Source organism: Schistocerca nitens, chromosome 1 (genome assembly GCF_023898315.1).
Source record: "Schistocerca nitens isolate TAMUIC-IGC-003100 chromosome 1, iqSchNite1.1, whole genome shotgun sequence".
NCBI lineage: Eukaryota > Metazoa > Arthropoda > Insecta > Orthoptera > Acrididae > Schistocerca > Schistocerca nitens.
In genome coordinates this window covers 991,664,230-991,952,587 of record NC_064614.1, presented here as the reverse complement: position 1 = coordinate 991,952,587, position 288,358 = coordinate 991,664,230, and the positions used below count along the sequence as shown (strand labels likewise).

General features: G+C 39.8%; 2 protein-coding genes and 1 non-coding gene across 3 annotated transcripts in view; all 3 read left to right on the top strand.

Annotated features, from left to right (window-relative positions):
• Positions 1–64,272, top strand: part of LOC126195200 (protein furry) — a 1,217,589-nt gene extending 1,153,317 nt beyond the window's left edge. The window contains exons 45-53 of the mRNA XM_049933718.1: positions 12,483–12,665; positions 12,747–12,872; positions 12,956–13,137; positions 27,215–27,404; positions 30,051–30,314; positions 32,918–33,109; positions 46,305–46,510; positions 62,933–63,033; positions 63,879–64,272. Coding sequence (XP_049789675.1) covers positions 12,483–12,665; positions 12,747–12,872; positions 12,956–13,137; positions 27,215–27,404; positions 30,051–30,314; positions 32,918–33,109; positions 46,305–46,510; positions 62,933–63,033; positions 63,879–64,030 — 1,596 coding nt within the window. The 3' untranslated portion in view covers positions 64,031–64,272. The remainder of the gene's footprint in view (positions 1–12,482; positions 12,666–12,746; positions 12,873–12,955; positions 13,138–27,214; positions 27,405–30,050; positions 30,315–32,917; positions 33,110–46,304; positions 46,511–62,932; positions 63,034–63,878) is intronic.
• Positions 64,273–141,406: 77,134 nt separating this feature from the next.
• On the top strand, positions 141,407–262,513 carry LOC126195217 (negative elongation factor B). Its single transcript, XM_049933740.1, has 12 exons — positions 141,407–141,679; positions 142,590–142,688; positions 170,618–170,806; positions 189,110–189,292; positions 189,375–189,548; positions 199,247–199,345; positions 199,431–199,577; positions 216,818–216,892; positions 238,899–239,049; positions 253,184–253,365; positions 256,896–257,093; positions 262,287–262,513. Exons 1-12 carry the CDS (start codon positions 141,560–141,562, stop codon positions 262,422–262,424), a joined length of 1,755 nt encoding a protein of 584 aa, XP_049789697.1. The 5' UTR covers positions 141,407–141,559; the 3' UTR covers positions 262,425–262,513.
• On the top strand, positions 232,279–232,352 carry Trnat-ugu (transfer RNA threonine (anticodon UGU)). The gene has a single exon. It is a non-coding gene; the product is annotated as a tRNA-Thr (tRNA).
• Positions 262,514–288,358: the final 25,845 nt, after the last annotated feature.

Genomic DNA, 288,358 nt, shown 5'->3' with positions numbered 1-288,358 from the left:
AGGCACTTTAGGGGACTGACACACAGAAGCAATGTGGCCTTTTTTCCTACAAGAATTACATGTGGCCCAACGTTTTGGACACGCGGCCCTGTCATGCTGTACGAAACAACGTGGACAAGAAGGAAGTGCGGAACGAACCTGCTTCTGTGGTTGCTGTTTTTGCTGCGAGCGGGGCGGCCCAACGCGACGTTGTTGACGCGAGTGAACCGCCGCCACATCGTCGTTCCCCTGTGAAACAGGCAAATCGTCCGTGTCAAAAGTGGTCTGTACAGCGCCTACATCACACCACGCGTCTATTTGCGCACCAGCAGCGTGAGATACTTCAAAAGATTGAGCGATGCTTAGAACTTCCGACAACGACGGGTTTGACAGTTGTGAGGCACGTTGCCGAACTTCTTTATCAGGAGCAAGCCGTAGAATAGCATCCCTAACCATTGAATCAGCATAAGACTCATGATGAGTGTCCGTGACAAACTGACATTTCCTACTCAGACCGTGTAGTTCCGCTGCCCAAGCCCGGTAAGATTGATGGGGCTGTTTACGACACCGGTAGAACGACACGCGGGCGGCAACGACATGGGTATTTTTGCGGTAATAGTTAGACAATAAGTCACACATTTCTTGGAAGGACAGAGAGGCTGGTTCCCGCAGAGGGGCTAACTGAGATAGCAGCTGATAGATCCGTGGGGAAATCCAAGATAGAAATAACGACTTACACATAGGAGCGTCGACAACGCCGAAAGCCAAGAAGTGTTGCCACAAACGCTTCTCATAATCCTCCCAGTCTTCAGCGGCCTTGTCGTAAGGAGGGAACGGAGGCGGAGAAGAGGAAGACAGACGATGAGTAAGCGACGTCGACAACGCCTGAATAGCAGCCGTCAGCTGTGTTTGTTGTTCAATGAGCGCTTGCATAAGCTGTTCCATGTCTGCCCCGACACGAACACCCAAGTCCACAACGCAGGAAAAAAAATATCCGACCTCGTCGCCAAAATGTTATAACCTTTAAGCACTAATAATTTGCGTGGATATGCAAAAGTAGAAACACTAGCGGGTTACATACTACTGACTCCGCATCTGTCATTCGACTGCCGTGCCCTGACATGCGGCCGGCGCCGTTCATAGCCAGGTGGCGCTCTCGCGCTCGGCCGAGCTGCGGAGCGCCTCTATCGCCGTGTTCGCGTACTAACGTAGCGGCACTTTTGAATGTCATGGCACTGTCACAACAATGACCACTCCTTTTTAGCTATCAGTTGATGTGTGGGGAATGATAAGAGGTAAATGGGGACACAAGGCATGAGACATCAGTTTGTGGGTGGGATAATTTTGGTCTGTGAAGGCCTTAGTGAGACCCTAGAGAAGTTTCAAGAGGGAGTGCTTGACCAGTGATGCAATGACCATGTAAAGCTAGGCTATAGAGAAGAGATTTCTTGGAGTGGAATGGTGGCAGCTGTTGAAATGAAGTTACTGTTGGTGGAAGTTTGATGTGAACGGAGGTACTGGAGGAAAAACTGCCCAAGAAGCCACCTTTCTGTATGGCCCCAGCTCACCTGCATATTCTTGTCCCTTTATTTTGCCTCTCTCCTCTCCCAGTTTTGGTGCTGTACCTAGCAGCCTGCCATCCTGACCATGCCACATCCCTTTGCTCTCGCCCCATAGCTTGTATCACTGTAGAAATCCAGACATAAGACATGTTCCATGCATTCTCCAATCACCACCTATTCCAATCCTGTCAGATGCATTTCTTAGCCCATCAAAGGCAAGACTGTCTGTGAAAGCAGCCATGTACTCAGTTAACTTAGCTGCAACAACCAATGTGCAGCATTCTAGCTGGGTATGAACTCTAACAAATGGTCTGTCATCATTAATGGCCACTACAAAACTGTGGTGAAGAGACAGCTGGACTGCTGTCTTGCTGAGCATGCCATTGCAACTTGTTGCCCTTGACTTTAAGGCTGCTTAATAGCTTGTGGAATGTGGATGCTTCTCACAAGCACTACATTTTTAGCATTGCACGAAGTGGGAACTCTTTCTAAAACATACTCTTTGATCCCTTAACCTACCCTGGCCTCAACCTTTGCTATGTCCTGCCTCCAGCTGACTCTATCCCTTTCCCTGATCTGCCTACAGCCTCCCACATATCTTCTATCCCCAGAACTCACCTCCACAATCCTTTCCTTTTCTCTGCTCTTCCACTTTTGGAGAGGCACCTAGCAACCTTCCATTTGCTCCCCACAGGCATCACTACATTCAACTTCCCCCATCTCCAGGGGACACTGCCTTATCATAGTACTGGCCAAGTGAGCGGAAAGGTTTAGATGTTCACATGAAGCAGTAATGTTGCTACTGGCAGTATTTCCAAAGCCAGACAGGTCTTAGCAGACAAATCTGACAAAGCATGTCCCACAATACCCCATCTCTGCCCAAATTCTTTTCCACAGTTCTTTCCCATAGGCCTTTTCCCCAACACAAGGGGTAACACAATCTGTCCTTGGGGGTGTAGAGCACATGGGAGGATGTGTAGTGCACAGAGCCTCAGGGATACAGGGTGACCTCCTTGAGTAATTAGCCTTACACTGCTGTGGAGCTCTATTGATGTAGCCCAATATATCCCAAATTCATGGGGGACCAAACTGGAGAACAAAGAAACAAATTTAAAAACCAGGGGACTTGAAGATACCTCAAACACCTAAACATTGGATGTTGAACTGATGAGAGCTGTTTCTGAAACAGGGTTGGTAGATAGTCCAATCCAAGAAGGGAAAATGTCACCTAGAAGTTGGCCTAGATCAAGATTGAAACTTTGCCTATTGCACATAGGAGGAAATTTCTAAAACAACAAAGAGAAAAGGAAAGAAATGAATGACTTCCTAAGGAAACATGGAGTGAATTAAAAGGTCCTGAACCTAAGCCCTCCAAGAAATAACTGTCTCAGAATAAAGGGGGTAAACCAACTCCTTCCACTTTCAAGATAGGCAATAAGAGGAAGAGGGAAGAGTCTGTTACTCCCACTTCCCTGGATAACTTGATCTATAAAAAGCCAATACAGGAAACAGAGAAACAGATCTACAGAACTGCTGTCTGGTTTTCACAGTGGGACAGTCACACAGGATTATCCACTCGTTAACATCACCTCCCTGGGGGAGCTACTTCAGATGGCTCTTTTTGCAAATATTGAGAAAGATGAAAATCATGGCCACAAATTCAAGATGGTCAGTCTGGAAGAGATGCTCTAATCATTGTCTTTGAGAGAATGGAAGCAGTAGATTGGCTGAAGAAGATGTTGCCATGTGAGGAGGCGAAGCTGCTACTCTCGACTGCAGAGAAACCCTTAAAGAACACAAAGATATCAATATAGGTATCTAAACTACTAAGGATGTTTCTCCAAAGACCCCTATTGAGAAAGTTCAAGTTCAAAATCAGAAAGTCTCGACAGAGGACATGACGATAACTAACTGGAAAGTTGCATCTGATGGCCAAATCCTTGTGGTCGAAGTTAGGGAGAAATTGCTGAAGGCACTATGAGAGCAGGCCCTAAAACTGTATTTAGGTAACTGTCAGGGTGATTATGGACATATGGACATCAGATGTGACAATGATAGCAAGCAGGTGTCTGGGAATGTTGCAGATAAACCTGCAACACAGTAAGAAGACAATTGCCACCTTGAGTCACCTCCTGGGAGGACAGGAGATAGACAAGGCCATGATTCAGGCAGCACTACAGTGTTTTCTCCCATTGCTCTCCTGCTAGCCCTCACGCCTCACGTCCTACCCCCCCCCCCCTTTCCCCTGCCCCACTACCAATCCTAGCCCTAATCATACTAGTGTGGTGTGTGTGTGTGTGTGTGTGTGTGTGTGTGTGTGTGTGTGTGTGTGTGTGTTTCTCCATATGATGGAGGTTTTTCATAGCCAAAAAATAGTCAACAGTGTACTTTCAAATTTGCCTATCTGATGTTCCACACCTGTTTCAGGTGGTGAGTAGCAATATATCCTAATTCATATTGTTATTCCATCATAGGTTTTCAGTGTTTGAATATTTGTGTACATTTGTGGACCAAAAGCAATTTCTTTGCAGTCATAAATGAAACAGAAACTTGTAACTATGATCCAAATTAAGGCCGATATTAACGTCAGTTTGCATTGAAGAAAATCACAGCCATTTAGCAGCTCTATTATTATCAACAAACCTAGAAATTGGTATGTCTTCTTTAGTGTCTGTCTTTGTATATTGATCTGTAAATCAAATGAGGCAGCACAATCATAGTCAACAATTGGCTCATTACACACACACACACACACACACACACACAAACACACACACACACACGGCTGTCTTAATAATATATACGAATTTATTTATATTGTTCTGAACTTAAATTTTATGTTTCTCTTGTGTCAGAAATTGACATAGTTTGCAAAAATTTTATGAGAGACTAATACAGAGGAAGGAACTGTGTATTGCAAACCTAAGTCAAGTCATTTTAATTGCTATTTTAGTGTATATTTTGGCTTCAGAATGACATTGACCAACTTCTTAAATGTCCAACACTACAGACAAGTAATATCATAGAATTTCTAGACAGCAGGAGACTTGTTCCACAATGAAATATTGTAAAGTAATTGGAAACGAAGCTGTCTTTATTAATTGAATATGAATGCTGATGCTTTCTGACATTGCTGTTTCATACCCACTGTTTTACATTCAGTAGCTTACTGATATTTCCTAATTCATATATCTTGACAATCTGTGTGATTCCTCTTGATTTCCTTGATCGTAATGAAAGTATTTTGCTTTTAGCACGATTTACTCACAGCACATGTTGTTGATAAATAGCTATTTGGTGCCACTTCATTGCCATGATTGTAATTACTTTAACAATTGTATCTTGTCTTTGCACTGATAAGCTTAATGTATCACGTGCTGCCCATAAAGTATTTTAATTTGTCCATATCATTACGTGATTTTGATTATAGAAACACTTGTTTTGATTTTAAATTTCTTTTAGTGTCAAAAATAGTAAAGTAATTCACAAAATAAAGGCAAACTTGAGAAAGGACTGTTTGAGATATCATTTAGCAGCTTATTTCTGTATAAACTGTAATGGAAACTTTGTGTCACCCAACTTTTTAGTGATGTTCACTATCCCGTTTAGGATCAGGGTATGTTACAAAAGCCATTAAGTTTAGTTTGTGAGAATGTTATTAGTATAGAACACAGACATTACGAAAATAGTTTTGAGAAGTGTACAGTAATTCACTAATTGTTCAATAGACAATATTAGAAGTAAGACGTAAATACTACAATCTTTGCTTCTTTGCAACATCTACCTGGAAGATAATCTTTTTTATCATCAATTGGAAAACTTCCACCTTCAAAAGTTAATACTGTTTTTTTATTAGTTCACATTATTTTTGTATTTCTACACCATGTTATCTACCAGCTGAAAAATGCTCCTCTTGGAGCGCAAAAAAGGCAAATATGTTCCTATTTAAAAGACTCTGACGAAAATCAGGGAACCAGCTGCCTCAGTTTCGTTCCACTTCCTTACCAAAAAGTTTGGCATGTGAACATATTTGCAGTCTTTTAACACAGAACATTCCAAATCCTCGCTCTTTGTAGTTAAGCCTTTGTACTCAAGACTCTCACTACCATTGTCTATACAAGCTGTGATAAAAAAAAGGAAAGTTCTGTTTTTCATAATTAATCTTTATTTATTCTTCATCAACATTAACTTTGACCCCTTCTTAGTAATCCCCCTCAGATATCATACCGTTGTGCCAGTGCTTTTTCCTTGCTCTTCTTCAGCCTCAGGGATAGAAAAAAGTTGCAGATGGCCATGCCCAGTGAGTACGGTGACTGAGGCAATGAAACTGTTTTGTTTTTTTGTCAAAAAATCATGAACAAGCATTGAGGTGTAAGTGGGAGCATTATTGTGATGCAATTTCTATGAGCTATCATTTTCTTAAAATTGTTTCATCCAAATGGCCCATAACTTACAGGTAGTATTTCTTATTGACTGTGCAACTATAAGGCAGGAACACATGATGCATTGCATTGCAATCAAAGAAAACAGTGAGAAGAACCTTCACATGTGATCAAAGGTGTCAATTTTTTTTCAGTCTTAGCTCTTCATTTAGTTTCCATTGGGACGATTGGTCTTTATTTCGACACCATACCCATATACCCATGTTTTGTCATCTGGTATAACCTTCTTTAGAAGTTCTGGATCATTGTCAGTTTTGTTCAGCAATTTGTGAGTGATGTCTATGCAACACTGTTTTTGGTCAAAATTCAACATTTTCAGAATGAATTTTGCTACTACACATTTCATGCTGAGCCAAAGGATATGCAAACATCAGCAGCAACATCTCTGTCACTGTCTTCATCTCTTTCTCTCACTCTTCCTTACCAGTTTACATTCCCTGCCACTATCATTGTCTCTCTGACTCACTGCCATTGTCTTTGTCCAGTTATTTTTCTCTCCCATTGCCACTGTCTCATTTTTCTCCCTTAAAGTCTCCTGTTTTTCTCTTCAGCCACTGTTGTCTCCTCTTCACACACATCGTTGGGGATGGTTTCCGCAGGGTTTTGACCCATAGACTGGGAAACTTTAACAATGGAAATAGGGGTTGGGGGAAGTAGGCAAATTTTTTCATGTTGAAGTTCACTGGTCTGGGGATAAGGTGATCCAGACCCATTAAACCTAGATATGATCTCCACTCTATCTCTCTTTTTCATTTCCACTGTCTTATTTTGCTCCCACTGCTACTGCCTTCATCCATCTCTTTTTTTTCTCTCTCTTATCACCACTGTCTCCTACTGACCATCACCTCTTTCTCTCTCCCACCATCAATGTCCCCTCTCTCTTTCTCTCCCACTGTCACTGTCTTCTCTCTCATCCACTGTCACTGTCTCTCTGCTACTCTCTTTCAGCATGAAAAAGTGCAAATATGTTTGAATGCCAAAATTGTTGGTGATGAATGTGGAATGAGAAACTGAAGTTGCTGGTGCCCTGTTTCTTCACCAGTGTGTTTTAAAGAGGAGCATATTTACCTTTTCTGTGCCCTGGCAGAAACAACTTTATGGATTATCCAATGCGCATAAACCTGAGGTTCGATTGAGGCCAATTGTCAGTGCTATAGGCGATCCCACCCACCTTGCCTCACTGCTGCGACCTTATGCTGGTAGAACTGACAGTCATATTAAAAATTCAACTTATTTCATTGACAAGTTAAAGGAAATGAGCGTGGGTCTGGGTGATATCCTCATCAGTTTTGATATTGTGTCATCATTTACCATGATTCCGGTAAACGAAGCTATCTCGTGTATAGCAGATATTTTTCCTACTGATACTGAGGCATTATTCTGACACTGCCTCACCACAACCTACTTTCACTACATAGTGACTTTTATGAACATATTGAAAGGGTGGCTAACTTGTTTATGAAGACGCTTAAACAACGGGCATTGCAGACTGCCAGTAAGAGACCAGCCAGATGGTATCGCTATGTCGATGACACTTCCATAGTATGGACACATGGAGCAGAGGAGTTGGATGCCTTCAAGATACATCTAAACAGCATTAATCCAAAAATCCAATTTACTATGGTGACGGAGAGTAATGGGAAATTGAATTTCCTAGATGTGTCTGTGATTAAACAACAGGACGCAATGTTAGGGCATAAGGTGTATAGAAAGGACACACATACTGATAAATTTTTTTTCATAAAGATTCAAACCACCACCCTAGATGAAAAAGAAGTGTGATAAAAACCTTGGTAGACAGGGTGTACAAAATTTGTGAACCAGTTTATTTAAAAGATGAGATTGAACATCTACGGTTGGCAGAGAATCAGGAACAACAATGAACATCAGCTGCCCGTGGCAAGGTTTTTCTTCCATTCATTAGTAAGGTCACGGATTGCATTGGGAAAGTTTTAAGCACATACAGGGTGGAAACTATTTTCAGACCCACCACGAAAATAAAATATTTAAGATCGGCGAAAGATGCACAACGTTCTTTGGCTATATCAGTAATATATAAAATTCCTTGTAGTTGTGGACAGGTTTATATCGGTACTACAAAGAGAAGTGTGAACACCCGTCTGGTTCAACATAAGAGGAATTGCCACCTGGGTCACATGGATAAATCGGTCGTAGCAGAACATGTTTACCAGGAAGGTAATCATGAAATAAAATTCAGCCAGATGAGCATCATATCTGAAACCTCACATTATTATGAACACTAATTTTAACAGGAAAGAGGAAGGTGTTAAACTGGATAAAATTTGGATGTCAGTGTTTGTATCTGAAACATGACAATCAATTACTTTCAATCGAGAATGTTGGCATTACTAGAGACAGTCTCATAGCCAATGCCACGTGATGGACAGTGGCACCCTCTGCATGTCTATATAATCAGCACTTCCTTGAGTTCTCTTTGCCATTCCCTGCTTTGCCTTGGAAGATGTCTCTCGCAGTTGGAGACAAAATGTCAGGGTCGAGTTTTATACATCGACCACGGCCTATCAGCCCGGAAGTTTTAAGTGAAGACAATACTGGCTGTGAAAACCTACGTTGTATCATCAGCTATTTATTTTCACTGTATATAACAAATACTCTTCTGTTAGGACACATTAGCAACCAGTGCTGTTGACAGCACTGTGCACTGCATGCTGTCTGTAATATGGAACATTCTATATATCTTTCACGATATTGTTATATGGGTAACACAAATGAAAAGGAAAGATAATATTTGGCCACATTCTGAAGTAGGTACCAGGCAATGGTTCTTTCATCTTGAGAATCAAACCTGATCATGCAGCATATTAGCTGTTATAGCTGTTATATCCGTTACAATCATCTAAACATTGCTAAAAATGATTGGCTGAATCTCTGTGGCTACTTTCCTTTTGCTGATTATAATTTACATCTTTAAAAAATAATAACAAGCTAGTAGGATAATGGATGCCACATATTGAAAACACTAACTTTTTTACTTCCAAGCTTTGTAAAATATTTTATTATTAATGATATGTGATGGTGGTGCTTTATAGGTGTTTCACACATGCCTCATGACAATTTATAGTCCTAAATCTTACTCATAGGGCTCCATGACAAGTCAGTCAGCTACATATCACAGACATTTTGCATTTCTAGTATATTATGTAAAATCAGAGGTGATTTGCCTCTTGTTAAAAACTTTCTTCAGACTACAAATCACAATTGTGTATCTTAATCTTAACTTACGTGCTGACACTCAAATTTTATGTCAACTGTAACCATATAAAAATGCATCATTCCTTCATTAACAATATGGCATCCTGGCATAGATATGCTTGCCATATTTGGTACCCTTCATTATAGAATCTTGCAGTCCTGGGTGCTCTATGAGTGAGCATATGAGGTCTGTTCAAAAAATTCTGATACTTTGTCCACAACATTTTTCTGTGCTTACGTTGTACATATTGCTTATGATCTCCTTTGAAATACTCTCCTCCACAGTCGATGCACTGCTTCCAACACCATTTCCACTTCCGGAAGCAGTTTTGGTACAGACTCTTGCTGGATCGAGTGAAGTTCTGTCTGCAAATTTTCTTTTATCTCGTTTATCATTGCAAATCTTTATCCTTTTAACGTGCTTTTTGAGTTTGGAAATAAAAAAAAAAGTCTGTAGGTATCAGTTCTGGAGAGTACAGAGGATGAGCACCACAGTGATTTTGTTTTCTGTGTAATAGTCACACACCAGCAGGAACAAATGTGTGGGTGCATTATCATGATGCAAGACCCACAAATTGTCTCACCACATTTCAGGCCATTTCATTCTCACATTTTCTCGTAGGCATCGCAGCACGTACCAATAGTACCTCGATTAACAGTTTCTCTCTGTGGCACAAATTCATGATGAACTAATCCTTCAAAGTCAAAGAAAACTATCAGCATGGCTTTGATATTTGACCTGACCTGATGAGTTTTCTCTGGTCTTGGCAAACCTTTCTCAACCCATTGTGAAGACTGAACCTTGATCTCAACATCATAACTATAGACCAATGTCTCATCACCAGTTGTAAGTCTCTTAATGAACATCTTGTTCCCACTTGCATGATCCAAAAGCTCTTCACTGATTGCAAGGTGAAGGTCTTTCTGGTCTTGACCCATGAGCTGTGGGATGAACCTGGAAGAAAAATGGTGCATTCCAAGATGCTATGTCAGGATTTAATGACATGATCCAACTGAAATGTTACATTCTTCTGCAATCTCTCAGACAGTCAGTCTTTAATAGGCTTGCACAATTTCATTAGCACTCCTGACATCAGTGTCATCAGTAGACATCAAAGGGTGTCCTAGGCAAGGGTCATCTTTAACCTCTGTCTGGCCATTTTTAAACTATGGCACCAAATGTGGCTTAAACACTCATCACCATAGTCTTTCTGCATCATTTGGTGTATGTCTGTAAAGATTTTTTTGAGTTTCACACAAAATTTAATGCAGATGATTTGCTCCTCTAACTCTGCCATCTCAAAATTCGTGAACTGTGCAACACAACATTCTACTCAGTACAGCACTGAACAGTAACTAACAGGCCTACAACAATGAAACTTCCGACAGTTACACATTAAACACAGGCATGCGCAATGATGGCAACCGCATTTCACCCACCATTGGTGCGAATTACGAATGTCCTGGAAATTTTTGAACAGACCTCATATATTGCCCCAAGTTTCTCAAGAACTGTAACAACACTGACGTTTTTATGCTACTTACATCTCCCATTTATAACTTATATTGTCATCAAATCAAAGCGAGTCCATTTGGTAAATGATATATTAGGTGCAAGAGTGGTACCTTATACAAGTGAACACTTCTTGTGTGTGTGTCCCTACCTTTTGCCCAAAGGCATGTTTCTACTCCTTCTAAGATTATATGCTGCTACAATTTTATTACACTCTCCCGTATTTTTCAAAATTTAGTCCAAAAGTGGCAACAGTTTTGTGCACCAAAGAGAGGGGGAGAGAGAGAGAACCTAAAGAATCAAAAACTTCAATATTTTTATCCGCAAAAGAAAATTTATGTTACTGAAAGTACATATGTATTAGTTTTGAAATATCCATTTGGTTTCAGAAACTTGGCACATAGTTCTCACAGTTTGAAAATATTACTTCTGCAGAACTTCATTTGAACTGCATAAGAGATGCAGCAAACAGAGTATGTCACTACCACACTGTGACATATTGGTTGGGCTTGTCAAAGGAAAAATACACACATAGAGATGTCCAATGTATATCAGAGTGACATGCATCTGGATCACTTCAGTATATAATCCAACATAGGAAGAATTCTGCAGAAGATTGTGTCAATGCTTTCAGTATTGCAAAAGTCGGAGGGCACTGAGGCATTACTTTTTGCTAAATAATGACAGTGCAGCTAAAAAAAATTAATTCAAATGTAATGTTTACAAAAGCTTCATTCAAATTACCATTTCAACAGATTTCTGTTTTGGGCTTTCTTCCACATTATTAAAGTATGAATATTATCTCCATTAACTTCTGCTTCCTGTTATTCCTTCCTACCAGACTGGGCTATTCCCACCATAATACTGTAGATAGATGCAGCACACAGGCCTACCTGTGCTCTTAGACTCACTGAACACAGTATGTACCTGATCTGCATAGAAACCCCTTCATAGTTGTAGCTTTGCTTTTATTTGGTCTGTTTAAAGCTTGTATCATTACATGAGTGACAGTATAACCAGATCAGATAATGAAAATTAAATGCAATAAATAAGTTATAACCTCCGATTGTGTATGGTAACTGTCTTATGAACCACATGCTAACCTCTTTATTGCTGTTATCAAAACTTTGTCGAAGTTAAATCTATGGTAGTTGGTGTCTTTAGGGAGTAAGCACAAGGATTTATATACCATAGTTGTTTGTTTTTTCCTCTTGTGGGTGTGCCACCTGGGATGAGCACAATTAAGTTGAAGAAGGAAATTTGCTGCCTATGTTTGTTTGTCCAAGTCAGTTCATTTACCTGCTTCTCATATTTTGTTGCTTTCTTACTTTCATCTATGCACTTACCATGAATTTATTTTGAAAATGACAGTAAATATCTCCTGGAAAAACTTCTTTTAAGCTGCATTCATTCCTTGGACAATATGTACCATTTTCTGACAACAACAACAGCAATCCACTTCTTGTTAGTCATATAGTTATAAACTGGTGGCGCAATATGCATTTTGTAATCGACTGGCTGCTGTCACACCTAGCTGTGAATAGCATGTTGATCAAAAGTCTCAGTATGACCTTTGTTTGTCAATATTATGCTGCTTTTGATTAATATTTATCTACTTTAATAGTAATGAAAAGTTTTAGTGGTATTAATAGTTGCTATAACTAAAATTTCTTTCCAATTCAGATTCAGCATATATTTCCATCTGTAAAGGTGTCTTGCTAATCTTGATGAAATTTTCTTTCTTCATTTTAGGTGATCTTCAGCCAGAGCTCAGATCTCATGGAAAGACAGTCCAGCATGGCATCCTCAACTGAAGAAGTTTCGGGTCCAAATAATGATCTGTCTGTGGGCTCACGTAGAGATGAAGGGGCCACTGACCAATTCAAAGTTTTTAAGGATTTTGATTTCCTGGAATATGAAAGTGAAAGTGTTGAAGTAAGTTTCACTATAGGGGGAATGTTTCTTGTGTTACTGTAGATCAGCTGATGCCATTACTGACATTTCTTTATTTTTCAGGGTGAAAGTACAGATAATTTCAACTGGGGTGTCAGAAGAAGACCAGTGATTGATGGTGAAACAGAGAGAGACCATAGTCTTCAGCAGAGTATTAGTGACAGAACACCTGTACCCAGTAAAAAGATGGTATATTGAAAAGATTTCTGCCATATTTGTAATTGCTCTGTTTTATAATTTTAAACCTTAAGAAAAATCTGAATTTATTTCAGAGAGGAGTTGCTGAAGAATCATCAGATGACGAAGTTGGATCTGAATCTCCACTGGATGAAGTTGCTGTGGCACCTGAATTTGGAAATACAGCAGCAAGTGGCAGTGGTGCTTTTCCTCCAGGTTCACTTATTCTGCGCGAGCGCCGTGAACGTCATGATTCTGGAACTCGTTCAGATACTTCGTAAGTACTAAAAGAACAACACATCTAACTTGCCATAGATTATAATATTTTTAGTTTGAAAACTGTTGAAGTTCAGTTTGTATAATGATTAACATTATACAGTACCATTTTATGTGCTAGGTGGCAGGCAAAAAATTTATAGTGTGTCCTTAAAAACTATGAAATGAAAGAAAAAAGTTAAATTTTGTGTTTGGCACAGTAAAGGTTACATTTTTGTCATTAAATGATAAGCTGACACACCAGACATCACATCCAAAGCCACTAATTCATCAATATAGAAGTTCAGTATGGAGCCTTAATAAGGTTAAATCACGTGGTATGTTCCATCATGTATACCACTTGAAACAAGACAATGCAGAGTAACTAAGAGAAAATTCTAAAAAATTTGCCAATTTTTATCTAGATTTGATAATTTTAGAGATAATGTCAGTGGAGTAATTTCAGTGATAAAAAATTCACCCATGTTCTATAGATTCCTTTAAGAAGGAGAACCTTCAAAGATGGAGTACAAGTCAAGCAAGGTATGCATTAAAAAAAAAGACAAGGCAGTTGTAGAAGTTTAACTTGTGCTCTATATTAAAAATATACTGTCAATATACTGTGTAGTGTCAGTCACGCTTATGCCAACTTCCCGAAAAAGCTTCTGCCTCCTCAGTTGTGCTTGATAGCCACTGTTATCAGCTATTCATAGCATCAGATTTACTTGTTTATGATAGTATTTTCCAAAGAAAATAGTTACCTACATCTGTAAATACTGACTCTTCTTTACAGTACTTTACTGTTTGTCATGCAACATTCCAGTGAATATAACTATCGTCTGTAAGCAGTGCTACATAGCTTAAATGTATTTAAAGACAGACTTCACAAACAATGAAAAACTTCTGTAGTGTGTGTTTATTTATTTATTGACAGCTAGTTTTGGTCACATGAGCACTTTCATGTCATGGATCCATCAGGTTAAAGTATGTATGTATTGAATACTAAGGTACTACAACTACATACTAAGGTATTAAATACATACATACTTTAACCTGATGGATCCATGACTTGAAAGTGCTCATGTGACCAAAACTAGCTGTCAATAAATAAAAAAATACACACTACAGAAGTTTTTCATTGTTTTGTGAAGTCTTTCTTTAAATACATTTAAGCTATGCAGCACTGCCGTAAAGGTATATGTGACTTGAAGGTTGACAGACACTGATTGTTGATAGATAAATAAATACAAATTACAGCTGTGGTAGGTTTGTGATTCCATTATTTGAGCATAACTATTTGTGTTGTTCAGTGGTTTCTGGTGCAAAGTAGTTTTTGTGGGCAGCTATATGTTTCTGAAAAACCATTTATTTATGACAAACTTAACTTCCAATACTGGAAACCTAAACTGGAATAGGTATTAGATTGTTCCAGCATCAGAAAACTGAAGTGACTCACTGTAGAACACACAGTTATCATTCATTGTCTTCTTTTTCAGCAACAGCACATCAGCAGCAGCCATTTGACATATGCTGCTGATTAAAGACCACCTCCAGATACTTCCATATATATGGCCTTCAGCTGTATGATTCTATGTTGCTCCTGCATGTTCCTGATGCTGTCTACTTGCCTGCATGTAGATCTTTGAGTATTGGAATCCAGGAGAGAACTTCCTTACTCCATCTACCATCCACTTGCCTGGTGATCTTCCACCTATCTCCATTCTACTTTCATTACACTTATAATTATGCATTCCACTCTTGTCTGTTCCTGATCCATTTGATTATATTTCTGCATTCCTACTAATTCCAAACGAGCATTTCTCAATCTCTCACTGAGCAACCTTCAGTTTTTGACTGGTTTTCATGTTGCGTGTCAGAACTCTTAACACACACTTGTTGTAAGCTTTCCTTTTTTAGACACATTACAAGCTTAGTTTTGAAAAATGAATTTAGTTTACTCTTCTCTTTATTTACTTTACTGTTCATCCTGTTATTGTATTCGATTGCCTTTAATACAAAAAGACATCAGCTCTTTGTTTTTGTAGTTGTAGTTCTTATAAGTATAGTCTTAAGTCAGAATACTGGCTTGATGCACTTTACTGCACACTACATCCATTTGAATCTGCTTACTGTATTCAAGCCTTGGCCTCTCAATGCAGTTTCCCCAGCCCCACCCCTCTCTCCCCCCAATATGTCATTCCTTTACCTTACTGACCGTTCCTTGTTGGCTCAAATTATGCCCCATCATCCGATCCCTTCTTTTACTCAAATTGTGCCACAAATTTCTTTTTGTCCTAATTTGATTCAGCACCTCCTTGTTTGTTATTCAATTCACTAATTTTCACCATTGTTCTCTAGCACTATATTTCAAAAGCTTCTATTCTCTTGTGGTTTGGACTGCTTATTATCCATGTTTCACTTCTGTACATGGCTATTCTCCTTAGAAAGAAATACTTCCTAACTCTTAAATTTATGTTTCAGTGTTAACTCTTTTCTTGTTAGTGTCAGCCTGTATTTCATACGATCTCTGCTTTAACCATCATCAATTGTTTTGCTGCCAAAACAGCAACAATCTTCTACTTCTTTTAGCATCTCATTTCCCATCATAATTCCCTCAGCATTGTGTGCTTTAATTGGACTTCATTCCACCAAGTTTGTTTTACTTGTGTCGAATTTCATCATACAACCTCTGTTCAAACTGTTTCTATTACTTCTTTGTTAATTTGTACTTTTTTCAGTATGTTTGGTGTGTACTATTTTAAAATTGATTTTCAGGTCTACTTTCTCAGTTCAGTTCTTGTGTTTATTATTGAAGTTTGTCTGCACTAGAGGCAAATAGTATCATCAGAAAAATGAAAGTGGTTTGATATATTCCATACAAACAAATTCATTCTTAGTTTTCCCCACTAAAGGATCTGAGAACTCCCTCTAGAGCTGTTAGGAACAGTTATGGCGGTGTGGAATCTCTTTTTTTTATTTGTCTTTCTAACCTGCATTCCTCAAGTCTGTTAGAAGCTGTAGCATTGAAATATATATTTTTCATTATAGTAACATGTTGGATTAATGCTGTGTTTCTTAAGGGTTTTCAGTAGAGATTTTGTTGAAACTGAGCCATGTGTTGTGGTCTTCAGTCCTGAGACTGGTTTGATGCAGCTCTCCATGCTACTCTATCCTGTGCAAGCTTCTTCATCTCCCAGTACCTACTGCAACCTACATCCTTCTGAATCTGCTTAGTGTATTCATCTCTTGGTCTCCCTCTACGATTTTTACCCTCCACACTGCCCTCCAATGCTAAATTTGTGATCCCTTGATGCCTCAAAACATGTCCTACCAACTGATCCCTTCTTCTAGTCAAGTTGTGCCACAAACTTCTCTTCTCCCCAATCCTATTCAATACCTCCTCATTAGTTACGTGATCTACCACCTTATCTTCAGCATTCTTCTGTAGCACCACATTTCGAAAGCTTCTATTCTCTTCTTGTCCATACTAGTTATCGTCCATGTTTCACTTCCATACATGGCTACACTCCATACAAATACTTTCAGAAACGACTTCCTGACACTTAAATCTATACTCGATGTTAACAAATTTCTCTTCTTCAGAAACGATTTCCTTGCCATTGCCAGTCTACATTTTATATCCTCTCTACTTCGACCATCATCAGTTATTTTACTCCCTAAATAGCAAAACTCCTTTACTACTTTAAGTGTCTCATTTCCTAATCTAATTCCCTCAGCATCACCCGATTTAATTTGACTACATTCCATTATCCTCGTTTTGCTTTTGTTGATGTTCATCTTATATCCTCCTTTCAAGACACTGTCCATTCCGTTCAACTGCTCTTCCAAGTCCTTTGCTGTCTCTGACAGAATTACAATGTCATCGGCAAACCTCAAAGTTTTTACTTCTTCTCCATGAATTTTAATACCTACTCCGAATTTTTCTTTTGTTTCCTTTACTGCTTGCTCAATATACAGATTGAATAACATTGGGGAGAGGCTACAACCCTGTCTCACTCCCTTCCCAACCACTGCTTCCCTTTCATGTCCCTCGACTCTTATAACTGCCATCTGGTTTCTGTACAAATTGTAAATAGCCTTTCGCTCCCTGTATTTTACCCCTGCCACCTTTAGAATGTGAAAGAGAGTATTCCAGTCAACACTGTCAAAAGCTTTCTCTAAGTCTACAAATGCTAGAAACGTAGGTTTGCCTTTTCTTAATCTTTCTTCTAAGATAAGTCGTAAGGTTAGTATTGCCTCACGTATTCCAACATTTCCACGGAATCCAAACTGATCTTCCCCGAGGTCCGCTTCTACCAGTATTTCCATTCGTATGTAAAGAATTCGCATTAGTATTTTGCCGCTGTGACTTATTAAACTGACAGTTCGGTAATTTTCACATCTGTCAACACCTGCTTTCTTTGGGATTGGAATTATTATATTCTTCTTGAAGTCTGAGGTTATTTCACCTGTCTCATACATCTTGCTCACCAGATGGTAGAGTTTTGTCAGGACTGGCTCTCCCAAGGCCGTCAGTAGTTCTAATGGAATGTTATCTACGCCCGGGGCCTTGTTTCGACTCAGGTCTTTCAGTGCTCTGTCAAACTCTTCACGCAGTATCGTATCTCCCATTTCATCTTCATCTACATCCTCTTCCATTTCCATAATATTGTCCTAAAGTACATCGCCCCTGTATAAACCCTCTATATACTCCTTCCACCTTTCTGCCTTCCCTTCTTTGCTTAGAACTGGGTTGCCATCTGAGCTCTTGATATTCATACAAGTGTTTTTCTTCTCTCCAAAGGTCTCTTTAATTTTCCTGTAGGCAGTATCTATCTTACCCCTAGTGAGACAAGCCTCTACATCCTTACATTTGTCCTCTAGCCATCCCTGCTTAGCCATTTTGCACTTCCTGTCGATCTCATTTTTGAGACGTTTGTATTCCTTTTTGCCTGCTTCATTTACTGCATTTTTATATTTTCTCCTTTCATCAATTAAATTCAATATTTCTTCTGTTACCCAAGGATTTCTATTAGCCCTCGTCTTTTTACCTACTTTATTGTCTGCTGCTTTCACTACTTCATCCCTCAGAGCTACCCATTCTTCTTCTACTGTATTTCTTTCCCCCATTCCTGTCAATTGTTCCCTTATGCTCTCCCTGAAACTCTGTACAACCTCTGGTTCTTTCAGTTTATCCAGGTCCCATCTCCTTAATTTCCCAGCAGTTTCTTCAGTTTCAATCTGCAGTTCATAACCAAGAGATTGTGGTCAGAATCCATATCTGCCCCTGGAAATGTCTTACAATTTAAAACCTGGTTCCTAAATATCTGTCTTACCATTATATAATCTATCTGATACCTTTTAGTATCTCCAGGATTCTTCCAGGTATACAACCTTCTTTTATGATTCTTGAACCAAGTGTTAGCTATGATTAAGTTATGCTCTGTGCAAAATTCTACAAGGCGGATTCCTCTTTCATTTCTTCCCCCCAATCCATATTCACCTACTATGTTTCCTTCTCTCCCTTTTCCTACTGACGAATTCCAGTCACCCATGACTATTAAATTTTTGTCTCCCTTCACTACCTGAATAATTTCTTTTATCTCGTCATACATTTCATCAATTTCTTCATCATCTGCAGAGCTAGTTGGCATATAAACTTGTACTACTGTAGTAGGCATGGGCTTTGTGTCTATCTTGGCCACAATAATGCGTTCACTATGCTGTTTGTAGTAGCTAACCTGCACTCCTATTTTTTTATTCATTATTAAACCTAGTCCTGCATTACCTCTATTTGATTTTGTATTTATAACCCTGTAATCACCTGACCAAAAGTCTTGTTCCTCCTGCCACCGAACTTCACTAATTCCCACTATATCTAACTTTAACCTCTCCATTTCCCTTTTTAAATTTTCTAACCTACCTGCCCGATTAAGGGATCTGACATTCCACGCTCCGATCCGTAGAACGCCAGTTTTCTTTCTCCTGATAACGACGTCCTCTTGAGTAGTCCCCGCCCAGAGATCCGAATGGGGGACTATTTTACCTCTGGAATATTTTACCCAAGAGGACGCCATCATCATTTAACCATACAGTAAAGCTGCATGTCCTCGGGAAAAATTACAGCTGTAGTTTCCCCTTGCTTTCAGCCATTCGCAGTACCAGCACAGCAAGGCCGTTATGGTTAGTGTTACAAGGCCAGATCAGTCAATCATCCAGACTGTTGGCCCTGCAACTACTGAAAGGCTGCTGCCCCTCTTCAGGAACCACACGTTTGTCTGGCCTCTCAACAGATACCCCTCCGTTGTGGTTGTACCTACGGTACGGCTATCTGTATCGCTGAGGCACACAAGCCTCCCCACCAACGGCATGGTCCATGGTTCATGGGGGGGAACTGAGCCATAAGCTTTCTTAAAAATCTGTGCTCCCCAATACAAAGTTATATGCTTACTGCTGTATTCAAAAATTTGCTCATTGTTCTGTATCCATTTCTAAAGCCAGTTGATTCTTGATATTGATCAAAGTTTAATGTTTTTTTGCTGTGCAGATGGTGATAACTTTAGTGAATATTTTGTATATTTCAGATGGAAGTGTGATGATAAGTCTATAGAGTGCCTCATAATTAATGGCTTACACAACTAGAGTTGAAAGTACATGATACTAAAAGCAGAATTCTAGTAAACAGGGTCTGTAAAATGCTTAACTTAAGAGCTATACTGTGAAACAAATCTGTTCTGCAAGCTCTTTTCTTTCCATATTTTGAGAAGTGATATAGTATGAACCAAAACAACAACAAAATATCCAGTAAACATAGGCTGTAAAATACATGCCTTTAAAGCTATGAAGACTTGTTCATCTTTGCTAATGTAACACACATCTCTTCTACTGAACAAGTGCTCACAGCCCTCAAGGTAACCATTTAACAGCCCTTGTTTACCAGACATTTTCACTTCTAGTATTGTATTGTAGTGCAACTTTATATAAGTGGTTTTTTTAGTGTTTCTAGGATTGGGTACCTTTATTCTTGGCAGGCTTTCATCGTTTAATTAAACAATTGTTCATATACAGCATTTCATTATAACTAAATTACATGTCATTTTAAAAACATACAACTACCAAATATATAATATAACTTTAATTATGTATTAAACCATAAGTTGTTACTGATATTCTCTTTAAATAATTTGCAGTATTTATAACTAGTTCTTGTGTTTACCTAAAGAAGCCATCTGCTTGTAGAGTGTCCTCCATTGTGTATGGTTGCTGTTCCCCTTGGATCTTAGACGTAATGTCTGTTCAGATGCCTATGTACAAGGTGTCCATAATGAAAGTTCAAGTTGCAAAATGCTGTAGAAATAAAACCACTGTTAAGAATTATGTTAAATTTAAACAGCTTATTATTAACATAGAGTGAAATGTTATGGAGCTAGAAAAAAAATTAAGGACAATTTTACCAATAGGTGGAGTTGTAAGCATCTAAACGTAAATGGGGTCAGCTACAAATGGCAGATGAATCACAATACAATGGCTGCAGGACAAGTTCCACATTACACCATCCTTACTGTTCAACGTGCATGACCGTGCAAGTTCAGTAGTCAACAGTAGTGGCACTGTTAGTTAGGTAACCCCATCCAACATGGAAAGGTTATACCACATTGGAGGGGAAAAAATACTTTTGAATTGTCCTGAGGCCAAAAACTGCATAAAAAGCAAAATGGGTGCTTTTGTATGGATAGCAATGCAGAATGTTTTGTAGTATTTTATGCACTACTCTTGCAGGCATGCCCATCGTTTGGACAATTCCCTGTGTACTGCATGTTTGCGCACCAGCACTCAGTCCCTCCTGACATGTTGTGCAACATCTTTGACAGATGTCAGATCAATTGCTTTCCTCCCTCTGCCACACTGCACTTTGAAAGAACCTTTTCTTTTTTTTTTTTTAATTTTGCAGTCATTTTCTCCAATTCCTTAGCAGACATCATCAGACAAATATCTTTTTTCATATACTTTAGTGTCTAGAATGTCTGCAGGGCTACTGGCTCACAGTCATCATTCTTATAAAAGAGCATTTCCAGCAGCATGCAATTCTTCATGGAGACAGTCATGCTGGGCATTTTGGACCCAGACAGAGGAACGACCATGTGCCACACATCTGTCTGATGCTTGCAGTGCCACTTGTTGGTCTCCCCCCCCCCCCCCAATTATGTTTCCCCCTGCATCAATAATATGTTGTTCAAATTTGTTGTCATTCTCAGCATTGGTTCTCTTTCTACTGCATTTTGAAACTGGAACTTCAATTGTGGACACTGCATATCAGGCATGTAGCTCGTGCCAACTTTGAACATATGAACAAAAAAATTGCTATTGCAATCACATCCCATCGTGGTGATTACAAAAACACTTTTTATAAGAGTTTGATTGTGATCTCCTTACAATAATAATAATAATAATAATAATAATTTCTAAAATGTTACCCGATAGGGAATTTCCTTCAAAATCTCATGTACATATTTACTGTCTTTGTCATCTTTGGTGCCTCAAGTTTAATTTCCTTTCCACAATACATGTACCACTGAGTTACTTCATCTAGATATTTGAATAATTATGTAAATAATTCAGGAGCGAAGGAGACCACTCACCAAATAGCAGAATCTTTGAGTCATTAACAGGTACACACAAAAAGAGAAGAGAAACTTGCTAGCTTTTGAAACAAATCCTTCGACGAGCTAGAGTACAAATACTCCCAAAGCTGCACATTGGAATTGATATAACATAGAAGGAACCAGGAAAGTCAGAAACTATAAAAAACAGAGGAGTGAGTGATACGCCACTGACATGATCTGAAGTTGTACCTGTCAATAACTCAACACTTCTATTATATTTGGTACATGGTCTCATGTGTTCCTAAATTATTTACATTCTGCCACAACATTTCTTACTATATTTAAGTTGTTGTTGTTGTTTGTTGTTGTAGTGGTCTTCAGTCCAGAGACTGGTTTGATGCAGTTCTCCATGCTATTCTATGCTATGCAAGCTTCTTCATCTCCAAGTAACTACTGCAACCTACATCCTTCTGAATCTGCTTAGTGTATTCATCGCTTGGTCTCCCTCTATGATTTTTACTCTCCACACTGTTCTCCAATGCTAAATTTGTGATCCCTTGATGCCTCAGAACATGTCCTACCAAACAACCCCTTCTTCTAGTCAAGTTGTGTCACAAATTCCTCTTCTCCACAATTCTGTTCGGTATCTCCTCATTAGTTACGTGATCTATGCATCTAATCTTCAGCATTCTTCTGTAGCACCACATTTCGCAAGCTTCTATTCTCTTCTTGTCTAAACTATTTATCATCTGTGTTTCACTTCCATACATGGCTGCACTCCATACAAATACTTTCAGAAAAGACTTCCTGACACTTAAATCTATACTTGATGTTAACAAATTTCTCCTCTTCAGAAACGCTTTCCTTGCTATAGCCAGTCTACATCTTATATCCTCTCTATTTTGACCATCATCAGTTATTTTGCTCCCAAATAGCAAAACTCATTTGCTACTTTAAGTGACTCGTTTCCTGATCTACTTCCCTCAGCATCACGTGGTTTAATTCGACTACATTCCATTATCCTCTTTTTACATTTGTTGATGTTCACTTTATGTCCTCATTTCAAGACATTGTCCGTTTCGTTCAACTGCTCTTCCAAGTCGTTTGCTTTCTCTGACAGAATTACAATGTCCGTTTAAGTTATTAACTTTTTAATTTTTATGAAACTGTAATCCCAAAATTTGAAGCATATTATTATTATTATTATTATTATTATTATTATTATTATTATTATTTTAAGCTGTATTTACATCCACATACATACTCTGCAAGAACAGTAAAGTACACAGAAGAGGGTACTCTGTATCATTGCTGGTCATTCCCTTTTCCTGTATTACTTGAAAATGGAGCAAGGCAAAAAGATTACCTGTTGAGCCATAATCACAGTTATTTTGTCCTTACTCAAGATGAACAGTGAAGACAGTAGCATTGTTATGTAGTTTGTTGCAAATTGTTTTCCAAATCATATTTTTGTTTCTATGAAATATGGCTGGAGGTCTTTTATCTTCTGCAGCTCTTGTCATTTTGAGGACACCCCCCCCCACCCCCCCACCCCCACCCCCCACTACCACCTCCTCCTTTCATTTCTTGGAGCAAATACTAAATATTACTGCAAGACATGGACAGAATCCTCGCAGTCAACATATAAATTCTTGTATTTATTAGCTAATCAACAATTCCAAGTTTTCAATTCTTCCTCTCATTCCTTAATCACTTTTTTTGAGTCTATATTTGAATAAAATGTAAGATAGGCTTTCCCTCTGTCAGTAAATACCCATCCAAATTTCAAAAGTAGGAGAAATTTCTGATAAATAAGTAAAAAAAAATATTATCATTTTTGTTTAATTATAGACACCAAACTATCATAACATCTGAAATAGTGTGTTTCATTAAGGTATAGCTGGTGTTGGAAACATGGACCATTGACTAATTATGTCATCTTTAATAAAGAAGTGAGCAGTCATATCATGTATGTGAAAGTCCTTGAAGGGGAAAGTTTTGACATGGTTCACGGGCTACTTACTACCACTCTGAGAATCATCCCAACAGAAAAGTTGGAAACAAGGTGCATACTCTAGGTAAAAGTTTGGAAATTAGAAAAACCAGAAAAATGGGAAGACTAATTAAGTATCTGTTATCAGTCACCCAAAAACAAAGGAATGGACGAAATTCAAGTATGTACTTGATGGCACTGCAGCAAAAACTGTGAGAAAAACTAGTCAGTACAGCAGAGAAAGAGGAGGAGATCCCTGGTGGTATTATTCTGATTGATCTGAAAATAACATGGCTATCTTTAGACACCAAGCTCAAGAAAGTAGAGAGAGGCCTGAAACCAAGAGCAAAGAGAGTAATTAAGTCAGAAGAAGAATAGTGTTGGGCGGTTTTTTCTGAGTAACTTGAGAAGACTGTATTAAGAACAAGAAACTGGTGTAAATAAATCTGAAAAATATAAGGAATATATTTGCCCCAATAAAAGCTCTGGAGAAGCAAGACGGTTCCATCACGTGGTGTAATGAGAGCATATGATACGAGATGAGGGAATATTTTGTACAAATCAACGTTTTAATGGATATAACAGAGAAAGAAGCACGAAAGTCAGAAACTATGAAAAAGAGAAAGTAAGTGACATGCCACTGACTTTGTCTGAAATTGAAAAAGCCGGCCACGGTGGCCGAGCGGTTCTAGGCGCTTCAGTCCGGAACCGCGTGACTGCTACAGTCGCAGGTTCGAATCCTGCCTCGGGCATGGGTGTGTGTGATGTCCTTAGGTTAGTGAGGTTTAATTAGTTCTAAGTTCTAGGAGACTGATGACCTCAGATGTTAAGTCCCATAGTGCTCAGAGCCATTTGAACCATTTGAAATTGAAAATGCTTTGAAGAGAATTAGCAAAGGCAAATCATGATGCATACATGGAGTAAATGCAGATGATCAAAGCTGCTAGAATTCAAGGGCTCAGCTGGCTGTACAAAGTAATAAACACCATTTGTAAAGAAGAAAAAGGCCTGTTGATCAACTGGACAACTACCCATCTTCAAAAAAAGGAATCGGGCAGAACTGTGGCAACTATAGAGGATTCACATTTCTGCCCCACTGACATAAGTTTATGGAAGCAAATTTAATGCCATTTAAGAACCACAGCTCAAAGAGGAACAGTATGGGTTTAGAGATAACAGAACATCACATCTCAAGTTTTCTGTTCGAATGGTAAAGTGAAAGTACTGAGAGAAAGTAAGGGATACCTTTGCCTTTCTAGATTTCCAGAGCCAAATCTACATGACAATTGGTTATTCTGTCTGGTTTACAACAAGCAAAGGAGTATGATGGAGAAACACATTGTCATTGCTCCTGCTCATCAACCTGAAGAGATGAGACAAAATGCTCATAAAGAATTCATTGCATTAACCTTTGCAGATGATTTGGTGTTGTGTGAAAGCATAGAAGAAGATGTGCAACATAAATTACACACATGTACCCACCAATTGAAGCACCTTGTCCTAAAAATAAGACACACAGAAATGGTTGAGATGCCAGTCAGCAGATGAGGATCACATGGGAACAGAGAGAAACTAGAAAACTTCGACCACTTTCAGTATTGTAACTTGAGACACAAAAGCTTCCTCAGAAATCATTAACAGAATTCAAATAGCAGCTCACTTTTACCAGCAAGTTAGGGATTTTCTGGTGGTGCAATCAGATCCCTTTAAAAGCCAAGAAAACTGTTTATCAGGCATATTTTTTGCTATAAGTATACCACCCCTACAGAACAGATAATGGTAGACTCCAGAGTGCAGAAACATAGTTCCTGCAGTCGTCCATCCAAAAAACAAGAAAGGTTAAATCCAGAATTAAAAGATCAATTAAGAAAAACAAGTAGAACAGCCACTATGCAAAAGCATGAGAAACTCAAGACTGAAATTGTTTGGACATGTAAAAAATGTGGCTCAAAGTAGAACAGGGAGAAAAAGGCTTGAAAAGGTACTTGATGGCAAGAGGCTGGCCCAGGAAATGGTGGATACCTCAAGTTAAACAGGATCTGGAAGGAAGAGGACTGGAATGACAGAAAGTCAAGAGAGAAGTAGTGTACCAGGACAGACAAAGATGAAAAGCACTCTTCTACCACAACAGGCCACCTGGATAAAGTTAATGGTGGTGGTGGCGGCGGCAGCAGTGGCATCATCATCATCATCATCATCATCATCATCATCATCATCATCCAACAATGGAATCATGAGTTTTCCTGACCTTCATAGCTTTTAAAGTGCCGCTTCCAGGGTGGAGAGGTACACTGGTTCCAGAGCAAATCCACCCAGCAGATTGACAACGAGTGTCGGTGTGCCAGCCAGCCTCGATGTGGGTTTTAAGTGATTTCCCTCATTCCACTGGATGAGCACCAGGGTTATACCAAAGTGTCTCCTCAGTTATACGATTCTCAAGCATTTAGAAAACTTTCATCACTTTCACCTGAATAACAGGGACAGAGGCACAAGGAAAAGAAGAAAGGAATCGTTAGTTTTGAAGTCCACAAACTTGGCAGTATAGATCATGCTACTAGCTGCTCTGTTTTGAATCATTAAGAGTGTATTTGATTTTGATATGAATGTTCCATTAAAGATTCTCCTTAGTATATTTTGACATGGTTCTAAATTCATGCTGTAGCAATGGAGAAGTGCGCTGATACATGATTAGTTAAAATCTCTCCAAAATGAATCTTTCACTTTGCAGCAGTGTATGCACTGTTTTGAAACTTCCTGGCAGATTAAAATCTTGTGACACACTTGTAACTGAACCTGTCTGTCACAGACAATGCCCTTACCAACTGAGCTATCCAATCACGTCTCATGATCTGCCCTCACAGCTTCAGTTCTGGTAGTACCTCACTCCCTCCTTTTCCAATTTCTCAGAAGCTGTGAGGGCTAGCCATGAGTCACACCCAGATAGCCCACTTGGTGAGAGCATTGCCTGCAAAAGACAAAGTTTTAAGTTTGAATTCCAGTCCAGCACATAGTCTTAATCTGTCAGGAAGTTTCATAACAGTTGACACTCCACTGCAGAGTGAAAGATTCATTTGGAATCAAACGCATAGTCTGTGGCTAAACTATTTCTTTCCGATACCCTTTCTTGTACTAGTGATAGGCCCCTCAAGGTATTGAGAAAGGCTTCTGTAAAGTCTTGTGAGTAGGAGATGAGGTGCTGGCAGAATTGAAGATGTGTGGACAGGTGGTGGGCGAGGCTGTCATTATCCACTGCTTGTCAGCAGACTATATATGCCAAATTTTATAAAATTCTTCAAAAATGTAGTCCAGTGTCTAAATTATTGAAAGTAAAATGTGGTACCTATTATAAGAAAATACAAAAACTAGTTAAAGTCCATCACAACACTTCCATTCAGTTTCCAAATAGAATAGGTATTCAGTGTTAAATATATAAATTACACCTACTCTGCCACTTTGTTGTGATGCTAATGATAAGTAATATTTCACCTTATGATTGATTCTAGTGGTTCAAGTGCTGGTGACCTAGGGGATGTGACACCATGTAATGCATCACCAAACTTGTCAGCAATGACATTTCGCAATATAATTAGGGATGACTCGGAAGAAACATGGAGACTGCAAATTCAGAGTTTGCTAAATCAGTTTCCTGTGCCACCTCTTGAATTGTTTCAGCTTCTTCAGAGACTCATTAAGGTAACTACAGACACCAATATACATTATCACAGCATGTTTATTTCATTTTCTAAAGTCTATGGTAGCTGCTATACTGTTCTTACTGTACACAGAATCTTGTAACACGTTTTGATTCTTCAGTTTCACCAATAATTTCTTGTACCTGCTAATACACAGAACTGTATGCACAACTTCTTTGAGTGGTGCTTATTGTAAATGTACAGCTTGCAGGTTATAAGTAATATAATTGAGAAAGAGTGGTCTCTATTATCATGAAAAGGTGGAATGTACAGAATAAGATGAATCATTAGCACTGGCAGAGATGAAAGTTAAATAGGGAAATCTCATCCTCTCATAACAGTGTATTCTTTCTTCCATAGACATAAGTTGATGTGATGTGAGACATAGTTCAAAGGTGATAGTGAGATAATAGTCACTCAGAACCCAAACTTAGAAGAGACATGACTGATATCTGCATAAACAATGCCATGCAACGAGTGATAACTTTTCTTCCACCACACCAGTTTCATACATTTGTATTGCCTTATACCAAAAGTTTTGCCTATTGTGTTTTCTTCATTTGATTTTGTTATCTCTTTCTACCATAATATCAGTGTGTTTCATTATCCTGCATGATTAAATTTTGAACTAGCACTTTTCTCCTTGTTACTGCTTCTCCACCTTCTGTCTTGTTGCTACTACCACCATAAATCACTGTATTATGTCTTTCAAACTTGCATGTCTTTTTAACTAGACACACCTTTCCATATCCCCTGCTTTATAATAAGTTGTAAGCCTTTGCTATGTATTATGTCGCTATATTGAGATATTTTATGTCATACCACTGTTTTATCTCAAGCACCACTTCAGTGGTTCTTTTTTTACCATAGCAGAATCTTACAAAAGACTTATCACAAATTGAAAGAAATTTTATCATTTGTAAAGGCTGTCATTAGCACCAAATTAGTTTTCAGGCTCTCATGAATGACACATGACACAGGAACTGAAACAGAGGGTAGCAAAGCAAGAGCAGATATGCTGAACTCCATTTGCAAATGTTCTTTTACAAAGAAAAATCCAGGAGAACTGTCCCACTTTGATACTCAAATGACTGCAAACACCGACACTCTTAGTGTCAGAGGCATTAAGACATAACTAAAATTGCTAAAACTTAACAAAGCTGCAGTCCCTGTGGAATTTCTGTTGGATTCTATACAGAATTTGTAGCTGAGTTATCCTCCTTTTTAAGCATATTATATCAAAGATCCCCTGAACAAAAAACTGTTCCCAGTAGTTGGAATAAAGTGCAAGGCACCCCGTCTCCAAAACTATTACAGAAGTGTTCTGCAAAACTACCGTTTTATAGCTTTAACATCCATCTGTTGTAGAATCTTAGAACATATTCCAAGCTCAAACACAACGAGCTATCTTAAACAGAATAACCTCCTCCATGCCAGCCAGAGTGGATTGCAAAAACATTAGTCATGTGAAGTCAAACTTCAACTTTTCTCATATGACATCCTGAGAGCCGTGAGTCAAGGTAATCAGATGGATGCCATATTTCTTTACTTTTGTAAAGCATTTGAAGTAGTACTGCACCAACATTTATTAACAAAAGCATTGGGTACCAAATTTTGTGACTGGATTAAGAATTTCACAATAGAGAGGACATCGCATGTTGTCATGGCTGGAGAGTCATTGGCAGATCTAGAGCTAAGTTTAGGTGTGCCTCAGGGAAGTGTGTTGAGACCTTTACTGTTCACATTCTATATAATGACTGGGCAGTCAGTATTAATAGCAACCTCAGATTTTTTGCAAGAGATGCAGTTATTTATAATCAAGTCAGTCTGAAAAAAGCTACATAAATATCATTAATATTTTAAAGTGATGGAAAGATTAGCAACTTGCTTTAAATCTTCAGAAATGTGAAACTGTGCACTTTACAAAATGCAAAAATGGAGTATCCTGTGACTACAGTATCAGAGAGTCTTCGCTGATATCAGTCATATCGTACAATTACCGGGTATAAAAGTATGAGGGGATGTGAAATAGAAAGGTTGCATAGCCTCAGTCATAGGTAAACCAGGCAGCAGATGTCGGTTCATTGGCAGGGTACTGGGCAAATGCAATGAGTCAATAAAGGAGACTGTATATGAAATACCTAGAATACTTCTCACATTAGAATATTGCTCAAGTGCTTGGGACCCATACCAAACAGGACTAACGGGGCATATTGGATATATACAAAGAAGGACAGCACCAATGGTCATTGGTTTGTTTAATCAGTGGGATAGCATCACAAGTATACTGAAAAACCTGAACTGACAGACACTTGAAGATAGATGCCAGCTATTTGCAAGAGCCTATTTTCAGTATTTCAAAAACCAGTATCAATGAGGAATATAGGAATATACTACAACCCCAAATGTATCACTCCCATAGGCACTTCGAACTCAAGCTTAGACTAATTATAGTCTTCACAGAGGTATTTAAGCAATTGCTTGTCTGTAATGCATATGTGACTAGAATGAGAAAAAACTAGAATGTGGTGCAATGGTAAGTACCCTTTGCCATGCAATTCACAGTTATTTTTTAGTGTGTAGATATAGAGGAACTAAATTTGCAATATTAGTCTCTTTCATTCTAAGAAATAGTGCTTTGTTACAGGATGTGAGCAACAGAGCGGTTTCTATGACACAAGAAGCATGTCGTTACTTATCCTCAGAAGGTGCTATTGGCCCATGTGCTGTTCTGGGTATGCGGCTGCAAGCTCTATCTGATTTTCTAGCAGCACACGTAGAACTGCCTCATGTATGGATTGGTCCAGCTGCATTTAGCACCACTAGAACCAGTGAAACCTTACGATTTGGGATGCTTGAAATCCAAGAACACTGGGAAACATTCCTTGACAGAAAAGATCATGCTACTGAGGTAAGTAATTATTTCACTAAAATGAAATAAGAGGTGTGAGCAGGGAGGGTGGGACTACTTTTGGGAGGGAGGGGGTGAAAAAAGGGAGCGAAAAATATTTGCATTAAATATATTCCTCAGAAAATGTTTTGATAAAGCAGGTGATTCAGAATCTATTATTGCAAAAGTAAATGCAGCATGTACAAGTTGAATAAATTTTGCAAGTTAACAGGCAGTACCAGGCAGTGCCTCTAATTGTCAAGAAAAGTCATTTTATCTCAAATTATGAGAAGGAAAGGCCTAATATGAAAACTGTCTTTTTTCAGTTGTGTTTTGTATGCTTTTATTATGACTTGTGATCTCTTCTTGGATGTGAAAAGTTGAAAAATTTCTGAGCACTGACGGAGAAACATGGTCTGTATCTGAATGCTTCTGGTAAGAAGCTACTTGCACTGCTAATTTCCAGAAGCATCCAGTCTGACCAAAGAACTGTCCATTGTATACCAATATTAATATACACTTCTGTAAAAAACAGTACACCCTTTTAGAGGTTTCCAATTAATTCAAGATGTATTGTTGCAACAGTGCATAAGGAGTACATGAATGCATTACATTTAGAGATCAATAGAATAAGTGGTTCTGAGATACCAGATATTGAGCCATGCTGAAAACTAATATTAGTACATGGCATAGCCTCCACAGGTGGAAATGCAGGTGCTGACTTTGGCATCCAGTCATTTGTACAGATGGCAAACGCTTCCTGGGATATTTTGTGGCCATACCTTCTTGACCTGTTCACGTAGTTCTGTAAGAGTTGTTGGTTGACTAGTTGCACAAGTCACTTCTCGTCACAGTAATTTCTATATGTGCTCAATTGGAGAAAAGTCCAGAGATCGTGCTGGTAATGGAAGCTGCTGTATGTCTTGAGCCTCAGATGTGCCCAGTGTCTTTTGGGTTAATGCAGTCTATGGGATAGTACTCTCCAGATGTATGTCGTACTTGCAAATAACTATCACTTGCATGCAGGCAAACTCTGCCTTGATTCATTGCTGAAGACTATTGCATGCATTTTTATCTCCCTAGTGGTCCTCTGATAGCATCAGTTTGAGCCGTGCACATCGATGCTGTGGCATGAGTAGAAGATGGGCTAGTGGTGTGTGAGCCCATAGTCCCACTGCTAATTATCAGTTTGCGACAGTTCGTTTTAACACTTGTGGGCTTACAAGCCCTCTTATCTTTGTTGTGGTAGCTGTATGGTCTATCACGGGTGTCCTTACAATACAACAATCCTGGTGGGTGTCTGTGTTATGTGTATGTCCGAACCTTGTCTTTGGATGTGAGAATGTTCACGTGACCACCGATATCAGTGTCATTGCACAAGTGACAAAGCATGTTCAACTTGTGTGACAATTGTCAGAAAGAACCATCCCATCACTCAGAAGACCACTGTTTTACCCCTTTCAAGTGCATGAGTGCATCTGTGTGGCATGGTTGCCTGCTTGCCTCACACATTCGTACTACACTGAGCCTTTTGGGTGTGAGCATTCCCTGGAAGGGTAGACACAAATGGCACTTTGGTAGCTATGCCACTATGCTATCTGCTGGCAGAAAACATTGAAACCTTTATCAGTACATCTACTACCGCAAGGCGGCATATACCATCATCGGATCAAAATTGATGTTGTCTTTCCAGGTGTACTAATTTTTTCTCTGGCAATGTAGTTACAGTCGAAACACCTAATAGTAAAACATAATGCCGCAGCTTGGATATTGCCATGGATATTAAAGAAAATACATTTACATTCATCAGCTTGAAAAGAATGAACTTTCCATATCCATAACGGATAATGAAAAGGTTGGTGGAATTGAGCAGGTGGATACAAACTAATATCGCACTATTGTAGAACCAATAGGAAGAAATGAAGAGTGACTATACATGCAATAAATAAATAAAAAAAATAAATTCCAGGCCTTGTAGATTAATTACTGTTGTACTGAACAGCTTTTTGAATGCTGTTCTGCAATAGTGGATCTGGAAACATACAAGCTTACAGTGCTAACACTTTCAAGACCACAAACAGAAAGTGTCTTAAACTTCATAAAGTAGCATGAAATAGTTTTAATAAGATTATGCAAGCTTAACTGGAGAATTATTGTTTTTGAAGACATTAATGTTGAGTTTATGTCAAATAGTACTGATCTGCGGTACCTAGCATTATTGTTGTCAGGTATTGGATTCTTTTTTGCAGTTAAATCCCCTAAAATTTGTTATAGTAAAACTTTTATTGTAATAATTATTAATATAGCAGCTTTTGTCAGATATAAGATGTCTTGTCTCAATAAACCATGCAGAGCCATGGAAAGATCTCTTCTATCAATCTTGGTGATAAAATTGTTGATTGGCTATTGACACTTTGGAATAAAAACTGTAAATTATTATAAAGGTCATAATACAATTAAAGTCATGATCCTCGTAAGTTGTGCATATGCTGTGTTCAGTTAGTGACAACTTACAGTATCTACTATGTTTATTAGGTGTGATAAAATATAATACAAACATGTGATGTAAAATTGCAGTTTCTTTGTTAAAGAGATAATATGGCTACAATAATGATTGTTTTCAGTGTATTGATGCAGTTAAGACTACATTCAAGTTGCATATGCTTGGTGAGAGCCAGACAGACCTGTCAAATGAAGATATAATGATCCTTGATATGGGCCGTGCTCTGTATAAACTTCATTTCCAGCTGAGACTTTTGATTGAAGCTTCCCATAAGATGGTTACTGTTCTGACCACAGCTGCAAAAAGCAATCAGGTATTTGACGTACAACTATTGTTATTATTATTATTTCTTTACTTTCTCAGACGTTAAGTCTGGTTAAAAATTGAAAGTGACGCGGACCTTGATCAAGCGTCACTTCCTTTTAACTCTACGGTATATGTTATATTGCATTTAGGAACTTTCGGGTAATTGAACATGTATCAATAATTACAGATTTCTGTAGTTGTATATATAAGTTTGGATGTAGCTGTATTGCATTGATGTACTGGTAGATATTGTGTGGTATGACTCCTGTAGTTGATAGTATAATTGGTATAATGTCAACTTTATCCTGATGCCACATGTCCTTGATTTCCTCAGCCTAGTTGGATGTATTTTTCAATTTTTTCTCCTGTTTTCTTTTGTATATTTGTTGTATTGGGTATGGATATTTCGATTAGTTGTGTTAATTTCTTCTTTTTATTGGTGAGTATGATGTCAGGTTTGTTATGTGGTGTTGTTTTATCTGTTATAATGGTTCTGTTCCAGTATAATTTGTATTCATCGTTCTCCAGGACATGTTGCGGTGCATACTTGTATGTGGGAACATGTTGTTTTATAAGTTTATGTTGTAAGGCAAGCTGTTGATGTATTATTTTTGCTACATTGTCATGTCTTTTGGGGTATTCTGTATTTGCTAGTATTGTACATCCACTTGTGATGTGATCTACTGTTTCTATTTGTTGTTTGCAAAGTCTGCATTTATCTGTTGTGGTATTGGGATCTTTAATAATATGCTTGCTGTAATATCTGGTGTTTATTGTTTGATCCTGTATATATTGCCTGTTCTTAGCCATGTGTTGGATGCGTCTTGATCGATGTGTGGCTGTGTTAGATGATACGGGTGCTTGCCATGTAGTGTTTTCTTTTTCCAATTTACTTTCTTCGTATCTGTTGATGTTATGTGATCTAAAGGGTTGTAGAAGTGGTTATGAAATTGCAGTGGTGTAGCCGATGTGTTTATATGAGTGATTGCTTTGTGTACTTTGCTAGTTTCTGCTCGTTCTAGAAAGAATTTTCTTAAATTGTCTACCTGTCCATAATGTAGGTTTTTTATGTCGATAAATCCCCTTCCTCCTTCCTTTCTGCTTAATGTGAATCTTTCTGTTGCTGAATGTATGTGATGTATTCTATATTTGTGGCATTGTGATCGTGTAAGTGTATTGAGTGCTTCTAGGTCTGTGTTACTCCATTTCACTACTCCAAATGAGTAGGTCAATATTGGTATAGCATAAGTATTTATAGCTTTTGTCTTGTTTCTTGCTGTCAATTCTGTTTTCAGTATTTTTGTTAGTCTTTGTCTATATTTTTCTTTTAGTTCTTCTTTAATATTGGTATTATCTATTCCTATTTTTTGTCTGTATCCTAGATATTTATAGGCATCTGTTTTTTCCATCACTTCTATGCAGTCGCTGTGGTTATCCAATATGTAATCTTCTTGTTTAGTGTGTTTTCCCTTGACTATGCTATTTTTCTTACATTTGTCTGTTCCAAAAGCCATATTTATATCATTGCTGAATACTTCTGTTATCTTTAGTAATTGGTTGAGTTGTTGATTTGTTGCTGCCAGTAGTTTTAGATCATCAATGTATAGCAAATGTGTGATTTTGTGGGGCTATGTTCCAGTAATATTGTATCCATAATTTGTATTATTTAGCATGTTGGATAGTGGGTTCTGAGCAAGGCAAAACCAGAAAGAACTTAATGAGTCTCCTTGATATATTCCACGCTTAATCTGTATTGGCTGTGATGTGATATTATTTGAATTTGTTTGGATATTAAGTGTGGTTTTCCAATTTTTCATTACTATGTTTAGGAACTGTATCAATTTAGGATCTACTTTGTATATTTCCAATATTTGTAGTAACTATGAGTGGGGTACACTATCAAAAGCTTTTTGGTAATCAATGTATGCGTAGTGTAGCGTCCTTTGTTTAGTTTTAGCTTGATATGTCACCTCTGCATCTATTATCAGTTGCTCTTTACATCCTCGTGCTCCTTTGCAACAGCCTTTTTGCTCTTCATTTATAATTTTGTTCTGTGTTGTATGTGTCATTAATTTCTGTGTAATGACTGAAGTTAATATTTTGTATATTGTTGGTAGGCATGTTATGGGGCGATATTTAGCTGGGTTTGCTGTGTCTGCTTGATCTTTAGGTTTCAGATAAGTTATTCCATGTGTAAGTGTATCAGGTAATGTGTATGGGTCTGCAATGTAACTGTTAAATAATTTAGTTAGATGTGAATGTGTTGAGGTGAATTTCTTTAGCCAGAAATTCGCTATTTTATCTTTTCCAGGGGCTTTCCAATTGTGAGTAGAATTAATTGCTTGGGTGACTTCATGTTGCAAAATTATCACTTCAGGCATTTGTGGTATCATCTTGTACGTATCTGTTTCTGCTTGTATCCACCGTGCATGCCTGTTATGTTGTACCGGGTTTGACCATATGTTGCTCCGGAAGTGTTCCAAGACTTCTATGTTTGGTGGATTGTCTATTTTAATGTGTGTGTTATCTATTGTCTGGTAAAATTTCTTTTGGTTTGTGTTTAATGTTTGGTTTTGTTTCCTTCTATTTTCACTTTTTTGTATCTTCTAAGTCGTTTGGCCAATGCTTGCAATTTCTGCTTCTTTTCATCCAATTGCTCTATCACTTCTTGTTGTGAGATTTTACCTAACCTTTTTTTTTCTGACATTTCATTTCTTATAAATTGTGTTAGCTGTCCGATGTCTTTTCTCAGTCTTTCTATTCTGATCTGTAGCCTGTGTTGCCATGCTGGTTTTGTGGGTTTCTTCTGTGTGTTGGTTGGTTCTGATCTCTGCCTAGTGTGTATATTTAGTGTAGTGAGTGCTCCTATATAAACCAGTAGTTGTAACTCTTCCATAGTTGTGTTTTCATTTATTTTGTTGTGTATGATTGTGTTGATAGTTTTTATTGTTGTTTCGACTTGTGGGTTATTTGGCGGTCTATGCAAGAATGGTCTAATGTCTGTATTTGTGTCTTTGTATTCTATATATGTCAGCTGAAATTTTTCTTCTATATCTAACATGTGTGTCACTTTGTGTTCTATTTGTGCTTGTTCTGGTGGCTGTCTTAAGATTTCGTTTTCCTCTGACTGTTTAATTGATGCGTGTTGTTCTTTGTTTGTTTGCTCTGGGATGTTTGAGCCCATTACTGTATTTTCTTCTTCTTCTGATTGCACATTATTTTGTTCCAGTATTTGTTGTACTTGTTGTTTGATGTTTTCTAATTCTGACTGGGGTATCCTGTTATTTTTTATTATTACACGGATCTGATCAGCTAGTCGTTGTTCTGTTAAAAATTTTAATTCTGGGTATCTGGTAATAAATGTTGTGTATACTTGTGATCTGTATCCAGTTGTGTTGGTTCCTAGGTTTGTTGCTTGGTAATAACAGAACATGAGGTGTCAATTAACTTCATCTGACCATCTCATCCTCTGTCTTTGTTTTCCTTCTAGGGTGGTTGCAGGAAGCATATCCTGCAAAACACCTCTATTTGGATTTGAATCATTTTCCAGTTGGCTGGCAGTGTCGTTACCATTGTGGGCGGGCATAGGGTTCAAGCGTCGTCCCCGACCATGACGGTGCTTGTCCGAGGCTTCTTTAGTTCTGTCCTGAACCAACTAATCACACTAAAAGGGGGGTTAGCCCTATTAGTGGTTTGTTCGTTACGTCGCCTTTTACGACTGGCAGAACATACCGGAGGCCTATTATTATTATTATTATTATTATTATTATTACTACTACTACTACTACTACTACTACTACTAAATGAAGAATATGAACAGATACACATCTCTGATATAATATTTGTGACACCTTCCCCATCGTCTTTGTCTACCCTCATCCTCACTACAGGTGGATTGCTCTCGTCATATAGACATAGTGGCACCAAGGTTAGTGTCCAGTCCCTAGCGAATGGGACAGGAACTGAAATTGAGGATAGCAATGCTAAAGCTGAAATGCTTAACTCAATTTTCAAATATTTTGTTACAAAGGAAAACCCAGGAGAATTGCCCCAATTATGGATTAAACATGCATTAATGTCAGTGATGTTGAGAAATAGCTGAAATCATTAAAATTGAACAAAGCTCCAGGCCCTGATTGAGTCCCTTTCAGATTCTATACAGAATTTGCATCTGAGTTAGTCCATCCTCTAACTGTAATTTGTTGTAGATCCCTCAAACAAAAAACTGTGCGCAGTTCTGGGAAACAGGTCACACCTGTTTACAAGAAGGGCAGTAGAAGTGATCCACAGAACTACCATCCAAAATCCTTAACATCAATTTATTGTAGAATTTTAGAACTTATTCTGAGCTCAAACATAATGAACTGTCTTGAATAGAATGACGACCTCAATAGCAACCAGCATGGATTGTAAAAACATTGATCATGTGAAACCCATCTCACACTTTTCTCACGTGATATACTGAAACCTTTGGATCAAGACATTCTGGTAGATGTTGATTACTGAAAAGCTTTTGAATCGGTACCACACTACATTCATAGTCAAAAGTACAATCATATGAGATCATCATCTTCATCGTGGACACTTTCCAGCCTCTGGCTGGATGTGTATGGAACATAGGCCCCTCCATCATCTTCCGTCTTGTCACCATCTCTCTGTCTTCGCCTTGTTCCAGTCTTCTCCTTTCTTCTGGATGCATTCCACTACTCCTTTCAGCCATCTGTCTCTTGGTCTTCCTCTTGGTCTCTTTCCTTCCAGTTTCATCTCATGTATTCTCCTGGGTATCCTTTTCTCCTCCATTCTCTTAACATGTCCATACCATCTCAGCCTTGATTTCTCTGTCTCCCCCTGTAATTGTTCCACCTTCATTAACTCTCTGATCCTCTCATTTCTCAACCTGTCTATCTTTGTCATCCCAATACTGTTTCTCAAGAATCTCCTCTCACTAGCTTGTACTTTGCTTTTCTCTCTTCCTTTCATAACTCAGGTTTCTGATGCATATGTCAGGATTGAGACATAGTGCATATAACCTTTTTACTGATTGTGAGTACATCCTTGCTCCATATCAGGCTTCTGACACTCTTCCAAAATGCTTCTGCTTTTCTCCCCCACTTGTTCATTTCTCTGTCGTTTTTTCCATCTTCCTGTATCAGGCTTCCTAGGCACTTGAAACTCTCCACTCTCCTCAATCATTCCCCACCAATTGTTATTCCAGTTGTTCCCCTGTCCTTCTTTCTTGTTGTGATAATCATCTCACTCTTACTTATACTAAATTTCATCCCATATTCTTGTACTGTTATCCCCCAAATCATCAGATAATCTGCAAACACCATAGCTTTCATCTTTCTTTCACCAATTACTTGTGCTACTGTACTCATTATATAATCCATCACTACAATAAAGAGTAATGGTGAAAGTGCACTTCCCTGCTTCAAGCCACTCTTCTGTTCAATCCAAGCTGATCTCTCTTCTCCCACTTTCACACAGCTCACACTTCCATGGTACATTTCCCTTGAAGTATCAAGAGAAATTTGTGACTGGATTGAGGACATTTTGATAGAGAGGAGACAGCATGCTATCGTGGATGGAAATTCGTCTTCAGATGAAGTAGCTTTGGGTGTGTCCCAGAGAAGTGTGTTGGGTCCCTTGCTGTTCATGCTGTATATTAATGACCTTGCAGACAATATTAACAGTAAAATCAGGTGTTTTGTAGATGATGCAATTATCTATAATGAAGTACTATCTGAAAGAAGCTGCATAAATATTCAGTCAGAACTTGACAAGATTTCAAAGTGATGTAGAGATTGGAAACTTCCTCTGTGTATTGAGAAATGTAAAATTTTGCTCTTTACAAAACGAAAAAAAAAAAATAAAAAGCATAGTATCCTATGACTATAATATCAGTGAGTCACTGTTGTAATCAGTCAACTCAATCAAATGCCTGGGTGTAACACTTTGTTGGGATATGAAATGGGATGATCATGTAGGTTCAGTCGTGAGTAAAGCAGGTGGTACACTTCAGCTTACTGATAGAACACTGGGGAAGTGCAATCAGTCTACAAAGGAGATTGCTTAGAAATCACTCTTGCAACCACTTCTAGAATATTTCTGAAGTTTTTGGGACCCGTACCAGATAGAACTAACGGGGGATATTGAATCTATATGGAGAAGGGCAACACGAATGAACACAGATTTGTTTGATCCTTGGGAGAGTGTCACGGAGATACTGAAGGAACTGAACCGGAATATTCTTGAAGATAGATGTAAGCTATCCTGAGAAAGTCTATTAACAAAGTTTCAGGAACTCTAATACCTTCAGACAACCTCTCTCCCTTAGGTTGACTTACTTGGTATGCACAGCCGATCTTCTTCTCTGGATAGCTGGCTACGTCGATCTCCAAAAAATTCTTCTCAGAAGAATAATGCTGATTAAGGGAATTTATCAGACTCACTTTCTCTTTGTGAAATAATGAGGTACTCACAGAATACTTTTCAACAACTGTTGGTGTATTTGAATTTCCACAAAGAACAAAATTCACACTTCACATAAACAATTGACCTCTTGTAAATCACCCATGTCGTCTAACATTAGAAACAATTAAGTTACATTTACAGCAGAGTTGCTTGACACTGTTATACAGTAATCATACACTTGTCTTGCCTCTAGGAAATTCAAGTTAAAAGTTACTTAAACGTCTAATCTCATTTCTTCATTTGCCTTTAACAACCATCACAGTCACTAAACCAGCAAAGAATAGCACGGGCTCTTCTCTACACATACAATGAAACTCTATGGATCGTACAGCAGGTACCTGTAGGCCGCTGTTCGGCTGCCACGTCCACATTTTACTGTGACTGTTTTTAGATCTGCACACACAAATATGCAATGTGCAGTAGGTCAGATTCGTCTCTCTCACACTCCTATTTAAAATATCATGGGTTCGAGACAGAGGGAGTCCAAGTGGTTCTAGAATTTACACGTAAATTTTTGAAGCACTACAGAACTGGCTTTAAATGATGCCTCTTGGAATATACTACAACCCCCTATGTGTTGCTCACGTAAGGATCGTGAGGATAAGGTTAGAATAATTACAATACACACAGAGGCATTCAAACAATCATTCATGCTCCATACGTCAAGAGCTTGGATGGGAAACAAGTTCTAAGCGAAGAAGGGAAAGCAGAATGGTGGAAGGAGTATATAGAGGGTCTATACAAGGGCGATGTTCTAGAGGGCAATATTATGGAAATGGAAGAGGACGTAGATGAAGATGAAATGGGAGATATGATACTGTATGAAGAATTTGACAGAGCACTAAAAGACCTAAGTCGAAACAAGGCCCCGGGAGTAGGCAATATTCCATTAGAACTACTGATAGCCTTGCGAGAGACCGCCATGACAAAACTCTTCCATCTGGTGAGAAAGATGTATGAGGCAGGCAAAATACTCTCAGACTTCAAGAAGAATATGATAATTCCAATCCCAAAGAAAGCAAGTGTTGACATGTGTGAAAATTACCGAACTATCAGTTTAATAAGCCATGACTGCAAAATACTAACCGAATTCTGTACAAACAAATGGAAGAACTGGTAGAAGCCCACCTTGGGGAAGATCAGTTTGGATTCCGTAGAAATGTTGGAACATGTGAGGCAATAGTGACCCTACAACTTATCTTAGAAGCTAGCTTAAGGAAAGACAAACCTAAGTTTCTAGCATTTGTAGACATAGAGATAGCTTTTGACAATGTTTACTGGGATAATCTCTTTCAAATTTTTAAGATGGCAAGGGTCAAATGCAGGGCTAGAAAGGCTATTTACAATTTGTACAGAAACCAGGTGGCAGTTACAAGAGTCGAGAGGCATGAAAGGGAAGCAGTGGTTGGGAAGGGAGTGAGACAGGCTTGTAGCCTATCCCCGATGTTATTCAATCTGTATAGTGAGCAAGCAGTAAAGGAAACAAAATAAAAACTTGGAGTAGGAATTAAAATCCATGGAGAAGAAATAAAAGCTTTGAGGTTTCTTGATTACATTGTAATTCTGTCAGAGACAGCAAAGGACCTGGAAGAGCAGTTGAACGGAATGGATAATGTCTTGAAAGGAGGGTATAAGATGAACATCAACAAAAGTAAAACGAGGATAATGGAATGTAGTCGAATTAAATCAGATGATGCTGAGGGAATTAGATTATGAAATAAGACACTTAAAGCAGTAGATGAGTTTTGCTGTTTGGGGAGCAAAATAACTGATGATGATGGAAGGAGAGTGGATATAAAATATTGACTGGCAATGGCGAGCAAAGTGTTTCTGAAGGAGAAATTTGTTAACATCGAGTATAGATCTAAATGTCAAGAAGTCTTTTCTGAAAGTATTTGTATGGAAGTGAAACATGGACAATAAATAGTTTAGACAAGAAGAGAATAGAAGCATTCGAAATGTGGTGCTACAGAAGAATGATGAAGATTAGATGGGTAGATCACATAACTAATGAGGAGGTACTGAATAGAATTGGTGAGCAGAGGAATTCATGGCACAAATTGACTAGAAGAAGAGATCGGTTGGTGGGAGGTGTTCTGAGGCATCAAGGGATCATGAATTTAGTATTGGAGGGCAGTGTGGGGGGTAAAAATCATAGAGGGAGGCCAAGAGATGAATACACTAAGCAAACTTAGAAGGATGTAGGTTGCAATAGTTACTTGTAGATAAAGAAGCCTGCACAGGATAGAGTTGCATGGAGAGCTGCGTCAAACCAGTCTCTGGACTGAAGACCACAACAACAACAACATGAATGGAACAACAAGAAACCCTAATAACTGGTACAATGGGAAGTACCCTCTGCTATACAACCCTCATGGTGGTTAGTGAAATATACATGTAGATGTAGATCTTGGGATCTGACAGTGACATTCTGTATAACCTTCTTCAGTCTTCTTCTCACCTTCCGGAGAAAGGAACTATTAGTTCTGAAAGCTAGGAAGTGCATTGCTTTTACTTTTATATGTGTCTTTCACCAGTACTACACATTTTGCCTCCTAAATGTAAGCACTGATCAGATATTGTCTCCCATAATTTTATATAGGAATATTAGGATACCTTTATAGAAAAGAGAAGAGTTGAAATGGCAAGCCTGTACTGAGTGAAAAAGGGAAAGTTGGAAGGAATATTCAGAGAGTCCCAGGAGAAATAATCAATATTCAGAGATAAGACAGGATCGCTCATTTTAAGCAAAAAAGTCTTAGTAATTGTGGCTACAAAAAGTATAACTTAAGAGGTGAGAGCACTTGACCAATAGAAGAGATGTCTTTCACAGTAGTTAAGATGAACAAAAGGACTTTGAAACCATTTTTACTGGACTTTTTTTCTTGTTTTGATCCATACTGCCACCTGTCGAGATATGGAAAGCAAAGAGCTTGCAGTAGACAATATTTGCTTTGCATTACCAAAGACAAAGAAGTGCTCATAGCTCTTAATTTTAGAGCCCATGTTTGCTAGATGTTTTTGCTTCAAATGATTGTTCCTGTTATATTCGTGAATATTGACCATTCCTCCTAGGACACCCTTTATAAAAACCCTGAACAAGAAAAATGAACTCCAGGACTATGTTATACAAAGGGAAAAGAAAGTAAATGTAGGTGATGTGGGAAAGATCATACTGCAAGAAAAGTTTGACAGCTAGTGTTGATAGAACTAAGTTGAAACCGGGCCTCTGAAGTAGCTGACATTCTCTCATAATGATTGAAATACTTGGGAGAGCCAGTCTTAACAAAACTATTACACATGGTGTGCAAAATATGAGACAAGTGCAATGCCTTCAGATTTAAAGAAGACTGTAATTATTATAATATAAAAAAATGGCAGGTACTGACAGCTGTGAGCATTACTGAACTATGAGTGTAATAAGCCATTGTTGCAAGTATTGGCAAGAATTATTTACATAAGAATGGAAACCTGGTGGAGGCTGATCTCAGGAATAGATCAGTTTGGTTCCCAAGAAAATGTAGGAAAGCCTCAGGCAAATGTGACCCTACAGTGTATCTTACATGATAGGTTGAAGAAGGGCAAACCTGGATTTATAGCATCATTTGTAGATTTAGAGAAAGCTTTTGCTAATGTTGGAGAAAGCTTTTGCTAATGTTGGCTCAACAACATTGTTTGAAATTCTGAAGTTAACTCAGATAAAATACAGGGGGCAAAAGATTATCCACAACTTTTACAAAAATTGGACTGCAGTTATCAGAGACAAAGGATGCAATCTACAGCAGTTGAGAAGGAATTGATGCAGGGTTGTAGTACATCCTCGATGTTATCCCAACCATGCATTGAACAATCTGTGTAGAAAACCAAGGAGAAATATGGAAGGAGAATTAAAGTTCAGCAAGAAGAAATAAAAACTTTGAGGCTTGCTGATAACATTGTAGTTCTGTCAGAGGTGCCAAAGGAGTTGAATGAGTACCTGAACAGAATGTATATCATCTTGAAAAAAAATTCTAATATGAACATCAGCAAAAGTGAACCAGTGGTAATCAAATTAAGTCAAAGTAATTAAATCAGCCAATTATGACATGAGACATTAAAAGTAGCTGACGAGTTTTGTGTTTGGGCAGAAAAATAACATGAGTGCCGATGTAGAGAGGATATAAAATGCAGACTGCCAATAGCAAGAAAAGCATTGCAGAAAACAAGAAGTCTGTTAATGGATTCATAATTGAGCAGCATTAGTCTCTTCACTCATTTCAGACTAAGGAGAGAAACTAACAAGCAACTTAAAACAAAAGCAAAGTGGAATACACAAAGCATTCAGTGACAGCTACAGTGCAATTGTTTGCTGTGGTTCGCATTGTCATAAGTGAGGTAACAATAATGAGGTGGTTGTTGTTGATGATGTTGTCTTAAGTCTGAAGACTGATTTGAGGGAGCTTTCCTTGCTATTCTATCCTGTGCATGCCTCTTCATCTCTGTGTAACTACTGTAATCTACATCTGTTTGAACTTACATACTGCATTCAAGCATTGGTCTCCCTTCACCCTTCTTTCCATTACCAAGCTGAATATTTATTGATGCTTCAGATAAGTCATATCAGCTGATTCCTTCCTTTAGTCAAGTCATGCTATAAATTTATTTTCCCCCGTTCAGTACCTCCACTTTCACTATTTGATCTACCCACCTAATTTTCAGCATTCTTCAGTAGAACCACATTTCAGAAGCTTCTATTACCTTCTTGCCTAACTGAATCGAATTGAGACAAAAAAGAAATTTATGGTACAACCTGATTAAAAGAAGTGATCGATTGGTATCATACATTCTTAGTCATCACGGAATTGCCAGCAGAGGGAAGTGCAGGGGGTAAAAACTGTAGAGGGAGACCAAGGTTCAAATACAGTAAGCAGTTTAAAATGGATGTAGATTGCGGTAGTGATTTGGAGATGAAGAGGGTTGCATAGGACAGAATAGCATGAAGAACTGGATCAAACTAACCTTCAGACTAGAGACCACAACAACAGCACCTGTGTTCAGAAGAATAATGAGAAAAAGGTTTCTGATTAGAAAAAGATTAATGCAAAAGGGGGTGCTTTTTTGTTGTTGTCTGTTTGAATGATAAAGTTTCTTTGCTTTTTAAATGCTGTGCATACAGGAACAGCAAGTGGAAGTCAGTAAAGAAATATCTTACATTTCAGGAAACGATACAGCTCTAAATTTGTAGATAACAATAACATACCTAGCATTTCATAGAAATTTGTAACCTAATTTATGAAATTATGTGTGACTAGTTTTTACTTTTCACTCACACCTTATACTGTTTGTACACTAATTTTCATACTGAACTACAAAATACAGATAATTTTATGTACTGCAATGCATAGTAGTCCAACAGAGTGGAATTGTTGCATTTTACTTTGATTGCTCTGTTGTATTGTGTATGTTTCATTATGTTAAGTTGAAAACAATTTTGTTTCCATTAATGAGACTCTGTACAGCTTTTCAGTATTCTTGCTGTCCTTGCCCATCATAGAATGCAATGCACAACATTCAGGTGTTCCCTTGCCAGCATTACAGCTATTCCTAACTGAAGTTTCCTGTTTCACATCTAAATAGTAATCATTTCTATTGTAGCTAAAAAAAATTTATGAAGCATGATCATAAAATGATGTTTTTCTGGTATGCAGAGCTGAATTTGCTCCTCAGGGTCATCATTGGTAAGGACTGTCTGCAAATTGCACAACTCATCCTGGACATTCTGATGACTTTTAAAAGTTGGCTTTTGATATCTGCACTATACACAACTGAAAATGAATTTTTGGTGTTACAGTGATCAGTGCATTTAAAAACTTAATAAAAGATCTAACTTGTTAGTTGGTGGGAAAATTAATCAGAGCCACTATCTTAAAGCCCTACCACATTGTTTTTGTTAGAAATCAGAAAGTGCCAACAGTTGCATACAATATCCATACCCTCAGTCTCATACATAAGTGCACTCATCTTTTAGACTGTATGACCTAACATCTTTGTCAGTGTGAGAAAAGTTAATTTCTGGGTTACTCTTTTAAAATGAGCATTGGTGACACAGTATGACTATGTAATAGACAGGTTCTCAGGACTGCTTTTCTGAGAAGTACTCCATAATCAGCTCTCCATTCTGAATCTGATGGGCCATTCAGTACTGGCTGACTGCTGTATCATCCTCTACGATTATTGTCATTCAGACATGGTATGGAGGGGCATGGGGTCAGCACACTGCTCTTCCAACAATTGTCAGTTTCCCAATCCTTCAAGCTGCTACTTCCCAGTGCAAGAATGACTGCATCCCTTTTCAGTCCTTTCATCAAGGGAAAATATCTGACTGGAATTTGGAAAATTGCAGTGGTCTGTTAACTACATTCAGATAATTTATCTGGTATAACACAGTCTGTAAGTGTCATACAACCCCATATTCAAGTCCTTCTATAGCACTAAATACTGATCTGATGTAGAAGTTGGGCACTTTCAGTCATAACACAATTTTATTGTAGTTAGTTGTGTTAAATAATGAAATGAAATGTAATGTACATTTTAAGACCTATACCCGCATTAAAATAAGCTCATTTGTTTATTGCTAACACCTATACAATTACATATAACAGTATAAGTCATATTCATTCCAATATTGTCTTATTATTACTGGTAAAATAACAGCCTTGCATAAAAATTAAATGAACTTTTGTTTGTAGTTGCAGGATGTATCAACTGAAGTTTTAGCTATTCGAGCAGGGCTCTTACATGTCCTGGAGGAGGGCGGTGAGTCAGATCATGGTACACCAACACCAACACCATCTCCTGTACTTGGTTCCAGTAGTGAAGATGCAGAAGCTACACTGCTGGAGCTATTACGCTTAGAGAAGTGGGGTGCTGCTCTTTGCCATGCAAGGCAGTACAGGTAATAACTGACAGTAGTCATATGTTAAATGACTTCCTTTTTAAATTGTATTTGCAGGTGGTTTTACTTTATAAAATATATGATCCACTTTTGTATTGATAGGAAATGATAGTGCTGTTTCACTATTTCCATTCTGAATGTAAATGACTAAGATACAATCCGCTATTTTCAAGAAACAAGCTCACAGTCAGTCCATGAACATGAAAAATAAGCTCTGAATCCCAGGCTCTCAGGAAGAAGAGTTCTTTCTACAAGAGAGAAATGGGAAAGAAAATAATACACCTTGGAAGTTGCAAAATATACATTTATATGTATTTTATTCTTGTTCCTTTACATTTATAATGGCAAAGTCACCGCTAAGAGATAACAATGCCTAATAACAAAAAAGACAACATGTAGGAGAAAATGTACAGCATTTATGTACAGTGCACTCACAAACAAAAGAATTTCCTTCTGTGTACATTAATACTGGATTCAAACATTCATTGATTTATACATCATGTAGGAGAATCTCCAGGGATGTAGAATGAGTCAATTTGTACACTAATAGATAGAAGCAGTCACCGTAGACTACTCCTGTAAACAACAGTAACACAAAATTATGACTAGAGCTCATGTTCTCACTAGGATTTAATGGGAATTGCTTCTAAATTACTTTATATATATTTATTTGTATCAAAGTAAAATTTATTTGAGAAAAATAATGAATTCTGAAAATGAACTGCTGGCCACTAATTGTCTTCAGGAAGCAAAATGTGTAGTACTGCCGATAGAGTAATATAAAAGTAGAGGAGAGACACTTCCTGATATTCTGTCCTGCTCAGCATGGGTAAAAACTGCCACTTGCTCCTGTGGGTACACCAAATCACTAGAATATGAACACATGTTCCTATAAGTCCATAACAGACTGGTTTCACGATGTGCACTAAAAATTTCAGAACATAGCAAAGTTGACGTAGCAACACAACAGTTCCGAATTAGTAACCACTCAAGACCGGAAAGAAACTAAGTCAACTTGGCTGTGCAGTGGCATGATACAAACAGTTATCAGGTACATCAAGGAATGAGTTGCACCATGAGCCCAGGGCACAGGCTCAGGGGGAGTCACCACTAGGTGGTGCCAAGTGACACACATATCTTGGCGATGGCTCCCATTATGACAGTGGGCCATAACCACCACTCACAGCCTTAGTACCTCTGACAAGTCCACATTCATGATAGGTGAATTATCTGAATCACAGTCGGATACAAAACCCCTCCCCCCTTTAATGGCCATTTAGGGCTGAAAATGGCCTTACCTAAGCCAACTACATTGAGGATGAGGAAAGGGGGAAACCAGAATCCCTGCCAATGACTCGAGTGGCATGTCCTCCACAGCCACAGTGGGAGATGGCACCATCTGCAAGGATTGAGGCCCAGTAACGACCTCTGGGGCACAAGTGAGGAAGTGGCCTTTGCATGTGGCAGGGATGGGACCTACGGGTTGTCCTCCATTGGCATCTCATCCCAAGAACATGCAAGGTCTTGTGATCATTTAGAGTGGGTGGAACCAGTGGTAGGAACAGGAAACATGCATAGGGAGGTTACCCACTTACATTCGCTCCCATTGCTTGTCAGTATCTACTTCTCATCGACACCTCGCTCTGGGTTGGTGATGAAGGAGCAGGCACAGAGACTGGTATGGTTTTGCAATTAGTCCACTGGTGTTACTCCATTTATGTCTGAGAAGGTTTAGGGGTGACAAGTCATACTGTGGGCAAAGTTGGTTGTTGTGACAGGTCATACTGCTTGCGAAGTGAGAGCTGGGATGATAATGTGGCTGGATGCAGAGGCACAGAGCCCACACCACCAAATGCAGGTCAAACAGGGTACTTGGTCAATGCCTATGCAAAATCCTGGCCATGTCCATTGACAGGTGTGGACTTGTACATGGCCAGGAAGCTGATTGGTGCATCCCTTGAGTTTGCCAATGTCAAGATTTTTTTCATCTGCAATTTGAAAGTCGTGACCAACTGCTCAGTTTTCAGATTGGAAGAGCGTTGATAACATTATGTCTACAAAAGTCTCAAAACACCGAAGCCGTAAATTATGGGTCATTGTTGGAGACCAATATAGCTGGGGCACCTTTTCTATAGCAAAGATAGTAGGTAAGGCCCAGACTGTGGTCTCAGAGGATGTTGTAGACATCCACAGTACAAGCGGGAAATTCAAAAGGGCATTAACAGACAACAATCGCACTGCTCCCTAGAAGGGGCTGGTGAAAATATACATGTACTCTTTGTTGTGGATGGTCAGGGTGTGGCCACGAGTTAAAACATTGTACTTGGCCAACTGATTACGTTCAATGGTGGCATCTATGCTTGGCCAGTACACGTGACATCATGCCATTGCTTTCACTGGGCACATTCTCCAGTGTGGAGGTATTGAAATATGCAGAGATGGCACGCTGGATGGAAAACCTTTCAGCATTCTGTGTCATCCGTGGCTTACAAAATGATTCCTTCTGTAACATTAACTCTGTGCCTGAGGGAAAAATAAGTGTGCCATTGTGTGTCCACATCTTTAGACAAATGTTCAGGTCAGCTGCACCGCAGACAACACCCTGTAAAGGAAGGGGCTCTGGTTTGTCTTTGCCAATATTTCGCCTGCTGTAAAGGGAAATTCATCAAGGGCGTGCCACTGGTCCGTGTCCAAGGCAAAACACAGTGTTTCATGTCTGCAAAATCAACATCAGGGCCACACAGTAAATGAGACAGGGCATTGGCATTAGAGTGCTGTGTGGTAGTTCGGTGTCATAAGTGTAGTTACTACGAAACAGTGCCCACCACTGCAGCCATTGTGCCGTTTTATCCAGAAGTTTTGTGTGAGTGCCAGACAATGGCAGAGGAGCTTGTGATCCATAATCAGATGAAACTTGATACTATAGTGGTAGACATTGAACTTCTGGACACGATAAATTTGCCCAACATCACTTTTTTGATCTATGAATAATTCTACTGTGCTGAGTTGCTAGATGTAAACACATCGGCAAATTTTTGTGACAGGACAGCATCTGTGGCCAGTGTCAACCATTTACCCAGCTGGAACATTGTCAAACAAGGGTCCAAGCTAAGGCACTTTTTAAGTTGTACGAACATCCATTGACATGCCTCTGACTATGACCACACAAACAGAACACTCTTTTTATGTAATTGGGTAAGCAAATGAGAAATGTGAAGAGGATTTGGAATGAACGTGTCATAATAATTGACTTTTTTCAGAAAAGACTCCAATTCTTTAAGATTCTTAGGCGCCGGTAAATTAATAATGGCAGTCACATGGTCTTGCATGGGTGTAAGCCATCTTTGCTTGATATGTGGCTCAAATACTTGACTCTCAGCTGAGAGGAATTACACATGGCGAGATGACAATGTAGGCCATTGGCTTACAGCTGCTCATACAACAGTTTTAAATTGCAATTGATGCTTCCACATGGCCCCCTTACTAACAAATCATCCAAATAATTGACACAATTAGGGATGTCCTGGATGAGCTGTTCTAGATACCTCTGAAAAATTACAGGGGCACTAGCGACCCCCAAATGGCAGTCTGTTGTAAGTGTACATGCCAATCACTAATAACTGTTTTGTAGGCTCATCAAAAGGTAACTGAAAATATGCATCAGTGAGATCAACTTTTGAAAAATAGTGACCTTCCACCAATTTAGCTAACAGTTCCTCTTGCATTGGGATTGGTTTCAAATTAACATTTGCTTGGGCATTAATGGTAGATTTAAAATCACCACAGATCCGAAGTGACCCATTAGGCTTTTGTACAATAACCATAGGCATTGCTCACTGACTAGACAAGACTGATAACACCTGATTTTGCAAATTGTCTATTTCTGACTTAACTTGTATGTGCATAGTGAACGATATTAGATGGGCTCTACAGAACTTAGGCACTACTTTATGCTTCAAAGAGATGTGTGCCTGTAAATTCACAGCACAACCTAAGGTAGGTGCAAACAACTGTTTGAAATTTTCACACAATGCACCCAGTTGATTTACCTGATCCTGAATTTGGAACCCAAAAAGTGCAAAAGGGTTGATACCAAAAATGTTAGTCATCTAAGAATTAAACCACAAGCAAGATTCTACATCTACATCCATACTCCGCAAGCCACCTAATGGTGTGTGGCAAGGTTAGTTGCCAAGCTACATTTTTGTACTTTGCTTGCTACAGCAGGATCAACTGGCCATTCTACATCATCACTCGGAGACATTGTGCAAGCAGCAGTGGGAAGCCAATGTGCCACTAAGTATCCCCATTAATTAGGGGCGCAGCCACACCAGTATCCAGCGGGAATTCCGCTGTCTCCCTGTCAACATCCAGTTGCAGCATGACACACTGTGATAGGCTATTTACAATTTGTACAGAAACAAGATGGCAGTTATAAGAGTTGGGGGGCATGAAAGGGAAGCAGCAGTTGGGAAGGGAGTGAGACAGGGTTGTAGCCTCTCCCCGATGTTATTCAATCTGTATATTGAGCAAGCAGTAAAGGAAACAAAAAAAATTCAGAGTAGGTATTAAAATCCATGGAGAAGAAATAAAAACTTTGAGGTTTGCCGATGACATTGTAATTCTGTCAGAGATAGCAGAGGACTTGGAAGAGCAGTTGAACTGAACGGACAGTGTCTTGAAAAGAGGATATAAGATGAACATCAACAAAAGCAAAACAAGGATAATGGAACGTAGTCGAATTAAGTCGGGTGATGCTGAGCGAATTAGATTAGGAAATGAGACACTTAAAGTAGTAAAGGAGTTTTGCTATTTGTGGAGCAAAATAACTGATGATGGTCAAAGTAGAGAAGATATAAAATGTAGACTGGCAATGGCAAGGAAAGCGTTTCTGAAGAAGATAAATTTGTTAACATCGAGTATAGATTTAAGTGTCAGGAAGTCGTTTCTGAAAGTATTTGTATGGAGTGTAGCCATGTATGGAAGTGAAACGGACAATATATAGTTTGGACAAGAAGAGAATAGAAGCTTTTGAAATGTGGTACTACAGAAGAAAGCTGAAGGTTAGATGGGTAGATCACATAACTAATGACGAGGTATTGAATAGAATTGGGGAGAAGAGGAGTTTGTGGCACAACTTGACAAGAAGAAGGGACTGGTTGGTAGGAGATGTTCTGAGGCATCAAGGGATCACAAATTTAGCATTGGAGAGCAGTGTGGAGAGTAAAAATCATAGAGGGAGACCAAGGGATGAATACACTAAGCAGTCAGAAGGATGTAGGTTGCAGCAAGTACTGGGAGGTGAAGAAGCTTGCACAGGATAGAGTAGCATGGAGAACTGCATCAAACCAGCCTCAGGACTGAATACCACAACAACCACCTTGAAATTTAATTAGTACATTTTAAGGTTACTTGCTGTTAACTGCTGGTCAAGAATTTCCAAATTTTGACACTTACAAAAGCCATGATATCATAATTGATCAGCAAATGTAAGTGTTAATAAATAGGTCTCTGTAAAATTAAAAATAACATAAGAAAATTTTCACATTTACTTTAATCAGCATTATATTTTTTCTTTAATGTTTATGATCACAGGAAGTAAGGGAAAACTTGCTAATTATCATCAACAACAAAGTCTTCCTTTACATAATTTTGTTGTTACATCACATCAGTAAATATGCTGACAACATTTAATACTCAAAAGCTAATTTTACTTCAGGTTTACTTCCATTAAAAATAAAGACAAATAGCCACATGTGAAACAACCAAATTATGAAAAATACATCAAATCTTATTGTGATTCTCCATAAACCTTTCATTCCAGTTCCAACAAGCCACACACACACACACACACACACACACACACACACAAATTATCCTCTCCTCTCTCAATAGTCCACCCCCTATTGACCTCTCAGTAGGCCCCAGCCAATCACTTTAGTTCATCATCCATTGCTGCCCTCCAGTGAGACAAACTGGACTCATCCGTGTAACATGCGTACACATTATGGCATTTCATGTTCCATCCTTGGACATGAGAGATGGGTAGATTGGAAGAGGTTAAAAAGAAGGACCAGGTCACTCAGACCCCATGATGAGAGCGATCCACCTGTATTTCAGATGCAACAGTGAGTCCAGAATGGGATATAAATGTTACGGAAAGGATAGATTACTACCCACGACATAGAGAGGTGTCAAGTTGCAGGCAGGCACAATGAAAAGACTACCAAACATTTAAACTTTTGAACAAAAAGTCCTTCTTCAGAAATAGAAAATGGAAGGTGACAGCAGAACACAGGAAAGAGGAGAAAGGGAAGGACAGATAGTGAGTAAAGTAATGTGTTAGTGAACAGTAATCAGGAAAGCAGCACTGGTTTGTGAGACGGAAGGAAAGCTGGTAGGCAAAATCAAACTGTGGAAAGTTCAGAATGGAATGACAGTAATATCATGAAAAGGATAGTTTGTGGCTCTCTGTCATTCAGTGTCTTCTCTGTGTGGTAAGTAGCAATATGTTCGTGTCATGATATTGTTTTAGTCAAGATGAAGGTAGACAAAAATGAAGGGACAGGGATCAGAGAGAGTAGGTCAGACACGGGGCATTTGTAAGCTCTGTGCCAGCTTCAGTCCACAGTTGATAGAAGAATAGAGTGAATATTAGAGACAGATTGGGGAAGAGAGGTGAATAGTGCAATTACAAATTATGGAAAAAAAAGAGTCATTATACAAGATGTTTATTTTGACTGAAGACATTGAAATATCTCAAAAGATACATATCAGATCAAAAAAAGTTATAATTCCATTTTGTTTGTCTCAGAAGGGGATAACCAATGATACCACACTTGACCCACCATCCCAGCCCGTGTGTGGGTGGCAGGGGGAAACCTTAAAATCTTCAATGAGAACCCCTGCATTTTATTGCAGATTAAGATCCTAAGGCGAAATCTACATATGTTTTGTGTGAAGAATTTTCTTCATTTCACCACATATGGTGTTGTAATGTGAGTAATATAAACGGGTACACAATTGTAATTTACAACATGCTACTCAATGACCCTTGAATACCCAGTGGCACATGGGACCCAACCTCCATTCTGTGATCGTAGGACAGGCCAATATCTCATAACTTCTAACTGGAAACTCTATTTGCAACATATATTTCTCTGGCATATTGAACAGGGAACTACTCGATTCGCCACTGTGGCCATGGCTTGAGGTGACCGCTACTCTTGATTTTCCAATTAGAGTAAGTGTTCAAATGTAGTACCACCCTCTTCAATACACTTAGTGATTCACTTTTCAAATGACCGTACACAGAATAGAAGCATACCTGCAGGAATGTCAGCACAGGCATTTCTGATGCAATCAATCTTCACGGCCTGTTGGTACTTGCTGGTATATCTTACCTTTTAAATATCACCACAGAAATAAATCCAGCAATATTAAATCTGGTGACCTAGTGGACAAATTAATAGGATCAGCTCTGCTGATCCACCCACCAGTGTAAACAGGGATTAATATTTCCCATGCATTAGTTGCGTAATGCGCTGGGCAACCATCATACTGAAACCACATGTCTTGTCGAACATCCAGGGCAACATCCTGTTCCAGAAATGTTTAATATTTGCATCGCTTCAATACGGTGTCAGTAATGTATGTACCAATGGGTGTGTTACCCATAATACCACACCATACGTTAACTGACCAAGGACATTGATGGACAACTTGCAATAACCAATGGATTTTGCCTTTAATCCAGTAAGCTTGTTATGCCAGTTAATGCTACCGTGGTTTGTGAGTGTAGACCAATCAGAAAATAAGACCTTGACAAAAAACGTAGGAGTCGCTTGCATTTGTTGATGTGCCTATTCACAGAACAATACCTGATTATGGAAATCGGCATCATGAAGTTCTTTATGTAGTGACACGTGGTATGGATGATATGATGATGCAGTATTGTGACAATACTACCTACAGACATACTAGGATAGTGGTGTAATTGCTGGATGTGTATCCATGGGTTGTGGTGCACTGCCACTAGTACAGCTATTTCATTACCTTCACCTGTAAACCATTGGCTTCATTTCTTTTTGCCAGTCTGTATGCTTCCATCAGACATCAAGTGTTCACAACCTAGTAAGAGAATAAACAAGAGTAAGCTTTCTCTGGAAAATGCTTGGCATTCAAGGCAACATCAGCCACAACATTTCTCCTACATTCTCTGTAAATCTTCTTCTGTCGTTGCAACGTTCATCATCCACTAGCACATCTGTTCTCCAAATGCTAGGTAGGTGTGCAGGCAATAAACAGTGTGCAAGTATTGTAATGTTCAGAGCCACTATCTGTTCTACATCTGCACAGTACATGAGCTCCAGTTGCAGTGCACTGCCTGTTATGATACGTTGTAGTTCACTAAAAGGCCATGGTGGCACGTCGAGTAGTCCATTGTTTGATATGTCAGATGAATACAACATTGTGAATGGGGTTTCCAATTAGAAGTTATGAAATACTGGCCTGTCCTACCCTTGCAGCCTGGAGGTGGGGTTCCACGTGCCGTCAGATATTCTAGTACCATTGAGTAGCATGTCATAAATTACAATTGTGTACCCATTTATATTCCTCCGATCACAGTGCCATCTGTGCTGAAATGAAGACAATGCTTTAGACTGAATGTTTGTAGATTTTTGTTGTTGAATAATAACCTGTAATAAAAATTGGGGGTTCCCATTGAAGTTTTCAAAGTTGCCACCCAGGCACTGGGTGTGGTGGCAGGTTGACTGTGGTATCATTGGATGGTCCGCTGTGAGACAAACAAATTGGAATTATAACTTTTTTGATGTATAGTTTTTGAGATATTTCAATGTCTCCAGTTAATTGGGCACTATATACATAAAATTCTAAGGAAAAAAGAGAGCTGGTGTGTGTTACTAGAGATTAAATCCAGGAGTGTGTCAGGATGCAATGACTTGTTGGAGGACAAGTTCCCACCTCCAGAGTTCAAGGAAACTAGTATCAGGTGGGTGAATTCAAATAGCCTATGTGACATAGTAAGCACACTTTAACTATTCAACTACATGTTTTATGTAATACTTCAAATAAATCATTTATGCTTCTTTACTCATAACACTGTTGGCTGTCTATATACTGGCAGTTTAACACTGTTGGCTGTCTATATACTGGCAAAGTCAAGATCTGTTTAATATAATCATTACTGTTAAGCAGAATCTATATCCCTGATCCCTAGCCAAAGATTCTGATATACTGTAGAACAAGGAGCTCATGAGAGATCTTTTTTTAATATCTGGGGATTTTCCTATCTGATGTCTGATGATGACAACTTGCTACGGGATTTTGCACCAGAGTGTAAAACTCTATTCTGGACCATAGCAAGAAATGCATACTATATATGGAAATGATTTTTACCTTTGGAAGTGTGGTTGTGAATTTCAGAGTTCATCCTAAATTAGGTCTTGTCATTAGCCAGAATACCATTGTTTTGGCGTGGCAGTGTAAGAATCCTTAGACCCATGAAGAGCTTTCTGGAAAATGTCCAGTTAACTTTACACAATATTCTTACTCCACAGCTTTTTAGAACATCTATCTTTTGGCCTTAGTCGCATTGCCCTAGAGGGTTACACTGTAGAACAATATTGAGTAAAAGTATGTACTGTATGCTAGCACTCCCATATGCAGCTCAACCCAGTGAGAGGTATTTCTTGGTCCAAAGCAGGCAGAACTGAGCTTTTTTGTTAATTTGCTCATGTGCTGGTTGCCACTCAGTTTACTCATATTATCCATCCAGATATCTAAAAACACCACACATGGAGTCTCATTCATTGTGTGCTTTTTGGCCTCTATTTCTTTTTCTTTATTTGGAGCTGGATGACATGAGTCTTTGAAAGATTATTGTTTGAAAGATTATTGTTGAAACTATACTTGTGCCATCAGCAAACATCAAAGTATTTGAAGAGTCCTCCAATGTCCCAGGTAAATTATTTACGTTGACCAAGAACAGGTGAAGCCAAGCATGAAACCTTGCAGCACACCATATTTAGTGTTTCCCCACTCTGAGTTTTGGCTTATTTGTGATGTCATTTATTAATGGGACTCTCTTTTTTCTGTTGTTAAGATAGAGGTCATTCATGTGAAGGAAATGTTTCTTGACAGTATTGTATTTGCACAAACATGGCGTAAAGACAATTTTCAAACCGACAAGGAAGATCAAAGAATGTCGTAGATCGGCAAAGGAGAAAAAGGACCCACTTGCAATGTTAGGAATATACCGTATACCAAGCACATGCGGAAAAGTTTATGTCAGAATGACTGGACAATCAGTCAACACCAGGATCAAAGAACATAAGTGACATTGCAGATTGGGGCAGGTGGAGAAATCGGCCGTGGCAGAGCATGCACTGAGTAAGACCAACCACATAATAAAATTCGCTGACATGGAAGTTCTGGCTGTAGAGAAGCACTATCACACGCGCTTGTTCAGAGAAGCTGTAGAAATACAAAAACACATGAACAGTTTCAACAAGAAAGAGGAAAGCCTTAAGGTAAATCGATCCTGGCTTCCCGCACTGCAGCGAATGACCATTACAGGTAGCAAAAGGAGAACCGCACCAGAAATGACTGCGGAGAAGCCCACGGACGTTGGTGCACCAGGTACATATAGTCTGCAGCCGCGAGCTCAGCTCCAGTTCACCGCCAGCAATGGTGGCTGAAGATTTGACAGTGCCAGCCACTCGTGCTGGCGAAACATCAGTAAAATCATTAGATGAACATCGGCCGAGGACCCCCAGGCAGAAGCCAATAGGCAGTTTGTCAACAAGTGGCCACGAAAGCCTTAACAATTTTGTATGTCTCCTTTAGTTCCCTTAATAGAATTTTATGGTGTACACAGTTAAAGACCTTGGACAAGATCACAGACAATGACAACAAAGTAATTTTTCTTGTTTAGTTCTACCATAACTGAGTTCATGAGATTACGTATTGCTTTCTCAGTAGAAAAGTTTTTAGGGAAGCCAAATTGAGTTGATATTAAAATGCCCGTTGTCAGAGAGGTGGTTTGGTATTATATTGCAAGATGCCTACACAAGAATTTTGTGGAGATGGAAGGAGGGAAATGAATCTATAATTAGAGGTCACTTCCTTATCTCCATCTTAATAAGTACTTCTGTCTAAGTACTTCCGTCTTTCAGGACTAGGTCACTGACTGCTTATGAAGATAACTCAAGGAGGACATCACTAATTTATCATAAGATTTTAATACTTGATTGAAATTGCATTAAAACCAGAAGAGTTACTGAAACTTCGGTAGCTCAGTTGGTGGAGCACTTGCCCGCGAAAGGCAAAGGTCCCGAGTTCGAGTCTCGGTCGGGCACACAGTTTTAATCTGCCAGGAAGTTTCATATCAGCGCACACTCCGCTGCAGAGTGAAAATCTCATTCTGGAAACATCCCCCAGGCTGTGGCTAAGCCATGTCTCCGCAATATCCTTTCTTTCAGGAATGCTAGTTCTGCAAGGTTCGCAGGAGATCTTCTGTAAAGTTTGGAAGGTAGGAGACGAGGTACTGGCAGAAGTAAAGCTGTGAGTACCAGGCGTGAGTCGTGCTTCGGTAGCTCAGTTGGTGGAGCACTTGCCCGCGAAAGGCAAAGGTCCAGAGTTTGAGTCTCGGTTGGGCACACAGTTTTAATCTGCCAGGAAGTTTCATATCAGCGCACACTCCGCTGCAGAGTGAAAATCTCATTCTAGAAGAGTTACTGCTTCTCAGTGACACCCCAATTTTCATGATATCTTTTAACAGAGGATTTGGTAAAACAAGTGTTTGATGATGGCTGTCTGTCTCAGTATGTCTAAGGTATCTGCTTTTGATGGTCCATTTTTGTCCTTATGTTTTCAGCTACTATTAGGGAGAATTCATTGACCAATTAATTGAATTAAATGTCATCTGTTTCTCTTGCTACTGTTGTCAGAGTGTTGAATGAATCATTTACTTTACCAAATTTGTTTCATATCTAATAGTGGTCCAAACTGTCTTTTCTTTGTTGTGGGCATTGTAAAGAATTTTTGATATTGCTTGGAGTGCCCCTTTAATTCTTGATTAGACATAGTCTTCTGCATTAAATAAAGCTCTCTTATTTCTGGCACAAGATACACTTATTCCAGACATTCCCCACACTTTCCCTAGGTTTCCACTGAACTGATTCCTGACCCATTGTAAGGGAAAACCAGTTTCATAATGTTGATAAAATATTTTTAGAAAATAAATAAATTTATTGTCTGTGGATTCAACAGTCGCAATTTTGTGAAATTATATACTTCCCTTCTTAGTTAGAACTGATTAATGGTAATGCTTTATTGCTGCTGTTGGACTGCCATAATCAGGAGAATTATTTCTTATGGGACACACATGTATTTCAGGAAAAGCAGTTTAATTTAGAAGTAAATTATCAGTTATTGAATGCTGTGAAAATTGGCAGTTGACCTTCAGTAACGAAAAGTGTGAGGTCATCCACGTGAGTGCTAAAAGGATTCCATTAAACTTCAGTTACATGATAAAAAAGTCAAATCTAAAGACCATAAATTCAACTAAATACCTAGGAATTACAATTACGAACAACTTTAATTGGAAGGAACACATAGAAAATGTTGCGGGGAAGGCTAACCAAAGACTGTTTTATTGGCAGGACACTTAGAAAATGTAACTGATGTACTAAGGAGACTGCCTACACTACACTTGTCCGACCTCTGCTAGACTACTGCTGCACAGTGTGGGATCCTTACCAGATAGCACTGACGGAGTACATCGAAAAATTTCAAAGAAGGGCAGCACATTTTGTATTATTGTGAAATATGGGAGAGAGTGTCACTGAAATGATACAGGATTTGTGCTGGACATCATTAAAAGAGGGCGTTTTTCATTGCAACAGAATCTTCTCACGAAATTCCAATCACCAACTTTCTCCTCCTAATGTGAAAATATTTTGTTGACACAAACCTACAAAGGGAGAAATGATCACCACGATAAAATAAGGGAAATCAGGGCTCATACGGAAAGATATACGTGTTCGTTCTTTCTGCACGCTACATGAGATTGGAATAATAGAGAAATATGAAGGTGGTTCGATGAACCCTCTGCCAGGCACTTAAATGTGATTTGCAGAGTATCGATGTAGATGTAGCCTCTACCCAGGGAGCTCTATATAACAATATGGGCATTGCCATCCCTTGACTACTCCCTAGGAGGATGATCTTTGGGTCTTTTAAGCCTCTGTCTACTACTAGGCCTTAACTTGCACTTTCCCCCTGTCTTGTCATGGTGTTCCTCAACTCCTTCAGGTGGCTGCACATACTTGTCATCATGCTACATTGAAGCTGTTGGATATTTCTAGACCAAAGCTAGCCTCCCTGAAATTTCTCTTAAGCCTCTTGCCTGATTTGGCAAGTTTGATCATACTCCACTTGTCTAGCCTATTGATTTTACTGCTGCCAGCTGCAGCTCTCTTTTGCCCTAAGTATGTCTGTGTTAGTACCGGATCAGCTTTGAGTTTTAAGTTCAGCTGTTCCTTGTCCTTGTTCTACTTACATAGGAATAATTAACACAGTTGGGATTGTTGTGATTTATTGCTTTTCAATTAGTGATTGACAGTTTTGGTATTGGAACATGTATTTTCATGAATACTAACATACTTAAAATGTCTTAAATTCATCCAATAAAGTGTCTCACATAATAGGAAAATTTTGTGTATCTGTTGCAGTTATCTTGCTCGGACTGAACTGATTCTCTAATGTACTGTCTAGCAAATGAAGTAATAAATCTGAGGAATCAAAACTGTGAACTTTTATGGTGTGTTGTGCATATGGTGTAAGGGAGTTTATGTAAATCAGTTTATTTCCTTGACAAATATACTTTACTTTACCTGTTCGTGATGAGTTACTTGTGTTGAACAAAATATATATTTCTCTGTCATGTCATTCTAATCTCCCCCTCTCTCATTTCCCTCATACATACACATGCAAATGTCTTCAAATCTTCCTTGTTGCATCTTTCCCTTTCTTTATTCGGTACATATCAATTGAAATAGAGCAATTTCTCTAACCAGTAAACCACTCATTTATGGACATGCAAACTGTTTAACATGGAGTCTGAACCATCATTGGATTTGACATTATACAAATACAAATTTTGCCATATTAAGTGCTTAAGGAGAACTCAGGGCACAATCAAGAAACGAATACAAAAGTGCTAATTTATGCGTCAAAAACTTACTCTAATCAGTGTAAGATCTTCCATCAATTTCAGTGTGTCTAGTATGGTACATGACTTCTTCTAACATTCTGATATCTGCCTGTCACATGAGTTCCCTGTTGCAGTGCACATTTTTTTTTTTTCGGCCAATTTTGTTTGAAAGAATGGAGGATTTGTTGTGGGACATTGTGGAATATTTCTACTTCAGCCCCTATAGTTTTACGAAGTTCTGGTATGTGGCAGTGCTATACGTATCCCTCAAAATGACGTCCATAATGTTCATTCCAAACAGAGAGCTGTCATTGAGTTTCTTTTGGCAGGGAACCTTACCATCACAGACATCATAGACACTTGCAGAATGTTTAGAGAGTCCTGGCAGTGAAAAAAAGCATGGTGAGTCATTGAGCGAGGCATCTGTCACCATTGTAACAATGTCAAGCAAACCTGTCTGATCTACCACGTGCTTGCCAGTCACACACAGCTGTGAGTCCTGCAATGTTGGAACGTGCACACACTCTCATTCGAGGTGATCAATGGATCACAATCACAGAAGACTAAAAAGAGCAATGAAGGACCATCTATTTGGAATGGCTTGCTTCTCATGAGACAGATCGTGACAATTTCTTCTCAGACGTCATCACCTGTGATGGCTTGTCTCTTCGGACTGGAAAAAAATAGAATGGCACCACCACCACTACTTCTTGTCCGAAGAAAAAGTTCAAAGCTGCATCCTCAGCTGGTAAGGTCATGGCAGTGGTCATCTGGGATTCTGAAGGGGTTATTGTGTTTAATGTTCTCCCTCACGGTGCAGCAGACAACTCTGAAGTGTATTGTACTACTATCAGGCAACTGACAAAATGACTTCAGCATGTTTACCACCATGACTATCCAAATGAACTTCTCCTTCTTCATGAAAACACAAGTCCTCACACAAGTCTATACACCCAAGAGGAGCTCACAAAACTTTATTTGACTGTTCTTCTTTATGCATCCTACAGCCCAAATCTTGCAACTTCCAGCTTCCAATTGTATGACCTAATGAAGGATGCTCTCCACGGGAAGCAGTACATGGGTGACTGGGAGATTATTGATGCAACAAGACAGTGGCTCTGATGTCAACTAGGAGAGTGGTACCATGTGGGCATACAGGCCACTGCATTGAACAGATGATTTTGAAAAAGGGTTTTGTACCCAGGAGAGTGGGCAATAATATGGTGCATTGGAATCCTGAATCCTGAATAAAACCAACCTGCTTTCACAACAACAACAAAAATTGTGTTACAATACTTATTGAATATCCCTTGTATTTTATGTACCATTAAGTGTCTATTAGTTGTCATGGAATATTGTGAAGGGCATTATTGGTGGCAGCTCTGCTGCAGCCTTTCAGGGATTCTCACACAATATTTATGGAATTATATATTTTTGCGAATAAATCAGTATAACTAAATCAGAGATACCATTCAGGACAATAGGCTTCACTGCAATAAGAAATGATTCCATGTTGATGGGCTATAATACACATCATGTATAGACCCTCATACTTCCTTGTCATGTTACAGCTGAAGCCTCAGATTTTTTATATGTACTGTCCATAAAGTATACAATAGTTTCCTTGAAACAATTTTTCTCAAAACACACACACAGCGACAGTCAGTAACAAAAATCATATCGGATATCACTCAATGATGATTCATGACAATGTGCTGTAGTAACTATGGGTCAACTAACTTGCAGATTCTTAAGGATGCACCCAACCTTATAACTATGTAGGAATGTGTGCCTAGTGATCCATTTAATTTCTCTGCCCTGTAAGAGACAGACAGATCAAAATTTACTGTTGCATAAAAAAGTAAATTAAAAAAAGAACAAGCCCAACAGTTCATCAGTACATGAATTTAAGGAAAAGCTACTGTATGTGCAGGGAGTGAGGCGTTGGTAGGGACAGTCGGAGGGCGGGCGGGGGGGAGGTCGTGCTTGTATGGTATGGGTGTGCACACACATATTGCATGAATGTGAGCAAACATGCACATGCCTATGCTCGCTTGGATGTGGGCATGCGTATGTCTGCATGAGAATGTGATCAGTCTCCATTTTCTGTATGTTGTTAACTCCTGCATTGTAAAATTTACTACTGTCAGATTGAAACTGATTCTTGCATTCTTTCTTTGCAGAGGAGCATGGTCAGGTGACATTTTTTCTTCCATGCAAGACGATGATGACATGTCAATAATTTTGAATGTGTACTTCAAACATCTTTCCCATGAGAAACCAGGTCAGTATATGTTGTGTAGTTATTATTACAGAAAATGTTCCTGACATTTTTTACTGAAAAAAGACTGTACTTAAAGAACTGGATAAGGCAAGGTATATTCACATAGTGCAGGTATCTCATCCAAGCAGTGCACTTCTAACAAAAACTGCTACATAGCGAGAAAAATAAGCTAAAATCAAAGTATCAAAATCTCTTCAACTGACCTTATAACAATTGTAAAGTCTTGTCTGTTCTGTTTTGGAGTATTGCTATGCAGTAATTCTTACCAACTAGGTCAGTGGAGGAGATCAAGAAAGTTGACAGAACAGCAGCTTGTTTTGTATTATCAAAAAACAAGGGCAGACAGTGTCATGGATATAATATGCAATACAGGGTGGCAACTGTAAGATCAAGGCATCTTTCATTGCAGTGAAATCTTACTATGAAATTTAAATCACTTACTTTTTCTCCGATATGCCAAAAATCTTTTTTATTTTAATTTTATTTTATTTTCATGGCAATGTAAAACCCTGGATGACAACATGATTTTTTAAGGAAACGAAGAATGAGGGGGAGAGTGAAAGATGGGCACTTGCCCAGATTTAGCAGTTTGTAAAAGTTGTATTTAATTATCAGAAAATGGTCACAAACTGTGTGAAGCCAGTTTTTGTCATTGCTGGGATGGGAAAACGGGTGTGCATTTCTCTCAGAAGTCATACATTCAGTGTCTTATTTTTGCAATCTGAATAGTCTCCACTTTCATTGTTGTGTTTAATATAAGATGTTCAGCATTATAATTGTTGTTTCGTGTGAACTCTGACTGAGTTTAAATAAAGTGTGTGTGTGTTTTTTTTTTTTTTTTTTAGATGCATTTGTAGTGACAAGGAGTGAACAAGATATGAATGATGCATTTAGTCGTCTAATGGAAAGCTTATACCTGGTGCTGAAGGCTGTTAATGGCCTAGAGAATCAGCTGAAGGATCACAGTGATGTAACACTTCGCAAGACTGAATGTTGATGCAAGACTGTTTTGGCAATACATCTCTTAATGCAAATTATTTATTATGTCTTAACTTATTCATCTTATTTGTGTGACATTTGCTGTAATTAAGTTTTAGCTTAAGTCCTAGTTCCAGTTCTTATTTATTATTTTTTGCAAATTGTTTTACACCAAAGAAATTGATATTGTCTAACACTGAAGTCACAAACGCTTTCTAATAATCGTAGTAGCAACTGAGTCGTATAGAGATTTGTCTAGGTTTCAACTGAAAGTAAAGATGTTGCAACAGTGCACGTGTTCTTGTTTCATTTTGCTTATATTCTTTCATGTATCCCTATGTGTCATAGTCATGATTTATCCCTTTATGTTGAGTATGTTCAGACAAAATAAGAAATAACTGATAGGTTTTAGAAGTCATCAGTCTGTTGGTTTGACCACTAACAACTATATTTTCTGTGTTAAAGAGAAATGTGAATTGCTTAACCTCTCAGAAGAGCCTTTGGTCATTCTGATTTGACATAACTGCAGCCAAGTGATGGAATATTATAAAAATTAAATTATGCAACACCTTGACCATTGTTCACAAAGCAACGGGAGGGGAGAGGGGGGCAGTCTAAATCAAATCAGTACATTAGACTGAATATTAGAGACACAGAGAGACTATGTTTTCATACCAATGTGTAAGGCCTACAGTGATTTATCCATGTTCAGAATGTGTACCTCTGAAAAAAATTAAAATATCGCCAGGAAGGACAATACATGGGATGTCATTCTTCATTTTCTCTCAGTATATGTGTTGATCAAACAGTCCACAGGTGTACTGCTGGTTCATAGTGCCCAACAGGCATAATATTTCAGCGATCAGGCATGCCATCATTGTCATGTGCACTGATGAATTTGGCTCCTCAGGCATGCAGCCGACTTAGATCCCCTCCCCCATGAACTGTTCCCTATGCAGTCTGAGCCCAAGGGTGTGAGTCAACGTCTGTGGTTGTGTAGGTACAGTTAATCTGTCCACTCTGGCCACAAGATCATTGTGTTTCTTGTATGTCGTCTTATATAGACACAGTGCTGTTTCCCAAGTCTTTCTGAGATTATAGCCACAATTCCAGTTGATGAGTTTGTCCCAGGAGCAAATTTCACTGTCCTTTATAACAAAGTTGTCCCAGTGCTTTTAAGTATGTGCTAAAATACTGGTACATTCATAGTCCATCACATGATTCTCATACAAAATGCACTCAGTGATCACCGGCTTGTTGGAGTACATCTGTTGAGTGTGCTGCTGGTGTTCTCAGCATCGATTTTCACTGGTGCACACTGGTTGTCCAATACATGTCTGGCCACATTGGCATGGAATCTGATATAACTAGGCCTTCTGCAAATTGAGGTCATTTTTGTCACCCTCTAATAATGCCTGTATTTTATTGGGTGGGCAAAGGGCAGTTTTCACTTGGTGCTTTTTCAGTGTTCATCAGATTTCTCCCAATAATACATCAGTGTATAGTACAAAGACAGTGGCTCTCTCTTCCTCTGTCCACAGGGCAGACACACTACATCTGAGGTGGTGCATGCCCTGTGTACTAGCGGTTTAATACTCCATTCCTCTGCACAGGGTGGTGGCAGTTCTCTATTTGCAAATACATGTCACTGCTCATTTTTTACTATAAACAAATGTAATAGACAGCCCACTCTTACTGATGTTCATGAATTTGTATATGGTGCACTTAGAGATAAAAGCCCTGACAACATCCAAATGGAAAATCTCTTGCTTTTTCCATTATGTGGATGACACTTTCATCATCTGGCCCCATTGTAGGGGAAAATCCTTGAATTCCTTGCATATCTGAGTTCCGTATGTCCCAACATCAAATTCACTATGGAGACAGAAGTAGAAAGAAGTCCACCATTCCTGGATATCATGTTCAAGATAAGCCATGCTGTGTACCAGAAGACACACTGACCTGCATTTGCTGCCACCACCTTGTACAGAGGGATGGGGGAACTAAAAAAAACATATTACACAGGGCACGCACCATCTCATCAGACATATTGTCTGTCCCAGGAACTGGAATGCCTCAGAACTGTGTTGCGAAGGAACAACTTCTCAGAATCCCAGATTAGGTGTGCTCTCTGTTTAACCACTACAAAGCAACCTGTGGAGACAAAGAAGTCAGGGAGAAAGAGGTGGCCACTGGCTGCATATCACACACTAGTGCCCTACTTGGACAAATCACACAAATACTGAAAAAGCACTGAGTGAAAACTGTCTTCTGTGTGCCCAATAAAACAGGGGCATTATTAGGGAGTGTCGAAGATGACTTAGGTTTGCAGAAGACTGAGTTATATCAGATTTATTGTTAATGTGGCAAGACATGTATTGAACAGTGTGCACCCTCAAAGATCGGTGCTGAGAACACCAGTGGCATACTCAACTACTGCATCTCAACAAGTCGGTTGTTGCAGAAGACAAATTTCCCAAGAATCTTACAATGGAATATGAATGTACCAAGATTTTATCACATACTTCAAAATACTGGGACAGCAACATTAGAGAGGACATCAAAAAATTCGCACCGAGGACAATCTCATCAACTGGGAGTGCAACTATGGTCTCAGCAAAGTTCTGTGAACCAGCACTGGGTCTAATTAAGAAGACACTCAGTAAGTGCAGCCATCTGGCAGCCGGGGTGGACAGAGTAACTACACCTCTGTTTACTTGATCTGTGACTTTCATGTATTGCGCCTTCCTTGAAATATATTTGTTCAACTTGAAGTTATAACAATTGCTGACAGGGATGGGATTTTTCTTTTCCATCATTGACCCACATGTTACCATGGCTACTTTAGAGCAACTATTGCAAGGTCTCATCGAACAGCAAATGCTTCTCACAAATGTGATTCGTAATTTCGTCGCGGCATCAAATGCGGGGCATCCCTCGTCGTTGTCTCTACGTCCTTTTCCACCTTACGACAAGACGGCGGCAGACTGGTCTGATTACGAAAAACGTCTGTGACAGCACTTCTTGGCATTTCATGTCGCGGATGAACAAACATGTAAGTCTCTGTTCCTTTCATGGATTGCACCTCAAATGTATCGGTTGTTGTCACAATTGGCTCCTTTGAAAGATCCTGCGTCTTTGTCCTTTGCTGAAATGTGCTCACTTCTGTTCATCTATTTTCAAAAGCAAACGCATGTGGTAGCCTCTCGTGTTGCCTTTTATCATTGTCAAAAACAACCGAATCAATCCTATTGCGCTTGGGCTGCTGAACTTCACGGCCTCAGTAGAAATTTGTTACTGAAGTTCTCAAAGAATCCTACGCTGATTCCATGGTACGGGATGCTATTATCCGATCAGCACCGGCAAAGAAGTTAGGCAATGTGCCCTTCAGTTGGCAAATCCGACTCTAGATGAAGTCCTATCCATTGCTCAGTCTTTTGAAATTTCTCTCACTGCCGGAGCGCAAATAGAGGCATGGGGCGACATCGGGGAAATACAACCTCTGTGCGATGTTGACGAGGTGTGTGGTGTGTCCCCGCCAGCCGACATGGCCGCAGTACGCTCCCAAACAAACCTCTAAGAAACTGCAGCAAAACCCACAGCAACTTCCTTCATGTCCGCGGTGTTTTAAAAAACATTCACGAGAAGATTGTCCACAACATTGGGCCGTGTGTCACAAATGCAAAAAAAAAGGGTCATGTGTCATCTGTTTGCAAGTCTGACCGCATACATGATGTTCATGAACATGACACTGATTCTGATTCTGTGTTGTCTGTCAATTGTACTTCTTCCCTTTCAGGGAATTTATTCCTCACTGTCCAAATACTTGGTCGAGACATTCGCATGCAGGTGGATACGGGTTCTGCTGCCGCTATCATCAATTCTCAGATGTATCTTCAGTTGGGTTCTCCAATCCTGTCACCTGTCACTAAGCAATTACAGACTTACAATAAACAGCAGATTTCTCTCTTGGGACAATTTGATGCTGAGGTATCTTACAAATCTGTCATTCACACTGTTCCTATATTTGTAGTCGACCATAGTAATGCGGAAAATCTTTTTGGTTTCGATGCCTTTCGCGTTTTTGGGTTCTCCATAGATGACTCTGTCAATATCGTCTCTGATGCTATTCATTATGCTCAATTGGATTCCTTGTCGACAACATTTTCGTCCCTTTTTTCTCCTGGGTTAGGCCGTGCAAATGACTTTGAAGCTCATATCACGCTCAAACCCACTGGTCGCCCTAAATTTTTTCCGGCTCGGCCCATTCCTGTGGCCCATCGTGATCAGGTCAAACGGGAGCTGGATCGTCTCACTGCTTCAGGGGTCTTGCTTCCTGTCACTTCCAGTGAGTGGTCCTCTCCTGTCGCTGTCGTTGCTAAGCCAAATGGTGATATTCGTCTCTGTGGCGATTTCAAAGCCACTGTAAATGCTCAATGCCTTATCAACACTTACCCTATGCCTCGACCTGAAGAATTGTTCACTAAACTTGCTGGAGGCCACTATTTTCCTAAATTTGAACTGTCAGAAGCTTTGGCCATTATTTATGCTCTTCATAAGTTTGGTGTTTTTCTCTATGGATCCAAATTTCATCTTGTTACGGATCACAAACCACTTGTTTCCTTGTTTCATCCACCAACGTCACTTCCTCACAAGGCTGCACACTGCCTCCAGCATTGGGTTCTTTACTTGTCTCATTTCAATTATGAGATTCATTTCCGGCTGACGGCTCAACATGCGAATGCTGATGCACTGTCTCGGCTTCCCATGGGTCCTGATCTGGCATTCAATAGGGACGAACTTTTGTGTTTCCACCTGGATGTTACCGAGCAGCAGGTTGTGGATGGGTTCCCCATCACCGGAGACCAGCTGGCAGCTGCTACGGGTTCTGAACCTACCCTCTCCTGGGTTTTATGCTGTATTCAGAAGGGTTGGCCGGACTGTCCATCCGCTAAGACTTCTGATCCATTGCGGAACTACTACGCATTGCGTTACCGCCTCACGGCTAGGGATGGTGTTATCCTCCTTCCCACCGAAAATGCTTCGCCGCGTGTTGTGGTACCTGCGTCTTTGCGTGCTTCGGTCTTGCACCTCCTTCACCACGGGCACTGGGGTGTCTCTCGCACAAAATCTCTGGCGCGCCGTTGTGTGTACTAGCCCGGCATCAACTCAGAAATCACACACATGGTTGCTGCCTGTGGCCCTTGTGCGTCACAGGCTGCTGCCTCGAAGTCATCTTTGTCACTGTGGCCTTCGCCTGAGAGACCCTGGGAGCATATTCATGCTGACTTCGCGGGACCTTTTTAGCTACTTATTGCCTTCTCATTATTGACGACTACTCTAACTTTCCTTTCATTGTCCGTTGCACGTCGCCTACCACCGCAGCAACCACCAATGCTATAGCTCGCATTTTCTCTTTGGAAGGCCTTCCGTCTACTCTTGTTACTGATAATGGTCTGCAATTTACCTCTTCCGATTTTGCGGATTTTTGTGCCCGTCACAGCGTCATGCATGTCACGGCCCCTCCATTCCATGCACAGTCAAACGGTGAGGCAGAACGACTGGTCTGCACATTTAAGGCTCAGATGAGGAAACTCCTGACTTCTTCTGCTGCTGATGATGCGCTTCTCCAATTTCTGGCTTCTTACCATTTCACCCCCATGGGCGACCACAGCCCGGCTGAGCTCTTGCATGGCCAACAGCCCCGCACGCTACTTCATATTCTGCGACCTTCCACCTCACGGCCATGGGTGCCTTCGCTTGGCCGGTTCACTGCCGATGACCTTGTATGGGTACGGGGGTATGGCACGCGGCCAAAATGGAGTCCTGGCCACATCTTCTGACACCGTGGCCAATGCCTGTATGAAATCCAGACAGACACGGGTGTTGCAGTGCGTCATTCAGACCAGCTACGGCCTCGTGTGCCGGCAACGCCTGTTCCAGATGCCACTCCACCACCTTCGGCTCTACCTGACGCTTTGGATACTGGAATCTCTCATTACTCATAATGCAATCCTCTCACCATCATATCGGTGCCAGCACAAGAACTGATGTCACCAGGAGACGTGCCCATGCAGGAACCAGATGACCATCATCTGTCAGAGCAACTCTACTCGCCTCATTCTCCTATGGACACGGACACATCGCCTATGTCTCCTGTTATAACAACCAGACTTGCCACAACGGGATGATTGGTGCACGGGGCCCCTGCAGATTTGACCCCCCCGTCTCCTGTCATCTCCTGTCACATCGATTCAGTGGCTGCTAGGACAATCAAGAAGTATGCCAATTTTGCCTTAGCATGTGAGAGGGTACACTTGACCCACCAAAGCCTTTAGTACAAATGTCAGTAACTATTATTTACACTATATTTACAACTGGCCAATCATTTTAACTTCTGGACCTGAGATTGGATTGATGGCATCACCTGGCTGGAGCTGAGTTCACACATAGGAAGCAGATAGGATCTCAAACATCAATATTTTTATGTCTGTTTGACAAACCATCATTGGAGGCTCCATGAAAGACTGCCATCAATCTGCCTAACATGCAGCTGGCTTGCGATGCGGTTTCATTTCTGGAGAGGTGACTTAACTTTTCTCCTACCCCTAAGTTCACACAAGTCATGGACATTGTCAATGCAATTGTACAGGCTGTGCCGCGAGTACCACTTGAAGCAGCTGAATATATATGTCCTGAAACTTGTTGTGCTCTGACGAGAACCAAGCTTACAAAGTTAAACTTTACCAGAAGAGATGGGGGCAGCCGTTTGGGACTTGAGAGAGTGCTGTGAGATTATTGTCTTACCTGCTGATGAAGGCAACACTACTGTTGTTCTCTCCCACAAGGACTACACTGAGAAGGTGCAGAGTCTGCTAGGTGATGATGCATACAGAAGATCAATACTGGTCCCACCAAGAAGGTGAAGATCAGGACCAGAACACTTCTCAAGATCCTCAGATTTACTGAAGAGGGTCATCAAGAAATTTTTACTACAAGAAATTGTACTCACAAGACTTTATGGACCCCCTAACATCCACAAAGATGGGCTGCCCTTACGCTCAGTTCTCAGCTACAGCAAGGCTCCCACATATTTCCTGGCAAGATACTTAATAGAAAAAGTAAGCCCTTATGTGGGTAAATATCCACATCACATCCACAACTCTGTGGATTTTCCGAATTGCCTCAACAACTTCAGGCTGAAGGACTCAGATACCCTGGTGAGTTTTGACATCATTTATTATTCACCAAGGTGTCTCTATGAGAGTCAATAGAACTCATTGGTAAGAAATTTGACGGGAAGACCACCAGCCTTTTAAGGCAAGCCCTGACCTCCACATATTTTATGTTTAATGGAGAATACTGTCAATAAATGTAGCGAGTGACAATGGGCAGCTCATTCTTGCATGTGGTTGCGAGTTTTTATATGGAGCACTACAAGGAAGATGCCCTGTCATCATCCAATGAAAACTCAACTTCTTTTTTCATTATGTAGATGACATGTTCGTCATCTGGCCCCAAGAAAGGGACAAACTCCTTGAAGTTAGTTAGTTACATGTTCTGGAGATCATTTGAACAATTCTTTTATCAAAATGTTGTGGAACGAGTCAGTTTACATGATATATATTCATGATTAATTTTTACATTAATTATCAAATCATTATTTTTAATCCTACTCGTGCAACTACACCAATATTTTTTTTATTTGCTACCGCTTTTTAAGTTGAAATTCATCAGTGGGATAGCAGTAGTTGTCTAGGAGAAATTATTTTAAATTAGGTTTAAAACATGCTTCACTACCTGTCAAATATTTTGGGCATATGATCAAAATTTTGTGTTGCTGCATATTGAACTCTCTTCTGAGCCATTGACAGCTTAAAAAATGGATGATAATGCCCTTTTTTCCCCTGTAGCATTGTAGACATGACATCACTGTACTTCTCAAATTGTGATGGATTATGTATGGGAAATTTCAGTAGTGAATATATGTATGGTGATGACACAGTTCAGTGCCTAGCTCCAAGAAGAGATACCTGCATGCTGTCCATGGGTGAACACCACATATTATTCTTGTGCACTCAATACTTTCTTTCTAAGTCGTGAGTTACCTAAAAAAATTATTCCATAAGATGATGTTGAGTGGAAATATCTAAAATGTGTCAGGAGTTTGATACGTTTGTTTCCAAGAATAGTATATCCTTGTACATCTGAAATCCTTGCATCACGGCATGAAACTCACCATGCTGATCAAAGCAGAAGGAAGACTACCGTCCCTGGACATCAAGGTCAAGAGAAGAGCCAACGGCACCCTGGACCAAAGTGTGTGCTTTCCATATTTTGGTGGGGAGCAGTATGGACCAAAACAAGAAAAAGTTAGCTAGTAAACATGTATTTTAAAATGCATACCTTAAGAGCTATGGGCACTTATTCAGTAGAAGAGATACATCGCACTGTTGTGGCCATGAACAAGTGCTCATATCTCTTATGGTACACATTTTGGAGTCGATATTTACTAGATTTTTCAAATGATCATTCCCCTGTCATATCCCTGAGTGAGTGTTGACCATTCCATGTGGGGCACCATGAATGTACTTCATGATAAGGTTTTCAAGACGCAGAAGTACTCTTTTTTTTTCATTAGTGTGAGTAGAATGATAATACTTAAAAATTTTTCCTTGTTGCAGAACTTAATTTTTGTAAGTATCACATGCAGTAGTGTGTCTACACATTGGGCGTCTTGCAACCAATTGATATTATCACAGTAAAGAGATTCTTAGAGTTTGTATTGTGATGCAGCAACACCAGGAAAATATTATTGCTTTGAAACTGTGTAATACAGCTGACAGAATGGTGGAACAATGGGGAAGTAATGGTTTTCTCTCAATCATTAAGAAGTAGTTTTGCTCTTGAATATATTTATGTGTATGTCATAAGTATAGATTACTTGTGGTAGGAAGATACTCCTTGTCTGAGTTTCAATGCATTGATAAGTTTAAATATATATATTTTGTACATATTTTGATACTGAACCAAACAGCTGTAAGCTGACTACAGGTAGGAAATCCTTTGTTAACTGAGCAAAAACACAATACAATAAAAAAACTGAAAACATTCCTATTGGATTACATTATCCAAGTGCAAGATGAAAGGAGCTGACGGGGCTGTCAACAGTAAACAGAAAGTAAGTCTAAAATAGAGTCCAAAGGTAAAATCTATAAACATGTCACAGGTGGGTAGCAACTTTAGGTGGAAGACAGAAAACAATGGGCAACATGCAGTGAACTACAACACTGGTGTCAGCATAGCAGTGTTTGCCAGATATGGATGGTAGCTGGCTCGTTGATACTACTATGATTGGCTGCAAAGGGTAAATGACTCTGCAGGTGGATCTGCACTTAGGGCCACTATGCTCATCAATAAAAATCTTCCGAGTTGATTCTAATAGATACAAAACCCCTTCCCCCACCGAAGTATGGGCATTAGCACCTGGCATTATGCTGGCTTTTATGAGGAGGAGATAAAGGCTCAGAGAGGGCTCTGGTGTCAGTAAGTGCTTTTTATCTTTGAATGTGCAGTGTAGAGCCAGTGATTCAGACATATGGGTTCCCAGATGGCTTCTGGTGACACAGTGTTTGTAGCAGCTCTTTGGTTTAGCAAAAGTAACTGGTGACATGTGTCACAACCATTAACAAAGCTGGGTAGACAATAGCAGAAGGTACTGCGAAGGCAGTGGCGCCAGATTGCTGTGACAGCAACAGCTAATTTTATGTGGCATCATGATAGTCTGCCCTCGACCTCTACAGAACCTGGGTAGTACGCAGGTGCACTGCAGTGAGACCCGAAAGATGTAGCAGGGTTCTGGACTACCTGCTGTGCAGTAGTTCTGCATGAGTATTTTGAGCTAATGGAATTGACCTGCAAATACTGAGGAAAATAGCCAAGCATTCCATCCTTAGGTGAATGACAAATTGCTTTCTGTATATGCTCCTGTAAGCCATTCTCTCAGTCTCTCCATTTAATTGTTGATGGAGTGATGGGGTGAGTATATGATCACTAAATTGTTCAAACACTTGAGGTGTGAACAGTAGTGGTCTCATATTATTGCGGTGGTAACCCATATTACTAACAATTTTGACAATTCTGAAGTTGTAGCTTTGTCTTTCGATACAAAACTGAAAAACAAAGGGGGATTTGAAAAATGCACCAACTATAATGATCTGCCTACTATTTCTAAACTGGCCTGCAAACTTCAGATAAAGCTGTTTCCATTGTCCCTCTGGATTTTAGTATGGCTAAAAGATTTAGCCTGTGGCTGCTCGCTACTGTGCTCACATACCACATGAACCAACGAGTCTCTCAGTGTTGTTTATAATCCCAAGTCAGTATGCCTGGTGGTGAATGAAAGCCTCCATTCTCAGTACTTTCCCACCATGTCTTTGATGCCAGAGTTTTAAAACTTACAAGCAGAATGGTGGTGATACCAATACCTGAAACTCATTTCAGTGTATAGGCTATACCAAGACACCCTAAATGACAGATTTGTTATGAACTGCTTCTCAGAAAAAAGCTAGTTAGCAATGATAAATGGATTTATTACTAATAAGATCATCACAAGTACAACAGAAGCTTACAGTGTACTGATTCACCATGAGGTCATGGAACCATTGGTTGTAACACTGGCTGGATGGCAATACTGAATCAAGTCCAACTCCATAGCAATCATTGTGGTCCAGAATTTGCTGGTAATACGGTTTTGAAGGAGATGGTGGTAAACAGAAGTACCTGCTGGAGATCTGTAGGACTAGCAGATTATTGCTAGATGATGTGTGCATTGATTAGTCCACATCTCTCTCTCTATTCGTTTAGTCGGTTCCGACTCTTCGTGACCCCATGAACCAAATCACGCCACTTTTTCCTGTCTTGCACTTTCTTCCGTAGACCTTCCAGGTTGGAACACATTGCTTCTGTGATGCCATCGATCCATCTCATCCTCTGACGTCCTCTTCTTCTAGTTCCTTCAATCTTCCCCAGCATTAATGTTTTTTCCAGCGAGGCATGCCTTCGCATTGTGTGTCCAAAGTAGGTCAGCTTTTGTTTTAAGATTAGACCTTCCAGGGAGAAATCTGGTTTAATTTGCTCCAATATTGATCTGTTGGTTCTCTTTGCAGTCCATGGAACTCTAAGAAGTTTCCTCCAACACCACAATTCGAAGGAGTCAATTCTTCGCCGTTCAGCCTTTCTAATGGTCCTGGTCTCACATCCATACATCACAACTGGAAAGACCATAGCCCTCACAATACGGATCTTTGTTGCTAGTGTTATATCTCTGGACCTTATAACCTTGTCAAGGTTTGACATCGCCTGTCTACCGAGCAACAGGCGTCTCCGGATTTCATGGCTGCAGTCACCGTCAGCAGAGATCTGGGAACCGAGATAACTGAATGTGGTCACTACCTCCATGGTTTCTCCTGCTATATCCCACGAATTGGTAGGTGTAGTTTCCATAATTTTCGTTTTCTTCACATTCAGCATAAGACCAGCCTTTTCACTTTCGTCTTTCACCTTCAGTAAGAGTGTTCTCAATTCTTCTTCACTTTCTGCCAACAGGATCGTATCATCCGCGTACCTGAGGTTGTTTACATTTATTCCAGCTATTTTAATTCCTGTTTCTCCTTCATCTAGCCTCGCATTCCTCATGACATGTTCTGCATACAGATTGAATAAGTACGGTGACAGTATGCAGCCTTGCTGGACCCCTTTCTGAATCTTTATCCATTTCGTTGTTCCATACGTAGTTCTCACCGTGGCTTCTTGGTCAAGGTATAAACTCCGTATCAGATGAATGAGGTGATCTGGTACACCCATGTTTTTCAGTACGTTCCATAATTTGTTGTGATCGACGCAGTCAAAGGCTTTGGCGTAGTCAATAAAGCAGAGGTACACATCTTTCTGGAATTCTCTCGCTTTTTCCATAATCCACCGAATGTTAGCAATTTGATCTCTAGTTCCTCTTCCTTTCCTAAATCCAGCTTGTTCTTCTGGCAGCTCTCGATCTAGATATTGGTGAAGTCTATTTTGTAAGATTTTCAACATAACTTTGCTAGCATGTGAAATAAGTGCGATTGTTCGGTAATCTGAGCATTCTTTAGAACTTTTCTTCTTTGGAATGGGGATGAATACTGATCTTTTCCAGTCTTCTGGCCACTGCTGCGTGATCCATATTTTTTGACATATTGAGTGCAGCACTTTCACTGCATCCTTTCCAGTGACTTTAAACAATTCTGCTGGTATTTCATCATGTCCACTAGTTTTGTTATCAGCCATATTTTCAAGGGCCCACTGGATTTCGCTCTCCAAAATATCTGGCTCTAGTTCTAAATTAACATTAACATCAGCAGTAGGAGCCCTGTCATGATGCAGTTCTTTCTTGTATAGGTCTTCTACATATTCTGCCCATCTTTCCTTAACATCCTCTGCTTCACTCAGATCTTTCCCGTTTCTATCTTTTATCATTCCAATTTTTGCCTGGGATTTTCCTTTAATTTCTCTAATTTTCTTATAAAGGTCTCTTGTCTTCCCCATTATGTTACTACCTTCAACTTCCTTGCACTGTTCATTAAAGAATATATTTTTATCTCTTCTAGCTAATTTCTGAAAATCTTTATTTAATTCAAACATAGCTGATCTATCTCCCTTGATTTTTGCTTTCCTTCGTTCTTCTGCAACTTGCAGTGCCTCAACTGATAGCCATCTAGCCTTCTTACTGTTCCTTTTCTTGGGAATGTGTTTTTCTGCGGCCTCCTTGACAGTATTAGCTACTTCTGTCCACATCTCTTGCGAGCTTTTGTCCTCCAGCTGTAATACATTAAATCTGTTTTGTACCTCTGCAGCATAGTCGGAGGGTATAGAGTTAAGGTCGTATCTGCAAGTTGGGATACTTTTTGCTACATTCTGAAGTTTCAGCCGAAATTTTGCAATCAGGAGCTCATGATCTGATCCGCAGTCAGCCCCAGGTCTTGTTGTAGCTGACTGAACCACGCTCTTCCACCTCTGATTACAAAGTATGTAATCAATTTGGTTCCGGTGTTGGCCATCTGGCGAAGTCCAGGTATATACCGTAGGCGTCGTTTTGGTAGTTGAAACAGTGTATTAGTAATTATCAATGAATTTTCTTGGCAGAATTCTAGGAGTCTCTGTCCAGCTTCATTTGTTGTACCAAGACCATATTTCCCTGTTATACCTTCTACAGCTTCATTTCCCAATTTTGCATTCCAATCTCCAACTATGAAGACGATATCCTTTTTTGGTGTTGACAGTAGTAATTCTTGTAAATCTCCATAGAACTGGTCAATAATTTCCTTTTCAGCATCGGTTGTTGGTGCATAAACTTGAATTACTGTGATGTTGAGGGGCTGACCTTGAAGTCTGATGGACATCATTCTATCATTTTTATATTTGCATCCCATCACAGCTTTTCTCATTTTATCACTAACTATGAAGGCTACTCCATTACTTCTGTTGTTATCGTGCCCAGAATAATACACCATATGGCCATCCGAAGCAAATTCTCCCATGCCAGTCCACCTCATTTCACTTATTCCCAATATGTCGATGTTAATTTTCTCCATTTCTCTTTTCACTATGTCTAGTTTTCCTTGATACATGGATCTTACATTCCATGTTCCTATGCAGTGCTTCTCTTTGCACCATCTTACTCTTCGTGAAGCTCCTCTCAACCTGGTTCCCCCCCGGAGATCCGATCGCTGAGCGAAGCCATGGGGTTTTCTTGGGATAGTTCAGTGGTGGTTTCCTGTTGCCTTCCACTGTCCTCCAACTCCTATCTGCTCACCGACTCAGTTTCCCGCTGGGGTTGGTTACCCAACCTTCCGCTGAGTTGCTCGGCTTAACAGGGGCACCACGTGTAGGTAGGAAGTTGGAGAATTGAGGTGACAGAGGCTGTGAGAACTCTCTTGCTGAGTTCTTGTAATCGCGTATCACCCCCATTTTATGCCAGAGTCTCATGATGTCTGCAGAGACCCCCCCAGGTCATTTCCTGGGCCCATTAGTCCACTGTGATACTAGGGGAGGATTATGTTATTATTAGTCCACATAATCCTCCCCTAGTATCACAGTGTTTGCTGCAAGCACCTCTGGTGGTAGGGCCATAGATGCTTATGCTGACCATTTGGATCACTTCTCTGGCTACAGAGTAAAACAGCTCATAATCTGGTGGGTGTTATTTTTAGCATAATATTACTATAAACTTTTGGACTGGCTTATGAGCAAACATGCAAATGCATTATTTTGGATTCTAATGGGACCAAACCCAGAGTTTGAAATATCATGTTTCCTGATAGGTGTGCTGATTTATTTTGTCCAGTTGTTTGCAGTGACTGCTGCCCAGCTAGTTACCTTCTCCACAGACAACCAAGTCTTATTCAAGGATTCTCCTTTCTTAAAACAAAGTCTGCCAGCCCCATGTTGCCTACTTATTTCATTGTACACCACTGCTTATTTTGTAATATCTGGCACTACAGATATAGCTGTGGTGATGGAGAATGAGACCAGTGAGAATATCCTCACAGAACTTGGTGGTTAGCTCAAGGAGCTACTATATGACCGGCAGTGTTAGCAGCAACTGCTGTGATCCTAACAGAGGATCACATGGACAAATCAATGCATAGCCATCCAGTACAATCTGCTGGTGCCACAGAATTCCATCAGACACCTGTATTTACTGAAATGTGCTTTTAAGCTATGCTAACAAGCAGATTCTGAACTATGAGGACTGTCACAAATTTAGACTTCGTCCAGTATTCTATGACAACTTAGCAAATCTGTACTGCATAAGCTTTTTGTTATGCTTGTGTCTGACTTACTAGTAATAAATCCATCAATTGGTACTAACTACCTTCCTTTCTGAGGAGAAACAGTACATAACGGATGTGCTTTGAATTTTATGTGTGAAATAAGTAGCAACATGAACCTTGAAGTGGCAAAGATTTTGAAACATCAATAGGAATGGTTAGCTGCAGCTAAAGAATATCATCAAAAGTAAATGGAAGCACTACAACTACAAAAGAATGCAGTACAAGCTATGTTGAACCAACAGAAAAGGACTCTGCACCAGCTGGTGGGGTGTTCTCTTCCTTTAATGATGATTTGGATGTGTTATACCTGCAGTGACTCCATCAGTACTTAAAAGCTTTCAGGACCCCAATAAGCCAACAATTTGACATTCTGTAACAGCTAGGTTAGAATTAAACCAACATAAAAAAGACACAATCTATCATGCCAAGAGCTGATTACAAATTTTCTAGGCCAAAGTCATCATTGCAATCATATGCAGAGTCCCCAGTTTGCAATTTTATGATAAGATTATTATTTTCAAAACAAGAGGTTGGATTACCAGTGCTGAAGCATCAGGCTCTATCATAATCATTTTTGTTGTGGACATCTCATAGTTTTGAAACTGCAGACTCCATGGAAAAGCATCTATCAGGCAAACAGGAATAGCCTGTATTGTACATAATGTCTCACTAGGCTGATAAACAGGCTTGGCTCTGTGGGCAACAAGTTAGCTTTGATCACAGAACTTGTGTGACAACTAGCAAGCAAACACAGAATTTATGGTCCAGCATTGTTCAGAAAAAAAACAAATTAATTTGGTTCTTTCTCCTCCGTATTGCGTACTACGCCAAGGAAAGTGGGAAGATGCCACATATCCACAGAGTTATGCCCAAGATCCTTGCTCACAGTGCAGTTTTACAGGTGCAGTTTGTTTTTTATGTTGCATATATGGGGACTTAAAAATTGTTTGCTGGGTGAAGAGGGGTTGGCATGTACATAGGATCCCAACTTGGAGGAATGTAGTCACAGAGAATTCCACACATTATGTGTTGATCCCTTCCATTCTCCAGAAGAAAATGCTTGCATCAATATACAGTATTCTTGGGGGAATCTCCTGAATTAAAGCAGTGGTGTAACACCATGCGTATTTGCTGCAATACACAGAGGCACAAAGTGCCTTGTAAAAGTGCAGCAAACAGCTCCATATAAATTCTTTCACTATAATGGTAAACAATTGTACCTTGGCATTATTTGCATCTATACTTTGCAGGCTTTGGTGGATTAATTTTCAAAGTTTTCTTACACTAAGTCAATCATCAAGGCACAATTTTGCAATAGAAGATCCCCCCCCACAAAAAAAAACAATAGTTGCAAAAAATGACCCTCAATTTGTTTCCTCCATGTTTACGGATGGCAGCATGTATTCTGTTCTCCATTTCATTTTTCATTGAGCAATTAGTTGATAATATACTTCTTAGATAGAGGAAGTGATCATCTTGTTCCAAAGATGTACTGAAATCTGGAAAGACAGCTCCAGGAGCTAGCTGTGTGTTACCTATGTTTTTAGGAGAATTCCACACAGGTCAAATCATTTATATGCACTACTGAAACAATTTACAGACACAGGGTGTACGACATGGCGAAGGACTGTCATCTGCATATTGCAGTTCAGTTATCTCTGTGGAACTAGTGAACATTTTAGAATGGGATGTAGACAGATTACATAGTCCTCCGTCAAATTTGTATTTAAGTTCTACACCAGCATTGTTTACAGATGATAACGTCATAAAGTATGGCTGCAAGATGCAGGGCAGGAATGTCAGTTTAAGGACCCTTGGTTTTGAGCCCCTTAGTAATTGGGAAGTTATCTGATGTTTCATTCAGGTTTAGCACATGGCTAGACATGTCATCATGAAGAGCTTGAATCATTGCAGTGGATGTCTAGAGCAGTCAAAATATTTTAAGAGCTTCCACCTAGCTAATGTGGGCATGAATGAAAGACTGTTCCTGGGGACTAGAACACCAATAGTAAAGGCTTATGTTATTCACTGCACTCCTGCAGTTATGCACATATCATATCAATAGTGCCTCTGAAGGGGCAAAATCTGCATTGATATTCAAGAAATAGTCTCAGAAAATGTTCAAAGGTGATTCAACAAAAATCTTACAGAAATTTTATCAGGCACAATGAATAAGGATATGTCTTGTTAATTAACACAGTTGCTTCAGTCCAATTTTTTAAAGATGGTGACAGTTGTGGAATTTTTCATATCGGTTGGTATCTTACAGGTTTCCATTAGAAGATACAATGAGAAGAATCTCATTTTTATAGGCAAGCACCACTTTCAGTTAACTCCAGGGGGGGGGGGGGGGGATGTTGTCAGATTGTGAGGTACCTCTTGTTTTAGGCCCGATTTATTTTCCATTTTTCACACTGTATCTGAATATTAATTGTAAGCTGAATAAATTGCTATCATGAGCAACTACATTGAGCACTACATCAACTTACAGGGAGGCGATTCCTATGTTTGAGAAGCAGCCAGTAAGTATGGCCATGTCCAGCTTATGATGTCCGACATCTGTAACGAGGGGTGGCCACCCAATCCCAAGATATTTGGACGTGGTTTCACCTTGGTTCCATCACAATCAGTTAAACTCAGTAGCAGTCATTCCTTGCCAAGTGACACTGCTGTTGCCTGGATGGGTCAATAGTAGGTTTGTGGTCATTATGTTCTGGTTGATCATAACTTAGTCATTTGATACGACAACACAGGAGCTAGTTTCATCACATTGTGTTCCTCATTATGAGTTATCCTGTGTATTGCTCTCTTTGAATTTCATTGTAAGTATGTTGCTCGTATTCTGCTTGACTGTTGCTAGCATTCTTTATATCGGGTCAAGTAAGTGATTCCATATTTGTTATTGCTTTAATAAAACAGAAGCTGGTTTCAGTTCATGGTGTTCTGTGAAATTGTATTGTGCTTACAAATCCATGTGTGAACTATTTGGTTTAAATGCACTGTACTATATAAGGAGCAGTCAAGCGAAAATAAGACAGAGGGCAGAAATGTAAGTACACTGTTTATTATTTCAAAAATAGCCGCCATAACTGTTAATACACTTATTTCACTGTTGTGCCTCCATATAAAAATGTTTCCATTTGCCTACAGAACCATGACTGTACCTAGGTGTGCATCTATTTGTTAGATGGCCTTGAATGTCTTTCTTCTGGGCTCCAAAAATGTGGAAATAGCGTGGGCAGAAATCGGGACTGTATGGAGGATGTGTAAAACCAGGTTTTCACATGCAGCAAAAATGACTTAACTTGGCTGACATCATATTTTAGCCATGCTACAAAAGTTAAAAACGCTTAAACTTTGTGTCTGCCCTTTCCTTCTGCCACCACCGATTAGTGACTGAAGGGGACACCATAATTGGCTGTCATATTTATATTGTGTGTTTTGAAACTATGTAGTTTCAATCATAAACTGCAGGAATGATCTCTCCAATACACTTTGTTTGGAGTGTGGTTTATAACGCTACAGTGGCAGGATGAAAAACTTTTGCCATTGCGGTTATGAGCACGTAATGGACAATTTACATGGGTATAGTATTGATGCTTCTATTGTAAGATGCATGGATAAAATTTATATGTGAGCAAACAAGTATTATTTAATTAATGAAAAGTGATTTGTGTTATCATAGCAGCTCTCTTTATTCTAAAAATGGCGAAAATTAATGCAATATTGTCAGTAAATCGCAAAATAAGACTCTAACACCGGATACTTCAATGTTCTTTAAACAGTTGCCCAGTGGATTTGACAAAAGGAAGTTACATGGTTTCTAGTGGTGCCCAGTGTTATTTCATATTGAGTGTAGCTTTGAATAAAGGAAATCAGCTTTTTAATGACTCTGTGGGGTATCATAAACAGCATCCAATATGTCACACAAAACTTTGAAAGTGTACTTTTGAGAACATGGAACAGGCCTAAGTGTTGGAAAGATGTGATCACCAGATATCGGATACCAGTCACTTCTAGTTTTAGTTGAGCCAGGGCTGCATCTTCAATGTGAGTATTGATTTTTTAATAGAGTTTGATTGGCAGCTCTACGTGTACTTGAAATCAGCTTTCATTATATGAAACAGTTTCACATGTGGGTCTCATGTATGACCGCTTTGTCTATTACTTTATTTGGTGCCACTGCATTATTTGTGCATGAAGTCGACTGCCACATCCAACATTTGCACTTTCTCTTCTGCTTATTCGACTCTTGGTCCAGTTCTAATGCCATAACCTGAATGACAACAGCAAAGACTGTAAGAATAATATCAGCTGACGACGTACTGAAAACAGTGCCATGGCAATTTTGACAGGAGTGTATGAAAATGGCAGCACACAGTACCACTGCCACACCAGCTGTAATGTCACTTGCTGTGGCGTCATTTTGTTGCTTGTGAAACCCAAGTTATGTGCTAAAAGTGACGCCGCTGCAAGTGGCATGACTTCCTACATGGCAGTGGTGCCCTATGCTACTGTTTCCACACGCTCCTGTCAAAATTCTCTGTCACAGGTTTTCAGTATGGCATCAGCTGGAATTATTTGCATGGGCATTGGTGATGTCATTGAGGTTATGGCATTAGAACTGAACCAAGGATCCAATAAGAAGAAGAGTAAAACAAATGTTGGATTTGGAAGTAAATTGTACACAGAAATAACACAGTGGCATCAAACAAACTGATAAAGGATGAAGTACTCATAAACAAAGTCACATTCATGAATTACTTCGAAGTAACAAAAGCCAAATTCGAGTACTTGCACAGCTGTGATTTAAGTCTATTAAAAAATTTCACACTCACATTACAGATACAATCCCAGCTCAAGTGTAACTAGTCATGGTGGTTTGATATTTGACATCTGGTGATTGATTACCTCTCATCCTTTAAGTATGTGTGTCATGTTCCCAAACAGAATTTCAGACCATCATTTCTCATCCAGGTCTCAATTTCAGCAAGAGCCTGCTGAAGACGAGTAATTAAATTTTCACTTTTCTTACAACATACTATCACTGTCAAGTCATCTGTGTAAAGAATCATGTCTGAATTTACATTAGTCGCCATGTCATTTATATAACACAAGAACTGTATTGGCCCAAGGACAGACCCCTGTGGCACATCTTGTTCTGTCTTTTTCCAAATAGAGAAGAATTTCTTATCATTGTTTCCTGTTTAATATGTACAACATCCCACTCACCTTACAAAATAGTAGTTTGTGGTCTACTGTGTCAAAGGCTTTAGTTAGATGCTCAATACATTCATTTTAATATCTAAACTACTACTAATTTTTGTAATAAGTTCATTGATGGCTTGCACAGAGCAATGTCTTCTTTGGAAACCATGCTGATTGTTCTGGATGATAATATTATGCAGATTATTATCTGGTAACATGCTACTCTTTCAAATATCTTGGAAAATATTGATAACAATGAGATTGGTTGATAAGTACCCACTTCATCATGTCTGCCTTTTTTTAAAATGGGTCATACTTCAGCATTCTTCAGTCTACTGAGAAAACATCCTTCCTCAAAAATTGAGTGATTATAAGGGACAGAGGATATCCAATACTATGGGTGAGTGCCTTTATTATTGTTGTAGGGATTTCATCTCAGCCTACAGAATTTAAAATCTTCAAGTAGTTTATATCAGCTACTTCAGAATAGGATGTATGGGTGAGTTTGAATTCAGTGGAGTTACATAAAGTGGAAAAAGGATATACATTTGGAGGTGCAAGTTGGTCAGTTTTACATGTATTTGTGAAGTGGCTGTTAAAAGCTTCACAGATCTGCATATTATCCAAAACAGTCCCACCGACAACTACTAGTTCAAGTTTTGGTTGCTTGCCATTTTCGATACCTATTCCATTCTTTACAATGGACCATATTGCATTAGACTTATTTTTAACATTTGTAATGCAATAATTATTTGCCAATTTATGGCTTGTCTGACTGCTTTATCAATGAATGTTTTATATTGCCTTACATGATTTAAGAATTCTGGGTCTGGATTGACTTTTGCCCCCATATCGAGTTCTCTCTTCCTCATGTTGGAAATCTGAATACCCCTTGTTATCCATGATCCCTTCTTAGGCGTGGCAGTTTTTATAGTTATAAAAGGAAAGCATTCACTGTAAACCATCAATTCACCGTAAAACATCAAGAATGCCTCCAGAAATTTACTGAAATTTTCATTTACTGAGGTTGATTTTACTGACAAACATTTTTAATATTTTCTTGTCTAAAATTTCTGACCTTCCTATTTGTGTGCTTTGGGCTAACACAAGGTAATGGCACTAATAGAATGCTATGGTCTGAGAGCCCTAAGTTTAATATAATTTTTCTGTTACTCTGTAATTTAAGCTGCTAGCAATGTTATCTATGCATTTACCTATATCATTTCCACAAAATTTAGAATAAAACCATGAGTGGACATCAGCTCCTTCATCTTGAAAGCAAATATGTCATTTTTCTCACATCTTTATTAAAATCAACACAAGTAACAATTACTTTACATAACTTTTCAGTTCTGAGTTGGTGGAGTAAATTTTCAAGTTTGACCTGAAGACTGAAGGAGATTGAGTAACCTGGGCTACGTTATATGCTGAATTTCTGCATGTTATAATCCTTAAAGGTGCATTCACATGATGCGTTTTTTGTGTTCTACTTAGCACATGTGCATAAATGTACAACAGCGCAACTACACAAGCGCATGCGTAATTTCATGGAAGTGGCGACCGTGCATAACGCGCATTGCTCTCTGCCTTCAGAGGAAATCTTTGCGCTTTTAAGCAGACAACAGGTCGGTGAGGCCCATGTGTGTATGATTATGTAATGTGCTGATATTATGTTGTGAAACGAATTATCCACAATAACGTCTATTTACTCTGTCGGGTACAGCTAAACTGGTGGCTGTCCGACTTTTGCTTGACGTGATTCGGAAGAATGAAGACCTTCAGTTGAGTAATAATAACTTTATTGCTGCGCGTATCTGACGACGCCCGGCATGTGTGGACAGTTCGGGGCTATAAAATTTTGCTTCCGATCTATACAGAGGATCCTCAATCCTCAGGAACTTCTGTAGTTAGGAGAGAAAATAGTATCCGTCCACACAAGTCAGGAGACAAGGAACTACTATCTAACTCTAAAAAACAAGGAATAATAATCATAAGAAACAGAACGTATATAAAAGTTATAAAACACAGCGCCTCTAGAGGCTGGGCGCGGAACTACACAGCGTCGCTACATCACTGTACTGACACACGCGCACAGCACACACACACACACACTGGCGAGCTTGAATTAGCGCGCGGCAGCGTCGCTACATCAGCCCCCCGGGCGGAAGCGGAGCGTCGGCGTCGAGATACCGCGCCGGAAAGTGCACCCGACGTCCAGAACGGGTCGTCCTCGTCGGAGGAGGAGGAACGACGTCAGGAGGCGGATGTTGTGCTGCGTTGGGCGGCGACGGAGATGTGGCGTCAGTGTCTGGAACAGCGGTAGGTGGACGCCTACGACGAGGTGCCGCTAGTAGGGTGTCAGGAAAAACATATGCAGGTTTAACCCGATTCAACGCGACAGTCGTCGTTTTGCCGTTCACTAGGATATCCATGGTGTGGGCACTGCGCCGTAGCACTTCATATGGACCAGAATAAGGAGCTTGTAGAGGCGGTTTAACGCCCTCAGTGCGGAGCATGACGTGACGACATTGTTCCAGGTCCTGGTGCACGAAAGTGGGCGGCTTGCCATGACGTGTGGCTTTCGGAGGGCGAATCTTTGATACACGGTCCCTCAATCGTCGCAAGAAATCCGGCTGGCCAGTAGCAACTGTCTCCGTGGCATCAGCGTCTACAAAGTCACCAGGAAGGCGCAGTGTTTCTCCGTAAACCAGTTCTGCCGCTGACGACCCCAGGTCTGGTTTGAAAGTCGTCCGTAAGCCTAACAAGACCACTGGTAGTGCGGTTGTCCAGGTTTCTTCGTGGCACATCAGCGCGGCCTTCAAACAACGGTGCCAGCGTTCGATCATGCCGTTGCTTGCTGGGTGATAACTTGTGGTCTTATGGTGGGTGTAACCACAAAACTTGGCCAGCTGTGAGAACAGGTCTGATTCAAATTGCCGTCCGCGGTCAGTGGTAATATGTAGTGGGCATCCAAATCTTGCCAACCACGTCATTGCAAAAGCGGAAGCTAATGTGTCTGCTGCGATATTATCCACCGGCACTGCCTCCGGCCAACGCGTAAAACGGTCGATCATTGTAAACAGATATCTTTGCCCGTTCGAAGGTGGAAGTGGTCCGACTACATCCAAATGAACGTGGGCAAAGCGGGCGGTGGTATCCGGAAAATCGCCGATCGGTGCGTGTACATGGCGGTTAATCTTGCAGCGTTGGCACTGAAGACAAGATTGGACCCACTCGCGGCAGTCTTTTTGCATGCCTGGCCACACGAAACGTTGCGCTACTAGGCGGAATGTCGGGCGTACCCCTGGATGGGACAATCCATGTACCGTATCAAAGGCTTGCCTTCTAAAAGCCGGCGTCAGAAAGGGACGAGGTCGGCCGCGAGAAACGTCGCAGTATAGCTGTGTGTCCTCCCCCGGAACATCAACAAGTTTCAGTTGCAATGCTGAAGCCGTGTCTTTAACATAGGCAAGGAGTTCTTCGTCGTCTCTCTGTGCCTGTGCCAGTGCAGGAAAGTCTATGTTACTGGAAACACTGCTGATCCGTGAAAGGCAATCCGCAACAATGTTGTCGATCCCAGAAATATGTCTAATGTCGGTAGTAAACTGGGCCACGAACTCAAGGTGATGAAATTGACGGGGAGAGCAGTTGACACTATTCCGACGGAAGGCGAAAGTGAGTGGTTTGTGGTCTGTATATACCGTGAAAGTTCGCGCTTCCACTTGAGGGCGAAAATATTTCACTGCTTGGTATACTGCCAGGAGTTCACGGTCGTATGTGCTCCATTTTCTCTGTGCAGGCGAAAGCTTGTGGGAATAATACGCCAGTGGCTGCCATGCGTTGTCGGACCATTGTTGTAACGCGGCACCGATCGCCGTCTGGCTCGCATCTACGACAATTGCTAATGGCGCGTCGAGTCGTGGGTGTGCGAGAAGCGCCGCGTCGGCCATACTCCTCTTTGTTGCCTCGAACGCAGAACACATGTCCTCTGTCCACTGTATCAGAGACTTGCTATTTACTTTAGGGCCTGATAATGCCGCCGTCAAAGGTTCCTGCAGCTCCGCAGCGTGAGGAAGGTGTCGTCGATAAAAATTGAGCATCCCCAAAAAACGACGTAATTCTTTGATTGTAGTTGGTCGGGGTAGCTGCAAGATAGCGTCCACCTTCTCGGACAGAGGAAGAGAGCCTTCAGCAGAAATCTTATGGCCAAGAAATGTCACCTCTGACTGCCCAAAAACACACTTGTCCACGTTCAAGACGACACCGTAACGCTCCAATCGCTCGAAAATCTCTCGCAGATGTTGTCGGTGTTGATCGTGGTCAGCAGAGAACACTAACACATCGTCCAGGTAGGCGAAACAGAACGGCAGCCCCTGGAGAACCGAGTCTATAAACCTTTGCCAGGTCTGAGCGGCATTGCGTAAACCGAAAGTCATAAATTTACTTTCAAATAAACCGAAAGGCGTTATTATTGCAGTCTTTGGAATGTCGTCATTGGCCACCGGAATCTGTGTATACGCTTTAGCGCAGTCCAGGACTGTGAACACCGTGGCACCATGTAAAGCGTGATTATAATCCCTCAGTAACGGAACGGGATATCTGTCCGGCACCGTTCGCGCGTTAAGCGCACGGTAGTCACCGCATGGGCGCCAAGCTCCACCCTTCTTCGGAACAAGATGTAATGCGGAGGACCACGGGCTCTTAGATGGCCGCATTATGCCCTCGCGAATCATGGCGTCGAATTCTGCCTTCGCTATCTTCAATCTGTCCGGAGCGAGACGCCTAGGTCGGCATGCTACTGGGGGACCATCAGTCGTTTGAATGTGATGCACCGTGTCATGTGGTATGAACCTGGGAGCGCCGGGCGGCCTGGTCAAGTTCGGATAGTTAAGCAGTAATTCAGTGTACTCACCCTCCGTAGCATGGACCAACTTGGCACTGTGCGTTGCGGTGTTGCGACGGAAACCCGTGACAGCTAAGCCAGTGACGCTGTCTACCAAGCGTGCGTTCGCGACGTCCGGCAGCAGGTGATAGTGCGCGAGGAGATCAGCCCCGACGATCGCCTCCGTGACGTCAGCAACTGTAAAATTCCACTCGTACGCGCGACGTAGGCCGAGATTAAGCTCCATCCTCTGTGTGCCATATGTTGCGATGGAAGAATTGTTGGCAGCCGTCAGGCGGAAGGCAGTTGGCGGCCGGCAACGATGTATGGCTGTTCGTGGTATGATACTCAGGTCCGACCCAGTGTCAATTAAAAACTTAACGCCGGAACTCCTATCGGTAACGAACAGGCGCTTAGAGGATAACTGGCAGTCGGTTGCGCCTATTGTCGACCGCCGGTGGCGTTTGGGTGCGAGCATGGCGATGTGCACTTCCTTGCCTGATCGCCGAATCGTCGGTGGTACCAGCACAACGGTACCTCGCCTTGCGGAGTGGTAGTACTGCCTGAAGATCTGCTTCTCGAACGCCGCCGTCTGTATAGACTTCTTCTATTATTGTCGTCGTCCCGTGCTAGCAGCGCACTGACCTGGGCGCACAAAAGCTCAACCTTGGCAGCGAGAGAATCATGGTCGGCTCGTGCCACGGACGCGGTACTGTTTGCACTGTTGTCCAACGCCGCGACTGCGCTGACCGGAGCCGGTGTGATCGCGTCCTGAATCCGGTCTGCTAGCTGCGCCACGTCATCCAGCGGCATGTCCGTTTGTGAGGCGATTATGGCTTTTATTTGCGGCGGCAACCTACTGCTCCACAGCGTTCTGAGCAGACTGTCTGGCACAGTAACGGTGTCAACCTTGCTGCGTAGATGTCGCAGATATTGGGAAGGCTTCCTGTCGCCAATTTCTTCCTGTGTCAGAACCTGACGTATCCGGTCCTCTTGTGACGCGGCAACCCGTCGAATCAACTCTGATTTTAGCCTGGCATAAGCTCCAGCCTCGGGCGGTGCTGTGATTATGTCCTGCACCTCGGCTGCATAACGTTGGTCGAGTTGGCTCACAATCAGCGCAAATTTAGTTGCTTCGACCGTTATTCCAGCGCAGCTAAAACTTGCCTCTGCCTGCGCGAACCAGAGTACTGGGTTGTCGGGCCAGAACGGCGGCAAACGGACTGCAATCCTGGAGACGGCCTGCTGTTCGGTCATTATGTGCTCGTTACTTGCGTAGCTCACGACTGCTTCTTCTTAATCACGTCGGTCTCTGCTTGGATCACGTCGGGGTCACCACTTGTCGGGTACAGCTAAACTGGTGGCTGTCCGACTTTTGCTTGACGTGATTCGTAAGAATGAAGACCTTCAGTTGAGTAATAATAACTTTATTGCTGCGCGTATCTGACGACGCCCGGCATGTGTGGACAGTTCGGGGCTATAAAATTTTGCTTCCGATCTATACAGAGGATCCTCAATCCTCGGGAACTTCTGTAGTTAGGAGAGAAAATAGTATCCGTCCACACAAGTCAGGAGACAAGGAACTACTATCTAACTCTAAAAAACAAGGAATAATAATCATAAGAAACAGAACGTATATAAAAGTTATAAAACACAGCGCCTCTAGAGGCTGGGCGCGGAACTACACAGCGTCGCTACATCACTGTACTGACACACGCGCACAGCACACACACACACACTGGCGAGCTTGAATTAGCGCGCGGCAGCGTCGCTACAACTCCAAATGAAGCACACTTACGTTTATAGATGATTACAGACAAAGAGGAAAGTAATATGGGGCGCCCCTTCTGAAGATTATTTGAATAAATTCGAAATTTCTTGCCCTGGGTGTCCATTTATTTAAAGGTCTCCGATCATATATTTGTAAAGAATATGATACCATAAGTTTAGAAGTAGAAAAACTAATTAGAATAAGTAGTACAGTGATAATGCAGAAAATGGAGATGTTAATCTACGTATTATCTTTCATGATTAGGGTTGTGTAATACACGAGTAACATAGAAATGATGCATTGCAAGTTAATTAACCTTCGCATAATGACTAAGAAACTCCCTTGAGTATTTCTCAGTTTCAGGTATAATCACAGAAATGCTTTGTTTTCAATGAGGAATAACACATTCAAACTGGTGTATAAGTCGCCATTTACTAGGTGGCGGAATTTTATTGCCAGCCTTATCGTTGTAGTTTTCCAAGCAGAAAGTCTAAAATCTCAGTGACCTACTTTGAAATTTGCAGACAAAACGTTCTCATCACTTTGTATTTCTCGTACTTCTATTATTCAGATACTTCTTTACCTACAGTCGCTTTTGTTTTTTTTTTTCTGTTGTATTTCCATCTCAATAAAACGCAACAAAAGCTCTTCAGCAAAGAAGGGTACTCATAGCAGACTGCTTGCACAATGATGGAACATGTTGACATGCGAACGTTCGTGCGTACATGAGTTCTTTCCATAAATTTTTATGCATGACCTTTTATTCCCGTGCGTCTGCGATTGCTAATGATGAAAAATGCATCGTGTGAACATACCTTAAGTTCTAGGCAGAAACTCTGAAATGTGTGTTCTTCATTTAAATTGTTGAAATTTTGCCTAATTTGGTATTGTACTGATGAATGAACCAGAATACATGAACCACCATACCCAATGTCTCTACAGAATCTTTAAGATCGTTCAATAAATTTATATTTTTATCTCTAAGTCAATGTTAATAAAAATAAAATTTACAGACACACGCAATAATGCCACTCAGGGGGTGAAGGGAGGGATAAGTGACTTTTGTTACATGTGGAAATCCGGCTTAATGGCTTCCTTGCTAAACTTTTACTACAAAGTACTCAAAACAACCTTCGCAAAATGTGAACGCCGATGACGTGATGCCAGCGACTTAAAGCAGCACGCTCGACAAGCAGATTGCACAAGTACACTTGCCCAAGTATACTTGAGCAAATGTGGTGTAAATATGCACAGGTCTGTACAAGCAGCTTGACGCTTTATCAAATTTCGGTTATGCTTGTGCAAGCATTCATCAGTTGGTTGGTCTGCATAACGTAGGTATCGTATAATGTTTTCGTTTCATTTTGTATTTGTTAACACCAAATCTGGGATCAGAATCATAAACAGTGAATTGTTGGAGGAATTTATTCGGCTTTATGAAAGACATTCATGTTTATGGAAAGTAAAATGAAGGGATCGAATGATAAAACAGAGAGGCGATGCTTACGAGACACTTCTTGCCAAATACAAAGAATTAGATCTATCAGCAGCAAAAGAAACTGCTGAAGAAAATTAGTTCCAGTTCTTTAAGAACAAATTACAGAGGGGAGAAGAAGAGACGAGAAAGCAATTCAGGGACTGGTGCTAGTGATATTTACAAAACAGTTTTGTGGTATTTTGAGTTGTTCTACTTCTGAAATGGGCAGGAGATTCCTAGATGCCATTCACGTAATTTAGAAGTGGCACAGGTAAGTAAGGTAGGTTGTGAGTAATATTTAGTAACAGTACCACAGTTAGAGTTAAAATATCTGCCTCTTTATTTGTTTACTTCAATAAATATTATTTTCTTTTATATATTTTTCATTTTCTTAATGTACAAAGTTTTGTTGCCAAGTAACTTATCTTTTATTTATAAAGTAATTCATAAATTCCTCTCTCATCTTTTTAGCATCAAGTAGAATATTGCCTGTAGTAGGCCTTTGTAATGGTAGAACTGTAATCCTCTGATGTTGAGCCATAGGGGAATATGCCATGTCGTATGTCCTCACAATCGAGATAATCGCGTGAGGGACAGGTTTGATCTACAGTAGTCATAAAACAATCATGTAAATTAACTGTTATTTTTACCACCTTACAAATATAGGTGACTTCTAAATTGATATTGGTGTGAAAAATGCTAAAGCGTGCTGTCAAGGTTCTAATAATTTTCTGTATAATGTGCTGAGCTCTGCTTAGTCAGTAGTTGTAGACTTAGTTTTCATGAACTGTTCGCTACTTTTGTTTCTTTTGCAATGTTCAGTGAGTTACTATGTGATCTCCTAAAAAAAATCGGTATTCTGAACACCACCTCCATCCAATGTCACTTTTGCTGAAATCGAAGAAAATAAAACTGTAATTCGCATCAGCTATGGCAAGTAGGACCATACTGTGTGTTTGTTTACAACTAAAATAGTCATCCACTTCCAGCTGGAGGCACTGTCTCCACATGTTTTTTTTTTCTTTTCTATCAATGCATCCAAGACAGTGTGAAAAATTCCACCTCTTTTAAAAATTGTTTGTAAACTGGACGATTCAAGTTCTTTTTTAGAAACCTGAAAAATGAATGGTCCTAATGTTAAGCAAGTACCTAAAAATTACATAAGAACATGATTATGAAAAGTATGGAACATTATTGTTACATCTATTACACACAGTGTCTGTCCTAAAGAGGTGTGAGGCGCATTTTCGCTGGTATTTCAGCAGATATTTACGGTTTCGTTTTTCCATTGTGCAGTCGGGGTCAGCTCAAATAAATGGTGCTCATCACATCTTTCATGCAACGCCAACGCCAAGTTTCGATGGAAAGCAATGATTTGTTTCCCATATAGAACAATACGATTTTTAAAGTGAAATTCTATGTGTGCATTCGATAGAGTAGTCCCACATTAGTGTAGTGCAAAATTCGTGTTTTCAATATGTATTAACAGTGACAGTAAAATTCACAATAAACAGCAATACAGCAGCAACAGCATTGCACCGGCCCGCACTGACTGCTACTGCCAAGCATGCAGCGCTATTGAGTTGCTGCTGGACTGCTGTTCACTCTTCTCGTTTTACTGTCCTGTTAATACATATCAATAAAACGAATATTGGAGTAAACTAATTCGGGAATGCTCTATCGCCGGCTGGTGTTGCCAAGCGCTTCTAGGTGCTTCAGTCTGGAACTGCGCGACCGCTACGGTCGCAGGTTCGAATCCTGCCTCGGCCATGGATGTGTGTGATGTCCTTAGGGTAGTTAGGTTTAAGTAGTCTAAGTTCTAGGGGACTGATGACCTCAGCTGTTAAGTCCCATAGTGCTCAGAGCCATTTGAACCATTTTGAATGCTCTATCAAAAGTGCTCATAGAATTCTGATTCAAAAAGAATTTAGTTTATTATGGGAAACAAACACACTCTCTGTTGACTTTGGGTGTCAAATGAAAAATGTGAAGAGCAGTAATTCTTTGGGCTGAACCTAGCTAAATAATGCATAAATTAAATTTCAGATATCTGTCAGAATACCAGAGAAAATGCGTCTGGCGACTCTTAGGAGAGACACCTGGTAGATGTGAGAACATGAGCCCTTAGTCCAAGTGTCTCGAAAGGTACAGTACAGCTTCAGTTTGATTGTGTTAGATCATCCAAACTAATTAAGATATTCACACCATGTTTGTCTTATATGACACACTATCTAACGAAGTTTTTATGACATTCAAATACTTTCGACATGTGCGCCTTTGGTCACATGTTCAACATCCATTCTGTCTCCAAATCCATCAACACTCAGTGCAACATACCCATGTCAACTTTGGCAATGGCAGCAACAATTTAGCTCTTCAAACAGTTGGCGTGGTTAACAGGCGTTTAATAGACTCTGTCTTTGACATATTCACATAGAAAGAAGTCCATTGGTGTATTGCCAGGCGAGCTAGGAGGACAGGAGACTGGACCACCCCTGACAATCCCTGGATCTGAAAACACTTGGCCTACAACATCGCACACAGTCTGAGCCCAATTTGGTGATGTATCATCTTGTTGGAAAACGACTGTGTCTTTGTAGTCAGCCAGGTGTGTTAACGCAAGCAGCTCCAGCATATTGAGGTAATTATTAGAATTAACTGTTTTTCCTGACACAGAATGGTCCCACAATGTGATTAGCCATCAAAAAACGCCACACATTCAGTTTCAAGCTGTCATGTACCTCTTCCCTCTCAGTGGTCGGATGAGGTGTACCCAGGTGTGAATGTTCTGTTTGTTTACCTTTCCACACACGCGGAATTCAGCTTCATTAGAAAATGATAGGTTGGTTAGAAATTTCCATCTTCCTCTAAGCATTGAAAGATGTCCACAGTGAATTGCACCCGTTGTGGCTTGTCATCTGATTTCAATGTGTGAAACAGTTGCAGTCGGTATGGATACATCTGTAAACATTTCCAAAGGATCAGGTGCATGGTCGCTCTATGGATTTGCAGCTCCTGCAACACCCTCCAAATAGACTTATACAATGAACATTGAAGAGCCAACGATATCTGTTCTGTGTTAGCTTCACTTACTCCAGGTGGTCCAATATGATGATTCATATCAACACTTCCTGTCTGCATAAAATTCCTGTACTACCAGTGCATCAACGTTCGCGAGAGTGGGTGTTTCCTGTATCATGTTTTGAAGCTGCTTTCAAGCTGCATGTCCGATTTGGTCTGAATAAATCATTCCACACACTGAGCCTTTTTGAACCATTGCCATTATGCTTCACTCACGACTACCTGGAACACACACACACACACAAAACTTTGTAAGCTTGTCTCTCCCATAAGCCAAACATGGTGCGAATATCTTAATTAGTCTGGATGCTATAACACAATGAAGTTATAGTGTAACTATTTGAGACATGGTCTACATTGTCCAGAGAACTTTATCTTAACGTTTTGCAAATCAGGAAAATATGTGTGTTTATTTTTTTACATGGCACAAATATGTGCTCTCTTCATGATTATCTAAAATATTTCCTAAATATATAGAGCTGCGTACTTCTTTTACTGCCTTTATATGTTTTCATACATATCTACAACACTGTAACACTGTATACATTTTTGTCTGTTTTGTAAAAAGATTATTTCGTATTGCGTACTAGCTTGCATTTTCAGTTTTCAAGATTGTCTAATCTTGTTTTCAGAACGAAATTGCCTAATTACTGGTACCCATTACACTGCCTTTGGGAAAGAATTGAAGGTGGCCATTCTGCTTGATTTACAATCACAGGCATGTGAGATTTCCAGTTTACCAAGTATAAGGAGAGGAGAGCGTCCAGAAGTAATAGTAACGAAAACAAAGGAAAGATAACCCACTACAAAAAGAGATGCTATGTCAATAGACTCTGTGCTAGGAGTTATCAGTAAGTATTTAAAAAACAAAACAGTGTCATGGCAGAAATGGGTCAGTAAAGCCCATACATACAATATGTGATGTAAGTGCAGCATCTTATGTGCTGTACAGTGATTACTGTCAAACTGTTGAAACTCTGGGCAGTGGTAATTCACATGAGTAACCTGCATCTTCTGTAATCAACTTAGTGAATTTTAATATTTATTTTATTTTGTGATTAATTACATTTACATAAATGAAAATGTAAATGTCCATTTGTTGAGAATTGTGTATTGTCGAAAGTTCTTCGCTGATTGCTTTGAATGTTTGACACAGCAGATTGCATTCGAATACGACTGTGTTTCTACATACGTAATTAAGTTAAAATATTGTTAGTAGAAACCTCGTGTTCGCTTGTGCAGAATCTTAAATCTCTGAAAGTTCTTCACCAATTCTTTTGGAATTTTGACACAAACTGAATTTGAATATAGGACTGTTGGAGTACCATACATAAAAAATTTAATATATATAATATATAGATTTATATACAGTATAGCGCTCCCACGTATCTATAAAATCGTGCATGTATTTGAATGCAATGTTGAGTCAAAATTTCAAAGGAATTGATGAAGAACTTTTTGAGATTCAAGCCTTTGAACAAACAATGGACCCTTTAAGTATTAATACATATCTATATGCCATATGGAACTCCAGTAGGTATGGTATACAAATAGAAATGTAAATGTTCGTTTGTTCAAAATCTGAAGTATTCAAAAGTTCTTCGCCAGTTACTTCTAAATTTGTGCACAATGTTGCATTCAAATATGCAGTTGTTTTTAAATACATGTTTTAATATACATAATATACATAAATAAATACGTAATATATAAATGAGAAATTTCATTACAAAAAATTTCGAAAAGTCCTGAACTGATTTACTTCAAATTTTTAGCAATACTCTGATGAACATTTGGACAGATATGTAAAGGGGAAACATTGTTGGCAAAAATCTCGAAGTACTCGTCCAATTTACTCAAAATTTTTACAGATGATTGTTTTAGATGTATGGACGCACAAAGGCTTCATATTTGTAATATATAAATATATGTATGTAAAATATATAATAGTGAAACAGGAAAGTTGTATTTATAACTTATTTGCCTATGGTTAGAACTACTACAGAATCTGAAATTGCAATCACAATATACAAGACTCAAGGTCAGAGAGGGAGAATAGGAGATGGACAGAGTTGTGGGAAGAAATGGACATAGAAAACGATAAGGAGGAGATTGATAAAGAGAGGAGGGAGCAGGTGATGAACAGAAAGAGAAGGAAGGAAGAGGAGATAGATAGAGACAGGAGAGAGGAGATAAGGATGTATATCCTAATCCCATTCATGTTAGAAATGTCTGGTCTGTCTTTTCCATTTAACCAGACTGAACCACAGCAACTCATAGCTGGGAACAGTCAGTTTATAATAAAAGAGCATTGTTTATTCATTAAATATAAATTCATTTGTGTACAAGACTGTTTTTCTCTTTCAACCATGTGTCTACTACCATTTTAAATTCATTTTCATGCAATGTTCATGCATCATGTGGTACAGTCAATGGGGTTGCAGATTGTAGGTTTCAGATTGTATTTTATTGGCCCTGCTATCTACAAAAGCAGCTTATGCAAAAGACATTGTACAAGTCAATTTATAACTGTATGGATGAAAGTGATTTCTATTCGTATTTATTTAAGATTATAACAATACACTTCATAAATTTAAATATTCTTCAGTGAGGTATTCTGTGAATATGATTTTAAAGTTATCCAAAGGTTTTGACCTCAGTAATTGCTTTTATATTTTTGGGAAGTATGTTATAAATTTTAACTTCTATGTGGAAAGTGCTGATTTGGCACAGTGATGTGTTGATTTGGCTTATACATAAATTTTTGTTACGTCAGGTAGAGTCATAATGAATATGACAGATTTTTGCAATCTGCAGTCCTTATGTATTAAATTTATTTTAAGTAATATAGAGATTTTCATAATACACATACATGATAAAGCAGGAATACCTGAAATCTTAAATAGGAATTTTACACGAATCTCTAGGTTTGCATCCAAACATGACTCTAGCAGCCCTTTTTTGTTGTTTGAAAGTGCTGGTGGCTGCTTTAGAGTTTTCACAGAAAGTGACCCTATATTTAAAGTGAGAATGAAAGTAGGCACGATATGCATTCATTGCTCTTTTCTCGCTGCAACAGGTTTTTAGTGAGCAAAGATGATACCATGTATTGCTCACTTTGGTGTTGTTGTATTCACTGTGTTTAATTCCATTTTAGATTTCTAAGTCTGTTCCACATATTTTCATTTTTTCAAAATACTGGACACAAAATAAATTTCACGTTACAGCACACATTATACTGGTGGGGCGATGCAAACAGGAGGGCAAATAGTGTGGTAGAATATCTCTGGAGGTAGATAACAGACGAAAAAGAAAATCTCTGTTGTTGTTGTTGCTGTTGTTGTTTTGGAACCCAGTAATTTTATGTAATTTCCTTGAAGTATAATGTGTGTTTGTTTCTTGAAGATATCGACATCGTAAAAGTGGTTAAAATAAAGTAAAGAAAATTATGAAATCGTTAAATCGACTGTGACGTGTAGTGCCCATAAGTTGTATCGCTGACTATGGCAGAAGATACATCAATTAACAGTGAAATCAGTTAGCCTAATGGGGTGGACTCCATACTCATGTAATGCATATCAGGAGCGAAGGAAGAAACTGAGACTGTTCGCCAACCAAGGTTAATGTCTGAGCAAGTCATGGACATTTCGCCAAAGGGCTGGTATGCGTGTTCTGTGTCACATAGTAAATTCCTTACGCCAGAATATGGGCCACAACAACCTCTCAAGATCTCTTTCAAAGCCTAGGGAACCATGGACAATACCACGCAATTCGTCATCACCGTGGGTACACTGGCATGCAAACATTATTGTTACTAGCAGACATTGTGCACAATATGCCCCTGGAAAGGAAATACCGGGTGATCAAAAAGTCAGTATAAATTTGGAAACTTAATAAACAACGGAATAATGTAGATAGAGAGGTTAAAATTGACACACATGCTTGGAATGACATGGTGTTTTATTAGAACAAAAAAAAAACGAAGTTCACAAAATGTCCGATAGATGGCGCTGGAAAGCAAAACTGCTACCGTGACGGGTGAGATGTATGCCGATATGTTACCGAATCGCATCATCTCCAGCCTGGCTGATGAACACCTGCTGGAACGTACGATGTTTATGCAGGATGGCGCTCCACCTCATATTGCTAGACGTGTGAAAGATCTCTTGCGCACGTCGTTTGGTGATGATTGTGTGCTCAGCCGCCACTTTCGTCATGCTTGGCCTCCCAGGTCCCCAGACCTCAGTCCGTGCGATTATTGGCTTTGGGATTACCTGAAGTCGCAAGTGGATCGTGATGGACCAACATCTCAAGGGATGCTGAAAGATAACATCCGACGCCAATGCCTCACCATAACTCCGGACATGCTTTACAGTGCTGTTCACAAGATGATTCGTCGACTACAGCTATTGTTGAGGAATGATGGTGGACATATTGAGCATTTCCTGTAAAGAACATCATCTTTGCTTTGTCTTACTTTGTTATGCTAATTATTGCTATTCTGATCAGATGAAGTGCCATCTGTCGGACATTTTTTGAACTTTCGTATATTTTTGGTTCTAATAAAACCCCATGTCATTCCAAGTATGTGTGTCAATTTGTACCTCTCTATCTACATTATTCCATGATTTATTCAGTTTTCAAATTTATACTGACTTTTTGATCACCCGGTATATACACATCAAATTCAATGTACCCCAACAAGCGTGCAAGCTGTCGTACATTTGCAGTCATCAAGTGCTGCAAAGAGAAACAATGAGAGACAAGATTGCTTCGGTCTATTGACGCTACACTTCGGCAAGTTTGAATGGACTGGTTACTTTTTGCAGTCAAGAGTGTAGTGATTTCTGGCACCTCCTATTCGTTCAACCCACAGCTACTAGTCACAGACAGACCAGCTATATCACGCGTAAGCACTCTCAAATTCAAGAGGGGTTTCACAATTGGACTGCACATCATAGGAAGTATAGACACAGATGTTGAGATGAAGATCAACAATTCCCACTAGAGCAACAGGTGAGTGCGCTATGACGCAACTTCGACCTCTCTGGTGGCAAATGTATGCGGTTCCAAACACGTCCGCTGGCAAGCAACGTGAAAGACGACATAGAACAAGAGTTGACATAGGCAACAGAGGCAACTTTGCTGGTACCATATATGCTTTTGGCAGCTGTCACGCAAATGTACTCATTTATGTGCTTACCCAAACGAGTAAAGCGGCCAGACTTAGGCATGGCCAGTCGATGCAGTGGACAGTGGCTAGGTAACATGACATGTGATAATAGCACTCCATTAAGTCATAAGTACGTGGACTCTAGAATTGGCGATGTATCTGTCTCGACGTGGACTAGCAAACGTTTTCGACTACACCGTATCTCTACATCACAGTGAGTTTACACAGTGAGTTTACATCAAAGACAGGTACAAAGAATTCATGGTTTTAGTTGACACAGGCTAAGATGACAGTGTCTTTCTGACAATGACAATTAATACAATCATGGCTAACGGCAGCAAATGAATATTCCTCCATATGGCAATGAAGAGGCAACTGTGAGTGTGGGTTTGTCACGAAAATTAAGATGGACTTCCCTGATTGCTGACGCCACTGAACCCAATTTACTGGGACAGTGAGATATTATACAGACTCCAGAGATAGCTGCAATTCACAAAGTTAAATCATCCTTGTGAGAAACGATACTTCTAGCCCTTTCTATACCTTCAGCACCATTAACAATAGTCATCGACTCAAGTCAGACTGCTATAGGGGCAGTGCTACAGCAGAAGATAAACGGATCATAGCAGCTGCTCGATATTTTCTTTTGGAAGTTGTCTGAGGCACAGACGAGATGGAGTGCCTATTACCGAGAATGTCTGCCAGTCTATGAAACAGTCAACCATTCTGAACGTAAGTTGAGGAATGCCATTTCACTATTTGGATAGTTCATAAACCTGTTTTGTTGGCGTTTAACTGTCACTCCTACTTTTCTCCTCGACAATTTCGCCATCTAGAGTTCGTGGCACAATTCACACCTAACATTCGTCACCTGAGAGGTGTGGACAACATGGTCATGGATTATTTCTCCAGAGTAAATGCACTCTCAGAAAATGTGGATCTAACACAGCTGGTTGTAGCACAGGAAACAGATAGAGAACAACAGAGGGTCTGGACGGTAAAAACGATGGGGATGCAGTTGAAACTACTACCGTTGGGCAACTTTCTCATTTGGTGTGACGTGTCTCAAAACTGACCTCATACCTTCATGCCTGCAAGCTATAGAAGACAGGTGTTTCAGGCAATTCGTGGGCTAGCACTTTCAGGGGCCAAGGAAACCATTGGCATGGTGATGGACAGATATTTTTGCTTGAGGGAACGACCAGATCGCTGCTTATGGATTAAAATATGCTTAATTTGTCAACCAGCCAAAGTAGGATGTCATGTCCCTTAACCGCTTGGTTCATTTCAAAAGGCAACAGGTCGTTTTTCACATATGGACATAAACCTTGTATGGCCACTACCACTGGTGCAAGGACTCAGGTATATTCTCATGGCTATCAAGTCAACTGATGGGTCAAGGCTGCTTCTATCATGGACATCACAGTTGCAACAGCGTTCTTGACCATGTGGATATCAATGTTTGGATGCCTGACGGATGTGACAACAGATCAGGGCCTTCACTTTGAGTCAGCACTGTTCTACAAGACAGCCACACTATGCGGGTTCATTTATCATCATTCCACCAGCTACCAGCTGGTCAGCAACAGCATGGTGGAATGCTGGGAAAGGACACTTAAGTCAATGTTAATGTGCCTCAGGCCTTCCTGGTTGACTGATTTAGTATGTTACTGGGATTGTGCATAGCATTGAAATCTGACTTCGGCTCATGAAGTGCAGAAATGCTATATCGTTCGACCTTAAGAGCGCCTTCAAAATCTTTTGTCCATGAAATATGGATGCCATACAGAGGATCCTAGCTCCTTAGTGCTACAGAATAGAAAAGCATCTTGATCTTCCAGCCTTTAACAGTGTCCCACGACGAGCAACTGCCAATTTTTGTGCATAAAGACCTGGCTCACTGCACCCACATCATGCTCCTCTCGGATGGTGCCAGAGCACCCCTGCAATCACCTTACACAGTTCTCTGTCCTGTTTTACAAGGAGATGCGCACACAATGGTGCTCTTGATCAATGCCAAACCAAACAAGGTGTCCATCGAATAGCTTAAACTGGCTTACCTACTGCTGTCAGAAGAAGTGGTACACTGACAATCACTCTGTCAGCCAATGACTGCAGCAGGCTGTCTCTGGCTACATTAACCTCTATGCCAGTGGCCTCAACTATCACGTCACCAACAGTGTTGATGGAGTCAACTGCCACAGACATACACACACTTGTTGGGTCTCCTACATACAATGAAGGCCAGTGTGCAATGGTACTGGAACCACCCTGCATGTAGGCTGGCTGAACAATTCGACATCACTATCTCTATATAACTGCATTTTACACGAGGGGTGCTGTGTAGCGATGTGAACAGGGGAGCAAGTAGTGTGGTGGCATATTTCAGGGCCTAGATAATGGACAATAAAGGGAATGTTTTTGTTGTTGTTGTTTTGTAAGCTAATAATGTTCTTGAATTTTAATGTGTATCCGTTCCTTTAAGTTACCGAGATTTCAGAAGTGATTAGAATAAATTTACAGAATCTTTAAATCAATTGTAGAGCGTGGTGCTGCCCATACCAGTAACATTTCACATTTACAGTTATCCAGTCCTTGGGAAAATGAAAATGCATACTAATTATGCCCTATTATAGTAAAATTTTAACTTCAATGCTGTTACATGGTCATTCAGGTTTACTTTATACCAGTCTTTAAAAACTTTATATTTTTATTATATCTAATCACCTTTGTAACTTTAGGCCACGCCAAAATGAAATCAGGTTTTATTAAGAAGTGAACTCAAACATTGTCATTTCAGTTTTGGATGCTAGATTTAATACATCAAGAATATTTTTATCGACCTGACATTGTTCAATTGAAATCACTTCTTCACAACCAATGTATTCAAAGAATAATCAGTAGCTTAAGAGCTTGTAAGAAGGTGAAAAGACAAATGAAATGTGAACTAGAAATCATGTAGGTAATTAAACTCTTACTTTTAGGACAAAAATGCAGTTAAGTAGACACCCAGCTACACAACAAAAACAGTAAGTGATACAAAGATACTCTGATTCATAAAATGTTACCCTGATTGTATTCTACTGGAAAACATTTTTCTAACATGTAAAAAATTGTTTTCTGCTTCATTGATCTAGCAGAAGAGATGTGCAGTAAGTTATTGTTTCTATGAGTGCACATCCTATCTACTTTCACACATGTGGACATTCTGATTTACAGACATACGTACTTGAGAATGTATAGGGAAGTGACTGTAGGTATTTTGTGCCAATGAAGTACTGCCTCCAAGGACTTAACTTACTTAAATCAAAAATACATCTAATGGCTTTCTTTTGCCACAGGAAAACTTCATAATGTGAAAAAACTTGACTTACCTTTAAAAAATGAGTTTTGAGCACCTCATGGTAGGTTTCAGGCGCTATGACATATAGTGCCTGCGGCTAAAATATACACTCCTGGAAATTGAAATAAGAACACCGTGAATTCATTGTCCCAGGAAGGGGAAACTTTATTGACACATTCCTGGGGTCAGATACATCACATGATCACACTGACAGAACCACAGGCACATAGACACAGGCAACAGAGCATGCACAATGTCGGCACTAGTACAGTGTATATCCACCTTTCGCAGCAATGCAGGCTGCTGTTCTCCCATGGAGACGATCGTAGAGATGCTGGATGTAGTCCTGTGGAACGGCTTGCCATGCCATTTCCACCTGGCGCCTCAGTTGGACCAGCGTTCGTGCTGGACGTGCAGACCGCGTGAGACGACGCTTCATCCAGTCCCAAATATGCTCAATGAGGGACAGATCCGGAGATCTTGCTGGCCAGGGTAGTTGACTTACACCTTCTAGAGCACGTTGGGTGGCACGGGATACATGCGGACGTGCATTGTCCTGTTGGAACAGCAAGTTCCCTTGCCGGTCTAGGAATGGTAGAACGATGGGTTCGATGACGGTTTGGATGTACCGTGCACTATTCAGTGTCCCCTCGACGATCACCAGTGGTGTACGGCCGGTGTAGGAGATCGCTCCCCACACCATGATGCCGGGTGTTGGCCCTGTGTGCCTCGGTCGTATGCAGTCCTGATTGTGGCGCTCACCTGCACGGCGCCAAACACGCATACGACCATCATTGGCACCAAGGCAGAAGCGACTCTCATCGCTGAAGACGACACTTCTCCATTCGTCCCTCCATTCACGCCTGTCGCGACACCACTGGAGGCGGGCTGCACGATGTTGGGACGTGAGCGGAAGACGGCCTAACGGTGTGCGGGACCGTAGCCCAGCTTCATGGAGACGGTTGCGAATGGTCCTCGCCGATACCCCAGGAGCAACAGTGTCCCTAATTTGCTGGGAAGTGGCGGTGCGGTCCCCTACGGCACTGCGTAGGATCCTACGGTCTTGGCGTGCATCCGTGCGTCGCTGCGGTCCGGTCCCAGGTCGACGGGCACGTGCACCTTCCGCCGACCACTGGCGACAACATCGATGTACTGTGGAGACCTCACGCCCCACGTGTTGAGCAATTCGGCGGTACGTCCACCCGGCCTCCCGCATGCCCACTATACGCCCTCGCTCAAAGTCCGTCAACTGCACATACGGTTCACGTCCACGCTGTCGCGGCATGCTACCAGTGTTAAAGACTGCGATGGAGCTCCGTATGCCACGGCAAACTGGCTGACACTGACGGCGGCGGTGCCCAAATGCTGCGCAGCTAGCGCCATTCGACGGCCAACACCGCGGTTCCTGGTGTGTCCGCTGTTCCGTGCGTGTGATCATTGCTTGTACAGCCCTCTCGCAGTGTCCGGAGCAAGTATGGTGGGTCTGACACACTGGTGTCAATGTGTTCTTTTTTCCATTTCCAGGAGTGTAGTTTAGTATTTGAGGTCTTCATAACTCCTTCCTGTCGCAAGAAATCGCGATGTTTCTGTTAGTCTTTCGTGTGGTGTTTTAGCCTCTCTCATGGCTGAACTTGCTCCCAACCAAACTCGTAACGAGTGACAGAAGATTCAAATACGTTTCTTCATTCATCCTGATATGAGTATCCCAATCACAAGGATGTATCTTCACTTCACTGAGTATTTGTGTATGCTTACACGTGTTCTTGTCAAGCATGCAGCTAAGCATGTGGCCACCTTTATGCACTCTGTCATATGTCTGCAACCAAAACATTGTGAGTACTGTGTGTGCATTGTAGAATTATTCATTGAAATACAAACAAAAAATGTGTAAGAATGGATATCAGTACTTGTGTACTTTGCAGATGCATAAACAGAACCAGAAAATCTGCTGTTACTTTCTTCAGGTAAACAGTTTAGCTAAAATAGTACTTTTAAATATGGGCTACTCGTTTCGATGTCTTCTGTCACTGACTTTTATGTTTACGATATGTGCAAGGGAGAGCTTGTGCATCAAGGCTTTGCGATGAAATACAGTAACCAGTCAAACGTGGCACAGTATATTCAGAGTGCTTCCATAGAATAGTTTGATCGAACTTCAGTGTCATGTGTTCGCATGGGAGCCTTGCGTTTATTTCATCATTTCTCTCATACAAGGGGCCGGACATAGGTTGAAACAAACTTTTCATAAACAATTTTAATGATTTAGTGTGTGAAACCTATTTATTTGACAGAATTTGAAGTTAAACTTGTCCTTTATGTTGGCAGCCGATGTCATTGCAGCTGTCTGTTCATTGTATCATCATCATCATCATCATTTAAGACTGATTATGCCTTTCAGCGTTCAGTCTGGAGCATAGCTCCCTTATAAAATTCCTCCATGATCCCCTATTCAGTGCTAACATTGGTGCCTCTTCTGATGTTAAACCTATTACTTCAAAATCATTCTTAACCGAATCCAGGTACCTTCTCCTTGGTCTGCCCCGACTCCTCCTACCCTCTACTGGTGGTGTTATGGGCGCTCAACAGTGTAGTCTTTAGCGCTACCCTCTACTGCTGAACCCATGAGTCTCTTGGGTAACACCTTGCTTCTCCTATGCATGTAACATGACCCCACCATCTAAGCCTGTTCGCCCTGACTACTACATCTATAGAGTCCATTCCCAGTTTTTCTTTGATTTCCTCATTGTGGACACCCTCCTGCCATTGTTCCCATCTACTAGCACCTGCAATCATCCTAGCTACTTTCATATCCGTAACCTCAACCTTGTTGATAAGGTAACCTGAATCCACCCAGCTTTCGCTCCCATACAACAAAGTTGGTCGAAAGATTGAACGGTGCACAGATAACTTAGTCTTGGTACTGACTTCCTTCTTGCAGAAGAGAGTAGATCGTAGCTGAGCGCTCACTGCATTAGCTTTGCTACGCCTCGCTTCCAGTTCTTTCACTATATTACCATCCTGTGAGAATATGCATCCTAAGTACTTCAAACCGTCCACCTGTTCTAACTTTGTTCCTCCTATTTGGCACTCAATCCGTTTATATTTCTTTCCCACTGACATTACTTTCGTTTTGGAGATGCTAATCTTCATACCATAGTCCTTACATTTCTGATCTAGCTCTGAAATATTACTTTGCAAACTTTCAATCGAATCTGCCATCACTACTAAGTCATCCGCATATGCAAGACTGTTTATTTTGTGTTCACATATCTTAATATCACCCAGACAGTCTATTGTTTTCAACATATGATCCATAAATAATATGAACAACAGTGGAGACAGGCTGCAGCCTTGTCTTACCTCTGAAACTACTCTGAACCATGAACTCAATTTACCGTCAACTCTAACTGCTGCCTGACTATCCATGTAAAGACCTTTAATTGCTTGCAAAAGTTTGCCTCCTATTCCATAATCTCGTAGAACAGACAATAACTTCCTCCTAGGAACCCGGTTATATGCCTTTTCTAGATCTATAAAGCATAGATACAATTCCCTGTTCCACTCATAACATTTCTCCATTATTTGCCGTATGTTAAAGATATGGTCCTGACAACCTCTAAGAGGCCTAAATCGACACTGATTTTCATCCAATTGGTCCTCAACTAATACTCGCACTTTCCTTTCAACAATACCTGAGAAGATTTTACCAACAACGCTGTTTAAAGAGATACCTCTGTAGTTGTTACAATCTTTTCTGTTTCCATGTTTAAAGATTGGTGTGATTACTGCTTTTGTCCAGTCTGATGGAACCTGTCCCGACTCCCAGGCCATTTCAATTATCCTGTGTAGCCATTTAAGACCTGACATTCCACTGTATTTGATGAGTTCCGACTTAATTTCATCCACCCCAGCTGCTTATTTGCACTGCAATCTATTGACCATTTTCTCCACTTCCTCAAATGTGATCCTGTTTCCATCATCATTCCTATCCCATTCTACCTCGAAATCTGAAACATTACTGAACGTATTTTCACCTACATTGAGCAACTCTTCAAAATATTCCCTCCATCTGCCCAAGGCATTGTATATTACACTTAAATGTTTATGGTTGAGATGATCCAGTAAGTGAATGTAATGACTAAGCAACAAATTATTCATCTAAAATTTTTAACATTTTAATTCTTTCTTGTGCTTATATGATTATTCTGCTATGTGCAAATTACTTGCAAGAGTTTATTTTTGCAACTTCTACTCCAGAGTGTAATAATAATTTGCATGCATCGCAAACTTTGACATGTAAAGCCATGTTTACACTGAGTTCAAAATACGTTTCTACATTGGCAGAAAAAAATCGAAACCAAGAAAGAGTTGTGCGACATAAACGGAAGTTGGTAGGCACGTTTCTACGTCTGAAAGATGATGTCCATTCAAATTTCGCAACAGATGCATAAGAGTGGCACTAATAGCGCCGCTATAGGATGCAAATCAGGTTTGCTTTAAATACACGCTCTAACTGTCGCGAATTTTAGTTACCTTTGAGATTGAACATGATGATTTGTTGTTAATCAAGAATGTCTTTAAGGCAGCCAAGACGTCATTATCACCACCTCACTGAGTCTGAATGAGGTCGTCAAACAGGACATTGAGAAGCTCAATGTTCCTTCTGCGGTACTGCAAAAAGACTTGGCTCGAAAGAAGCCACTGTACGTGATTGCTGGCAGCGGTGGTCACGAGAATGTACGGGCACATTTATTTATTATTTATTGATTTATTTATTTCGTGTTCCATAGATCCATATGGGAACATATCCCTGGATATAGAAAGAGTCAAGGTTTTTACAGATTATTGTTTTGTGCACAGATACATTGATCTTATCATTAGATTAAAGAAACTGTGAAGTTTAGCATATACCCTTACATATTAGTTAAGGTACAAGACATCTGAAAGAATATACAGTCATACATAAATTTGGGTATTGTTCTTAAGTTATAAAGGCGTCATATACAGAATTACATAATAATTCTGATATTGTATTAAGTTACACTGTTCTTACAGAATATGATTAATCAATTGTAGAGGTCAGACAGTAAGGTTTAAGCAAAAATAAGAGATTCTATGCATTTTTGCTAAGAAATTCATCAATACTGTAACAAGATTCATCTAAAAGGAACTGCTTCAGATTTTCTTTAAACTTTGGCATGTTTCCAACCAGTTCTTTAATGTGCAGTGGGAGGGCATTAAAAATCTTGGTGCCGCTATATAAAACCCACTTCTGGACCATGCTTTTCGTTTTTAGCTCATAATGGATATCCAGTTTCCTTCTGGTGTTATAACTGTGGTATGAGCTATTGATTTTGAATAAGTTGCTATTTTTTGAAACAAAGCGCATCAGGGGAAAAATATATTGGGCAGGTGTTGTAAGGATTTGCAGAGCTCTAAACAGATCCCTGCACGAGTGCCTAGGATGTACTCCACACATAATTCTTAAAGAAGACCAGGCTCCGAAAGGCCATGTGGCATTACCGAGAGTGAAGACCATAGTGTTTGATGTATGGCTGTATCGCATTGCATTGCATCTGCAGCAACAAATTGAGCAACAGTTCACACCACAGTGACACAATGAATAGTTAAGAATCGACTACTTCAAGGACAGCTCCCATCCAGATGCCCTCCAGCGTGCATTCCACTGACCCCAAACCATGGCCATTTGCGACGTTATTGGTGTCAAGCTATAACGTCTCTTCTTGTTGAGGATTTGGTTTGATTTGTACTTGGCCTCGGCTAAAACTCGGCGACAGTCGGTAGGTTGTTGAGTTCGTTATCAAGTTACGAAGACGACGTTACACAAATAACAGTGCTGAACCGAAATGTCGACGTACGTGAGATATTTACTTCTCCAAGAATAGTAATTAATCGTTCGTAATCGATGTTTAACTGATTAATGATGAAACCAATACAGTCACATCCACAACAAATTCCCTATAAGCTGGTGTAATTTCAAGTATCTAAGAAATCGTAACAGTGGGCTAGTTATTTGAGTCAAAGATTCTACACAAGCGCCGAGCGCTACAGTCAAATATTATCGCTGCGCCTAATTATTACTCGGGAGTTTTATGTCAATAATTTGATAGAATTTTAAATCACAAATGCACGAGGGTGTTTTATTGCACAATATCAGTCACTTCTTAACCGAGCCTTGAGAAGAAAACTTTCCCAGGTGATGGGAGGATTTAAATTATATATTTCGACCTATGCCGTAATATTTGAAGTCAGAAGATCGTATTGCTCGAGTATCATGTCGTTTTTGGAAACCCAGAATCTACTCTGTAGGAATCAACACGGATTCCGGAAACAGCGATCGTGTGAGACCCAACTCGCTTTATTTGTTCATGAGACCCAGAAAATATTAGATACAGGCTCCCAGATAGATGCTATATTCCTTGACTTCCGGAAGACGTTCGATACAGTTCCGCACTGTCACCTGATAAACAAAGTAAGAGCCTACGGAATATCAGACCAGCTGTGTGGCTGGATTGAACAGTTTTTAGCAAACAGAACACAGCATGTTGTTATCAATGGAGAGACGTCTACAGACGTTAAAGTAACCTCTGGCGTGCCACAGGGGAGTGTTATGGGACCATTGCTTTTCACAATATATATAAATGACCTAGTAGATAGTGTCGGAAGTTCCATGCGACTTTTCGCAGATGATGCTGTAGTATACAGAGAAGTTGCAGCATTAGAAAATTGTAGCGAAATGCAGGAAGATCTGCAGCGGATAGGTACTTGGTGCAGGGAGTGGCAACTGACCCTTAACATAGACAAATGTAATGTATTGCGAATACATAGAAAGAAGGATCCTTTATTGTATGATTATATGATAGCAGAACAAACACTGGTAGCAGTTACTAATGTAAAATATCTGGGAGTATGTGTGCAGAACGATTTGAAGTGTAATGACCATATAAAATTAATTGTTGGTAAGGTGGGTACCAGGTTGAGATTCATTGGGAGAGTCCTTAGAAAATGTAGCCCATCAACAAAGGAGGTGGCTTACAAAACACTCGTTCGACCTATACTTGAGTATTGCTTAGCAGTGTGTGATCTGTACCAGATCGGTTTGACGGAGGAGATAGAGAAGATCCAAAGAAGAGCGGCGCGTTTCGTCAGAGGGTTATTTGGTAACCGTGATAGCGTTACGGAGATGTTTAGCAAACTCAAGTGGCAGACTCTGCAAGAGAGGTGCTCTGCATCGCGGTGTAGCTTGCTCGCCAGGTTTCGAGAGGGTGCGTTTCTGGATGAGGTATCGAATTTATTGCTTCCCCCTACTTATACCTCCCGAGGAGATCACGAATGTAAAATTAGAGAGATTCGAGCGCGCACGGAGGCTTTCACACAGTCGTTCTTCCCGCGAAGCATACGCGACTGGAACAGAAAAGGGAGGTAATGACAGTGGCACGTAAAGTGCCCTCCGCCACACACCGATGGGTGGCTTGCGGAGTATAAATGTAGATGTAGATGTAGATCACTGAATTTCCATAAACCACTGGCTATTATGAATGAAAATTGTCTATCAGTGGTCGTTGCCTAATCACTGTCTAAGTAATGTTTAGTTCAATTATGTAGTTAAAAGTTCACTTTATTCTAGTCGGTAAAAGTGCTCCGTTCGAATTCTAATGCCGTAATATTTGAAGTCAGAAGATCATATTACTGCATCATAATAGATCGCAATTATTCAATCTCAAAAACAATCTAAGCGCGCCTCCATGTATGAGCATTCAAATATATGACCTGCTTCGACTAACTCTCGTAACGTAGTGAAAATGCATTGAATTATACTTAGTCATTACTCACGATTCCCAAAGAGTACTCACACGGAATATTCTTTGGGATCGTTGGTTGTGCTTTGCGAATGTTAATTTATGCTAATTTCGAGATTTATTATGATTTTGATTTTAATTTTACTGAAATTTAATTTTTATTTCGTAGATTGCTAAATTTTCAAGTCTTAGATTCCTGATTTAATTACTTGTTGTTGTCCTAATAATACTGATTAATGGAACTCCGTTCGCTTATTCACTTTTCTGTGAATTTGGGACTTGGGGGGAAATCTTTGGGGTATTGGGAGCTAATTTTTGATTTCTATTTCTCGTCCAAGGAAGTGTCATTACAAAGCGAGAGCATATTTGGGGATAGGTTGGAGGTCGGTTGTATGTTCTGATGAAAGCTGGTTCTGCCTCAGTGCCAGTCATGCTGTATGTTGGGTACGAGGAGGCCAGTTGAGGGTCTGCAACCAACTTGTCTGTATGCTGGACACACTAGAACTACACCTGTATTTATAGTCTGGAGTGTGATTTTGTATGACAACAGGAGACACTCTCGTGGTTATCTCAAGCTTCCTGACGCAAAACTGTGTGACAGTCTGGTGATTCGACCTGCTGTGCTAACATTCATGAACAGCATTCCAGGGGTGTATTCCAACAGGATAATGCTCGTCCATATCGCGCAGTTGTAACCCAACATGCTCTATAGAGTGTCAACATGTTCCCTTGGCCTTCTTGATCACCAGATTTGTCTTCACTCAAGCACGTATGGGACATCATTGGACGACAGCTCCAGCATCATCCACGAACAGCTTTAACCCGACCTGTATTTACAGACCAAGTGCAACAGCCATGGAGTACGTCCCACAAACTTATAACCAGCAACTGTACGACACAATGCATGTACGTTAGCATGCTTGAATTCAACTTTCTGTCGGTTACACTGGTTATTTATGTACCAGCAGTTCACATTTGCAATGGCTTAGCTCGCACTTACATTAACTTGTGAACTTGAAGTATGAGTCACTTAAATATGTTATGAAGACAAATGTATTCCCGAAATTGCATTACTCTACATTAATTATTATTTGGTACTGCGATTTTTTCCATCAGTACATTCACAACAGTGTATGCAGTTTGTGACACGATGTTGGCAACATTGTTTGTTGGCTACATCCCTTTCTACAGTAGAGGCAAACGTTTCCATGTTTATATTCAAATCGTCTGCAACACTGAACTAGCAGCAAACATTTCACATTGCGTATTTACATCAAGAGCTATAGGCTACTATGGAAGTGAAGAGGAAGAATTAATGACATGTTGTGCTGCGTTAATAATACTAAACGAAATAAGGAGACGAGGGAAAGGGAAGTCGTCTTTTTTGGTGAACAAAAACATACTATAGAACACGTGTTGAGAGTGACATACTGTTTGATCTGAATCTGAAAGATCGTTCTGGTTTTCATAACTTCGCTAGGATATCGCTGTCAGATTTTGAAATTAAAATGAATATTATAGAGCCAGTTGTTTGAAAAAAGACACAAATTTCAGAAAAGCAAATCCTGTGAAGCAAATACTTGCTGTTACACTTCCTTTTTTGGTGACAGGAGACTCCTGTCAAAGGCCTGCATGTCTATTGCAGATTTCAAAGCAGGCCATGTCTCAAATGTTGCCTGAAGGATTGCAGTATTATAAAAGGTAACTCAGTTATGTTATTAGCACTAAAACATATATTTAATTGGTCAAATAACGTATTTAAATTTCTTTGCATATTAAATGTAATACAATATTTCTCTTCAATAAAGAAAACTTCTTCAGCCTCAGTGTTACATTACCAATGAATTTAACAGGGGACTTTGCAGTTGATGATTCCCCTGCCATATCCAAATTTACTACTGATTGCTGTTATCTCACATATATTCATTTCTGCCACATGGAGATAATCGTAAGTTTTCTTTCTTTTTATTGTCACTGCCCTTTCGTAGGGTGGCAGCTCATATAACTTGCTGACAACAAATTTCCAAGGTCAGATAACGAATCTTGTTGTCATTGTTGCTGTTGCTGCAGCATATTCTGCAACATGTCTGTTACCCTGTTCAAAGGTTTGCATCTCCCAACCCTTCTCTTTTTGTGGAAGAGGCGTTCTTCACAATTCATCTGTGGTGCTACATCGATCCTTGGACAACAGTGTACAGTATCAATATGTTTCAAAAAGGCAAGCGTGAAAGTTCGATTTTTCAGGGTGTCATATCTCAGGTTCTATTGATTGAAGAGATAAAGGATCAAGTGTTTTGGACAGGCCTTCGCCTAGCGTCCATTTGTCTACATATCGAAAGAACGGCCATACTGTAGCTATTCTACAATATAGGGTCAAAATTTAAACATTACACACTTCCTCCAGCCCAAGAAAATTGAGTAAAGTGGTTGGTTCTTTTACATTAGGTGTGGTTTAGGGTAGACCTTAGGTGGCTTATAAAGGCATTATTTATTCATGGCCGTTTCCTGAGAGAACCTGAAAAACCATAATTTCTGGGTACTGAAGGTAACAGTTGTGGGGATGGCCTCTTCTATAACTTCTGTGAACGGTAGATCGACGAAATTTTTTACCATATGTTCTTAAGATGATGTTCTTGGGGAACCTTGAACCTTTTTTCGATATTACTATTTGTTGCCAACATCCAGAAGTTCAATGTTACCATAATTCTGCAAGTAAAATACGTATGTAATATCCATCCGAGACGTAGTGCAGTTTGGTGTCAGTTGGCGTTGTAGGCAACGTACAAACATTATTTTGTCACACGAAATTTCTTATGCTGGGTATACTGTGAGGGGGTGTGCATTTATACGTAAAATAGTATACAGTGTGCTTGTGTTGGATGGGAGTTCCGTGCTCACTTTAAACTTGAGGAAGCATCTAATTTTTGGTGTGGTCACTTTAAACTGTACAGTTCTAGTATCACTTTAAAAACTTCTGTTTTTATTCCTCATTCGACAGTTTTAATTTTTTTTTTTTGTTTAATGTAAGACGCATATTTTTGTATTTGGACGAAATGAATGGCGATTCCCATTTGGATGAAAAGAACGCCTATTCTGTGTTCTGTGTTAACCCTCTATTATGCGTGCTTACTTGTTGTTTATATGTGTCAAAGTATATACGTGTGTCGAGGTATATAGTTGTCAAAACATTACTGGTCTATCAGAACTCGTTTCATATAAACAGCAGAAGGGAACCTGTGGAAAATGCTCCTGTTGGACCAAAAAGTTGAATATGTTCCTCTTTAAAAGACTCTGATATAAAAGTGTCTCAATCCTCATTCCAACTGCCTCACCAAAAATTTTGGTGTGCAAACATATTCGCGCTTTTTTGTGCTGAAAGAGAGTGGCAGAGAGACACGGACAATGGAAGATAGGGGATACAGTGCGTTGGAAGAGAAAGAGAAAGGAACCAGTGTAGATGGAAGAGGAAAGGGCAGTGAAAGAGAAGGAGAGAAAGAAGACAACAGTAGTGGAATCTGAGAAGAGAGGAGGTAGCGATGTGCCAGTGAGAGACAATGGCAGTAAAAAAGAATACCACATCTTAACGTTTCCCTGTCTAAGGGTCGAAATCCAGAGCAAATCCTCCCCAAGGGCGTGTGTAGAGAGGAGACAACGGAGGCTGATGAGGAAGGTAACAGACTGGAAGCGAGAAAGAAAGAGGCAGTAGCGATGGGAGAGAAAAAGAGTGGGAAGAAGACAGTGTCAGTGGGACAAAGAGGCAGTGAAAGTGGCAGAGAAGGAGACAGTGGTAAGGCAGAGCGAGAGACAGGGACGAAGACAGTGATAGACAGACAGAAGAAAGTGCCAATGGGAGAAAAGGAGACAGTGGTAGAGAGACATGTATAGACAGTGGCAGTGAGTGGGAGATGCTGAGTATGAAGGCCATACTGCAAGGAGAGACTGAGTAAAACGATTTAGAATGTTTCATTAAAAAATGAATAAGTTCACATGCCAAACTTTTTGGTGAGGGAGGGAGATTGAGGATTGAAGCAGCTGCTTCCCCACTTTCCTATCAGTCTTTTAAAGGGGAACAGCTGGTTAATATTACTTGACAAAACAAGCTGATGAACAAAAAGACATACGTAGTCTTCGTTGGTGGACAAAAACATACTATTGAATATATCCCAGAGAAAACTAACAATGTGACCTACATTTGGAAAATGGTTCTGTTTTTCGTAACTTTGCTAGGAAGTAGGATGTCGCCACCCGATTTTTAAATTCTAATGAATATTATATGCAAACTCATTTTAAACAAAGGCACAAACTTCAGCTTATTCCATTTCTTCTGTAGAGACCTGTATCTCTTATCGAACCTGAAGTCAAATTTACTTCTTTCAGATGCCAACAACTAAAGGTGAATGGCGTTCAAGAGAAAGTATATTTACGTAGGTACTTCACTTCCTCCGATGTGTGTGAACAATTGATGGGGAACGTATTATTCTATAGTGCCCTGTCGCTAGCAGGAGTGAATTTTGCCATTACAAAGCATTGTGTTGGTTGCTTTTGTTGACACCAATTACAGCTATTTAGACGCTGATGTCGACTGCTAAGGAAAGATTTCAGATGGTCGTGTCTCTAAGAATGCTTCTATAAGTTAAATTACTCACAAAAGAACTAAACTTGCTACCTCACGAATGTCTACCTGCTGGGACCAAACCGCTATCATATGTATTCATGGCAGAAGATGTTGTCTCATTACGGGAAAACATCATGAAGCCATAGCCGGGAAGGCACAACAAAGCCTCGAAAGAAAGAATGTTTTACTACCAGTTGTCAGTGACACGGATGACTGTGGATAATACATTCGGTTTCATGTCTTCCAAAAACCGTTGCTGTTACAGCGAGGGAGTATATGACAGCAGTCTGTCTTCACAATTCTTTAAGCTGAAATGTCGAGTCAAGCAGCTATTATAGCCCACAAGGAAGCTTCTATTATTATTGCGTGCAGGCAGGTAAAGTGATCCCAGACCACGAAATGCTGCTGCATAATCTATTACTCCACTCTCAAAAATACCACTGAGAACTTCAAACACACAAAAAGAAATTCGTGACGAATTTACAAGTCATTTTGTAAGTCCACAAGGAGCTGCATCATGGGAAAATTATTACGGCTTAATATTGATGTGTAGTACAGAATACAAATAAACATAAGCAAGCCAATCTTGTTTACCTCTTTAACCATTGTACGCCTTATTTCGTTTGTTTCCTGAATATCATCTGCGAAACAATTAAAATCAGACCAATTGGGTTCATACGCAAAATCGGCACCATTCCCACATTTATTGCTCTCTTCAGCTTCACGTTCCTCACGTTGGTAGTTAGAAATGAGAGCCTTAATTTTTATCTATGTCACAGCCACTGGTGCCCGCAACGCAGCAATTTTATGTAGGGAGTCACGCCTTCTGCTTGATATTTTTGTGACTTCAAACATTCCAGAGGCACTCCGCTGCCTCATGCAATGTAACAAGTTGAAACATTTTGCTTCTTGTCCAATCAATTTCATAAAGGAACACTACAGAGATAGCATAAACAAACAGTGAGGCTGGGTAGCAGCAGTTAGTGGCAGTATGCCAGGAATAATGTTCATTTGATTATACATACTGACACGGCGGTGGAGCATTGTTTTTGTGTTATCAACATGTTGCGGACATTGGTAGTCCAGTACTAGAAGTGTATAATGTAGCAGATCTTATTTGGAACTCAATATAATTGCGCCTTAATGATAATCTTACACATTAATTTGTTTTCTAGTGTTGCCAAAAAACGTTCCCCTCAATCATGAGGCATCACCCCATGAAAATGTTGTTCATTTCAGGAAGTAAATATACAAGAAAGAAAGAAAATCAAGCTTCTTCAGAATCCGAACTGTCTCCTCAAGCCGTGAAAAAGTAATTTAAATCATGTAATACAGGCATTGCGGAAGAAGAACTACAGAGATGAAGAGTATTTCTTTACTTGACGATGTGTCCAGTGTACATGAAGACTTCTCACGTCAGTTCACCAAGGCAACATGTTCTGTCGTTCTTACAAGATGTTATTCAGCTCTGACGTTACTTGCATCAATCCTTAAATTTTATTTTACAAGAATATATGGTTATGCCAGGATTACATTTGATACTTGCTTGCTACATACCAGAACAATAAGTGGGAGCAAAGCATGGCTAGGGTACCTGGTTTTACAAGTGGTGCAGTATCTTTGTCCACGGAATTCCGCTGATTTAATGGTTAGTGAAGTCATGAGTAAGTGATTAAACAAGACTTTGTTCCTGATCTTGAATGCTCACATCACAGAACACCTAATTATAAGATGTACGAGGCCCATGTTACGATACCGAAACAGAGGACGACAGCAGCACTCCTAGTGGCTTGGTAGTGAAATTCAAATAGAGGAAAATATAGAACGAAGATTCATTTCTCTTGCTTTGTGAAATACGAGTATTAGATAATATTTTCCATTTATAGTTTATGAGTGGGCCTCGTAGTCTAGTGGTAAAGTGTGTACTTGGAAACGTTTTTGTAATATTTCAAAGTAATATATTCGAGAACTCTCAATCAAGTGGTTGTGGAACACAACCATGTAAACTTCTGTAAATGACATCATGGTCACCTATTGACTTTAAAATTATTTTTTTGTAACACCCAATATAGCAATTCCGACCATGTGGCCGTTATCAAGTGAAAATAATTGCGCTGTTCCACTTGTCAAAATCTAAAATTCAACTGCCCTGAGACAACATAGAAGTTGGTTTCATTGCATTCTGTTCCTGACTATGACCTTGTGTTATTGCACTCTTTGAAAAGCATTGTAAATACAGAGTGGACATTAGTAAAATCGACAAACAGCAGTGGTGGATTCCTGACTGGAAATGGAGGAAAAAACATCCTACGAACATGTGTTTGGGAATGTATCATTACCGTGGTAGATGGCGTTGACGAATGAAAGTTCCTCTCACCATATGTCATGTGTTACTTGTGTGTTCCAGGCTGTGTGTCTCATTCAGCGTATTTTAATCAGCAAAATGATCCGATATTCATGTCAGAAACAAGCCTAGACTGTGTTTGTATCTGGCCATGCAGATGGAAATAGCTGAAAGGTAGCACAGTTATACCAAAACAAGTACCCTCACAGGCACCAACCATATCGCACATTTCAGCCCTTTTTGGACGTATGGATGGTTAGGGGCACTTTGTGACAAACGAATGTACAGGGAGGTACATCAGATCTGGTGCATTGGGTTCTACAGATTATTGAAATGAACTGTAGCATGAGCTCTAGGTAAGTGGCTGGCCAACATTGTGTAACCCAAAGTACGATTATGTGTATCCCACATAAGAACCACTACTATCTCTATCACTGCAGCGAATACAAGGATTATCAGCAGCGGATTTCCCTCCATGGGAAAGATTTTGTCGATGGTTCTTGCACCAGACCATCACCATTATGGAATTTCTGTTATCAGTCCTGTTTACCTACGAAGTAACCTTTACCAGAACTGGCATCATCAAGTTGAATAATCGTCATCTGTGGATTATAGACATGGCACCTACTGTGGCAACGATGCATTTTCAGACACATATTGATAGGACCTCTTTTCCTCCATTTCCAGTAAGGAATCTGTCCTTGCAGTTTGTTGGTTTTATTAATGTTCATCCTGTATCTTGCTTGTATTCTGATAATTTTTGCTTGCATCTGTAATATAGTAGTAGGTGGGGTACGAGAGTCCATATTTGTTTTTCTTGCATATAAAACAGAATCTAGCTTCATCACATGGTATTCTGTGCACTTATATCTACATGTTACTGCTTACACATCCACATGTGAACTGCTTTATTTAAATGCATTGTAAGTGTATTGCACGTGTTCTACAGTACTCTGGTCACTAAGGTTAAAGCACACCCATCTACATCCATACTGCACAAATCACTGTAAAATGGATGGCACTAAGTGGCAAGAGGCAACACCATTCAAAGCAGAATTACCTATTGAGTCCATGATGGGATGGGATGGGATGAAGCTGAATACCAGTTCTGTCAGGAGGTGCTAACATGAAGTTCTTCATTAAATGTGAGAAAGTACAAAAAATGGATGCAAACAAAATCAAACCAGAATAAAAGCAATATACTTACAATGCATTTAAATTGAACAGCTTACACACAGATTCATAAGCAGTAATAAATATGCATAAATCGACAAAACACCATATGATGAACAAAACAAATATGGAACCATTTAATCTGCCCAGTATTATAAATGCAAACAGAATACAAGTAACATATTTAGGATGCAGTTACTTGTGTAATACGTACGAGAAGCTGTAATTATAAACCCAATGCAAAGAAACAAGCTTATGTTTACTATGAAACAAAAAGAAATATGGATGGCTTTAAAACACCAAATAAGAAAACGAGTTGATGAATGACTGATTAGAGAGCCTATATATTAGAATATTACTAATCTCATCAAAATGTGAGTGTTCCTAGTAACAGAAATTTCGTCTCCGACAATCAATTACTATGAAATTGCTTTACTATGCTGTCATTCATTAGCACTTCTAAACATCATTAATGAAGTATGTTTCCACGATTCCCACAATATAGGACATAGTTACTAGATCCACAATGATCTAATAAACAATATATTGACTGGGAAGGAAAAAATCTGTATCAAGCTTAGAGGCTACTAATTTAAACAACGAACATTCAAGCAGGAAAGTTTGAGAGCGCTTCAGGGTGTCTGAAATAGTACAAATGAAACTCATTTTTTCCTGGTTTATTCCCATTTTTCTGGAACATTGTAATAATTAACTAATACACTGTGTGATGCCAGACTTTTATTTCCTCCACATAAAATATATAGTAGCTATACTGTATACTAAATAATGAGGTTGAGTTTGTGCTATGATGTGAGTCTCAAATCCATGTCTTGTAATAGTCAACAACTGACAGTATTTTCTACACGAATTCTGGCAAGAAATGGCGGCCGCCTATGCATATAATCTATGATCTCAGAAGCAATGGCCACTCACTCTCTCAATATGTAGTCTCAATGGGATTGATAAACTTTCAGTGTTCCAAATGGCCTGGCAGCGAACCCAAGTCGTGTTTCTGGAAGTCCCTATATGAGTTTCACTCTCATAGATCATATGACACATTAGTACTCACTTGATAATCGTTGGTAATCACTTGGTATTGGAATTTAGTATGGTTTATGCAGTAATAATGCATTAAGTTTTTTCTCACAGTAACAAAATTAATGCAAATACTATCACCTAATTATCTTCAATGGATAGTGGCTATATTTGTGACAAAGTAAACGGGTTAGTAAGTTACAAGTTTGCTTCACTTATGAAAGTGGACTACAGTTCTAATTTCAGAAAGCACTATAGTGTTGTTTTGTGGCATATAAAAACTATCATTTAAGTGTATAGCCCATTTGTTGTTGAATCTCCTTTTTATGTACGTCATAACTGCATATATATGTACTGCTTATTGTTACAGAAAATTAAAATCATGAATGAAATATGTATTCCTCAGCATGCAAAATTGCCAAAATAAATTGACAGTGTGTAGAATGACCTAAATAATCTTAGAAGGGGAAAAATGTGTGAGAGAGACAAAGATAGGCTTTACTTGACTTTAAGTACAAGCTTTTGAGTTTTGTGGTAATGCTTAATTGCACCTAAGCTGAACCAAAAAAATTCTATGCCCAATGCTAATCATACATCTTGGTAGTAAAATGATCAGAAGGGTCTTATGCCATTTTAATGTTAACTATTACAGTCAATAGTCTGGCTTAATCAAAAACGACTGGCTGTTTTGCAGTGCTATAATCAATTCTTAATAATTAGTTTTTGTATCACTACACTTAAATTCTCAACTCTCTGATTATGAGTATTCCTCCATAAAAGTATGTGGTATCTAAGAGAGGCCAAGTTTCACTGTTTCCACAGGCGTGAATTTCTTACATGTAAATCCCCTCACCACTATGCTTACATGAACATTGGCGATTCGACACGTCGAAGCTGGAAATGCTACCTACATGACTTTCAAGATGGTGACAAGTGAAATTATTTATACGGGAATTAAGTAGCTTTTGGCCAAAGAGCTTATAGTGAGTTCTTGAACAAAAATCGGACACACACATGTTGAGTAAGTGAGTGTGAAAATGAACATATTATAGGAGTCATTTGGGAACATCCAAAACACTAGTAATTGAGTTATCTGCAGAGTATGATGCCTTGTTCAAAAATCAGTTTAAAACAGTTAAAATCAATTTTGAAATCTTTTTCAGCCATACTTCTGTCTCTGTACGAAAATCTAATATGCATATGTGAGATGCCATTCCAGCTCACATTAAATTATGGGTAACATGAAAATATCTGGCTGCTGGATTCACTGCAATATATGCACTGCATTCCAAAGAGCATTGTTTTTAAATTTTTATGTTACCGGTACCTATAATACACTGAAGATACATCAGAACAAAAGGTTTTTCGCTCAATAATTCGGTTTTGTTTTTATTTTCAGGCTTAGTCAAGGTTCTGATAGGTTATTGGTGCTATAAATATACGTATGTATTCCTGATGCAGCATTTAATTTTGTAACCAAACTTTGTACTATTGTGCATTACTCAATGATAGAGTCAATACAAACACTGTTATATTTGTAAAATATTTTAATGAGGGTCGAGAGTAGTTCTAAATTTCTGAAGCCGGAAACAAATTTCCATTTTACTGTGATATTTACACCCCAAGACTAAAGCAAAAAATTGTCATCGTTTTACTGAAATAAAAAGTACCTTAATAGTGTTGACCGTTCTGCAGTAACATGAAGCTCAGCCAGGTCACACTCTGAGTTACAAAGCTTTTTAATCCATTTCGACACTTCAAACAATGCTCTGTTACTCTATTGCAAATAAATGATTATAAAGAGTTTCCCAGTGTTAAGATGTTGTTCCTGTTGCATTGTTTAAGAAGAGTTTGCCACTTTAGAAAGTATTTATGTACTTAGTTAAAGCCTTAGCGTATTATTTTTGGTGTGATGATGAACTCACGATTTTAGATCTGTGCTGTCCAATGAACCAGAGTAGAATGAGATCCATCTATGGGCGGTTGCTGAAGCTCGTGGTGGGGGAAGCGACATCGTGCAAGAATGAAAAACCCCTTTCAACTTTCGTAACTTATGCGTAAGTTCTCATGACACTGTGGAAGTTCGGTGTTTCCACATGGACGTTGACTTACAGGAGTGTTGGTGGGGCTATGCACATGTAAGAAATTCATACTTGAGGAAATCTGGCCTTAGTGACAGAAATGTTCCAACCAGAAGTGCCACTGACTGTGACTTGCGAATTATCTATCTCTTCGTTATCTTTTCATATACTAGGAAGCATCCAAATGTTTGTTAGGAGGAATAATATGAATATTATTGTTCCAAGGTACACTCACAGCAATTTAACCCTAGATTAGTGAGTCCTTGTAAACTTTACAATTGCAGTTGTTATCTTGTAGTGGTTTCTGGTAATATGGATAGTGAGTACATGCCTTTGAGTACCTTCATAAAAAACATTATTAGTAACAATGCCTGAATTATCTTTTGTCGACTCCTTTGTTTTGCTGACACTTGTGCTCTTGTCATAAATATTACGAATGTTTAATATTGGTGCACCTGTTTTCTAATAGTACATTTGTTTTATTGCTTAGACTTTATCTTAGTGTGGCATCTTACGTGAAGAATCAAGCAGTCACTGACAGAAGTGTGATACTTTATGTCACACTGGTCCTCATCGGTACTGATCTCACCTTTGCTTTTTAAATTAGAACAATGTGGATGATGCTGAGCTTGAGTTTGATTTTGCTTGAAGAAGCTGATAAAATCACAACCATGGAGAATTTAGTGAAGAGAAAAATTTTCTTCCTAGTGTTGTGTGTACAGATGACACTGATGTAGACCCAGACTTTCAAGCAGAAAATGAGGAATCAGAGGAAGAATCCGTGGGTGACTGGAAGAAATTCAGGCTATATCTTGCTTAGATTGTAATAATAATGTCTAAAGCAGAAGACTATCTACTCCTTCTGTGCATAAAATACTCTTGGTGCTATAAAAATTATAATAATTTGTTATTAGTGCAAAACATGAATAATGACTTCTTTTCCGATAACATTTCTAACAAAAATTTGTCATTATAGGGTAAAACAGTATATTTTGTACTTATTTTGTATGTAATGTATCATTGGAGATCTAGTAATTGTAATTAACTAATGCATAACCCATAAATTACTACTTCTTTTGAATAAAATCTGAAGTAGTAAAATTTGAATGGTTTAGAAGCAGTGTAACATTTTGCCCCCTTTACTGTTCTAGGGTAAGCTGTCCTGTTATATTCCTGCTTAACCACGCTTAGAAATCGCCACACATTCGGAAATAAAAAGCCAAATATTTGTGACAAGGGAGAACACGAAATTTATTGCTCCCTGTTCTATTCGTAGCAGTTTTAATGTCTACTTAGGTTCCTGCCTAACCACACACTCGGAAATCGCCACATATTCTGATATAAACAGCGAAATATTGCAGAATATACTTGTATTACATTCATTAAAAAAGTCGCGGAATGTGTTAACAGCACTAACAGGAAAAAAATTGCATACAGTGGAGCATAAACTAAAATTCTTCACTCGAGTATACCACAGTGCTAGCCATTATGTGAGGCTTGAGTGATGACAGTTTTGTCTCCAGTCTCGGTTTTCATATTATCTCTTTAAGGCTTATATCATTTATACTTAGTAACTGACATTTAATGATGAGGCTGACGTGTTTGTGATAAATTTTCAATCACTGTTGCTTTGAAATAGGATACTGTTAAGTTATAATACAAAACAGCTAAATATGCCAAAATGTATACTGACACCTGCCGCATCGTTCCAAAGGCGATACCAGTATGGGGTATTAGTTTATGGCTCTAGACGGAAGTGGTATAATTCTGCCATTAATGCACACTATTTCACAAGGGGTTTTAAGGGGGAAACGTTAAGCTGGTACTATACGTGCTGCCTAGGACGAAAACCGAGGACCGAGTAAGGAGCAGCTGAGCGACAGAGCTGCTCATCAGGGCAGTCACTGAATATTCACAAAACAGCGACTGTGTTCTACCACATATGTGCTCTTTGTTTAACACTGAGCACACTGGCAACACGAATGTTTGCCAAGCAGCAGCTGCTCTTTGCAGATATGGATACTGATTCTGAACTTGTACTTACTAGTGCAGCTGCTTTCATGTTAATGGCTTGGGGGATTGTGTTGATTAAGAAGAAGAAACCCAAAAGACAATGGTGGTGGATGGTGTCACTGAACCAAAGCAGAGAAATGTAAGAGTCATATTTTTGTAACATAAATATTTGCGTTAACTACTGTTGTGTTGCAGTTTTAGTTAATATGACCGAGCGAGGTGGCGCAGTGGTTAGCACACTGGACTCGCATTCGGGAGGACGACAGTTCAATCCCTTCTCCAGCCATCCTGATTTAGGTTTTCCGTGATTTCCCTAAATCGTTTCAGGCAAATGCCAGGATGGTTCCTTTGAAAGGGCATGGCCGATTTCCTTCCCAATCCTTCCCTACCCCGAGCTTGCGCTCCGTCTCTAATGACCTCGTTGTCGACGGGACGTTAAACACTAACCACCACCACCACCACCAGTTAATATGATTAGTATAAGTCAGGTGAAGTTCAGTGGCCGGCCACAGTTGCTGAGTGGTTCTAGGCACATCAGTCCGGAACCGCACTCCCTCTACAGTCGCAGGTCCGAATCCTGCCTCGGGCATGGATGTGTTTGATGTCCTTACGTTAGTTAGGTTTAAGTAGTTCTAAGTTCTAGGGAACTGATGACCTCATATGTTAAGTCCCACAGTGCTCAGAGCCATTTTGAAGTTCAGTAATAGCTTTTATTATAAGCATCAGACTATAACCATGAAGTAATTTTCCTTTTTTATTACCCTAATGTGAAGTAAATATTTACCTTATAGTTTTACTTTGGCTCGAGATCTTCAAAACAAAAATAATAGTAAGTAGCAAATAGTTACTTATTGAGTAAAGTGTAAAATTCATACATTCCAGATCCTCTTTTCAGATGAGCCTTTACTTTTTGCAAACAGCTTATAAAGGACACAATCAAAGATACTTTTTTCTTCAATTTTGAACAGAAAACTTCATGTTCATGTTGATTTCAATCTTTTCCCAGGCACCATGTCCCATATCTCAGCTCTGTGGTGACAACGAATTCCACATCACAGGTCGTTTTTATAGCATTCCAGAAACTCCAAAACAGTTTCATTCGACCATTTATAGCTATAAAAGAAATAAAATATACATGATAAGCAACATTTTTAATAACAAACTAATTCAAATAACTGAATTGATTATTTATACATATAAAACTTCAATCACTCATGGCGCCAAAGTCCATTACATCTGTTCACAAATGCTGATACCGCACTAAGGCGACGAAATAACAATGAATAACTGTCCAACACATATGAGATAAGGCACAATGTCTAGTCACAACTGTTTACCTGCTTATGTGCTTTATTTTCGATGATAAAATAATTCAAGTTACTAACTACAGAATTTATTATTTCTTACATATAACCTAACCCCAAATTGAACTGCACCTGTTTACAAATGCTATTGCCCTCGATCACTTCCATATCCCAATAGCACGAATATCTGGTTGCAGAACCAATGCACTGGTTGGTGTAAGTTCGATACCTTGTATGTGTGTCGAAGACGGAAACGCAGCGAATACAGGGAGCACTGCTCGACTGGCGCTCAGCAAGCAGCAGATGATCGTACCACGTCACCTAGCACTGAGTGGGCAGTTGCTCGGTACTCACCAAATGTTGCAAGTGTGGTGCTGCCTTTAGATTCACGCAGTGATACTTCTCCATTACGTCAGTATGACATGTACATGCCATATGCGACTGTTGGAATGTCTATCGACTTTCATGGTCGCATTGAGTTCTGAGAAGTGGGAGAAGCCATACTGAATTTAATTATTTAGTTGAAACACGTATTTTATGTCTTTTAAATTACAATGTACGGCCTATGAATATATTATACTGCTTCAAATATTGAGGATCTCTCGAAAATGCGATGTAATTGGTGAGATTTGTTTTAATTAAATGTGAGATAAAGATATTTCTGCAGATAAATTCTTCAGGAGATGCCAGTGAAACACAAAAGTCACAAATCGAATGTTTTCATGATGGCATTTGGGCCAGAATGACAGGATATGAAGTAGTATAGACGTGGTTTGCTGATTCACGTCCTACTTCATCCGATTTTGTTTTACCTTCGTCTTTCTGAAAACTGCTTGTTAATTGAATATAAGTATGTCCTGTAACATTCGATATTATATACTACTCATCCACGATATTATTGCTCTTGATTTTTATTGGAAACATGCAGTAGCATTACAGTAAACAAGTACCATAGTAACTAAGGAAACTGTATCACACTGTCAATCCTTTCACGTCAGTTGTGCATGCACTGAGGCGACAAAAGTCATGGGATACCTCCTGATATCGAGTTTGATTTCCTTTTGCCTGTTTTAATGCAGCATCTCGACGTGGCGTGAACTAAACAAGTCACTGGAAGCGCCCTGCACAAATATTGATCCATGCTGCCTCTATAGCCATCAATAATTGGGCAAGTGTTGCCAGTGCAGGATTTTGTGCATTAAATGACTTCTCCATCACATCACATAAATGTCGATGGGACACATGTCGAGCGATCTGGGTGGTCGAATCATTCTCTCCAATTGTCCAGAACGTTATTCAGACCAACCATGAACATTTGTGGCCCAGTGACAGGGCGCATTGTCATCCATAAAAATTGCACCGTTGTTTGGGAACATGAAGTGCATGAATGGCCGCAAATTGTCTCCAAGTAGCTAAACATAGCGACTTTCAGTCAATGATCGGTTCAGTTGCACCAGAGGATTCACTCCATTCCATGTAAATAAGGCCCATGCTTTTATGAAGCCACCACCAGCTTGCACAGTGCATGTTGACAACTTGGGTCCATGGCTTCATGGGATTTGCACCACATCCTACCATCACCACTTAAAAACTGAAATTGGGACTCATCTGACGAAGGCACGGTTTTCCAATCGTCTAGGGTCCAAACAATATGGTCACGAGTCCAGAAGAGATGCTGCAGGTTATGTCATGCTGTTAGCAAAGGCACTTGTATCAGTCATTTCCTGCGACAGCCCATTAACAGAAAATGTCGCCACACTGTCCTAATACACACAATCGTCGTATGTCGGACAATGATTATGGCAGTTTTTCATGCAGTGTTGCTTGTCTATTAGCACTAACAGCATTAAGCAAATGCTGCTGCTTTTGATCATTAAGTGAAGGCCATCGCCTTTGCGTTGCCCATGGTGAGAGGTAATGCCGGAAATTTGGTATTCTCAGCACATTCTTGAAACTGTGGATCTTGGAATGTTGAATACCCTAACGATTTCCGATATGCAATGGTGCCTCACGTCTAGTCTGTGTTCAGGGACTGTTAACACCTGTCGTTTGCCATAATCACATCGGAAATATTTTCACATGAAACAACTGAGTAAAAATGACAGCTCCGTTAGTGCACTGCCCTTTCATACTCTTTTCTTTTCGTTTTTTTTTTTTTTTGAGTCATCAGTCTCTGAGTGATTTGATGCGGCCCACCACGAGTTCCTCTTCATAAAAAAATGGCTCCAAGCACTATGGGACTTAACATCTGCAGTCATCAGACCCCTAGACTTAGAACTACTTAAACCTAACTAACCTAAGGACATCACATACATCCATGCATGAGGCAGGATTCGACCCTCCGGCCGTAGCAGCAGCGCGGTTCCAGACTGAAACGCCTAGAACCGCTCGCCCACAGCGGCTGGCGTCCTTTTTATCACAGAGTAGCACTTGCAACCTGTGTCCTCAGTTATTTGCTGGATGTATTCCACACTCTGTCTTCCTCAGCTACCATAAAAGTTATCCCATGATGTCTTAAATGATGTTGCACCAACCTGCCCCTTCTTCTTGTTAGAGTTTCCCATATATTCCTTTCCTCTTCGATTCTGCAGAGAACCCCCTCATTCGTTACCTATTCAGTCCACGTAGTTTTCAACAGTCTTCTGTAGCACCACATCTCAGATGCTTCAAATCTCTTCTTTTCCTGTTTCCCCACAGACCACATTTCACTACCATACAATGCTGTGCTCCAAACATACCATCTCAGATACTTCTTCCTCAAATTAAGGTCTGTGTTTGGTACCAGTAGACTTCTCTTAACCAGGAATGTTCTTTTTGCCAGTCCTAGTCTGTTTTATATGTCCTTGTTCCTTCCATCATGGGTTATTTTGCAGCATAGGTAGCAGAATTCCTTAACTTCATCTACTTTATAACCAGCAATCCTGATGTTAAGTTTCTCTCTGTTCTCATTTCTGCTACTTCTCATCACTTTCGTCTTTCTCCGATTTACTCTCAATCCATTTGATTAGATTAGATTCAGCAGATCATGTAATTCTTCTTCACTTTCACTCAAGATAGCAATGTCATCGGCGAATCTTATCTCTGATATCTTTTCACCTTTAATTTTAGTTCGACCTTGAACCTTTCTTTTATTTCATTGCTTCTTCGATGTAAATATTTAATAGTAGGGGCGAAAGATTACAGCCCTGTCTTACACCTTTTTTTAATCTGAGCACTTCATACTTGGTCTTCCACTCTTATTATTCCCTCTTGGTTCTTGTACATACTGTATATTACCCCTAGTTTTCTCAGAATTTCGAACATCTTGCACCATTTTACATTGTCAAACACTTTTTCGTGGCCAACAAATCTCATAACGTGTCTTAACATATCTTTAGTATTTTCTTCATTATCGATCACTACGTCACAATTGCCCCTCTGGTGCCTTTACCTTTCCTAAAGCTAAACTGATCTTCACCTAACACACCCTCTTTTCCATTCTTCTGTACATTATTCTTGTCAGCAACTTGGATGCATGAGCTGCTAAGCTGATTGTTCGATAATTCTCGCACTTGTCGGTTCTTGGAATCTTAAAAATTGTGTGAATCATATTTCTCCAAAAGTCACATGGTATATCGCCAGACTGAAGCATTCTACACAACAACGTGAATAATCGTTTTGTTGCCCAATGATTCTAGAAATTCTGTCGGAATGTAATGCATCCCTTCTGCCTCATTTAATTTTAAGTCTTCTAATACTGAACCCCCTATCTGTTCTATATCGACTCTGTTTTTCCTTCTGTCACATCGTCAGATAGGTCCTCCCCCTCATCAAGGCCTTCAATGTATTCTTTCAACCTATCCACTCTCAACTCTGCATTCAACAGTGGAATTCCCATTGCACTCTGAATGTTACCGCACTTGCTTTTAGTTTCAGCGAAGGTTGTTTTGACTTTCCTTATATGCTTAGTTATTAATTCCAACAACCATTTCGTTTTCCATTTCTGCGCCTTTTTCATGCAGCCATTTCACATTAAATTCCCTGAACTTCCTATTTATTTCATTCCTAAGTGACTGTTATTTCTGTATTCCTGAATTTCCTTTTGTACTTCCTTCTTTCATCGATCTACTGATCTATTTCTTCTGTTATCTCTGATTCCTTCACAGTTAGCTTCTTTGTACAGCTGATTTTATTTTCAACTGCTGTGGCTCCCCTTTTTAGAGATACCACTCCTCTTCGACTGAACTGCCTACTGAGCTAATATCTATAGCCTCAGACACCTTCAAACATATCTCTTCGTTCCTCACTACTTCCTTATCCTACTTCTTTGCGCATTGATCCTTGCTAACAAATTTCTTAAACTTCAGCATACTCTTCATCATTACTACATTGTGATCTGAATCTATCCTGGGCACGCCTTACAGTGCAGTATCTGATTTCGGATTCTGTGTCTAATCATGATGTAATCTAACTGAAACCTTCCCATATCCCCCAGCCTTTTCCATGTATACCTCCTCCTTTAGTGATTCTTGAACAGAATGGTTGCTATTGATAACTCTTCTCCTTCCCCTACAACTGCATTCCAGTCCTCCATGATTATAAAATTTTCATCTTCCTTTACATACTCTATTACCCTTTCAGTAGCATCATATACTTTCTCTATCTCTTCATCTTGATCTCACGATGTCTGCATATACACCTTAACTATCATTGTCAGTGTTTGTTTGCTGTTGATTCTGATAAGAACGACCTTATCAGTAAACTAAATGGTTCAAATGGCTCCAAGCACTATGGGACTTAACTTCTGAGGTCATCAGTCCCCTAGAACTTAGAACTACTTAAACCTAACTAACCTAAGGCCATCACACACATCCATGCCCGAGGCAGGATTCGAACCGGCGACTGTAGCGGTCGGGCGGTTCCAGACTGTAGCGCCTACAACCGCTCGGCCATCCCAGCCGGCATCAGTGAACTGTTCACAGTAACACACTCTGCCTTACCCTCCTGTTCATAAGGAATTCTACTTCCATTATCCCATTTTCTGCTGCTGTTCATATTACCCAATACTCATCTCAGCAGACATCCTTGTCTTCTTTCCATTTCTCTTCACTGACCCCTGCCCCCCTCTCCTATATTTAGATTGAGCCTTAGCATTTCCATTTTCAGATTTTCTAGATTCCCTATGTAACCTCCCAACAGTTTAAAAAGTAAGTATAACATTCACATTCAGTGTAACGTCCCAACAGTTTATTATTCCGTAACCTCGCAATAATAACGTGAGTAACCTCCCAATAAAAAATGTGACTCATATATAACATTTCAATAATTAACTGACTGTGAATCTAAACTGGTAAATTTGGACGTCAGCAGTGCTGCGTCTTGGCCCTGAAAGATCATTCTGAATAAATTGAAAAATTCTTACCTCAATGAAGTCGCCGGATAACATGTATATATCTGCTTCTATAAGAAATTTTTCTGGCACAGCCCAGTGCAATGCTCGCCGCTAGATTTGTTATGTATAAAAAGATACAACTGATTTTTCCTTACATTAATCGGGATGACCATGGATTGCAGAAAATAGTAAATGCTTTAAATTCAGATGAATGATTGAAACTTCCTGGTAGATTAAAACTGTGTGCTGGACCGAGACTCGAACTCGGGACCTTTGCCTTTCGCAGGCAAGTGCTCTACCAACTGAGCTACCCAAGCACGACTCACGCCCCATCCTCACAGCTTTACTTTTGCCAGTACCTCGTCTCCTACCTTCCAAACTTTACAGAAGCTCTCCTGCGAACCTTGCAGAACTAGCACTCCTGAAAGAAAGGATATTGCAGATATGATGAGCTGACTGGAGTACCCTTACTCCCAGGTGTTCAAATAATAAATATAAGTGTGCTCTCCCTTGAGAGTGAGTTGCCATTGTCAATAATTTACAAGTTAATCATGAAACATGCAAATACCAGTAAATATTGAAAACATGTTGATCGTGTCGTATAACAAACTAGGTACTGCTCAGAATGAAAAACATAGAAAAAGCTTTTTGCTTTTGTATGGAGGCACAGGCATATAAAACTTTCTGAAAGAGGCATCCGCCATTTTGAGTGTACAACAGGTTTAACTTCACAATCTAGATTTCGGCCTTAGCCCATTATCAAGTGTTACAACTGCAACACAGTAAAGCACAATAAAAGTACAAGTATCAGGCAAAGTATCAGAAAAATACGACGACAAACAGTTAAATCAATGTATGGGCATGATTCGTTATCTTACTTATGTACTGCAAATCATTAAAAGTTTGTAGAACCCAAGTAATCGTCAAAACACATACGAGGGTTGGAACTTTAATATTGGCAACTATTTGTTTACAGCTCGTACAAAATAGATACGTGTTCCAAAATTTGACTGACCTTCAAAGCAGTCACCAGCATTGTGTATAACCTGTTGCCAGCAATGTAGAAGTCGTAGGATACTCTTAGCAGTGCCAGTTGTGATGACAGATCGAGTGGTGCGGTCAATTGCCTGGCGAATTTGTAGCAGTTCTGAAGCGAATGCTGCGAAGTATTTCCTTCAGTTTAGAAATCGAGTTGTGTAGTATGCTAATTTAGTGACAGTTAGCATGACTCAATTGATGTGTGTAGTGGGAAAACAGGTGACCAAATCATTGGTTTTAAACAGATGTAAACATCAGTGAAATGATTGCTGAAGATCATCATAATGGCATGCCAGTTTGCACCATACAGTCTATGGTATGTCATGGGAAGAGGTAGTGGGACTCTTTATTACGCAGAATGGTTACATTACCTTTGAAGTGGGCAGAGGATGCCAGTGTTCACGTAATATAACGTGAAGAGCCATCTTTTCAGTGTGCTTGTAGAAACGCGACTTATACCATCGTAATTACAGATACATAAAAGTACAGTATTGCAACAGTGAAGTATTTGATACATGGTGAACTGTAAAAGTAACAGTTATACATTCTTATGAATTACAACTATGAGTAAAAACTGGTCATTTATATAAAATAAATGGCCATAAACATAGTTGGAATTTATAACTCTTTACATAAAAGTATCAATGATTGTTATTGTCTGATACTTGTTCTTTTATTGTTCTTTAATATGTTGCAGTTGTAACACTTGATAACAGCCTAAGGTAGAAATCTAGATTGTGAAATAAAACGTGTTGTACAGTCAAAATGGCTGTCATATCTTTCTGAAAATAGAAAAAACTGATGCATTTGAGAACGAATTAAAAGGTAATGTAGTCTCAGCTGTCTATAAAATATAAAAGAAAATTTACAAGATATTTATATTAGGAGACTTCTTTTCCAAACAAGAACTTCAATAATGATGAAGCTGAAGCAATGAATTAAAGTTTGTGCCCAGTGTCAGGACTTGAACCCGGGTCTCCTGCTTACTAAATAGAGGCAGTATATGTTGCACTACACTGGCTACCAAAGCTACGCAGACTACTCTAGTCCATCTTTATCCTTGATACAAATCCCAGTAGACATCTCAGCCCATTTTTGTTCCCTTTCTAAACTTGCACATCTGCCTGGTACCTGGCAGAGGTACGAATTTAAATTCATAACTCCAGCCTACATCATTATTGTAGATAAAGGTGAGACTGAATATGTCTTAGGAATATCAGCTGTATATGATTAAGAACATCTTCAATTAACTTAGGCTAAATATTCAGACAAAATGTATTCTGGAACTGGTACAGAGAACTTTTTTCTCATTGTTTCAGTTACTTTCAAGTCAAAGGTAAAAGTTAATTTTTATTGCAGTGAACAAGTTAGAACATACTTCACGCATCCAGTGTACTTTTACCATTAAGTGAGCTTATTGTGATGTACCTTTCATAATACAAGTATGAAATTGTCAGGTTCTCACTTTTGAAGAAAGAAAAGGCAGCAGTAGTTTTCAAAACTTCAGTGAATGTACCAAATGAAGATGTGGGTTGATGATTTAATTTGTGAGTCACAAAGATAAATCTGTATTTACAAACCTTTTATGAATTCAGGAGACTGTTATATCCCAGTGCGCAAAGCAGACATAATTTTGTGTACATAACTATATGACATTATGTTACATGTTTGGTCTTCATATGATTGAAGAGATCAATTAAAACGAAGTTATTAAATAGGTCAAATCGAAGAAGATGATGTAAGATACACCATGTCCACTAGTGTGCAACCTACAAATGTGTTTCCATTTATTAATACTAAACAATGCACAAACAATAATAGTACATTATCAGTTCAGAAATGAACTATATTAGAAGCTGTGTAGTATATAGCATCTCTGAAATGAACATACTTGATTAGCCACTCATTACTTAATGCTTGGAATGAATTAGGTGTTGCAAACAGCAGTCAGGCACGTTATTTTGAGAATATGTTAAATTTAGATATAGTGGGAATTAGTGAAGTTTGGTGGCAGAAGCAAAAGGACTTCTGGTCAGGTGAATACAGGGTTATAAACACAAAATAAAATAAGGGTAATGCAGGTATAGGTTTAACAATGAATAAGGAAATAGGACTGTGGGTAAAACTTCTATCAACAGCATAGTGAATGCACTATTGTAGCCAAGATAGACACAAAGCCCACACCCACCACAGTAGTACAAGTTTATATGCCAACTATCTCCGCAGATGACGAAGAGATTGAGGAAATGTATGATGAGATAAAAGAAATTATTCAGGTAGTTAAGGGAAACGAAAATTTAATTGTGATTGGGGACAGGAAATAGTAGCAAAAATAAGAGAAGGAAAAATAGTAAGTGAATATGGACTGGGGCAAAGGAATGAAGGAGGAAGCCATCTGCTAGAAATTCTGCACAGAGCATAATTTAATCATCGCTAATAGTTGGTTTAACAATAATGAAAGAAGACTATACATGGAAGATGCAAGACACCTGGAGAACCCAGACGGTTTCAGTTTGATTATGCAATGGTGAGACAGAGATTTTGGAACAAGATTTGAAATTTTAAGACATTTTCAGGGACAGATGTGGACTCTGACCACAATTTATTGGTTGTGAACGTTAGATTAAAAATGAAGAAATAGCAAAACGGTAGGAAATTATGGAGGTGGGACCTGGATAAACTGAAAGAACCAGAGGTTATAGAGAGTTTCAGAGGGAGCATTAGGGTATGATTGACTAGAACAGGGGAAAGGAATGTAGTAGAAGACAAATGAGTAGGTTTAAGAGATGAAATAGTGAAGGCAGCACGGGATCAAATAGGTAAAAAGAGAAAGCCTAGTAGAAATCCTTCGATAACACAAGATGTATTGCGTTTGACTGATGAAAGGACAAAATATAAAAAATGAAGCAAGTGGAAGGGGATACAAACGCTTAAAAAATGAGATGGACAGGAAGTGCAAAATGGCTGAGCAGGAATGGCTAGAGGTCAAATGTAAGGATTTAGAAACATATTGCTCTAGGGGAAAGATAGATACTGCCCACAGGAAAATTAAGGAGGCCTTTGGGGACAAGAGAAGTGGCTGTATGAATATCAACAGCTCAGATGGAAAACCAGTCCTAAGCACAGAAGAGAAAACTGAAATGTAGAAAGAGTATATAGAGCGTATGTACAATGGAGATAACCTTGAAGGCAATATTATAGAGAGGGAAATGGATGCAGACGAAAATGAGATGTTATATATGGTACTGTGAGAAGAATTTGAGAGAGCAATGAAAGACATAAGTCAAAATAAGGGCCTCAGAACAGAAGACATTCCATTAATACTACTGATAGCCTTGAGAGAACCAGCCATGACAGAACTGTTCCATCTGGTGAGCAAGATCTATAAAACAGGCGACATACCCTCAGGCTTCAAAAAGAATATAATAATTCCAATTTCAAAGAAAGCTAGTGCTGACAGTTGTGAACATCACCGAAATATTAGTTTAAAATACTAACTAGTTTCAAAATACTAACACAATTTCTTCACAGAAGAATGGAAAAATTGGTAGAAGCCACCCTTTGGGAAGATCAGATTGGATTCTGAAGAAACGTAGGAATATGCTAGGCAATTCTGTTTGTCGACTGAGAGAAAACGTTTGGCAATATTGATTGGAATATGCTCTTTGCAATTCTGAGTGTAGCAAGGATAAAATACAGGGAGCAAAAGGCTATTTACAACTTGTACAGAAACCAGACTGCAGTTATAAGATACGAGGGGCAAGAAAGCAGTGGTTGAGATGGGAGTGAGACAGGTTTGTAACCTATCCCCTATGTTATTCAATTCGTTCATTGTGCAAGGAGTAAAGGAAACAATAGCAAAAACTGGAGCACGAATTAAAGTCCGGGAAGAAGAGAGGAAAGCTTTGAGGTTTGCCGCTGACACTGTAATTCTGTCAGAGACAGCAAAGGACTGGAAGAGCAGATGAACAGAAAGGACAGGGACTTGAGAAGATGATATGAGGTGAGCATCAATGGAATGTAGTCAAATTAAATCAGATGAAACTAATAAAATTAAATTAAGAAACGAGACAAAGTAATAGGTAAGTTTTCTTATTTGGGCAGCAAAATAACTGACAATGGCCGAAGTAGAGATGATATAAAATGCAGACTGTCAATAATAAGAAAAGCATTTCCAAAGAAGAGAGATTTGTTGTCGTAGAGAGAGACCAAGAGATTTATGCAGTAACCAGATTCAGAGGGATGTATGTTTCAGTAATTACTCAGAGACGAATAGTCTTGTTCAGGCTAGAGTAGCTTGGACAGCTGCATTATATCAATCTTTGGACTGAAGCCCACAACAACAACAACAACAACAAAAACAACAGCAACAAATGTTGTTCAGCTAAGAAGACAGGGTACATGCTATATGATTGAAAACAGAGAAGAAATATGGCACATTCGATGTAATGAAATAATTGAATATGTATCTCAAACGTTTCCAGACGTTTGGCAGAATGTCTCAAAAGTGTTTCCATATTGCGTTAAACAAAGTGAAGGACATTATTCACAGAAACGCAACGAAACTGGAATAATTTGCTCCAAATTCCCATTTTTCATGAGATTTTCATTTGAATGTAAGACTAATAATTGTGATTTTGTGAGAAATGTTCAAAATAATATGATGCTTTTCTCAAATCTGATCATCTGTAAATATTTCATTGCTGTAGACCAGAAATTCCTCGTTACAGGGTATAGTGATAGAGATTTTGCCCTTATAGAGAGGAACAAAATATTTTTTCACCAAGAAAACTCAATTCCAGTCATGAGCAACTGCAAGGACAACAGATTCCTTTTGTGCAAGATGGAACCAAAGGATTTCAGGCATCTTAGCACACTAGACCACAGGTTGCACAAAGGGTCGTTTCTGGCGAAACATTTCGTCTGATAACACTGCTTACACTAAGGGGATGGAAAAGGCATTTACACAGCAACCATGGATTCGTCAAAGCATTAAAAAGAAGCTGAGAGGTGCTGGGAAATGAAATCTGCCGCTAGATAAACTTACAGTTTTCCCTATCATCTGCAATTAAATTTTGCCAGTAAAAAGTGCCAACAAGAACGCCTTACTTGATACACGACAGTATACTACAGCTGAATAACGGAATTCCTGTGAGCAATTACCAAGTGAATAGTATGATTGCACGTCTGTCTGTCAAAACCCCCTTGATTAAAGACAGAAAATATAATGCTGACTGTATATGTTTAGTGTGATTGCAATAGGAACAGTGTTAAATTTTTCTGTGTCTTCTGTTGCTGTTTGTGCACATTTGTATTGCAGTAAACGTTGTGGATTTTGCCGTCTGCTGTTGTATTTTCTCAGAATAAGTTTTGTATTTCTGTAATAAGTAACACAGAAAAACCAAAGTGTTTCAGCAGCATGACGTTGTAACTGCTCGGATCCAAAGTTGCTAATGCAGGAAAAGAAATGATCATGTGACATTGTTGGCCAGGAGGCCCCTTTTGGGGATGTTCAGCTGCCGGGTTGCAAGTGTTATCGCAAGAGGCGCCACACTGGGTGACTTGCGTGTAGGTGGAGATGAGATTATGATGAGTACAACACAAGCGGAGAAAATCTCCAATCCGGCCGGGAATCGAACCTAGGCTCGCTGCATGGTAGGCAGAGACGTTACCACCTTTTTTTTTTCTTTTTACTTCTGTTCATTTTGTTTGGTATTGTTCGTTGCATGTGGCCTGGGCGGACGTTACATGACATCCTTTCAAGCTGATCGTTGATTTCTTCGCTAATTATTTTTATTTCTGAGGGCCACCAGCTCTTTGACCGAACATGCTGAAATACAGTGCTCGCACTTGGCTATGCAGGCAGACATTAATGCAGGAAAATAAAAAACACAGTGCTATTTTTTGAAAGATAACGTAAGTAATAACTGTTACCAAAATACGCAAAACAGCGTTTCACCTCATATACACTGCCTGAATCAAGAAAGCCGAAGTATGTAAGCATAAAACAGTTAAGCAAATATGTATGCAGAAAACATACACACACAGAAAGCTTTAGTTATATCAATAGCAAAATTCTATTTCCTCATGCATTGCTCGCTGGGTCATACGCTATTTTTTCGACAGTAGCTGAGCGGAAATAGTTATTGACGGTTTCGTGAGTGAAATTGTTAGTGTAGATAAGAAAAATTTACATATGCAGTATACAACTAACTCTCTCACTGGGTCTGCGATTGTTTACCTCTAGTTTTAAAATGAAAATAACTCTTAATACAATATTAACTTCGAATGTGACTTCATAAACCACATACAAAAAAGAAACATGAGCCACTAATCCACATAGTTTGCAGCCATAACGTTGAGTATTTCGCGTCGTAGTTCGTCATGGCCAGACGTCAAAATATCATTTATTTACTCGGTACTGGAAAGATAAATACAATTTCGATATGTCACAGTAGCTATATTTCGTACACAGCAAACAAAAGACACAAAACATAAACTGGCCAGGGACTACATTCTTAACTGTAAACTTTTCAAACTACACCTGGTAGTTTATTTATTTCGCAAGTATCTTGATAACTGTAGGCAATAACGAAAAGAAAACCAGGTCATTACCAAACTGTGATGTGTGATTATAAGGTTAGAGAAAATCTTTTTTTGCCAAATCTTTTCTTAAGAATAGAATGAGAAATTCTACATAGCGAAGAGCACCTACAAATGCCAAAACAGAGGTTTTTAATTTTTTACTTGAAAAGTAAAAGTTTTACTGAGAAACTGTTTACAGAGTTGGATGTAACTTCACTTCAGCTATATAAAACAACATTTGTAGGCACATCGGTTGACTTCAAATTAATAAAAACAGCAGTGTGCCACTTGGACATATCCACAAAGCGTCCCTTCATTGAACTTCTAGTGACGACAGATGGATGTGGATCAGACCACAAAGCATGACTGCCTCGCCACGCCATCGCCAATGTAAGGATGTAGAATCATGTATCACTAGCGGTAAGATAGATACTGCCTGCAAAGATTTGCTTAAGATGAGGTTTCCATCTGAGCGCTTGATATTCATACAGGCGGTTCTCTTTTCTCGAAAGGTCTCTTTAATTTTCCTGTAGGCAGTTACTATCTTACCGCTAGTGATACATGATTCTACATCCTTACATTGGCGATGGCGCGGCGAGGCAGTCTTGCTTTGTGGTCTGATCCACATCCATTTGTCGTCACTAGAAGTGCACTGAAGGGACGCTTGGTGGATATATCCAAGTTGAACACTGCTGTTTTTACTAATTTGAACTCAACCGATGTGCCTACAAATATTGTTTTGTATAGCTGAAGCGAAGTTACATCCAAAGGGAAAGCAGAAAGGGAAGGAGTATACAGGGAGTCTAGACAAGGACAATGTACTTGAGAGCCATATTATAGAAATGGAAGAGGCCATAGATGAAGACTTCAAGAAGAATACAATAATTCCAACCCCAAAGAACGCAGGTGCTCACAGGTGTGAAAATTACCCAGCTATCAGGTTAATAAGTCACTGTTGCAAAATACTAACACGAATTCTTTACAGACGGATGAAAAATTGGTAGAAGCCGACATCGGGGAAGATCAGTTTGGATTCTGTAGAAATGTTGCACGCAAAGCAGTACTGACCCTACGACTCATCTTACAAGATAGGTTATGGAAAGGCAAACCTACGTTTCTAGCATTTGTAGACTTAGAGAAAGCTTTTGACAATGTTGTCTGGAATACTCTCTTTCAAATTCTGATTGTGGCAGGGGTAAAATACAGGGAGCGAAAGGCTATTTGTAGTTTGTACAGAAAGTGGATGGCAGTTATAAGAGTTTAGGGGCACGAAAGGCAGGGTTGTAGCCTATCTCTGATGTTATTCAATATGTACATTGAGCAAGCAGTAAAGGAAACAGAAGAAAATTTTTGAGTAGGAATTAAAATCCATGGAGAAGTAATAAAAACTTTGAGGTTTGCCGACGACATTGTAATTCTGTCACAGACAGCAAAAGACCTGGAAAAGCAGTTAAACGGAATTTACAGTGTCGTGAAAGGAGGATATAAGATGAATATCAACAAAAGCAAAATAAGGATAATGGAATGTAGTCAAATTAAATCAGGTGGTGCTGAGAGAATTAGATTATGAAACGATACACTTAAAGTAATAACTGAGTTTTGCTAATTGGGAAGCAAAATAAACTGATGAGTGTCGAAGTAGGAGGGAAATAAAATATAGACTCGCTGTGGCTAGGAAAGCTTTTCTGAAGAAGAAAATTTTGTTAAGATCGAGTAAAGATTTAAAGGTCAGGAAGACATTTTGAAAAAAGTTTTTGTATGGGGTAGAGACATGTACGGAAGTGAACTGGTTTAGACAAGAAGAATACTGTAGGTGGCAGGGGAACGTACAGGGAGCGAAAAGCTATTTACAATTTGTACAGAGACCAGATGGCAGTTATAAGAGCCTAGAAGAATGTTAAAGATAACGTGAATAGATCACGTAACTAATGAGGGGCCGCCGAATAGAATTTGGAAAAGGTAGAATTTGTGGCACAACTTGACTAGAAGTAGGGATCGGTTGGTAGGACAAGTTCTGAGGCATTAAGGGATCACCGATTTAGTGTTAGAGGGAAGCGTAGGGGTAAAAATCTTAGAGGGACACCAAGAGATAAACACACTAAGCAGATTCAGAAGGATGTAGGTTGCAGTAGTTATTCGGAGATGAAGACGCTTGCACAGGATAGTGTGACACGGAGAGTTGCATCAAACCAGACTCTGGACTGATGGCCAAAACAACAACAATATCTCTGATTGTTTTGTAAACAACGCAATGGTGTAGCCCATTTGAATTGTATGGCGTTTGTGTACAAATAATTAGTGAAGGAACAATTTAATCATGTCTGTAGTCAACACTTAAGTGATAAAGCAAGAAGTAACTTTGGTAAAATGACCGCCTCTAAATTGCCAGGAACGGGCTTGGAAGATGTTGGTGTTCCAGGCCAGAGTTTCTTGCGCGACGCTCTTACCAGTTGCACCGACCCATTAAAAGCAATAGAGGAATTCCAGGTAAGCCTCTGTATAGCGAAGTATTGTTTGGTATTATCATATGCTGGAGGGAACCATTAAACACATGCATTGATCTGTGGCAATTAATGGAATTGGGATTACATTGTTATGCGCCTCTCTGGTACCACTTTTTGACCAACGTTCTTCGGTGGTACGCCACCGTAGTCATTTGGGAATTCAAGAAACGCACTCGCGTTGCCTGTATGAATAGACAGCGTGGCATTGGTGCCAAAATGATGGATTTTTGTGATTACGAAAAGAGTGAACCCATATACCATCAGTAATGTTATTGACAGTAGTAATCGTTTCTAGTACTGCAGGTAGCACTTAATTCGCTCATTAATGTGCCTTGATATTTATCTGTAAAGTACATATAAGGAAACTAAATGTTTATAATTTGTTGCTTCACGCTGTAATGCTTCGTTTTGAGTCTGTATGTAGTTACACTAAGATGGGCGTAAGTTATCCTTATCATATTCGGACATGTTTGTATAATTGTATAAACTGAACCGGTTAGATCTACAACAAGAAAAGTGCAAATATTCACATACTTACAGATCAGTAAAGCAGTATGGGTCCCAAAATTCGGTTTAGAAGAAAAGTTTTTCCTTTTTTGTTTATTCTGACATATAGTTTTCAGTTAATGCAGAACACCAGTTATACAAGATACTCAAAGATTGGAAAGTTTATTTGTTTATAAATATCGTGAAGTAACTGTTGAAAGATTGGACATGTCATGACAATTTTACTTCAAACATTCATATTCTGTTTCCATGATATGTGGTAGTATTATTATTAGGCTGAAATGCTGTGGAGGATGTCATGAGAGAGATAAATACTGATTTTTAACAGTCTTATATATTGGTTTCTTTCGTTGTGTACTTTACATCACATATTTTATGTTTTTCAGCTGGAAAATGGAATTTTGCTACCATCGCTACGTCCAATATTACCCTTATTGGATTTGCATGGCATGAGGAGATTGGATTTTCATCAGTCTGTTTTAGAGGTATGTTATTCAAAGACAGAGAAGTGACATATGGTTAGATGTGATTCCACCTGTCTGTTTTAACGTCTGACATTATCACGGTAGTAGTCACCCCTATTTCAAGCATATACAGTATGGGATCACGACATCACTCATTACACCCATGAATAAACATTTAACTCACGAAATATTTAACTCCAGCAGTAAAATTAAGCTAACAGGATAACCGTGGAAAGCAGAGGCTTTTTGGATGGAGTCAGACTAAATATACGACAATAAAAATAAAGACACTCTCCAAAAACAAATATTACCCCACAAATTAAACACAGAAAATTCTCGACATTCAACACAACCAAAACATGCAAAAATGAAAACCAATTGCATCATAAATTTCGCTCAAGTGAAGCTGTCAATACAAGTAACCCACATACAATTTAAAAACCTGGTACTTCAAATTTCACATTACCTATGTAGTTCATACAGTGTCATTGATTGTATAAACCCACACACAGCTCCAGAAACTGATATCACAAATTTGACTTGATCTATATGGCAGGTAAAACAAAGCCGGAGTACCAAAAAACACCACACGCAAATCATCAAATCTGTTGTCCACATCTTCGCTTGTGCTATCTATCTACTATGAAATCTACATTACAACAAACCAAAAGTCACTCACATATCAAAAATGTATCTTAACTGACGATGGTAAACCAATATCCATGATACCTACCACCTACAATCCAACACGATTACCAAACACTGACATGAAAAAACCAGAAATTTGTGAAAAGTCAAGTTGCAGACAGACACGACTAAAAGACACTCACATATAGCTTTTGGTGACAGCCTTTGTTAGCGCGCGCGCGCACACACACACACACACACACACACACACACACACACACAAAAAGCAAGTACACCTCACATGCTCACACTCTCTTTACTGACAAAGGCCGAAAGCTAAATGTGAGTGTCTTATATTCTTACCTGATGTTTCCGTTGTTTTATTAAATCCACATAAAAATAATAACCAACAACAGCCACTGACATGCAAATTGCGGCTGTGCAACACCCCCCCCCCCCCACCACCGCTTTTTCCTCTCCCCTCTCCTTCTCTCTCTCTCTCTCTCTCTCTCTCTCTGAAAGACAAAAAAAGTCGTTTGTAATCAGCCCAAGTTAACTCTAGGAACTTGATCACAGGCAGCATATATTTGTCCATTGCAACAAGCAAAGACCTGCTTGTAAATTTTGCTTTCCTATTAAGTACCAACAAAAACGAAAATCACTAGCAAACTATGATGTACTCTTCCAATGACAACCTTAAACACTCAGCTAACAATGTCAACTGTCTCGTTAAGGTACCTAACAAACAACTTTGAAACATAAACATCCAACACGGGAGAGTGCCACAAAATACTACATCACACCATCTGCAAACACAACCCGCATTATCATGAAGACACACGACACAGTTATGTCACAGGTTAAGCAGATGGGTGGAATCAAAACTTTTGGTTGACCCCAAAAATGTTGACTAAGTAGTGATATTATAAGCAGTGATACAGTTTTTATTCAAATGTCACTTTTCTAATTTTTTCAAACAATTGGAAGTCCAGGATGCAATGACAACAATTATGAAAATGATACATTGCTGTTCACCACGTAAAGGAGATGTTGATTCACAGACAGGCACAATGAAAAGACTGCCACACATTTAAGGTTTTCACCACAAGGCCTTCTTCCAATGTAGCGGAAGGGGGGGGGGGGACATTCTCATAAGCACAAGTCACAAATATATGACCATTGTCTCTGGCCACTCTGATTGGAGTTTGCCACAGTGGCCAGAGACAATAGTCACTTGTGTGAGTTGGGAGTTTGATAATGTGTGTGTGTGTGTTTTCTGCATTGGAAGAAGCCCTTTTGTCTGAAAGCTTAAATTTATAGCAGTCTTTTCATTGTGCCTGTCTACAACTCAATGTCTTCCCCAATTCTTTCTGCTATAATGCTCTTTTTTCTGTAAATTGTAATCAGTTTGGACCTCGCAAACCATGGATTTATTGTATATCTTCATTTGTACTCCTCCAGCTTTTGTATAGTGTGCGGCAGAAGGTAGATGCGTGGGTAGTGTATTGGGATCATGTCTCCCTCCCCCTTCCTGTTCTGTTTACATTTATAGCAGAGGAAGAAAAATTGTCAGTGCTGATGTACAGTATTCAGAAATTGGTCATGAATGAGGCTTTAACAAGTGATTTCCTTCATGGATGAGTTATACTTCCTTATAATTCATCTGATAATTCTCAACTTGTCATCCGCCTTCACCATAGCCAGATTTATATGGTGATTCCAACTAAGAACAATGATATTGTAGTCAAACAATAGTAAATTTTTTTGTCCATTTTCATATGTTTCCTTATATTTAATCACACTGAAGTTCAGCTGCCAGTCTTTGCAACAAATGTTGATCAGCTTCAAGTCTCCCTGAATTTCTTAATGTTTCCGACAATGCAAACCTCCCAATATATAACTCCACTATCTGTAAATAGGCTTAGAGTGCTGAAAACAATGTATGCTAGGTTGTTTGTATATATTATGAACAGTAGTGGTCTATCACACTTCTTTGAGCTGTAAAAGATACCACCACTTTTGCTTTTGGTAATGTGACCACTTCAAGAACAATGTTAAATGGGTTCTGGTACTTGGTAAGTCTTCAGCTGACCCACATACCTGTTCTAACATTCGATAATAACTTATTTTGTTTACTGGGAACTGTGCTGAATTCTTCCAAAAACTTTACAGAAGCCAAAGAAACATGGTATCAGCCATGGCCCTGGTGTCTGAAACCTTCTGAAGCTTGTGAATGAGTAGATCAGTTGAAAAGTCAAACAATTGATGCTTGCAGAATCACTCTTATTTAAATACATACATACATGTATTAACCCTTGTTCCATAGATCATGAATACATTTCGTAATGATGTGGAACGTGTCACTTTAAAATAAGTTTTCTTTACACAAAATAATTAATTTTTTTACAGTTACTACTTCATATCTAATAATTCATCTATTGAGTAGAAGGAGTTGTAATTTAGAAATTTTTTGAAATTTGGTTTTAAATGTTGGTTGGCTATCTGTCAGACTTTTAATACTATTTGGCAAATGAGCAAAAATTTTTGTGGCAGCATAATTCACCCCTTTCTGTACCAAACTGAGATTTAATCCAGAATAGTGAAGATCATCCTTTCTTGTGTTGTACCTAAGCACTTCACTGTTATTTTTGAATTGAGATGGGTTATTAATGACAAATTTCATAAGTGAATATATGTATTGCGTAGGTACTGTGAATATCCTGAATTCCTTAAATAAATGTCTGCAAGGTGATCTTGTGTGGGCTCCAGCTATTATTCTGATTACATGCTTTTGTGCAATGAATACTTTCTCCCTAATGACAAATTGCCTGAAAATATGATGCCATATGAAAGCAGTGAATGAAAATAGGCATAGTGGGCTAGTTTACTGATATGTTTAGCACCAAAATTTGCAATAACCCTAATAGCATAAGTAGCTGAACCTAACCGTTTCAGCAGATCATCAACGTGTTTCTTCCAATTCAATTTCTCATCAATGCACACACCCAAAAATTTTGAGTATTCTGCCTTAGCAACAGACTTCTGTTCGTAGTTTATATTTATCTATCGTGTTATGCCACTTACTGTACAGAATTGTATAAACTGTGTTTTCTCAGAATTTAGTGAGAGTCTATTTGCAGAGAACCACTTAATAATTTTCTGAAAGACATTATTTGCAATTTCCTCAGCTGATTCTTACTTGTTGGGTGTGATTACTACACTTGTATCATTGGCAAAAAGAAGTAGCTTTGCATCTTCATGAATATAGAGTGGCAAGTCGTTAATGTATGTATAGAATAATAAGTGTCCCAAGACTGAATCCTGTGGGACATCATTCTTGATACCTCCCCAGTTAGAGGACTCTGCTGTTTTTCCACACAATCAAAAGCCTTTGTTTTACAAATATGTGATGCTATTCTTGAATACAATACTTTTTCAAGAATTTTGGATAAAGCTGTCAGAAGTGAGACTGGACAGTAGTTGTTAGCATCAGATCTATCTCCTTTTTTATGCAATGGTTTAACAATGGTGTATTTCAGTCTATATGGAAAAATGACCTGTTTCAGTGAGCTACTACGTATGTGGCTGAGAATGCTACTTATTAGTTGGGAACAAGCTTTTAGTACTCTGTTGGAAGTGCCATCAATTCCATGTGAGCTTTTAATTTTGACTGAATTTATTATTTTCCTAATTTCAGTGGGAGAGGTGGGCTGAATTTCAGTTTTATCAAATTGCATAGGTACTGCCTCGTCCATATGCTACCTTACATTTTGTAATGAATAGCTGGATCCTATTTTCTCTACGACAGTTAAGAAATTATTATTAAAAGTGTTTTCTATTTCTGACTTCTTGTTAACCAAATTTTCATTGCGTTTGATAGAAATACAGTCTTCCTGTGCTCTTGGTTTCCCTGTTTCCCTTTTAACAATATTTCGAATTGCACATACATCTGAACTTTTTAATAACTTTTCTTAATACAGTGCAGTAGTTTTTATAATGTTTCACTGTTATGGGATCATTACTCCTCCCAGCTATAAGATACATTTCCCTTTTCTGTTTACAAGATATTTTTATCCCTTTAGTAAGCCATGGCTTTTTACGTGGTTTCTTACAGTTATATTTGAATATTTTTTTAGGGAAACTGTTTTCAAATATACTCACAAAGGTATCATGAAATAGGTTAAATATTAAATTAGCGTCATGTTCCCTGTACACCTCATCCCAGTCTAACTGTTGCAAGCTTTCCCTAAAATTTTGAATTGTTAAATCGTTAATTGAACGCACTATTTTGGAGGATTGTTTTGTATTACTGTATGGAGCTGTATCATATACTGTAACTAGCTGTGCGTCATGGTCAGACAGACCATTCATAACAGGAAAAATTTTTATTTGATTGAATTTATCTATCAATGTGCTGCTTTCCTGTACCACCCGAGTAGGAAAATCGATAACTGATGTCAGATTGAAAGAACCAAGTAAAACTTCAAGGTCAAGCTTTCTATCGGACTTTTTCAGAAAATCTACATTGAAATCTTCACAAACAATAATTTGCTTTCCTCTGTCTGACAGACAGCACAGCAAAGAATCCAAGTTTTTTCAAAAATAGAACTTGAAAATTCCCCAATGGGGACCTATACATAGCTACAATTATAAAAGTGCCATTATTTAGTTTAAACTCACATGCACACACTTCTATATGTTGCTCTATGCAAAATTTTTTAGTTTCCAAATTTTTCACACTGACTCCTGGAAATGGAAAGAACAACACATTGACACCGGTGTGTCAGACCCACCATACTTGCTCCGGACACTGCGAGAGGGCTGTACAAGCAATGATCACACGCACGGCACAGCGGACACACCAAGAACCACGGTGTTGGCCGTCGAATGGCGCTAGCTGCGCAGCATTTGTGCACCGCCGCCGTCAGTGTCAGCCAGTTTGCCGTGGCATACGGAGCTCCATCGCAGTCTTTAACACTGGTAGCATGCCGCGACAGCGTGGACGTGAACCGTATGTGCAGTTGACGGACTTTGAGCGAGGGCGTATAGTGGGCATGCGGGAGGCCGGGTGGACGTACCGCCGAATTGCTCAACACGTGGGGCGTGAGGTCTCCACAGTACATCGATGTTGTCGCCAGTGGTCGGCGGAAGGTGCACGTGCCCGTCGACCTGGGACCGGACCACAGCGACGCACGGATGCACGCCAAGACCGTAGGATCCTACGCAGTGCCGTAGGGGACCGCACCGCCACTTCCCAGCAAATTAGGGACACTGTTGCTCCTGGGGTATCGGCGAGGACCATTCGCAACCGTCTCCATGAAGCTGGGCTACGGTCCCGCACACCGTTAGGCCGTCTTCCGCTCACGCCCCAACATCGTGCAGCCCGCCTCCAGTGGTGTTGCGACAGGCGTGAATGGAGGGACGAATGGAGACGTGACGTCTTCAGCGATGAGAGTCGCTTCTGCCTTGGTGCCAATGATGGTCGTATGCGTGTTTGGCGCCATGCAGGTGAGCGCCACAATCAGGACTGCATACGACCGAGGCACACAGGGCCAACACCCGGCATCATGGTGTGGGGAGCGATCTCCTACACTGGCCGTACACCACTGGTGATCGTCGAGGGGACACTGAATAGTGCACGGTACATCCAAACCGTCATCGAACCCATCGTTCTACCATTCCTAGACTGGCAAGGGAACTTGCTGTTCCAACAGGACAATGCACGTCCGCATGTATCCCGTGCCACCCAACGTGCTCTAGAAGGTGTAAGTCAACTACTCTGGCCAGCAAGATCTCCGGATCTGTCCCCCATTGAGCATGTTTGGGACTGGATGAAGCGTCGTCTCACGCGGTCTGCACGTCCAGCACGAACGCTGGTCCAACTGAGGCACCAGGTGGAAATGGCATGGCAAGCCGTTCCACAGGACTACATCCAGCATCTCTACGATCGTCTCCATGGGAGAATAGCAGCCTGCATTGCTGCGAAAGGTGGATATACACTGTACTAGTGCCGACATTGTGCATGCTCTGTTGCCTGTGTCTATGTGCCTGTGGTTCTGTCAGTGTGATCATGTGATGTATCTGACCCCAGGATTGTGTCAATAAAGTTTCCCCTTCCTGGGACAATGAATTCACGGTGTTCTTATTTCAATTTCCAGGAGTGTATATTAACATATATGGCAACTTCTCCTCTCCCCATAGTGTCTCTACTTACATGTGCTGAAAGCATATATCCATCCACATTTACCATTTCCATACCTGTGACTACATGATGTTCAAACAGGCTTTCCAGAGGGGATTGTTTTGACACCAAAACATATGTTTGTACTAGAACATAAGACATGAAGGCAGAATGTATTTATTCCATCTTCATTTTATTGTATTCCATTTTGGTGTCACTATGATCAGTGGGCATACGAATAAATGACTAATTTTACATTGTACCAAAAAGTTTTCAAATTTTCGACAAGTCAGTTGGTGAGGTCATTGAACTTTCTTGCAACCACCCTGCTTAGCCTTGTTTTGCTTTTGTTAGGCAGTATTCAGTTACATTTGAATCTGCTGTGCAGGTCTCTTTGCTTTCAAATATGGATACTAAACCAAGGAAGGTCATTCTAGAGGAGTATACTCACTTTGTCCATAACATATTATAAGTTCTGTGTATATCCGGGGTGCAGTTAAATGGTGGTCAGTCCTTAGTGAGTGCTCAGCCCTGCCAAACCCAGGGTCCCAAAGCTGAAAACTAGTTTACATTGCTAGTCATCTTATAACTATAATTTCTGGGAATGCTCCAACAGACATCAAATGACAAGATAGTTGAATTTTACATATCACTGAGAATGAAGATCTTCAGTTAAATGTTTAGACTGCAGTGATCATAGTAGCCCAAGGTGTGCCAATGGCTGTTAAGGGGAAACAGTTATTAACGAGCAACCCTTTGGGGGCAGCTGCTGCAGCGTATGCTATCTGATCAAGAGAGTACAGACATGTATTAGTACACCCCTTTCCTTTATGGCAACTTGATCTCTGCTGGGGACACTTTCAGTGGGGTATGTAAATTTCTACATCGCAGCCACGAAATGTTCCTCATGAATTTGTTACTCATCCAATGGCTAGTCCATGTTTGAAGTATCTGAGCTCTCCTGACACCCATTCTGCAGTTATTGCTTCTCTATTGACAGCACAATACTCACTGCGTCCTTCTAAAATGATGGGTCAGCCTCTTGTGATGTCTAGTGCTGAATTCTGCACTACACAGAGGTGCCTGGATACTTTTGATCAGATAGTGTAGTTGTATTAGGCTTGTTATAACTGGGGAGGCTCTGTCCTGACAGACTCACATTTCCCATTTTCGTAACTGCTCATGGGAACAAGATAGCATCCACTTGAAACTTTTTGAGGGTGGGGAGGAGGGGGTCTCTAATAGTATTTTTGATGGATTATTTTCAGCAATAAAATCACACATTGAGCAAAGAGAATGGGGTGAGTAGCCTTTCAGGTCATGGACCACACAAATTGGAAGCTACTTACTGTAACATGACACCTCCAGCATATCAAAATATATTAAAAATCATCAAACACAAAGAATGAACTTTCGAGCAGGTTTTAGCCTTCCACTTACCAAAAACACTTAACAGGGTCACTGAAATCAGTTAAGAGACTGCGCAACAGATCATCACTGGTTGAAACAGTGACACGTCAGAATGAGCTATTGACATCATGAAATACTGTATGTGCAACTGGAGGAATACATTATTGTGGACCTGAACTTCACTCCTCATTACAGCAAATGAGTCTTAATGTGTATTGTAATTAAGCAGACACAGTAGAGATTTAGTAAGAATAAGTAGACAAAGTACTCTTTGGAGCATGTGAGGTAAGATGGCAGGTGAATGATACTTTTAGGAAATAAAAATAGTGCCAAATATTTTAATGTTAGACTTGCCAGTTTTGCCACAGTATATAAAACCTGGTTGTATTGGACTCAAAGTAAAACCATGCACTTCAAATTCAATGAGATTTTAATGTAACAAATTTGGCCACACCATCTTATAACAGTCAAGAAGCTTATGAGGAAATCCAGAATGGTCATTCACACTGAAGGAACCAAATGCTCTGATTCTGACTTCTGTTTGAACTGCTTGGTTAAACAAATACTGTGATGAAGGCAATACCCTATCGTACAGTTGTAAGAGAAGAGTCACGAGCTGAAGGTGACTAAATGCATACCAAATGCTGAGACCCGTACATTTGCAATGTATTCTCTGGTAAAAAAGTGGAAACAAATGCTTATGGAAATACAGCTAGTGAAGCGAAGTAAGTTATTGACCAGTCAGCATTTAAAGTTGCAACACAGTCAAAGAAAAGTATACCTTAGCCAAAGGAAGAACTGTCAAAAAGGGGGGAGGGGGGGGGGGGGCAGAAAATTTATAACAAATAATATGACAGGAAAACGATCAAAACAAGCAGGTCAAAGTTACCTGCTTCATCAGATAATGATGAATCAATAATGCATATTGAAATCTGTCTGAGTGAACCTTCAAGTCCTCTCACTCCTTCCCTTTCTTATTTAGATTCTTCAACTCGAGTAGGGGAAAAGGGAGGCAAAAATCTAAGTAGTAAATGGCCCTTATGCTACAGTGGAATGAGAATAGATCCAGAACACATACAGAGGAATTGAAACTATTGGTACAGGGAAGACTTAAGCAATGTACCTGTGTCTACAGGAGGCAAGTTTTAAAACAACTGCCACCCCTGTGCTCAGGGGGTATAGGCGCAACCAAAGGGATGACCTCAGTGGTTACAGGACTAAAGATGGAGTGGTCATCTATGTGAATGGCACGTACCACCCCTTCCCTGTTCTTCTGATTATGGCTGTTTTAACAGTTACAGCAAAAATCCACTTTCCATGTAACATTTCTTTGTGTAACTTTTTTTAACTTTCCACTATAGCTCAGCATAGAGAAGTCCCCTCTGACTTTCTCACACAACTCCTTCAAACATTCCACCTTGTAGGAGATCTGAATGCACGTAATGTGCTATAGGTATCTGAAGTGACCTGTTCGAGAGGCTGTGTTGCTGAGAACAAGATCATGTCAGAAGTGCTGTGGCTTCTAAGCACAGGTGGTAATATGCAACTCAGCATTCAGGACCATTCAGAGCCGTTTACTTTGCAGTATGCTCTGCTGCGCTTGCATTTGCTGCCCAGTGCGAGTGGCTGATGACTTCTTCTCAAGTGACCACATCCTTCCCCTTGTAAATTCATCTCATTGCTAATGTAGTTCCCATAAGAAAGCTACCACAACTGATGGTTATGAGAGCAAACTGGACACTGGCTGTCTTTGAACTCCATGACAATGTCCATAACCGACTGGATACATTACATGTGTGATTCCACTATGCCACTGATCTTCAGAATTCCTGAGGACGACTTCAGTGTCACTCTGTAATTGAGGACAAGCATGCAACTATGTGATGGTCACCTGCTGAGAACCTCACAGCCATTAGGGTTGCGAGACCAAAGACCTAAGGAAGAATGAAAGAGAGTGAGATGAAATGATGAAAATGTTTCTGAACTCAATTAATTGTTCAAGTGGATTTACAAATGTATGGAAAACTGAAAGGAGGGGGTCTGTAAAGTGTTAGATCAACAGTAACTGGTTTGCTGTAGCAGAAATGTCTCCAAACTGTGCCTGGAAGTCACAATATGACAATCTTTCCTATGAAACTTACTGCCAGATCAAGGCTCGGGATCTTTGCCTTTTGCAGGCAAGTGCTCTACCGACTGAAGCATGATTCACACCCTGTCCACATGGCTTTACTTCTGCCAGTACCTCATCTCCTACCTACCAAACCAAAGCTCAGTCGGTAGAACACTTGCACGCAAAAGGCAAAGGTCCCAAGTTCTAGTTTTGGTCTGGCACCAGATTTAATCTGCCAGTAAGTTTCATATCAGTGCACACACTGCTGCAAAGTGAACATTTTATTCTGGAATATTTCTGTATAGATAATATTTTATAGGGAAATTTTTAGGTAAGAAGAAGGCATAAAGTCTTTTAACAAATCCATATATGAGATACCTGGGGACATCAGTCTTTTTGTAGATATCAAGTCAGTTATTCTCTGCCAGGGAGATTCAAATAAGAGAGAGGTATCCTTCAGGGATCAGTGACCATATTTGCTAAGCCACCATTAGTACTACATCTCAGTTATGAATCCTGAGTTACGTTCATTGTTGGGACAACTTTGCTATATTCTGCTCATGCATCATGCTATATTCTGCTCATGCATCAGCAATAATTGCTTGTCAGCTATAATTGATGGGTAAATGATTAGAGAAGGTCATTTTAATTTTCTGTTGAAGAAATGTGTAGCTGTCAATTTTAGTTGTTCTGTTGCATTTTTAACTCAGCTGTACTCAAAATGAAGTTCACAGATCTAACTATTAAAACTTGTTGATGTTTTTTGGTCTCACTTCGGACTAAAGGCGTACGTGGTTGCTGCATCTGAGTGATGTAAAGTTCTAAAAGTCTATTGTAGTGTCTCAAACTTAGGCCATGGGGAACAGATTGAACAGTGGTGTTCCCTTTCTACAAGCCTCTCTTCTGCTTATGGCTCAGGTATAGATGCACAGAAGGGCAATTATGTTTAAAAATCATTGACTCTGTACACTGTGAGGGGATTAAACAGGCAGCAGGGTTATTTCAAACAAGCCAGATTACTTGGCAAAATGTCACAGTGATAAGGCACACTGAGGTCTCATTTGGGAGGACAGCAAGTGAAATCCTTGTCTAAAAATGTACTTTTAGGTTTTTCTTCTCCAAATTGCATTAGACAAATTCAGGGATGGTTCGTGTTGAAAGGACATGGCTGATTTCCTTCTCCACCCATCCACTCTGTGAGCTTGACACTATTTCTAATGGCTTCGTAGTCAATAGAATGTTAAACCCTAATCTTTTGTCCTTCTCCCTACACATGCCACATTTCCGGCGTATGTCTTGAGTCTGGCCAGCTGCCATTTACTATCCTGTACAGCTGCTCATAATGCGTTCCCCCTACAGCCCACTATCAACGCTAGAGTCACTGGCATTCCATGATCTTGCTCATATTCCAGACTAACTGAGCATTGAGGCCATTTGGGATTTGTGATAAGCAGGACCTAATGGCACTTAGTGTAGACTGTATTTTTGTATGTAACTGAGGGTGAAGTTAGGAAGTTAGTCAGCATCCTGATTCCTCAGAAAGGCCCAAAATTAATTTTTGTGTAGTGGTATACAGTAAGAGTAAATTGTACCCATGGTCTAGAGTTAGCATCTTTGATTAATAATCAAAATGTACTTGGTCCCGGATTCGGAACACACCACTGCTTAAATTTTGGTTAATAATAAGCTTTGGCAGCCGAAGACTTCGGGCATAAGAAGTCACCCTCATTCTGCCAACGGCATTGTCAATGAAGGCAGAGGAGCAGACAGAGATTCAGGACACTCTCTTGTCTATGGGTGGAAAACGGCCCCTAAAGGTGGAAGAATCAGCAATGATCATCGACATGAGGTTGCAGAAGGCAATGGAAACCACTGCACAAAAGACACGTAACGTGTCTCCACAGGACATGTGGCCTGTAATTGAAACAGTGTCATGATGATATCTCGATCAGCAAAAGATTCTGGAATAGTCCCCCTTTTGGATCTCTGGGAGGGGACTGCCGAGGGGGAGGTGACCATGACAAAAAGATTGAATAATCAATGAAAGGATAATGTTGTATGAGTCAGGGCATGGAATTTCAGAAGCTTGAACATGATAGGGAAGCTAAAAAATCTGAAAAGGGAAACACAAAGGCTCAATCTAGATATAGTAGGGGTCAATGAAGTGAAATGGAAAGAAGACAAGGGATTCTGGTCAGATGGGTATATGGTAATATCGACAACAGCAGAAACTGGTATAATGGGAATAGGATTTGTTATGAATAGTAAGGTAGGGCAAAGAGTGTTTTACTGTGAACAGTTCACTGATAGGGTTGTTCTTGTCAGAATCCACAGCAAACCAACACTGACAATTCTAGTTAAGGTGTACATGCAGACATTGCAAGTTGAACATGAAGAGATAAAGAAAGTATATGAGGCTATTGAAAGGGTAATACAGTATGTAAAGGGAGATGAAAATTTTATTGTCATGTGGGACTGGAAAGCAGTTGTAGGGGAAGGAGTAGCAGAAAAGGTTACAGGAGAATATTGCTTTGGGACAAGTAATGAGAGAGGAGGAAGACTAATGTGTTCTGTAATAAATTTCAGCAAGCAATAGTGACCACTCTGTTCAAGAACACAAAAGCAGGAGGTATACTTGGAAAAAGGCTGGAGGATACGGGACGGTTTGAGTTAGATTACATCATGGTTAGACATAGATTCTGAAATCAGATACTGGATTGTAAGCCATACACAGGATAGATTCAGACCACAATGTAGTAGTAATGAAGAGTGGGCTGAATTTTAAGAGATTAGTCACTAAGAATCAATCTTCAAAAAAGTGGGATATGGGAGTACTAAGGGATGATGAAATACACTTGAAGTTCTCTGAAGCTATAGATACACCAATAAGGAATAGCTCAGTAGGCAGTACAGTTGAAGAGGAATGGAAATATCTAAATAGAGCCATCACACAAATTTGAAAGGTGGAAAGAAAAACATAGGCACAAAGAAGGCAACTGCGAAGAAACCATGGGTAACAGAAGAAATACTTCAGATGATCGATGAAAGTAGGAAGTACAAAAATATTCAGAGGTATTCAGGAATACAAGATGCTGAGGAGTGAAATAAATAGGAAGTGCAGGGAAGCCTAGATGAAATGGCTGCATGAAAAGTATGAAGAAATTGAAAAAGAAATGATTGTCAGAAGGAGTGACTCAGCATACAGGGAAGTCAAAACAACATTCAGTGACCTTAAAAGTAATACTGGTTGATGAATCACATACCATTTCTATTTAAGTGTGGTACATCGTTAAATTGTATTTTATTTTTCAATACTTCTTAAACATTTTAAATGGTTTAAAAATCTTTTGGAGACTTTTATGTACAGCTACAATTGAAAGAAAAATTTCTTTTTCTTCCTTAAATCTCAAGATGGTTATTGGTCAACCAAAATTGATTGTCTAGGTGCTGTTGGATTGTACAGGGGGGGGGGGGGGGGGCAAAAACCTATTAAAATTGTCGTAACATGTCACATAGTATTCTATTGCATTACCTAGTGTTCTATTGCATTCAGTGGGAGCAAATCACACATCTAGCAGGGATAGTTATAGATTCGTTACATTTTAGTGCATGATGTGTGCCAACGGCCATGTTTAAACACTAGAGACTGCGATTAAGAAAGTGAGGCTCTTTTTGGAATAATCAAACACTTTTGCTCCATGCTATGAGAATTCTGTGACGAAGTAATGATTTAGACCTTCCTTGTTCTAGACTAGTTTGCTGATTGTCAATCTGTAATTCTTTGCCTAGGCTAATCGTCATCGTAATCTAGAAAATATATTCTATTAATTTCAGGGCATATTTTCCAAGAAGTTCATATACAAGATGTTCAAAAATTCAGTGCCCAAGCTAGTAGGGATGATAACGGAGACAAAAACAAGTGTATTTTGTGAAGTAACCATGTGTCAGAAACACACATTGTTGGAGTACTGACAAGGGGAGGCTACTGTGTTGGGATCACGGATTTACTTCAAATTTGATACATCTTTAGTAGGCCATTAAAACAACATAGTGTGCACATAGTAAGGTGCACTACTCTGACAATTCTGAGTTAACCGCAAGAGAAGTTTTACATGTCGATTATATAACTGATGTGCCTGTGCATAGGTGCTAAACATTAGAATTCATGGTGGTCAAGTGCTTAGTGTCTGAGCTTTGTAAGACGAACATGTATGAGGCGATGGCTCAACTCCTAATCAGACCTTCATTTTTGTAGTGCAAGGGTGAATTCTGTGATATTAAAAATGTTTTCACCTACACTATTCATTCTTATTACATACGCAACATCTCACCACTACGCAGGTTACCTGCCAAATGGGACCTGCTTCTGTGGCTACAGCTTGAAGTGTCGAGGTACAAAGTAGTTCCGGATACATTACCAGATTGTATTTATAAGGTATTTTGCAAATCATGACAGGCATACATTTTTAGGAAAACTCTATGTGTTTCTGCATTTACTTGTCAGTAGTTATAAATATGTTTTTTCTAATAATTAAATTTAATTAAAAATAGTATCTAGTCAAATAACATTAAATTCACTAAAACTTCGTTCAAATACACTTTTTTTAAAAAAGTTATATTACTTCTCAAATGTCATATAAATCAAACAATATGATCAGTTATGAAATAAAATACAAATTAAAATTTAATTCTGAGCGGGAGTCGCACCACCACCTCATACAAGTTTGTCTTCTGGAGCTTGAACACAACCACCTGACCACCATGAATGCTTGTCCAGTACCTATGGACAGATACATTACATATATAATAGGCACGTAAAACTTCTCCTGCAACTTTTTCGGAATTGTCTGAGTAGGGCACCTTACTACTTGCACTTTATGTTGTTTTAATGACTTGTATAAAGTTTCAAGTAAACCCTTGATCCCAATGTCATGGCCTCCCCTTGTGAGTATGCATTGTTTATTGGGTGAAATTGAGAATAAAATGGTGTTGTATGTTTTCATTGCTTTATTGTTCTGATCACAATTAGTTTGCAATAAATGTTCAAAAGAAGCACCATTAACCTCAGTCCAGAGCCAGTCTTGACGTAGCAGGGAGTCTCGTGTTCACTGGAAAATGCATGGTGTGTTCTGTATTTGTATGGATGCTGCAAGAATCTTGCAACCAATTCCACCTCCAACTGAACAGTGGTGGAAAACACCTCAGCTTTCATGTACTCTCAGAGATAGAAGTCTAATGGGGTGAGGTCCAGTTATCTTGCAGACCAATATACAAGTGCTCTCCGGCCAATCGACCACTTGTCAAAATTACTGGTAATGCAGGCATTAGTGCTACCTGTTGTTTACTGACTCGGCATCAAAGAGCATGACATCACAACATGCTATATATCTCAAACTAACATGGGTGTAACAATACTAGACACAACAACTTTTATCTGCTCCACTCGTGTATTACCTATGCATACCCAGAAATGCACAGTTTGGGTGCTGGAGAATGTTGAAGCCTGAAATGGGTGTGTCTTCCACATTAAGTCAATAAACAGGACATGAACAGCACATCACGCTGACTACATTACAAACAAGCTTCGAGCTGCATACTACTTGTCAATGCAGAGCCTACATCAGTGGTGCTGAGCCTCATACACATGAGCCAATACTTCTGGTTGCCTCTGAAGCATTTTGATCCCTATGTGGACTTCAGCAATAAATTTCTCTGCTGTCATTACAGGTGTACCATAAACAGTATTCTTCATACTACCCCACAGAAAATAGTCAAGAGGTGTCAGACCTGGTGACTATGGTGGCCGTGGAACTGGTCCATCTCTACCAATACATGGATTGGGATATGTGATGTTGAAGTGATTCACATTGACATCAAAGTGTGCTGGAGCTCCGTCGTGTTGCAGCCACATGTCGATCTGAACATTTATTGTCACTACATCCAATAGGATAGGCAAAACATTTCTAATAAATGTGAGGTAAATCGGTCCTGTTGGTCTGTTTGGCAGTAGATATGGCCTAATGGTGTGGTCACCAGTTATCCCGTTTCAGATGTTAATACCTACCCTGTGTTGGTGATTTTGAATCATAGATTTTTGTCCACCCAAACAAGCATTTTGTGCATTTTTAATGTGTCCTCGGTAGTAAACATGCATTCATCTGTTAATAGCACTAACCTTAGGAATTGTAGCTGGATTGTGCATTATGGTAAATACCATTGCACAAACTTTACCCATCGTGGGCTGTCCTCCTGTAAACCCTGGACTTTCTGCAGATGAGATAGATGTAGCTGGTGTTCATCAACAACATGCCACATGGCACTTTTATTCATGTGCAGTACTTAAGCTACTTGCTGAGTTTGGTGGCTGGGTCGTTTTCAAACACAGTCTCCTCCAAATGTAATGTTTGAGCCAAGTGTGGATGATCCACATCATGTTTTGGCACTTATTAAAGAACAAACAGTAGACAGGGGATAGTATTCACAAGTACCAAGCACAAAGTGCTGCTACTGTGCTGTACAAGTGGGACCTCAGGCAGAAAAAAAGTGCAACTTTCCAGCTTCTCTGAGGCATCTCTTGATGACTGCAACCATGGAATGATGCTGGGTATGTCTGTTTGGAAAATGTTCTGCATACAATCTTGCAGCATTTCTCCCATTGCAGTCCTCTTTGCTGTATGCGAGCACAATGTCTGTCACTTGCGCAGTTGTGTACTGTACATGTTATACTGCTGTCAACAATGTTACTCCATTGGCAGACCACACAAGGTCCTCAGTAGGATGTGCACATGAGCTGTGTTGAGGAATGTAGTGCGTCCACAGGAATGTTATTAGGCTCAGGCCATCTAACCCCAGTACACAGATGGCTAAAGGGTTGCATACCTTCCGTATTCAGGCACCAAAACGAATGAGAACAAACTGTCATAATGGTTCTTTTTCAGACTTCGACACTCTTAGCACCCAAGCTGCACGTTTCTGGATATGGGTTCTGTCATGAAAACAGATAAGTTTGCCCTCCCACACAACTTATTAAGTGATGTCAGTGCTCTTTTTTTACATGTTGTATATAGTCAAGTCAGTTTGGATTGTAAGGATCAGCCTAGGTTGGATATTGTAGACAGAACATGCAATCTTGTAAAAACCATTTGGGGGAGCAATCCTTTTGTCAGAATTTTTATGTGTTATACAATATGAAGACAGTACAGTCTACGCTCCACTGAGAGAGCAACTCTCGTAGCCATTCTTTCTGTGCATGAATGTGTAAAGAAGTGGAATTAACAAAGCTGCATGGTCAGAAAATTAATATTTTTATATTCAAGCCATTTCAGCAGTATCACTGACACCAAAGTCAGACTTTATAAGACATTCAGTTAATCAATTAACCAGTCTTCAAATCCATGATAAAACAGTAATCAGAATTAAAAGCTTTTGCAAATATTTTACAGAAGAATTAGTCTCATTATTCATGTGCATAATAATTTTCAAAAGTATATCCTAAAGGCTATCTCCTAAATAATCAACTTAAATAGTTTGAGAGGAGTCTTAGTTAGCTTCACAAGAATTAATCAATTACAGAGCACCAACAAGAATGAAGTCACAACTGGAATGGAATGGGGGTTGTCCATGCATCAGACTTTTAAGGGTACAGGTTTTATAGTACCTGTACCCTTTTACTTCATCAACACACTGAAAATCACCTTGCAGTGTGTGGTGGAGGGTACCTCTGTTGCCACTATCATTTTGTCCCTTTCTTATTCACTCCAGAATGTTGTGTTTGAAGAGTGATTGTCTGTTAGCTTCGTATGAGCTGTAATTACTCTTATTTTCTTGTTGTGTTCATTTTGTGAGAGCAAGTAATATATCGCCAGATTCCTTTTGGAATTTACGCTATCGAAATCGTAACAATAAACATCTTCATGATGGACAATGCCTTTCTTGTGGTCTGTCACTGGAGTTTTTTCTAAGCATCTCCGTTAACATTCTCACATGTACTAAATGAATCTGGTATGAAATGTGCTGCTCTGTGTTTGATCTTATCACTCTCTTCTATTAATCCCACCTGCTAAGGGTCCCAGGCTGTCAACCAAAATTCAAGAATTTTTGAACCATTTGTTTCGTGTATGAGTTATGTTTCCTCCAGATTCTTCCAGTTAATTTCAGTCTGACATCTGCTTTTGCGAGAACTAGTTTTAAGTAATCGTTTTACTTTAGGCTGCTCTTAGGGATTTTACAGTTATTACCGTTTCCAGTGATTTATCACCAATTTCATAACTGAATAGTAATTGATCTCCTTGCCTATTTTAGTGCAGTGTGTTACATTTGTTCACACTCTGTAGCCGACAGCTTCATCCATGAACAGCATCACAAAACTGCAGACGGTGTCCACTAGGTCGTTTACATACATCTTAAGCAGTAATGGCCCTTCAACAACCGCTTGGGGTACATGTGGAGTTACTTTTACATCTGACAGTTTTTCCCAAATAGGTCTGTTATTAAATAGCCATCTCTCAGACAACCCTTTCTTTAAAATGGGAATTTCCTGGCTTTTTTCCAGTCGCTAGGAACCTTTCATTGTTTCAGAGACCTACAATAAACTGCTGCTTGAAAGAAAGCAAGTTATTTCACATAATCTTTCAGCTACCTCATCAGGTCCAAATGCCTTCCACTATTGGGCGGTTTGTTGATTTTCCATTTTGCAATTACGTACATCTACATCTTGCATTTATATGTTCTTGCAGTGACTAAGGGCGGGTACTGTATTACAATATTCCTCAGTGAAACAATTCTGGAAGATCAAATTTTGGCATGAGTGTTCAGTATTTCATTGGTGCTTTCGCAGCTGAAATGGGAAATCATTGTAAAGAAAATCCCGTTAATGGCTATAACTCTTCTTTATTAAACTGACAGTTTCAGCCCACAGGGCCATTTTAAAGTGTCTTCACTTGAGTGCTCAAGCAAAAAAGGATAATATTTAGTAGTATCTAATCCATTCACAAACTGGAAAAGAAGAAAGTCTGATTGTTTGAGATGTGATGCCATTGGAGGATGTTGAAAATTAGGCGGACTTATAAGATAAGAAATGAGGACATTCTCCACAGAATTGGGGAGGAGAAGAGTATGTGGAAAACATTGACAAAAAGAAGGAACAGGATGATAGGACATGTGTGAAGACATCAAGGAATAACTTTCATGGCACTAGAGGGAGCTGTGGAGGGCAAAAACTTAAGGGGGAGACAGAGATTGAGATATATTCAACAAATAATTGAGGGCATTGGGTGCAACTGCTACTGTGAGATGAAGAGATTGGCGCAGGACAGTAATTTGTGGCAGACCACATCAGACAAGAAGCAAGCAAGGTTGATGACCCCAGAAAAAGGCCATCCATATGTGGTGCCATTGTCATCACAGTCTAAAGGTATATATCACGACATAGTGGAAATGTGTTTTTGTAGTGTGTCTGGAGCAACTTAAGTGATAAAACTTCTTTGTCCTTAAAACCTCAGTTCAGACCTAAGTGATGGCACACACCTCTGGATTGAGGTGACTTTGACAGTGATGATACTGCATGTGAATGGCTTAGGCTGCATAGAGTTTAAGTTTCGCTTACACAGTTCAATTAAGGCTTTTAAAAATGGCCCAGTTGGCTGAATGTGTCTATTGGTATTTTAAAGAATAATAAAGATGAGTGTTTTCTTTGTGAGGATTTCTCATTTCAGTGTGTAGAGAGATATCGTACCAACAAAAATGAATTAATTTTTTCTTTCGGTATTGTAGTGAGAAGTGGTAAAAGGTGTATTCTGCAAGAGAGATCCATAGGGAACAGAAGTAGTGAGCTAAATCTCTCTCATGTATTGTTGCCAGGAAGAGAGATGTGACTTGTGTCATGGGTTCATGCCAGGAATATAACTAGACAGAACTCTGATGTCCAGAAGTAAATGGGCATTTGTATGTATCATGTAATTGAAACAGAAACTGCTACTCCAAGGAGGAATTTTCTATGGTATATGTGATGGAGTAGGAACTGTGTCATTAAAAACTTTTGCATTTAAGAATGTAAACACAACACAAGAGATGACATAGTGCATTTTATGACAAAGAACTGTTGAGCTGTTGCTGCTATGGTGTTAGTGTGTTAAGATAGGAAAAAAGGCACATGTCCAAATCTTCCATACCCGCTAATGACAAGGGCACTTTCACTTACGACAAACCTTGTTGAATACACAACAGAAAGGATGAAGATGACACAAGTTCAGTGATAGTACTATCAGCTAAATTCAAAAAGACTGTGCAGTTCACACGTTTATTTGCTTATGCTTATGTATACACCCTGACTTCTGCCATTTACACTGTGTCCAAGTTAAATCATGTGTGTCTTATAAAACTACCTCAAAACCTTAGGTCCAATGCTGCACGTAAAATTTAAACATGTTTTTTGTGTTGATTGTATCAAAGCTTGTGCTTGTGTCATGTTGATTGTATCAAAACTCATACTTGTATTGTGATATATTGTGCAGTACAAAATTGTTAATAGTAGACACAACCCGTGTGTTTTAGAAACTTTTGGTCACAATGTCCTCGCTCAAATCCATTAGTTCCTCAATTTCATTATATACGTGCAAAAACGGTATATTTCTGAGAATTTTTGGACACAATCAAACAGTATTGGGTGTAACCTACTCCATAATAACTGTTATTGTAAATAACTAACATATAGTGTCACAATAGCATTCTCTTTTTATAGAAGCATATATTGTCAGCATTTATCATTAATTAAAGCTATTGAATAATTTGTTAGTAATTGTTACCTGAAAAACAGTTCAGGGAAACAGTAAATTTATAGCAAGGCTCACTGTAGTTGTAATCGATATTTTGTATTGGCTGTAAATTGCTTCAGTTCTAAAAGACTACTGGTGATACTTGTAGCATATCAAGCCCATAAATATTGGAGCATATCAAAACCATAAATTAAAAAATAATCAACAAATATAGCTGAAAGTGTGTGAAATATTGCATAGGACACAACGCAACCCCACTGTGTTTGCTGTTCTTGGACACAGGATGAGTTAGTTGCTTTTTGTAAGCAGTTGCAGATCACCGTGACTGCTGTCAGGCAATCAGAAGGTGCTGTGAATGAGTGTGATGGCAGGGCTACTGAGTGTCATACACCAGAGGTACCAAAGGTGCTGTCTCTTCTGCAGGAAATCCAGGATCCATCACTACTCATCCACTTTACTGTGAGTGGCTTGTCAGTGGTAGGTTCAGGCATTCTGTGCAGGGGAGATGAGGACCAGAGAGAACTCAGGATGTTATATCTGTCTCCCAACCAAAACGTTAGAGGTGCTGTATTTCACTGAAATGGAAACTGAGCCAATGAGACTCACTTCAACTGTTGGGAAACATGTTGTGTCCATGTCAAGGGGAAACAAACACAAAAGGGTAGGGCCCTGTTAATCACCGGCAGTTCAAACGTACAGTGAATAATGGTGCCACTTAGGGAAATGGTACCAAAGGATGGGAAGGAACACTGTGTCCACTCTGTGTGTATTCCTAGGAGCCTCATTCAATATATCGAAGAGGCTATTATGGAAACCATTAAGGAAACAGGGTGCAACCAACTGCAAATTGTGGTGCACATTGGAACAAACAGTGCCTGTCATACTTCGTTCATTTCAATGAACGACAGAGAAGGTTGAGAATACTAGCCTTGCTCATAGAGGTTCAAAGAAGCTCGTAATGTGGGACATTGTTCCCAGAACAGGTCGTTGCCCCCTCACTCTGAGTCCAGTGGAGGAATTGAACCAGAGACTGCGAAGGTTCTTTGACAAGATAGGCTGTGCTTGAATAGAGTTGTGCCATAGGCTTGAAAACTGTAAAGTCCTCCTAAATGGATCAGGTGTGCACTACACATCAGAGTCTGCTACCAGGTAGCTTGCAGTGTGTGCAGAGCACATAAGGGTTTTTGTAGACTAGGCAATTTCCTTTCCAATCCAGGTAGCAATAGCTGTATGAGACCAAAAATGTATCAGTGTAGGATCCAAAGAAGTAGCCTCGCGCCCCCTCCCCCCCCCCCCCCCCCCATCCTGCCCCACTCCCCAACCCTCACACTTCACATACACACAGGTGAGAGTATTAAAATCCTAGTGGTTAAATGGCAGTGCATTCAGAACAAACTGATAGAGTTTAAAGCACTCCCCAAAAGCATTGAAGCTCACATAACAATAGGTATAGAAAGCTGGTTTAAACCTGAAGTTGTTTGCAGTAAGGTTTATAGGAAAAAGTTGCGCGTATATTGAAAGGACAGGCTACTGTGAAGTGGAGGTAATGTATTTGTCACAGTAGACGAGAAACTCAAATCCACTGAGATAGAAATTAAAGCTGCATGCAAGATTGTTTGGGCGAGACTCAGTATCAGGGATGGGTATGAAATTATAACTGATCCTTATAGCAATCAACCAACTCACCACCTGCTCTAACTGAAAACTTTAGGGAAACCCTCAGTTCACTTGTAAGTAAGGGCCCCAATCAGGCATGACAAGATATCCTGTGGAACATTACTAAATGCCTACTCTGAAAACTACCTAGACCAGATAGTCTGGAAATCCACTCATGATGGAAATTCATTAGATCTAATGGCAACAAGTAGACCAGCCCTCTTTGAGGATGTCTACATCAAAACTGGTGTCCATGGCCATGAGGTAGTTGTAGCAACAATCATTACCAAAGTACTAAGGGCAATTAGAACATGTAAAAAGATTTATATGCTCAGTAAGGTAGGTAAATAAGCAGTAGTATTATGTTTCAATGAGGAACTTGAAGCTTTTCACTCAGATAGTAATATGTAGAGTTAGAGGAACTTGGCTCAAGTTTAAAAGAATAGTTGACCATGCACTGGGTCGATCTGTGAACACTTCAGGATGGGGGGAACTCTCCATGGTATGCAGTCGCTGTAAATAAACTTCTAAAGAAACAGGGACTGCTTTGTGTCAGATATAAAACAAAGCATAGGGCCATAGATAGACAGATGCTGAATGAAATACATTAGGCAGTCAAGAGAGCAATGTATGAAGACCTTCATGATTGCCACAGCAGAATACTGTCGAAAGAGCTCTCACAAAACCCAAAGAAATTCTGGACATATGTAAAGATTATTAGTGGCACCAGAGAACTGTCCAGTCACTCACAGATGAGACAGGAACTCATAGTAGCAAAGCAAAAGCTGAAATGCTTATTTTCAAGTGTTTCTTTACAAAGGAAAAACCCAGAAATATTGCTCCAGTTTAATTCTCATACCACAGAAAAGATGAGTGAGTCAGTGGTATTGAGAACAGATGAAATCCTTAAAATGAATAAAGCCTCAAGCCCTGATAAAATCCCTTTCAGATTCTGTACTGAATTTGCAGTCAAGTTAGCCATTCTCCCAGCTATAAACTTTTGTAGATCCCTCACACAAAAAACTGTCATCAGTAGTTGGAAGAAAGCGCAAGTCACACCTTTCTACAAGGATAAGAGAAGTGATTCACAAAACTACCATCCAAAATCCTTGACATCTATTTGTTGTAGAATTTTAGAACAAGTTCTGAGTTCAAATGTACTGAGGTAACTTGAACAGAATGACACCTCCTCCATCCCAACCAGCATGGATTCCGAAAACATCAATCATGTGAAAACCACTTGTACTTTCTCACAAGACATTCTGAAAGCCATAGATTCAATATTTCTTGATTTTCGAAAAGCATTTGACTCGGTGCCACATCTACACTTATAAAAAGTACACTTGTATGAGGCATCAAGCGAAATTTGTGACTGTGTTGAGGATTTCTTGGTGTGGAGGGTTCAGCGTCTTGCTTTGGATGGAGAGTCATCAACGGATACAGAAGTATCTTTGAGAATACCTCAGGAAAGTGTCTTCACACCTTGCTGTTCGTTTTGTACGTTAATGATGTTGTGGAGAGTATTAATAGTAACTTTCGAGTTTTTGCAAATGATGTAGTTGTCTATAATAAAGTACTGTCTGAAAGGGGCTGTGTGAATATTCAGTCTGATTGTGTCAAGATTTCAAAATGATGCAAAGAGTGGCAAATTGCTTCAAATGTTCAGAAATGTAAAATTGTGCACTTAACAAAATGAAAACATGTGGTGCCCTATGACTATAACATCAGTGAGTCCAGAATTATATTGGTCAATTCATACAAATACCTGGTGGGTAACAGTCCATATGGATATGAAATGTGAAGATAACATAGGCGCAGTCTTGTGTAAAGCAGATGGCAGCCTTCAGTTTATTGGTAGTTCTAGAATATTGCTCAAGTGTGTGGGTCCTGTACCAAACAGGGAAAACAGGGGACCTTATATGTTACAGTGAAGAGCAGCACGAATGGTCACAGGTTTATTTGACCCGTTGGAAGGTGCCGCAGAGATTCTGAAAGAACTGAACTGTCAGCCTCTTGAAGAGAGATGTAAACTATCCTAAGAGAGCCTACTTACAAAATTTCAAGAACTTTGAAGATGCCTTCACAATATACAACAACCACCACTTATTGTTCTTGTAGGGATCGTGGAGACAGGGTTAGATTAATTGCAATGGGCATAGATGTATTCAAACAATAATTCTTCTCCACTTCATATGTGAATGGAATGGGAAAAAAGCTCTAATAACTGGTACAATAGGACATATCCTCTGCCATGCATTTCACAGTGGTTTGCAGAGTATAAATTTAGATGTAGGTGTTGAACCTAACTGAGTGGAACAATGCCCTATGTAAAGAGAGGTGTTGGTATTTAGCGACATAAAATTACTATGAAACTTATGAAAGTAGCATGGTAGAAAGACATTTTCATACATTACAGCAATAATACACTCATTTGTGATAAATATCTCAAGTGGTGTGTAGCGAGAAAGACCAACAGGAACTGTGCTGAACACGTTACTTAAGAAATAAATAAGAGTATAAGAGTAATATATTGAAAGGAAGATACCTAGAACTGGTTAGAGATTTTTAGACTGCAACTACTGGCTAAGGGAAAATTTTGTTCTACCTTTAAATAAGGACTTGAGTGGCGGATGGTGATTAAGCTAAATTCTGTTACTCATACAAAGACCATTACTCATACAAAGACCAGGAGACAGTTACTGCTAATGCTAATAATAATAATACAAGATATTTAATGGAAAAGTGAAATATAATTAAAATACAGCCCCTGAATGAATTTTCGTTTTGCAGTAGAGTGTGTGTGTGTGTGTGTGTATGTGTGTGTGTGTGTGTGTGTGTGTGTGTGTGTGTGTTTGTGTGTGTGTGTGTGTGTGTGTGTGTGTGTGTGTGCGGTAAGGAACTTGCTTGTGAAAGGAAAACGTCCCAGGTTTCAGTTCCAATCTGACCCACAATTTTAATCTACAGAAAGTTTTAAAATACAGTTATTTGAAAGTCTGATGATATTGTCTAATTTACACTAACAAGAATCAAACATGGTGAAGTTGAAATGATAAGGACAATACTCAGATTTTTCATTATTGTTGTACATACCAGAATGTATTTATGTACGAGGGTATTTCGGAAAGTAAAGATACACCGTGCGCCAGAGGAACAGAAGAGTTTTGGCGAGCAAGTTGGCAACACTGGTGTTAATCTTGAACCATTAGCTTTCTCCTTGCTGTCGTTCGGCAGTTGAACATTGCTTCTGGTTGGAGTAGGTCGTGTTTAAACTGGCTGCGCCAATTCAGAATCCCGCTAAATGCGAAGTGCGCTCCGTCATATGTTTTCTTCAAGCAAAAGGTCAGCGACCAGCAGATATTCACAAAGAAATTGTTTCTGTTTATGGGACCATTATGGATCAACAAAATGTAATCAAATGGTGTCGTCATTTCTCTGAAGGTAGGACCGATGTTCATGACGAACAAAGAACAGGTCAGCCATCTGTGATCTCTGATACCCTTCTTCGGAGAACGGAGGAAGCAATTCGTGCGAGTAGACGTCTCACATTGAAAGAATGGCAGCAGATCATACCGGACGTGTCAATGACAACTCTTTATGACGTTGTGACTGTCAAGTTAGGGTACACGAAATTGTGTGCACGCTGGGTTCCAAAACTGTTAACGGAAGAACACAAAAAGAAAAGGATGGGCTTTGCACTCGACTTCCTCACATGCTATGCTGAAGCAGGTGATGAGTTTCTTGATCACATTGTGACAGGTGACGAGACGTGGGTTTATTACTATACACCTGAATCCAAGCAACAATCAATGCAATGGCGCCATTCGAATTCACCAAAAGCCAAGAAATCCAAAATGTTGATTTCAGCGAAGAAAATCATGGCTTCTGTTTTTTGGGACAGACAAGGCATTCTTCTGTTGGAATTTATGCCTCCTGGAACGAAAATTAATGCTGCTGCATATTGCCAGACTTTGAAACGTCTTCGAAGGGCAATTCAAAACAAATGCAGGGGAATGCTGACAAGTGGAGCCCACTTGCTTCATGACAACACTCGGCCTCACACAGCGCTCGTAACCAAAGCACTACTCAAACAATTCAAATGGGACATATTGGACCACATGCCATACAGCCCGGACCTTGCGCCCACCGACTTCCATGTCCTTCGTTACCTGAAGTCACATCTTGGTGGAAAATCATTCCACGATGATGAAGAGATCAAAGATGAAGTTGAAATGTGGTTCCGACAACAGGCGGCAACCTTCTGTGACTGTGGGATACAAAAGCTTGTGCACCGACTTAACAAATGTTTGGATAACGGGGTTGATTATGTCGAAAAATAACAAATAATCCAGTTAATAAGATGTAACTGACGTTTTCTAAATAAATGTTCTATTTAAGGACTGCGAGCCATTGTATCTTTACTTTTCGAAATGCCCTCGTTCCTCGTAGAGTGGTTCTTGCTGACATTTATCTATTCTTATTTGGAAGCTGGAAAGAAAGGCAAAAAGATACATGTTTTTATTTCTAAAGATGTTCATTTTTTTGTTTCATGTTTTATGTTAACATATGATTATGTTTTATCATGCTTTTACCAGAATAACTGTCCTCCTCATAAACCTTGCGCCTCCATCTCTGCCGCAGTCCTGTTTTGCATGCCTAAGCTACAGTATTCAGTTGTTTGTTTCTCTGTGTTTTAATAGGGTTTTAACTGGTATTTTATGCTCCAATAATGGTCTGAATTTGACCAAAATTCAAGTCAAAATAAAAAAAATTAATTACAGCTGTGTATTAAATTAGAAAATTCTTAACACTTATTTTTGTTACAAAGTATAGTATTTTTGCACTTAATTAAAGGTTTCTGAGTGTATTGTTTCCATTGTACATACTTTTAACTAATCTGCTTTATTCAAGGACAGGTACCAGCATGCTGTTTTTCATGGCTGTTGTTTTATTTTTGGTGTTAGCTGCAGATTTCAGGGGCAGAAATTGTGATTTTATTTGTAGTGTTTCATTTGACAGTTATTATGTTTTTAGATATTATCTCTGTTAAGAAGTACCATGCTTACTATTGATTGTAATATGATACTAAACTTGTTCATAAATTGTTGAAACAACTTTTTTCTTTCAAGACAGACTGTTAATTAGCCTGCACTGTGATTTGCACACAAGTTGCTGAAGAAAATATTTTTGTTTTCAGGAACTGAGGGACCGCTTGGTACAACATATAAATGAAATTGGTCAGAAGGAAGGAAAGGAAAGAGACCGCAAACTGAAAGAACTTTTGGCCAAGAGCTTCTCAGTTGTACGAGTAAAGGCTCTTCGGCCTGTGGTTATGTGTATTCTTCGCAATACGCCTCACATTGAAGACAAATATCTGAAAGTTCTGGTACAGTAGTACATGTTATCCTATTTGAAGGCATCTTTGAAAATTATTTGAAATGTTCTGGGGTTTATCAAAATTAATTCATTGTTTTCGAAGCAGTGTGGAACGTGTAAACATAAAGTTTACTACTGTTCAGAAAAGAAGTATGTTGTACATAAACTAATTAGGAAATTTTTTGTCATGGTATGTTAATGTGTGCCTTTCAAGTTTAAACTGTGACAAGTTCCATGAATATCAATATCAAATTATTGGTAGTGGATGAGCAGTTTATAATAAAAGTGTTCTTGGGCTCCTGTAGGAAACAAACATAGTGTGGTTCCAATGCAGCCCTAAAGAAAAGATGCAGAAATGTTCTGAGCAGTGGTAGCAAAGTACACTGACATTTGTGTATTCAAATGGACCGTGCTTTAAGGGGATTCACTACTAATTGAACATATTTGCTAGGTACAGAATCCTCAGTATCTGTCCTTTATCTTTTGTGTCATATTTCATATGTAACATTTCCCCAGCAGGGATCAAGAATGTGTTGGCTTAACAGGTTCTCCAGAGCCACTGAGGTGATCAGTTTTGATTAAACTTGTCCCAGCATAAGGGCATGGTTCAAGATTGTAATACAGCATAACAAATGGAACCTTAGTAATGGAAACAGTAATATTTATTCGTGCCAAAGTAATATAAATACTTGTACAGATGCTACTCATCCAGGGAATGTGTAATACAATGAAATGATTTACTCAGCCAGGTGCATATAATATGAATGAAGCCCTGTGTGTTAAACATATGCATTCATTGCTACTCAGTAGTACTTGACAACACAGAAATACTGTATGTGACAAAAAGTGTATGTTTATCATGTCCAATTTCACATTTGGTTTAACTTCTTTGTTGTGCATATTTGTATTCTTTGCAGAAATTATTGAGGCCTAAGTTAGTTGTTGAAAACAGCAGAAACAGTGAAAGTAATATTCCAAAAATGTATGTGTTGTTGATAAAAAATATAAAAGTGTACAGTCTAAAAGCGGTAAGAATCGTGAACAGAGAAACAAAGTAATTGTTATGGCAGATGATCATGATTGAATATTTGCTCGTCTCCTCAATGAACAGCCTACAGTAAATGCAAGTGCCTTCATGAAGTCTGGCACAATTATGTCTGAAGTAAGTAAACGCGCATGGTCCACAGATGCAATAAGTTTGCCCTCGAAAGATTATTTTGTGTTTTGCAGTGGGTCAAATGATGCAAACAAACAAGTAACATGTAAAGCAAAACTGGAACTAAAAAAGTGCTTAGGCTAGCAGAGACACACAAATGTCTTCGTGTTGAATATCCTACACTGATACAACTTACCACCGTGGTCATGGGTAAACAAAGACATTACTGCCACCAATGAACAAATGTCAGTGTTATATAAACATTTCAAAAATGTAAAAATCCTCAATTTTAGCAACACAGATTCCACACATCACATGTATTAGACCTTAATACCCTGCGAAAAAACTGCACATAAAAAACATAAATGATAATATCAACAACAAGAATCAAATACACAAAAGTGAAATCATCTTAAACTGGAACACACTCAGCACAGCAGAGACAACACCAGCATCTCCACTATCAGCATCACCAGCAGAAAAAACAGCTCGTCTAACACACACATGGAAGGAACCTCAGTATTTCTTACGTGATACACACAATGGAGGCATGGCTTAAGTGATCTGATGCATTTCACCTGGCGCAGCCAGACGACAATAGTCAAGAATTTTGTGTGTCCAGCCAGTCACACAGTAATGCAAAAATAGTGGTTTTCTTGCATATTAATATACAGTCACTAAAAAATAAACTCACAGAAATGGAATGGTGGCTGGAGGAATTAAGTTACGATGTTCTGCTAGCAAATGAACACTGGTCAAATTATAGTGAACTTGAAGTAAGTGTACCTTATCAGTAACAATTAGCAACTTGTTACTGTAGAACAAATTTGAAGCATGGTGGTGTTTCAATCTTTATCAAAGAAACAAACAGTTTAGAATACAAAGTGGTAGATGTGAGTTCTCTATGTATAGAAGCAGTTTTTGAAGTCTCAGCAATGATGATGCCAAGTCATGAACTAATAGCTATATCAGTGTACCACTCTCCTAGTGATAACACAGAATTATTCATAAAAAATCTTGAAAAAATGATGAAAATGCTCTTAAAATACAAACACTGCAAAGTTTTGGTACTTGGTGATATTAATGTAGTTTTTAGGTATAAAGCCAAACATGTGAAGCACCTATTAGACATATTAAGACTTCTGCTGCCTAAATGACAAACCCACCGGGCTCAGTGCTTGCCTAGATAATATAATATGCAACTTTCAGCCAAATAAAACTGAATTTTGTACTGTAAACCTTGGATATCCTACAGGGCTTTGGCTTAGGCACCCTGTAAACAAAACAAAAAAAAAAAAAAACAAAAAAAAAAAAAAACAGTTTTTCAACTGAACTAGGAAGAGTAATCAGGCCAGTCAATGAACATAAATTGAATCAGTTAAAAACCAATCTTAATCACATAAACTGGAATACAGTACTAACTAATGGTATGTCTGTCAATGATTTAACACAGAATTTTTTAGAATTATTAGTAGAAAACCTTAACTCATGTTCAAGTATCACAGGAAACTCCCAAAGCAGAAACAGAGTAATAAACTGCAAGAACTGAGAAACTGGTACACGCCACACCTGCGCAAACTTGGGGAAGAAATGATGGCTTACTATGACAGATTGCAACAGGATCAAGCTGAGAAGGAAGGTTACACAACACCAAGAAGGGGATATTGAAGAGAAATTAGAGCAGCCAAGAGGAAAGCCAATGATAGTTACATACTCAATTTGATAAATAAGTGTAAAGCAGCATGGAAAGTTATCAAAACAGAGATAAGCTCTGAAAATATATGCAACAACATTCCAATCCATCCAGACACCTTAAATGTACACTTTACCAGTTCTGGCTCAAATAAAAATCTCACTGAAGATGCAAATAAAGCTGCAGTATTGCTTCCAACTCTAGATAGTAAGCAATACAACAATTTCTGCTGGACTTGTGTATTCTACAGACAGGTTAGCAAAGCAATTGTCAAACTTCGCAAGTCAAAAGCAGAATACTTCTATGGACTTTCAAATCACCTGATAGAAAATATAAAGAGAGAAATTGTACTGCCACTAACCAAAATCATCAGCCAAATGCTACACGAAGAAATCTTGCCAGATTGCCTAAAAATTACTATTGTAACATCTGTCCATAAGAAAGGTGATAAAGCATCTCCTCATTACTGTCATCCCATTTCACTCAGACCAATCATATAAAAAATTATAAACTATTGTATGCACAAACAGATGAACCTGCACTTTAAGAAAAATAATCTATTAGCTCCTCACAATATGGTTTCGGACGTCATCTCTCCACTGTTAAAGCAGTTGAGATTATTATCACAAAAATATATTATTCTTTTGAGACTAAAAAAAAAAAAAAAAACAACCTGTGCAACTCTTATAGATTTGAAGAAGCTTTAGACACTGTCTCCCATATTATACATATAAAAGAACTCCAATACTACAGAGTGGGAGAGCATGTTCTTCACCTTATTGAGTCGTACCTAAGCAACAGAAAGCAGATGGTAACTATAAACAACCAAAGGTCAGGCTTATTACCTGTTACAAAAGGTGTTCCACGGGGCTCAGTACTGAGTCCATCCCTATTCATTGTTTATATAAATGACTTACCCTCATTTTTGCCTTTTCAGGCATTACTGTACGCAGATGATACAACTCAGATCACACAGGTTGACAGTTCAGAGTAGCTGCGACATAATATAAATGTAGCAATGGACTGATGCACTAACTGGTTCCTGGCAAACTATTTACAACTAAACTGAAGATATTGTTTTCAATTTAAGTGTCTCCAATGAACATAAAAAATAGACAACCTATTAGGTTTCCACATAGATCAGAAACTCAGCTGGGCGAGTCATACAGAAAAATTATACTCAAAACTTTCTCAAGTTTTTTATCTGCTCTACAAACTAAGGAATAATGTAAGGAAAATGGTACTAATATATGCATATTTTGCATTTTTCTATTCCCACATTACCTATGGAACTCTTCTATCGGGTAATTGTCCCTGCTAAAAAACTGTATTCAATTGCCAAAAGGAGGTTATCAGTTGTGTAGCAGTACTGACTCCAAGAGAATCCATTAAAGATCACTTCAAAGAGCTCAATATTATGACAGTCCCAAGCCTCTATATATACACTATGTGATCAAAAGTATTCGGACACGTGGCTAAAAATGACTTACAAGTTCGTGGTGCCCTCCATTGGTAATGTTGGAATTCAATATGGTGCTGGCCCACCCTTAGCCTCGATGACAGCTTCCGCTCTCGCAGGAATACGTTCAATCAGGTGCTGGAAGATTTCTTGGGGAATGGCAGCCCATTCTTCATGGAGTGCTGCTCTGAGGAGAGGTATTGATGTCAGTCAGTGAGGCCTGACATGAAGTCGGTGTTCCGAAACATCCCAAAGGTGTTCTGTAGGATTCAGGTTGAGCCTCTGTGCAGGCCAGTCCATTACAGGGATGTTATTGTTGTGTAACTACTTTGCCACAGGGCGTGTATTATGAACGGATGCTTGATCATGTTGAAAGATGCAATCACCATCCCCGAATTGCTCTTCAACAGTGGGAAGCAACAAGGTGCTTAAGACATCAATGTAGGCCTGGGGGCTGTGATAGTGCCACACAAAACAACAAGGTGTGCAAGCTCACTCCACGAAAAACACGACCACACCATAATACCACTTCCTCTGAATTTTAGTGTTGGCACTACACACGCTGGTAGATGACATGCACCGGACATTCGCCATACCCGCACCCTGCCATCGGATTGCCACATTGTGTACTGTGATTCGTAAATCCACACAACATTTTTCCAGTGTTCAATCAGCCAATGTTTATGCTTGTTACACCAAGTGAGGCATCGTTTGGCAATTACTGGCGTGATGTGTGTCTTATGAGCAGCCACTCGACCATGAAATCCAAGCTTTCTCACCTCCCCCCTAACAGTCATAGTATCTGCAGTGGATCCTGATGCAGTTTGGAATTCCTGTGTGATGGTCTGGATAGATGTCTGCCTATTACACATTACGACCCTCTTCAACTGTCGGCAGTTTCTGTCAGTCAACAGATGAGGTCAGCCTGTACACTTTTGTGCTGTCTGTGTCCCTTCACGTTTCCTCTTCACTATCACATTGGAAACGTTGGATTTGGGGATGTTTATGAGTGTGGAAATCTTGCGTACAGAGTATGACACAAGTGACACCCAATCACCTGACCATATTCGAAGTCTGTGAGTTCCGCGGAGCGCCCCATTCTGCTCTCTCTCAGTGTCTAACGACTACAGTGGTCGCTGATATGGAGTACCTGGCAGTAGATGGCAGCACAATGCACCTAATATGAAAAACATATATGTTTTTGAGGGTGACCAGATATGTTTGATCACATAGTGTATCTCAGTGTTAAAGAGAATTTAAATAATGTTAAGCTTAGGATGTCTGTACATGATCCCAACTCAAGAACTGGACAATCAATTGGTGTGCCCAACAATAGTCTACCTAAGGTCCATAACAGCCACAGATATCTAGGCCCCAGATTTTTCAATAGACTGCCAAAAGCTGCCCATTCTGCTCTCTATAATAAATTTATAATGTTCTAGCAGAGTGTTTCGAGAAGGATGCATACTACTCCATAAAGGAGTATGAGAGATCAAATTTAAGTTACATGGAGTTCTGAATACTCGTACTAAGTTGTCGTACTAAGTTGCAATAAATTTCTGTTAACAAGTTTCCTTCGAATATGTCTGCTTGTGTCTGTATATGTGTGGATGGATATGTGTGTGTGTGCGCAAGTGTATACCCGTCCTTTTTCCCCCCTAAGGTAAGTCTTTCCGCTCCCGGGATTGGAATGACTCCTTACCCTCTCCCTTAAAACCCACATCCTTTCGTCTTTCACTCTCCTTCCCTCTTTCGTGATGAAGCAACCGTTGGTTGCGAAAGCTTGAATTTTGTGTGTACGTTTGTGTGTCTATCGACCTGCCAGTGCTTTCGTTTGGTAAGTCACATCATCTTTGTTTTATATATAGGGAAACATTCCACGTGGGAATATATATATATATATATATATATATATATATATATATATATATATATATATATATATATATATATATATATATATATAAATTAATAGAGGGAAACATTCCACGTGGGAAAAATATATCTAAAAACAAAGATGTTGTGACTTACCAAACGAAAGCGCTGGCACGTCGATAGACACACAAACAAATACAAACATACACACAAAATTCAAGCTTTCGCAACAAACTGTTGCCTCATCAGGAAAGATGGAAGGAGAGGGAAAGACGAAAGGATGTGGGTTTTAAGGGAGAGGGTAAGGAGTCATTCCAATCCCGGAAGCGGAAAGACTTACCTTAGGGGGAAAAAAGGACGGGTATACACTCGCGCACACACACACATATCCTATGGATATCCTATCCTATGGATATCCTATCCTATGGATATGTGTGTGTGTGCGAGTGTATACCCGTCCTTTTTTCCCCCTAAGGTAAGTCTTTCCGCTCCCGGGATTGGAATGACTCCTTACCCTCTCCCTTAAAACCCACTTCCTTTCGTCTTTCCCTCTCTTTCCCTCTTTCCTGATGGGGCAACAGTTTGTTGCGAAAGCTTGAATTTTGCGTGTATGTTTGTATTTGTTTGTGTGTCTATCGACGTGCCAGCGCTTTCGTTTGGTAAGTCACATCATCTTTGTTTTTATATATATATAATGAAAGTGCTGGCAGGTCGACAGACACACAAACGAACACAAACATACACACAAAATTCAAGCTTTCGCAACAAACTGTTGCCCCATCAGGAAAGAGGGAAAGAGAGGGAAAGACGAAAGGATGTGGGTTTTAAGGGAGAAGGTAAGGAGTCATTCCAATCCCGGGAGCGGAAAGACTTACCTTAGGGGGAAAAAAGGACGGGTATACACTCGCACACACACACATATCCATCCACACATATACAGACACAAGCAGACATCTCACAAGCAGACATATTTAAAGACAAAGAGTTTGGGCAGAGATGTCAGTCGAGGCAGAAGTGCAGAGGCAAAGATGTTGTTGAATGACAGGTGAGGTATGAGTGGCGGCAACTTGAAATTAGCGGAGATTGAGGCCTGGTGGATAACGAGAAGAGAGGGTATATTGTAGAGCAAGTTCCCATCTCCGGAGCTCAGATAGGTTGGTGTTAGTGGGAAGTATCCAGATAACCCGGACGGTGTAACACTGCGCCAAGATGTGCTGGCCGTGCACCAAGGCATGTTTAGCCACAGGGTGATCCTCATTACCAACAAACACTGTCTGCCTGTGTCCATTCATGCGAATGGACAGTTTGTTGCTGGTCATTCCCACATAGAATGCATCACAGTGTAGGCAGGTCAGTTGGTAGATCACGTGGGTGCTTTCACACGTGGCTCTGCCTTTGATCGTGTACACCCTCCGGGTTACAGGACTGGAGTAGGTGGTGGTGGGAGGGTGCATGGGAGAGGTTTTACACCGGGGGCAGTTACAAGGGTAGGAGCCAGAGGGTAGGGAAGGTGGTTTGGGGATTTCATAGGGATGAAGTAAGAGGTTACGAAGGTTAGGTGGACGGCGGAAAGACACTCTTGGTGGAGTGGGGAGGATTTCATGAAGGATGGATCTCATTTCAGGGCAGGATTTGAGGAAGTCGTATCCCTGCTGGAGAGCCACATTCAGAATCTGATCCAGTCCCGGAAAGTATCCTGTCACAAGTGGGGCACTTTTGTGGTTCTTCTGTAGGAGGTTCTGGGTTTGAGAGGATGAGGAAGTGGCTCTGGTTATTTGCTTCTGTACCAGGTCGGGAGGGTAGTTAACCTTTCCTCCAAACCTCTCTCCCAATCCGAAACCTCTGTCCTATCCAAAGGCCTCACCATCAGCCCCACTCCCAGATTCAACCAAACAGCCCTCGTCAAAGATTTACTGTCCTACAAAGATTTACTGTCCTACACTCGTACTCTCTGCTGGCAGTATCACTTTGCCACGAAGAAAAATGATCCTAATCCTACCCCTAATGATCCAACTCCCCAAGACACTATCCAAATTGAACCCTGCCTGGAACAGTTCCGTCCTCCGTCACAGCGGGACCCACCTCCTCTTCCTCAAAATCACCCTCTCCAAACCTTCCAGGAATTTCTGACTTCCAGCCTTGCCTCTCAATCCTTCTTAAAAAACCTTAATCCTACTCCCAACATCACCACTGCTGAAGCCCAGGCTATCCGTGATCTGAAGGCTGACCGGTCCATCGTCATTCTTCCGGCGCACAAGGGTTCCACGACTGTGGTACTTGATCGTCGGGAGTATGTGGCTGAGGGACTGCGTCAGCTTTCAGACAACACCACATACAAAGTTTGCCAAGGTAATCCCATTCCTGATGTCCAGGCGGAGCTTCAAGGAATCCTCAGAACCTTAGGCCCTCTACAAAACCTTTCACCTGACTCCATCAACCTCCTGACCCCACCGACACCCCGCACCCCTACCTTCTACCTTCTTCCTAAAATTCACAAACCCAATCATCCCGGCCGCCCCATTGTAGCTGGTTACCAAGCCCCCACGGAACGTATCTCTGCCTACGTAGATCAACACCTTCAACGCATTACATGCAGTCTCCCATCCTTCATCAAAGACACCAACCACTTTCTCGAACACCTGGAATCCTTACCCAATCCGTTAGAAACCATCATTGTAACCATTGATGCCACTTCCTTATACACAAATATCCCGCACGTCCAGGGCCTCGCTGCGATGGAGCACTTCCTTTCACGCCGATCACCTGCCATCCTACCTAAAACCTCTTTCCTCATTACCTTAGCCAGCTTCATCCTGACCCACAACTTCTTCACTTTTGAAGACCAGACATACCAACAATTAAAGGGAACAGCCATGGGTACCAGGATGGCCCCTTCGTACGCCAACCTATTCATGGGTCGCTTAGAGGAAGCCTTCTTGGTTACCCAGGCCTGCCAACCCAAAGTTTGGTACAGATTTATTGATGACATCTTCATGATCTGGACTCACAGTGAAGAAGAACTCCAGAATTTCCTCTCCAACCTCAACTCCTTTGGTTCCATCAGATTCACCTGGTCCTACTCCAAATCCCATGCCACTGTCCTTGATGTTGACCTCCACCTGTCCAATGGCCAGCTTCACACGTCCGTCCACATCAAACCCACCAACAAGCAACAGTACCTCCATTACGACAGCTGCCACCCATTCCACATCAAACGGTCTCTTCCCTACAGCCTAGGTCTTCGTGGCAAACGAATCTGCTCCAGTCCGGAATCCCTGAAGCATTACACCAACAACCTGACAACAGCTTTCGCATCCCGCAACTACCCTCCCGACCTGGTACAGAAGCAAATAACCAGAGCCACTTCCTCATCCTCTCAAACCCAGAACCTCCCACAGAAGAACCACAAAAGTGCCCCACTTGTGACAGGATACTTTCCGGGACTGGATCAGATTCTGAATGTGGCTCTCCAGCAGGGATACGACTTCCTCAAATCCTGCCCTGAAATGAGATCCATCCTTCATGAAATCCTCCCCACTCCACCAAGAGTGTCTTTCCACCGTCCACCTAACCTTCGTAACCTCTTACTTCATCCCTATGAAATCCCCAAACCACCTTCCCTACCCTCTGGCTCCTACCCTTGTAACCGCCCCCGGTGTAAAACCTGTCCCATGCACCCTCCCACCACCACCTACTCCAGTCCTGTAACCCGGAGGGTGTACACGATCAAAGGCAGAGCCACGTGTGAAAGCACCCACGTGATCTACCAACTGACCTGCCTACACTGTGATGCATTCTATGTGGGAATGACCAGCAACAAACTGTCCATTCGCATGAATGGACACAGGCAGACAGTGTTTGTTGGTAATGAGGATCACCCTGTGGCTAAACATGCCTTGGTGCACGGCCAGCACATCTTGGCGCAGTGTTACACCGTCTGGGTTATCTGGATACTTCCCACTAACACCAACCTATCCGAGCTCCGGAGATGGGAACTTGCTCTACAATATATCCTCTCTTCTCGTTATCCACCAGGCCTCAATCTCCGCTAATTTCAAGTTGCCGCCACTCATACCTCACCTGTCATTCAACAACATCTTTGCCTCTGCACTTCTGCCTCGACTGACATCTCTGCCCAAACTCTTTGTCTTTAAATATGTCTGCTTGTGAGATGTCTGCTTGTGTCTGTATATGTGTGGATGGATATGTGTGTGTGTGCGAGTGTATACCCGTCCTTTTTTCCCCCTAAGGTAAGTCTTTCCGCTCCCGGGATTGGAATGACTCCTTACCTTCTCCCTTAAAACCCACATCCTTTCGTCTTTCCCTCTCCTTCCCTCTTTCCTGATGAGGCAACAGTTTGTTGCGAAAGCTTGAATTTTGTGTGTATGTTTGTGTTCGTTTGTGTGTCTGTCGACCTGCCAGCACTTTCATTTGGTAAGTCACATCATCTTTGTTTTTAGATATATTTTTCCTACATGGAATGTTTCCCTCTATTATATATATATATATATATATATATATATATATATATATATATATATGTCTTTAAATATGTCTGCTTGTGTCTGTATGTGTGGATGGATATGTGTGTGTGTGCGAGTGTATACCTGTCCTTTTTTCCCCCTAAGGTAAGTCTTTCCGCTCCCGGGATTGGAATGACTCCTTACCCTCTCCCTTAAAACCCACATCCTTTCGTCTTTCCCTCTCCTTCCCTCTTTCCTGATGAGGCAACAGTTTGTTGCGAAAGCTTGAATTTTGTGTGTATATTTGTGTTTGTTTGTGTGTCTATCGACCTGCCAGCGCTTTTGTTTGGTAAGTCTCATCATCTTTCTTTATATATATATATATATATATATATATATATATATATATATATATATATATATATATAACAGAGGGAAACATTCCACGTGGAATATATATATATATATATATATATATATATATACAAAGATGATGAGACTTACCAAACAAAAGCGCTGGCACGTCGATAGACACACAAACATACACACAAAGTTCAAGCTTTCGCAACAAACTGTTGCCTCATCAGGAAAGAGGGAAGGAGAGGGAAAGACGAAAGGATGTGGGTTTTAAGGGAGAGGGTAAGGAGTCATTCCAATCCCGGGAGCGGAAAGACTTACCTTAGGGGGAAAAAAGGACGGGTATACACTCGCGCGCACACACACACACATATCCATCCACACATAATACAGACACAAGCAGACATATTTAAATATGTCTGCTTTCGTTTGGTAAGTCACATCATCTTTGTTTTTAGATATATTTCTCCCACGTGGAATGTTTCCCTATATATAATTTGTAACATAGGTAAATATATTTTTGTATGTACTTTATGTATCTTAGCTGTATATGTAAATAATTACACCAACAATGTGTAAAATGTTTGAAGGTCAATAAATTCAAATAAAAGTAATATCACTCTATACTTGACCAAATCAGACTGCCGACTACCACAGAAAAAATGAACCCACCTTGAAATAATTAAATTCTAGAGTCCTGAGTGAATATTCTATTTATTCAGCTTTTGTGCGAGTCCACATGGCAGGAACACTTTGCATAATCCTTCCTCAAACTATTATTATGTAATGAGGCAATCAGTAAGCTTCTCACAAATAAGTTGGCATTAGAGGCAGCTATCAAACCTTTTTTAAAAATTGATGTATGGTGCTCTTATTTTGCATTCAGTTTTCAAAGGATGTAATCTTGTGATGGAAATAATATTCATCAGGATCACAAAGGCTGATATTATGTTAATATCATATAAGGAGATGGGACCTGGATAAACTGAAAGAACCAGAGGTTGTAGAGAGTTTCAGGGAGAGCATAAGGGAACAATTGACAGGAATGGGGGAAAGAAATACAGTAGAAGAAGAATGGGTAGATCTGAGGGATGAAGTAGTGAAGGCAGCAGAGGATCAAGTAGGTAAAAAGACGAAGGCCAATAGAAATCCTTGGGTAACAGAAGAAATATTGAATTTAATTGATGAAAGGAGAAAATATAAAAATGCAGTAAATGAAGCAGGCAAAAAGGAATACAAACGTCTCAAAAATGAGATCGATAGGAAGTGCAAAATGGCTAAGCAGGGATGGCTAGAGGACAAATGTAAGGATGTAGAGGCTTATCTCACTAGGGGTAAGATAGATACTGCCTACAGGAAAATTAGAGAGACCTTTGGAGAAAAGAGAACCACTTGTATGAATATCAAGAGCTCAGATGGAAACCCAGTTCTAACCAAAGAAGGTAAAGCAGAAAGATGGAAGGAGTATATAGAGGGCGATGTACTTGAGGACAATATTATAGAAATCGAAGAGAATGTAGATGAAGATGAAATGGGAGATCCGATACTGCGTTAAGAGTTTGACAGAGCACTGAAAGACCTGAGTCGAAACAAGGCACCGGGAGTAGACAACATTCCATTAGAACTACTGACGGCCTTGGGAGAGCCAATCCTGACAAAACTCTACCATCTGGTGAGGAATATGTATGAGACAGGCAAAATACCCTCAGACTTCAAGAAGAATATAATAATTCCAATCCCAAAGAAAGCAGGTGTTGACAGATGTGAAAATTACCGAACTATCAGTTTAATAAGTCACAGCTGCAAAATAATAATACGAATTCTTTACAGAGAATGGAAAAACTGGTAGAAGCCGACATTGGGGAAGATCAGTTTGGATTCCGTAGAAATATTGGAACACGTGAGGCAATACTGACCTTACGACTTATCTTAGACTTAGAGAAAGCTTTTGACGATGTTAACTGGAATACTCTCTTTCAAATTCTGAAGGTGGAAGGGGTGAAATACAGGGAGTGAAAGGCTATTTACAATTTGTACAGAAACCAGATGGCAGTTATAAGAGTCGAGGGGCATGAAAGGGAAACAGTGGTTGGGAAAGGAGTGAGACAGGGTTGTAACCTCTCCCCGATGTTATTCAATCTGTATATTGAGCAAGCAATAAAGGAAACAAAAGAAAAATTCGGAGTAGGTATTAAAATTCATGGAGAAGAAATAAAAACTTTGAGGTTCGCCGATGACATTGTAATTCTGTCAGAGACAGCAAAGGACTTGGGAGAGCAGTTGAACGGAATGGACAGTGTCTTGAAAGGAGGATATAAGATGAACATCAACAAAAGCAAAACGAGGATAATGGAATGTAGTCAAATTAAATCGGGTGATGCTGAGGGGATTAGATTAGGAAATGAGACACTTAAAGTAGTAAAGGAGTTTTGCTATTTGGGGAGCAAAATAACTGATGATGGTCGAAGTAGAGAGGATATAAAATGTAGACTGGCAATGGCAAGGAAATCGTTTCTGAAGAAGAGAAATTTGTTAACATCGAGTATAGATTTAAGTGTCAGGAAATCGTTTCTGAAAGTATTTGTATGGAGTGTAGCCATGTATGGAAGTTAAACATGGGCGATAACCAGTTTGGACAAGAAGAGAATAGAAGCTTTCGAAATGTGGTGCTACAGAAGACTCCTGAAGATAAGGTGGGTAGATCACGTAACTAATGAGGAGGTATTGAATAGGATTGGGGAGAAGAGAAGTTTGTGGCACAACTTGACTAGAAGAAGGGATCGGTTAGTAGGACATGTTTTGAGGCATCAAGGGATCACAAATTTAGCGTTGGAGGGCAGTGTGGAGGGTAAAAATCGTAGAGGGAGACCAAAAGATCAATACACTAAGCAGATTCAGAAGGATGTAGGTTGCAGTATGTACTGGGAGATGAAGAAGCTTGCACAGGATAGAGTAGCATGGAGAGCTGCATCAAACCAGTCTCAGAACTGAAGACCACAACAACAACAACAACAACAACATCATCATATAAGTTTTACATCAGAATGTGTCAATGAAAGGAACTGAATGTTGTAAGGTATTGGCTTTTGTGGTCAAAAGACATTTCAGTACAATTCTTCTGGACATGTGATGGCGTTGCATGATAAAATTACTGATGTTTTGGCTGTTATTACAGGCAGCCTTCATCAGGGTGACTCAGTCAAGTTGATGACTGTCTGTGACTGAGTCTGTCTGCTACAGCAGTTGTAACACTGGTAGTGTTATCACATATGGTGTGTTCACACATTCAGATGAATTTTATTCAAATGAAATAGTGTGAGTTCAAATGAGACATACCATTTTTGACATTCCGTCAGAGATATTTTGTAGGTATTATATATCTGGTGATATGGTGAAGAGGAAGTGCTAGGGAGGCATGTAACCTAATTGTAACTCTGATAGACGTGAGAAATTTACTTGATTGCTTATCTATACAGCATAGTCTGTGAACCAGTTGTCTGCTGTTGATCTCCTGTGAAAGACGCCCTCCTTTGATGGTGTGTCTTGATCTTTCCTTCTGTATTCTTTTTTTTGTTTTTTTGTTGACATTGATTGCTATTTTGGTTGTCTTTTCTTTTCTTTTTCTTTTTCTTTTTTTAAATGAAGGTCTATTTCTGTCTTGTGCTTCAAATTTTATATAGGTTAACTATTCAACTCAAAGGACCAATTGCAAAATGCCTTTATCCTTTGTTGCAGGGAGTTTCCATTGCAGTTCAGATTTAGATATCATTGATGGAACAGTTCATCATGATTCAATTGGACTTGTTGTTAATGACTGTGCTGCAGCCTAGAAGCAACTTATAATAATGCTCTGCATCATTGCTTAGGACTGTGCTAACAGTACTACCATTGGTCAGTGGTTAAATGGAAGAAAGTTTTATGGAGTGATGAATATCTACTGTGAAGCTGGTGACACAGTCATGGCTGTTATTCCTTCTTTGAGCTTGCATCTTAGTTTTGGTTCATAATAAAATGTTTACAGGAGTTTATGAAGGCATTTTAGTGAATATAATGCTTCTCATACTATACAACAACTTGAAGTCATATCTGTCTTCTATTAACACACTAATGCCCCTGAGTGCAAATCAAGAACCGTTACATCCTAAATAAATAAAAAAAAACCAACCAGGATAGATATCCTTTGTTTTTGGAACAAATGAGAGTGCATGTAGTATACAAGAGTGTGTGGTTCTGTTTCCTCACCATGTGTTATCTCCTTTTTATTGGCTCAAGGTGCATTACCCCAAAAATAAAATGTTCTTGATTTTTTGATATTTTTTGAAAATCACACTATGTCTTTTACTTCCTTAGAGATTTTTTTTAGAAGATATGTTGTTGAAGAAAGGCAAATCTACATTTACAAGATTTGTAGAGATGGAGAAGGCTGGGCATTGTCAACTGGAATACATGCTTTGAAATTCTGAAGGTAGCAAGGATAAAATACAGGAATAAAAGGTTAGCAGAAACCAGACTACAGTTATAAATGTCACAGGACATGAAAGGGAAGTAGTGGTTTAGAAAGGAGTGAGACAGGGTTGTAGCCTATACCTGACGTTATTCAATACATACATTGAGCTGGCAGTAAAGACAAACAAGGAGAAATTTGGAAGGACAATTAACATTCAAAGACAAGAAATAAAAACTGTGAGGTTTACCAGTGACACTGTAATTCTCTCAGAGACGGAAAGGGTTTTGGAAAAACAATTAAGCAGAATAGATGGTATCTTGAAAAGAAGCTAGAATTTGAATAACAACAAAAGTAAAAGAAGGGTGGTGAAGTGTAGTCATATTAAAGCATACAATACTGAGAGAATTAAAGTAGGAAATGAGTCACTAAAGCTAGTGGATGAATTTTGCTATTTGGGCAGCAGAATAACTGATGATGGCTGAAGTAAGGAAGATATAAAATTCAGGTTGGCTATTGCGAGAAATGTATGTCTGAAAAAGAGGAATTTGTTAACATCTAATATAAATTTAAGTGCTAGGAAGTCTTTTCTGAAAATACTTTGTGTAGAATGTAATGTTGTATGGAAGTGAAATGTGGACAATAAACGATTGAGACAAGAAGAGAATAGAAATCTTGAAATTTGGTGTTACAGCAAAATGCTTGATTATTAGATGAGTGGATTAATGTGGAGGTACTGAACTGAATTGGGGAAAAAGAAATTTATAGCACAACTTGACTAAAAAAAGGGATTGTTTAACACGACAGTTCCTGAGACAGCAAGGAATTGTCTGTTTGGTAATGGAGGGAAAATTGTAGAGGAAGGCCAAGACATGAATACAAACAGGTTCAAGTTGATGTAGGTTGCAATAGTTATGCAGAGATGAAGAGCCTTGCACAAAGTAGATTAGCATGGAGAGCTGGATGAAACCAGTCTTTCAACTAAAGATCACAATGACTACTTATTGATATGAAAGGAATAATTTTTGTTGACATCTTGCCCACTTAACTGAATGACAAAATCACTTCAGTAGCATTACTTAATAAAAATTAATGCACGGTTTAATGTCCCATCAACAAGGAGGTCATTAGAAATGGATCACAAGTTCAGACTGGGGGAGGAAATTGGCTGTGTCCTCTCAAAGGAACATTTCTGGCATTTGCCTTAAGCGATTTGAGAGACCACAGAAATCTGTGATTCCAGACTATATTTGTCCTCTTCCTCTTACTTCAACTTTTGGCACACACTCCCACTGCCAGTCAGATTCTATTAAATATTTAGTTGAATGAGACACATATGAATCACTTGTATTGAAAAGGGCATCAGTTCGTAATTTGGTTACTTTGAGTTTGTTATTGCTCCACATATTACAGTTGTAACTGCAAAAACTGAAATTAAAGGGTTATCAGTCTGTCAGTTACTGTACATTCTGTTGGATTCTGAAAAACATTGTTATTTTGTAGTGGCATCAGTGAATGCCTCATGCTCTTTTAAAAGTAAAGAGGCCAATCGTAACATGTGCTCCTTGAAAATAAAGCTTAGATAGCAGCACTGTTGATACTGTATGTCATTTAATACTTTCTATGTGCACCCCTAGGTAGCATTACCAGTAATGTTCACAAGAAGACAGTACGTTGCAATTGTTGTGACTATTACACATAGTTGTCTTTCTTATCCACACAGTCAAATGTGCATTGCATTATAGATTTACTGATGATTTGTAGTACGAGTGCCACAAGAACAAGCTGAACTTCATTTATTCTTTGACATCCGCTTGGTTCAGAATAAGAATCACACTCTTGGTAGATTTCTGTTGTATCTAGCCAATTCTGGGTAATTCAACAAAATTCAAAATTAATTTATAGTTAGAGGACAAAGTATATTACTGTGTGATAAGGATTTTGTCATTGTAAAAAGAAAATGAAAGAATTGGGACTGATTGTTTGCTGTACGTGACATCACATAGGTGATGTGTACTAGTTAAAAACCAAGCAAATTTCTTGTTAGAGGGAGGGATTGCTGCTATGAAATACTAGACTTCAAGTCATGGTGGCAGCCATACTACCAGAGACCAAAATTTCTAAAGGAACTCAAACTATTAGAAGGCAAGGGAATATGAAATTCTCTGTCAGTCCTCTTTCACATTCTGTTTTTGATAACACAAGAAAGAGTACAGCTTGTATATTTATCAATGGACTGATTAGTTTCACTTGTGTGTGAACCTTCAATATGTTCCATTTACTGCAACAGAAAAGCAGGTGTGTCCGTTAGGAAAGATTCAAATTAAGTGTGGGCTTGGGAAAGCTCCATTATCTGCCTGTCTGCCTGACAAACACCTATATTTCTATGAAGAAATTTTGAAATGGTCTGTAAAGAACAAAAGCCAAGACAATGAGTGATTGAACTGTGAAACACTGCTTGTTGTTGTAGAATGATGCAGTAGTATTGTGAAATGTACAACTGTATTAGTTACATGGTATGCAATCAAGACCATGTTAATATGAACAGAAAGGTGTTCAGTATCTCTTACGTGCAATTCTTTTTTCATCAGTTCCTGGTATTTAATTACATTTGCAAAATATTGCACTAGAAATTCAATCTTTTGTTTGACAATTAAATTTGCATCATATAACAGTACCAACGAATATGCCCATATTAAGTTGTTACATAAATTAAGCTGTTTTTTTTTTTTCCACAAATGTGTGTCATTTGACTTAAGCCCTTATATGACATTATTTACATTATGAATCCATATATTTTGTGTTTATTCTTGTTTTAGTTTTTGATATCTCATTTAAATTATTTAATTAAATATTTTGTTCATAGGTAAGAGACCGGGAACTTTATTCTGACACAGATACTGAGGTGAAAAGACAAATTTGGAAAGATAACCAATCTCTTTTTGGAGATGAAGTATCACCTTTGCTAAGCCAATACATAAAGGAAAAGGAAAATATCCTCTTTGATCACTTGAATTTGACTAACTTATTTTTTACTCCATCTCCAAAGGTAGAGTTAAGCTGTGGCTTTGTCTAGAACATTTTTGACAGGCAGCATTGAAATTTTATACTCAGTGTTTTTTGTTTTGTAGGTACGCCGTCAGGGGGAGGTTGTGCAGAAACTAGCCCATATGATTGGTTCAAGTGTAAAACTGTATGATATGGTGCTTCAGTTTCTACGAACACTCTTTCTTCGAACGCGTAATGTTCATTATTGCACTTTGAGAGCAGAGTTACTTATGGCACTCCATGATTTGGAAGTACAAGTAAGTAATTGCAGCTTGGAACAGAGTAATTTTCAGCAGTTTGTTGGGAATGATGACAATTTATTTAAATCAATGTATATTCGATAAATGGCAGCTTCAGTTGCAAGTATTGAAATCTTTTCTTTTAGAGATCGATTTTTGTCACTGCGTGACCAACTTCTGTGCTAAAAATATGTATGAACCATCAGACATAAGGATCTTAACACAGATGTGGCCCTATTTATAACCACCATAAAAAAATACAGAAACGGAAAAAATATACAGGTGCATTGTGCTGCCACCTACTGCCAGGTACTCCATATCAGCAACCTCATTAGTCATTAGACATCATGAGAGAGCAGAATGGGGCGCTCTGCGGAACTCACTGACTTCGAACATGGTCAGGTGATTGGATGTCACTTGTGTCATACTCTGTATGCGAGATTTCCACACTCCTAAACATCCCTAGAGCCAATGTTTCCGATGTGATAGCGAAGTGGAAACATGAAGGGACATGCACAGCACAAAAGTGTACAGGCTGACCTCATCTGTTGACTGACAGAGACCACCAACAGTTGAAGAGGGTCGTAATGTGCAATAGGCAGACATCTATCCAGACCATCATACAGGAATTCCAAACTGCATCAGGATCCACTGCAAGTACTATGACAGTTAGATGGGTGGTGAGAAAACTTGGACTTCATGATCGAGCTGCTGCTCATGAGACACGCATCATGCTGGTAACTGCTAAACGACGCCTCGCTTGGTGTAAAGAGTGTAACCATTGGACAATTGAACAGTGGAAAAATGTTGTGTGGAGTGGCGAATCACGGTACACGATGTGGCGATCCAAGGGCAGGATGTGGGTAGGGCGAATGCCAGGTGAACGTCATTTGCCAGCGTGTGTAGTGCCAACAGTAAAATTGGAGGTGGTGGTGTTATGGCGTGGTTGTGTTTTTTATGGAGGGGGCTTGCACCCCATATCGTTTTGTGTAGCAGTATCACAGCACAGGCCTACATTGATGTTTTAAACACTTTCTTTCTTCCCAATGTTGAAGAGCAATTTGACGATTGTGACTGCATCTTTCAACTCGACCTGTTCATAATGCACGGTCTGTGGCAGAGTGGTTACACTACAATAACATCCCTGTAATGGACTGGTCTGCACAGAGTCCTGAACTGAATACTATAGAAGACCTTTCGGATGTTTTGGAATGTTGGCTTCATGCCAGGCTTCATCAACCAACATCGATACAGAGTTGTGAGGACAGCTCTTGAGTCATGACTGAGTAGCTCATTTAGCACAGTATTTGCTGCAAAAAGCAAAGTCCCAGTCTGACATACAGCTTCCATCTGCCAGGAAGTTTCAGGTCACCACATACTATACTGTAGAATAAAATTCATTCCACACAGTAATCCTGTTTCATGAACACTCTTGTAATAACCTGCCTTTCTGAAATAAACTATAAATATATACTCAAATACTTTTTTGTGTGTGTATATCACAGGTCGTAAATTTCAAATTCTCTAAAATTTAATATTAGCCAAATTTAGATAATATCATTGTAGCCGTGACTATCTATTATTTTGTTTTAGATTGAAATGTCTTTTATAGAAATGTTGCAACACGGTTTTCAACATATTCTGAGTAAATATTTTCAAGATGGAGGGAACAGCACACACAAAAAATAAAATGACACTCGAGTTTAAAAGTGATTTTTGAAACAAATTATTGCTTATATTAAGTAGCTAGCCCGAAGGTGGTATTTTTGTTTATACTATACTACTGCAAAAAGATTAAAAAGTTGTTCTCAATCTCTGCACCTAACTCTAACACTTTTTTTTTTCAGTTTCTGTAGCCACTTAAAACACTTTTTGATATACTTTTCCATTATGTTGAAATGTGACAGTTTGTGTTCCTTAAAACAATATTTACAAGATATGACTTACCCTTTTAATTTGAAAAGGCTCAATCAGGTCCTTTCTTCTTAACCATCTTGCAACTGTTCAATAGCCTAGGGCCTATAACACTGTAAATAACACAAAGACAAGGTTATGTTGCTTCTCACTCAAACACATAGACTGGAATGACTGTTGGACAGTCAGACCAGTGTTGCCAATTCCAGTCAACTAAACAACCCAGTACATTGTGCTCAACGGTGAGTGTTCATTTCCAAGACAGTGGTATTGTCAGGAGTGCCCTAGGTAAGAGTGACAGGACTGCTGTTCTCTCTATATACACTCCTGGAAATGGAAAAAAGAACACATTGACACCGGTGTGTCAGACCCACCATACTTGCTCCGGACACTGCGAGAGGGCTGTACAAGCAATGATCACACGCACGGCACAGCGGACACACCAGGAACCGCGGTGTTGGCCGTCAAATGGCGCTAGCTGCGCAGCATTTGTGCACCACCGCCGTCAGTGTCAGCCAGTTTGCCGTGGCATACGGAGCTCCATCGCAGTCTTTAACACTGGTAGCATGCCGCGACAGCGTGGACGTGAACCGTATGTGCAGTTGACGGACTTTGAGTGAGGGCATATAGTGGGCATGCGGGAGGCCGGGTGGACGTACCGCCGAATTGCTCAACACGTGGGGCGTGAGGTCTCCACAGTACATCGATGTTGTTGCCAGTGGTCGGCGGAAGGTGCACGTGCCCGTCGACCTGGGACCGGACCGCAGCGACGCACGGATGCACGCCAAGACCGTAGGATCCTACGCAGTGCCGTAGGGGACCGCACCGCCACTTCCCAGCAAATTAGGGACACTGTTGCTCCTGGGGTATCGGCGAGGACCATTCGCAACCGTCTCCATGAAGCTGGGCTACGGTCCCGCACACCGTTAGGCCGTCTTCCGCTCACGCCCCAACATCGTGCAGCCCTCCTCCAGTGGTGTCGCGACAGGTGTGAATGGAGGGACGAATGAAGACGTGTCGTCTTCAGCGATGAGAGTCGCTTCTGCCTTGGTGCCAATGATGGTCGTATGCGTGTTTGGCGCCGTGCAGGTGAGCGCCACAATCAGGACTGCATACGACCGAGGCACACAGGGCCAACACCCGGCATCATGGTGTGGGGAGCGATCTCCTACACTGGCCGTACACCACTGATGATCGTCGAGGGGACACTGAATAGTGCACGGTACATCCAAACCGTCATCGAACCCATCGTTCTACCATTCCTAGACCGGCAAGGGAACTTGCTGTTCCAACAGGACAATGCACGTCCGCATGTATCCTGTGCCACCCAACGTGCTCTAGAAGGTGTAAGTCAACTACCCTGGCCAGCAAGATCTCCGGATCTGTCCCCCATTGAGCATGTTTGGGACTGGATGAAGCGTCGTCTCACGCGGTCTGCACGTCCAGCACGAACGCTGGTCCAACTGAGGCACCAGGTGGAAATGGCATGGCAAGCCGTTCCACAGGACTACATCCAGCATCTCTATGATCGTCTCCATGGGAGAATAGCAGCCTGCATTGCTGCGAAAGGTGGATATACACTGTACTAGTGCCGACATTGTGCATGCTCTGTTGCCTGTGTCTATGTGCCTGTGGTTCTGTCGGTGTGATCATGTGATGTAAGTTTCCCCTTCCTGGGACAATGAATTCACGGTGTTCTTATTTCAATTTCCAGGAGTGTATAAATGGTTTGGCGGACAGGGTGGGCAGCAGTCTGCGATGATGCTGTGGTGTGCCGTAAGGCGTCGAAATTGAGTGACTGCTAAATGTGGAAAGGTTTAAGTTAACACAGATGAGTAGGAAGAACAAACCTGTGATATTCAGTTAGAGCATTAGTACTAATGTCCTGCTTGATATACTCAAGTCGTTTAAATATCGTGACATAACGTTGCAAATTGATATTAAATTGAATGCATATTTGAGAACTGTGGTAGGGAAGGTGAATGGTTGACTTTGGCTTATTGGGAGAATTTTAGGAAACAGTGGTTCACCCGTAAAGGAGATTGCATTAGGATGCTGGTGCCAACTACTCTTGAGTACTGCTCGAGTGTTTGGGATCTGTACCAGGTCGGACTGAAGGAAGACTTCGAAGCAAGTCAGAGGCAGGCTGCTAGATTTGTTACTGGCCGGTTCAAATGACACGTAAGTGATATGGACATTTTTCGGAAACTCAAAGGGGAATCCCTGTAGAGAAGGCAATGTTCTTTTCGAGAAACACTGTTGAGAAAATTCAGAGAACTGGCATTTGAAGCTGACTCTCAAATGATTCTACTGCTGAGAACATACAGTGTGCGAAATGACCATGGAAATAAGATTTGAGAAATTAGTGCTCATATGGAGGCACATAGACAGTTGTTTTTTCCTCACTCTATTTACGAGTGGAATAGGAAAGGAAATGACTAGTAGTGGTACAGGGTACTCCCTGCCACGCACCTTACGGTGGCTTGCAGACTATTATGTACATGTAGATGTAGGTACTCTTCAGTCTCTCTCTCTCTCTCTCTCTCTCTCTCTCTCTCTCTCTCTCTCTCTCTCTTTCTCGCACATGGCAGTGTAGTGATAAGGTGGTGTGTAAAAAACCTAGTCCTTAGGACAGCGATCTGTGAAATCTCTGGATATTATTGATAACAGAAGAAAATGTTGAACTGTTTTCAGTAAAAAAAGAAAGATTTTTTTGCCATTTGGGACAGACTAGATTTTTATTCTGCTCCTTTCTTTATCTACTTTCATATGACTGCACTGCTGTGAAGATAAAATGAGAACACGAACATAAAAAAAATAATAACACGACACTGGAATTGTTCAATTCCAATACTAGTCTATTCCTAGAGAATCCGTGATTCTTGGAATTGTGGAATCAAAATCGGCACATGACACATTCTTAACTAAAATCATTATGGGTAAACTTTTTTACTCTAATTCTGGTTGTTGTAAGTAAGTATTAGTGCTGTTGCTATTATTGCAGATAAGTAGTAGACAACATTTTGAGTGAATGGCTGGTAATTGTGGGTAATTTGTGGAATTCTGTGGGTTGTTTAGCAGACTGGAATTGGCAACTGGTCTGACAGTCCAACAGTCATTCGAGTCTATGTTTTTGAGTGAGAAGCAACATAACCTTGTCTTTGTGTTATTTACAGTGTTATAGGCCCTAGGCTATTGAACAGTTGCAAGATGGTTAAGAAGAAAGGACCTGATTGGACCCTTTTCAATTTAAAAGGGGAAGGCGTATCTTGTAAATATTGTTTTAAGGAATACAAACTGTCACATTTCAACAAAATGGAAAAGTATATCAAAAAGTGTTTTAGGTGCCTACAGCAACTGAAAAAAGTGTTAGAGTTAGGTGCAGAGATTGAGAACAACTTTTTAATTTTTTTGCAGTAGTATAGTATAAACAAAAATACCACCTTCGGGCTAGCTACTTAATATAAGCAATAATTTGTTTCAAAAATCACTTTTAAACTTGAGTGTCATTTTCTTTTTTTGTGTGTGCTGTTCCCTCCATCTTGAAAATATTTATTCAGAATATGTTGAAAATTGTGTTGCAACATTTCTATAAAAGACATTTCAGTCTAAAACAAAACAATAGACAGTCACAGCTACAAAGATATTATCTAACTTTGGCTAATATTAAATTTTAGAGAATTTGAAATTTACGACCTGTGATATGCACACACAAAAAAGTATTTGAGTATATATTTATAGTTTATTTCAGAAAGGCAGGTTATTACAAGAGTGTTCATGAAACAGGATTACTGTGTGGAATGAATTTTATTCTACAGTATAGTATGTGGTGACCTGAAACTTCCTGGCAGATGGAAGCTGTATGTCAGACTGGGACTTTGCTTTTTGCAGCAAATACTGTGCTAAATGAGCTACTCAGTCATGACTCACGACCTGTCCTCACAACTCTACTTCTGCCAGTGCATCTCGTACCTTCGAAACTCCTCAGATGTACTCCTGCGAAACTTGCATGACTGGCACTTGTGGAAGAAAGGATATTGCTTGTGGCTTAGCCACAAGTTGGGGGATTGTTTCCAGAATTAATTTTGATCTGCAACAGAATGTGCACTGATTAGAAACTTCCTGGCAGATTAGAACTATGTGCAAGAGTGTGACTTGAACCTGTGACCTTTCCAATTTGTGAGCAAGTGCTCTGTCAACTGAGCTACTTCAACGTAACTCACAACCCATCCTCAAAGCTCTACTTCTGCCAGTCACTCAATAGAATGTTGCTTCTTTAGAAGCCACTGCTAACATTATTGTGCTGTTTGATTAGATGGCTGGACTTTGCCCCATTATTCATCTTCATTTTCAGTAATATGTTTATGGGGCTAGATCACTACTTAACAAGTAGAGAATTGACTTTCATCATTATTAAAACTGCACTAATTTTATGCACTGATACATCTTATTGCTCTCATGTACTATGTCGTACAAGAAATTATGTTTCATAGAATTAAAACTAATAATGAAAAATTGTGATCATATTTATGTATGTTGGCTATGGTGCAGTTGATGTATTAAACTATTGTATACTTGTTTGCTTTAGGTTAGTTAGGTTTAACTAGTTCTAAGTTCTAGGGGACTAATGACCTCAGCAGTTGAGTCCCATAGTGCTCAGAGCCATTTGAACCATTTTTGAACTTGTTTGCTTTCTTTGTGTGTTTTAGAAAAATTGTTCATTGACTTATTTGCCTGTCAATTGTACTTTTTCACTCTTCTTGGTATTCAGTTAATAATTGTGTCTGATACTATAACATAGTATAGCGAAAGGCTATTTACAATTTGTACAGAAACCAGATGTCAGTTATAAGAGTCGAGGAGCATGAAAGGGAAGCAGTGGTTGGGAAAGGAGTGAGACAGGGTTGTAGCCTCTCCCCGATGTTATTCAATCTGTATATTGAGCAAGCAGTAAAGGAAACAAAAGAAAAATTCGGAGTAGGTATTAAAATTCATGGAGAAGAAGTAAAAACTTTGAGGTTCGTCGATGATATTGTAATTCTGTCAGAGACAGCAAAGGACTTGGAAGAGCAGTTGAATGGAATGGACAGTGTCTTGAAAGGAGGATATAAGATGAACATCAACAAAAGCAAAACGAGGATAATGGAATGTAGCCAAATTAAATCTGGTGATGCTGGGGGAATTAGATTAGGAAATGAGACACTTAAAGCAGTAAATGAGTTTTGCTATTTGGGGAGCAAAGTAACTGATGATGGGCGAAGTAGAGAGGATATAAAATGTAGACTGGCAATGGAAAGGAAAGCGTTTCTGAAGAAGAGACATTTGTTAACATCGAGTATTAAGTGTCAGGAAGTCGTTTCTGAAAGTATTTGTATGGAGTGTAGCCATGTATGGAAGTCAAACGAGGATGATAAATAGTTTGGACAAGAAGAGAATAGAAGCTTTCGAAATGTAGTGCTACAGAAGAATGCTGAAGATTAGATGGGTAGATCACGTAACTAATGAGGAGGTATTGAATAGGATTGGGGAGAAGAGGAGTTTGTGGCACAACTTGACAAGAAGAAGGGATCGGTTGGTAGGACATGTCCTGAGGCATAAAGGGATCACCAATTTAGTATTGGAGGGCAGCGTGGAGGGTAAAAATCATAGAGGGAGACCAAGAGATGAATACACTAAACAGATTCAGATGGATGTAGGCTGCAGTACGTATTTGGAGATGAAGAAGCTTGCACAGGATAGAGTAGCATGGAGAGCTGCATCAAACCAGTCTCTGGACTGAAGACCACAACAACTATAACATTACCCAACAGGGAAACATCACCATTGGGGTAATGACTATGAGAAAGGTGACCACATTCAGTGAGGAAAATATACACTATGTGAACGAAACTATCTGGAAACCTGGCTGAAAATGACTTACAAGTTTGTGACACCCTCCATCGGTAATGCTGGAATTCAGTATGGTGTTGGCCCACCCTTAGCCTTGATGACAGCTTCCACACTTACAAGCGTACCTTCAATCAAGTGCTGGAAAGTTTCTTGGCGAGTGACGCCCATTCTTCATGGAGTGCTGCACTAAGGAGAGGTATCGATGTTGGCTGTTGAGGCCTGGCGCGAAGTCAGCGTTCCAAAATGTCCAAAAGGTTTTCTATAGGATTCAGGTCAGAACTCTGTGCAGGCCAGTCCATTACAGGGATGTTATTATCGTGTAACCACTCCGCCACAGAACACATTATGAACAGGTGCTTGATCGAGTTGAAAGATGCAGCCGCCATCCCCAAATTGCTCTTCAACAGTGGGAAGCAAGAAGGTGCTTAAAACATCAATGTAGGCCTGTGTTGTGATAGTACAACGCAAAATGACATGAAAAACACAAACACACCATAACACCACCACCTCCAATTTTACTGTTGGCACTACACACGCTGGCAGATGATGTTCACCTGGCATTCGTCGTACCTCTATCCTGCCCTTGGATCGCCACATTATGTACACTGTTCAATTGTCCAATGGTTACACTCTTTACACCAAGCGAGGTGTCATTTGGCAGTTACCGGCATGATGTGTGTCTTTTGAGCAGCAGCTCGATCATGAAGTCCAAGTTTTCTCACCGCCCGTCTAACTGTCATAGTACTTGCAGTGGATCCTGATGCAGTTTGGAATTCCTGTGTGATGGTCTGGATAGATGTCTGCCTATTGCACATTACGACCCTCTTCAACTGGCGGCGGTCTCTGTCAGTCAACAGATGAGGTCAGCCTGTACACTTTTGTGCTGTGCATGTCCCTTCATGTTTCCACTTCACTGTCACATCGGAAACATTGGCTCTAGGGATGTTTAGGAGTGTGGAAATCTCACATACAGAGTATGACACAAGTGACATCCAATCACCTGACCATATTCGAAATCAGTGAGTTCCGCGGAGCGCCCCATTCTGCTCTCTCATGATGTCTAATGACTAATGAGGTTGCTGATACGGAGTACCTGGCACAATGCACCTAATATGAAAAACGTATGTTTTTGGGGGGTGCCCGGATATTTTTGATTGTTATAGTGTATCTGGTAACACCATCTTCTTGTAGCTACCTGTGAGAGTTGGCTTCATGGTTAAATTGATGACTAGTGGCTGAAAGTGCTGCTCTTCTGCAGAACGTACACACTGTGTATGGGTAGCTTTGCCATCCAGAAAATTTGTGTAGGTTCTGGACTGTTGAGAGAACTAGAAACCTCTTAAGGCAAAGTCTACTTAGATTCTCTAATACATTTCCATAACCTTTATGGTACTTATGTGCAACAAGTCACTCCATCGAATGTCGCTTCTTTGAAAGTCAGTGCTAACATCATTGTGCTATTTTATTATACGGCTGGGCTTTGCCCCACTGTTCATCTTCATTTTTTATGTATAACTTTATAAAGCAGTTTTCAGTAATATGTTTATGGGGATAGATCACTATTTAACAAGTACAAGACATCGAGCAGTGGACATACATGTAGAAGTGACGATAAACTATAAACTGCTGAGCTTTTGGGCAAAACACTTCTGGAGAGTGTGACATGTGCATGTACGAACACACACACACACAGAACCATAGGCTACAACCTGAAGTTTTCGTGTATGTATATCAACAAACAGTGAAATTGCATGATCATTAAGAAACTTAGGACCTGTGCTGTTAATTTGATTCTTTTTTAAAGTTAAATATAGTACTATTCTTCAAGACCAGTGATCTGTGTATTTGTTGGGAGAGGGGCTGTTTCCTATATACTGAAAAAGTACCGTAATCTTTCTGTTTCCTTTTTTCAGGATATAATATCAGTTGATCCTTGCCATAAATTCACTTGGTGCCTTGATGCATGCATACGAGAAAAAAATGTTGATATAAAGCGTTCAAGGGAGCTTCAGGTAGGATTCAGTTTCTTTTTGTTACTGTTATTTCTTAGTAGTGCTTATTTTGAATTATGTAATGCATTGATCTTCTCTTTTTCAGGGATTTCTAGACAGCATTAAGAGGGGTCAGGAGCAGGTACTTGGTGACCTCTCAATGACATTATGTGATCCATATGCTATTAACTTTCTGGCAACTTCAGCAACAAAAATACTACAACACTTAATCAATATAGAGGGCTTGCCAAGGGTATGTTCAGTCAGCTGGTTAGCATGCCTTCCTTAATGATAAAGTAGTATGTCGTTAAGATGTGTATGAAAACAAAAGTGTAATAACATCTTTCTTTTAATTCTTTGAGACCCAAGAAAGTGAAAAAAAAAAATTAAAGTTTTTCACAAAATGACCCTTTATTATCATAGTAAGCAATGAATACAAGAAGAAATTAGAGAGAGTTGTTTGAAGCAGGTGGTTTCATGTTGGAGTATAATTTTAATTTTTTTACAAAATAATCTTTATTAACCCAGTAAGTAACAAATACAAGAAGTAATTGGTAAAAAGTAAACAATCTCTCTCTTTTTTATTATTATTATGGAGGGACCAATGTGACATTCCGTTTTCAATCGCCCTTTGTCATCTCATGTGGTATGTTTGAAAACAAATTCACATTTTTCCTAGACTCAATCTCACATCTTGAAACTTCCATGAACTTGTAACACCTAAAATAAATTATAGTCATAAATAACAAGCAAAAGTGGGCTTAAAATTTAATAAATATTGTATCAAAACTGTGTACTGCTCCAGTGGTATCATTTTGAAACCACACATAAATACAGTGTTACAAAATCAAATTTATGTTGCAGTAACTACCAGTAATCTCCTGAATATGGCCACAATAAAATAAAATTTAAAAAAAAAACTGTATTTCTGGTGGTTTCTTGTTAAAAGTATGGGTACTTCAAAACAAAATTAATAAAATGGTGGTTTCAGATAGAATTCACTGGTACTCAAAGAGTTAAAGCTTTCTTTGGCATTTACTTTTTATTGAGACATTGGATGAATGATTATATTCTAAGAATACTTTTTAAATAATGAACTTTAGATCGGAAAATAACCCTTCATATTTTGGTTTAGAACTTCCCATCAGAGTCTGTTGAGCATATTTGTGATGCTGTTGATTTGAGAGCATGAATTATCGTGAATTACAGTGTTCATTCTAAATTAGAAAGGCAGTTTTATAACTTTTTCCAGTTTTTCAGTCATTCCGGTCCATGTCGTACTACACCTGATAAAATACAAGATACACTCTTTATTACTCTGTAAGGATGGAAACATAACAGCCACTTAACAGTTCACAAAACCAGTCCACATTGCACATCATCATAAAGTTGTAGACACACACACACCAAAAGAAGAATACAGATAGTTTGCGCCATACAAGTCTATCAGCATCCATGTATTTTTAATCCAAAGAGTTGTCAAAATGAGATCCAATAACTAGTGCGGTCACATATGCACAGCATTAGCAAGGTAGACACTAGAGCACAGCGTGATACAGTATGAGAGCATTTGGCACAGTCCCCAGTTTTATTTCCTGCTTGATATCATAGAGCAGGACAGTGTGATTGCTCATGTGTGTCTTATTGGCCACAGGTGAAATGTTTGGCAATGTACAATACAGACTATCAGTCTTGCTGACTAAGGATACACATATATTATATCATCACAGACAGAAGAATTATTCTTTGGGATAGGGTACACAGGTGTCTTGTAAGTCACTTTTCTATCAAGAAGCTATAGCTCCATGGAATGTTCTCAGTGTAGGGGTACTTGAATGATATAAATGACTACAGATTATCAGTAATGTTATGTGATTACTAAGTACAATACAGTGCGTTACGTTGTGTTCATGGTCAGCAGGTAGTTGGAATGATAGACAGTTCTGACAAGAGAGCACTGAAGTACAAATGGATGCATTACCAATAGCAAATCTTTGCGGTGCGGGTCTCCCGCATCGTCACCTATGCTCCTCGGAGTATGGGACCTCATCATCAGTCTTTGAGCGGTGTGGAGGTTATACGTCCACAACTCACTTTAAATGTCCACAAATGTAAAATTGTGCATTTCACACAACTACAAAAAATTTAGTCCTATGACTACAGCATCAGTGAATCACAGCTGAAATAGGTCAACTCATGCAAATAGCTGGGTGAAACAATTTGTAGGGATATGAAGTAGAATGATCACATAGTTTGTCGTAGGTAAAGCAGGTGACAGACTGTGGTTCATTGGTAGAATACTAGGGAAATGCAATCAGTCTACAAAAGAGATTGCATACAAAACACTCGTGAAACCCAGCCTAGAACAATGCTCAATTGTGTGAGACCCATACAAAATAGGACTAACAGGGGGTATAAAACTGATGTAAAGAAAGCAATATTATGAAAAGGACAGATTAGTAATACTCACTAAATATCCTGAGTTGCAGATAGGCTCAACGAAAGAACTGTCAAACAAGTAAGCTTTCAGCCAGAAAGGCATCGTCGGAATTAGAGAAGACACACACACACACACACACACACACACACACACAAGCAAATGCAACTGATGTGTATGTGAGTTGCATTTGTGTGTGTGTGTGTGTGTGTGTGTGTGTGTGTGTGTGTGTGTGTGTCTGTCTGTTTTGTCTATATCCAATGAAGGCCTTTTTCGCCAAAGGCTTCGTTGTTTGACAGTTCTTTTGTTGTGCCTATCTGTGACTCAGCATCTCTGGTATATGGTGAGTAATAATCTATCCTTTTCATATTGCTGCATTATTTCATCCTGGACTTTCCATTGTTTGATTAAAGAAAAAGAACACAAACGATCATAGGATCATTTGACCCATGGGAGAGTGTCATGATGATGCTGAAAGAACCGAACTAAGACACTTGGATGTAAATGTAAACTATCCCATGGAAGTCTACTTAAAGAGTTTCTAGAACATGGACAGGGTATCACCCAAGCGAAGTTGTGGGCAGCAAATGGGGAAATCACCTGAGGTAACTGAGTTTGACAAAGGGCAGATTATTATTACAAAGAGCCTGTGAATGAGTATCTTGAAACTGACGATGCTGGTTGAATGTTCACATGCTACTGTTGTGAGGATCTGTGGAGATAGGAGGACAGTGAAACTACCTCCAGGCGCTAAATGGTTGGATGTCCATGACTCTTCGCGGAATGTGGGGTTTGAAGGCTTGCCTGCTCTGTAAAATAGGATAGATGATGATCTGTGGCCTCTCTGCCGAAAGAGCAAAATACTCGTGCATGCAATGACATTGTCAGTTACAATTGCAATGGGTATGGCGCCATTGGGATTCAATCGGTGATCAGTGTAAACATATTGGTTCTTCGGGTTAATTGCATTTTTGCTACAATACATCAATGGTCATCTCCACAAACGCCGTCATTGAGGTGAACAGTGGCTCAAACTGTGGAGTGCGCCATGGACACAGGCTAGTGGAAGCAGTATTAGCTATGGGAGATATTCTTCTGCACTTGCATCTGTGGTAGTATATGAAGACACGGTGACAGCTGTGAACCACCTTCATTCCTTCATGTTTGATGCCTTCTCGGACGGTGATGTCATGTTTCAGCAGTATAACTGCCCATGTCTCGGAGCCAGAACCATGCTACAGTGGTTTGAGGAGGATCACTGTGAACTCATATTGATGTCTCGGTGAGCAAATTTGCCTGATGTAAATCCTGTGGAACCGATCTGGGTCACTATCTGCCACCATCACCATATACACAAATAAGTGGCCATTATTTATGTGAATTACATGACCTGTGCATAGACATCTAACGCCACACACCTCCACAAACCTACCAACCCGATCCCTGATAAGCAGACTCAGTGATTTATTTCATTCCAAAGACGGACAAAAAGCTAGTAAGCAGGTTGCCATAATGTTTTGGCTCATCAGTGCACTGTCATTTATACATATTCTGAATGGCAGTGCTCCCATATCTTATTTATTTATGTATGTTTATTTTTCATAACAATACCCCATCAGAACACTGTATGGGTTCCAAATGGCAAGAAATATGTTATCCTGTTATGTATCACATTGAGAAGACAATGCATTATTGATTGAAAGGTAATCTGGAACTGTGTTAAAAGTTACCTGAAAGTGAAAAAGTTAGCAGACACCTGATATTCGTTGAATGTTATCTTACAAATAAATGGATTTTCAGTGGAGCTGACAATTGCTTTCCTATGCACAGTATTTTTATGACTGACTTAGTTACTGATTTTCTACTGCTCTGAGTCAGTTTTACTTCTGCTCTTTGGCTGCACTTCAACCAGACCAGTACTTGTAGCACCTAAAGACAATAACTAGATCTGTCATCAAAATGTTGTGCAGAAAATATAACTCAGCTGGAAACTCAAACTCATAGTAGCAATCAACCATCGGCCCCCCCCCCCCCCTCCTTTCCCCTCCTCAGAGGAAAGAGAAGCAGAAGTCATATTGTATTTTGAAGTGTATTCTTGCACTCTGCAGGAAAAGTCATCAACAGATTAGGTTTATGTTATATAGATAAGTTTTATAACTCTTCTTGAAAATGAAAGATAACGTGGGCTCTGTTTCGTGCAGGTGAAATGAAGTGGCTTCTTGAGCAACCAGTAGAAACAGCAACTGTACATTGGCTGTACTTTGCTTCTTGCTCTTTCCATCTAATAATTTCAGTCAGTTTTATCCTCGTGTACATATTTCAAATAGCGCTGCCAATGCACGGTTGTCAACAGATCACGACGTAATGGTTGTCGGCCAGAGAGACCGTAGTCCAGCAGTTGCCGTGCCACTTGGGGCACGAGATTGCATATGTTGCAGTCTTGTTAAATATGGCTGCAGTTGCATACACTGTCTGATGTGGCTCCCTTCTTGTCTGTTGCACATTGTGCAGGGTGAGGCAAAATTCTGAATACACCCCTATAAAAGTGGAACAGTGTTTGAGGTGTCTGTATGTGGGCACACAACTTGTAGGAGCTATGGCGACGGCAGCAGTCATCTTCAAATCCATCCCCTTGGGTTTGAGTTACATGTTTCAAATGGGAAGGGAGTCGTGTGGCACATCATTTTGAATTGCCTCTTTCTCAGGAATACGCATGTGAGATCTGTTTTAAGATATCTTTATTTGTGTAGGTGTTATGACCTGTTAAAGTTTAGGACACTTGTCAGTGTCAGAATTACAGCATACACTCAATATGATCTCCATTGCACTGGACACACAGTCAGAGTCTTTTTTTGCCAGTCCTGCTGCACACTTCACAGAATCTGTGGGTCATACCTCTCCTCATTGAAGGTTCCATCAATTGACACTGGACCTACAATTCTTGTCCCAAATCCCACCCCAAAGCATCACTTTTCACTACCAGAATCTTTACAGGTATCCACCCAAGGGGGGAGGGTTTGCATCTGACCAGTAACATCGATTCCATTTGTTTGATTTGATTTGATTTGATTTTAACAAGGAAACTAAAACAACTTGGGTCTAACCTGCCACTGCCCGCACTGAAACTAAGTTTATTGTGCGGTATCGCTCCCTGTATATCTAGTAAAGCCAACCGATGCCCTTAAATAGCGCAAGGAGTCCCTCTACCAGTTTTTTGTTAGACACTTCTCCCGAATATTCTGTATCTTTTATTCTCCAGTGCCATGCATTCGAAGATTAGGTGCGATGCAGTTTCTTCACCCTCATCACGGATCCTACATTTAGGGTCCTCTTCCGTTATACCCATTCTGTGTACATGTTTTTTAAAATTCCCATGGCTCGTCATTAGTCCAGTCATGAATTTGCTCTCTTTCCTGTTCAATCCCAGGATTACAGAGCTTCTTTTAAAACATGGCTTGGGCATCATTACCTTACTATGTCTTTGTTTATGGACCTTGGTTTAATATCCTACATGCTGTTTCCTAAGCCAGTTCCATAGTTCTAATTTGATCATAGCCTTGGTGATTGTCAGGACATGTTCCGGTCCAATAAATGGAGTAGTTGCCCCCATCCTAGCCAGTCTGTTGGCTTGTTCATTGCCACAGATCCCTGAGTGGCCAGGGACCCACACTCTAGGTTTACCCTATTGCTTCCCCCTACCTCCACCAGAGCCCTGTGGCAGTCTACAACAATCTTAGATCTTGTTGCAGGAGCTGCCAATGATTTCAGGAATGCCTGGATGTCTGGATAGATGTAGCACATATGTATATTCTCCTCCACACATGCCCTAATTGCAGTAATTTCAGCTTGGAATACAGAGGCCGGTTTTCCCAGAGAGATGATGCCCTCCAGTCTTGGCTGAACCCATGCCCCAACACCTTGGTCTATTTTCGAACCATCAGTGAACCAAACGATGTCCCCCTTTACGGTGTCTAACTGTTTTTCCCACTGCTCCCTGCTTCCAATTATTATATTGTAATGCTTGTTGAACCAGTTGGGAATTGTTATATAGCCGACAGGCATTTCCCCAGCCGTTTCTACATTTACCTCACTCACTGTGTTAGTGTGTGATTCTGGATATCCAAATGAGACCCAGTTTCTGCCAGTCTGTATGCCCCAGGTGCTGCCTCCATCTTGACCCAAACATGTAGTGGAGGCATGTCCAGCATGGCTTCCATTCCAGCAGTTGGTGTGCTGCTAATTCTGCCTGTTATGGCTAAGCAGGCCAATGTCTGCACCTTAGCAAGCTCCTTAGCTGCAACCCGATGTTCTACCTTCTTCCACCACACTACTGCCCCATAGGAAATCCTTGGTCTGACTACTGTGGTGTATATCCAGTGCATACCCTTGGGGCTTAGGCCCCAGTTTTTGCCACAAGTACTTTTTGCCTTGGAGCAGATACTATTAATGTGATGGGTCCATGTTAGCTTCTGATTTAAGGTTACCCCTAGATAATTCACTATCCCCTTCACAGGTAGAGTTTCATCAAAGAGCTTTAGATTCCAACTTGAGTGTTGGATATGTCTCTTCATAAATGGCACCACAACAGTCTTCTTAGGATTAACCCTCAGATCCTGTTTAATGCACCAATTTTGCACAATGTCCAAACCTCCTTGTATCATATTTCTAACAGTGTCAGTAAATTTGCCAAGTATTACTATGACAAGGTCATCAGCATATCCTTGGCAGAAGCATTGTCTGGAATTTAATTCCTCAGTGAGTTTGTTCACCACTAGATTCCACAATAGAGGGGACAAAAGTCCTCCTTGTGGGCAGCCTCTAGTGGTGTTAATTGCCATCTTTTCATTCATCATGGTAGCCTCTACCTTCCTTCCACTAAGCATGGCTCTGGTCCACCTACATATAGTGGTCCCCAGGTCATCCACCTATGCTGCCCTTACCATGGAATCGAATGTCGTGTTACTGAAGGCCCCCTTGATATTCAGGAAAGTGCAGAGGGCTATTCCTTGGAAGTGAAGTGCTTTCTCCACCTTCACAATGAGTTAGTGGAGAACTGTCTCACATGATTTACCTGGTTGATATGCATGTTGGTTTGAATGTAGAGGGGCCCTACTTAGTCTCCTCTCCCCAACATATACATTAACCAGTTTTTCCAATGTTTTCAGAATGAAAGAGGACAGACTGATTGGTCTCATATCCTTAGCCTTTGTATCATCAATTCTCCCTGGCTTTGGAATGAAGACAACCGTCACTGCCCTCCAAGCATTGAGAATGATTCCTACTGCTAGGCCAACCCTGAATAGCCTGCATAGGACTCTTGTGAGCTTCTCTCCTGCCTGTTGCAGGAGAGCTGGAAAAATTCCATCTGGGCCAGGTGGCTTGAACGGCTGGAATGTTACCACCACCCATTGGATTTTATTAAAGTTTACACACTCCTTGGCCGATTCCCAGTCCTCTCTTCAAGTGCCTGAGAAACATTGTCTCTCCGGGATCACATTTTGGTCTGTGTTGTCCGGCAGAGCATATTGAGGAAAGTGAGTGTTGAAGAGCAGTTCCAGTGTCTCATGTGCTCTCTTTTTTATAGTCCCCATCCTCCTTCCTCAACATACCTCTTGGACTGGTTGGTACTCTAGTGAGAATCTTGTGAAGTCTGGCTTGTGCAGCTGTGCTCTCCACTTCCTCACAGAATGCCTCCCAGGATGCCTTCTTTGCTTGTCTTATTGCAAGATTGTAGTTGACAAGGGCCTCATGATATTTAACCCATTGTCCTTTATGTCTTGCAATATTAAACAGTCTCCGTACCTGATTTCTTTGCATTTCCAAGTTTTTATTCCACAAACTTGTTGTCAGTGTCAGCATTACAGCATATGCTCAATATGACCTTCATTGCTCTGGTCACGCAGTCGGAGTATTTTTTGCCAGTCCTGCTGCACACTTCACAGAATATGTGGGTCATACCGCTCCCCATTGAAGGTTCCATTAATCGACACTGGACCTACAATTCTTGTACCAAATCCCACCCCAAAGCATCATTTTTCACTACCAGCATCTTTACAGGCATCCACCCACAGGGGGGGGGGGGGGGGGGGTTTGCATCTAACCAGTAACAATGATTCCATGTGTTCGCTTCTTCTTGCAGATAAAAATTAGCTTCATCTTTGAACATCACCTGTTGTATGAAGTGTGAATTCCAGTTTCACTGATCCAGAGCCCATTCTACAAAATGCACCCGCCCGATCAGGGTCATACTCTGAAAGATCATGTTGCAACTGTAACTTGTGTGGGTGCCATTGGCATGTGTGCAACACGTGCATGATTAAATGCTGACTGACAGTGAATATTGCTGATAACTGGCACATGTGGACTTTTCACAAATGAAGCCACGATTGCTGTTGTGTGGATTGTCCACTACAGAACCTGTTGCACAAAATTTGTCCAATAATTTGAATACTGTCATATGTAGGAACTCATGACCCTGTAGTTTAGTCCCTTTACTCTCCAAACTAACCTGTCATGTGAAATATCATTGCTCTCGGGATGCCATGCATTGAAGTCAGCAGCAATCATTTTGGTATTTTGTCCACTGCTCATTAACACAATTTCAATATGTCCTGACTGTGTAAGTGCCATTGTGGATCACCTGCAACAATAAACAGAATTGATCATCTCCTTGCAATTTCAAACTTTAACAGGTCATACACAAATATCTTAAAACAGATTCCACTTGTGTATTACTGAGAAAGAGGCAGATCAAAATGATGTGCCACTTGACACCCTTCCCATTTGAAACGCGCAACCCAAATCCAAGATTGCAGATTTCAAGACGGCTGCTTTCAGTTTCCTGGTGATTCTTCTCCATATGAAGTCATCCAGATGTTGTTTCAGCTATGCAGATGTTGCCCCTGGGCCATGTTATAATGAAGAACATCACCACAGTCCATCATAACTGTTTGCCAATTGACACACCATGTCTTTTCCCATTCCTTCAACTGACCCATGTTGTCAGGCCAGTCCCATTTGGCACTGTTGTCACACTGAACTCAAACAAGGCCATGTGACGTCCCTCTACCTGTGCAAGACTGGGAGAACTCTTGCAGGTCCCCACCAAGTTACTGCATGTTCCACCAGGCAGTACTAGTATATTTTCCCACCTGTACCGTGCTATCCATCCCCCTTCCCAACTCATGCTCCCACAACCCATCATTCATTGCTGCTCTGACAGACGCAGTCACAGTCAGCTCTAGTGCCCTGAGACAGTGGCTAGGTGTATGTGTGTGTGAGTTGTGGTTGTTTGATTATGAGTGTGTTTTCTATTGTAGAAGAAAGACTTTGTCTGAAAGCATTAGTATTTTAGTAGTAATATTTTAGTAGTATAGAAAAGGAATGAGCACATAAGGATGATAGTAGGGAGATGAATGATCGACTAAATTTGTTACTGGTAGGCTTGATCAACATGGGAATATTACGGAGATGCGTCGTGAACTCAAATGAGAATCTTTGGAGGGAGAATGGCATTGTTTTTCCAAAGCACTGTTGACAAAAATTTAGAGCAGCGACATTTGCACCTGACTGCAGAACAATTCTACTGCAATCAATATATATTTCACACAAGGGCCATGAAGATAAAAGAAATTACTAGGGCTCATGCAGAGTTATGTAGAAAGTTGTTTTCCATTTCTCCATTCGCTATTGAAATATGAAAGGAAATGACTAGCAGTGATACAAGGTATCTTCCTCTGTGCACCATACAGTGGCAGACGGAGTATGTATGTAGATATAGATGTAATGACATGATGGGTTATGGAATCATTAGAAATTGGGAGATGGATAGGAGAGAGTTCATGGAGTGTACAGAGACTTATTATTCCCAGATTTTAAATGAAACTAACATCAACTAAGATGTTATATGTTTACATGCCTCATTGTAAACTGATGTATGTAGATACAATACAGCAAAATAATAAAATGTGTCAAAAATTTTGAAAAGTTGATAGTCTTCAGAGACTATAAAATTCTGTAATAGAGTAGAGAATGAAGGTAGAGTTAGAGAAGCAACTGTACTAGGGGAAATAAACAGAACAGCAGAAATATTTCTGGAGGTCTGCGAAGATTTCGACAGGTTGCAGCAAACATCCTCTTCTGGAAGGAAGGTTTCACTAAAAAAAACTTGGAGACACAGAAAGATTCCACTGGAAAACATCATAACTACATGAAGGTTTATAAAACAAATACTTGACTGTGAAATATACTGAGAAATTTATGTATATTGAGATCATAATGTAGTATTGCAGAACAGCAGGCCAAAATGCAAATGAATAAAGCAAAAGAGGAAGCATCTGAGTAGTTGGGGAACTGAAAAATTAAGACTGGATGAAATATTCTGGTAACTCATTGAGGCAGTAACTTCTAAGCTAAGTAAAGGCACTGATTATTTAAGGAATTAGCATGTGAAATCTCATAAAGAATGAAATGATGAGGGCTGAAGAGGTTAGTGAAGGAAGAAGGGAAAAAAGAGGAAGTGTGGATGGAGGTTGGGTGGAGGAAGAGAAAGGGCATGGATAACTCTTGAAAGCCTGTAGGTTGTAGATGAAAGAAATAAATACAAGACTGCAAAGAATGGAACATGAAGTTACCATTATAGGTTGGATTTGAAAACAGTCAGCAACTTCCAGTATGCAAGATCAGAGACACATAATCGCAAAGTGGAATATATGTGGCACTTGAAAAAAAAATACTGTGTACAGACAGATTGTATATAACTTTGACAGAATAGAAATGAAGGTGTAGGTTAACAAGTGCTTATGGAAACATTGTTAAAAACAAGGCGAGGAGCAAACAAAACACACATTTACATCCAATGAAGAAGGTTTGCTACACATGTTACAGTGGCACTGAGGTGGAAGAAATTGGATATTAGTGTTGTTTCCAGAATGTTGTTATGTTGTTGTTCGAGTATCACAGAACACTGAATGATCTCAGTTCAGTCTTGCCTGCAAGAACATTTAAGATAACTAGCATAAGCTATTAATATTAATGAGATGTAAAAGAACTTTAATATTATTTTATTTGTCAATCAAAATGTATAAAGAATTCATTTCATAAAAAATGTTAACCACCACACTGTCAAAGAAGGTTTGAACAGATAAAGTTGAGAACTATCAGGTGATCAGCCATATATTTTCAGCATATAAGATGCTGTCGAAATGTGGTGCTAGAGAAGAATGCTGAAGATAAGGTGGGCAGATCACGTAACTAATGAGGAGGTATTGAATAGGATTGGGGAGAAGAGAAGTTTGTGGCACAACTTGACTAGAAGAAGGGATCGGTTGGTAGGACATGTTTTGAGGCATCAAGGGATCACAAATTTAGCATTGGAGGGCAGCGTGGAGGGTAAAAATCGTACAGGGAGACCAAGAGGTGAATACACTAAGCAGATTCAGAAGGATGTAGGTTGCAGTAGGTACTGGGAGATGAAGAAGCTTGCACAGGATAGAGTAGCATGGAGAGCTGCATCAAACCAGTCTCAGGACTGAAGACCACACCAACAACAACATAAGTTGCTGACTAAAGTAATACGCAGTAAGAAGGAAAAAACCTGTCAGAACTCAATTTGACTTCAGAAAAGTGAAGGTAACAGAGAAGAAGTTCTAATATTGCCTATGTTAATGGAAGGAAGAATGCAGAAGTCCAAAATAAAATAAAAGAACCCTTGTTATCTTTATTACGTTTGTGGAGTTACAGATCACCTTAAACAATGTAATGAAAAATTAAACAAATAGAAGGATGAAACTAAAGTGCAGACAAGTAACATATTATATCTACAAAGACAAAATTGGAGTAATAAAAGGGGAAGATCAAATAAAAAAATCTATGTGTATAAGGTAGCCTAGAAACTTATTATAAATTACTTATTATAAATTACTGGCAGATCCTAAATTTACAGAAGATGAGAAAAACCAATAATTTGAAACATATCACCAACAGAAATTTAGTTTTCATTTTAGTAGATTCTTGTTTTTAACAGTGAGAAGGAGATTGCCAAAATATAGTTTCCATTTTCATTTAACTGTATCAACAAATATGTGCCAGTATTATGAACTGGTAGTTATATATCCTTTGGGCAGGCAAGGCTCGATGCAAATGCACACAATTGTAAATTGTACTGTGCCCCAATACAGTGTAGTGATTTGCCACTTATTGGTAAAGAATATAACTATTTTGGCAGTAAATTAATTCATTAATCTTTTAAAAATATTTTACATTTATTTACATTTTATGGAAACTAAACTCCATTATTGGCTGTACTTTTCATATGATTGATTTTTCACTCTTTCTCATATCTTTGAACATTCCTAGATATACTAAATAAGGCACAGAGACAGTGACAGCAAAGTCCTCAAGAGGAATAAAAGGCCAAGGGGAGAAGATACCAGTACCAAGGGTGACAGTCAAAAGCCCTTCTGACATAAATTAATAGAGACTTCCAAAACTATTGAATCCAATGGACATGATGTTTTATACCTGTGAGGATTAGAAAAACAGTAAAGTCAAAATAGAGAGCCAGTAGCCAGTGAGTCTCTGTGCACCAGAGATAGTACATTGCAGACAACAGAAATATCCATTGATATGCATATTCAGGAAAGAGCAGCAACAGCCATCAGAGCTTCATGCAGTATCCCAAACTTAATCAATGTATCAACAAGCACAGCAATGATACTATTCGAAGTGACAGTGGTGCCAGTCATAAAGTATGGTACAGAGACCATATGAGAAAAACTAAGATTGGCGATATGAAAAGAATAGAACAAAGCAAGACAATTTCTGTGAAATGGATACTACTAGAAATGGTGTAAATAGTGCCATCCCAACTTACTTACAAATTCCTGAAAGAGATTTATTTCATAGAGGACATCAGACGACAACACTGTCTATCTTACACAGAACCATGTAAGGAGCTGATTAATGTCATGCACACGAAGGAGGAAGAGATAGAACTAGAGTTCTACGACATACCAACTAAGCTGGATGTCAGCTGGAGCAGAGAATGTAAGGACTAGAGGCATGTATCAACAAGGCTCTCAGTAAATTGGTTACATCGTAAAATATGTACATTTGGCAAAGTCCATGGACCAAATGAAGAATGTAAATGTCTGCTATGCCGATAAGGACATAAGAAATACCACATTATAATGTGGCATGGCCTTTGCTTCTCATCTCATCCAGTAAATCTCCAATGACCTTGGGTTCTGGGTGACTCTTTTGTAACTCATCCGATTTCCTAAACCTTACCAGTCCTTTTCTTTCATCCCTCTTCCTTTCCCATCACCCCTTTTCCTAGAAAGAGACACCACTGGCTCTGAAGCTCATGCATTTCCACATCTTTTAAGTGTTTTCTTTTGCCACTGTTTGATGAATAGACTTTTTTTTATGTAGCCATGTTATATTTTTGGACGCTGTTTATTTTTGTTGACACACATCACAGTATGTGTGAAGAGAACAAAAACTATAACAGACTATATGGAAGACTAAAATTTATGTAAACTTGTATATTAATACTCAGTCTGAGTGTACTTTTCTCATTAAGAGTAGAGATGGAGTAAATGAAAGCTTCAGGCAAATTTGCTGTTGTATGAACACACCAGTGCAACAATGGATAATCCTCTGACATCTTGTGTGAACCGAGTGTAAACAATAGCCTGATATTAGCAATGTAGGAAAAGACAGATTGCTACTTGCTGTAAAGAAGACACATTAAGTTGCAGACAGGCACAATTAAAAGACACTTACATAAAGCTTTCAGACACAGCCTTCATTAGCAAAAGAGAAATACACACAAGCAAGCACACCTCATGCACACATGACCACCAACTCCAGCATCCAGCCCAAGATGCTGTAGTTGGTGGGCATGTGTCCATGAGGTAAGGTGTACTTGCTTGTGTGTATGAATGGTGCGGGTTTCTCTGTTACTGATGAATAACAAGCACAAAAGCTTTATGTAAGTGTCTTTTAACTGTGCCTATCTGCAACTTAATTTGTCTTCTGTACTGTAAGTCACAATCTGTCTTCTCCTACAGTGTAGATATTCCTAACTGGAGTTTCCATTGTTCAACATTCTAATATTCAGTTTTTGTCTTACGGAGGTGTGAAACCCACTGAATGAAATTCATAGCTAAATTCAGTGCAGAGAAGTGTATTGGTTATAACAGCAAGTGTATGAACAGACTTCAGAAGTCTGCAAATGTGTGACATCATTGACTGTTGCTCCTTGTCTCAGTTATATGCATCACATTATGACTCCAGAGAATATGCCCACCTGCTTAGCTGAGTGGTGATGTGCTTGCCTATCATGCAGCAGGCCTGGGTTCGATTCCCAGCTGGGTTGGAGATTTTCTCCGCCTGTGGACTAAGTATTGTGTTTGTCCTTATCATCATCATCATCATCATCATCATCATCATCATCATCATCGATGTGCAAATCACCCAATGTGGTGACTGAACTTCCCCGGAGGGGGGTGGGGGTGGGGGGGGCTCCTGCCCAACAATGCCATATGATGATTTCATTTTTTTCCAGAGAATATAGCAGCCACAGATGACACCATGACAGGATGCCTCAGAATGTACGAGGTGCATTCAAGTTCTAAGGCCTCCGATTTTTTTTCTCCGGACTGGAAAAAGATATAAACATGCGCATTGTTTTAAAATGAGGCCGCGTTCATTGTCAATACGTCCCAGAGATGGCAGCACCATACGGCGGATGGAATTTTACCGCCAGCGGCGAGAATGAGAACTGTTTTAAATACTTAAAATGGCGACGTTTTCCTTACTTGAACAGCGTGCAATCATTCGTTTTCTGAATTTGCGTCGTGTGAAACCAATTGAAATTCATCGACAGTTGAAGGAGACATGTGGTGATGGAGTTATGGATGTGTCGAAAGTGCGTTCGTGGGTGTGACAGTTTAATGAAGGGAGAACATCGTGTGACAACAAACCGAAACAACCTTGGGCTCGCACAAGCCGGTCTGACAACATGATCGAGAAAGTGGAGAGAATTGTTTTGGGGGATCGCCGAATTACTGTTGAACAGATCGCCTCCAGAGTTGGCATTTCTGTGGGTTCTGTGCACACAATCCTGCATGACGACCTGAAAATGCGAAAAGTGTCATCCAGGTGGGTGCCACGAATGCTGACGGACGACCACATGGCTGCCCGTGTGGCATGTTGCTAAGTAATGATGACGCGCAATGACAGCATGAATGGGACTTTCTTTTCGTCGGTTGTGACAATGGATGAGACGTGGATGCCATTTTTCAATCCAGAAACAAAGCGCCAGTCAGCTCAATGGAAGCACACAGATTCACCGCCACCAAAAAAATTTCGGGTAACCGCCAGTGCTGAAAAAATGATGGTGTCCATGTTCTGGGTCAGCGAGGGCGTAATCCTTACCCATTGTGTTCCAAAGGGCACTACGGTAACAGGTGCATCCTACGAAAATGTTTTGAAGAACAAATTCCTTCCTGCACTGCAACAAAAACATCCGGGAAGGGCTGCGCGTGTGCTGTTTCACCAAGACAACGCACCCGCACATCGAGCTAACGTTACGCAACAGTTTCTTCGTGATAACAACTTTGAAGTGATTCCTCATGCTCCCTACTCACCTGACCTGGCTCCTAGTGACTTTTGGCTTTTTCCAACAATGAAAGACACTCTCCTTGGCCGCACATTCACCAGCCGTGCTGCTATTGCCTCAGCGATTTTCCAGTGGTCAAAACAGACTCCTAAAGAAGCCTTCGCCGCTGCCACGGAATCATGGTGTGAGCGTTGTGAAAAATGTGTACGCTTGTAGGGCGATTACGTTGAGAAGTAACGCCAGTTTCATCGATTTCGGTGAGTAGTTAATTAGAAAAAAAATCGGAGGCCTTAGAACTTGAATGCACCTCGTATATTGACAACATTCAAGAACTATGAACACTAATTGTGACTCAGCAAAACACATTGCATCTAATATGCTCCATTGTTACAAAGTGTCTAAAAGATGGACACTGTTCACAACTGTGGGGAAACAGCCAAGTGGCTGACCCTTTAGTGTCTTGCATGCATGAAGAATAAATGATGGTGTCTGTGTCTGCTATGTTCTCTGGGGTCACAGTAATGCATCTAACAGACAGCAAGCCCTTAACATACTAAATGTAACTGTGATGCCTTCCTTGCAAGAATTATCTTTGAGGATAAAACCTAGACCCACCACCACCTAAGAGAAATATAGAGAGAAGGCAGTGAGTGACTCATTGCTCTTCATCGAAAAAGGCAAAAGAAAGAAAGAAAAGTCCAGCAGTCAATATCATGTTTTAGTACAAAAATGTATTATCCTGAATTACTACAAGCTGTTAGTAACTGTTGGCACCAGTGTATATTACTCAGACCTTGTCGAAATCCCGTTTGGCTGCAACAAAATTAAAATGATGTTCATTACCGCCCTTAGATGTTTGGTTGTAACATAACAAGGCATAACTCATAACAGCCCATTCGAACTTGTGCCAAGTGTAGATTAGAAGTGTGAGTGTCTTTTACATCAGCTGTACTGCAGAGACACTGCACCAAATGTTATTCATATGCCTTAGCCATTCATAAGTATCAATGGGCAACAAGAAACTTTATTCTTATGAAGAGGTAGTCTATGTGATGCATGAGTGAGTGTACAGACTCCCAAACTAACTATTTTCTGTGGTAATTTAGGCACATTGTGAATGCTTCTGGACTTGCAACAAATGTAGGACAGATTTCTGACATAGTAGTTAAACTTTGTAACATTTGTGCACAGTAAATAATATTTAAAAATATTTACAGTTTTCATTTTCTTTCCAGCATAAATTTCAAAGAGTATTAAACTACAGTTTAATAAACTGTGTTGCCTCAAACTCTTTTGTCTTTTAAAAAGCATGTATATATAAAATTATTCTTGCAGTGCTTATGAAATTATTAAATTAATTTAAAAACAAATTATAAGCACACTGTTTTTTTACAGAAAAGAACTAAATAATAAAACTGAATTGTTACAGGAAAATACAGTTCTCATACTGCTTCTGAGGATGCTGGCTCTGGGCCTCAGTGCTTGGGTGATGATAGATTCACAGGTAAGATACAAAAAAAAATTATTGATAGTTTTCTAAGCATACTCTGATAGGCATCCTGCCTATAAATTTGCATTTACGCAGATATTACCATGCTGTAATTTCTTGACCTTAGATTTGATTAAACTTCATTGCTCATCATTCCAGAGTATGTAATGACACCACCATTTGATGCTGTTGCAATTGTGCCTTTCTTGGATTATTAGCTTACACAGAGTGGTGAATTACCTAGGGTAATCGGTTAAAAACACATTTGTTAACAAGCAAGGTGATACAGTTGGTGGGAGCAGCATTCAGATCACTGGAGACCAAAATTTAGTTTTTTTGTGGTTTCTTTAATGTAATTAAGGTAAATTGTGGGACATGCCTGTGGTGGGCACAGCCAGGGTGGCTGTGCCGGCTGGATGGGGAAGGCGGGGCAGCACTGAGGTGCACATGATGGTGTGATGGCAGCTGGGTGCATATGTGTATCATTGGCCATGGGCATGGGCTCTGCCTGACTGGGGCAGTACTGGTCAAGATGTAAGCTGGCTTGACTCAGTCTATTGATGCCTTAGCTGGCTTGCCATTGCACTTGTTTTTGACATGGTGTGGCCCCACGTAGGTCAGCCGAAGTGGTGGCTGTACCCACCAGTGTGTAACATGATGTGTGTACAGTGCTGTATAGATCAAGGTGTATGAATATATTGCTGGTGCCATGTCACAACAGTGCATGTGGTCGGAGGTGGGCCATATGGGTGCACTGACGTTCTGCCAGTGGTGGGACTGAGGCGTTGCAGGGTAGTGGTACGGTACCTCCTCCATAAAACCACCAGGAATACCGAGGGATTGTCCATAAACAAGTTCAGCAGGTGTAGTGCCAATCTCTTCTTTTGGTGTTACTCGCAGACCCCGCATTACCACTGGAAGTGTTTGCACCCAGGTGGTGTTGTGACGAGTTAGGGAGGCTTTCAGTGTTTGCTGGCTCTGCTTGGCCAAACCGTTAGATGCTGGGCGGTAGCTGGTAGTTCTGTGTAACTGCACTTCACACAGTCAGGTTACATGTGAAATGCACACAGTCAAAGTGGCAGCCATGGTCCATTGTGACATGACTGGGGCAGCCAAAGCGTGCCACCAAGGTGGCGATGAAGGCATTGACGATGGTCTCTGTAATGTATGCTATGGATGTTGTCTCCAGCCAGAATGTGAAGTGGTCCACCATTGTCAGCAAGTAACAGACATGTGCAAAGTGGTGTTTCATGTTGGGGAAGGCACCAACAGGTGCATGGGTGTGCTTCCCAACTTTGGCATGCTGGCATACGGTGCAGGTGCGTGTCCATTGACAGTAGTCTATCTATAATGCTAACCAGATGAAATGCATGGCCTCGAGTGACACAGTGGTGTTGATTACAGGGTGTGACAGTCCTAGCATGTGGTCAAAAGCATTGTGCTGGAAGTTCTCTGGGAGAAATGGGCGGTGTGTGCCTGTTGAAACGTCACAGCAAATCTTGTGGGCGGAGCTAGGAACGGGCACTAGCTTGAGTTGTAGGCAAGTGGAGGTGTTGTGGCAGAGGCTGTCCAGTTGTCATTCTCAATGTTCACAGGAGGAGAGAGAGAATGGCACAAGTGCGGGGCAGTCAGTCAGCAAGTTATATTGGATCTCTGGAGAACTGCAACATTAGTACCAACTATTGGAATTGGTGTGGTGTACACTTGGTATTGGTGTTCTGAAAAGGGTGGTTAGGAACCTCTGCCCAGTTAAATCACAAAGGGATGGGCTTTTGTTGGTGGGCGGAAGTATTTCACTGTCTTATATACTGCAAGAAACTCACAGACATAAGGACTCCAAGTAGGTTGTGACTGCGATAGCTTCTGAAGAAGAAACCAAACAACTGACAGCTACTGCCGATGCATTGTTGAAGCAATGTGCATATAGTGGCACCCAGAACAGCGACCAGTTCAGCATCGGGTGAGTGAGCAGGGTAGCTTCTGCAAGGCTCCGTTTGTACATAATAAAGCTTCTCTCCACTGCTTCCATTCAGGTAAGAGGGGTCTTTCACTTTGATGTGGGGCCTTGTACAGCCGCAGTCGGAGATTCCAGCACTTTGGTGGCATTGGGTAGATGGCCCTGATAAAAATTTATCATGCCAAGGTAATGGCGTAAGTCTTTGTGTGTGCGGGTGTAGCATGTTCAAGATCACCCATACCTTGTCCTGTAGTGGTATGAAGCTAGGGGTGAATAAATGCCCAAGACACTCAGTTTCTGTGACCCCAATGTACAGTTTGATGGGTTAACGACAATGTCGACCTTGCTCAGGCACCAAAAGATAGTCATTAGGTGGTGGCTGTAGAGTTTGGATGTTTTTGAAATGAACAGGACATCATTAAAATATGCAAAATACTATGGCAAGCCTGGCAAGATACCATCCAGGATATCTATGAGATCATTGTAGAATATCGGAGGCTGAACGTCATGTACAAGCTCCCAAAAAGCTTAAAGGGTGTAATGATTGTAATTTTTTGAATGTCTTCAGGTGCCACAGGATTCTGCATGAATGCCTTCATGCAGTCAGCTTTTCTATATATAACTGAGCCCACCAGGTTGCCAAATATAATTGAGCCCACCAAGGTGTGGCTAAAATCCTGCAGTATGGTACCAGATATCGGTTCAGCAACATTCGTGCATTTAAAGCACATTGTCACCATGAATTGTCTTTCTTGGGTACTAAGTGCAAGGCAGAGGACCATGAGCTACTTGATGTTGAACAATGCCCTTTTGCGGCATGGCCTTGAACCTAGCCTTTGCTACAGCGAGTCACCCAGGTGCGAGTCAACATGGACAGCACAAGGTGGGTGGGCCAGATGTAGTCACGATGTGGTGGATCGTTGAATGTTTGACAACCCTCGGTGCACCAGGCAGGCGATTGAGCCCTGGAAATTTGTCCAGTATGTCTTCGTATGGTCTGTCGGACTTCACTGGTTTAACACTGAAGAAAGCATCTGTACATCACTGTCCTGCTTTCTTCAAACTATTTGTTGAATTGATCAGCTGGGCATTCACAATATAGGCTAGTAAGTTGTTGTGGCCAGGAAATCTGCACCCAGTTTTGGCTTGTTGATGTCAATCACAGTGGACATCCATGCTAATGTGCGGAGCAATCTGGGGTCCAAATTTCACAGATGTGTGCTGTACATTTTTTAGGGTGACGATTCTACTGGAAATCCTGGATTCTCGGAAAATTTCAGAAATTTCTTAAAATCTGAGGGAATTCTGTGTTTTTAAGTTAGCATTGTAATTTAATTTTATTGAGCTTTATAAATCACTAATTTTAAAATATCTAATATTTCGAAGTGTGCTACTTATATAAATATTGGCCCTAATCTTGGTACGACTCCTTTTCTTGTCGGTATTTTAACTAAACATCAAAGGGTGTTTTTGCTAGTGTCGATAAAGTGACCACACATTGTTGCGAGTGTAGTTTTGGTTCTCGTTTCAAAACACGAGGTTGGCTGTTCATGCAACTTTATCAGCAAGAAATATGTTTATGGATGTATTTGCATACAATTTTATATCTTATTTAAAACTTGCTGATTTCAAAATAAGTGAAGTCTTAACGGCCCACCAAATTCTTTTAGATGTTTCTTTTCATTTTGTTTTGTAATGACAAAATATAATTATTCTTGCTTAGAGCCACAAATGCTCTGGTGGCGATCCATGCATCATATATGTTTATGTTCTGTATACAAGTTAAACCAAAAGTTGTCTCGAATGCGTTGGCATCATACCGTAAGTATTGGCCAATGTAGGCACCAATGAACAGTTGAAGGGAACAGAGACGCCCCTTGCAACATTGTTTCAAGTGTAACAGGTCTAATGCTAAATAATGGTTTTGTTGAAGTTAATATCCTCCAGTGGTTAAATTTTATTGCCATGTTTCAGTTGTTACAAGAAAGGAGAGGTAAAAATATTGTTTTCAGTATAACTTTTACTATGTGTTTACAAGATGTTTTCACAGCCATCTTAAACAAATATGTGTTTTTAACGTATGATCTGAAGTCTACAGAAAATGCATTATGCATCTCATGTAAACCAAAACTTACGAAGCAGGTTTGTGTATATAAACATGAAACTAGGTAGATCCACATTCTCATGATATGTTAACACACGTATTTAAATCTCATTCATGCTGATTTGAATTTATTTTACATTTTTTATTTTCTTTTTTATCTTTGTTTAGTGCATTATCCCAAAGTGTGTTCTCTACATGTGGTTAATTGTTTATTTTTTGAAAAAGTTTGTTTAAACTGTTGATATTAAAAGCTTGTTATTGTTCTGCATTAATGAAAGAGTCGGTATATAGGGTTCAAAGTCATAAATTATGAGTTCTGAACCTGCATATACACTGAGCTTGGAACATGTTTTCAAAATACATTTCTAGTTGCTGCTTGTACACACCATTTCAAAATGTGTTTTGAAATATGGAAACAAATATTCTTAGCAGTGTCAGTACAGATCGAAGGAAATAGTTTTTCAGGCAGTTAATACATGTCACTGGCTCATCGCTGCACAGCACTAGCATATGTTTATATGTCGCATTGTGTGGTGTACAGAGGTGATCCATGTTATTTTTTGGTTGTTGTAGCGAGTTTTCTGAAAAAAAAAGGAGTGGTCAGTGTAGAAGACTGTCAAATTATTACATACAGGCTGAGGTCTGCTTGTTGAATGTTTGAAGCAAACAGTAACAAAACAGCACAGAAAAAGACACTCTGCTATGTGCATTCTCCTATCACATTCATAAGCAACACAAAAAGTATCGACACTTTTAAGAAAGTAATTTTTGGTGAATTATGTGGAATCATACCAGCTGAATAAAAATTTGATAATATGCATATTTAACAATGTTTTTTATTTAGTTACCATTACACAAACCTTCAGGGCTTCTACCAGAGCCCGCTAATTTCAGGTACTATATGGAATTCAAAATCAGTGGGTGACATCTAAGTGAAGTTACAAAAACCAGAGCCGTCTTCCATAGTCAGCTACTTTATCAAGTTATTACCGCCAGTTCTTCTCTAGTATGTTTTTATCCACCAACAAAGAGACCTTTTACTTTGTTTGTGTGAACTTTTAGGGTATTAATCATTCAGCGCCACGTATCATTACAGTTTCCTCATCAGCAGACATATATAGCAGACAATGTGAAAATTATACTACAAACATCTTACAGGCAATGGGAATATACTGCAAGAAATCATAGCCACCAGTGTGGACAGAAACCAGAAACAAAGATGGAAAACTGGACTTGAATTCGGGAGGACGATGGTTCAATCCCGCGTCCGACCATCCTGATTTAGGTTTTCCGTGATTTTCCTAAATCGCTCCAGGCAAATGCCAGGATGGTTCCTCTGAAAGGGCACGGCTGACTTCCTTCCCCATCCTTCCCTAATCCGATGAGACCGATGACCTCGCTGTTTGGTCTCTTCCCCCAAACAGCCAACCAACAAAGATGGAAACATATCGTGAAATGGAAATGCCACAGGAAACATGTTTTGGAAACATGTTTCGAGCACTAATATGTTTCTTGTGACAGTGCATACACAGCTTAAACATAATAATGAATAGTATGTGCGTTTGTATGTCTTACCATGGTGTAAATAGTTTGTTCCTCTTTTACAGATAAATAGTGATGCAGTGTCTAATTGCAACACATTTTATCAAGATATTTAGAAAAGTCACATAAATTTAAAGGACTGGCTTGAATGTGTAGCCAAATATCTTTAAGTAATATCAGGTGCTTTTTAGCCACATGTAGCGGAAAAAGCATAGATTAGATTAGATTAGATTTACTTTCATTCCAATTGATCCGTAGTGAGGAGGTCCTCCAGGATGTGGAACATGTCAGAAAAACAACAATACATGACAAATATTTACAACTAAAACAAATAAGCTAATGTACCATTCCACAGGTCCCAAGTGGAATGATCGTCATTTTACAAATACTAATGCACTGAATTTAAAATAAAAAGTTTTTTATTTATTTATAAGGTAATACAACTACTGTAATACTTATTTACAATGAACACATTACTGCACTGAAATGGTGCAGAAGTTAGATTATACTAGCACACACACACAGACACACACACACACACACACACACACACACACACACACACACACACACACAAATTTTCAATGAACACATTACTGCACTGAAATTGTGCAGAAGTTATGTTGTACTTATATACAAATCAGTTGGTTTTACACAACATGCTTTAAGTAAGAGAACATCATCTATATGTGAAGTGTTTTTTCAGCTAAAAAGTCAACTGCTTTTCTGTCACCTAGTACTTCTGAGCCACAGAGTTCAGTATCATTGTCTTTAGAATGTAAAGCATCTCTGTTACTTTCAAGAGCAAATTTTTCATGTGATTTGTAGAATTTGTATTAAAAAAGGATGTAACGACAGCAGAAATTCTCTGGTGTGTTGATACAGTAATGACGCACAAGTAACTTCGGGAAGCTGAAGAGGATGTTGTTGTAATCTCCATAATGCGTGGAGATAGTGCTGTAGCTGACAAGATACAAATTAAGCAAGATAAAATGGGATCCATTCTTATGTTCATAATTGTGTCTTATTTTAGTCAACAGTTGCTTAGGTTGCTGATGGAAGTGAGTTATATTGTTCTTGGTTTTGATGAATCAGTGATTAAAATTGTGTTACACACACAGATGGATGTAAATACAGGATTTTGGGATGAAGATAAAAAAGAGATAACAACAAGATACCTTACTTCCTATTTTCTTGGCCATTTCAGAGCTACTAACCTTTTATCTCCTTTCATTGATATGGCAAAAGACATAACAAAGGAAAGGTTCTCCAGATTTCAATGAACAGGCCAAATGTGAATTTCTGAAAGAGCATAAAGAAAATTCAGCAGAGTTGAAACTGCTTGGTATCGGTAGCTGTGAGCCTCATTGCATGCATAATGCTTTCAAAGATGAAATCAAGGCAACACATTGGGACATTGCATTGTTTTTGAAAGCCTTGTATAATTTGTTCAAGAATGTTCCAGCCGGGAGAACATTATGTACACAGTATTCGGGCTTCACTGTTTTTCCAAAAACATTTTGTACTATTAGGTGGATGGAGAATTCCTCAATTGCTCAAAGAGCGATTAATATAAGACCACACATGAAGAAATTTCTCGAGGATGTGAAGAAGGGCAAGAATGAACCAAAGTGTGAAAGTTTCATGTTGGTGAGTAAGTCTATTAATGATCCATTGCTGTGTGCCAAAGTTGCTTTTTTCAAGTTTTTAGCCTGCAATATTGAACCTTTCCAAACACAGTTACAGACAGATGCTCTGTTAGTTCGATTTCTCCACACAGCTTTGGTATCTACAGCAAAAACAGCATTAGAACATTTTATGAAGCCACAGGTATTAGAAAGAAGCAGATCAATCAAGTTAGCTGCTGCTAAGGAAGGAAAAAATCTGTTACCTCGAAAAAATGTAATTCTGGGTTTTGATATCCATACAGAATTAAAGAAAACCAGCTCAGATGTGAGAACTGTCAATATTCTTAAGTGTAAGACAAGTCTTCAATCATTTGTCACATAACTGGTCACCCTTAAACTACCTGCTGATACGTGCCATTATGTTTCTTGACCCAAGTTTAATTGTGGCAAACATCAGTTTGGCAAAATCACATCTTGCTAAGCTGCTTTGTATTCTCACAGAAAGTAATCACCTAAGTGGAACTGCAGCAGATAATGTAATGTGTGAATTCGAGGCTCTGACTTCTCTGCCATGTTTTATCAATTATTTGAAAGAATACAGTTGTACTGAAAAAAGAGTTGATCATTTCTAGTGGGATATCCTTGTGATAAATAACAAAATTTCATCATTGCCATGAAATTAGTTTGCAGCCTTTCCCACAGAAATGCTAACATTAAAATGGTCTTTTCAGTTAATGGTGAATGCCTCTTTGAAAACATGAGGGAGGGAGAAGTCCGTTGTTGCACATGGGCAAATATACGATGCTGTGTCCAATCTACGAGGTGTTGACAACTTGGATATTCCAAAATCCCTTACTGACAGCACAAGGAATGCGCACTCACATTATGCGGAATATCATAATCAACTTGAAGAATGACACCTTACAGAAGCACAGAGCATTTTAGAAAAAGAAGGAAAAAAGACTTGGAAGTGAAAGGGTTGGAAACGAAGTGTTTGGAAACTGTACAAAGTGCTACAAAAGAAGTGTATACACTTGAAGATCAAATAAAGACTTTAAAAATTAGATAACTGCATTTTTACAATGTATTTGTTGCACAAATAGTGAAATTATCTGAAAAATTCAAAATTTTGCTCCTCTACCAAATTTCTAAATAAACATCTTATGTGTTTCAAGGTGGGACTTAAATGTTTCAAGAAATCCTTGGGTACAGTATAAATGAAACATTTAAATTATAAGTACTGTATAAGTACACATTATTTGTTATTAAAAATATTATTTGAAGTGTTAGATTTATTTTTTTTCCCTCGAGAAAGTTCTATTGTGTAGTATTAGCCTACTTAATTTTAAATAGATTTCTGTCAATTTAATATTTTTGGTTTTGTTGTGAGTAAATTTTTATCAGCAATTTTTAACCGCTTCATTGTGAACTTCCTATAATAGCACTGTTTTCTCTAAACTATAGGTATACACAACATACTTACCTGGAAAAACCTGGAATTCTCTCTCTCTCTCTCTCTCTCTCTCTCTCTCTCTCTCTCTCTCTCTTTTGAGTAGCCACCCTGTGTGTGTGTGTGTGTGTGTGTGTGTGTGTGTGTGTGTGTGTGTGTGTGTGTGTGTGTGTGTGTGTGTGTGTGTGTTTGGGGGGGGGGGGGGGGGCGTGCGCACTTTTCCATGGTAAAAGACAGCAGAGAAAAGAGACAGATTGGAACCTATGTCACTGAGTTACTTCACACTGTTGGCCTGTTCCGTTATGAAGAGATGTCTGGATATTGCACTGCAGTCAGTTGCACCTAGGCCCAGTTGCAGCTAGCATTTGGGTGTGAGCAGGGAGCCCAATACTTTGCTGCTTCTTTGCTAAAGTGGACATGAAAGCGGCAACAACTGCTTGGCTGCTAATGTGGTGTCGGCCGTGTGCCACTCAAATGGGTGGTGCTGGTGCTGCGTTGGCTGTTATGCAAGTCGGATGGCTGGTAGCTGTATTTGCTGCCACTGCAGTGTTTGCTGCCCTCTGTCTGTGAGTGTATCTTATCGGTCTGTATGTTTACTGTTGCCACCACTGTCAGGACTACAGCATCATAGGCTGCCACAGCAACTTTATAGGACACCTTTGCCAGTGTGTCATGCACCTAATCAGCCAAGTCCATGATGGCATCCATATACAGTCTATCGCAAGGATGACCTGATTGGGGAAAGGGCCAATGGAGGTGTTGCTGTGTTTGTAAATCGTGCACACCACTCCTCTGCTCTCTCCCTGGCTACTGACCTGCAAGCAATTGCAGCTGAAATTTACACGTGTCGGAGAATCACAATTTTCTCACTGTATATACCTTCTTCTGATGCAGTAGATTCTGAGGCTCTCACAGATCTCCTGAAACAACTACCTCGCCCATTTCTCCTCTTGGAAGACATCAATGCTCGCCATGTCTTGTGAGGCTGAACCTCTACTTGCCCTTGGGATCAGGTCTTGGAAGGTCTTACGACATCTCAAGAGTTGTGTGCATTCTAAACACTGGTACTCCCACTCATTTCTGTGCTGCATCTGGGTCTTTCTCAGCCATTGTCCTCTCTCTCTCCTCTCTAGCCTTTGCAGACTCTGTTCAGTGGGAAGTCATGGATGACCTTCATTCCAGTGACCACTTCCCCCTCCGCATTCACTTACTAGATGGATCACAACCTGAAGAGAAGCCACCAACTTGGATGGTTAGCAGAGCTAACGGGACACTGTTCCACCAGCTGGCTGTTTTCAAACACTGCAACAGCATCCAAGGATGGGCAGACCACATCACAGGAGTGATCAATCATACCACTGACTTGTCCATATCCAAGTCTTCCTGTCATCTAAGCAGTCGACATGTACCTTGGTGGACGGATGAGTGCCGTTCAGCATTCTGGGACAGGCATGTGGCTCTTCGACATTTTAAATGCCGACCAACAGCAGACAACCTCAGGGTCTTTCAAGTAGCAAGGGCCAAAACTCGATGTGTCATTAGGGAGAGTAAGAAAAGGTCGTGGCAGGCACTCCTGGACTCCATCAACCGTTCCACTTCTTCTACAAAAGTATGAGAAGCCATCAAGAGGATTTCTGGTAAACACACCCATTTATCAATAGCAGCAGTACTGAAACGGGTGCCAAACAACACCCGGAGACATCGCTCAGGGGCTGGCTGAGCACTTTGCTAAAACTACTGCAAGTGCCCCCAGGATCTGGCATTTCGTCGCAACAGTGTGACTATAGAGGGGAAAATTGGACTTCAGATCCACGAATTCTGAGATGTACAACTACTCTTTTCCCTCATGGGATCTGAGTTGGCTCTGTCTGAGACTCGTGATACTGAACCTGGTCACTACCAAATACAGTACTGCACCAATATTTGTCAATAGCGTCAAAGGAAACCCTCCTCGAATGCTTTAATTTCATATGGCAGACGGGGAACTTCCCTAACTTATAGAGAGAGGCAGTTTTGAGGAGAGCCTCAAACCAGGAAAGGACCGAGCATGTCTGAGTAGTTCTTTTAGAGTATTGCACTAATGAGCTGTGTACGAAAGACCTTGGAGCCAATGGTTAACCTTTGTCTGGTCTGGTTGTTAGAGACCAGGTAACACCTTAGCTGCTCTTAGTGGGGATTCTGGAGATTTGGGTCCACTGTCGACAACCTGACTCTGCTAGAGGCAGCTATTCAGCAGGCTTTCCTATTTAAACACCATGGAATTTGCATATTTCTCAATATGAGTTAGGCATATGATACTGCTTGGATGCACTATTCTCACACAACTTAGGCATATGAGACTGCTTGGAGGCACTATTCTCACACAACTGCATCAATGGGGCTTTTGTGACCACCTCCCCATCTTTATATGGTCTTCCTGTCTCAGCGGTTTTTTAGGACCTGAGTTGGTAACATGCTGTCAAATTGTTTTGAGCAAGAGAATGGTGTCCCTCAGGGTTGTGTTTTAAGTGTTACCCTCTTTGCCGTAGCCATAAACAGCATCATGTCTACAGTAAGGGGTCCTGTACAGCACTCCTTATTTGTGGACGATTTTTGCTGTTTTCTGTTCCTCCTCTAGTGCTGCAACAGCAAGCCGTCAGTTGCAGCTTACATTGCCCAGGTTAGAGGAGTGGGCTATAAGGCGGGTTTTCAGTTTTCTGCAGAATAAGCTTGTGTGTGTGTGTGTGTTCATTTTAATCATTTTTGTCATCTTTTTAATGTGCAGGACTTGCATATGAGGGGCACCATCCTACATTTTAGAGACTCCGTGAGGTTCCTGGGCCTCATTTTTTCCTCAGAATTGTTGTCGTTGCCGCACCTGAGAGACCTGAAAGCCAGAACCCTCAAGGCACTGAACATCATAAAGTGCTGTAGCCACAGGTCTTGGGAAGCGGACAGGACATGTCTGCTCTTGTTTTATAGGGCTTTCCTGCATTCACAGCTAGACTATGGGTGCACAGCATATGGATCAGCAAGGTGTTCTTATTTGAAGATCATTGATGCTGCCCACCATGAGGGGCTTGGCTGGCCACAGGTGCATGTAGGATCAGTCCCATATCCAGTCTCTGTGCTGAGGCAGGGGAACCGCCACTCACCACTCAGTGGCCGCTCCTCGTGGTGCAACAGGCATGTAAGTTGCTAGCAGTTCCGACTTAACCCACATACCATACTGTTGCTCATCTGCCTCTGGAATGTCTATTCTCCAACCATCCATGAGCCACCATGCCATTTGGGATCTGTGTGCAGCCTGTGGTAGAGTCACTCGGTGTGGAACAAGTACAACCTGAAATCCAGGGTTTTAATTGTCTGCCGTCCTGGTTATTGCAGAGGCTCAGTGTCATTTTAGATTAAGTGCAGTACAAGAGAGAGTGCACTCCTGCTTCTGTTTTTAATTTGCTGTTTTCTGTCATTTTACGTGAGCACCACGACTATGTAGCTGTCTTTATAGATGAGTCTAAGCAGGGGGCTCCTCTGGTAGCTCTGTTGTTTTCCAGGATCATGTCCTCAAGATGCGAATGCCTCCAGAATTTAAGGTCCTCGATGCTGAATTATATGTGATCTTGCAGGCACTGGAGCAGATGCGACATTCTTCCAGTACTAAATATCTTGTCTGTTCTGACTCCCTTAGTCTCCTCCGTTCTCTCCAACGTTTATATCCAGCAGATAAAATAACCCAGAATATCCAAGATGTGCTCCTCCATCCACAACAACTGGGAAAGGAGAATTTCTTTCTTTTGGGTACCAGGGCACATGAGTATTGCTGGGAACAAAAGGGCGGATCTAGCAGCCAAGGAGGTGTGTTGTGATCCTCAGATATTTCATTGTGCCATCCCCCTGCATGCTATTACCTTGCTGTTGAGGTACAAAGTAATGCGTCGATGGGAAGATGAGTGGCTGGAAGTGACTTATTACAAGCTCTGTATCGTATAAACCACAACTCAGCTGCAATGTACTTCCTTCCAGCAATGGCAATGGGACGAGGTCCTCCTTACTCGTCTTCGCATAGACCACAGCCCCATGACGTGTGGGTTGTTATTCCAGTGAGATGACCCTCCCATGTGTGGTGCCTGTGGAGTGCAGGTCATGGTGCACCACATTTTATTGGATTGTGTTTTATTTTCTTACCAGCAGGCCATGGTGCATTTTCCGATGGATCTGCAATCCATTTTGGGTAACATTCAAACAAATTCTGTGAATTGTCCTACATTTTAACAAGATTTTAGGGAGATATTTTTAATTTGTTTACAGGGTGACTGTCTCGCCCAAGTATTTTGTAAGTGGTCAGCCAGTCACATTTCCCTGTTCCTTTCTTTTAGCTCTTCTGTATTTTCTTTTCTCAGGATTTAATTTCATGTATAGCTACTTTGCCTCTTTCTAATTTGTTTTAGTGCATGCGAGATAGTGACTGTGTGGTCACTTCAAATGTATGAATGTGCAAAAATTGTATACCTACACAATCATTTGTTTTGATGCGAATTCATAGAGTACACAGTTGCCATAAATATAGTTATTTCACACAAAAGACTAAATCAACAATTGACAAATTAAATGTTTGCAATGTCTATTAACTGGAAACCGCAGTAATGGTGTTTGTACAGTAGTTACAGTCGAACACTGTCCTGGAGGAAATACACTCTCCAGTGATGAGCATGTTGACCGATAGTATGACTGCAGGGAAACAATGGATGCATGTCCAGAACAAAGCAAAATTTCCTAGCAATTGTGGTTTGATGTGAGTTTGCAGTCGTGACAAAACAAAAGAGAAAACGAACACAGAGTGCGAAACAAATTTCTGTATGTGTCAGTGGGCTGCTGTTAAACTTATTCCATGTGAGCTATGGCTTGCAGAAATGCAATCCTGAAAGCACTTCTGTACTGTATGGTGGCTCAGCTTACACTGATCTTGCTTTTTACTGACCTGGACCTGTGCACACCACAAACATTGCCAAAATTTTGCCTATCAGTAAATGATACCTGATACAGCTAGCTTGTGCCAGCCATGATCCGTTCTGGTCCCACATTTCTGCAGCATAGCTGCTCCAGTTCTATTGAAAAAGAACCTTCCTATTTTCCTTCCTGACTGTAGTCAGATGTATCTCAGTACCACATTCTTGGCAGTATGTTAGGCTCTAATCTTTCTCCTTTTATTTATGTATATGATTCCTGTTTTTGCATTGTAAATTGGGTTCTTTGCATTCATTTATTATTTGTTACTTGCATGTTTGGATTCTGCCAACATTATCATTGTATTTGCTATAATTGTCATTATGCATTTTCTCTGCATATTGCTGATTGGTTTGAATGTGTTCTCCTTTTCCTTCAGTCTTCCTACAATCTATCAGTCTTCAGTTTGGCTGTCTTTTCTCCTATTCTTTAGTTGATTGCTCCATTCAATTCAACCACATTTTACTCTCTTATTTGATGTTATTAGTTTCAGTTTAAAAATAAATCTTTCTTGCTTTGTTTCCACTACTGTCACATTTCTAAAGAATTTGGACATTGCTTTATTCTTTCCTAATACTGAAAAGATCGTGATATTTTCCAGCTGTTTTCAACTCTTAACCTGTCTAGTTCTGTTTTATTTGAGAAATTTTGTTTCTTATTCTGCTATATTGCTCACTTTGCTTATCATCTTCTTCTGTTTCTTGTGCCTTTACCCCGAATCAGTGCAATGTTGGTTATTAATGGATTTGGCAAGGTTAATTTAAGTGGTGGGTGGATGTCTTTCCTGTCATCGCCACATAACCACATCTCTCCTCCACCCCTCCCACCCCCACCCTGCCCTACCCCTCTATGCTGTCTCCCAGGAATAAAATGTGTGTACCCCAACTGCCTGCATGTTAGTCTTATTCATGTGAAAGTGCACAAATTTCCCTAAAGATTTGTGAACGTGTAACTACAGTGGGTCTTGAGTACCAGTGAATGAATGCCTTGCATGTGTAGCTCTAATCTGTTTTCCTTGTTGAACTTTTGATAGTTTGGAAACATATTTATGGGGTTTTCCCATGGTTGTTTTTTTCCTTAACTACTCTTTCTTTTTGGTGCTTGAAATTATTCTTTTTCCAATGGTATTGAAGTCCAGGGGAGCTACGTATTTTAAGGTTTACATCAAAAATTAACTTTCATGTTAAATATCATTCCATACAGTTCTGTAACTTTGTGTTTCCCACCTGACAACTTCTGGAATCCTCCTTTCTGTATCATGTCATTTGTATCTCAACAATTAAAACTTAAACATATTATCTTCTTAAATATAATTAGTGCTATCATTGGCAGTTCAATGTTATAAATAAAACATTAGGGAGACCTCAGAAATAATATATTTTTTATTGTTTATGGTCAAGATCATCATCTGCTTAAGTTACAACTCATATAATAATGAAAGGCTTTCTTTTCTATGTTAAAATGCACTTGTGTCATGGTATAGTACCCATTTTATTAGGCCATGGATGAATGAGCAGCATCACTTCTGTAAGGCTCCATTTGGACTGAATGAAGCTTCTTTCCATTGCATTCATCTGGATAACAGAAGTCCTTCTCTTTGTGGGGGTGGGGGGGAAATGTGAATGGGCAAATGTCTATAAGGTACATTACATATGTAGAATTGTGGACAGTTGGGAATGTGAGTCTCACAGGAAGCGTGCAAGGGATAAGTCCCTGCAGTCGCACTATTCATCTGTGTCCTCGGTGGCTCAGATGGATAGAGCATCTGCCTTGTAAGCAGGAGATCCCGGGTTCGAGTCCCGGTCGGGGCACACATTTTCAGCTGTCCACATCGAGGTATATCAACACCACCTGTCGGCAGCTGAGGGTTTCAGTTAGTCATCATCTATTAAGAAGATAGATATGCGCCAGTCCATTTTAACTTACATGGACCCAAAGTACACTATAAAATGAATACTATGTGAAATAAGAAGCTTGTTCATAACAGAGTAGCATTGACACACATGTGAGACATGAATAAAAAGAGGTATAATAATTAATTTTCATCAAACCAAGATAAGACAGGAGATTTGGTTAAAATCTTGCAATGCTGTACCTGATATTTGTCCAGCAGCATTCATGCACGTAAGGCATGGTAGTCCCCACATGAGTGTTACAAGTTTTCTTTCTTGGGGTCTAAGTGCAAGGCAGATGATCATGAGTTGCTTGATGTTCAGACAGCGCCCTTTCACGGCAAGGCCTTGAACTCAGCCTTTGCTATGGCGACTCACCAGGGTGTCATTCGACATGGATGGCAAGAGATGGGTGGTCCGGGTGTAGTCAAAATGTTGCAGACTGTCAAATGTTTGACATCTCTCAGTGCACCAGGCAGGCAAGTGAGCTCCAAAAATTTATCCAGTATTTCTGCATACGGTCTGTGGGACTTCACTGGTTTAATGCTGAAGAAAGTGCTCAACTGGGCATTCATGATATTAAGTTCTGGCCGAGGAAATCCGCACCCAAGATAGGCTTGTTGACTTCAGCCTCAGCGAATGTCCACTCCAATGTGTGGCGCAGTCTGAGATCTGAATTTCAGTGATGTATGCCTTATGTTTTATTTGGCTGAATTGTTTGACGCCACAAGAGACAGCACCTCAATTGTCCAGTGGTCTCTTAACATAGATTGTGAGAAAATAGCCAGATTGGAACCTGTATAACTGAAATACTTCACACTGCTGACATGTTCTGCTATGAAGATACTCATGATACCAGCAAAAGCAACTTGATTGCTGCTCTGACGGTGGGGTACTGCTTGAATGGCTGGTGATGCATTGGCTGTTATGTGAGCTGGAATGCCAGTAGCTGGATCAGCCACTGCACAGTGTCTGCTGCCCTCTATTGGTGAATGCACCAGCTAGTTAATCTACCATCTGTGCAGTCAAGTTCTGAAATGGGTGGTGCAAATCAGAGCCTAATGCAGTATCTGGCAGAAGATGTATATTGCTGCGGAGCGGGTATTGCTGTCAGGGCTGCGGCATCGTAGGCTGCTGCAGCAGCTTTATTGTGTGCCTTTGCCAGTGCATCATGCACCCGATCAGCAAAGTCTGCGACAGTGCCGAATTGCATTTCTGTCTGCATGGTGATGACTGCTTGCCTTTGTCCTGGGGTGCTGTGCACCCAGACAGCATGAAACAGCGAGTCTGGAACCAAGTCGGACTGTACGAGGCTCCACAAATGTGCAGGAACTGAGATGACCTCCTGTCATTGCATTCCTCTATGGTGCAACAGTTGATGTCCCTGTAGTTCCAACGATGATGAAATTCGCCGGATCAACTCCTCCTTTAGTCAATTATATGAAGACTGCATCAGCAGTGCAGTGATTATGTCCCACATGTCAGCCATGTTGTTTTGGTCTACTTGGTTCATGAAGTGTCCAAATTTGGTGATGTCGCAGGTGATGTTGTTGCTGAGGAAAGCTGCCTTCACATGGCTGAATTAGTGGTAGCATTTTACGCTTGGAAATTTTCCTGTGCTGGCTTTGGAAGCACAGAGTCCGTGCATGCAGGGTGTGCCTATAGCTCAGTCTCCAGCCTCTGACAACTTCTCTAATCCCTTCTCTTTCTGTGTCATGTCATCCAAATCTCAACAGTGAAAACTGTGCACGTATTATCTTCTTAAATTTAATTGCTGTTCTTCTTAAATTTAATTGGCAGTTCAGTGTTATAAACAAAATATTAGGAAGGCCTGATATGTAATATATGAGGGTATGTCAATTATTATCCACAATTTAGTTATATTTTTGTTTGTTTTGGTAGTACTGTCGTTTTACATTGATGTTACATGCTTTGTTTATTTGTTGTTATATCTTTGCAATTTTCAAGCTGCTAGGTTAGTTTTGTTATTGCTGTTGTGCTGTTAATCATGGCCACTCTGTTGTCTATTTGCACCAAAGAAGAGCAACGTTCAGTGGTCTGTTTTTTGTGGGGAAGGCGTATCGGGGGCTGAAATTCATCGAAGACTTTTGGTACAGTACAGGAGCAGTGTTTTGCCACAACAGAGTGCCTACAAATGGATTGAAAAATTCCGAAATGGTCACACAAGTGTTATGCACGATGAAGGAGCCGGACGACTGTTTACTGCCACAAATGAAGAAACCATTGAGCGTTCACGTGAAATGATTCTCTTAGACAGATGATTAACTGTTGATGAAGTGGCACATCGTCTGCAAATTAGTCACAGTTTTGCCTACAAAATCATCCACAACAGACTTGGGTTTCATAAAGTTTGTGCAAGATGGGTCCCAAAACAACTCACACAGTTGCATAAACAAACACGCTTGGACATCTGCAAAAAAACATTTGAATCACTATGGTAACGAAGGGGACAACTTCTTAGACAGGATCATTACTGGAGACGAAACATGGATCCATCATTATGAGCCGGAGAGTAAATGGCAGAGTATAGAATGGAAACATCCAAATTTGCCGTGCAAGACAAAGTTCAAGACCCAATAGTCTGCAGGAAAACTGATGCTTATGGTTTTTTGGGATGCACAAGGTCCAGTACTGGAACATTATGGGGAAAGGGGCACAACAATAAACAGTGTATGTTACAGTGAGATGCTTACTGCCAGGCTAAAGCCTGCAATTCGAAGCTAACGTCAAGATTGCTGTCAAAAGGTGTTGTGTTGTTGCACGACAATGCCCGTCTGCATACTGCTGCCCACACTGCTGGAAAGCTCCAGAAACTCAAACTGGATCATCCTCCATATAGTCTCGATCTTGCTCCTTCGGACTATCACTTGTTTGGTCCACTCAAACAGGCATTAAGGAGTTGTTGATTTGCCTCGGATGAAGTAGTAAAAAAAATGGTGCATTCCTGGCCCGCAGCTCAACCGAGAACCTTTTTTTATGAGGGCATCAGGAAACTTGTACAACGATGGACCAAGTGCGTTGAAACGCAAGGAGACTATGTCAAAAAATGATGTTCTTGTAAGTTTCCTATTTGATTACAATAAAATTTTATAACTACTTTGTGGGTAATAATTGACTTACCCTCGTGTTTTTTATTGCTTGTGGTTAAGATCATTGCCTGCTTGAGTTGTTGTATAACAATTAAAGACTTTGTTTTCTAGGTCAAAATGCGCTTATGTTATGGTGTAGCTCCCTTTCTAGGTCATTGTGCTTTACCAAATATTATCTCCAGTGCATTTATTTTATTCCTGAACTGCAACTCTGCAAGATATGTAATACTGAGCTACAGCTGCTATATCCTCTTCATTGAACTCAAAACATTTTCCAACCACGAGTATGTCTGAATGTGAGAAAAGGTGAAAGTGTCAAGTGTGATGAATAGATGGATTTTCTAACGATTTGCACTTCCAGTCCCTCAGCTTTTATATTACAAAAATTCCTTTGTGTCGGGTATACTTTCCTATGGTGATCTTTTTTATTTTTAAATCAAGACCTCTTCTCTCATTTATCACCCATTTGGCATGGAATGTCTGCTTAGTGCTTAGCTATTTACTGTTTTTCCTTTGCAAGCTAATCAATATGAATTATTGCTCTCTCTCAAGTTTTCTTGGGACAATTGATAATGGTATGCCTTTGGGTGTCCTGCCAAAATGTCGATTCCGTGAGACGTGTTATTTCAACAACTGATCTAGTCACTGTCTTCAGGTGCTGCAAGCTGTGATATGAAGCAAACTTTTTGCCTGGACTTCAACTAGACTGTCAAGTATTTTTGGTGTTGTATTGTTATTTATAGCTTTGTTTGACTCCTGACACCCCTATTCCCTTCGATGTTCATTTGTTATCTGGATTCTGAACTGTTATTTTGTGAAATGCGCATTCTCTCGGTGTTTTCCAGCTCTGGTAGATGAGACAGCCAGTGAGATCTCAATAAATTGAGTGCTGGATCCCAAGCCTTGCTTAACTTGAAATCTATGCCCCAGTGTGTTATGTTTTCAACGTCTGTATTTTGGTAGACTCCTTAATTATGCTGTCGCAGAAACTTCACATTTGCACTACTATACTGCCCATGTAGTATTTCTTGATATACCCAATCTGAGTGGTCTAAGTGTAACTGTTTCATATAGATAACTGTATTGAATCCATGTATAATGTAGTGCGATGATTGTTGTTGCTGTCCGCCTCGATAGCTGAGTGGTCGGCATGACGGAATGCCATGCAAAGGGGCCCAGGTTCGATTACCGGCTGGGTTGGAGTTTTTCTCCACTCAGGAACTGGGTGTTGTGTTGCCTTCATCATCACTGTACCATTCCCATCGACACACAAGCTGCCATCATGGCATCAACTCAGAAGACAGGTCTACTCGACAGGAGGCCGTAGCCACATGACATTTCATTTCATTGTTGTTGCTGTGATGATGGTGGCAATGGTGGTGAGAAAAAGAAGAGAGTGAAACCCAATGCTAGCATATAGCCTATTCTCAAAAAGTATCAAGTTGCTCATGTAGCATAGCATCACTATTTACAGATGGGTCACCTAAAGTGTGACATGCCGTCACTCCATGAGACACTGTGGAAAGGTTTGTAATACAACCCAGGAATTTTATGTGCAGTCTGGTGATCAGGAATCTGATTCCACCACCTTCCCTCCTCTTCCTGGGAGATACTAGGAGTGATATTTGATGTATTTTTCGTCCGCAGCTCGTGGTCGTGCGGTAGCGTTCTCACTTCCCACGCCCGGGTTCGATTCCCGGCGGGGTCAGGGATTTTCTCTGCCTCGTGATGACTGGGTGTTGTGTGATGTCCTTAGGTTAGTTAGGTTTAAGTAGTTCTAAGTTCTAGGGGACTGATGACCATAGATGTTAAGTCCCATAGTGCTCAGAGCCATTTGAACCATTTTTTAAATGTATTTTTCAGTATCTCAGCAAAGTAGGTATGTAATTTGTCAAGAAATTCTCCATTAATCTTTTCTCTCAGGACATGTGAGAGACCAAAGGTAATAATGTTCAACCCCTAGCAGGTTTTTTTTGCATGCAAATAGTTCAGTGACTGTTGTCCGTAAGATGTATGTACCTTCATTCCCATGGTGCGTGCAAATCTGTGGTGTTTATTTACTGATATAATAATTTCTGCTGGATTCCCATTTGGATATTCACGTTATTTTTATTGAATCTGTCATATTTTTCCATAGCTTTCTCTATCTCAATAGCCATTTCAGTTTATATGTAATGTAGGTAAGTAATAATACATTTTCCTCAATGGAAGATAGTACATGGTGGTGCAGTGGTTAGTACACTGGACTCAACTTCGGGACGGCTGTTCAAATCCTCATTCAGCCATCTAATTATTGATTTGCAGTGGTTTTCCTAAATTTCTGAAGGCAAATGTCAGTATGGTTTCTTTTGTAAAGGATCTGTCCCATTTACTTCCCTATTATCCCCTCAACCTGAAATTTTCTTCCTCACCACAAGTCTGTTTTCACTATGAGAGGTTCTGATGTCTCTGTGTGATGTTTAATTTGTGTGTAACATCATGTTATAAATGGGCTGATTGAAGAAATATTTCATCTTGGGACTATGTGTTGTAAAATACAAATTCATAGCTGATCTATCAACTCTTTCTTTGGCCTTTTGTTGTTATTATAGCAAACAACACATCCTGCTTCCTGCCATCTCTTCTGTTATTTGTATCATGTTCAGCATTTATCCATGATAGTGCCCAAAAGTAATATTGTATTCAACTTTGTCCCACCATTCAGTCATTTGAACAAGATCCTTGCGATTAGACTTTAGTTCTGATGAGTGTGTAGCTAATAATGTTTGATTTCCATCAGTGGAATTTTGTTGTACAAAATTTTGCGTAGGCAGTGCCCCATACAGTTTGCAAATATTTGGAAAAAAAAACAAAAAAAACAAAAAAAAACTCATATTTCACAATTGTCAAGAGATGTTGATGAAATATGTCTTTACTAACTACCAGTTTGTATCATCTGATTATTATCAGGTACCACAGTGCAACAGCCCTGTATGTACAAATTTTTTCCTACTGTGACATCAGATAAAATGGAAACCATCCTATGTCTTGTTCCATCCATCTGCATGGTCAGTGCAGAATGCACTCCACACAGAAATTCTGCCACTGATTCCTTGAACTTTTTCCGATATCAAAAACCATGTTTTGCTCTGAACCTAATTTTGTGTTTCTTTCCACCTGACCTTGCAGGAAAAAAGAGAGAAAAAAGTAAAAAAGGTAATATTCTTCAGTGTAGAATAGATTGTGATTATGGACAGGAAACATATTATGTCTCCCATATTATTATTTTTAATAAATTATGCTGTATTTTTATACCGGTATTGTCTATACCTAGCACATACACAGAAAACATAATGTAGAGTTTCTCACTTTTCAGGAATTTAAAGAACCAAAACTGGATCCACAGATTGTTACTAAATTTCTGCCAGCACTTATGTCTCTTATGGTGGATGATCAAGTACGTGCTCTTAACAGTAAACTTCCACCAGATGAACGTGAATCTGCTATTACCATTATTGAACATTCAGGTAAATTGTTGTTTATGATGAGAGAATCATCTCATCACTGTTATATATTGATATTAATTTTATAGTAACACTGTAGGAAGTTGCTGTTGTACTTATATGGGGTTCCAGAGGAATAAGATTTATTTTAGGATATGGTAGCATAGACAATTTTGAGTAAAACATTCCATATAACATGAGTCCAGTTTTCATTGGTTACTGAGATACAACCATTAGAATGTAATCTAAACAAATACCCACAGAAGGTGGTCAGCAAAGGCAAACGATAAAATTTAAAGTTGATTTTCATTAATCCCGTGTCTGACTTCAACAAACTTTTGAATTCTCTTGAGAACATACATGTAGCTATTTTGTGCTCATTGTGGCATTCTTCAATGAGGTCAGCACTGTACATAATCTGAATGATCAATTTGTCTCTTGGATATGCTGTTTCTTTTAGACGTTGCCTCAGCAGCCAAAAAATGATCTGTTTTTGCTGATCCCTCTACTGGGGAATGCTAGGTGTAGATGAAGTTACTCTTGACAGTGAGAATGCGTAGAAACTCCATCATGCTAGAAGAACATAACCATTGTAACTAAAGAAACCTCTCATTTTCAAGAATGTCTAGATAATGGGGCCCTATAAAATGCTGCAGTGACACAGTAGATGCAATCAGCTGATTGTCTATCATATTAAACCGTACATTTACCGAGAAGTGTTGTTGGAAACGTCTCTCCAGAAAGGAATCTGGGTGTCTGTTGAACCAGCAGTGGGAGTTAAGACCATCATGAGTTAAAATGGCTTCATCAGCAAACAGTAGTAATTGGATTAATTGGCTTTTTTCTTTCTTTCTTTCTTTCTCTTCTTCTTCTTCTTCTTCTTCTTCTTCTTCCTCTTTTTCCCCAAACTGATAAATCCGCTGTAAATGGTGACGAAAAAGGGCATACATACACAGTGTCTGCCATTTTCTGTATGTGGAACACCAGTACATGTAGAAGTTCTGCATGTGCTTGTTGAAGACTGTGTTCTAACAATTGAATAATGTCTTCTAATTTATTCACACACTGTTAATATGCACATTCAGATGAAATATGACTGCCAGGCAATGCACCAGTATCACATAGTTTAGATAAAACAAGACTAAATGCTCTTGAATCTGGTATTCTGTGATTAAGAAATCATCTACCGTTTTCTCTCAAAATAGTAGGTGTGTTTCCATTACAAAAGTTGTACACAAATCTCATATTGACATACTTAATATTCGTAAATACGTGTGACATGCTGAAACGATTCAGTAAAATTGGCCGAAAAAATTGCAATCACAGTTGAAAAATTTATTCATGTAAACTCAAGTACAGCTTCACAACTTGAATTTCAAAGCGAAAGTGACACTCGATATCGACTGGAGTACCGGCATGCAAAATGAAAACTTATCTCTTGTTATACCAAATATTTTATTCATACGAGGGTAATCCCAAAAGTAAGGTCTCCTATTGTTTACAAGTACATAGACCTGTTTATTTCTACAATGGTTTACATCAGTTTACAGCTATTTTTCGACATAATCACCATTTCTGTCGATGCATTTTTGTAGACGCTGTGGCAGTTTTTGTATTCCCATGTCATACCAGCTTGCCACCATGCTGTTCAGAAAGTTATGAACCTCTTCTTTCATCTCGTCGTCGGAGCTGAATCACTGGGACCATAATTAATGCTTACAGGTACTGTGAGACTCTGAAAAAACTCAAACGGGCAATTCAGAACCAGAGAAGAGGAATGTTGAGCAAGGGCAGCACATTCTCCATGACAACGCTCGCCCACACATTGCTCGGCAAACCATTGCTCTCCTGCAACAGTTACAGTGGAACATAATCACCCACCCACCCTATAGTCCTGACTTGGCACCCAGTGACTACCACCTGTTCTCTAGGTTAAAAGAACATTTGGCCAGAAAGTGATTCAGCTCCGATGACGAGGTGAAAGAAGAGGTTCGTATCTTTCTGAACAGCATGGTGGCGAACTGATATGACATGGGCATACAAAAACTGCCACAGCGTCTACAAAAATGCATCGACAGAAATGGTGATTATATCGAAAAATAGCTAAATGTTCAAGCTGTAAACTGATGTAAACCATTGTAGAAATAAACAGGTCTATGTACTTGTAAAAAAATAGGAGACCTTACTTTTGGGATTACCCTCTTATTAGTCTATACTACCACCTCCTAAAATATTTACTATTCCTCCTGAAACAGCTTGTATAAGTACTGAAACAAACACACTATTAACAACAGGCTTAGCCAAATAATAAATTTTGAAATGTATTTTCTTTCAAATTCAGGCATAATCTAGGCACTGGAAGTGGGTAGTATGAATCAGTAAAAGTATTCTTGAGAAGCCTCCATTACAATATTCCTTTGTATGAAATTCAGCCAGTCTTGGTCCAAAAATTATTCTTGAAAATAAGTTGGTTGCTAGAAAAAGATGAAGTTAGTATTGTATAGTATGGCTGAATGTGGCCATGTTTTGGCGGAAAATTGTGACTCCCTCATATTGGAGTTTGGAGATTTTGTAGCAAATTCTGTAACAAGAATGTAGAGATTTTGATGTTAAAATTTCAAGATCAGATGATTTCCTGTACAAGAATATGTATTCAAGAGGTTTCGAAATTTGGAAGGTTTGCAAGAAGCTTTTAACCTGTCCACATGGTCAGGCAACAGTAGAGAGTGGATTCTCAATCAAAAAGGCTCTAGAAGTAGGGAATTTGAAAGAAAGATCCTATATTGCTATGGGGCAAGTTAAAGGCCACATTAAATTTTGTGGGGGAGTGCAAAATGTACAAATTACTAAGGCTTTTGTTGGCGTTTGCATCTTCTGCAAGGAAAAAAAATTACATAGCTTATCTTGAGTAACAAAAACAAGAACAGAAGATCAAAAGAGTATGAGAAAGGAACCACAAATTGCAATAGGAATTGGAAGATTTAAAGCAGAAAAGAATGCACCTTGATTTGACATTTCTTTATTGCACAAATGAGCTGATTAACTTTCAGAGGTTGCAGAAAAGACAAGGATCATTTGTTACTGCTACAATCTAATGCATTTAGGAAAAAGGCTAATGAAAAGAAAGAAGAGGTTCAAGCATTAGCCATCTAGATGAAGGAAAAAACTGATGAATTGAAAAACTTGTTATAATTTATTGATTTTTATCTATACTGTGGACTTTTTAATCAATAAATTAATTTTTTTAGTGCTTATAAGTTTTTCTTATTGACAGTTCATTCCCAATTTCATTAAAATCCACAGATTTGGAATTACTTTTATGCATTATTGTATGATAGAAACTGTAGAGAGGACTATAAATTGCTTGAATAAGAAAAAAATTGTTGAAGATGAAGCAGACATACAATAAAGGTTACTGTAGGTAAGTTTTTAAGGAATTTGCCTTATTTCTATTAAACTGATACTGTTGAATTGTGTTATAGTGATACTATATTGAAGTTATCACGTGTTTGTGCATGTTTTATTTTATTCTTGACTTCACTGCAGCAGTGAGTGCAACTGCTGTGAGTAGTTGGATACAAGGTGGGGGTAGTGGGATAGTGGGAGGCAGGTCTTTCCACAGATGACTTAGCAGCTGCGCAACTTCTCTCTCTCTCTCTGTGTGTGTGTGTGTGTGTGTGTGTGTGTGTGTGTGTGAAAGCTAATGTGTGCAGTGATGGATGATGGATTTACCAGCTGGCTGAGTAGGCTGGCATCTAGAGTGGCAGATTCTGGTGGCAGCAAATTTGGGACCAAATTTTTTTATGTCTTAAAGAAATTAAAAAGATTCATATTTATATACAAGGTGTACAACTTTGCTTCCGCAATTTGCCGATAGGTGGTGACAACGGTAAGTAGCAGTCGAAAGAAACAGATTGCAGATGTCAGGAAGTTAGCTTGGATCTCGGTCAACATAACCTCATTCAAACATTAGTCGATTTGTGTCTGCATAATAAAGTTGTTATTGATTGAAAATGTCAGTTTACGAGTCTAATTCTCATTACGTGCAAAAGGTGTTACTGTTTTGTTTCACTATGAAGAAAACACTTTTGAATTTAGGAAAACTGAAAACATTGGTAAAATGGAATGTTTTTTTGGAAAGAATAAACAAAGTGAATATTAAAATTCAGATTTCTAATGTAGATTTGATCACTGTTGTTGATCTTTATGAATCTTTTTCCAAGTTTTTCATAGCTGAATGAGAAAATGTTAAGTATTTCAAAGAAAAGGCAGTGGAATTCAGCGAGTTGAAGCAGTATACAGAAGACATGGGAAAAAGAGAACCGAAAAGAAAAGAAATTTATGATGAACCATACAATGAAGAAATGAGAATGATTGCTATTGATACTTTCAGGGTTAACACATTTCTCATCCTCATTGATAGACTCATATCTGAATTTAAAAAATGGCAGGAGGCCTACAACAGATTCAATAAAAAGTTGTCATATTGCCATCATCAGGCCTTACGGAAAAAGCCCTTTTCTTGGAAGAAATGTATCGTAATGATTTAGAGACTGACTTAGTTTAAGAATGCGTGTATTTTCAATGCCACCTTTCTTCTGAAAGAATTTTTCCAAAACCGGATTCTGGATCATTGAAATGTCATCTTTGTTCCTCCAAAAACAGAATTTGCAAAATGTTTAACCAAACTTATATGTAGCAATTGCATGGTCCTATGTACACCAGCAACAAATTGTTTGGGTGAGAGAAGCTTTTCTTGCTTAAAACAGGTGAAAAATTATGTAAGATCTGTCTTAAGGCAAGAGTAGGTAAACGCCTTAGCTCTTTTGTGCATAGAGTCAGAACTAACGAACAAAATTTCATTTGATGATACAGTTGATGACTAAGCAAATAGAAAATTGCACAAAAATATATTTTAAAGCTTTCATAAATTAATTAATTTAATTTCATCATCATCATCAGCTGGTATGTTACCAGATAAAGGCATACCTTACCCATCTTAGTAGCCTACATGACTATTTCTTGTACAATCTTAATTAAATAGTTTTCTTGTAAAAATAATCCAGGAACTGACACATCAATCCCCTAGTTCACAATCATACTAATTACAGGAAAAAGATTGTGTAAATAGGACGATAGTGCACAAATCATAAAGTTATAATTTCATTGACAAAAAATTGTAATTTATGTGATTGTGAAGTAGGGTATAAAATTGTAGATGTCAGAAGGGGTGGCAAAATTTGAATAGCCAGCTGGCGGCAAATGTGTAAGTCCACCACTGAATGTGTTAAGTGTCTTTTCGTTGTTCCTGTCTGCAACTTAATGTGTCATCTTTATGATAAGTAGCAGTCTATCTATCCCTTAAATTGTTTGTTGATTGTAAGAAGGAATATGACACAATTGACAGACCTACTCTCACGAAGCTCCTCCGAGAACTTCGACTTGGGCAGAAGCCCCTTAATATTATACAGCAGATTTTAAACAACACCAGATCACAAGTAAAGTTCACTGAAACACTTGTAAGAAGATTTGAAATCAAGACAAGAGTAAGACAGGGTGATGGTTTCTCCCCTCTTCTCTTTTACTGTGCACTGGAAAAAGTAATGAGAGAGTGGCAAAAGAAGTTAGGTAAACAGGGCTTCCAAATGGTATCTCTCTGATGCACAAGTCCAATGGGCTCAATGTTGATTGCCTGGCATTTGTTGAAATCTGACTTTTCTTTGTGATTGAATAGAAACTTCATTAAATCAGCTCAATGTTCTCAGACAACATGCAGCAAAGGTAGGGCTGAATATGTTCCTCAAACATCAGTAGTTCTCCTTGCACATTGCACATGGAGCAGGGAAAAATCTAGATAACCAGCATGTTTAAATATCTGGGAGAATGGCTGAAAACCAGTATTTTCAAAAGAATAGCATTATCAACTCTAGCTAACAAGCTGGAACTGGCACACTAACTGAGGAAAAGCATCTCTAACAAAGAATCTTTCTCTCGTAACACAAAAATTAAGTACTGCCAGAGAGTCATCTGCCCCGAAGCCCTATATGCTTTGTTGTGTCTAGTTCTCAACAGGAAAGGTCTCACAGACAAAACTTAAATTCAAAAGAGAAAGATAATGTGAAAGACATAGGGACCTGTCTGTGAATAAAAAAGATGATGAAACCCGGAGCCCTACTAGTACCGTGAAAAAATCACTGTTGTGTCAAGGAATAGATGCCCTGCCTTGTATGGACATGTCTGCAGGGTGCATCCCAGCAGATTGACCAGTTAGCTTCTCACATACTGGTGAAATGAGAAGACAAAGTCACTATGGTTGATGGAGATGATAAAATATCTTCAGGAACTGGGAGGTACAGAAAGAGACTGGCTCACCCTGAAAAAATCCTTAACTTTTGTTATTTTATTCTTATTTTAATAGTGAATCTCTGTGTGTGTTAAGATTTTATGTTTGGGTTTGTGAAATCAGCTAGCTTTGCTTAGCTGTTGAGCATAATTTAGATGATGTAAAATATTTAGCAAAGATTGATATTTAGAAAATGTATAACTGCATCTTAGTACATTTTGACATCTGGCAGCTAAGTAGATATTGTTTACTTTTTTTGTGTATGATTTTTGATCTGAGAAGTGTGCTGTTGAAACAATTTTTGATAATCTTTTGAAAAAGCTCACAGAGTTATTATCAGTCAAGAAAATTCCCAAACACAAGGCACAGTGTTGGACCCAGAAGAAGTATGTGATTAATTCCTAACCTCAGTGAGTGAGCTGAAAAATGAAATCCAGCAAAATTCTACATGTGCATTGGACCTGCTTGATGCTAAGCCACAGAAGAAGGACGCTGTCTGCCAGAGTATTATCACACCAAAGGCTATTACAATAACTGTATCAAGATTCTCTAACTCTGAAATTGTAGACTGTTATTTGTTCTCTAATTATTTAACTAAAAACAATGTGTCTTATCTGTCAGCCTCTTACCTTCATTTCTAATACATGTAAGACCCTAAAGTTTTACATGATGCACTCAAAACTTCTGAAGTTACATCACTCTTCAAAAAGGGAAATAAGCATTTATACCAAAACTACCGAACAGTTCTGTTGTTCCAGTTTTCTCCAAAGTGTTCAAGTCTCATATGTATAACCAGCTAAATAACTATATCAAAAAGGATGATCTCCTTTCCAACAGACTGTTTGGTTTCCAACATGATAAAAATACTACTACTGCTCTCACTAAAGTTGTAAACTAGGTGTTAACTGCATTTGAAAATAAGTACTTTGTGATATCAGTACAGTCTTTCGCTGAATGCCCTTCACCACCCTATTCATAAAAATGGAATTTTATGGCATACACAACTTATCTCTAGGTGTAATCAAGTCATATTCATTCAACAGGAGACAGTTTGTCTCAGCTAAAAATGGGTACTCTTCATTGAAAGAATTTCAAACTGGAGGACTTGATTCTTGTCCATTTCTGTTCACGATTGCAGTTAATGATTTACCTTATCATGTAAGAGCTAATTCAGTGTTGTGTTATACAGACAACATGGTGCTGCTGAATACATACCACACCACCACAGAATTGCATCAGGCTACTTATGAAACCTTAGAACTAGCAGTGAACTGGTTTTCTTACAGTGAACTCTCTTTTTTTTTAATCTGGATAAAACATAGAACTAATTCTGGGGTTAACTAAAGCCATAGAAAGTAAATGAGCAAAATTGTTAGGCTTTCAAATTAATTCCAAATTAAACTGGGAGAAACAGATTATTTGTATCTGCATGAGAAAAACCCGAGTGTGCTATCTCATGTGGAAACTGACACATCCAGTAAAAAATGAGTATCTGAAGGTGGCATAGTTCAGTCTTATCTGTGGAATTCTGAATATTCAAAACAAAGTAATGAGAATAAACAGTAAAGTGAGTGCTAAGAAATGTTGCCGATCTCTCTTTATTGAGTTTGAGACACTTACTGTTGGAAACCTCTACTTACATCTATACAGCATCACTTTGTCGAAAGTAACTTAAGTGCATTTGACAGTAGGGACAACACACACTTTCCCCACATTAGAGGCAAATTGGACTTAGGTATGCCAAGACATAGACTAACATAAAATAAAATGCTTAAAATTTTTTAATAAACTTCCAATAATGGGAAGTCTAGGATAGAATAACAATAATATTGTGAAAAGCATTAATTGCTACTAATCTTACAGATGAGACACTGCGTTGCAGGCAGGCGCAACAAAAATACTGCTATATATTTAAACTTTTATGATTTGCAGTGCCTGTGTTACTCTGATGATGATGATGCACTGTGGCAACCACAGCCTTATGGAACATATTAGGTGAATTTGCAATTGCGGATAATGACTACCATCAGCTGTAGAATGGAATGATGCCAATGAAAATTTGTGCCGGATCGCGACTCAAACCCAGATTTCCTGCTTATCGCGAGCGGTCACCTTTCGTTTTGGCTATCTGTGCACAACTCACGGCCAGGCCAAAGCTTCTGCATGTTGTGAACTATGCGTCCACCATACGTACTCACACATCCATTATGTGTATTCTTGTACAGATCAGACGTTGTATTTGAAAGTTGCATGCCTGGTTGTTGTTGTTGTCTTCAGTGCTGAGACTGGTTTGATGCAGCTCTCCATGCTACTCTATCCTGTGCAAGCTTCTTCATCTCCCAGTACCTACTGCAACCTACGTCCTTCTGAATCTGCTTGGTTTATTCATCTCTTGGTCTCCCTCTATGATTTTTACCCTCCACGCTGCCCTCCAATACTAAATTGGTGATCCCTTGATGCCTCAGAACATGTCCTACCAACTGAGCCCTTCTTCTAGTCAAGTTATGCCACAAACTTCTCTTCTGCCCAATCTTATTCAATACTTCCTCATTAGTTATGTGATCTACCCATCTAATCTTCAGCATTCTTCTGTAGCACCTCATTTCAAAAGCTTCTATTCTCTTCTTGTCCAAACTATTTATCGTCCATGTTTCACTTCCATACATGGCTACACTCCATACAAATACTTTCAGAAACGACTTCCTGACACTTAAATCTATACTCGATGTTAACAAATTTCTCTTCTTCAGAAACGCTTTCCTTGCCATTTCCAGTCTACATTTTATATCTTCTCTACTTTGACCATCATCAGTTATTTTACCCCCCAAATAGCAAAACTCCTTTACTACTTTAAGTGTCTCATTTCCTAATCTAATTCCCTCAGCATCACCCGACTTAATTTGACTACATTCCATTATCCTCGTTTTGCTTTTGTTGATGTTCATCTTATATCCTCCTTTCAAGACACTATCCATTCCGTTCAACTGCTCTTCCAAGTCCTTTGCTGTCTCTGACGGAATTACAATATCATTGGCGAGCCTCAAAGTTTTTATTTCTTCTCCATGGAATTTAATACCTACTCCGAATTTTTCTTTTGTTTCCTTCACTGCTTGCTCAATATAGAGATTGAATAACATCGGGGAGAGGCTACAACCCTGTCTCACTCCCTTCCCAACCACTGCTTCCCGTTCATGTCCCTCGACTCTTATAACTGCCATCTGGTTTCTGTACAAATAGTAAATAGCTTTTCGCTCCCTGTATTTTACCCCTGCCACCTTCAGAATTTGAACGAGAGTATTCCAGTCAACATTGTCAAAAGCTTTCTCTAGTCTACAAATGCTAGAAACGTAGGTTTGCCTTTCCTTAATCTAGCTTCTAAGATACGTCGTAGGGTCAGTATTGCCTCACGTGTTCCGATATTTCTACTGAATCCAAACTGATCTTCACCGAGGTTGGCTTCTACTGGTTTTTCCATTCGTCTGTAAAGAATTCGCATTAGTATATTGCAGCCGTGACTTAATAAACTGATAGTTCGGTAATTTTCACACCTGTCAACACCTGCTTTCTTTGGGAGTGGAATTATTATATTCTTCTTGAAGTCTGAGTGTATTTCGCCTGTCTCGTACATCTTGCTCACCAGATGGTAGAGTTTTGTCGGGACTGGCTCTCCCAAGGCTGTCAGTAGTTCTAATGGAATGTTGTCTACTCCCGGGGCCTTGTTTCGACTCAGGTCTTTCAGTGCTCTGTCAAACTCTTCACGCAGTATCGGATCTCCCATTTCATCTTCATCTACATCCTCTTCCATTTCCATAATATTGTCCTCAAGTACATCGCCCTTGTATAGACCCTCTATATACTCCTTCCACCTTTCTGCTTTCCTTTCTTTGCGTAGAACTGGGTTTCCATCTGAGCTCTTGATATTCGTACAAGTGGCTCTCTTTTCTCCAAAGGTCTCTTTAATTTTCCTGTAGGCAGTATCTGTCTTACCCCTAGTGAGATAAGCCTCTATATCCACACATTTGTCCTCTAGCCATCCCTGCTTAGCCATTTTGCACTTCCTGTCGATCTCATTTTTGAGACGTTTGTGTTCCTTTTTGCCTGCTTCATTCACTGCATTTTTATATTTTCTCCTTTCATCAATTAAATTCAATATTTCTTCTGTTACCCAAGGATTTCTACTAGCTCTCAGTTTTGTACCCACAAGATCCTCTGCTGCCTTCACTACTTCATCCCTCAAAGCTACCCATTCTTCTTCTACTGTATTTCTTTCCCCCTTTCTTGTCAATTGTTCCCTTAGGCTCTCCCTGAAACTCTGTACGACCTCTGGTATAGTCAGTTTATCAAGGTCCCATCTCCTTAAACTACCACCTTTCTGTAGTTTCTTCAGTTTTAATATACAGTTCGTAACCAATAGATTGTGGTCAGAGTCCACATCCGCCCCTGGAAATGTCTTACAATTTAAAACCTGGTTCCTAAATCTCTGTCTTACCATTATATAATCTGTCTGATACCTTTTAGTATCTCCAGGCTTCTTCCATGTATACAACCTTCTTTTATGATTCTTGAACCAAGTGTTAGCTATGATTAAGTTGTGCTCTGTGCAAAATTCTACCAGGCAGCTTCCTCTTTCATTTCTTAGCCCCAATCCATATTCACCTACTACATTTCCTTCTCTCGCTTTTCCTACTGACGAATTCCAGTCACCCATGACTATCAAATTTTCGTCTCCCTTCACTATCTGAATAATTTCTTTTATTTCGCCAAACATTTCTTCAATTTCTTCGTCATCTGCAGAGCTAGTTGGCATATAAACTTGTACTACTGTGGTAGGGGTAGGCTTCGTATCTCTCTTGGCCACAATAATGCGTTCACCTTGCTGTTTGTAGTAGCTTACCCGCACTCCTATTTTTTTATTCATTATTAAACCTACTGCATTACCTCTACTTGATTTTGTATTTATAACTCTGTATTCACCTGACCAAAAGTCTTGTTCCTCCTGCCACCGAACTTCACTAATTCCCACTATATCTAACTTTAACCTATCCATTTCCCTTTTTAAATTTTCTAACCTACCTGCCTGATTAAGGGATCTGACATTCCACACTCCAATCTGTAGAATGCCAGTTTTCTTTCTTCTGATAACGACATCCTCTTGAGTAGTCCCCACCCAGAGATCCGAATGGGGGACTATTTTACCTCCGGAATATTTTACCCAAGAGGATGCCATCATCATTAACAATACAGTAAAGCTGCATGCCCACGGGAAAAATTACGGCTGTAGTTTCCCCTTGCTTTCAGCCGTTCGCAGTACCAGCACAGCAAGGCCGTTTTGGTTAGTGTTACAATGCCAGATCAGTCAATCATCCAGACTGTTGCCCCTGCAACTACTGAAAAGGCTGCTGCCCCTCTTCAGGAACCACACGTTTGTCTGGCCTCTCAACAGATAGCCCTCCATTGTGGTTGCACCTACGGTACGGCTATCTGTATCACTGAGGCACGCAAGCCTCCCCACCAACGGCAAGGTCCATGGTTCATGGGGGGGTGGGGTGGTATCTGCCTGGTATCGGCAGATAAATACAATTTGCAGTGCCTGTGTTATTCTGATGATGATGCACTGCGGTGATCACAGCTGTTACGAAACCTATCAGATGAATTCGCAGTTGCGAATAATGGCTACCATCTGCTGTAGAATGGAATGATGACAATGAAAATTTGTGCCGGACAGACTTGAACCAGGATTTCCTGCTTATCGTGAGCAGTCCCCTTACCATTTGGCTTCCCGTACACAACTCACAGCCAGACCCAAACCTCCATATGTTGTCAACCATCCGTTTACAATCTGTACTCGCACATCCATTATTTGTATTCCCATACATTTGAAATACTACATCTGATCTGTATGGAAGTACACATAATTGGGTACAAGTACAGATCATAGACGCATGGTTGACAACACATGGAAGTTTGGGTCTGGCCGTGAGTCATGCATGGATAGCTAAATGGTAAGGCAACTGCTCGTGACAAGCAGGAAATCTTCGTTTGAGTCCCGGTCCGGCAGAAATCTTCATCGTTGTCATTCCATTCTACAGCTGATGGTAGCCCCGCAATTGCAAATTCATCTGATATGTTTCGTAATGGCTGTTTTCGCTGCAGCGCATCATCATCAGAGTAACACAGGCATTGCAAATTGTATTTACTGCCGATACTGGGCATGAAACAGCTTCAAAATACAGCATCTGATCTGTACAGGAATGTACGAGGTGTGGCTAGAAAAAAACCGGACTAGTACTGGTGAAACAATAAAACGAATGCAATAAGGCTGAAAGTCGCGTGGCCTGTCACGTGACTCTCGCTCCGCCTACTGCTCGAGTTTCATCTGCCTCCTGCACTCAGTCTGCCCGTGGCGTCTGTTTTAAGTAGTTGACGTTTTGTCTGTGCGTCGGAAAATGTTGAGTGTACAGAAAGAACAGCGTGTTAACATCAAATTTTGTTTCAAACTAGGAAAATCTGCAAGTGAAACGTTTGTAATGTTACAACAAGTGTACGGCGATGATTGTTTATCGCGAACACAAGTGTTTGAGTGGTTTAAACGATTTAAAGATGGCCGCGAAGACACCAGTGATAACACTCGCACTGGCAGACCATTGTCAGCAAAAACTGATGCAAACATTGAAAAAATCGGTAAACTTGTTCGACAAGATCGCCGTTTAACAATCAGAGCAGTGTCTGAGTTAACAGGAGTTGACAAGGAAGGTGTCGAACAAGTTTACCGATTTTTTCAATGTTTGCATCAGTTTTTGCTGACAATGGTCTGCCAGTGCGAGTGTCATCATTGGTGTCTTCGCGGCCATCTTTAAATCGTTTAAACCACTCAAACACTTGTGTTCGCGATGAACAATCATCGCCGTACACTTTTTGTAACATTACAAACGTTTCACTTGCAGATTTTCCTAGTTTGAAACAAAATTTGATGTTAACACGCTGTTCTTTCTGTACACTCAACATTTTCCGATGCACAGACAAAACGTCAACTACTTAAAACAGACGCCACGGGCAGACTGAGTGCAGGAGGCAGATGAAACTCGAGCAGTAGGCGGAGCGAGAGTCACGTGACAGGCCACGCAACTTTCAGCCTTATTGCATTCGTTTTATTGTTTCACCAGTACTAGTCCAGTTTTTTTCTAGCCACACCTCGTACGTAATGGATGTGCGAGTACAGATGGTAGACGCATGGTTGATGACCTATGGAAGTTTAGGCCTGGTCATGAGTTGTGCATGGCTAGCCAAATGATAAGGCAACCGCTCACAATAAGTGGGAAATCTGGGTTTGAGTCCCGGTCTGGCACAAATTTTCATTGTCATCATTCCATTCTACAGCTGATGGTAGCCATTATTCGCAATTTTGAATTCCTCTGATATATTTTAATGTTTGGCCAAATGGTCTTCCTCTGAAATAGGGAAAACACACACACAAAATTGTTATTAACTGTCTATTTAAAACCTGTCCTGGTGTAGGTGGTTAATGGTTAATAAATAACTGAATTGAACTGATGTTTTGTAATAACTACTTCCAGGTTTTTTTGTGGTTTGCGCCGGTGTTTAAAAGTTATTACTTAGTGACTTCTTCACAAATACAAATTAACAAACTGCATGTAAACTCCAGAGGATTTACATCGTTATACCATTCTTGCTTCTGAAAATCTGAGGTGATCAATGGGATAGCTTAAGCACCACATATATTAACAGTATATTAGGCTACAAAATATGAAAGACTACATTTTTAGTAAATGAAATGTATTGATCTGTTCTGTCCAGGACCTCCACCAGATGCGTGTCAGGCTTATGTCCAAGAGAGCAGTGTGGCCAGTATCCTGGCAATGTATTACACATTGCATACAGCTCGACAAAAGGACCGTGTTGGCTTGATGAGAGTGCTGGGAACACTTGCTAATTGCAAAAATGACAGAGCATTTGAAGATCCATTCCTGCATTCTTTGGTATTAAATGCTTACGGTGTTATCAGAAATCCAAGTTGTTTCTGCAGTATTAAGAAAAATCATTACATTTGACTTTCTGTTGTTTTAAGCTGTTTATACTAAGAGAAGACTGTTTACTTAAACTTGTCAAGGTATATATTATATATTAAACAATGGAAAATCCAGGATGGAATGTAACAATACGAGAGAAGGAAAGTTGCTACTCACCATATAGCAGAGGTGCTGAGTCGCGATAGGCATAATAAAAAGATTGACACAATCATAGCTTTCGGCCATTAAGGCCTTTGTCAGCAGTACACACACACACACACACACACACACACACACACACACACACACACGCTCGCTCGCTCGCTCGCTCACGCAAGCGCAACTTGCACACACATCAGCAGTCTCAGAGAACTGTACAGCAGATGTGTGCGCAAGTTGCGCTTGCGTGAGTGTGTGTGTGCCCGCATGTGTGTCTACTGCTGACAAAGGCCTTAATGGCCAAAAGCTATGATTGTGTGAATCTTTTTATTGTGCCTATCGTGACTCAGCACCTCTGCTATATGGAGAGTAGCAACTTTCCTTCTCTCGTGTTGTTATATATTATGTATTCTTCTTTACTGTTCATGAGAAGTGTGAGCTACTACTGTCATGCAGCATGGAAACAAGAAAATGTGGGATGTATATATGCAGACTGATGCAATGAATGAGAATTTGTAACAAGGCTGAGATTTGAAACAGGAGCTCCTGCTTGCTAGGCAGATGTGCTGACCACAAAGCCATCGTGGCTCAGTGGCTTTGCACAACTGCACTGACTGCGCTAGTACGCTTCCCTCCTCAATCCAAATTCCTGTTCACACTTCAGCTCTTTTGATATTCCCCCCCTAAACTCAAACACAATTGTAGAGACTCCGCAATGCCACTGTGCCAGGATGCATAGTGGCCAGTCTGTATGCAAACATAATAGATGTTTGAGACTTGAAAATGTCTCTGGAACCAAATAGTTTTATTTGAAGAAAATATGTGCTAATTTTTATGAAATACAATTTATTCTGTTATTTCATTACTTGATCTGTAAGGGACCGGTAGGCAATATGCATTGCAACAAGAAGACTGCTTCATTTTATCTCGTGATGTGCTAATAAAATACTTGCTGGTAATCCAAATATGTAGTTCATGTTTCAACACAAAAGCTGTTGAGTGGAACTTCACATTCTGACAAAATTTGCTTTATATTTGTGATGTACAGTACAAAAAAAAAAAAAAAAAAAAAAAAAAAAAAAAAAAAAAAAAGCTTCTGACGTCAGATAAAGCTATGGCTGGGCAAAATGAGTGTTTATCGTATGTGTATTTATACCTGTTTGAGCCAGCAGTCACATAGTACATTGTAACGTAAATTTACAATTGTAATCCCCACTGATCATGTAATAAGTGACATTATTTTGCTGTAACTTAGTTCCACTCTCACTCACCATCCATGAGAAGATAGAAGATATAATACGTTATATGTTTGCTACACATCATCTTCCCCATTCATAGTATTTTGATCACATCTGCTTCCTTCAGTTATCACTGTTGCTACCACAACAGTGAGTGAAACTGAGTGCAGTGGCACAGTGGTTAAGACTCTGGAGTCACATTTCGAGAGGATGAAAGTTTGAATGCCAATCTGGTCATCCCAATTTTAAGTTTTCAATGTGTTACCCAAACTGATTTAGATAAAAACTGGGATGGTTCATTTGACAAAGACAAAGCCACATTACTTTCACATCCGTTACCTCTTTGAGATTATGCTCCATCTCTAATGAACTCTTGTCAGTTGAACTATATTAAGGATTATTAGTACATGGAAAACAGAGATGATATACAAGGGAGTATGCTGGGAATGAGTTGACAGAGGTGGCCAAGCACCACACTTTGACCTCTGTGGCGCAATGGGGGCATTGGCAGGTTTTGCAACAGATTGCTGTACTGCACAGAGTCTAACTCTTAACTGATGGCAGGAGAGCAATGATGGGCTGCTCGGTGAGATGGCAACTAGGGCCTGGGCGGGCATGCAATTGAGCCTTGTTTGCAGTTATAGTGATGGTGGGGGCATATTTACGGTGAAGGCTCCAAAACTGCAGCTGATGCAGATTGGGTGCAGTTTCATTGCCCAGCTGGCCGAACCATGATGAGCTGGTTGGGAATGTTTAAATTCTGCTCTCCCAGGGTGGCTGTTGTAATTGGCAGTAGACTGTACTGTACTGTAATAACTTCCTGGAGGCTGCTCTGGACATTAGAATGTGGAAGTCTGATGACATGGAGGCATCTGCTTCTGCTGATCTCACAGTTCACTGACCAATGCCAACTGGCTGTGGCTGTAGCCTAAGTACAGTTCTGGTCTCTGTCTTCTGCTCCAAGTTCTGCTTTCATTTTATTCCTTTACCATAATACCACCAAATGCAGCAGGCATCCCATTCCATAAAATCCTTCCAACTTTACCTGTGTGATATACCTATTGACAGAGGATCAGATTAGACACTGTGTTTAATGGTGTAAGAAACTGCTCAAAACCAAGGCAGTGTATCTTATGATGATGTGAATGTCATTTTACAGATGCTGATTAAAATACTTATTGCATCCTATTATTTCACTTCAGCATGCATCCATCAAACATTTATTGTGCTAGCCCAGATTATTAGAGCAACTGGCCTCTGATTTTTGAAGGGAAAGTTGACATTTGAACATTCTAATCTCTGGGCCTTGTTTGAATTTCAGTTTATTGGTGTATTTCCCATATCACTAAACATGCATACCTCATATTCCTTCCTCTCTTTTCCCTTGTACAGATTCTCATATTATTAATACACTCATCCCACGACTGTAGAGAGAAGGGTACAGACTTTTGATTAACGCACTTCCGTTTTGGTGTTTTATTGAAAGATGTCACTGATGATGATTCAGGAGTGATCACATGTGTCCCCTCTTACTCACACAAATAATGTTCTCCTTCTCATGACTTTAAATGATGTGTTACAAAGGACAATATAATGACTAGAGAAGGCTGAGAGATGTGATTTTGATACATAGTATTAGTCACTATGTTCTTCTTCATGTGCCGTCTCCTTTAAGAAGGTTGGCTGTCATCATGGCAATTTCTGATCTTGATTTGGCCGATCTAAGGAGTTCTGACGTTGAACAGTTGTACCAATTTTTTAGATTGTCAATCCAGGATGTCCGTCTTCTACCCCTCGTTCTCTTCCCACAAATTTTCCCTTCTAGTATTATTCGCAATATTTTGTACTTTACTCCCCTAATAACATGGCCTAAATATTGTAGCTTCCTTACTTTAATAGTTTTAATTAATTCTTTTTCCTTTCCCATTCTTCTTAGGACATCTTGATTAGTAATCCTCGACACCCAACTAATTCTAAGTATTCTTCTATATGCCCACAGTTCAAAAGCTTCTAAACTGTTCATGTCACTATGTTAATATATTAATATTATACTGATTATGTAATTGTGTGATTCTTGTTAGCACTATCAATATATGCTTTTAGGTATCTCTGCTTATTCAGCTGGGAGATGAATTTTCAGCAGAAGACTTTTGCACAGTCATCTTTGATGAATTTTTCTTTGCGGGGTTGTCACGAGATAATGTGCCAAAACACCTTTTGAAATTGTTATGGTATATTTATCCAAAACTCCCAGCAAACCGGCTCCAGACTCTTGTCAAAGCTTTGCAGCCAACAAGCCAGGTAAGAAATAAAGATAGCAGTACACACACACACACACACACACACACACACCACATTGATCCTCTGTTCTCCACTTTTGCAAATGAATAATGTTTCAGGATTAATTGCGAGTGAATTGATTATATGTGACATTTTAATTATTCTTGTGTTTTTTCTTACCTTAAATTCTGTCAAAATGACTGGACTCCCCTCTTAAAATACTGTGAACACACTTTTATAGCCTCTAAACTCCAGTGTTCTTGGCAGGATTTAGAATACTGTACCTGTTCCACTATCTGCCAACCTTTAGAGTCAAGCAGTACTTCATTGAAGTGGCAGTTACATTGCTGTTGTTAGACCTCTCTATTTTTAGTTTTGTATATTTGTGCAAACTGATAATTATACTGTGTAATATACACCATTATGTACATTTGTCAGATAAAGTGATTACAAGTGTATGTGACACTTTTAAACATTCATCAATTTTGTAAACTTTGTAGCTGCTTTGCACAAAATATTTGATTACATTTCTCTTGTAGCCAAAATACACAGTCAAACTGTAAAATTTTATCCAGGCCCCTCCTTGAAAGCAACAAATAAAAAATTGTGTGTACATGCCATATTTGCTATTCATGTTTCTTTTTTCATTGTGGTATTGTAGAATGACAGAGAACAGTTTTGTTTCCTATATGAACCTGGAGTTTATCTTACAATTACCCTGATATTAGATTTATGTTTAAAATAGAAATCTTGGAAAATCTGTGGGAAGTATGTCAAAAATCACTGTGACACAGTCACTAATTGTAAGCACTTTACCAAACTGATTATTAAGCAATTTAATGCAGAAATTGAACATTCTTATTAACTTTGGGTTTTGGCCGTTTGTTGGACATTTGATAATGAGTGTTTGTCACCCAAAACTGGTTGTCAGTAAATTTTAATATTGAAGTGAGACTATAATGCATTCTGAACACTTGTTGTTGCTCCATGCCACTACAGCAAGTATCATCAAGTTTGAAAGTCAGTCCATTATTCAAACTTAGTGGACTGATCACAGCATTCCTACCTTCAGTTTGTAATTTTTGTTTACACCTATGGATATAATTTCAGATTGGTAAAAGAAAAAAATAAAGTTATGTAATTAATTTTTTGTGTGTTTGCAAGTACGTGTGTGCAGTCTTGGAACACACTGAAATACCTGGGCCAAAGGACCGCAGCACAAGCAATTGGTAAAGTGGAGTACTGTGCAGTAATTCATTTCTGCTGGTACTGCTGAAAACCAATTACTGCATTATACTCAGTTTTATCAGTGGGCTATGCCATTTTGGTTTGGCTCTCTAGTGGTGTGCTTCAGTACTGTGGCATGAGGATTTCATTGTGTACAAAGACTTCAAAACAACATACCTCAAAACAAACAAAAAAATTAATTACCTATTATCTGGTGAAATGAAATGGTTACTTGGCTAGGATGGTGGCACTGTTCTGTTTGCTACTGATAATCAGGGAAGAGAGGTAGTAAGAGCATACACTGAAGCACTCTTGGAAGTGGGGCACTGTCACATGCTACATGTCTGAAGTGAGGATGTGGCCAGCATTTTGTCAAAGAGAACCTTAAAAAAGATTATTTTATTATGAAACACATATGTTTATTTTTTAATTTTATGTGCATAATTTGCTTTCACAAGGCCTTCATGCCTTTTGGTTTATAAAAAATTACACAAGAACAGCATGACTTAAGATAGTATAACACATTTCCTCAATTATATAAAAAAGAATATATAAAAGAAATACCCAAATGCACAATTAAATAGTTCTTTATTTGGCATTATGATACCTTCACTCTATTGCCAAATGAATTAAAATTCGAATATAATGCATTGCCCCTTTGCTAATGAAACAGCTTAGTCTTCTAATATAAGGTGCACTGTCACAGAGCAGAAGAATCTTAATGTTTGCATGAATAACTTATTAAGTTAAAGGGGTTCAAATCTCTTTTGGCAATGGCTATCTTTCTCCTATTACAATCTTTTATTTAAATTCGTAACTGATCCGAAAACAAGTCAGAATTCCTTTAGAACTTCTAAGCATCCCAGGTTCCCCAATTCAGTCTGAAATTTTATTGAAGTATCTTTCGTTTCATTAACTTCCTTAAGTGATCAAGAATTTTTTAAAATTATTTCAACAGTCAGTTGTGGTCTCTTAACACTGATTCATGCTTTGATTCCACCTTGACTTTCCTTATGCAACCTCATAAACTGGTTTGTATTTCTTCATGATAATATGGTTATACCGTCTTTGGTGGTAATAAACTCCTCTGCAATATATATCACATGTTAAAGTTTATTTACAAATACATTAGAAATGTGACAGTTGGACCCACTATCCCAAGGACATTACGAATAAGATATTTCACAGTAGAACATCGTTCTTGTAGTAAAAAAACTTGAGCCATCTTTATGCACAGTACATAGTACGAAATGTTGTTCGCTAACTGCCTTCCAATATAAATATGACTTTAGAGCTGGGAGTCTCCAAAGACATGTTTAGCTTCCCTTCAGTTCATCTTCAACGGAACTGAAATCTGTCAGGAAATAAAGGTATCCAGAAGGAACTGCATGTGGCCTTTAGTAAGGGACCACTTCAGCGTTTGCCTAAATAAAAAACGGAAACCATAGGGAATAAACAACGAAAAAAATTGTCACAAACCACAGAAAACAATTTCCAAGGCGACTGGATTCAAGACACTTTGCCTGCCGAATCCAGAAATTGCTAGCTAAATGCCTCAAAGCACCGAGCTGCCCCAGTTGGTGAAGAATTTGGAAAAAACTGGTTGCTGTGCAGTGTTTTAAAATAAAATACATCACAATAAAAGATAGACTTCTGATAGTGCATGGATGCTTGCATATTTTAAGATTAAACTGTGCAGAGAATTCCTGACTTCATTTATTATATGTTATTACAAGAACATAAATATATTTTGGACATTAGGGAGGGAGGGGGGGGGGGGGGGGACAGGAGAGGGCTGCAGGCCACAGCTGGCTCTGACGAATTCAAGCACCTTCCAAAAAAAAATCTTTCAGAAACAAACTATAGAATGTGCTGTCATCACATACTCCTCACCAACATTTTGTATCGGAACTAGTTTCTTAATGGAGTACTGCCCGGGTGACTAGAGTAGGTGATATTTTGTCATTTGGGCTACTAATGATAGAGTTTTGAGCAAATTTTTTAAAGAAATGCAACCACCACCACTGATTTTAACTGTATGTTATTTGTAATGATATTTGCCGCCCCACTGACATGTGAAATACTCAAATTTCCAACACCATAGTTCTATCAGTCTATAAATAGTGACTCCAGTGCTAACATTAAACTACTACAGATAGGTAATTAGGGTATTGTAGCAGTATGTACATATTGTGAACCTATCATATTGGTAATGGAAGAATCATAATTGGTTTTCCTATTCTTTCTTGTTACAACCTTATCTATAATTGGAAACTATTGGTTCTGCACAATAACAAAAAACAGCAGCACTTACATTAGATTCAGCTGCAAGTAAGAACTGAACTGATTAACAAAACAACAAATGAGCTCAAATAAGGCCAACAATGTACATTAGTTGATCTTGAATAAAGTCTGGATGGGCAATAGCCAGTAATGTTATTGATATTTCAACAGTTGAAATCTGTTGACAGCTTTGTTGACTATTGATAGTTTGTATCCCTTTTTCATCGTATGCCTGAAACTCAAAAGTCTCTTTCAGTTGCATTATGTGGCAAGTAACTGACGTATAATTTCAGTTAGGTGATACAGAGGGTCCAGACCCATGGACTCACCACCACCACCTTTGGCTATGCCCTTGAATGGAGGGACAAGAATGTAAAAGAGGACACTTGGCTGCTCATGACACTTCACTGACTGTATCTTTAAAATACATTGCCCAGTAAAGTCTCTGTTTTCCACCGGCACTATCTGTTGATACATTGTCTGCTGTTTCAGTTGTGGGTGATGATGCTGAAACACTGAATCCATGCCAACTGGTTTTATTATTTCAAAATAATTTTCGTTGACTATGTTCCACAGCTTTGACAAATCATAAAAATGACATAGTGTAACACCTGAATCTACTGTATAATTTATTTATAATTGTATGACTGGTTTTAATTAAAGACCATATTTCATTGCAAATTTATGTTAGTAGCGGGTGTTATATATACCATAAAACAAATGTCAGAATATAATATTTAGAAATATTATTTTGTTATTTAAAGGCTAATTGTGTGATTGGAACTCCATGCCTTCTACCTCTGCATAACAAAATAGTATTTATAAATATTATGTTTTGACATTTGTTTTGTGATATATGTATATAACATGTGCTAGTAACATAAATTTGTACTTGAAAATGATTTCTGACTGAAACCAGTTGTACAATTACAAATAAATTATATAGCAGCTTCACACTGCTTAAGAAAGTGCTAAATGCACTGTGTACTGCATTGAGTAGGACAATAGTTCGAAGGTAATGATTGATTGTATCAGCAAAACATCCACCCTGTCATAAAGCAGTCTCTGAGGGCCATAACAATCTGGAAATGGACTGACCTGGCCAGAGTCCCCCAATGGAACAACTTTGGGATAAGAACATCAGCTTCACTTCAGACCCCAGCATCCCAACATCATTACCTTCTCTGGTTTTGGCTCTTGAGGAAGAATGGGCTGCCATTCCTTAACAGACATCTGACAAACTGTCATCAGTGACATTCAAGATATTACAGAAACAAAGGGTGGCCACACCCACGATTAATGGCCACTAATATGTGTCTGGATGCTTTTGATCAGGTAGTATATATGTGAGGTAGTGTAGAGTAGGAAAGTGAAGGGCAGAGTATGGGGCTGTCTTATAGGTAGCAGTGATTGAGGCTAGATGGGCCTTATTGCTTATGAAAAACCAAAACAAGTGTATTTTATGAATTTTGTGATTGTTTGATGCTCAGCTTTTTTTGGAAAACATCATCGTTATTTTAGCTGCTTACCACAGTAAATATCCTCTCAGTCCACAGAAAAACAAAAATATTAACATTCTTCATTGTCTTTCCTTGTCATTTTGGTTTCTTCTGCTCTTCTCTGTATTATTATTTTAATAATGAAGAAATGTATACTAAATTCAGATGTAGTGTTAATGTAAATCATATTTTTCCTTTCTTACAGCACAACGAAACAGTGCATCAACTGTATGAATCTCTCCAAAAGAAAATTGGCAGCCAGCAGGAACCACCACCACTTCCTGTGAACATGGACCCATTTGATTCACCATTGATGAATGTTCCTACACCAGCACCATTATAGACTGTTAAGCCTGCCAATAGTTAATGTAAATACATGCTATTGTCAGTCTTTTGTTATTTTTTGTGATACAAATAAAGCATATAAGTTAATGTGTGCTGAATTTTTTTCTGGTAGGGTGGAGATGGAGAGGGGTAGAGAGAAAGACGATGTCCTCTTCACTTTGTGACGTTTGCCTCCTTTATTTCATCATTGATAGCCGTCAGTGTTGACATACTGCATTGTTATACTGGCTGAAAAATAGGGGGTGGAAGTTCAACAATGACTACTGTAAATGATGTAGCCGACAGTTGCACAGTTCTTTACTTTCACTGTTCATAACCCCCAATATAACACAATTATATGGCCAGTTCACTGTTGGTAAATGTTGAAAAGCCTCATTAACAGGTTGCAGGCAACATCAGCATACTGCTACAATAGTTTGCTGTTGAATATCTGTAAGCAGTAAAAGCCTGACCCCCATAGTTTACAGTTCTTGCAGAATAATATGGTATGTGTGACACTATTTTTCAAATAAATTAAACAAACATTGTCATTGATTGTTCTAATACACGGCCTATTTGTGTTATACTTATTCCACTGTTAAGTTGATGCATTGTTATTAATCTAACCAATAACTATTAACTGTCTGAAAATCGGCTGTGGACTGACTATCTTGGGACTAAAAATTGATCCTTTATATATCCTCACAATGTTAGGCACTGAAAGTATACATTGTTTGATTAGATTAGATTAGATTAGATTAATACTAGTTCCATGGATCATGAATACGATATTTCGTAATGATGTGGAACGAGTCGAATTTTCCAATACATGACATAATTAGGTTAATTTAACAACATACTTAAGTTAATATAACAACTTTATTTTATTGTGTTTTTTGTTTTTCTTTATTTTTTATTTTTATTTTTTAATTTTTTATTTTTTTATATTTTTTTGTTTTTTTTTTTCTTAATTTATATCTAAAAATTCCTCTATGGAGTAGAAGGAGTTGTCATTGATGTTTAAGTTACAGATATTACAATTAAAACATAACTCATTCAATTAAATGAATACATCAAAAAATTCCTCCTTTTTAAGAGTTCCATCTACCACAAAGATTAGGCCGCATCATTTGTTTAAATAATGAAATTAACAGATATAGTTATACAAACAATACTTCTGACACACCTGGTAATTATTTTTGAATTAATTAAGGGCTGGCTTTGCTGATATGGTTTCGAATAAAGCCACATAAATACTTTAAGAATCCTAGCAGTTCTTCTTTCAAATGTTTATAATTAGTACAGAATTTATATTTGTTTATAAGTCAACAATAGAATCTAAGTTACAGAACAATTACTGATTTCACCCTATAATGATCTGTAGTAACAGATATTAACTAGTAATGGTCAAAATAAATTAGGAAATTAATTAGATACACAAAACTAAACACAAAATTAGACCTGGTGCTATATTCCTTAAGACTGAGGGCCAGCCTTCCTCTTTTATGGAAATGCAGGTTATACTCATGCACGTTAATTGTTATTAGGCAAAAATGAAAATAAAATGAATTTAAGGAGGCAGATGGCAAAACAAGAGAGGAAGTAAAGAGATCCCAGCTTGCTTCATCACAACTTTTTCTTCAAGCTTCAGCACTTGCCTAGTCATGCCCATGTCCATCATTGGGAGAAATTGGAAGCCAACATGCAAATAGTTTAATTCCTTTAGCACAGTCATCACTTCTTTGTTGAACCTTGTAACTTTTAAAGTATTGCACAGAGGCCAACACAATAATTTCCACCACCATATAAAATGAATTAAGCAGTCATAGCTCTGCATGTCAGGCACAAAATAATATACACCATCTGTCTAAAAAGATCCGAGACTGATTTTATTCTTTTTGTAGAAATGAAGTCAGTACAGTAACTATTGTGGCAGCTTGAATTATCAACTGTAAGGAACACATGTACATTCAGCTAGTCAGTTGTGAGTATGATGTGTGGGCATTGCGTCTCATGTCACAAATTGCAATGGAGTAACATGTCTAAATAAACTGTTCAGTACATTGTCTAGAATGTTTTGAAGAAGAGAAAAGTCTGTGCAGTTTTCCCTGTATACCTTGACTCCCGAACAAAGACTAAGGTGCTTGCACACCTGCCATGACTTGACTGAAATGCAAAATGTAGACAGTTTTATTCAGGGAAAAAATTAGTAGAAGTCACAAGACTATGAACTTACTGCAAAAATTCACATGAAGGATCAACATTTTGGTTACATAACAGACATTCGCGACAATGTGACATCCAAGTTGAACAAAATCTTAAAGAAGGACTTTTCTGACAGTTTTATAAGGGCATACTGACATTCTGTGTTTTTTACTCAAATGACCGGGAGAAATATGTAGAACACATGAGGTATTAAGACCACCATATTAACTTTCCACTTTTTTTTTTTTTTTTTTACTGATCCAGTCTCAAAAATGGCCCAGTCACCTCTATTGTGTTCTGCCCACTTGTCTAATATATGGTGGCTAGGAAGCTGTTTTCTCGGATTGCTGGACAACAATTCAAGCAAATCGTATTGATGGACTTTATTACAGTAAGTTAAATTGACAATACTTAACTTTGCATATTCACAAACGTGTGTCACAAGCAAATGGCGACATGCAAAGAATCGATGTCCTTCAGTATATACGAGTACAATTTCATTGCAAGCAAAACAATACAGTTCGTAAGTCAGTGCTGTAGCATTTGTATGACAGCTCGTCTTCCATTCCGGCTGCAGCTAGTTGGTGTGATGCTTATATTCTCATGGTGTAGAGGCCACGTCTGTCTTGGTGTCGTCCTAGAGAGGGTTCATCTACGTACTATTGCCTGTAGTCATCTCATATGCTTCCATAGCTGCATAACCTCTGCACAGGACTCAAAAACATTTTTGCCATAAACTTCTTTAGTTACGAAAATAAGTGGCAGTCAAAAGTTGCCACGTCTGGTGAAAATAGTGGATATTCCAACACACTGTATCTAAAGTGACAGCAGCTTCATAGGTCAATGTCCAACTAATCCATCACTTATCATGCATACAGCTTTCTTATACAGGGTGTCCAGCAAAGCAGTCCCCAATGTCAAAATTAAGATCAATAGACAAGTGCAACAATAGAAATGCTTATTATGAAAGCTGTAAGAATTTTATACTTAAATTTTGAAATAGTTTGAAACGTTGCTAATAGCTGGCACTGCTTGCTGTGCAGCTCGTTCAGTCACTACGCGATTAAACTTGATCTCTGCAAGCAGTGTTTGCAGTCTTTTTCAAACGTCCACCACTCACAGTATGGAGGTGATGCATATCAATAATGAAATCTGTCGTCAGGTCCCGAAGCTTCTCAATGGGAATGGATTCAGATAACACACAGATCACCAATTCAAGCTCACCTAGCACGGTGGGATGGTTCCAGTAGACAGTGTCTTTCAATGTTCCCAATAAAAAGTAGTCACAAGGAGTCAGATAGGACGAGTATGGAGTCCAATCCATCCCTGTGCCAATGAATTTGCAATAATCTAATGTATTGTATCTATCACCAAAATATTCACCAAGAAAGGAAAACACCTGTTCAGTGCAACGTGGTCTGGCTTCGTCTTGCATGAACCACTTGGTGCTTTGTTGATTCACCAATGCTAGCTGTGTGGTGACAAATTGTTCCAGAATCGCAATGTAACATTCACTAGTGATCTTTCTTACATGAAAACAGGGCAAATAAAGCCTCTGCTATGTATCACAACCCAAACAATAACATTGGGAGAATACAATGGTTTTACTTCGTACAACAGGTATTTTTGGAACCCCAGAGTTGCCAGTTCTGTTTACTGATGACTCCTTTCAGGTGGATATGTGTGTAATCTGTGAACCAGATGCAGCCAACATCAAATCCTTCCTTATCAGTCAATGTGTGAGTCTGGTTCGCACAGCTCGTACAGGTATGGTCTGGCAGCTTTGGATTTTGAATGGTCACAATATTTTCTGCATGCTGAAACACTTCACTTCAGACCTATCTCTGGTTCAATTCTTCAGACAGATTTCCTTGGATTTTGCTAGATAATTCCAGAAACCTTGGTGACATTTTCACGAATAACTACAGTTTGCCTGGGGGCCAGTATTCCCTGCTTTATCATCAGCCACACTAACTTTCTGTCAGTACTTCATGAAGAGCTTGTGAATTGTTTTCACATTGGGTCCTTTTGGAACATTAAATCGTATTTGAAAACTGGGCCTTATTGCTATAAGGATTTTGTTCTAACCTATTTGATTCCAATACCAGAAAAACACATTGTACAATGGAATACATGATTTTAACTTCTTCCTCAGGTATGCTAATATCCTCTCACATTTCAACAGTGGAAATTATTGTTCGTACGTGCAGCACACAACTGCAATTACAGTGCCATCTGCTAGCCATTTTTCAAATTATTTTGAAACTTTTGTATAAAATTCTTACTGTCTTCACAATAAACATACTGTTTGTTGTACTTGTCTATCAATCTTAATTTTCAAGATACTTAATTTTGAGTTTAATTTTGAAATCACGGACTCCTTCACTGGACACCCTGTAGCTGTTTTTTTTTTAATATAAAATATACCTTTTTTCCTAATGTGGCTAAAACTTTCAGTCTTTTGTAAATGTCCATTCTAATGTGCCAAAAGAAAATTCACTCAAGGAAATTATCAAATTTCCAGAAAGATTTTTTGGCTATTACTTACCCTCAAAAGGTGAAATATTTAGTACTACTGATTCACATGGAAAAATATACAACTCTATTCTGAGTCCCTCTCATCCCAAGGTCTGCCTTTCTGTTTTTATCTTGCCCAAACTAACAATTCAGAAAGTAGGGTAGTGTCATGTATTTTTGTGTTGTGTAAAGGCATAGTACTTATTTCACCACCTGAAGGTGCAGTTATGTACACGTAAAACCAATAGTAAATCATTTATTGACCTATGAAGGTAAAGTGTTAGCAGTAAAACATATTAAACTGTTAGGTACAAATCACAAAAAGTCTGTAACACAGAATTGTAAACAATGGGTAGATCATCAGTTTTAGGCAGATTACAGGAAGAACACTGGGGAGAAATTTATAAATGAGACAATGTACACAGAAAATTTAACTCCTCATCAAACATACTCCTACAGAATAAGCCTTCTTTTCCCCTAAAAGATAAAACCAAACAAACAAGGATAACGGATGGATAACTACTGGGACTTGTTCTTAGAAGAGAGTTCTACTGAATACAGAAGACAAACTGTGGCCAAGAGTTGAAACTGCAGCAGTACACATATTGTAAAATCCTCCAGTCTGTTGTTAAAAAAAGCCACACACATGCAGTGTGCTGAACATACTCTGAAAATAAACAAATATTATTTGGAACACTATTAAACAAGAACAGTAACATGAATGAAACTGAGCCTTCAGAAAGTAGCGCTGGCATACAAAGTATACTTTCATGTCACTGGCCACCAAATGTAATGACGTCTTCCTCATAATGGCAACAGATGTTGCACCCACTAATAACTAAACATAAAGGTATTGGATTTACCTATACAGGCATGCACATTAGTTTCAAAAATATGACCCTTAAGGAGATTACAAAATTCATCAGACCATTAAAAATTAATAATCCTTTTGGTACAACAGTATTTCTAGCAGAATATTAAAATTTTGTGCTGACTATAAGACTACTCAGGGTATATTTATTGGCAGAGTTAGATATGCTATAGTAACAACTATCTATAAAACTGTAGACAAGCAAACCACCTCTAATTACAGATCTACTTCATTCCTCTCTTTCAATTCAAAAAGAGTTTGAGACAATGGAGATCAAATACTGGCTTATTTAACTCGGAACTTGTTAACTGTCTCTCAGTTTGATTTCTGTTTAGGAACACGCAAATCAAGTGCTGGCAGCACTAAAAGAAAATTGTATATGTGACTCGCAAAAGCCTCTGATTATGTAGACCCCAAAAATCTATTTGCCAAACTACAGTGTTATGGCATTAAAGCCATCTCCTCTTGCATGGATGGAATCTCATCTTCACAACAGAATGCACACAAATTGTCATTCCAGACTTTGACACATGCATAACACTAAACCAACCTCAATTTATGGAATATAATAACATGTAGGGTCCCACAAGGATTGGTACTGGACCCACTCTTGTGGGTCTTCCAATGACTTTAAAAGGGCAATTCAGAAACTGTTTTCTGGAAATACTGGCATACTAATTAAAAGTTCATACTCAGCCTTACCAGATACCAGACACAGCTTCAGTTGCAGCTGAACAGGCATTCACGTGGTTCACAACTAACAGTTTAAGTATTGACCTAATAGACTCATATTATGTTATTTCAATCAAGCACCAATGACCTACTGACACCGGTAGGAGAGACATGGCCAGTTAAAGGACAAAGTTACGAGAGCAGTCACTTGGGGCACCAAACTGAGAGGGCCATCACAGGTGCCCCTAGTGCAAAATTTTGTACATGGGGTGTAACAGTGAAAACAAACATTTTCTGCAGTCACTAGATTTAGACATATTTTTAAATGCCAACAAACGGCAACTAATGTTTGAGGGGTTGGTGTGGGGGGGGGGGGGGGGGAGGAGGAAAGGGGGCAGACAAATGATATGTCACTTGCATGGAAAAAATTGAAGGGGGGTGCCTCAAATTATATGTTGCTGTGTGGAAAAATATTCTTGAACTGCCCGAGTAGACATTAATGGACAAAGATCATGTGTGAAATTCATTGGAATATAGTTGAAGAAAAAGTTAAAATAAAGTCAACACACAAACTAAGAAGCGCAATGAAAATATGCAGGGGTTTCATAATTTTCTCTTACAGGCTTCTAAGGGTTGTAGAAGGGATTTACTAGATAAATTTCTGATAAGAAACCTACATCCGGAAATGTACTGTTTGGGTATAAAACTGTATTGTGGAATTTTGAGTTGGGTGAAAGTGGAAGATGAAAGGACAGATTGGTCCCAGGAAAAAAGTGGTGTGAAACAGGGCAGCACATTGTTGCCTGTCCTCTTCGTTGTGGTCTAGGATGAGATAATGACTACAATGGCAGAAAAAAAATGGAAAAGACAAGATGAAAGCAGTGTTATTCACAAACTAAATTTAATGTAAACAAATGTAAGATCTTGGTTACAACTAGAAAGCAAGATTAGTTAGAAGAATAAGGATTTGGGGTAAACAATTGAAAAAGATGGAAAGTGTCAAGTACTCGAGAAATGTGATAGAGGTAAATGGAAGAAATGAGAAAGTGATCAGCGAACATGGCAGGCAGGGAGAAATGAGAAAGTGATCAGTGAACATGACAGGCAGGTAGAAACATTGCTGTGAAGTGTTAAGAGCCTGCTTTGCAGTAATATACATAGGCTACTTCACTCTACTACTGTCCTATGCATCTGAAACACCGGTAGTGAAGAAGAGAGATGTAAGCAGATTACAGGTATGTGGAACGAAGTTCCTCCGTAGACTACGAGCAGCAAGGGAAGGTAGGATGAGGAATGAAAGGGTAAAGGAAGTAATGAAAGTGGAACCCTTGTGGAGCAGTATATAAACATCAAGGCGAAGTGCTATAAGAGAATGGAAAACAAGAGAATTCTCAAGAAGATACATGAAATGGAGATGCAAAGGAAACAACCAAGAGGAAGACCAAGGGGTAGATGGCTGAAAGGTGTAGAGGTGTGTGCTGAAAAAAGCTGCAAGGGCTGAATCAAAGTGAACACACAAAGATGGTGGGGAAAATACGACTAGATGGCAATGTTTATGTTCCAAACACACCCAGCCTGTAGATGGAAACTGTTCAAGATAATGGTAATGATGATTATGATGATGAGGGATACAAATTAAGTTCAAAGATTGGAACACTTTCAAATTTGCTTCATTGCGCGCGCGCATACACACACACACACACACAGTGGATACAATGCACTATGACCTGGTTGCTCTACATGAAGTTCTTCATTGCACAAGGGGTATTTATGGTGAATGCTTTCACATTGCATACACATGTTCCCAAATTCTGGTGTGTGCTGGGTAATTCATGCTGCCAGCAGAACTTATGTAAGGTAATCTTCTTCTGAGACACAAGACTCTTCATATGGCCCCACAAGAAAAAGTTGAGAGATGTTAAATCTGGTGAGCATGGTGAGGTAGGGAGTTGCTATACCTCAACCTATGCACCTTTCACTGTATGTTTGGTTGATACTTTCACGGACACCATGTGCAAAAATGCATGCACCACAATGTTGGGACCACACTTGCTGATTTTTGAATGTGGATGAAAATAGTAAGTGGCGGACTGAGACAATGTGGGAAAGGGTCTCGATACACGCATTGTTTCTGTTGTCCTTATTACTGAGTGACGACTAACATGCAATCAGAAACTGAAGTGGTGATTGTAAACAGAGGGCACATTACATCAGGGTACTGATGACCGTGCCCTCTCTTCAGTTTGTGTGTATACCTTAGAGTGAGAGATCCAAATTGTACATTTCTGGACATAGTAGATAAAAATTTTAATAAGTAACCGAAGTCCCCTCTACAACCTACATTAGCTTTTTACAGGAATTGTGGAACACTCTCTCTCTCTCTCTCTCTCTCTCGTGAGATGTCTGCTTGTGTCTGTATATGTGTGGATGGATATGTGTGTGTGTGCGAGTGTATACCCGTCCTTTTTTCCCCCTAAGGTAGGTCTTTCCGCTCCCGGGATTGGAATGACTCCTTACCTTCTCCCTTAAAACCCACATCCTTTCGTCTTTCCCTCTCCTTCCCTCTTTCCTGATGAGGCAACAGTTTGTTGCGAAAGCTTGAATTTTGTGTGTATGTTTGTGTTCGTTTGTGTGTCTGTCGACCTGCCAGCACTTTCATTTGGTATATATACAGGGTGTTTCAAAAATGACCGGTATATTTGAAACGGCAATAAAAACTAAACAAGCAGCGATAGAAATACACCGTTTGTTGCAATATGCTTGGGACAACAGTACATTTTCAGGCAGACAAACTTTCGAAATTACAGTAGTTACAATTTTCAACAACAGATGGCGCTGCAGTCTGGGAAACTCTATAGTACGATATTTTCCACATATCCACCATGCGTAGCAATAATATGGCGTAGTCTCTGAATGAAATTACCCGAAACCTTTGACAACGTGTCTGGCGGAATGGCTTCACATGCAGATGAGATGTACTGCTTCAGCTGTTCAATTGTTTCTGGATTCTGGCGGTACACCTGGTCTTTCAAGTGTCCCCACAGAAAGAAGTCACAGGGGTTCATGTCTGGCGAATAGGGAGGCCAATCCACGCTGCCTCCTGTATGTTTCGGATAGCCCAAAGCAATCACACGATCATTGAAATATTCATTCAGGAAATTAAAGACGTCGGCCGTGCGATGTGGCCGGGCACCATCTTGCATAAACCACGAGGTGTTCGCAGTGTCATCTAAGGCAGTTTGTACCGCCACAAATTCACGAAGAATGTCCAGATAGCGTGATGCAGTAATCGTTTCGGATCTGAAAAATGGGCCAATGATTCCTTTGGAAGAAATGGCGGCCCAGACCAGTACTTTTTGAGGATGCAGGGACGATGGGACTGCAACATGGGGCTTTTCGGTTCCCCATATGCGCCAGTTCTGTTTATTGACGAAGCCGTCCAGGTAAAAATAAGCTTCGTCAGTAAACCAAATGCTGCCCACATGCATATCGCCGTCATCAATCCTGTGCACTATATCGTTAGCGAATGTCTCTCGTGCAGCAATGGTAGCGGCGCTGAGGGGTTGCCGCGTTTGAATTTTGTATGGATAGAGGTGTAAACTCTGGCGCATGAAATGATACGTGGACGTTGGCGTCATTTGGACCGCAGCTGCAACACGGCGAACGGAAACCCGAGGCCGCTGTTGGATCACCTGCTGCACTAGCTGCGCATTGCCCTCTGTTGTTGCCGTACGCGGTCGCCCTACCTTTCCAGCACGTTCATCCGTCACGTTCCCAGTCCGTTGAAATTTTTCAAACAGATTCTTTATTGTATCGCTTTTCGGTCCTTTGGTTACATTAAACCTCCGTTGAAAACTTCATCTTGTTGCAACAACACTGTGTTCTAGGCGGTGGAATTCCAACACCAGAAAAATCCTCTGTTCTAAGGAATAAACCATGTTGTCTACAGCACACTTGCACGTTGTGAACAGCACACGCTTACAGCAGAAAGACGACGTACAGAATGGCGCACCCACGGACTGCGTTGTCTTCTATATCTTTCACATCACTTGCAGCGCCATCTGTTGTTGAAAATTGTAACTACTGTAATTTCGAAAGTTTGTCCGCCTGAAAATGTACTGTTGTCCCAAGCATATTGCAACAAACGGTGTATTTCTATCGCTGCTCGTTTAGTTTTTATTGCCGTTTCAAATATACCAGTCATTTTTGAAACACCCTGTATATATATATATATATATATATATATATATATATATATATATATATATATATATACTCCTGGAAATTGAAATAAGAACACCGTGAATTCATTGTCCCAGGAAGGGGAAACTTTATTGACACATTCCTGGGGTCAGATACATCACATGATCACACTGACAGAACCACAGGCACATAGACACAGGCAACAGAGCATGCACAATGTCGGCACTAGTACAGTGTATATCCACCTTTTGCAGCAATGCAGGCTGCTATTCTCCCATGGAGACGATCGTAGAGATGCTGGATGTAGTCCTGTGGAACGGCTTGCCATGCCATTTCCACCTGGCGCCTCAGTTGGACCAGCGTTCGTGCTGGACGTGCAGATCGCGTGAGACGACGCTTCATCCAGTCCCAAACATGCTCAATGGGGGACAGATCCGGAGATCTTGCTGGCCAGGGTAGTTGACTTACACCTTCTAGAGCACGTTGGGTGGCACAGGATACATGCGGACGTGCATTGTCCTGTTGGAACAGCAAGTTCCCTTGCCGGTCTAGGAATGGTAGAACAATGGGTTCGATGACGGTTTGGATGTACTGTGCACTATTCAGTGTCCCCTCGACGATCACCAGTGGTGTACGGCCGGTGTAGGAGATCGCTCCCCACACCATGATGCCGGGTGTTGGCCCTGTGTGCCTCGGTCGTATGCAGTCCTGATTGTGGCGCTCTCCTGCACGGCGCCAAACACGCATACGACCATCATTGGCACCAAGGCAGAAGCGACTCTCATCGCTGAAGACGACATGTCTCCATTCGTCCCTCCATTCACGCCTGTCGCGACACCACTGGAGGCGGGCTGCACGATGTTGGGGCGTGAGCGGAAGACGGCCTAACGGTGTGCGGGACCGTAGCCCAGCTTCATGGAGACGGTTGCGAATGGTCCTCGCCGATACCCCAGGAGCAACAGTGTCCCTAATTTGCTGGGAAGTGGCGGTGCGGTCCCCTACGGCACTGCGTAGGATCCTACGGTCTTGGCGTGCATCCGTGCGTCGCTGCGGTCCGGTCCCAGGTCGACGGGCACGTGCACCTTCCGCCGACCACTGGCGACAACATCGATGTACTATGGAGACCTCACGCCCCACGTGTTGAGCAATTCGGCGGTACGTCCACCCGGCCTCCCGCATGCCCACTATACGCCCTCGCTCAAAGTCTGTCAACTGCACATACGGTTCACATCCACGCTGTCGCGGCATGCTACCAGTGTTAAAGACTGCGGTGGAGCTCCGTATGCCACGGCAAACTGGCTGACACTGACGGTGGCGGTGCACAAATGCTGCGCAGCTAGCGCCATTCGACGGCCAACACCGCGGTTCCTGGTGTGTCCGCTGTGCCGTGCGTGTGATCATTGCTTGTACAGCCCTCTCGCAGTGTCCGGAGCAAGTATGGTGGGTCTGACACACCGGTGTCAATGTGTTCTTTTTTCCATTTCCAGGAGTGTATAATATTTCAGAAAATGAGTAACTATTAGACAGTTGGCAAATGAGGAAACTAATATGACCATTAAAGAATAGTTTGCAATTACCAAATAGCTATGTGGCAATGTTTCCAACAGGGCATTAGAATTGCTTAAGAAACAAAGGAAAATTAAATACTTGCAATGGCTCATTAAAGATTGAGAACCTAACACCATACATGAAAGGTAAAATGAAACATTAAAATGGCAGACTGAGGAAACTGAACATTTTTGATGAAGGTAATACTGGACTTTTGTTATTATATTGTTGTGCAGAAGAAGATGTAATCAGATGAATGATGAACACTAACTTCACTTAACGAAGGTTTATTCAGCACCTGCACATACAAGAGTGCGGAGTGAACTGCCTCCGGCCAGAACACATGGAGTATATATACAGCTACAGAACATTCCAGTAGAATGATTCTTGACATTTGTGGATTCTTCTAGAATGTACTCTAAACAAATATAGAAATTAAAATTGTACAGTCCAAGTGAGCTTTGAACTCGCGACCCTACATGCAGCAGTTTAGTATCATAACCAATACACCACGGTGCTACTCAGCTTCTTCTGCGACATTGCTCCCTCCTTAAGTGAACGGCATTTCAGTGTTACATCCTCCTAGTCCCGGTACATGTCAGTCCCGCATACTCCGCCTCCCGATGAGTGATGTTCGCCCTAGCGGTGATCGTCTTAGAACTTATTTTGCGCTACGCTCTTTGTCACCTTTCCGTTTGTTGCCTGTCACTGGAACTTTGAATTTACCCTGGGTTGAAGAATCCTTATATTCGAAGGACGTGGACCGTATCTCTGATCTTTTGTCATCTTGTGATGGAGTCGAAATCTTCAACTTTGTAAGTAGCATCAGACAAATGTCTTACAACCTTATAAGGTCCAAAGTAGCGCCTATGGAGCTTCTCAGAGAGACTAACCTTCCAAACAGGAGTGAAGATCCAGAAGAGGTCAGCAGGCTGGTAGGCAACACAGTGGTGGCTCGCGTCATACCTTCGGCGATCATTTTCTTGAGCCTGCAGCATCTAGCCGACTGCTGAGCTTCCTCAGCTCTGGTTAATACCTGGCTGATGTAGTCGTCATCCACATCACCAGGATGTAACGGAAACAGTGTCCATCTTAGTTGTCACCTCACACCCTTGCACCAAGAAAAATGGCTTCAAATCTATGGTGTCTTGTTTGACGGTGTTGTAGGCAAACGTCACGAAAGGTAGCACCTCATCCCAGTTGCTCTGCTCAACATTGATAGCATGTCGGCCAAGGTCTTATTAAGGCATTCAGTAAGCCTGTTATTTTGTGGATGGTAGGCAGTCGTCATGTGACGATTGATGTTGCACCGACAGTTTATGTCTGTCACAAGATGCGATTGAAAAACTTTTCCTCAATCCGTAATTAACAACCTTGGGGAACTGTGTTTTAATACAATGTCTTCCACGATGAATTTGGCTACCTCGAATGCTTCGGCTGTTTTCATGGATACTGTAATGGCACAGCGTGTCAGATAATCAGTACAACAATAATCCATCTGTTGCCACTAGCAGATGTTGGAAATCATCCGAGGAGGACAATCCCAACACGCTGGAGAGGCATTTCAGCTGGTGGAATTGGTATGAGTCGGCCAGGCAGTTTCTGAGGAACTGCCTTTCTCCTCTAGCACTCTCGACAGTGCGACACGTATTGACGGACACTCCTAAATAAACTTGACCAAAAGAATCTCTTGCGGATTCTATCGTGTATCATAATGAATCCTAAATGTCCAGCCTCAGGTGTGTCATGGAATTTCTGTAGAACATCTAAGCGCATGTGTTTAGGAATCACTGGTAGCCATCTCTTTCCAAACAGATCAAAGTTTTTCTTACAAAGTAATCCATTAACTACCTTTAATTGTCCTCCCACATCCTCTGACCGATTTAAGGCAAGCATAATTTCAGATATCTTGGCATCCTTCTTCTGCTCAGCAGAGAGATCCTGGAGTGCAGTGAGACAGTCACTATCTTCATCAAAGTCCTGATGGTCTTGCACAGGGTTTCTTGAGAGACAGTCAACATCTTGGAATTTTCTTCCACTTTTGTACACTATGTTAATGTCACATTCTTGAAGATGTAGTGCCCACCTGGCGAGTCGTCTTGTTGGATCCTTAAGACTTGTCAACCAACAAAGTGAATGATGGTCTGTAACAACTGTGAATGGCCTTCCACAGATGCACATGACCCAGATCACAGCAAGACATTCTCTTTCTGTAGTTGAGTAGTTTCTCTCAGCTTTTGTAAGTGTTCTAGAAGCATAGGCTATAACCTTCTCTTTTCCATCCGAAATTTGCACCAGAACAGCACCGATCCCATACCCACTGGCATCTGTGTGTAGTTCTGTAGGTGCTCTCTCATTATACAGACCAAGTACAGGGTCAGCCATCAGAGCTTTTCACAGTACATCGAAAGAATCTCGTTGAGCACCACCCCAGATAAATTTAGCATCAGCTTTTAACAGCTCTTGGAGTGGCCTGGCTATGATACAAAAGTCTTTGATAAAACGATGGTAATAAGAACATAATCCGAGGAAGCTTCTCACATCTCTAATACTTTTCGGAACAGGAAATTCAGTTATAGATCTCACCTTTCCTGGGTCTGGCTGCACACCTTTGTTTGGCACAAGGTATCCAGGTATTTTGATTTCTTTTACTCCAAAGAGAGACTTTCTTGGATTAAGTTTCAGTCCGCCTTGTTGGAGACACTTAAGAACGGCCCTGTCTTTTTATATGTTCATCAAATGTCTCCGAGAACACGATAATGTCATCTAAATAACAAAGACACATCGTGCACTTCAGGTGCCTTAGAAGATTATCCATCATCCGTTCAAAAGTTGCTGGTGCATTACACAAACCAAACGACATTATCTTAAACGCATACAGGCCCTCAGCGGTGATGAATGCAATTTTCTCACAATCAGCCTCATCTACTTCGATTTGCCAGTATCCTGAGTACATGTCTATGGCTGAGAAAAACAGCCCCCTCCAGAAAATCTAGTGTGTTGTCAATTCGTGGAAGAGGGTAAACGTCCTTTTTAGTTATCTTATTAAGCTTCCTGTAATCAACACAGAAGCACCAACTACCATCCTTCTTCCTGAAGAGGACCACTGGTGATGACCATGGGCTCTGCGAAGGCTGGATGATGTCATTCTACATCATTTTCCCTATCTTGTTGCGAATTATTCGACATTGTGTTGCTAACACACGGTATGCTCTCTGGCTTATTGGTTGATGGTCTCCAGTGCTAATCCGGTGCTTCACCGTCGATTTGTCTAATTTGCTCTTCACCTGTGGATTGAAGCATTCAGAGAACTCTTGAATGGCAAGTAGCTTCTTCTGTTGTTCCTTAGTGAGATCTGGTGATAGTTGAGCTTGAAGATCTTGTCTCTTAGTGGTAGCGCTAATTTCTCCCACAAAATCGGCATGGGAGGTTTCTATGATGCTCAGCTGTTCTTCAATTAACGGCTCAGCGTTTGCTACGCACATGTCTTGGAAGGATCTGCGGTTCTTGGCGACAGTTAACTGTCCACAATTCACCGAATCCATTCTTAAACAAGACAAGGCTGGGCTGACCAAGTTTTTCTTCGGTGGAATGCTCCTTTACATTCAACTATAAGATCCATGGGTTGATGCATGGCACGACAGTTACCTTTCTAGGGCTGACTGCAGGAATGGCCACTTCATCCAGCACACAGTCTCAACACACTCGGACGCACATCGTCCTGTCCACAGTATCTCATCTCGTCTAGCATAATCTTAGAGCGACCACAATCTATAATTGCCTGAGAAGCTTCCAAAAGTCCCATCTGAGAATGACGTCATGACTACATTCTCTTAAGATGATGAATTCTAAGGGCTGTGTATGGCCACTTATACCCACACAAATGGTACATCTTCCTGTAGGTTTTACATATTTCCCATTAGCCACCTTCAGCAGAGATGTTTTGTTGTCGATGAATACGGTTTTCTGCAACTGGCAACGGTACTTCTCCAAAATGACTGAATATGATGCTCCAGAGTCCACAAGAGCTTGGGCTGGTCGGCCATCCATGAGAATATCGACATAGTTTCCCACCATTTTTGTAGTGATTGACGGCAGAGGATTTTTCTCTTCGGCAGCCTCACCTCCAAGGAAGATCGCACCCTTTAGTTTTCCAGACTGCGGCAGCTAGGTGATCGGCTGGAGCTTTTAAAAGGCGATGGAGACCCTGAGAGGCGTACTTGGGAGCGTCGTCTCCAGTGGCTAGCTTGCAGCGATGGTGACCTATGTTGTCCTGCATCCATCATCATCTTGTTCATTCTCAAAGAATCTTATGTTCTTGGAATGCAACATGCTCTGCAACTTTCCAAGTTCCTCCAGAAATTTTCTCCTAGTCAATTTTCTTGCATTCCATTTAAGGTCAATCGAAGTCCACAAGACACATGCATTATAAGCAGCAACATCAAGAATACTGAAGAAAACTATACTGGGCCATCTATTGGTTTTTCATTTGCATGTATGTGTACCTGTCAGACGATCAAGTGGGTCTACAGTGCCTTTGGCTGTCTCGAAAATCATTTTCGTCTTCTTATCAGCCCTGTCACTTATTTCCCTACCATGGTGGAAAGTGCTCATTAGTAAAACATTCTTACTTCTCTTAGGAATACAATTGATGACCGTAGTATGATTTGTGAAGTAAAATGAACTATGAATCATCTTGTTGCTCATATTTTGTGGAAGCTCTGGCTTATTTTTTTACGTATGGTTCCTAACAGTGTCAGTTTTCTTTTCAGGAGCAACTGTCCCAAATTCTATGATGTAAGAGGTAAGATCAGGACTACTCTCATTCCCTGATTTTTTTCTGGTGCTGCTCCACTCTTCTTTCCTGTATATATTTGTGTTTTCAATACATACGAGGAGGCGAGAAGCCAAGGGGTGTACGTGACATTTTCGGAAAAAATGAGTTAAGTGCAGAAATGGGTTCCTAATATATGTAAAATTATGGTGGCCAAGAGGTGCAAGTGTATCTCTGTCTGGTGCTGCAATCTGGCGGCAGAAAATTTAACTACTTGCAGAAACGGGTGTATTGTTTGGCAGCCAAGGGGTATATGTGAAGCAGCAATAATGGTGGTGCATGTGTGTGAATGCAGTGTTCCTGTTACGAAGTGAAGTTTGTTGTTTCATTGCATATAAGTGATGAAAACAAACTTCATTTACTGTCTTTCATCAATAAATATGAATATTAATATTATTTTTATTGTAAATTGGACATAAAATACGAGAGAGAACAGTAACTGACATCTCCAGAAGGCGACTTTATTGACAGCTCCGAAGGTGAGTAGTTAAGTACACCATTAATATTATTGTCTCATGTTTAAATAAAACACTTCAAAAATACATATATTTTATATTTAAAGTGAAAAGCTGCTGATATTATTCGCTAGAATGACTTTTTTTTCTACAGACCAGACAGCAGATGATGATATTTCGTATGAACCAGAGGTAGATAGTGTGGATACTGACTCCAGGGAGAACTCTAGTGATGAAGGTAATTTTCTACAGGGTGGCGCACAAAATGTGTTACCATTTTGTTTTTGAATATGAACTTTATTGTCAATACAATCTGAAAGGAACATACACTACAATGAAGAGGCGTCCATGGAGATTTTTTCTAACTTGGCACATGCTCAGTATGTCCATTTCGTTTCCTAACTTCTTCAAACGTACACTGAAGTTAGTGATTACCCTACGGCACACGTCTTACATAATTTCACTGTAAGCTTGAAGAATAAGTCTTCTCAGCCCCATTAAATCACGTGGATTTTTCGGAAAAATTTTTTCCTTTAGGTACCTCCAAAGAAAAAAGTTACATGGATTGAGGTCTGGACTATTGGGGGGCCAATTTTGTCCGTCATTGAAGCGACCTGGAAACCTGAGTGAAATGATCTGCATGTCGAAATGCTCATGTAAAAACTCCAACACAGTGTTTGCAGCATGTGGCCTTGCTCCATCTTGCATGAACCACTGCGTGTTGAAGGGCAAGGCAGTAGCAAGAAGCTGTGAAATGAAGTTATTGCAAAGCATGCTCAAATAATGCTCGCTGTTCACAGTTTCTTCAAAGAAAAAGGGTTCAATAAGTCCGTGACTGGAAATTGCTGCCCACGCTGTAATCCTCGGAGCATAATGTTGTCGTTCATGAAGCACTTGTGGGTTTTCAGTGGCCCAAAAGTGTACATTTTGTTTGTTAACCACACCATCTAAATGAAAATGTGCCTTGTCTGAAAACCTAATGTTGTTGAGAGTTTCTTCCCTGTCCTCCGCCCACTGAGCAAACAGTAGTCTCTGCTGCTTGTGTTCTTCAGTGAGCTTCTGTGCACAGGTCATCTTGTATGGGTACATATGGAGGTCACTTTAAAGAATGCATTTAACGGAGCATCTGGATATTCCCAGTTGCACTGCTGCCTTTCTACATGATTTCCCGGGACTTCTCTGTACAGAAACTCATACCGCTTCAATAGTCTTCGGTGAACAAACAGGCTTAGGCCGAGGATGCTTCGCTTCCAATACTGTTCCTTCCTGTACAAATTTATTGTACAACCTGTGGATGGTCTTCTTGCAAGGGACCCATCGTGTGCTAAACTGTTATCGAAAATACCTCTGAGTCACAACAAGGCTTTTCGTTTCATGAAAAAGTAAAACAATTGCCGATTGTTGCTGAGTCGTCAGTCTTCCATTGTCAGCCATTGCTGCTTACTAGTCTCCTACTGGCAGTATCATGAATTACATGTCATTTCTTAACTCATTTGTTTTTCCAAGCTCTGCTGGTACTGCTGTATAGATATCCCGCTGGGATCTCTAATGTGCATCATAAACTGTGAAAGAAACAATTGATAACACATTTCGTGCACCACCCTGTATAATTGAGCAATATGAGCAGTAAACTAAGTTACAGTTTGTAAAAATTTTCCTGGCAGACTAGCTCCTTTCTTCTGATCAATATTTCTCAGTGGAAGTCAGAGTGCATTGTGTTCTTTTCTGCTTGCAGACCCTACCAAACGTAGTAAGCAACTGATAAGTGCTACAAAAGATGTATTCATTAATTTCACATACATTAACACTACTCAGAACTATATAACTTTGACAGTGAATATCTGTATAATATTATGCTTTCATGAAGCATTGTAACTGCTGTGCATCATTAATTTCTACCATTGTGAATTATTAATGTGAAGTTAACAGTACTACACAGAATTCTCCCCCCTCATCTTTCCTCACCCCACAGCCATGTTGGTGCATTTTCTTGTTCACATTTTCACCTTGCTGCCCAGAAAAGTTTTACAAGCTGTGTATTTACCATTAATTAACAAATAATGAGAAATCAAAACAACTTTAATTACCTGAAAAAGTAAAACTAGCCAGGTTAACGTACTGCTCTATGCTTCTTCATTTCAGACGAAAATGAGGGGCTGATGAAAGTGAGGTAAACAGTGGAGGGCACATAGCTTCTAAGAGAGTAAAGCAAGTTGGGGGGGGGGGGGGGGGGGGAACACGAAGGACTCATTTATGGAAAAGAGTAGAATCATCTACAAAATGTAATGAAGGCAAAGAATATGTGGACCGCAAAGGAAAGTTGGACAAAGAAAGAAAGGTAAGAGTGTACAATCACAACTGTCGATTCAAATGCAATCAAAACATCAGTCAACAAACAAAACAGGAAGTATTTAGTGAATATTGGAGTCTTGGTAACTGCGACTTGCAGACCCCCTTCTTATACTCTTCTTTTACTGTCAGTGAGCCAAATAGAAGGAAAGGAACAGCTACAAAAAGAAAATCTATTAGTTGCCAATATTCTCTCCAGGGCAAAAGAGTTTGCAAAGAGTTCTTTTTGAGGACCCTAGATGTGTGTAACAAACGTGGTACAAAAGAAAACCACTTCAACCACAAATATTTCACCTAAGGACAAGCGAGGCCATAAAACCCCTGGAAATAAGACAGATGAAGCTAAAGTAGGTCTTAAAAGGAACACATCAAAAGTTTTCCAAAGTACAGTAGCCACTATTCACGCCAAAAAGCACCTAATAAGAGGTATCTGGCAGGAAACCTCAACCTCAAGAAAATGTATCAGCTTTATAAAGAGTTTTGTGAAGAAAACGAAACAGAGCCAGTACGGGAAAGCTTTTACCATCATGCTTTTAACACATGCTTAATCTTAGCTTCCACAGGCCATATAGACACATGTGCTACATGTGACAAGCTGCAAAATACCATTGATCATGGATTGCTTGACTAAAAACATGGTGCTCTTGTTGAAAAGGAACTCCATCTACGGAAAGTAGAAAGTGTTCGGAAACAAGTGGTGGATGCAAAAAATCTGGTTGCTAAAGATGCTCGGCATGTGGCTGTGTTTTGATTTACAGAAAATGCTCCCAACGCCCGTTCTGACAAGTTCACAAGCTTATTACTCTCGACAACTGTGGACTTATAATTTGTGTGTACATGATTTGGGTACAGGAAAAGCCTTCATGTTTATGTGGCACAAGGGTCAAGCTCCACGAGGATGTCAAGAGATAATGTCTTGCCTACTGAAATTTATTAACAGTTTGCCACCAACCATCACACATCTCACTGCATTTAGTGACAATGCAGGAGGACAAAACAAAAGTCAACACATAGTGAAATTTTGGCTCTGTATAGTCAACAACACACACATTCAGACTGTTGAACATAAGTTTCTACTTTCTGGCCATTCATTTAATGATTGTGACAGGAACTTGGGAATTATTGAGCACAGTAGAAAAATTTCACAAAGGGTTATTTACGTTTCTCAAGACTGGATTGATGTAATAACCAAGACGTCAAGACATTTTGAGGTAGTGAAAATGGGTGACAAGGATTTTGTCACACTAGACAGGACTGAACCATTTTTCTAAAATCTGTAAAAGGAATTAAAAAAATGCAGTGGATGCACTTCAAAAGAGATGAACCATGGACATTGTTTTACAAATGTACCTTTAATGAAGGTTTTGAATTCCACACCTACAATATGAAAGCAAAAAGCATTGGAAGGCATGTTCAGATACTCCCAAGACTAACTCACAGAACAACTCTGCCAAAATTTAAGGGAAAAAAGTACAAAGACTTACTGCACCTTCTACCATTTGTGCCTCCTGTGCATCACAGTTTTTACACAGAACTCAGTTCTGCAGTCCATCCACAAGAGGAAAGAAATCGATTAATCCTACAGAGGGAAACCACAAGAGAAACTAATAAGTACTGGCCCTTGTCAGCAGCATGTGCAGCACGCCATCAAGAACAGTCGATAACAGAGTGTGATAACTTGGAAGGTGAAAATGACAATATTTTTTACAGTGATTCAGATTAAGGATGCAGTAATAGAAGAAAATTTTTATAGTTGTTTCCATTACTTTCCTTAATTTTTTTCTTTAAATCCAAAGGAAAGATTAGGCATTTTCAGTTTTTCTACAATTTGCAAAGAAACTTTCTAGATTTTTTAACATTAATTATTACTGTATTTAATGTGCATTATGTATTATGATTCATAATATATTAAATAATTTAAAAATTCTTTTAATATTTCTTTGAGATCATATCTTTCCAACTCTCACTTGGAAGCCAAGGACTACAAGTGACACGTGTCATCAAATTATGAATGTCAATTGTTAAATGACTAATTTTTTTGCTGTAGAAATATGAGGGAGATAAACATAAAACTATATCTTCAAATGATATGCAACAATGTTTTCTATATTTATGTCCTAGAATTAACTATTCAACTTTAACTTTAAACTTGATTATCTCATAACTAATTTTTTGTCACTTGTACCCCTTGGCCTCTCACCTCCACATACGAAGTTTGCTGTCACACAGAGTACATATCTTGATCCCAATTTTGCTGGTTTACTTGGGGTTTACTGCCTGAATGAACAGCAGCCTCTAAATGTTATTAGCTGCTCATCGATGGTCACATTTTCCCCTGGATTATACACTTTAGGATGGACTTCTAACCACTTCACAAATTGCGGCGAGTTTATCAGTATGTCATCTTTCCTCTCTTGTAGATTTCTTATCAAATTGGAAGATGTGTGATATTTTACAGAATGTTTCTAGGAACACTGTTGCTCAAAATCTGTTCCGCCCAGTACCCTTATCCCACTAACTTTTTGTAGATTCCCCATGTGAGCGATATACACCAACAAGGAGTAGGAATCCTAAGTATGCGTGAAAAAGAGAATCATCAATGTTTGTCCATTGTTTACCATAAAGTCATTGCCCCTCAATATTGGAATCTCTATTATTTCATTCTGAACTGCTGTAGAAAATAATACTTCAAATGAACTTTTTACATCTCTTATTCTGCTGCTTGCATGCCTGGTAACTCCCAAGGTACTCCTGATGACATTCGAAGCAGGTAGGCAGCTGTGTTGTGCTGGTGGTTGTAACTCCCATTCTGTGTTCCCACTTTTAGAAATAGAAGTCTGTACACTACTTTGAACAGGCTGTGGACTGTTATCAGTGATATCAGTACACTCACTTTCAGATGCATTACTGACGTGATCTTCAAACTTGGAAAGTGATCCTTCATCTGTTGAGGTACTTACTAATTCTTCCAACTTGGTGTCAGTCAATGATGTAATCACCACGATGTCACAATTCAGACTAATTACAAATGATACAGAACACAAACTGAGCAGAAACAATGGATAATTTGAACAGTTGACAAGTCTGAACAAGTCCATAGCTGTAAAAGCAATGCGTTTGTTGACTTGTTGAATTTTGAGAGTAAGTATTAACAATGAAAGTCATTATTACTATAAAATATGAGACAACCAGAAAGTATTTGGCGTTACAGTAATCATTAACATCAGGTCACATTGACCCGAACATTACATATGTAACTCTTAAGGTTTATGACCAATGACTTAAAATATTTCAAAACTTTTTAAACCACATACTGCCCTCGCATTTTTAGACAAAGTCTGCCAAATTTCATAAAGTTATTGTGATATTTAAATAATAAGAAATAAAATTTACAACCATTTCAGGTCATAAAGTCCCAAACAGAACAGGAGGGCTAATGAAAGAAGAGGCTGCAGAGAATTCAAAAAAGGACCAAGTGTATCACAGGTGAAACGATTGTGAGGAACTTAGGCATTTCGGCAGTTCAACCAACTGCAAATGAAGCTGTCATATTAATCATGAGATATAGTTACTTACTGAGCATGTTCTTTTCTATTTTTATTAGACCAAAGACTACTGGCACTGAAAACTCAATGGCATTCAAAGAGGGTGACCTAATGAGGCATAAGGGATATTCGTGATTACTGTTTGCAGAATATGCTTGACTATACATCAACATGGATCATAGCAATGAGATATGTCTCTAAAGCTCCAAAGAACAAGGAACAAATAAGACAAAAATGGTTTTGTCACAGGCTGATCCTGAAAGAAAGGAGTTATGATGATTTCAGTAATAATTAGTAAAAATATTCTCAAATAGCTTCATTTTTTAGAGCTGTGTTTTTGAGCCTTCTTTGAAACAGCTTACTGATTTGAAAGAAATTATTTTGCTCTAGCAATCTGTCAAATTTTTGTTGAAACTTCTGAGACATAATCATGCTTTTTATATGCAATTAAAAAGTTAATTAATTTTATTCAGTCCATCACTACTTGTTGCACCTCCAATAACAGCAGTAGTAAAAATGATGACAGACTGGTTGCATACTATCACTGTTAACTAATGTTACTTGAGAGAATCAAACCATGGAAAATCCTGGATGGAAAAACGACATTATTACACTGGTGTCCAAAATTAAAGCAACAAACCAGTTTCCCCATTCTGTGTCTAATCATACAAACTGTCAACCAGATACCTGTACAATCGTATTCTGCACGGAAGATTGCATTCCACTCAAAGGACAACCACGCCAACAACGATGTTGGGGCACCTGTGACACAAAGCAGTGTTTGCCGGGTAGCCCCACATTCACAATCGCTGTTTACAGTCACAGGCGGTGATACCTACCAGACACATTGTGGTGGAGGGCAGTAGAAAGAAAGGAAGCAGGAGAGTTTAAACTGATTTGGGCTGATGGCTTAATGTGAATCGTTCTGTTGTTTCTCGGATGCGGCAACAATTTAGAGAGACCAAAACTGTAAACTGAAGACAAAGACAGGGCTGACCATGTGTGACTTCAGAAGGGAGTACCAGTATTTGGCTGAAAATGGACGATAATACTGCCTTAGTACTGCAATGCAACTGGCATGTGAGCTCGCAGCATTCACTGGACATCGTGTGTAGAGGCAAATATTGTGCTGAAGACTTGGGGGAAAGTGGTCCTTATTGTAGGAGACCTGCTATATGTCTACCACTGATGCATATTCACAGCAGGGAACATCTGGAGTGGAGTCAACAAGCCACCTGGACGGTCGAACAATGGGCCAGAGTTGTTGTCACAGATGAGTCCCAATTTAGTCTGGAGAGCGATTCTTGACAGATTCGCATCTAGAGGGAACATGCAAACATGATTTTGGGACCCAAACATTGTGGACAGAAACCAATATTGAGGAGGATCCCTAATAGTGTGAGAAGGGATCAAGTTTACCACACAAACCCCTTTTTCATGAAATTGTATGGGTGAGCTGGAAAGTTTTAGGTATCGGGATGAGATCTTGGGACCTCATTTGTGGTTGTTACGAGTGCTCTGAGCCCAGACTCTGTATTGATGGACGATAATCCTCTACCTCATAGAGCACGAATTGGCTGATGTTTTCTCGGAAACTGAAGATATTGCATGCATGGCCTGCTCGGTCTCCAGATTTGAATTCCATACATCATATCTGGAATGAACTAGGGAGACAGTTTGCACCACCACAGCATCCACCAACCACTCTCCAAGACTGCAAGAAGCTCTGCATGAAGAACAGCTGTTATTACCTCAACACGAGACTGATGACATCATTCACAGCATGCCCTGTCCTTGTCAGGCCTGTATTGCTGCCACAGGTGGACACACCCCACACCAAGCACATAATAGAGGGAAACATTCCACTTAGGAAAAAATATATCTAAAAACAAAGATGCTGTAACTTACCAAACGAAAGTGTTGGTATGTTGATAGGAGACATTAAAAAACACACAAACACACATACAAATTTCAAGCTTTCGCAACCCAAGGTTGCTTCATCAGGAAAGAGGGAAGGAGATGTCAGTTGAGGCGGATGTACAGAGGCAAAGATGTTGTTGAATGACAGGTGAGGTACGAGGGGGCAGCAACTTGAAATTAGCGGAGGTTGAGGCCTGGTGGGTTACCCATATGTCTGTATATGTGCGGATGGATAAGTGTGTGTGTGTGTGTGTGTGTGTGTGTGTGTGTGTGTGAGAGAGAGAGAGAGAGAGAGAGAGAGAGAGAGAGAGTTAAGCAACTGGGTGGTCCAGCTGTTTCTTGACCACAGCTTTTGATTGGCCGTTCACACTAACAGAGAGCGTGCTGGATGTTGTGCCCATGAACGCAGCATAGTGGTTGCAGCATCGTTTGTATTTCATGTGATTGGTTTCACAGGTAGCCCTATCTATGATGGGATAGGTGATGCTTGTGACCACACTGGAGAAGGTGGTGGTGGTGGTGGTGGTGGTGGTGGTGGTGGGAGGAGGATGTATGAGACAGTTCTTGCATCTAGGTCTATCACAGGATTATGAACCATGAGGCAAGGAGTTGCGAGCAGGAGCTGTGCAGGGATATTGCGTAGGTTTCGTGTATGTCGGCATACAACTGTGGGAGTCATGGGAATGAATTGGGGGGGGGGGGGGGGGAGGGGGGTAGGACATTCCTCATTTCATGGCATGACGAGAGGCAGTCAAAACCTTGGTGGAGCATGTGATTTGGTTGCTCCAGTCCTGGGTGGTACTGAGTCACAAGGTGGAAGCTCCTCTGTGGCTG

Coding starts and splice junctions, on each gene's coding strand:
- LOC126195217 (XM_049933740.1), top strand. CDS start 141,560: ATGACCGCCTCTAAATTGCCAGGAACGGGCTTGGAAGATGTTGGTGTT. Junction 199,346..199,430: donor AGCGTTCAAGGGAGCTTCAG/GTAGGATTCAGT, acceptor TCTCTTTTTCAG/GGATTTCTAGACAGCATTAA. Junction 239,050..253,183: donor TACCATTATTGAACATTCAG/GTAAATTGTTGT, acceptor TGTTCTGTCCAG/GACCTCCACCAGATGCGTGT.